The sequence below is a fragment of the Periophthalmus magnuspinnatus genome, chromosome 10, assembly GCF_009829125.3.
Source record: "Periophthalmus magnuspinnatus isolate fPerMag1 chromosome 10, fPerMag1.2.pri, whole genome shotgun sequence".
Taxonomy (NCBI): Eukaryota; Metazoa; Chordata; class Actinopteri; order Gobiiformes; family Gobiidae; genus Periophthalmus; species Periophthalmus magnuspinnatus.
In genome coordinates, this window is record NC_047135.1 from 16,310,655 (window position 1) to 16,599,012 (window position 288,358).

At 42.2% G+C, this 288,358-nt stretch overlaps 12 protein-coding genes and 1 pseudogene across 21 annotated transcripts in view; 6 read left to right on the forward strand and 7 right to left on the reverse strand.

The window, feature by feature from the left end:
• Positions 1-8,328, forward strand: part of st3gal8 (ST3 beta-galactoside alpha-2,3-sialyltransferase 8) — an 11,161-nt gene extending 2,833 nt beyond the window's left edge. The window contains exons 2-9 of one of the 2 annotated variants that reach the window (XR_008648847.1): positions 109-361; positions 1,230-1,329; positions 1,424-1,556; positions 2,696-2,889; positions 4,564-4,743; positions 5,177-5,342; positions 6,202-7,057; positions 7,089-8,328. Coding sequence is in view for 1 of the 2 variants with exons in the window: in XM_033974102.2 (XP_033829993.1) it covers positions 214-361; positions 1,230-1,329; positions 1,424-1,556; positions 2,696-2,889; positions 4,564-4,743; positions 5,177-5,342; positions 6,202-6,369 (1,089 nt within the window). In the remaining variant the exon portion in view is untranslated. Of the gene's footprint in view, positions 1-108; positions 362-1,229; positions 1,330-1,423; positions 1,557-2,695; positions 2,890-4,563; positions 4,744-5,176; positions 5,343-6,201 lie in introns of both variants that reach the window. The other variant, XM_033974102.2, reaches the window with a different exon arrangement.
• Positions 8,329-12,435: 4,107 nt separating this feature from the next.
• LOC117377304 (arf-GAP with SH3 domain, ANK repeat and PH domain-containing protein 1) lies at positions 12,436-50,527 on the reverse strand. The gene is made up of 28 exons (XM_055224676.1): positions 50,405-50,527; positions 50,174-50,246; positions 49,312-49,457; positions 49,155-49,229; positions 48,989-49,038; positions 44,466-44,595; positions 43,948-44,033; positions 43,591-43,666; positions 42,838-42,912; positions 42,000-42,097; positions 41,683-41,752; positions 41,447-41,534; positions 40,701-40,749; positions 40,372-40,550; positions 38,305-38,438; positions 37,921-38,012; positions 37,650-37,830; positions 37,410-37,495; positions 19,372-19,487; positions 18,976-19,043; positions 17,541-17,630; positions 17,276-17,441; positions 17,067-17,204; positions 15,802-15,853; positions 15,693-15,727; positions 13,545-13,684; positions 13,236-13,436; positions 12,436-12,770 (listed from the first exon to the last, which is right to left on the reverse strand). The coding sequence occupies exons 1-28, from the start codon at positions 50,525-50,527 to the stop codon at positions 12,699-12,701; spliced, it is 2,889 nt and encodes a 962-aa protein (XP_055080651.1). The 3' UTR covers positions 12,436-12,698.
• Positions 50,528-52,110: 1,583 nt separating this feature from the next.
• On the forward strand, positions 52,111-55,760 carry LOC117377305 (uncharacterized; annotated as a pseudogene).
• Positions 55,453-70,310, forward strand: nfs1 (NFS1 cysteine desulfurase). Its single transcript, XM_033974096.2, has 13 exons — positions 55,453-55,889; positions 56,744-56,820; positions 56,986-57,102; positions 59,004-59,087; positions 60,455-60,607; positions 62,273-62,366; positions 62,547-62,681; positions 63,343-63,500; positions 64,565-64,670; positions 67,016-67,097; positions 67,329-67,412; positions 67,573-67,662; positions 69,744-70,310. Exons 1-13 carry the CDS (start codon positions 55,787-55,789, stop codon positions 69,805-69,807), a joined length of 1,347 nt encoding a protein of 448 aa, XP_033829987.1. The 5' UTR covers positions 55,453-55,786; the 3' UTR covers positions 69,808-70,310.
• An 893-nt stretch (positions 70,311-71,203) lies between these two features.
• LOC117377628 (copine-1) lies at positions 71,204-95,447 on the forward strand. 3 transcript variants are annotated; one of them, XM_033974089.2, is made up of 15 exons: positions 71,204-71,295; positions 83,887-84,012; positions 84,107-84,286; positions 84,582-84,656; positions 86,480-86,551; positions 86,627-86,710; positions 90,650-90,739; positions 90,870-91,040; positions 91,727-91,786; positions 91,983-92,116; positions 92,464-92,518; positions 92,587-92,641; positions 92,842-92,975; positions 93,227-93,463; positions 93,808-95,439. In XM_033974089.2, the coding sequence occupies exons 2-15, from the start codon at positions 83,887-83,889 to the stop codon at positions 93,916-93,918; spliced, it is 1,584 nt and encodes a 527-aa protein (XP_033829980.1). In that variant the 5' UTR covers positions 71,204-71,295; the 3' UTR covers positions 93,919-95,439. The 3 variants fall into 3 exon arrangements, with proteins under 3 accessions (XP_033829980.1, XP_055080680.1, XP_055080679.1); XM_055224705.1 differs by lacking the exon at positions 71,204-71,295 and adding an exon at positions 78,090-80,532 and having other exon boundaries at positions 83,886-84,012; positions 93,808-95,447; XM_055224704.1 differs by lacking the exon at positions 71,204-71,295 and adding an exon at positions 83,142-83,197.
• Positions 95,448-98,839: 3,392 nt separating this feature from the next.
• On the reverse strand, positions 98,840-117,946 carry LOC117377629 (RNA-binding protein 39-like). Of its 3 annotated transcripts, none has more exons than XM_055224707.1 (15): positions 117,943-117,946; positions 108,320-108,383; positions 107,969-108,012; positions 106,198-106,338; positions 105,679-105,732; positions 105,447-105,564; positions 105,084-105,236; positions 103,982-104,125; positions 103,804-103,869; positions 103,419-103,623; positions 103,224-103,301; positions 102,580-102,754; positions 100,019-100,124; positions 99,396-99,474; positions 98,840-99,125 (listed from the first exon to the last, which is right to left on the reverse strand). In XM_055224707.1, exons 2-15 carry the CDS (start codon positions 108,374-108,376, stop codon positions 99,022-99,024), a joined length of 1,524 nt encoding a protein of 507 aa, XP_055080682.1. In that variant the 5' UTR covers positions 108,377-108,383; positions 117,943-117,946; the 3' UTR covers positions 98,840-99,021. The 3 variants fall into 3 exon arrangements, with proteins under 3 accessions (XP_055080682.1, XP_055080681.1, XP_033829981.1); XM_055224706.1 differs by lacking the exon at positions 117,943-117,946 and adding an exon at positions 109,288-109,455 and having other exon boundaries at positions 108,320-108,384; XM_033974090.2 differs by lacking the exon at positions 117,943-117,946 and adding an exon at positions 109,248-109,455 and having other exon boundaries at positions 108,320-108,384.
• On the reverse strand, positions 117,943-126,407 carry tsen2 (TSEN2 tRNA splicing endonuclease subunit). Its single transcript, XM_033973689.2, has 13 exons — positions 126,263-126,407; positions 122,961-123,486; positions 122,722-122,788; positions 122,545-122,584; positions 122,324-122,458; positions 120,642-120,756; positions 119,953-120,018; positions 119,626-119,676; positions 119,287-119,431; positions 119,045-119,081; positions 118,825-118,972; positions 118,361-118,450; positions 117,943-118,106 (listed from the first exon to the last, which is right to left on the reverse strand). The coding sequence occupies exons 2-13, from the start codon at positions 123,132-123,134 to the stop codon at positions 118,047-118,049; spliced, it is 1,128 nt and encodes a 375-aa protein (XP_033829580.1). The 5' UTR covers positions 123,135-123,486; positions 126,263-126,407; the 3' UTR covers positions 117,943-118,046.
• Positions 126,408-127,139: 732 nt separating this feature from the next.
• Positions 127,140-131,959, reverse strand: LOC117377640 (MKRN2 opposite strand protein-like). The gene is made up of 5 exons (XM_033974106.2): positions 131,655-131,959; positions 131,212-131,439; positions 130,252-130,301; positions 129,891-130,059; positions 127,140-128,088 (listed from the first exon to the last, which is right to left on the reverse strand). Exons 2-5 carry the CDS (start codon positions 131,412-131,414, stop codon positions 127,869-127,871), a joined length of 642 nt encoding a protein of 213 aa, XP_033829997.1. The 5' UTR covers positions 131,415-131,439; positions 131,655-131,959; the 3' UTR covers positions 127,140-127,868.
• Positions 131,960-133,340: 1,381 nt separating this feature from the next.
• polr2j (RNA polymerase II subunit J) lies at positions 133,341-137,167 on the forward strand. Its single transcript, XM_033974108.2, has 3 exons — positions 133,341-133,518; positions 134,504-134,612; positions 137,039-137,167. The coding sequence occupies exons 1-3, from the start codon at positions 133,376-133,378 to the stop codon at positions 137,138-137,140; spliced, it is 354 nt and encodes a 117-aa protein (XP_033829999.1). The 5' UTR covers positions 133,341-133,375; the 3' UTR covers positions 137,141-137,167.
• Positions 137,168-138,840: 1,673 nt separating this feature from the next.
• Positions 138,841-146,919, reverse strand: LOC117377307 (E3 ubiquitin-protein ligase RNF182-like). The gene is made up of 7 exons (XM_055224713.1): positions 146,869-146,919; positions 142,635-142,703; positions 142,069-142,213; positions 141,560-141,624; positions 141,196-141,400; positions 140,357-140,529; positions 138,841-139,487 (listed from the first exon to the last, which is right to left on the reverse strand). The coding sequence occupies exons 2-7, from the start codon at positions 142,662-142,664 to the stop codon at positions 139,290-139,292; spliced, it is 816 nt and encodes a 271-aa protein (XP_055080688.1). The 5' UTR covers positions 142,665-142,703; positions 146,869-146,919; the 3' UTR covers positions 138,841-139,289.
• Positions 146,920-149,074: 2,155 nt separating this feature from the next.
• Positions 149,075-168,752, reverse strand: khk (ketohexokinase). Of its 4 annotated transcripts, XM_033974097.2 has the most exons (9): positions 168,369-168,707; positions 164,768-164,884; positions 163,730-163,864; positions 156,915-157,043; positions 156,462-156,534; positions 155,599-155,745; positions 154,958-155,046; positions 154,007-154,161; positions 149,076-149,614 (listed from the first exon to the last, which is right to left on the reverse strand). In XM_033974097.2, exons 1-9 carry the CDS (start codon positions 168,572-168,574, stop codon positions 149,499-149,501), a joined length of 1,167 nt encoding a protein of 388 aa, XP_033829988.1. In that variant the 5' UTR covers positions 168,575-168,707; the 3' UTR covers positions 149,076-149,498. The 4 variants fall into 4 exon arrangements, with proteins under 4 accessions (XP_033829989.1, XP_033829988.1, XP_033829991.1 ...); XM_033974098.2 differs by lacking the exon at positions 156,915-157,043 and having other exon boundaries at positions 149,075-149,614; positions 168,369-168,752; XM_033974100.2 differs by lacking the exon at positions 163,730-163,864 and having other exon boundaries at positions 149,101-149,614.
• Positions 168,753-168,990: 238 nt separating this feature from the next.
• Positions 168,991-185,227, forward strand: vipas39 (VPS33B interacting protein, apical-basolateral polarity regulator, spe-39 homolog). Of its 2 annotated transcripts, none has more exons than XM_033974092.2 (19): positions 168,991-169,060; positions 169,453-169,545; positions 169,643-169,739; positions 170,141-170,266; positions 170,693-170,731; positions 171,311-171,375; positions 171,460-171,516; positions 171,769-171,861; positions 172,350-172,383; positions 173,466-173,568; positions 173,676-173,703; positions 173,822-173,895; positions 174,101-174,176; positions 179,320-179,454; positions 181,121-181,162; positions 181,735-181,911; positions 182,848-182,937; positions 183,548-183,652; positions 183,733-185,227. In XM_033974092.2, the coding sequence occupies exons 2-19, from the start codon at positions 169,453-169,455 to the stop codon at positions 183,751-183,753; spliced, it is 1,455 nt and encodes a 484-aa protein (XP_033829983.1). In that variant the 5' UTR covers positions 168,991-169,060; the 3' UTR covers positions 183,754-185,227. The 2 variants fall into 2 exon arrangements, with proteins under 2 accessions (XP_033829983.1, XP_055080683.1); XM_055224708.1 differs by having other exon boundaries at positions 168,994-169,060; positions 183,736-185,227.
• A 23,129-nt stretch (positions 185,228-208,356) lies between these two features.
• Positions 208,357-256,357, reverse strand: lman2 (lectin, mannose-binding 2). Its single transcript, XM_033974104.2, has 8 exons — positions 256,147-256,357; positions 245,189-245,295; positions 229,414-229,531; positions 227,170-227,252; positions 214,620-214,781; positions 213,505-213,619; positions 211,377-211,496; positions 208,357-210,826 (listed from the first exon to the last, which is right to left on the reverse strand). The coding sequence occupies exons 1-8, from the start codon at positions 256,280-256,282 to the stop codon at positions 210,666-210,668; spliced, it is 1,002 nt and encodes a 333-aa protein (XP_033829995.1). The 5' UTR covers positions 256,283-256,357; the 3' UTR covers positions 208,357-210,665.
• Positions 256,358-288,358: the final 32,001 nt, after the last annotated feature.

Genomic DNA, 288,358 nt, shown 5'->3' on the forward strand with positions numbered 1-288,358 from the left:
CAGGACTGAACTAGGACTGAACCAGAACTGAACCAGGTCCAAACCAGATCATACATATTTAATTACAGTGGCTTGATCCAAAAGGACTTATCAGTGTCTGTCCCACAGGAAGTGTCCTTTTATGGAGGTCACCTGATGCTGATGATGCATGGCCACACCCCTGTTCACTGCAGATGACATCACAGGGTTAGCCCTCCCCCCACCCCTGTTGTCATGGCGATGAGGAGGTGGCTGTGTGCGCTAATGCTAGCCACCGCTGTGCTCTTCCTCATGCTTGCCACACACAGCCACTTCCTGTCTCTAGCCCCACCCCCTCACAGCCCCAGCGCATCCCAGGCTCCACCCACACACCTGCACAGAGGTGAGTCTCTTGTTCTCATGCTGGCAGAGTGGTTAGCCTTCCGAGCTCACAGCGAGAGGGTCCTGGGAAAGTGCAAAGTGTGATTGGACTTTAAACTGTTACTCTGTGATTGTGTCTGAATGTCTCCCCTAGCCCCTCACTCTCCATAGCCCTGTGCTATAGTGCCTCATTCACAAAGTGCTTCGGACACCCAGCTCACTACACTCGGGTCATGTGACTGGTGTCTGGGTAGAAAAAAGTCTAAAGACTAAACTCAGAGGCTAAAATCTTATTTTCTGTCATAAATAATGATGGACTAAAAATAACTATACACATTTTTGTCAAGCTGAAGCTCACATAAATGGACTGGATTATTCAGCTTTTTGTCTGAGATGTGGAAATGATCACTCTTTAAAATTCGAGGTAAGGTAAGCTGCTAACGTTAGTAGCTTTATACAGCAACTGTTTAAGTGTTTTATCCATAATCAGTGATCAACAGTGTGATAACCCAGAGCTTCTATGTGCTTTCCTTCAGTCATGTTATGTCCAGTTCAAGACCTGCCGTTGGCCGCTTTTGTCCAATTCTCACAATGCATTGTGGTCTATATTGACCAGTCTAAAGACCACTACCACTACATTTTAAGATGTATTGTGGGAAATTTTGAGTGCACTAGCTTTTCACTCACTGGAAATTTGGAAACCACAAAAAATTTCGTGACCCTTAAATAGTCCTGTAAGTAGGGAGAAGTATGGACATTCAGACACAATCTGTATGTTTATTCTTTTTCGTTTGGATGACAACTCTATATTAAAACAACAGCTTAAGTGTGTGCGTGATGCACAATGTGGACTCAAAAACTTCTTTCCCATCATGTATCTGTCTCCTCAGGTGTGCAGGGGGTGGAGCCTGTGACTTCAGACCCCAGGTCACACCTCTTGCCTGATGACACCGCCTCCTCTTTGAAACAGAACCAGGAAGTGGAGAAACGGTGGGTCAGATGTCATGTGTTCATGAATATGTGAGTAATTGTGACTTATTTATTAATATTTTAATGTTTTATATTTCTTTTGATTGTGTTTCAGGTCATGTGGCTGTGACTCCTGTGTCTTTGATGCGGTGAGCTCTGATTGGTTCAAACAAAGATTCGACCCCCAGAAGCAGCCAATCCTGATGCAAAACCAAAGCATCGACCCCCAGGCCCTCAGCTGGTGGATGGTGAGACCTGGTATAGTTCTGGTTTAGTCCTAGTTTAGTCCTGGTTTAAAACAGGTTTAGACAAGGCAAGGAAAGTTTATTTATATAGCACAATATAATACAATTATAATACAATATATACACAATATAAATAGCACAATTCGTACACAAAGTAATTCAAAATGCTTTACAGAATAAGAAAGACATTAAAATCACAATACAACAAACCAAAACATAAACAATCATTAATTATCATAAAATTAACATTAAAAGAGAAGAGTGAGAAGAATTTTAGTCATATGCACAGCTAATCAGAACCATTTTGAGTCTGATTTGAAGGTTTTAGAGAGAGAGACTGGAGATGACTGCTGACGTTTTCTCTATATTTTTGTGGATCAAAGACTATGACTTCAGTCTTGTCTGAGTTTAGCTGGAGAAAGTTGTTTTCCCTCCACACACTGATCTGTTGGATGCAGTGGCAGAGTGAATCCACTGGTCCATATTCACCTGCTGTCAGTGAGACATAGATCTTAGTGTCATCTGCATAGTTGTGGTAGGACACATTATTGCTGCATATTAACTGGCACAATGGCAGCATGTAGAGATTGAACAACAGAGGTCCCAGGATTGACCCCTGGGGCATCCCACAGATCAGTTGCATTTTATCTGAGACACATTTTCCAATTTCACGAAGCACTCCCTGTCTTCTAGATAGGATTTGGACCAGTTTAGTGCCATACCAGAGATGCCCACCCAGTTCCCTAGTCTCTGTAAGAGGATCCCATGATCGACAGCGTCAAAGGCAGCACTCAGATCTAACAGGATCAAGACTGAGACTTTGCCTGCCTCAGTGTTCAGGTGGATGTCATTTGTCATCTTGATAAGAGCAGTCTCAGTACTGTGGTGGGGTCTAAAACCTGACTGGAAAACATCCACAAAGTTGTTCATTTGGAGAAAGTTAATAAGCTGTTGGTAAACAACTTCCACTCTGGTTTAGTAATGGTTTAGACCTAGGTTAGTCCTGGTTTAGACCTGGTTCAGCCCAGGCTTAATCCTGGTTCAGTCCTGATTTAGTCCTGGTTTAGACCTGGTTCAGCCCAGGTTTAATCCTGGTTCAGTCCTGATTTAGTCCTGGTTTAATGCTGGTTTTCTGTATTCAGTCTCTCCAACGTTCGAAAAACAGCCGCCCTCTACAGGAAGTAATGTCGGAGCTGTTTACGGTAATAGCCCCACCCGTGGAGCAGCCGAAGCCCCACCCGTCATTGTGCCGAACCTGTGCTGTGGTGGGAAACTCTGGGAACCTCCAGAAGTCTGGTTATGGTCCGCTCATAGACTCGCACCAGTTTGTGTTCAGGTGAGGGGCAGGGGCCATATTACGCTATGTTTTGATCGCTAGTAAAATCCAAAGTTAAATCTGTCAACTGGACAAAAAGTTGTAGGAGTGAAAACATTTCGCTGCTCATCCAAGCCGGTTCTTCAGTTCTGGTCAGATTGCTGGTGAACACCACCCTTCTATCTGAAGGGAGGAGCTAACTACACTGAAACTATAAACAGCTATTGTTTACAGTTTCTGTTCGTAGGCTAGGTCTATTGAGCCACACACCTAAGACCTACTTAACATAATCATTCAGCCTAAACTGGTTTAGCCAGGCGGCTCATTTAGGCTCAGTGTAGTAGGCAATGGGCAATCTCTACTGAACTAAGGGTAAAAGGTAGCTGTTAACATTAAAACTACCACTACATGACATCACAAGGTGGAACAGAGCATTTTTAGCTTTGAAGATGTAGAAAAACTAATAATAAAGGATTATTATATTTTATTTTGTTTCATGTGTGAATAAAATAAAGGTATACTTTTGAGCATGTAACAACATTATAAAGCTCACAAGAGTCAATTTTGTGTAATACAGGACCTTTTAATGTTTTAAATCCTCAAAGCACCAAGAAGTTGGTTTCGCAAGATTTAGTCTAGCTCTCCACTCTTGCTGCATGACTCTGATTGGAACTGGTCATGCAGTCACGTTACGTGGTGGGCAGAGCTCATGAGTAAGTAAATTGCTCACGAGCCAGTTCAAACAGCAGTTGCTTCTTAGGGATGAAGAAGATCAACCAACAGGAAGTTAGAAAATCAAACTATGACAGTGGTCAACAGACAGATTAATCTACATTCACAGGAAACAAGCAAATGGAGAACAGAGCCCCTGAACCGAGTTGGATGATCAGTCTTCTGTCTCATTCGAACTCTACTCCATCATTATTACAGCCATTCTTTGGGGGTCTGAGTAGTCCAGAAGGGGCATTTTCATTCATTCTGACAATACTAGAACAGTCAACATCGTCTACAAGAGAACGTCTCATTCTCCAGCAATCTCACAGTTCCTGCAACTGTCTTTGCTTCTCTAACAAATTTGCCGTTCGAGCTGTTCTAATTCCAGGTCTCTGAAACCTGATTGCCATCTCTCTCCCACCCACCTTTGGGGGTCCTGAATCTGCTGGGCTAACTGCTTGAGACAGAGCCCCCATCCTAAGTCTCTATCCAGCCACCACATCTATTCATATCATCAATAAATATTTTTATTGTGTGCCATTGTTGTGATGTGGTCCTTGGTAGAGAAATTAACATTAATAACCAGGAGACACCTGATTTGTCTGTTATTAATGTTCCCGAGATCGCGCCCGCTAGCATTAGCAACAGGTTTAATTGATAGTGTTGCTAAATGTCCGCTCAGGAGGGATGGGTTCTTTGGTTGCTATGATACTCACGGTCGAAATATTCATCTCTAAAACGGCTAGGCTCGACAAGCTTCATTTGACTGAAGCCGAACGCTATGGGTCACACTTCCTTAGTCCACTTCTTTATGTAGTCTATGGTGGCCTTTTCACATGGAACAGAAACTGTCACAAAGCTCAGTTTTCTCTGTCTGTATAAATAAACTAAGGGGACATGAGATTTCACTGTATTTTTAAAAATGAGATGTTCCTCCTCTGTGTATGACTGAACTGTGTTTGTGTCGGCCATCTTGCTTAGAATGAACAAAGCTGTGACAACGGGCTTCGAACAGGATGTGGGAAATCGGAGCACGCATCACTTCCTGTACCCAGAGAGTGCCATGGACCTGCAGCCTGGTGTCCACATGGTCCTTGTGCCCTTCAAGATCCTAGACCTAGAGTGGGTACGAAGCGCGCTATCCACAGGAGACATCACCATGTGAGTGAGACCTCTGAGACTGGGCTAGACCGGGTTAGAGTTGGTTTAGACTGGGGTTAAGCTAGGTTAAGACCTGGTTTAGACTTAGGGCTAGACATGGGTTTAAACTTGGGTTAAACCGAGTTTAGACCAGGGTTAGACCGGGTTTAGACCTGCTTGTTCAGACCTGGTTTAGTCTTGCTGGTTTAGACCTGCTGGTTTAGACCTGTGTTGGACCTGGTTTAGACCTTGTTTATTCCTGGTTTAGGCCAGAGTTGTCTAGCACACATTGTTTTGTAAATATGGCTGTGTGTTTTTAATATCTTTTATTGGCTCTTTTAATCCCTCTCTCCTCTGATTGGCCCATTTAAACCCTCTCTCTTCTGATTGGCTTATTTAAGCCTGCTCTCCTCTGATTGGCCCATTTAAACCTTCTCTCCTCTGATTGGCGCAGGACCTACATGCGGGTGAAGGACCGGGTCTCAGCAGATCCAGACCGGGTCTTGGTCTTGAGTCCGGACTTCTTCAGATATGTGCATGAGCACTGGACCCAGAGCCATGGGCGCTACCCGTCCACTGGATTCACCGCGGTCATCTATGCCCTGCACACCTGCGACCAGGTATGGACCAGGACTAGACCAGGTGGACTGAAACCAGGACTAGACCAGGAGAGACTAGGGATGGGACGATATACGATAATATCATTAGTCTCAATAAAAAAGGTCAGCAGTTAATCGTTCATTGCATTTTTTAATAATCATGATCATCGCAGACAATTTTAATCGCCGTTATGGCATCAGACTGCCTCATGTTTCCGGTTTCAACATTCAAGATGTTAGGTTTGGTGTTTGTCCACAAGGGGGCCCTCTATCATAGCAATGAAACCTGTTAGCTTTTGTGCTTGTTCTGAATTGGGGATGGTTCTTCACGACCGTCAGTCATCGTCATGACTAATAGTGGGCAGGCCATGGATCTGGATCCCAATGACAGTGCACATTTATATTTTCCACTCAAGAAAGTGAAGTCAAGTGTGTGGAATTATTATGAATTTGAAAAACAAGACCAACAAGATGAGCCAACAATCTGCAGAGCTTGCCGAAAAAGATACAGCTCAGAGGACAAACACAAGCAACTTACATGCACATATACGAGACAACCATCCTGCTTTCTTTGACAAACTTGAGCCGAAAATATCCATCGTAAGTAACCATGTGAAATAAACTATTGAATGTAGTTTGTGTTAGTTTGGATTTGTATGAATCCATGTTTGTGTGGACTTTGCTATCGCTATGTTAGCACTAGCTAAACAGCATTTTACATAGCTGATTGCACAGTTTGCTAGCAATGGCGCATGGTTTTACAATAATCATGAATCTGAATACCTAAGACCTGGCATCCACAAATGTGGACAACACATTTTCACAACAGCATTTTCTCTGATTGGCTGGTTCATGCCTCTCTCCTCTCTGATTGGCCCAGGTATCACTGTTCGGCTTTGGCGCAGACTCAGATGGAAACTGGCACCATTACTGGGAGCAGAACCACTTCGCTGGAGCGTTCAGGAAAACCGGAGTCCACAACGCGGACTACGAGACCGGAATCCTGCAGAGACTGCACCAGGAGGGCAAAGTTCATCTGTACCTGTGAACTGGGACTACTCTGGGTCTAAAACAGGTCTAAATCAAGACTGCATCATGATTAAACCAGGACTGCACCAGGAGGACAAAGTACGTCTGTACCTGTTAACCTGTTAACATCAGCCTGTCCAGGGACTACAGGTGGAAATTAGTATTTATGCTATAACCTGGCACCATACATCTTTCCGGTTTTTAAGGTCAATGTAATGTCGTGCACTGTCCCTGTTTCAAATAAAAGCATACCATACCATACCATACCAACCAGGACTAACCCAGGAGAGAAAAGGCCACCTTTACTTGTGAACTGGGACTAAACCAGCACTAAACCAGGAGAGTAAAGTCCACCTTTACCTGTGAACTGGAACTAACCCAGGAGAGAAAAGGCCACCTTTACTTGTGAACTGGGACTAAACCAGCACTAAACCAGGAGAGTAAAGTCCACCTTTACCTGTGAACTGGAACTAAACCAGGAGGGCAAAGTTCACCTTTATCTGTGAACCGGGACTAGACCAGGACCAAACCAGGTCTAAACAAGGGTTGAAGTAGGACTAAACTAGGGTTGAACCAGGACTAAATGAGGACTATACCAGGACTATCATAGTTCAGACCTGTTTTCGTGCTGAACCTAATCGTAGCCAGTGCCCCTTTTTACTGTTTTATTGGTGATTTATTTTGTAAACTTCCTGTGGACTCTGTGGGTGGGACCCTATAGTGGGCGGGACCCTGTAGTGGGTGGGACTCTGCAGTGGGCGGGACTCAGCGATGAGCAAGACTCTGCAGTGGGTGGGACTTGGATGTGTTGGGACTTTGACAATTTTAGACACAAAAGGGCAGCCACGTCACAACTCGATGTCGCCGCACTTGAACCATTGAGTGTATAAAGAAGTGGAGTGAGGGAGTGTGATATCACCCACAGCGTTCAGCTCCAAATGAAGCTCATCAAGGCTAGCAGTTATAGCAGCTAATCTGGAGCCTAGTTCTATATTTGGAATTCCGACTGCAAGTATCATAGGAACCAAAGAGCCAATAGGAGCGAGGCAGTAGAAAGTAATGTCCCTTCCCACCCACAAAGCTGGTTTAGCAGAGTGGGATCTTAGCAACGCTGTCAAACAAACCTAATTGCTAAGGCTAGCTTGAGCAACCTCGGGGAAAGAAGGCATCTGATTGGTCTGTTATTAATGTTCATATGTTGATATTAGGGACTAAATAGTGAAACAAAAACTCCAGGATCATGTAGAGAGGGCAAAAACCAACAATTTAAGGTCAAAGTGAGAAGCCTGACAGCAGCAGTTACATAGGATCCTGTTTGGAATGTGGTGGCTAGCAGGTTAGCTATGTCTATTTATATACAGAATATGGCTTGGACAGAGACTTAAACTGTGGAGGATCTGAGCCTGGATGCTCTGTGACTGTGGATTGAGACATTGGAGTATTTTTGTGTAAATTCAACTGATGAAAAGTGTTGCTCATGAAATTAATATTGAAAACTATATTTATTTGTTTTAATAAGGTGTTTTTGTAAAGTATTCTGTTACATGGTCCAATCAGAGTACTGTATTTTTAATGCTCTGAATGCTTTTTACGTTATAATGTAAATGCAACTCCATGTCATTAAAAACAGCTATATATTTGTTTCACAGTTTGTTATGCATTTCCATCACTAATTAAAGAAGGAAAAATCACACATGCACAAGAGCAGAGTTTTCTATTTTTCTCACTTATTCAGTGCAATCTGAAGCCTAAATTTTGCAAGCAATTACCGCCTTTCATTTCTTGATTGATTTTAGGAAAAGTAACTCTATTCTGAATATCACCAAATGAAAGAGTAACTACTAGTATACAGTTACTCAAAATTAGTATTCTGAATATGTATTTTTGGTACATGTATTCATATTTTCCTTCCCAACACTTTTAAGGGGACAGTATGGAGTTAAAGAGGGACTCGTGTGACAATAAAATGTGAATGTGCTGGGGTTTTTTGTTGTTGTTTTTTTTACTTGTCTAAACTGAGCATGTTACTCACCTGCAGAAGCAGTTTCACCTGTTTATGCCTGTGACTATCAGACACAATCATCGTCTGTAGCTGCCAAGTTTAATAGCTTGTTTGGACTTTGACTGTGGGTGGAGTTTAGGTGTTGAATCTCATTCTCGTTTGTGAAAAGAACTGGCACGGCATAGAAGAGAAACAATGTTATTACTGTTATTAAAGTGGTGTATCCACTGGCCAAAATACCGAATCGTTAAACTGCAATATCCCACTTTATGTACAACTAATCAGTGTTCTCTGGTTTATAGACTATGAATGTCAAAACTATATTGTTACCTCTGTCTCTGTTATTACGTTTTCACAAGGTATATTTTGTTAAAGTTATGAAGTAGCTACAATTGAGAAAAAAAATCACCTTGAAACTTATATTTGCCTATTGATATTCAATCTAAACAGAAAGAAATGGCTGCGATAACGACATTTTGACTTTTTTTCTATTAAATAATAAATAATATTATTTAAGCTGTCTTTGAGCGTACGATACGTACATTACGTACGTTATTTTTAATGATTTATTTTTTAATTGAAGAAAAGTCAAGATGTCGTCGTCACAGCCGTTTCTTTCTGTTTAGATTGAATATCAATTGGCAATTATAACGTTTGAGGTGATTTTTTTACTCAATTGTAGCTAGTTCATAACTTAAACAAAACCTTGTGAAAACGTAATAACAGAGACAGAGGTAACAATATAATTTTTACATTCATAGTCTATAAACCAGAGAACACTGATTAGTTGTACATATAGTGGGATATTGCAGTTTAATGGTTCGGTATTTTGGCCAGTGGCTACACCACTTTAATAACAGTAGAGGGAACTGTTTTCCTTCTGTGCCGTGCCAGTTCTTTTCATCTGATTATTATAAGGTATTTTCTAGCAGTGCAGCGCTACATCAAGCTAGTGTCTTGATTTACTAACACGAAAGTAAATGACACGTGCCCACGAGGGGCGCAGACCTATGGAATGTACGGAACTCATGAAGATTTTGTGCACGTCTCAGGACTCTCTTCTATCCTTTCCTCAGAGTCCGTTGCTTCATTGTTCACATTACCTGTGTGGATCATTAAACCCTTCTGACTTTATGTTTCTCTTGGTCTTTGACGCTTACAATAGAAACGAACATTCTTACATTATTCTTATTGCAGTAATATTTTCTAATGATAATAATGTCTTCTTAATGTCTAGCAATATCTCCACATTCCTTTATTCCATATAACTCCCCTCCTTTTTAATCATCAAACACACGGCCTATACAGATCTTTATTCAGATTTAACAGTTTCATGTCACACTGTTGTAGATTAGGTAAACCAGTACGAACATTTGAACGTGTATTGCGCAGTGGACTCCATTTTCTTCTCTTTTTTGCGCAGCCGCGGTGCATGATGGGATATAGAAGTGCGTGAAGTGTGCAAGGATGCACGCTTCGGTTACGTCCGATCTCCATGGAAACGGTGCAAAGAGAAGGGCAGGTATTAGGCCGCATTCAGTAGGGTGGGTTGAAATGGGACAGCCCTTGTCGCACCGGAAATTACGTAACTGCCCTTCGACCCGCCCTTCCAATGGTGATTCTAAGGCCAGGTGGGCGAATTGGGACACGGCCATTAGCTTGATGTAGTGCTGCACTGCTAGAAAATACTCTACAGCTGTGTCCCAATTCGCCCACCTGGCCTTAGAATCACCATTGGAAGGGCGGTTCGAAGGGCAGTGACGTAATTTCCGGCGCGACAAGGGCTGTCCCATTTCAACCCACCCTACTGAATGCGGCCGACAAACCTGCCCTTCCCTTTGCACCGTTTCCATGGAGATCGGACGTATCCGAAGCCTGCATCCGTGCACACTTCACGCACTTCTATATCCCGTCATGCACCGCGCCTACGCAAAAAAGAGAAGAAAATGGAGTCCGTTGCGCAATATACGTTCAAATGTTCGTACTGGTTTACCTCATCTACAACAGAGCAACATGAAACTGTTAAATCTGAATAAAGATCTGTACAGTGTGTTTGATGATTAAAAAGGAGTTACATGGAATAAAGGAATGTGCAGTTATTGCTAGACAATAAGAAGACATTATTATCATTAAAAATTATTACTGCAATAAGAATAATGTAAGAATGTTCGTTTCTACTGTAAGCGTCAAAGACCAAGAGACTGAAACATAAAGTCAGAAGAGTTTAATGAGTTCCACACAGGTAATGTGAACAACAACGGACTCTGAGGAAAGGACAGAACAGAGTCCTGAGACGTGCACAAAATCTTCGTGAGTTCCGGTACATTCCATAGGTCTGCACTCCCTCGTGGGCACGTGTCATTTACTTTCGTGTTAGTAAATCAAGACACTAGTTTGATGTAGCGCTGCACTGCTAGAAAATACCTTATAATAATCAGATGAAAAGAACTGGCACGGCATAGAAGGGAAACAGTGCCCTCTACTGTTATTAAAGTGGTGTAGCCACTGGCCAAAATACCGAACCATTAAACTGCAATATCCCACTATATGTACACCTAATCAGTGTTCTCTGGTTTATAGACTATGAATGTAGAAATGATATTGTTACCTCTGTCTCTGTTATTACGTTTTCACAAGGTATATTTTGTTTAAGTTATGAAGTAGCTACAATTGAGTAAAAAAAAAACACCTCGAACGTTATATTTGCCTATTGATATTCAATCTAAAAAAACACATCGACATCTTGACTTTTCTTCTATTAAATAATAAATCATTAAAAACAACGTATGTAATGTACGTATCGTACGCTCAAAGACAGCGGTGGAAGTGCGGTCCGTGGTGTGGGCCTGTCCCACTTCAGCAAGATGGCGCCTACACTGAGGAGGGCAGACTCTCGACCGGAACCTTGAAACTACACTTTTGAAGAGTACTTCGTAAGGACCCTTGAAGGGTGCATTTGGCGAATTGAGACACAGCCTACAATAATAAGATGAAAAGAACTGGCACAGCATAGAAGGGAAACAGTGCCCTCTACTGTTAATAAAGTGGTGTAGCCACTGGCCAAAATACTGAATCATTAAACTGCAATATCCCACTTTATGTACAACTAGTACATAAGACTGAACTGGTTTATAGACTGAATGTCAAAATTATATTGTTACCTCTGTCTCTGTTATTACGTTTTCACAAGATATATATTGCTAAAGTTATGAAGTAGCTACAATTGAGAAAAAAATCACCTTGAAACTTATATTTGCCTATTGATATTCAATCTAAACAGAAAGAAATGGCTGCAACGACGACATCTTGACTTTTCTTCTATTAAATAATGCCCCACTTCAGCAAGATGACTACACTGAGGAGGGCACATTCTCGTCTGGAACCTTCAAACTACACTTTGAGGGGTACTTCGAAGGGCACCTTCAAAAGGTGCATTTGGCGAATTGGGACACGGCCTCACTCTGCACGCACACCCTCTACACTGACACTCCACATTCAACCTCCACGCTCGTAATCCACACATACCCTTTTCTCTCCACACTCACCCTGCACACTCCACACTCATCCTCCACCCTTTACACTTACTCTCCACTCTCACCGTGCACCTTAACCCTCCATCCTCCCTCTAAACCCTCACACTCCACACTCTCTCCACATGCACCGTCTATACTCACCCAGATCAGGTGCCTACATGCTCCACTCTCGCACACAACTCTCTCTTTTCTCTCTCCATTTTTTATGTATTTACTTTTGTGTTAAATGCTCTTTCAAGGTCCCTGATTTTATCATTTTTTATCCTATTTTATTTCACTTATTGCTATTCATAATTTAGCTACTGCATCTCACATCAGAACTATCCCATATCCCACATCAATGATCTGTTCATGTCATCTGTCCATTTTGCATGTGATGTTTGTTCATGTCCAAGTAGTTTTTATCGTTGGGTGTTTCTCTACAATGTTGCTTGTCTTTGTAAATTTGTTTAATGAAAAGCTCAGCTCTGGGGCCTCTGGTCTGAGATACTGACAAGAGAAAGAAGAGGAGAGAAGTTTATTTACTGTAAACACACACAATAGACAATCGGGTAAACCAAAAACAAACAAACAGAGGAATAATTACATGAATGAATGAATGAATAAATAAATAAATAAATAAATAAATAAAGCAAAATTTTGGTCCAAACTGCACAGATAAGACCACATGTTCTGCAGCGTAGAATCTGATTGGTCCAAATGCGGCATTCCCTCCAAAGTCCATCAGACCCTGCTCTGTGATCAGTGATCTTAGTCTAGGTTGGTCTTGATCCCGGTATCCCTGGTCACTGGTCCCTGGTCTCTGGTCTGGTCTCAGTTGAGTTCTTGGACAAATGAAGAAGGGAACAGACCTCTCTGCTCTGGACCGTCCTCCACATGTCCCACCTGGAACAGAAAAAGTAGTAGTGACCTAGAGTAGAAGCAGTAGCAGTAGTTAAGGCACACTTTATTGTCCTTGTAGGGAAATTTGTCCTCTGCCTTTGACCATCCTTCAGTGCCACTGGGGCATTTCCTTAGGAGCAGTGGAACCATCTCCAGATCTTGAGCTAGTCTTGGTCAGGACTTCCTTAGCTAGACGATTTGACCTTTTACCTGTGCAAGGTTTAGGTTGATGTGGGAAAGTGGAGTGCCCGGAGGAAACCCACACAGACATAGGGAGAACATGCAAACTCCACATAGACACAGGGAGAACATGCAAACACCACAAAGACACAGGGAGAACATGCAAACTCCACACAGACACACTCAGAACCTTCTTGCTGTGAAGCGTGAATGGTAGCCACGGTAGCTGAGCTGAGTAGTAGTAGTAGTAGTAACATTAGTAGCAGTAGTAGTAGACTGAGTACTCACCCACCAGTCTGGGTCCGGTCTCTCGTGCACCACTAGGACTTGTCCCTCTCTGAAGCTCAGCTCATCTTCATGATCAGCATCACAGTCATACATCGCCACAACACGCTCCGTCCCCGCGGCAACGAGAGGAGGGGTCACCACAGCAGTGCTGCCTCCAGCCCCACCATCTTTTGCTCTGACCCCACCTCTCCCTCCTCCCACCTGAAGACCAACAAACAGATGAAAGCCTAAACCAGAACTAAACCAGGACTAAACCAGGATTAAACAAGGACTAAACAAGGACTACAATAGGACTACACCAGGACTGACCAATGATGTACGGGGCCTGGGCTGGGGGACAGGCCCTCGGCTGTCACTCTCAAGACTCTGAGACCTCTGATTGGTTGGAATTCTGTCAGAGTTAATCTGATTGGATGCATGAGAAACATCACTATCAGCGCGTCGGACTCCTGTGGAGACAAGACCAAAGACTTAAAGCAGGACTAAACTAGGACTAAACCAGGTCTAACTCAGGACTAAACCAGGTCCAATCCAGGAATAAAACAGGTCTAAACCAGGATTTAACCAGGATTTAACCAGGATTAAACCAGGTCTGAACCAGGTCTAAAACAGGACTAACCCAGCACTAAAATAAGACTTAAACCTGGAATAAAAAAAAATTAAAACTGGACTAAACCTAGACTTCAACCAGAACTAAATAGGATTAAAACAGGTCTAGACCAGGACTGAACTAGGACTAAACCAGGACTAATACAGGACTAAAACAGGACTAAACCAGGCCTATGTAGTTATACTACTTGAACTTGTCCCAAAAACTATGATTTCTCATGTCACTATTAAGTAATTTCACTGGTGAGACAACATCCTGCCCCACTAACTGAGCCAGAGTTTTGAAGATTTTCAACACAGGGAAAACTTTCCTGAGTTTACAACTCATACAAAAGGGTTAGAATAAACAGGACCTTTTGCTCCCATCTTTGTGACCCTTAAAGCAGAGTTATCTCTAAGAACCAAGCTGAAGTAACACAGATTAAGTTTTGTAAAATCATCATCCCTCATGGCAGGACCCTAAGCCACAGGGATCACCTGGGTCTTCTACCTTGTGAAACAAAGAAACGGAGGACAGAACTGATTTCATTTATAAAGATGCTTTTTTTTTTTTTTTACATAACGTCTGGTTTCATGCATCATATGTACATTTTGAAACTGCATTGTTTTACTCATTATGGAAACATTGATTAATGTCATATTAGATCAAGTGATATGATTACAGTTGTTATATTTGCTGAATTCAGTTACCAAAGTGATATCACAGTGATACTACCCAAACTTGTCTCAAAAACTATGATTTCTCATATCACTAATAATTAATTTTGCTGATGAGGTGATGCCCTGCCCTGCTAACAAGCGGGACGCCTGGAGATCATCAACACAGGAAAACCATGTTCCCATGTTTCGAACCCCTACAAATGGATTAGAATAAACAAGACCTTTTGCTCCTATCTTTATGACCCTCAAAACTGAGTTATCCCCAAGGACCAAGCTTATGACACTGATTAACTTTTCTAAAATCATCAACTCTCAGAGCAGGACCCCAGCTTCAAAGGACCCTGAGCCACAAGAATCGGGGGTCATCTGGGTCTTCTGCCTTGAGAAGGAAGAGAGGACAGAACATTGATTTCATTCACAAAGATGCTAGTTTCATGTATCATATGTAAATCTGTGATTTAAATGTGATGATCATTTACAGCCATTCACATTGTGAACCTGCATTATGCAAATCTCATATTATGTTGTACTGATGTAAATGTCTCATATATGTCTCTTATTATGTTTTACTGATGATGGAAACATTGATTCATGTCATATTATATCATTGTAATATGATTAAAACCAGAATTCAATGTAAAGTTAGGCTACTCTATGTAAGACACACCTACAAAATCTTCAAAGGGAACAACTTCCAAGACCACTGAGATAAAAAGTTAGTGACATACTAACTCACTGACTGGCTGGCTTTCATCAAAATTCTCACAGATTGCCTGGGTGCTCTGTCAAGATGCACAACTCCCACTGGTCCAGTCTTCACCTCTGACTCCCTAACAGACTGAGCAAACGGAGACCAGCTAAAGACTGCACCTGCTGCAATAATGCTCAACAGTGCTACAACCCTGCACTGCGGTCAGAGGAGCCGCCAGGAGACTCTCTTGAACAGAGAGCTGCTAGATTTTTGACCATTAAACCGCACAGAAGAATCCCGGTCTTGATTTTTTTCCCTGTATCGAGAATTCCACCTTCAGAGAGATGAGAGAGATAGTAGGTATTTTGTTGAACTTAAGAAATTCTGGTGACACACTTATTCAAATCAAAATCAAAACATTAGATACTACACTTATCTCATAAATTATCCTCAAGAGGATTAAATCAGGACTAAACCAGAACTAGACCAGGACTTGCCTCTGTTGTGGCGGTCGGCGTTGGCAGAAGTCAGTCTGAAAACAGAAGCAGGTCATAATAAACAGAAAATGAATTGTTGTAAAATAATACAAATAAAACACTGACTCACTGCAAGTGTGAAGAAGAGGGACCGCATGGGGTACGGGGCTGGACTCTGGAATCTGGACACAGACCAAAACCAGGTTTAGTCTTATGAGTGTGTCAACAGTTATGTATAATAGTACGGGGACTAAACTTTGCATCATAGGGACCAGCCTCTTATGGGACAAACATCGGGTCCATGACGTAAATCCTTTATTATTAGGTCAACAACACGGTTGAAAGTTCAGATTGGTTCAGGGTTTAAGTTATGGTCAGAGTTTAGGCTAAGGTTAGGGTTTGATTAAGGGCAGGGTTAAGGTTAAATTAAGGTTAAGGGTTTAGGTTAAAGTTAGGGTTTAGGTTAAGGGTTTGTTAAGGTTAGGGTTTAAATTAAGGTTAGGATTTAGTATAAGGTTAAGCTTTAAGCTTTAGGTTAAGGTTAGTGCCGCTAGAGGTGAAATTCTTGGACCGGCGCAAGACGGACGAAAGCGAAAGCATTTGCCAAGAATGTTTTCATTAATCAAGAACGAAAGTCTGAGGTTCGAAGACGATCAGATACCATCGTAGTTCCGACCATAAACGATGCCAACTAGCGATCCGGCGTTAGGCCTTAGGTCTGAGCAGTGCAGTGTAGTAATGTAACGTCCATGATGAGTCGGCTCTTTTGAACGATTTTGAATGCATATGGATTATGAATTTTTACGTTGAAGAACGCTGAACCACAGAAGCTGAGCAAATGACACAAGTGAGAGCTTTGTGCACAAAACTCACATTCGGCATCAGTGTTTTGCATTGTAGTGTAATGTTTTATTAGAGTATGCATTGCTCTAAGAATAAACACAGTTCCACTTTCAGTTTGACTAATTTGAAAGAACTCTAAGCCTTGACCATTTCTCTCTGATTAGTTTGTTATTAAAATGTCTCTTTGACACAGACCACTCCAAAAAATTTGAATTCGATAAACGATCTGAAAGGCCCATCACTAGTGTAGTGACACATTTGTGCAGCAGAGGGGAATGACAGCTCAGGACCAAACAGCAGGAAACAGAACAATATCTGACTGTTTTTCTCATAATTTTATGATGTTATACTTGTTCTGACACATCTTAAAATCATACAAAAGCTATTCAGGAAATTAATTCCTGTCCTGTAGATGGGACTTTTTTTTAATATTGATACCTACTCAAAAGGATATCTAGTTTTAATATTAGTTTCACTATCGATTAGTATCTGATTTTTCATACTTTTGACAACCCTAACAGTGATACGTTTTGGCAGTGATGTGGTTCTTACCATGTTTGTTGGACTCGGAGCAGGTCCTTTTGCGTCTCACGGCCACAGGGGGTGGAGTCAGAGAGCACTTCCTGTTTCCTGTCTGCATGAGGAAGCTTTCTGTCTCCTCTTCCTCGTCTCTACCCCCAGCGGGAGGGGCTGCACACACTCACACATGATTGGACGAAGGAGGAGAACATTTATATAAAAAACTGAAACATGTTACTGACCTTTGACCCGGGGTGGCAAGGGTGGGGCTGGGGAGGTGGCACCTGCAGGCATTGCCAGTCTTCGGCCAATCGCCAGAGAGGAGGGTGGGGCAAAGAGCGAAGCAGACGAGGTAATTGGACGAGAGGAGAAAGAGAACAAGGAACGCTCGTTTTTCACTGGAAAACTCTGAAATAAAGAAAGCAAAAAACAGTATTAGTAGCAGTAGAAGCAGCAGTAGTAGCTGTAATAACAGCAGTAGTAGTAGTAGTAGTACTTGTGCAGTACCTCTGGCTCTTCATCACTGTCATACAGGTCGGTGTTCAGTCTCCACTCATACTCCACGTGACGCAGACGCTCCCCGTGAACCTCACTGAGCTGCAGAGACACATGAGACCAAGACCTGAGCCTGGTACTGTCATGAGGCATGTATCTCTGCTCCTGTTCTGCCTCCCTATGTGCTCTCCCCCCTCCCTCACCTGCCTGAACCTGGAGCTGGGCGGAACTCTCGGCTCCTCCCGCGCGCACCTGTGTCCCATCAGGGTAATCATCACCACCTGCCGTGGATAAGAGGAGCAGGGAGAAGACACTCAGTGCCAGATCGTCCGTGTGTCAACGTGATGCTCCAGCTTAGTTTTTGCAATTTTGTTACCTGTCTGCCTGTTACTCATTGGATTTTTGCCACCTTCCAGATTCCTACTCTCGCTTGTTCCTGCATCTGCGCTCCAGCTCCGGTACAGTCCACACCTCTGCCTTGCCTCCTGTCCCGTCTTGGTCTCCGGCTTGCTTCCCATCTCCTGCCCTGTCTCCCGCTCTCTGGATTACTCCTGCTGGGTCTTCCCTGGCCCCGTTCCTGGTTCCGTCGTGCTCCGGCCCTGGCTGTCTCCGTGCCCGCTGTGGACATCCCTGCTTGGCTTGCCCTGGTCTCGTCCTGATCCCGTCCTCGTTCTGGTCCTGGTTTCCCGTCCCTGCTCTTCACTACTCCTGCCTGGTCTGCCTCCCGCTCCCTGGTCCCCGTGTGTGTTAAATGAACTATTAAAGACTGAATTTCACCATTTTGTAAATAAACACTGTAAATCTGCCCTGAGTCTGCACGTCTTTGATCCTCCCAACCCCACCCGTTATGACAGGTACTGGTCAGGAGTACCTCTCTCATGCCCGAACCTTAGACTATACATATATCTATCCTGGAAACTGCCATGTTCCAAACATGAAGTGAACATGGGCACGATTCAGTTCTATCGGCTTTGGCTCCATGTCACTTTTTAATGAATTACCATGGCCCCTCTCTCTATAACTGCTGCTGTCAGGCTCATCATACTGTCCTTAAAGTATTGGCTTTAATCCACTCTACATCATCCTGTTTTTTATTTAACTATTTATCCCCTAAATCATGATATGAACATTAATATCAGACCAATCAGCGTTAGTGACAGGTTTGATTGACAGCACTGCTAAGCCCCTCCCTGTTGGTTTGGCAGGGGGCAGGCGCTTGACTTCAGCAGCCTCACTCCTCTGATTAGCTCTTTGGTTGCTATGATACTATATGGAGCTGGGCTCCAGATTAGCCACTATAACTGCTCGCCTTAAAGAGCTTCATTTAAAGCCAAATGCTGTGGGTCACATCACACTCCTTCAGTCCACTGACATATACCTGCTGTGGTCTTGCTCCAGACCCTGTCATGGCCCTGGTCTGGAGTACCTGTATCTGAGCAGGACTCACCAGCGCTTCACAGTGGCTGTACTTCAGTCTGCGGCACACGTCGAGAGGTGTCTCTCCGAAGTCGTTCTCTAACAATAAAGAAGACTCTTTTAGTTTCCTCCTGCCTCTGTGTGTCTATGTAGTATCAGCTCTGGCCCAGAGCAGGTTCAGTATTAGTCATATTTGCAGTAGTAGTAGTAGTAGTAGTAGTAGTAGTAGTAGTAGTATTCACTAATAATACCATTATCTTAGGCACAGCAGTAGTATTAATATTATTCACAGTAGTGGTATTTGTAGTACTCACTGATGTTACCATTAGCAAGTATTTGCAGTAATAGTAGTAGAAGCAGCAGTAGTAGTAGCAGTAGTAGTACTAGTAATAGGAGTATTAGTAGCAGCAGTATTTGCAGTACTAACTCATGTTAGCGTTAGCTCGAGCTCGTAGCAGCAGTTTGACACAGTCACTCTTGTCGTGTAAACAGCTGTAGTGAAGAGCTGTGTTCCCGCACGACGTCTGTGCATCCACATTAGAACTAGAACATACAAAATATAATGTGTTATCATACACACACACATATGTACTGTATAAGCAGGTCCACACTGGAACTATAACACACCAAATATAATAACTCTTATTATACGCACATATTATATTCATATTAGACATATAATTTTGAATACAGTCATCCAAATGGCATGAGATTTGTTAAGGTGGAGGCTTTCCGTATATTGTTATATGTTATATGTTTAAACTTTCTACTTCTGTATGTCAGTAAAATGATCAAGTTTGTACCTTTAAGCGCATAAAATATGCACAGCATTTGGACATCCAGGAAAATGTTTGTTCGCTACTCACCTCATTCTTTTCAAACCCTTCTGCTCCAGCTTTTGGTATAAAATATTTTCAGAATTTGATTTCAACAATTTAAAGGCAATTTCTTACCATAAAAAGACAAAATGTTATGTTGACAAAAACACAATTTTTTTCCAATATGATAAATGCAAAGCAGATCATTCTGTGCTGTTAAAATTACAACCTGGGACAGGTCAATCATTGGCACTGAAGGGGATGTCAAGTAACAAAGCTTTTTAGATGCATTATATAATTCATATATCATATCAAAACATAATAATTAATATATCCTTTGAATATTGTCATGTAACCACCATTTTTATACTGAATGCATATATTCTTTGAATGTTGTATCCTTTTGAAGGTTGTTTAACAAGCACTATTTTATACTAAAGTTTGAGCATGGGTTTGATATACTAACACTGAAACTATTCATTAAAATTGTATCCTTTTGAGGTATGCCTAACAAGCACTATATTCTAACACTGAAACTATTTACTCATTATAACAGTCCTACTTTAAAGGCAACATTGTGAGATGTGAATTGTGGGAGACAGTGGGTGCTTTCCACAGACTCCCTGACCGAGATAAGGCTGCCGGAGTAGATACAAGGCCGGAAAAACAGACCGTTGCGGCTCGGAGAGGTGAATGAGGCCGGAAGGAGGGATTCAAGGCGTCTACCTTCTCAACAATATTTGCATATTCATGTTGCATGTTACATTTTTGTCTTTGGGGCCAGGGAAAGGCAGACAGACCGCCTGCTGCACATACGAGGGATAGATCATTTGACCCCTGGTACTGTATTAGATTGTAACTGTCAGGGGAATAAACTTTTGAGATTTGAATTGACCGAATCCACTCGTCATTTTGATAGAACACGCCTAACAGATTGGTGACCCCGACGTGATCAAATTAACGCCGTAACCAGGGAGGCAACTGCGCGAGGGGAGTAGGACTCCGCGTGCCTCCACTTGGACAGGACTTCTCTCCAAGAGCGGCCGCCAACTCTGAAAGGTGAGAAGAAGGCCTGGTGTGAGAATGAACCGAATATCTGCTATTGGACATGTCACGGTTCCTGCTCTGCTCTCCCCGTGTCCTCGTCTTCCCCCCTCCCTCACCTGTCTGTCTCCGGAGCTGGGCGGAATCCGGACTCCTCCCACGCGCACCTGCTCCCCATCAGCGCAATCAACGCCACCTGCCGTGGATAAGAGGGGTTCGGACGAGTCACTCGGCGCCGGAACGTCCGCGTGTTTCACGTGATTATACTTTTGGCTTTGTACTTTTGATTTATGCTCGTCCTCTGTGTCTCACTGGAATCCCTTTGTCCTGCTCCAGATCTCCGTCCCAGAACCTGCTCCGGACTACCCCAGCACCCGCACCTCCGCCCTGGTACGTCTTGTATCCTCACTGCCGCGCACCGTGTCCCTCTACGCTCACGGACCTGCACCCACGCTCCCCAGCTACGTTGGACCTGTGAACTCTGATCTATCTGAACACTTCTATGAACTTTGTTTTTTGATGGACATTTATTGTAGCTCCATTTGATCCATGAACTCTGATCTCTATGAACTTTGATTTCTATGAACATTTATTGTAGCCACGTTGGCTCTACGAACATTTATTGAGATTAAAGACATTATAAAACTTTGTGAGTTTCGCTACTCTGGTCCTTACGCCCCGCTGATTACGACAGAACGTTCCGGCCAGAAATGGACCAGGCGGACTCAAGACCAGAGACCACGCTCAGAACCAGTCCCTGGCGCAGCAGGTGTCCCAAATCAGCAATCAGGTCACCACGCTGCTCACGCACCTCTCCCCCGCTACTGCCGCCGCGGGACCCGCTGCTCCGCTCTACTCTCCGGAATCCAGGAGCACCGATCCGGAGCCGTTTGCGGGGCAGCCAGACCTCTGTCGGGGGTTTCTTTTCCAATGCCGCTCCGTGTTCCAGCAGCGCCCGGCCCGTTTTCCCACCGATGCATCCAAGACGCGTTACGTATGTGGGCTGCTCCGGGGCAGGGCGCTCCAGTGGGCGGAGGCTAGGTTCTCTAACTCCGCGTTGGATACCACGGACTTCGAGGCTTTTATTAATGAGTTCAAGCTCGTTTTTAGTCACCCCCACTATCGTGCGGACGCCGCCTCCCGCTTACTCGCCATCACTCAGGGCTCCAGGACGGTGCCGGATTACACCGTGGAGTTTTGGACACTCGCCGCGGAGGTGGACTGGTCCGACAGCGCGCTTAAAGCGGTTTTTGCCAAGGGGCTCCGTGACACACTTAAGGACGAGTTGGCCTCACGGGACGAGCCCTCGGACCTCAAGGCGTTGGTCACGCTAGCCAACCGCATCGACAACCGTCTGCGGGAGCGTCGGCGGCAGGCTCGACACTCTCCCGTGCGGTCCACGGTCCGCTCCCCGTCGCCGACTGCGGAGGAGCCCATGCAGATCGGGAGGGCGCGTCTCACGGCCGAGGAGCGCATACGACGCCGTGCGGCGGGGGAGTGCTTCTACTGTGGGCAGAAAGGACATTTCGTCGCCTCCTGTCCAGCCCGGCCAAAAGAGAGAGCCCACCAGTAGCCCTGGGAGTACTGGTGGGTCAGTCACAGATCCCAGCGAACTGTAATAGACTGCAGCTCCCGGCCACCCTCTGTCTCCGTTCTAGGACTCTGCCTGTCCAGGCCTTGGTGGACTCCGGGGCCGAGGAGGATTTTATCGACCGCCACTTGGCGGAGCAGTGGGGCATCAGCCTGGAGCCTCTGAATCACCCCCTCACTGCTCGCGCCCTCAATGGTTCGCTGTTAGCACGAGTAACTCACGTCACGGAACCTGTTACTCTGCTGTTATCCGGGAACCACCACGAGTCCCGCAGATTCTATGTCATCGCCACCCCTTCCTCGCCGGTGGTGCTGGGCTACCCCTGGCTTCGGGCCCACAACCCGGTCGTCGACTGGGTCCGGGGCAAGATCGCGGGGTGGAGTTCCGACTGCCATGCTGGGTGTCTGCGGTCCGCCCGGTCTCCGGCGGAGGGGGCCTCCCCACTGAGCGGTCCCGTTCCCAAGGCCCCGGACCTGTCAGTGGTCCCGGAGGAATACCATGACCTGCAGGAGGTCTTCAACAAGGACCGGGCCCTCTCCCTGCCTCCGCACCGCCCCTACGATTGCGCTATTGACCTGTTGCCTGGGGCCCCCTTACCTGCGAGCCGCCTCTACAATCTGTCCCAGCCCGAGAGAGAGACTATGGAACGGTATATCCGGGACTCCGTGGCCGCAGGTATTATCCGCCCGTCCTCCTCTCCCATGGGGGCGGGGTTCTTTTTTGTGGCCAAGAAGGACAAGACTCTTCGCCCTTGTATAGACTATAGAGGTCTTAATGAGATAACTATTAAGAATAAATACCCTCTGCCCCTCATTGACTCGGCGTTTACCCCTCTCCACGGTGCCACTATATTTTCTAAGTTGGACTTATGTAATGCTTATCATTTGGTGCGGGTGAGGGAGGGGGATGAATGGAAAACGGCCTTTAAGACTCCTATTGGACATTTTGAATACTTAGTTATGCCCTTTGGACTCACTAATGCCCCAGCTGTGTTTCAGGCCCTTATTAACGATGTTCTCCGTGATTTTCTGAACCAATTTGTGTTTGTTTATTTGGATGACATTCTGATTTTTTCCAGGTCCCTGCAGGAGCACAGACAACATGTCCGCCAAGTGCTCCAGCGCCTGTTAGAGAATAGACTTTTTGTTAAAGCGGAAAAGTGCGAGTTTCATGCCGATCAGGTTAGCTTTCTGGGGTTCATTATAGGGCGGGGCCAGGTGAAGGCGGATCCGGAGAAGGTCAAGGCCGTTAGGGACTGGCCAGTCCCTACTAATCGGAAGCAGCTCCAGAGGTTTATTGGGTTCGCCAACTTTTACAGGAGGTTTATTAGAGATTTTAGCAGAGTTATTGCCCCTCTCACGAGACTCACATCCCCTGCTCAGACGTTCACCTGGTCTCGGGAGGCCCAGGTCGCCTTTGATAGACTTAAGACTATGTTCACTTCTGCTCCCATTTTGCATCAACCTGACCCCTCTCGACAATTTATAGTGGAGGTGGATGCCTCCGACACAGGTGTCGGGGCGGTCCTCTCCCAGAGGTTCGACCCCCACGACCGACTGTTCCCCTGCGCCTTCTTCTCCCGGCGGCTGTCCCCAGCGGAGGTGAACTACGATGTGGGGGATCGCGAGCTGCTCGCCGTCAAGCTGGCTCTGGAGGAGTGGCGGCACTGGCTGGAGGGGGCAGAACTACCATTTCTGGTATGGACAGACCACAAGAACCTCTCATATATTCAGTCTGCCAAACGCCTTAACTCTCGCCAGGCTCGCTGGTCCTTGTTTTTTAGCCGCTTTAACTTTGTTCTTACTTACCGGCCGGGGACTCGTAATGTGAAGCCGGATGCCCTCTCCCGCCAGTTCGCTCAGGAGGAGACCAGTGCTGCTCCGGAGACCATCCTCCCCTCGTCCCGTGTGGTTGCCGCTCTCCGCTGGGAGATTGAGGACTTGGTACGGGAGGCCCAGCGTGATGACCCAGCTCCAGGTAACGCGCCCCCCGGCACACTATTTGTCCCTGACTCTGTTCGCTCTCAGGTATTGCAGTGGACTCACGGATCCCGATTTGCTTGCCACCCCGGAGCCTCCCGCACCCTGTCGTTACTCAAACGACACTTCTGGTGGCCCACCATGGACAAAGACACTAGGGCCTATGTCTCTGCGTGCGAAGTGTGTGCCCGGGGGAAGTCGTCTCACTCCCCGCCGTCGGGATTGCTGCACCCACTCCCGGTTCCGAGGCGACCATGGTCCCATGTAGCCGTGGATTTCGTGACGGGCTTACCTCCGTCCCAGGGTAACACAGTCATTTTAACCATTGTTGACCGCTTTTCCAAGGCAGCCCACTTCGTCGCCCTGTCCAAGCTTCCTACTGCTAAGGAGACGGCTGATCAGCTCACTAATCATGTGTTCCGCCTGCACGGCATCCCTACTGACATTGTTTCCGACCGGGGACCCCAGTTTACCTCCCAGGTCTGGCGCGCCTTCTGCGAGGGGTTGGGGGCCTCGGTGAGCCTCACCTCGGGATTCCATCCGGAGTCAAACGGACAGACCGAACGCACCAACCAGGACCTGGAGAGGGCTCTTAGATGCGTGGTCTCCGCCAATCCGGCCGCTTGGAGCACCTATCTCCCGTGGATAGAGTACTCCCACAACTCCCTGGTGAGCTCAGCAACTGGAGTCTCCCCATTCCAGGCCTCGTTGGGGTACCAACCTCCACTCTTCCCTTCCGAGGAGAGGGATCTGGCGGTGCCTTCCGTCCACCACCACCTGCAGCGCTGTCGTCGGGCCTGGCGGAGGACTCGGGCGGCGCTCCTCAAGGCGGGGGCCCGCACTAAGATGATGGCTGACCGCCGGCGCATTCCAGCTCCCAACTATGCACCCGGGCAGTCGGTTTGGTTGTCCTCAAGGAATATTCCGCTCAAGACGGACTCACGCAAGCTTTCCCCCCGATTCTTTGGTCCGTTCAAGATTGACAGGGTCATCAATGACTCTGCGGTACGACTACAACTTCCCCCCTCGCTCCGCATTCATCCCACGTTCCATGTCTCACAGATCAAGCCGGTCCGCACCAGCGACCTTTGCCCTCCTTCCGGCCCCCCTCCTCCCGCCCTACTTGTCGATGGTCACCCAGCCTTCTCCGTCCGGCGGCTCATCGATGTCCGCCGGAGGGGTAGAGGGCTCCAGTACCTAGTCGACTGGGAGGGCTACGGACCTGAGGAGCGTTCATGGGTGCCCAGGGCCCGCATCTTGGACCCGAATCTGGTGAGGGACTTCCACCGCGCCCACCCGGATAAACCTGGGGGTCCACCGGGAGGTGTCCCTTAGGGGGGGGGTACTGTCACGGTTCCTGCTCTGCTCTCCCCGTGTCCTCGTCTTCCCCCCTCCCTCACCTGTCTGTCTCCGGAGCTGGGCGGAATCCGGACTCCTCCCACGCGCACCTGCTCCCCATCAGCGCAATCAACGCCACCTGCCGTGGATAAGAGGGGTTCGGACGAGTCACTCGGCGCCGGAACGTCCGCGTGTTTCACGTGATTATACTTTTGGCTTTGTACTTTTGATTTATGCTCGTCCTCTGTGTCTCACTCGAATCCCTTTGTCCTGCTCCAGATCTCCGTCCCAGAACCTGCTCCGGACTACCCCAGCACCCGCACCTCCGCCCTGGTACGTCTTGTATCCTCACTGCCGCGCACCGTGTCCCTCTACGCTCACGGACCTGCACCCACGCTCCCCAGCTACGTTGGACCTGTGAACTCTGATCTATCTGAACACTTCTATGAACTTTGTTTTTTGATGAACATTTATTGTAGCTCCATTTGATCCATGAACTCTGATCTCTATGAACTTTGATTTCTATGAACATTTATTGTAGCCACGTTGGCTCTACGAACATTTATTGAGATTAAAGACATTATAAAACTTTGTGAGTTTCGCTACTCTGGTCCTTACGCCCCGCTGATTACGACAGGACATATCAAAATTGAGGAGAGAAGTACTGCCCAGTGGAGTTGCACATGTATTAAAGGTGCTAATATCTTAACAAGAGAGGTCCAGTCAAGGTGAGCATATTTTTAAAGGCACTAATATCATAATAAGAGCAGACCCGGGGTCATATGATGTGGTGAACTTTGGTGGTGTTGTGATGTAGGTTTTGATTTGACAAGAGGATGTGTTAGATCTTATGAGTTGTTCAAATTGGTGAACTTGGTGTGTTTTAGATTGTTATGCAATGGAGAGTTTTGCCCTGCCTGGTGTAATCTTTGAGACTTAGGTATTTCTAGGTAGCAACCTGAAAGTGTTTATGTGCTTATGTGCTAATATTGTAGGTGTTTAAATTAGACCCAGAGAGTTGAATATTTTAGGTAGGCGGCCCGGTGTGGTACGCTGAATATTTAAGGTAGGCCACCCGGCGTGGTGAGCTGAATATTTAAGGTAGGCCACCCGGCGTGGTGAGCTGAATATTTTAGGTAGGCGGCCCGGCGTGGTACGCTGAAAATTTAAGGTAGGCCACCCGGCATGGTGAGCTGAATATTTAAGGTAGGCCACCCGGCGTGGTGAGCTGAATATTTTAGGTAGACTACCCGGCGTGGTGAGCTGAATATTTAAGGTAGGCCACCCGGCGTGGTGAGCTGAATATTTAAGGTAGGCCATCCGGCGTGGTGAGCTGAATATTTTAGGTAGGCGGCCCGGCGTGGTACACTGAAAGTGTGTATGTGTTTATGTGTTAATAAGAAGTTATACCCGGCGAGGTGTAAACTTTAAGGTAGGTGGCCCGGCGTGGTACGCTGAAATTGTTTATGAGTTAGAGTCCCTAGTCAAAAGGTCAATGGCCGTATAGCAGGTTAAAGTCCTGATAGTGAAGCAGGTTAGAGTTCTGCTGACGGGGTTAGAGTCCCTAGTCAAAAGGTCAATGGCCGTATATCAGGTTAAAGTCCTGATAGTGAAGCAGGTTAGAGTCCTGCTGACGGGGTTAGAGTCCCTAGTCAAAAGGTCAATGGCCGTATTCAGGTTAAAGTCCTGATAGTGAAGCAGGTTAGAGTCCTGCTGACGGGGTTAGAGTCCCTAGTCAAAAGGTCAACGGCCTATATCAGGTTAAAGTCCTGATAGTGAAGCAGGTTAGAGTCCTGCTGATGGGGATAGAGTCCCTGGTCAAAAGGTTAACGGCTGCGTTCAGGTTAGAGTCCTGTGACCAAGCGTCGACTGCCCGGCGTGGTGAGCTGAAAGTGTTTGAGTCAATGTGATAAGAGAAATTATGCCTGGAGACATATAGTCTTTTGAGAACCCAGTAAATTGTGCCACTCCCCGACAAGGTGAGCTGATTGCGTTTAAGATTTTTTGTGTTGTTAAGTGATTTATACCAGGCAGGTGCAACAGTCTGAGATAGAGTTTTTGTGTAATTGTGTAGGTCTTGTGTCACCGAGTTGAAATATAACAATACACCATAGACGGAGAGTGTGCACTCTGACTAGACATTTGGACCATGGGGGCTTGGAGCCCTGGCCCTGGGACCCACTCAGCTGAGCAATATTTGGATAAACTGGCAGGGACAGAACTTCTTCTTTTGGGGTCACTGTGGGTGGCTTGGGTCTCTGACTTCTCATTTTTAGCCTTTACCACATGGAGTATTGGCTGGAGCAGAGACTGCATAGGCTGCATTTGGGGGTGGAGAAAATAAAGGTGAAAGCCTGGGGTCTAGGAGTGTCGGGTCTTTAAAACTGAAATCACACATATCCCGCCAGAACCCCCACCCCGCACAGACGTCTTAGCCTCTGTGTTGGGTGGACAAGGTCAGATCTGGTGGGACCTCTGTGTGGTGAAAGGTTTGGATCCATACATTACGTTTATACTAACATTTTCATTCCCAATAGTCCAAATTACAGGTGTGTAAATCAGACTTAGAGATGGACAGAATTGCAGTGCTGGGGCAAAACAGACAATGTAAAAACATAATTTTGCTGCTACTATGTCAAAAGAAACATGGACTGATGAACTTTTATTAGACATACTAAATTGACAGGAAAGTATTTCAGAAGTGACAGGAAAGTTTTGTAAAGTAATGGGAAAGTTCTTAAACTGAGCAAGACAGTGGTTAAAGAGTGGGATAGAGAGAGTTTTTTAAAGGGTGCAAACGAGTGGGTGAGAGAGTTGCAGATTGGAGGCTGGTTAGGACAAGATATTATTATACTAAAATATTGTTGTACTATTAGATTATATCATAATATAATTCAGTCTAAAATATGAGAGATTTGTGTAATAACTATCAGTGCTGCTTGTGACTCCATTAAAGCTGCAGTTCAGCAAATTTGTAACTATCTCTATCGAGCTACAGAACGAAATGTGGACACATAACACACAAACACGCATAGTTATAAAATACAATCTAAACCCATATTCAAAAATGTCAAACAAAATTGTACCGATGATAAATGATGAATAAATACACTTTATCCCATATTGGTGCCTCTGTGAGCGGTTTAAAATGAAAGCAATTTACCAAATAATGATCCCAGCAATATAATTAAACTTGAGTTTAACCACACCTACATGATACAAGACCAATGGTTAAAGTGCCACAGTTGATGATGTTTTGTACAATGCAAAGAAAGAGCAGTATGTTTTAAACTCATCTGACAGTAAAGATTTATTTTAGCATTCAAATAAACATTAGAAGATTTTTGTTTAATTAGATCATGCTAAAATTTAAGTGAACAATTCAAACCATGTCTTTATAATTATTGAAAATTCCTCACTTTAACTTTAGGATATTGTAATATAGATACAGATTTCTTATGCAAACTGTTTACACATTTTTTGAGGTGAAAATGAACAACTTGTCCATGCAAGTTGGAATAGACTTTGAATAGATTTTAGTTTTGACTGAAGTGGATTTGGGATGGGTCTTTGGCCTGTTGTGTCTGGGTGGGCGTGGTCTGAGTGCAGTGACTCTCTGGGTGCATCGCTCCAGCTCTGAACTGAAAGGTCACATGACCTGGACTGGCTCTGCTCTGCTGTTGTCTAAAGACTGTCTAAACATGGCTGCTGCGTCACTGAGAAACATGAACTGAACTAAAACCAAAGAAAGTCCTGCTGGCTCTGAAACTCATCTGTGGACTGGGCTCCTCCACTACTGGTCACATGACAAATGAATGAACTGAATCAAAAGCTTCAAGTGCTCTGCTGCTCTTCTAAAGGCCCCATAAAACTGTCTCTGCTGCTGCGTTTGGGCTGTGTTTGTCTGGGCACTCCTGACTGGAGCCTGTTCTTGGATCCACACAGTCAAAGATTTTGTTTTTAACCTAATTTCAAAATTTAGCAGTGTATTCATTTATTTTAAACATTTTTGCTCCATTCCTGAAAACAACCATTTACCAATATAACATTACTTAAGCTGTTTCTTTTCATTGTACATCAGTGCTGTTGCACTGGGGCTTCTACATAATGCATATGCAACTCATTTGAAATTACATTTAGAATGGCCACAGTTAACAAAATTAGAAACCAAAGTTTTTAAACAGTATAATTTCCAATGTGAAAAAATATGTAGCTTTATTATGTATGAAATCTGAGACTGCTGGGGTCTGAAAGGCTTTAAATTGTTTGGTGTAAATGTTTAGTTCATATACTATGATACTTTATATTAGATAAAAATGTTAATGCTACTGAATGTGTTTGAAATTTGAATTTTAAACTGAATTATATTATCAGAACATAAAACAGTGGCTTTTTAAGGCTTGTAAAACAATTCTTGAGCTAATAACAACAACTAAATAGGGTAGTCACAATAAAGCCATTTCAATACATCTGACGAAAAAAAAAACAAACAGTTCAGCAGTATGAATGCAATAAGATAAGAATAAGATAATTAAACACTAGAAAAATTTGGAGGAAAAAAAAGAGAAGGAAGTCCCGCTTCAAATCCTAATCAAAACCCGGTATTAAATAATGTTTAATATTCACAAATAGAATAAATTATTGCTATGAATGGTTTGAATTATATGAATGTTGCTCAGATAAAATAAAGTTGTTAAAAGGGGGGAGGTTGCAGCTCATATAACATAGGGCTAAACTGGACAAGGAGGTTGCAGTTAGTATAATATAGAGCTAAACTGGACAACATAACAAAGGACAATTATGGTTTAGGCAGTAATTATGGCATCTAATACACACTGATGCCTCTCAAGAGATATTGAAGGGATTTATCACCAGCACTGCACACACACAAAAAAAAAAAACACCAAAAAAAACAAAAACTAAACATTCAGTAGAGCTGATAGACACTGGCAGGTTATTGACTGTGTACGAGCTCAATATCTGGACAGGCACAGATATGACAAATATGTACCAAATATGTAACCAACAGGACAAATAAGTGTCACAATAGACCACCTGACAACTGGCAGACTGTTACATATGACTATATTTTATAGAGGGGGGCCTCATCACTTGAGCAAATGGGGAAACAAAACATGAACTTTACCAGAATGACATGGCTGGATGCTTTGCCATTAGCGCTGATGGCAATGTGATCCACAGCCAGCATTCTTGATTTCTCTTTACATGAGATCTTAATTAGGAAAAGGATGGACACTCCTCTTCAACCTGAAACAAGTGTCCTTAAAAATCTTCAAATTCATAAGATCTTGATTACAAAGCACTGACTAACTTAACTCTATAGTTCTCTCCCAACAGGTCCAGCAACCTGAAACAAGTGTCCTTAAAAATCTTCAAATTCATAAGATCCTGGTTACAAAGCACTGACTAACTTAACTCTCCAGAGTCTCTGAGAACCCCCTGGTGACTGGTAATGGTAAACTAACCTAAACTGAATAAAAAACAGCTTAGAATGTATCTGGCCTGAAGCCTATCCTGTGAACCGCGAGGATGCTCTTCTGTGATCAAGGTCATGATTAATCATTATATTCCTACTCATGGCTTTCCAGCTCTGATTAGGTCTGATAATGGTACACATTTCCACAACCATGCTCTTCAAAAGGTTGAAAAAATGCTAGGTCTGTGTCATAAATTTGGTTCTGTGTATCATCCTCAAAGTCAAGGACGGGCTGAACGCATGAACTGAACTCTAAAAGACAAATTGGCTAAGATCTGTTTCGCTTTAGGGCTTAATTGGCTCCAGGCCCTACCCCTGGCCCTTCGGGCAGTGAGATAGACTATTAACAAAGTTACTGGTTTCTCTCCTTATGACTTGCTCACTGGACGTTTGATGCCAGGGGCTACATTGGTATCACAGGAAGAGGTGCCCCTTTCAAATCTCCAGCACAAGCCATACTGGAATCAATTGCGGCATCTGTTATCTAGTTTTTCTTCCCAGGTGTCGGAACGGCTGGAGGTGTCCACCAAGGAGGCTGCTCTGCCTCCACCCTCTGAGGTCTATCTGAAAGTTCTGTCTCGTAAGTGGTCTGAACCATTCTGGACTGGCCCATACAGAGTAAATGCTCGCACCGACAGGGCGGTTCAGTTGCACGGCAAAGGACATAAGTGGTTTCATCTAACACAGACCAGATCTGTGGATTCTTGAACTTTTGGTGTTTGTTTGTTTGCTTTCTTTTTACATATTTCCATAGGTGTATTTTGTTTGCTCCGGTGACGTTCGACGGTTTTAAACTCCATGTGTGGCGTTAGGCTTTGGTCTTTCCTCCCTGTACATGGTTTGGTAATACGTCCTGGCAGAAGGTTAAGCACACACACACACACACACACACACTCACCCCCCCCCCCCCTTCCCCCCAAAAAGGGGGAAATGGGGAATTGTAGTGATATTGATTGTGGGTGTGCTGGTCGCCTTCGCCATCCTTCTCTGGGAAGCAGTCCAGAAACATGTACAAACCAATCTGGAAAAGATTCTCCTAAAACGTGACCCACGGTCAATCTCAGAATGTGATAAGTATGTCAAAATGACCATACAGGACACCAAGGGGTCATCCAGTACATTCCAATTTGATTTATGTTCCATTTATTGCAAGATTCCAAATGCCCTGTAAAAAATGGGTTGTCCCCCCAGTGTTAACTATACAAAGTGACCAACTTTACAGATTGTATTGTGCACTCATCGGCCAGACCGACTCTGAAGACCCACCCTGCGCCAATTCACCTAGACGATCGTCATGGGTATGATTGTATATTGAACCTATTTGACAGTAATAACACTAAATGAAATATGAAATATGTATTGACTTGTCCAAATTATACCCTCTCCAGAAAAAGCCTGTGCAGCCCCCGATGTTCATTCCAGTATGAGCTAATCATATCTGTTTCAATTCTACTAAAGGCGATCATGAATCTTTGCAGTGGGGAGAGCTTCCAGAAGACTGGTGTGGACACGTGGTGCAGCTGCCAAATCCAGTGCCCTACACCAGGATACGGGGAGATCTTTATTGGCTGTATGGTGCGGCTAATTATGCCCATCACCGTCTGGGGACACCTTAACAAGACTCTACCCCACCCCCGGAGGGCTAAACGTTCAGTAATGTCAAAACTCCTGAACCACAACAACTCCACTTATATTGACACTATTGGTATTCCTAGAGCGGTCCCGGATGAATATAAATTAGCGGACCAAATAGCGGCCGGGTTTGAAAATATACCTCTAATTGCTGCAATTTTCCCAATCACACCAAATAAAAATGTGGACCGCATCAATTATATTTACTATAATTTGCTTAGGCTTAGTAACCTCACTAGGGACGCAGTAGAAGGTTTGGCCGATCAGCTTCACCCTACATCCTTGGTAGCCTTTCAAAACAGAATGGCCCTAGACATGCTCCTCGCAGAGAAAGGTGGGGTATGTCACATTTTTCATGATCAGTGTTGTACCTTTATTCCTAATAACACAGCTCCGGATGGGTCAGTGACCAAGGCTCTAGAAGGCCTGCGCATGTTGTCTAGAGAGATGCACGATGCAGCTGGAGTGGACAACCTGGTGAATACGTGGCTAAATAATGTATTGGGTAAATGGAAAGGTCTGGTTGTCTCATTGGTTACTTCATTGGTCGCCGTACTTGATACATTTGCACTGGTGGGATGTTGTTGTGTGCCTTGCATTTGTGCCCTGTGTCTCAAGGTCATTAGCACTGCAGTTCGTCCGGACCAGAGGGGACAGTATCCTTTGTTGAGTATGGAGGATGACGGAGGGGACCAGGTGCCACATGACTTGCTCTGGGATGTGACCTCTTAGAAGAGGTCAAAAGGGGGAAATGAAGGGGATGTCAAGTAATAAAGCTTTTTAGATGCATTATATAATTCATATATCATATCAAAACATAATAATTAATATATCCTTTGAATATTGTCATGTAACCACCATTTTTATACTGAATGCATATATCCTTTGAATGTTGTATCCTTTTGAAGGTTGTTTAACAAGCACTATTTTATACTAAAGTTTGAGCATGGGTTTGATATACTAACACTGAAACTATTCATTAAAGTTGTATCCTTTTGAGGTATGCCTAATAAGCACTATATTCTAACACTGAAACTATTCACTCATTATAACAGTCCTACTTTAAAGGCAACATTGTGATATGTGAATTGTGGGAGACAGTGGGTGCTTTCCACAGACTCCCTGACAGAGATAAGGCTGCCGGAGTAGACTCAAGGCCGGAAAAACAGACCGGTGCGGCTCAGAGAGGTGAATGAGGCCGGAAGGAGGGATTCAAGGTGTCTACCTTCTCAACAATATTTGCATATTCATGTTGCATGTTACATTTTTGTCTTTGGGGCCAGGGAAAGGCAGACAGACCGCCTGCTGCACATTCGAGGGATAGATCATTTGACCCCGGGTACTGTATTAGATTGTAACTGTCAGGGGAATAAACTTTTGAGATTTGAATTGACCGAATCCAGTCGTCATTTTGATAGAACACGCCTAACAGCACTGACATTAGTTTTTGTGCATTGGTATATTTTGTGTAATGTGAAATCATGTTTGTATCGTTAAGCTCATAACGTGCACAGTATTTAGACATCCATACATTTTTTGTTCATTATTATATTCTACTTTCATTCTTTTCAGCTACATCAGCTCTAAATATTGATATATAATATTAGTGTAATTTTTAAGATACATTTTGTTTTTGCAACCCTGATTTTAGTTGAAAATGATGATTTCTTCCCAGAATGTGAAATGCAAGGCAAGATTATTTTGAGCTCTTTTATTGCAGCGTGGGGTGGGCCAATAATCAGCAGCAGTAATAGTTTTGTTCCACTGTTAATTTTTGTGTAGCATCAAATACTCACGTTTGTATCAATGAGTACACAAAATGCACCAGCTTCTGTCTCAAAAGTGATCATAATTACTGCCCTTCACCAGATGACACATTTTTAAATGTGTTCAGGCTTTGGCAAAGAAACCAGATTCTTCCCAGTAAGAATGCATTATGATAAAAAAAAATTTTTTTGGGTGTTTTCCTGCACAAAATGATTCTTCATCATGGGCATCTATCAATGAAGATGATTTTGTGTTTTTTTGTACAGTTTTTCCCTCTTTGACAGCCACAGTGTCCACGTTTAGTGTACCATAGACACACTCCTAAAACATCACACAGAGGCTAAACATGTACCGACAGTGAAAATCACTCTGCATGTTAGTTAGTGCATATGTAGATGTGAACACATGCATGTTCATGTCTGTGCACATGTGCTGCAGTCGTGGTGTTTACTGGTCACAAACCAAGTACAGTGCAGGTCCATCCCAGACACAGCCAAGAGAAGAAGTCTAGAGTGTGTGATGCACCTCCAACAAACAGGTTTACATGACTCACAGTATATACTCTCCATCGGGTTCTCGAGGGCTCATGGGAGTTTGCCCAACCAGTCCACATGTGTTTTGTGGATCTGGACAAGGCATTCGACCATGTCCCTCGTGGTGTCCTTTGGGGGGGGCTTCGGGAGTATGGGGTCCAGGGCCCTTTGCTAAGGGCTGTCCGGTTCCTGTATGACCCGACCAGGAGCTGTGTTTGCATTGTCGGCAGTAAGTCAGACCTGTTCCCGATGCATGTCAGACTCCGGCAGGGTTGCCCTTTGTCACCGGTTCTGTTCATTATAATTATGGACAGAATTTCTAGGCGCAGCCAGTGGCCGGAGGGGATATGGTTTGGGAACCACAGGATCTCATCTCTGCTGTTTGCAGATGATGTTGTCCTGATGGCTGCATCGAGCCAGGACCTGTCGCAAGCACTGGGGGGGTTTGCAGCCGAGTGTGAAGAAGCTGGGATGAGAATCAGCTCCTCCAAATCCAAGGCCATGGTTCTTGGATGGAGAGTCTCTCCCTCAAGTGGAGGAGTTCAAGTGTCTCAGGGTCTTGTTCACGAGTGAGGGAAGGGTGGAGCGTGAGATTGACAGTGTCTGCAGTGCTGCTGTCGCTGCATCGGTCTGTTGTGGTAAAGAAGGGGCTGAGTCGAAAGGCAAAGCTCTCGATTTACCGCTCAATCTACGTTCCTACCCTCACCTATGGTCATGAGCTCTGGGTACTGACCGAAAGACGAGATTGCGGATACAAGCGGCCGAAATGAGTTTCCTGCACAGGGTGGCTAGGCACTCCCTTAGAGATAGGGTGAGGAGCTCGGTCACACTGGAGAAGCTCGGAGTAGAGCCGCTACTCCTGCACATCGAGAGGAGCCAGCTGAAGTGGCTTGGGCATCTGCTCAGGAAGCCCCCTGGACACCTCCCTAGGTTCTGGGCATGTCCCACTGGGAGGAGGCCCCGGGGAAGACCCAGGACACGCTAGAGGGATTATGTCTCTCGGCTGGTCTGGGAATGCCTAGGGGTCCCACCGGAGAAGCTGGAGGACATGTCTGGGGTGCGGGAAGTCTGGGAGTCCCTGCTTAGACGGGTCTGGCCCCAGATAAGCAGAAGAAAATGGATGGATGGATGGATGGGACAGCACATATTAATGAACATTTATAAAATGTATTATCGCCAACATGGCTAATTTCCATCTTCAGTAGTTGATGTTAAAAGAGTTTACAGGACAGGGAACAAAACAGCAACAAAAACACAAAAGCAAATGTAACACACCAGCACACTATGCACATAACACACTCACTATGCACACACCACACAGTACAGACATTTACAGAACAGTTCATTTGAAGTTAGTTAAAAGTTAAATCAACAACCCCTCAATATAAAAATGTAATTTTGTCACACATGGTGACATATTTGACCCTCAAACAACCTATTTTAAAGCTTTTGAGAATGTTGCCAGTGTTGAGAGCTCTCATATATGAGCAGGCAGTGTGTTCCACGTCTGACCTGCTCGATAAGCAAAGGAGAGTTGTCCAAAAGCACTTTTCCTAAACGGCACAGAACTGTCACCTCTAGAACCTGATCTTGTTGTCCAGGTTGAATTTCTTTTCACAAACTCCTTTAGAGGAGGTGTACCCAGATTATGATTTTATGATTATAATACATTCCAATGAAGAAAATCTGGTTAGTTTGTCATAACCTAGACATGTTCAAAATGTGTCATCTTGTGAAGAGCAGTTAACATGATTAATTTTAAGTCAGAAGCTCTCAAATGTTCATATATAAAAATGCATGTATTATGTTTCCATGGGAGACAATTCAAAAAGTGCAGTTTGAATGGGTTTCAACGGTGTATTTTATGCACTCATTGATACAAATGTGAGTATTTGATGATATAGAAAAATAACAATGTACCAAAACTACTATTGTTGCAAATTACTGACCCACCCAAGGTTGCAATAAAACAGCAGAAAACGATATGCTTTGCATTTATCATATTGGAAAAGTATCAAAATTTGTGAATTTTGTGTTTTATGATAAGGAATTTAAAGGATTAAAAATCATAAAAGAAAGAAAAGAATGAGCAAAGTAAGTTAAAATAAATTAACAAAAATATGTCCAAATACTGTGCACATTTTAATGGTACAAACGTGTTTTTTTTGCGATGACAGAATGTTAAATGCTTGTGTGTTTACATGTTTATGTCTTTACATGTTTGTGTTTTCATGTTTGATCCTAAACTGTGGTGTTTTTGTCTCACCAGTTTTGGGCGAGAAAGTCGAGGATGTGCAGAGACGTTCTGTCGGCCAAAAGCACAGCCAAGTGAAGCGCGCTCTCTCCCCTCTCCTGAAATATAAGAAATAAGAGAATAAACCAGGTCTAAACCAGGTCTAAACCAGGACTAAACCAAGTCTAAACCAGAACTAAACCAGATCTAAGCCATGACTAAAGCAGGTCTAAACCAGGACTAAACCAGGTCTAAATCAGAACCGTCTCAGACCTGTATGTGTGTGGCGAGTGGCTGGCTTAGGTCCGCCCCCTCGGCGTACAGGTGCAGGAGGCCGTAGACGTCGGCAGTCCTCGTGGCGTCCTGCAATCTCTGTGTGGGGTCAGAGGTCAAACCACGCCGAACCCACTGGAGGCTCTGGTACTTGGACAGGATGAAGTCCCGCCTCCTCGACCTGCCCCAACCAATCAGAGTAGAGAGAGAGGGGGGTGGAACCAATCAGTGGGATAGATATGTACAGAATATGATCCTCGTCTGGACTCACATAGGACTCTGTGGACCTGGTTTCAGACTGGGACTCAGAAGACTGGCCTCCAGAACTTCGTTAAGTCCTGAATTTCCCACGTTTCGCGCCAACTGTGAAAAAGCACATGCTATTAGCGTGGCAGTAATAAGGAGCAGAAACAGTATTCATTTGTTGTATCAGTAATATTAGTAGGCTGGAGGGGCTGAGGCTGAGTATTATTAGTGATATTATTATTTGCAGTATTTATACTAGTATTTGTAGTTGGGGCTGGGTAGTATTAGCAATAGTAGTATTTGTAGTAGTAGTGTTTGCAGTCCCAGCAGATCAGAGGCTGAGTAGTATTAGTGATAGTAATATTTGTAATATTTATAGTAGTAGTAGCAGTACTAGTATCAGCAGTACCAGCAGGTCGGTGGGGCTGAGGCTATCCAGGCTCAGGCTCCTCACTCTGGACATCTGGACGCCCATCTCCCGGTGAACACCTGAACACTCAATACAGGTGAGCACGCCCAGGTGAGTGCAGAGCCAGCTCGGGTCTTTCGAGAGGAGAGGAATAATAGTATTAGTAATAGTAGTAACACAAATGAGTACACCCAGGTGAGTGCAGAACCACAACTAGTCTGCGGACAGGAGAAGAGTAGTAGTACTAGTAATAGTAGTGATAACAGAAGGCCAAGAGTACGACTCAAAATGTTGATGTCTGGCAAAGAAAAAGGGGGCTCAGATTGCCTAACTTGAAATTGTATTACTGCGAAACCCAAATAAAAGCAATAGTGGCCTGTATTATTCATGACCCAGAAATGCAATGGATGTTTTTTTTAAATCAATTTCAAGCATATATATATTTCAAGCACAGGTACACCTAAAGCTATATATATATATATATATATATATATATATATATATATATATATATATATATATATATATATATATATATATATATATATATATATATATATATATGTGTGTGTGTGTGTGTGTATTTTATATATATATATAATACATACATATATATTAATACATAAACACATATATATATTAATACATATATATATATACACACACACACACACACACACATACATGCATATATATATGTACACATTCAATCTCATTCAGACCAGACCATGTCTTTATATAAAAAATTACATTTATGAATACTTTGGCACTACTTTTGTTTTAAATCCAGAGCATTCCACAGTTTCACTCCACATACAGTCACACAAAAACCTTTGCGAGTGTTTCGCACATTAGGTAGAATAAAATTTTCGTAGCCTCTCAAATTGTAAGACCTCTCTTTAAGAGCACTTTAAGAGTGCATGTTACAGGTTTATTGAGCCACACTAAGTGTGTGGATATCCTTGCTTGTGGATATTCAAAATAGGCCTTCAACAGATCTAAGTCAGCTAAAAAAACAGGACAACAGGGAATCTGAACCTATAAGGAAAGGTGTAACTAATGCTTACACAGGGTCTGAGGATGGAGCTATAGATGGGGATAGATGATGTCTAAGGCCCCAATGCCTGTTCAAGGAAGGATTGTCTTTCCTAACAAAAATTGTTTCTTTAACTCCCCTCTCAAACCATTTCATCTCTCTGGCTAAGATCTGTACCTCACTATCTTCAAAGGAGTGCTTAGTGGCTTTGAGATGGAGATGTACGGCAGACTGGGGTTCAGAGGAGGTACATTCCCTTATGGAGTGGCGGTTCAGTTTCTCCAAAGTAACGCTCACTGCATTCTTCACTACACAGAAAGGAGTAGACTACGGTACATTACTTTGTTTATATCTCAGGGTTTTTGTTCTGTGTGAACTAGTTTCTGTGTTAAAGTGTTTGTAGGTTTGAAATAGACCGGAATTTCATACTGTCTGAAAATTCTCTGAAGCTTTCCAGACACTGTGTACAGCTGTGTACAGCCACTCCATAAGAAAATGTACCAGAATGTACCTCTGGACCCCAGTCATGTTGGCTCTGTGGAGAGGTGGAGTAGTATTAGTAATAGTAGTAATACAGGTGAGCACGCCCAGGTGAGTGCAGAGCCAGGACGGGTCTCCGGAGAGGAGGATTAGTATAATAGTAATAGTAGGATACAGGTGAGCAGGCCCAAGTGCGTGCAAAGCCGCAACGGAGAGGAGGAGTAGTAGTAGTAGTACTGATACAGGCGAGCAAGCCCAGATTTGTGCAAAGCCACAATCTGTGGAGAGAGGAATCACACCCACAACCTCAGACAGAGCAGGAGTCTAACCCACAACCTCCTTACTGAGAGGAGGAGAAAGGATAACCACTCTGCCACAGTAACACAGGGAGGACATGCACACTTGCCACATGACAATTTTGCAGCAGTAGTAGCAGCAGCAGTAGTAGTAGTAGTAGTAGTAGTAGTAGTAGTAGTAGTAGTAGTAGTAGTAGTAGTAGTAATAATAGTAGTAGTAGTCTTGCAATAATAGCAGTCCTAATATTGCAGTACCGGGAGCAGTACAGTCGCAGCAGCGGTCATTGCCTCTCATGCGTCGGATTTCTTGGGTGACAGCTCTGGTCAGGTCCTTGCTGGCCCCGCCCCTGTCACTAAGGCCGTTACCGCGGCGACTGTCGTCCAGGGCCGCATCTAGAGCTTCCTGTTTACTATTTACCAACACTGACACCCAGCTGTAAACAACAAACAAATAGATAAATAAACAGACAAGCAGGATAATCAAAGTGGCTTAGAGTTAGAGTTTAATCATTATAACATAATCTCCAAACAGACACCGCCCTCAGACTGACTCCACCCTCTCACATCAGACAGGAAGTACTCACGCCACACACTCCACCTCATCCTCCGTGAGAAAGTGGTATGTGCGGTTATCTGCAAAGTGCACACAAGTATGAGTACACACAAGTATGAGTATACAAGGACGTTCGTTCAGTGAATATTTGGGGATTGTGTACTGTGAATTAACCTTCAGTCATGTGATGAGACAAAGAATATTTAGTACTCACTGACTAGGCACTGTAGTATTGACAATATCAGAGGTAGTATGTATAATATGCCAGCCTATAAGCAAACTAAGCAACTGCTTAGGGACCCAAGGCCACCAGAGGGTCCCCAAGAGCCCATACATTTGTATTGAAAATAATATAATATGTAAAGTTATACTAGAAACAGTGCTCAGGTGTTTACAGCCGCCTAAATATCACTCTATAAAGATTACATTTGTTTTTTATATACAGTAGCAAAATATCTGCTGCCTACATTTGTTTTATCTACGTGTTTATACCCCCAAGGAGCGCTGAGGCCGCTGAGGTACTTTTGAATGGCTGTTTTACAAGTTAGATTAAAACATTTCAGTCTTTTGGTCATATAAATAGAAACTAAATTGGATAAGGTGATGAGAGCATGGTCATAATGTTGTCAAAGTCAAGTCACCAACAAGTGAGCCCAAGTACATCCACTTCCTAGGGGCCCAGAGACATATCCTGCTTAGGGCTCCCTGAAGTTTAGTATGTGTAGTATTTGTAGTATATGTAGTATTTGCAGTATCTGTAGTATTTGCTGTATTTACTGGAGATGAGGTGGAAGCATTTCTTGTCTTCGTCGCTTGGTCGGACATGACATGTGAGAAGATTCAGACGAGTCGGAGGTTTGTTTGTCTGAAAACAGAAAGGGAGAGCATCTGACACAATCTGACATACAGGGAGGGCATCTGAGGCAATGTGACACTCAGGGAGGGCATCTGACACTCTGGGAGGGCATCTGGCACACAGGGAGAGCATCTGACACACAGGGAGAGCATCTCACCGTGGCATGGGCGATGGTGAGGTAACAGTCATGGACACAGCACTTCCTCTTCTGCCACATTTTTCTCAAACTGAAATAAAGAACAAAACATGATGCAAAGGAATAACAGAGGAGCAAATGAGGAGAAGATAGGGTCAGAGGAGCAGAGGAGAAGGTCAGGGGAGCACAGGAGAGGATCAGAGGAGCAGAGAAGCAGAGAAGTAGAGGAGAGGGTAAGGGGATTCAAGGAGCAGGGGAGAAGGTCAGAGGAGCCGAGGAGAGGTGCAGAGGAGAAGGTCAGAGGAGCATAGGAGGAGTAAACGGTGCAGAAGATGTACCCGTCGCTCTTCTTGTACAGGAAGCCACTCTTTTCGGTCCCAAACTGTTTATCTCCAACAAACTGCTGCAAACTGTAGACCACTTTAGGGGCAGAGTCCTGGATAGAGACCTGGTTTAGATCTGGTTTAGTCCTGATTTAGTCCTGGCCAGCCAGAAACACATGCTTGGACAAAACTGTACAAAATTTTGGAGACAGGATACGGCTAACTCCTAGCCATATCCTGTCTCCCCAATTTCAGATGGCATGACTGACAGGCAAATTAACCAATCAGAGAGACGCATGGTCTGTTGGTAAAACATGGCTGCTTACACGTAACACTAAGAAACGAGAAACAGCACAGACTTTTGCAGAATTAATAATCAAAGCACCATACACTTATTTATCTCAAGTAAAATAAGTCATATATTGTTCTGAATGTTACGAGAGGAGATGTCTTCTACATTTGAGAAACACATGCGACTGTGGCTGGACTGTCTCCACAGTATTTTCGCCCTTTATTGTCCGGTTCAAGACCCTTCTGGATTCGACCAGAGTGTGGATGGCTGGTCAGGCAAGTTTAGTACTGGGTTTGACCTGATTTAATCCAGGTTTAGTCCTGGTTTAGTCCTAGTTCAGTCCTGGTTTAGTTCTGATTCAGTACCTGGTCCGAGTCTGGTCTCAGTCCTAATTTAGTCCTGGTTTAGTCCTGGTTTAATCCTGATTTAGTCCTGGCTTAGTCCTGGCTTAGTCCTTGGTCAGTACCTGGTCTGGTCTCAGTCCTGGTTTAGTCCTGGTTTAGTCCTGGTTTAATCCTGATTTAGTCCTGGCTCAGTCTTGGCTTAGTCCTGGTTCAGTACCTGGTCTGGGTCAGGTCTCAGCAGGTCTCTCAGGGATATTAACTGTTTCTTCTGATCCTCTTGACGCTGCTTCACCTGAAAATGAAAAAAAAAAAAAAGACCATAAGCAGTATGACATAAGGGGGTAGGATATAAGGTAGTAGGATGTAGGGGTTAGGAGGTAGAATTATAGATAGACGATGTATAGGGCTGATATATGCATTTTTCAAAAATCACCAGCGGCCATAAAAAACAACAACAAAAAAAACTCGTATTTGCCAGTCTCTAGGGCATAAGGATGTAGGAGAAAGGACTGTATGTATGTATGTATGTATATGTATACATTACACTAGAGATTTGGCCTGTAACATGTAGCAAAGCATGAATATGCAAGGCTCATTGTACAAATTGTTTTCCAAATGCATTAATTAAATTAATAATTACTCTATTAAATTTCAGTTAAATAAACACAACAGAAAAACTTTGAACAAGGTTTACCCTTACCTATTTTAATATAATTTCACATCCGCTGGGCCATATTAATACGTCCAAAGGGCCGTGTGTGGCCCCTGGACCGTAGTTTGCCTATGTCTGGGTTAGGAGGTGGGAGTTAGGATATAGGACATAAGGAGGTAAGGAGTTATGATATAAGGAGGTAGTGTAGGAGACAGTAGCATGGAGGGTAGGATATAGGGCATAAGAAGCTAGGATATAAGGAGGTAGGGGTTAGAATGTAGCCCATAAGGATGTAGAACACAAGGAGTTAGGAGGTACCGTGGAGAGAACAGAGTTGAGCTGCTCCATGTACTGCTTCAGTCTGGTGGAGGTCGAGACACACTCTTGAAGGAAACTGAGACAGGGAGTGAGAAGGGTGGGGGTGGGAAGGAGAGACGGAGGGAAAAAGAGTTTGAACGGAGAGAGAAAGGAATCAGAGAGAGAGGGCAGGGGGTGATGTAAGTACCTGGTGTGTTTGTGTGTGTGTGTGCGTGTGCGCATGTGTGTAAGGGACCCTGTTGCTGTGAGGAGTACCTCACACACCGCAGGAGTATGTACATGTTGTGGGGGAGTACCTGGTTGGGTGGGTACCGGGTGTGTGTGTTTTTGCGTGAAGGACGCTATTGATGTACCTACATGTTGTGGCTATGGTAGTGCTTAGTGAGGTTCTGCAGAAGGTCGACTCCACGCTTGGTCTTGATCTCGTTCACTTTAATCAGATACTGAAAAACACAGAAAACAGTAACACAGATGCCCTCCCACACAAGTGCAGATGCTCTCCCACATGTGTGTAGATGCCCTCCCACAGTGCAGTAGTCAGCTCCCTCAGGTCACAAGTAGAACTACTTTTATCTCACACATGCTGAGTTGTACAGTAGCAGAAGTATTTGTAGTAGTATTTGTAGCATTTGCAGTATAAGTAGTAATTGTAGTAGTATTTGTTGTAGTATTTGTATCAGTGTTTGTAGTAGTATTAGTAATATTTGTAGTATTTGCAGTAGTATTAGTAGTTTTGCAGTAGTATTTGTAGTAGTAGTATTAGTAGTACTTGTACCTTACACATGCTGAGTTGGACAGTAGCAGTAGTATTTGAAGTATTTGTAGCACTTGTACCTCACAAATGCTGGGTTGGACAGAAGTAGTAGTGCTTGTACCTCACACATGCTGAGTTGGAAGCTCCGCCTCTCATAGTGCAGCTCTTCAGCGAGTTCTGACCCAGAGACTTCGGTACGAACCATCCCATACTGCCGTGCCAAGTCTCTCTTCTCCTTCTCCACCTGTTTACTGCAAAAGGACTAATGTAAGTACTACAGAAAGTACAAAAAATACTGCATAATGCACTGACCAGGTCCCTCTTTTCCTTGTACACCTGTTTACTGCAAAAGGACTGCTATACACCACGTTCCAAATTATTATGCAAATTGTGCAAAATTTTTGTTTTCCAACAAACAAAAAACCGAACCGCCACCTTAACGTGGTGGAGGGGTTTGAGCACCCGAATGATCCTGGGAGCTATGTTGTCGGGGGCTTCATGCCCCTGGTAGGGTCACCCATGGCAAACAGGTCCTCGGAGACGGGTCTGACTAAGAGCGATTCAGAAGCCCCCATGAATAGAGAAACAACGAGGCCAGTTACGTCGCCCGGACTGGCGTTACCGGGGCCCCACCCTGGAGCCAGGCCTGGGGTGGGTGCTCGGCAGCGAGCGCCTGGTGGCCGGGCCTTTCCCCACGGGGCCCGGTCGGGCCCAGCCCGAAGGAACGACGTGGGGCCGTCCTCCCGTGGACCCACCACCTGCGGGAGGAGCCATGAGGGGCGGGTGCGGAGAGATCCGGGCGGCAGTCGAAGGCGGGGACCTCGACGACCGGATCTCCGGACATGGAGACTAGCTCTGGGGACGTGGAATGTCACCTCGCTGGGGGGGAAGGAGCCTGAGCTTGTGCGGGAGGTTGAGCGTTACTGGCTAGATATAGTCGGCCTCACCTCCACGCACAGCTTGGGCTCTGGAACCCAACTTCTTGAGAGGGGTTGGACTCTCCATTTCTCTGGCGTTGCCCGCGGGGAGCGGTGGCGAGCTGGTGTGGGCTTGCTCATTGCCCCACAGCTCAGCCGCTGTGTGTTGGGGTTCACTCCGGTGAACGAGAGGGTCGTGTCCCTGCGCCTTCGGGTCGGGGAAAGGTCTCTCACTGTTGTGTTGGCCTACGGGCCAAACAGCAGTGCAGAGTACTAGACAGTGCACCAACCGGGGACTCCGTTGTTCTCCTGGGGGACTTCAACGCCCATGTGGGTAACGACAGTGACACTTGGAGGGGCGTGATTGGGAGGAACGGCCTCCCCGATCTGAACCCGAGCGGTGTTTTGTTATTGGACTTCTGTGCTAGTCACAGTTTGTCCATAACAAACACCATGTTCGAGCACAAGGGTGTCCATCGGTGCACGTGGCACCAGGACACTCTAGGTCGGAGGTCGATGATCGACTTTGTTGTCGTGTCATCTGACCTCCGACCGCGTGTCTTGGACACTCGGGTGAAGAGAGGGGCTGAGCTGTCAACTGATCACCACCTGGTGGTGAGTTGGATCCGCTGGCGGAGGAGGAAGCCGGACAGACCTGGCAGGCCCAAGCGCATTGTGAGGGTCTGCTGGGAACGTCTGGCGGAGCCCTCTGTCAGGGGGGTCTTCAACTCCCACCTCCGGGAGAGCTTCTCCCTGATCCCGGGGGAGGTCGGAGACATGGACTCCGAGTGGGCCATGTTCTCCACCTCTATTGTCGATGCGGCTGCTCGTAGCTGTGGTCGTAAGGTCTGTGGTGCTTGTCGCGGCGGCAATCCCCGAACCCGGTGGTGGACACCGGAAGTAAGGGATGCCGTCAAGCTGAAGAAGGAGTCCTATCGAGCCTTGTTGGCTCGTGGGACTCCTGAGGCAGCTGATGAGTACCGGCGGGCCAAGCGTGCCGCGGCTCGGGCAGTCACAGAGGCAAAAACTCGGGGTTGGGAGGAGTTCAGGGAGGCCATGGAGGAGGACTATCGGACGGCCTCAAAGAGATTCTGGCAAACCGTCCGACGCCTCAGGAGGGGGAAGCAGTGCTTCACCAACACTGTTTACAGTGCGGGTGGAGAGCTGCTGACTTCGACTGGGGATGTTGTCGGGCGGTGGAAGGAATACTTTGAGGATCTCCTCAATCCCACTGTCACGTCTTCCGAGGAGGAAGCAGAAACTGGGGACCCAGAGGCGGACTCGTCCATCACCCTGGCTGAAGTCACTGAGGTGGATGGCAAGCTCCTCGGTGGCAAGGCTCCGGGGGTGGACGAGATCCGTCCTGAGTACCTCAAGTCTCTGGATATTGTGGGGCTGTCTTGGCTGACACGTCTCTGCAACATCGCGTGGCGGTCGGGGACAGTACCTGTGGAATGGCAGACCGGGGTGGTGGTCCCTCTGTATAAGAAGGGGGACCGAAGGGTGTGTTCCAATTACAGGGGAATCACACTCCTCAGCCTTCCCGGTAAGGTCTATTCCAGGGTACTGGAGAGGAGAATCCGACCGATAGTCGAACCTCGGATTCAGGAGGAGCAGTGTGGTTTTCGCCCTGGTCGTGGAACACTGGACCAGCTCTATACTCTCCATCGGGTCCTCGAGGGCTCATGGGAGTATGCCCAACCAGTCCACATGTGTTTTGTGGATCTGGAGAAGGCATTCGACCGTGTCCCTCGTGGTGTCCTTTGGGGGGTGCTCTGGGAGTATGGGGTCCGGGGCTCTTTGCTAAGGGCTGTCCGGTCCCTGTATGACCGGAGCAGGAGCTGTGTTCGCATTGCCGGCAGTAAGTCAGACCTGTTCCCGGTGCATGTTGGACTCCGCCAGGGCTGCCCTTTGTCACCGGTTCTGTTCATTATATTTATGGACAGAATTTCTAGGCGCAGCCAGGGGCCGGAGGGGGCCTGGTTTGGGAACCACAGGATTTCATCTCTGCTGTTTGCAGATGATGTTGTCCTGATGGCTTCTTCGAGCCAGGACCTGCAGCAGGTACTGGGGCGGTTTGCAGTCGAGTGTGAAGCGGCTGGGATGAGAATCAGCTCCTCCAAATCCGAGGCCATGGTTCTTGACCGGAAAAAGGTGGTTTGCTCTCTCCGGGTGGGTGGTGAGTCTCTGCCCCAAGTGGAGGAGTTCAAGTATCTCGGGGTCTTGTTCACGAGAGAGGGAAGGATGGAGCGGGAAATTGACAGGCGGATCGGTGCAGCGTCTGCAGTGATGCAGTCGCTGTATCGGTCCGTTGTGGTAAAGAAGGAGCTGAGCCGGAAGGCGAAGCTCTCGATTTACCGGTCAATCTACGTTCCTACCCTCACCTATGGTCATGAGCTCTGGGTAATGACCGAAAGGACAAGATCGCGGATACAAGCAGCTGAAATGGGCTTCCTCCGCAGAGTGGCTGGGCGCACCCTTAGGGATAGGATGAGGAGCTCGGTCACACGGGAGGAGCTCGGAGTAGAGCCGCTGCTCCTACAAGTTGAGAGGAACCAGCTGAGGTGGCTCGGGCATCTGCTCAGGATGCCTCCTGGACGCCTCCCTAGGGAGGTGTTCTGGGCATGTCCCACCGGGAGGAGGCCCCGGGGAAGACCCAGGACACGCTGGAGGGACTATGTCTCTCGGCTGGCCTGGGAACGCCTTGGGGTCCCACCGGAGGAGCTGGAGGACGTGTCCGGGGTGAGGGAAGCCTGGGAGTCCCTGCTTAGACTGCTGCCCCCGCGACCCGGCCCCGGATAAGCGGAAGAAAATGGATGGATGGATTTTTGTTTTCCAGTGAAACTCATGGATGGTATTGTGTCTCAGTGCTCTTTGGGTCAGTGAAATCAATCTCAGACACCTGTGCCAATTAGTTTGCCAGGTAAGTTCAATTAAAGGAAAAACTACTTAAGAAGGACATTCCACATTATTAAGCAGACCACCATTTTCAAGCAATATGAGAAAGAAAAAGGATCTCTCTAGTGCTGAAAAGCATGAAATAGTTGAATACCTTGTACAAGGTATGAAAACCTTAGATATTTCACGAAAACCTAAGCGTGATTATCATACTATTAAGAGATTTGTAGCTGATTCAGAGTACACACAGATTTGTGCAGATGAAGACACAATGAGGAAGGTTTCTGCCAGACAAATACATCGGATTAAGAGAGCAGCTGCTAAAATGCCATCACAAAGCAGCAAACAGGTATTTGAAGCTGCTGGTGCCTCTGGAGTTCCGTGAACATCAAGGCATAGCATGCCCCAGAGGCTTGCAGTTATGCATAAATCTTCTATTTAGCCACCCTTAACCAATGCTCACAAGCAGAAATGGCTCCAGTGGGCCCAGAAAAACATGAAGACTGATTTTCATTGGTTCATTGGCTGCTATAGGCATAAAAGAAGAGAAACTCATGGTGTGGCCCCCATTCTCCCCATTCTGTGCATAATAATTTGGAACAGTGCATTTTAAGTTTTCATTTTTGAAAAAACAGTGTTATCATTGGGAGGTTTGTTCAATAACTAATTATGATGACTGTCATTTATGTTGACAATTTGGCAAAATCAGAGAACAAGATCATTTGCATAATAATTTGGAATGGAGTGCTGTAAGTACTGTAAAAGTGCTACGATGAGTGCTGCATAAATACTTATTCTGGGTGGTTTTAAACAGTAGAACAGGACTCACAATCTGTTCTCGTAGTCTCTCCAGGCACGCTCCACTGGCTTCTTCAGCTCCTGAACAGACATGTTTACATGACATATACACATATGCACACACACACGCACATGCACGCACACACATGTTCGTGCATGTGCATACGCACGCACACACACATGTTTAAAGTTCTGACCCCTCTGACATCCCTCAGGTCGCCCTTCACCAGAGACTCCAGGAAGAAGTTCACGTTATGAAGAAGACTCTTAAGCTGTAACAGAGAAGCGAGGTCAGAACTCTGGAGTATATGGTATTAGTAGTATTTGTAGTAGTTGTAGTGGTATTGAAAGTACCAGATTCTTGGTGGGACTGAGCAGCTCTCTAGAGAAGTCGGCAAGTTTGCAGAAAGCCCCTCCCACTTCACTCTCTCCGTTTGAGTGACAGGCAACGGACAGCTTCTGCATGGCCCCGATGTACTGCTCCATGTGACAGACGTGTTCTACAGCACATGTAAGTACAAATACTTCACAATATACTCCCATGTACTCCTCCATGCAACATATATGTTCTGTGTACAAATATATGAATAAATATTTCATACTGTATGCCCCCATGTACAGCTCTGTGTATTTGTTCTAAGGAAAATATACAGGGTAATTATTATGTAGGTCTATGGTGAAATGTTTAGCAGTTACCATGGTAACAAAATAGCAAAAGCTGAAGACACATATGTGGTAACATAATGTACATATTAGCAAACAGCCCCATACATTTTTAGATATACTGAAAGCTCAAGAAAAAAATATTGACAATATTGATTTCATCAGCGCATTTTCAGGAGCCTATGATCAATATGAGCATTCATGGCCCTGTTTAGGTATTTGATTTTCAACAAAAAGTCAAGAGTAGGTAACTGAAAAACTGTTGGCTAATGCTAGCTAGCTTGTGACTGTAATGTTATTTGAGAGGGACTTATTTAACAGCACAAACCAGCTCACCTGTTGTAGTTCAGCTAAGTCAGTTCTTTTATGGTCAGATTGTGCTCAAACAAAGGTGAGATTAAAGTCTAACTTGAGTAACAGCGCTTCAGACAGAGAAGTGCCTAGACACCCACAAGGAATGTTCGTGACATCAACTGCAATAATAATAATAATCAATAAAGACAGACAGGTGGGGGGTGAGGGGGCAGGTGACCGAGAGAGCAGCAGGTAGTACCTTGTCCTGAGTTGAATTTGGCTTTCGCTGCTTTCTTCATTTTCTGCAACAAAACCAGGTCACAGTCCAGAGCCTGAGATAAGAGACATGAAGAGTACAAGTATGTGGCAGCAATTGCAGTAATAGTAATAGTAGTAGTATTAGTAGTATTGGTAGCATTAGTACTATTAGTAGCATTAGTAGTAGTAGTAGCAGTAATGGTAGTAGTAGTAGTAGTAGTATTAGTAGTACCTCCTCGATGCTCTGCATTGTGTTCCTGCACAGAGGCATCTTGTCACAGAATGAAGATGTGGTGGGAGACTTCCAGTCCTCCTGAACCTCCCTGAGAAAGTCCTCCACCGAGACACAGTCCATCCTGAACAGGACTAAACCAGGACTAAACCAGGACTGAATGAGGACTAAACCTGGAATGAACCAGGACTAAACCTGGACTGAATCAGAACTGAACCAGCTCTAAACCAGGACTGAACCAGGAACGAACCAGGGCTTAACCGGGTCTGAACCAGGGCTAAAACTAAAACAGAACTAAACCAGGACCGTACCAAGTCTGGATGGGTGTGAACCACAACTAAATCAGAACTTAACTTAATCAGGTCTAAGTCTACTTCAGAGCTCTGTGGGATGACGTCATCCTTTCGCTGGTCTCGAGAGTCCAGTCTAACACCAGGTCCACGTGGGCCCCAAACACCGGGTCCAAGTCCCACAGTTTGGACCGAACCCAGAACCGAGCCAGGACCGAGTCGGAACCGAGCCCGTATTTTATAAAACACAAGAAAACCACCAGCGCCTGAGGACAAAGAGCGGCTCCTGAGGACAAAGAGCGGCTCTTCAGGCTGACCGTGTCCGCTCTGAAGTGTACCTGCAGCGTGTAATCCCCGGTCTCCCCGGTGGTGGACCTTGGAGGTCTCTGACAAAGACAGGGGCTTTGTGTTGCTCGTATTCGTGTTTGGTTGCAGTTGGGGCGGGCTACTCCACTCTGTCTGCGGACTGAAAACAGGTGCTCCGCGCAAACACCGACTCCTCGCTCCGTCGGATACTGGTTTGGAGGCAGATGTGGCGGACAGAACCTCTTTGTCTTCCCGGTGTAAAACTCTCCGAGCTGTGGTTACACCTGGCAGAACGGCACCTCTTAGCTGTACCCGGGATGGGATGGTGCTGGGGCGGAGACAGTTGTTTCCCGCTGACAGTCCTGTACCTCCGTGAGAAAGAGCGGCTCCTCTCGCAGCTCGTAACCGGGCGCTGATGCAGGTGTTGTAGGTCGGTTCTATTCAAGTTCCCGGTCCTGTCCCGGTTCTGTGATGGAGGTGTGGTTTTTCTTTCTCTCTTTTCAGATCCCCATGCACGGGCGCGTTCACGAGGCCATCTCTCCTGCGGCTACGCGCACAGCTGTGAGCGCGCAGCTGTAGTGATGTTGAGGGCAGGACCTACAGTTAGTACTACTACTACTACTACTACTACTACTACTGCTATTACTACTGCTACTGCTGCTGCTACTTAATACTACTACTGCTACTACTGCTCTACTACTACTACTACTACCAGGATCAAACCTGGACGACTAAGGGATTAGACATCGTCAAACTGGTAAGAGCTGGAAAATATTACCAAGAAATTAGCAGAGAATAAGAATCACTTACGGTTTAACCTTAGATGTTGACAGAATCAGATAATAACCAAGGTATTACAGAGGAAGGCACCTGAACCAGGGCACAGGGCAGCCAGTTAACTCAGCGTTACCTTAAGAAAATGCTCGGCCTTAGAATGAGCCGTCTGAATTTTCTTATTATAACTTGAAGTTTAAATTAGAAAGCTTAGGAAGCATACTATAGATAGCTACTTTAGTCCCAGAAGAAATAGCTCAGAGGATTAACAATTTCATAACCATAGGGCAGTTGAAACGAAACAAAGAAACCAAAGAACAGCACATAAGGAAGTTTATGCAACTCCAAAAACAACCTAAGCACAGGGATCAGAGAGACAGCAGGAAAGGGGATGAACTCAGCCATCCGGTGAACAGGGAATGCTGGGTGAAAAACCTGTCCTACTGTGAGCTCACCCAGACAGAGAAAGAGATATTTTCCAAAGAACTGGACTTCTCTGTAACATCTAACCAGATCCCACAGTGAACTACTTTACAGCAGCAGAAACTGCCATTGGAAACAATAGGTTTACAGAGATGGAAGCTGGAGACCTTAGTGCAGCTGCACTGAGCTGCTCCAAACCTCCTCTCTCCAGCATAACATCAGAGGAAAGGAAGGCTCTCACTGCTGTAGAAAAGGACCACAGCATCAACATTTTGCCAGCTGACAAAGGGAGATGCACCATGATCCTAAACTCAGCTGATTACGAGGCTAAGCTGAATGGCCTCCTCAGTGATATTGCCACCTACGAATTAATGAAACAAGACCGACCCTACTAGTGGGTACAAAAAGAAAATCATACTGCTTATAGAAGCTGGAGAAGGAAGAAGTCATTGATAGACAGCTGTATTACAGACTCTATCCTGGTGACTCCATTCCTTGCATCTATGGCCTGGCCTCCCAAAAATCCACAAAGAAGGAGTACCCCTCAGACCCACTGTATGTAGCACAGACTCCATCACATACAATGTAACTAAACATCTGACATCTTGGCTTCTCTGGTGGGCAACACAGAGCACCATATTGAGAACACAGCAGAATTTGTGAGCAAAGCCAAGCATCTGCAGTTTGATTCAGATGAGACCATTGTTTCATTTGATGTGATCTCTTTTTTCACTTGTATCCCCACATCAGTAGTGGTGGAGGTAGCAAAGAGGAGGCTACTGCGGGATACTAAGCTAAAAGAGAGAACTAAACTGTCACTAGACCAAATCAGCAAAGCTTGAAATTTGTTTAAATACTGCATATTTCCAGTTTAGAGGTCTCTCCTATTATGGCTAACTTATACATGGAACAAGTTGAACAGGCAAGGCAAGGCAAGTTTATTTGTATAGCGCAATTAGTACACAAGGCAATTCAAAGTGCTTTACAGAAAAAAAAATACATTAAAATAACAATGCAACAAATCAAAACATAAGTAATCACACATAATCATCATAAAATTAACATTAAAAGAGAAGAGTGCAGAATAAAAACCTTTCAGTCATCTGCACAGAACTGTTTTGAGCCTGGATTTAGTAGTAGTAGAGGCCTGTCTCACATCATCAGGAAGATTGTTCCAGGTTTTAGCTGCATAAAACTGAAATGCTGATTCCCCATGTTTAGTCCTGAGTCTGGGCAGCAGCAGAAGGCCAGTCCCTGAAGTCCTCAGAGTGCGATATGCCACTAACATGTCAGATATGTACTTTGGTGCAAGGCCATGGAGAGACTTGTACACAAACAGGATGCATTGGCCTGATTTCCAGGCATTCCACCCAAGCACTGGTATCAATACTTGAACGACAAGTGGACCAAAATTCAAGATTTGGAACTCTTACTGCACATATCAATGCTGTGGATCCAAACATCAAGTTCACACAGAAAGAGGCCAAGGAGAAGAAACTGGCCATGTACCAAGACTGTCGAGAGAGCTCCTCTGGACCATAGTCCACCATACATCTCCACCTCAAAGCCACTAACCACTCCTTTGAAGATAGTGAGGTATAGATCTTAGCCAGAAAAAATAAATGATTTGAGAGGGGAGTTAAAGAAGATTTTTTTTTTTTAGGAAAGCCAATCCTACCTTGAACAGGAATGGACATAGACATCATTTATCCCCCAAGCTCCATCCTCAGACCCAAAGCAAACAAATGAAACAAAGAATAACAATAGAACTAGTCAGGATGCCAATAGGTGTGAAAGCACCCATTGAGAGTTGTACAAATATTCTAAGTATGTTTCAAGCTCAGTGCACACTTAGTGTAACTCAATAGACCAAGCCTATATACAGAAGCCGTAAACAATAACTGTTTCCAGTTTCAGTGTCGTTAGCTCCTCCCTTCAGATAGATATAAGGCAGTGGCCACCAGCAATCTAACCAGAACTGAAGAAGCGGCTTGGATGAGCAGCGAAATGTCTTCACTCAGACACCTTTTTGTCCAGTTAACTTTGGCTTTTATAATTTATCAGACCTGGACGACTTAGTGAATTCACACTCTGCCACTGCTACTACTCATATCCAATTTATAAGCGCTTTTCATACAGAAATGTAACACTAAGTGCTTTACAGTCATAAAAAAAAAACAACAACACAATCTTTCATGTCCTTCCTTTCACCCATCCACCCAAGCTCCACAACCGTCCGAATCCACACAGTCCCTGATGGCCATATAGTAGAGCATTATTTCTTCAAGTTCAGCAAGGAAATTGAAAGGGGAATAAATGAATGCTTAAACCTGTTTTGTCTGCTTTTTGGGACCCTGTGCCTTCTTCCTGAGGGCATTAACTCAAACTGGTTGTGGAGGATGTGAGTCGGGTCATTACATATTTTATTCCCCAGTTTCACAAGTGTCTCTTAAAGATCTCCTGAAGAGGACAGGGGGCCATCCCAATTATTTTACCCGCCCTTTTAGTCAAGCTTAAAATTTGAGCTTTCAATTTGACAGATAGGTTGCCAAACCAGGTAGACATCCCATTACGAATAATAGCCTCAATACATCCTCGATAAAAAAAAAAAGAAAACATTTTTGTCCACTCCATAAACCCTCAATCTTCTTAAAAAGTACAGGCGCTGACTGATTTGTGAGCAAACAAATTCTACGTGCTTGCTCCAGTTAAGTTGAGAGTCAAAATAAATCCCCAAATACTTGTACTAAACTATTACTAAACATATAAAGTTTGCCCCGCGCATTTGTTTACGCGTTTGTCCTTCCACGATGTTCCACTTGTGCAACAACATACAGCGTGCTGACGTTAGCGTGCGTCAAACGGAAAGCGCACAGCTCGCTCCTTCAGAATAAAAACCCAAAGACAGCGCCTTCTCCGTCAGGAGTCGGGCTTGTGCGGTTTGTACAGTTTCGGACATACAGACCAGTATTTGTATAAATATTAAACGTATGATTGTTGTTGAACATTGTATACCTTACTCGTCATAAAATAAGGTCCGATAATATGCCTTATTATTTCATTACTTTAAATATAACACACACACACACACACACACACACACACACACACACACACACATATTTATATATATATATATATATATATATATATATATATATATATATATATATATATATATATATATATATATATATATATATATATATATATATATATATATGCTCTTATTATGAAGTTATATTATGGGTCTTTGTTGTCTTCCGGTCTTCCGCCTGTGAGCTCCAGACTCGGGACTCTGCTCCAGACCAAACCTGAGACCGGACTTTAGACCAGACCCTCAGACCCGCAGCCCGGAGTTTCTCCCGGGACCTGCGGTGTTTCTGCCGGACTCAGTGCACGGCCCCGGTCTCTCTCTCGGACCCTTAGACCTTCCAGACTTTCAGAGCCTCAGCCCGGACCCAGACAGGGCGCACGCCTCTAATCTCTCGCTTGGAGCCTCAGAGCCTCAGCCCAGACCCAGCGCGCGGCTCCGGTCTCGGATTTACTGGGACCCGCTGTGACTCACGTGCACCGGATCCTCACCTGTATGACGTCAGGGATGCTGTCCTCACGCCTATTAAAGCCCGTCTCTTGGCTCCCCACGAGCCTGACCCGGGTGCGCGCTGCCAGCACCGAGATCAGACCCAAAGGTACTCGACTCAGAGCGCTCCTCCGCCGGCCACCGACTGCAGCTCACACCGGACTGTAGGGACAGGACTGGGGACCAGGACCAAAACAGGACCTGTAGACCATGACCAAGACCTCTTTTGGCTCCGTTCATTACAAAGAGCAGCTCAAAATAACGAGTCTTTTACTACTGACTTTTATGACAGAAGCCAATGTGAAAACGCATTTTATCTTTGAACTAATCGCAGGGAGAAAGTTCAGATATGTTTAAAATAGTTCAAACTGAGAGAAGGAGTGTGTTTATCCATTGCTACTACTACTACTAATACTACTACTAACAATAAATTGTTGTTATGATGTCAGATATGTTCTTTGTGCACAAAGCTCTCACTCATGTCGCTTCCTCTGCTTCTGTGCTGATTCATGTGGTGGTTCAATGTTAATCAGGATAATAATGCATAAAATAAGAAAGAACAATATTTGGTTCTTTAAAAAAAAAAGACTGTTCATGTTAAGGAACCATTCAAAAGAGTCATCATGGGCATCATATCACCGACCAGGACCAAACCAAAACTAATAAATGATTAACTAAAGATGAGCTCTAGGTCCAGTGCCTGGTCCAGCACCAGGTCCAGCACTAGGTCCAGTACTAGGACTAAACCAAGTCTCCACTCACATGAGCTTTTGTTTGGATTCCTGTAAGGGGAAACTGAGTCAAATCAAAACTGAAAGCAGAACCAAGACTGAACCAATGTGAACACTCCATAACTCAGATGTACTTGCCGTGGATCTGTGGATAGTCACAGACTTACATATTTTCCATGTATCTATCTAATAATTTTTATTTTATGTGATACTTTGTTTTTTAAACTTCCAGAGCAGATACAGAAGCAGGAGCTAGGGAGAGATGAACCACGCCCGCTCTACATGGACTTCCAGGCCACTACACCCATGGTATTCACAAGATACTACTAAAATACCCCCCAGACAGGCCCACTGCTCTGGCCTTACTGTTTTAGAAATGTATTAAAACAGCATCACATAACCATTTTGAAACAAATAAACAATAAATGCTGGTCAGTAATTTGTTAACAGTGTACAAACTGTTTTGTTTCCTAGGACCCTCGGGTGCTGGATGCCATGTTGCCGTATCAGGTCAACTTCTACGGAAATCCTCATTCCAGAACACATGCGTACGGCTGGGAGAGTGAGAGCGCCATGGAGAAGGCGCGCAAGGTACTGCACAGTGCCACATGAGACAGGCTATTCACTTGAGAGAGCGCCACTGGCAGGGTATCCTGGATGCCGCACACAACAGAGTATTTTTAAAACCACATAGGGTTAAAATGCTGTAACATTGGTGGACATACAGTAGTGCAGGGGTCGGCAACCTGCGGCTCCACATGGCTTGGGAAAGTATTTAATTGAAGTGTGTTTTATTTCTGTTAGTTCTTTTTTAAATTGTAGTTTAAATTGAAAGATTGTTGTGATCTTGAAATATTCTAATTAAATTATATTGTCACTCAAAATAAGCATCACACTTGCAGAACTATGTTAAAATCAAGCTCCTCACTCCTCACAGATGACAGCTTACAGTCCTGCGTAAAGATACAACCCTGATTTGCAGACGCTGTGCACAGAGGTTCAGGAGCAGACATCTCTGTAGCACTCCAAGGATTTCATAAACAACACATTATAGTTGTTTATATAAAGCGTAAAGGTAAAAAAAAACCCTCAATATACCGTATTTTTGCACTAGCGAAAAAATGCATAATAATGAAGAAAAAACATGTATATGTCACACTGGACTATAAGTCATTGGACATTTTTTGGGGAAACTTATTTTACAAAATCCAAGACCAAGAACAGACATATTATCTTTACAGGCAAGTTATAATATACATAACAATAATACAGAGAACAACAGGCTGAATAGCAGTACAGTACACCAACGTAACACATAGACAACGAACTGAATACGTGTCTTGATATGTTTACGTAATATATTAACAGTTAATCAGGTAACTACGCAAATGTAAAATATGTTGGCTTGTCCACAAACATGAGAGGCACCAGAGTTCTTTTCACTGATGTTTACTGTGGTCTTATTTCCTCATCACAATTCACACCGTAGAACTAGCAAACACATAAAACATAACATAAGCTGTGGCTCATATTACATATACACACAAAGTTGCATATGAACGCATGGAAAATATACATATCACTTTGGCCTAGTAAACAAATCGGTGAACCGAAAACTTTATATTTTACTTTTCAATTGTTTCTTAAATGGTGCTCTGTCAGGTAAGACTTTGCATTAGTGTAAAAAAGAGGATAACTGGAAAACAGGAAGTAGTTTTCACGACCTTAAACTAGACTTATGATAAACTAATTATCTACAGTATTGTTCCAAATGAAAAATTATCACCTTTATCGTCTTATAAATGAAGGGGTAATAAATAAGGGAAAATTAAATATGAAATGTATAAAAGAAAATGAGTCAAGTAAAGTTTCTTACAGGTATTACAAACATACCAGCACCATCTATTGGTCAAACAAGTGAACTGTAACATGTATAATCAACCATTACATAACACATTTATTTATTCAGCTACATGAAGCATAGACAGCAAACTGAATACGTGTCTGGTATGTTAATGGAAGATATTAACAGTTAATCAGATAATAAATTATCAGTAAAACAGATAATACTAAAGCATATAACACATCTCACTCCAAATCACTAAATCCATTGAATTCTTTGTCCTCACTGTCGCTTCTGAACAACTCTGCCTGCTCCGGAAGTAGATGAAGCGCCGCTGCCATACTACACAAGCCTACAGTGCCCTCGCGCAGTTGTCAGTGTAACAATAAGGAAGATGTGAAATTCTATATTTTAATAATTTCGCATATAAGTCGCAACCCCGGACAAACTATGAAAAAAGTGCGATTTACAGTCCGTAAAATACAATATACTGTCTTATCTTCATTTTAGATGTCAAAAAGTGTTTGCGGCTCCTAGTGGCTTTGGGTTTTAAAGGTTGCCGACCCCTGCATTAGTGAAATCCTTGACACCTTGGGTTCTGTTTATCACATACGTTTGAACCCCTTTGTGTGCTCACTCCTCTGAGCAGCAGGTAGCAGACCTGATCGGGGCTGACCCTCGAGAGATTGTCTTCACGTCTGGCGCCACAGAGTCCAACAACATGGCCGTCAAGGTGAAACTTTACATCAGTTTGAAAATATGAAGAAATAATGAAACTGAAGAGGTGTAACTTTACATTGGTTAATCAGGTTGTAGAAACATGAATCATCGCATTACATCACATCTGAAAGTCCCGAATGGAATGCCACAGCAGCAGAGATGTCGCTGATTTTAATATTTACTACTTTGTGGATTTCGCCTATTGCTGACCAGTTGTTAAGGTCAGCTGTTGCCTAACCCTGAGGAGGTAGCTCGCCGAGCATGTGCGCCACCCGTCCCTTCAGAGCAACCCTCTGACCTGGTCAGGAGCGGGTCTGCTCTCTGCTGGGGGGTATATTTCAGTCTGGCTTGAGGCCTTCCCCATCTATTTAACTTGGTCAAATTATTATTTTGTTGTTTAAATTTGTTAAATAAATGAGGGATGCAGCTGTCCAAAAGGGAAAAAAGTGATTCTATGGGTTGTCTCCAAAATTGCCAAACATGTGGACCAAGTGTGGCAAAGATACCAGTCTGTTGTCTTGAATATATGTTGTTTGTGTGTGATCTCTTTCTCTTCCCATGAGCGGAAGTATATGGATTTTTTGACTTGTAGGACGTCTGTATTGTTCCAGATAGGTATGAAGTCGGATGGTGCTATGGTTGAGTTAGTAATTTTATGAAATTTCCACCAGGCTGTCAGAGCTGCAGATATTGTTAAAAATTTAAAGCATGGGTGATGCTTGATTGTTTGGCCTTGGAATGGGAGGTCAGATATCGGGATGTTAGTGCAAATTGCCTGTTCAATATTGGACCAGATGTTGTCTGCTGACAACATAAGTTTTATACGTAGATGAAGCTAGTGTTACAATGCACTTTATGGAGAAAAATTATTTTACCTTTTGATAGAAAAAGTTGGGGACCTCAGCTTTAACTGTTCCTCAGTATTAGCAGTACTTTCTGTCAGTATTTGCAGTACTTGTCTCTCAGTATTTGAAGTAATTTCTGTCAGTATTTGCAGTGTTGGTTGCACTGTGCTCCCTCCTCTCCATTAGGCAGCCCTGAATGCAATGCATGTCGTATGTGTCCTCTGATCTGATTGGATCATAGTAAAGGAGTAAGGGGTTAGACTTTTACATAAAGTCAGGTGAGGAAACGTCACTGTGAGAAATGACAATAACAGGCGTGCTGCTGTGGTCGATAAAAATATCAGTATCAAATATTGATATTGATATAAATATTGATGAACCTGTATCAATATTGGCTGATACCAGTACTGGAATGGATATATTTACCATCCCTAGTAGTTCAAGGTGTGGCACAGTGATATTCTCCTTTTCAGTATTTTTTGTCAGTATTTGAAGTATACTCTTGTATATTTTCAGTATTTGTGTTTTTTTTCAGGGTGTGGTGCGGTTCTATGGGCAGAAGAAACGTCATGTCATCACAACTCAGACGGAGCATAAGTGTGTGCTGGACTCCTGCAGGGTCCTAGAGTCTGAGGGGTTTAGTGTCACGTACCTCCCAGTGCAGAGCAACGGCCTCATTGACCTGGAGGTACTAACAAATACTACTACTACTGCTACTACTACTGTTACTACTTTCTGCTACTGGTTCTGCTACTGGTGCTACGGCTGCAATTAGTGCTACTGCTGCTGCTAATACTGCTACTATCACTGCTAGTTCTACTAGTACTACTACCACTACTACTATTACTACTGTCGCGTACCTCTCAGTCTAGAGCACATGTGTCAAACTCAAGGCCCGGTGTCCAAATGTGGCCCTCCACATCATTTTATGTGGCCCTCGACATGGTGAATTAAAACGTATGATAGTCTTAACATGTCATTTTATCAAGAGCTATGTCGTTACACAGCCATATTTTTACATCTATGCAAATTAATATGCAATATTTGAAACTTAAATAAGTAATAAATACAGAAACAGTTAATTAACAATTTAAAAAGTAGTTACATCTATTTTACATCTGGCCCTTTGAGAACAGCCATTTTGCTGATGTGGCCCTCGGTGAAAATGTGTTGACACCCCTGGTCTAAATCAAATCAAATCAAATCAAACTTTATTTATAGAGCACTTTTCATACAAAAAAAAAGTAACACAAAGTGCTTTACAAAGCATTAAAATCAGTCCCACCCACCAAACCCACCCAACCACCCGACAGCCAAACAACCCAATCCCAACACATCAATAAACATAACCAAACAACCCCCCACCCCAACGCACACTCCCACCCCCCACCTCAACACATGTTAAAATACCTTGGTTTCATTTAAAATATGTTTAAGTGGAACAGGCTGGATAAAGATGAACCAGATGAGAGAGTGCCACCAGAGGAACCATCTGCCCCAGGAGCAGGGTCACCCGCAGCCACAGGACACCAGCCCAGGGCCCAGAGAAGAGATGAGGTCAAGACCAAACCTCCAGGGCCCACGAGCCAGGGCCCAGGAGCCACAGCCAACCACAGCTCCCGGTGCAGAGGGCTCCTCAGAGGAAACACTGGCAAATCTAAAATGATTAAAAATAATAAAATAAGTCAAAACTAATAAATAAGTCAATAAATAATAAAATAAATAAATAATAAAATAATCAATAAATAATAAAATAAGTCAAAACTAAACAAGTAAATAAAACATAAGTAAAACATAAACACACTAGCCAGCCTAAATAAGACTAAATAAATAGAGAAGTAAACTAAAATGATAAATACTAATCAAAGCAATGGCCTGGTCGACATGGAGGTAAGTACCATGAATACTACAAATACAAGTATACTACAAATACTGGTTGGACTCCTGGGCCTTTCTGTGTGGACTTTGCATGTTCTCCCTGTGTCTGTGTTTAGTTTGCATGTGCTTCCTGTCTCTGGGTGAGTTTTCTCTGGGCACTCCAGTTTCCCCCACCAACCCAAAACATGCACAATAGGTCAAATCTTCCAGCTGAGGTATTCCTGACCAAGACTACCTCAAGATTTGGAGATGAGTTCCACTGCTCCTGACGTGTGTATCCCAGAGACACCGAAGGATGGGTCAACTGCAGATTTAACACAGAGACAATGAAGGAATCTTTGGTCTCTCTCCCTCTCTAATGTTTCTTTCTCTTTCTTCCCTCTCCCTCTCTCTGGTCTCTCTTTCTTTCTTTCTTTCTTTCTTCCCTCTCCCTCTCTCTGATCTTTCTCTCTTTCTTCTCTCTTTGTTTCCATAGCTCTTGGACAAATCGATTCGCCCAGACACTTCTCTCGTCTCCATCATGACAATCAACAACGAGATCGGAGTCAAACAGCCAATCAGAGACATTGGTAAGTTAAACTGTCCCATCAGAGACATCGGAGAGTTCAGCTATCCAATCGGAGACATTGGGGCATCTCTGTTGTATTAAACTCTCCTGTGTTCCGTAGGTCTTCTTTACCTCCGTGTGTGTTGTCGTGCTGGCGTGTGTTGGCGTGTGTGTTGTATTAACTTACGTCTGTGTTCCGTAGGTCATCTGTGTCGATCTCGGGGCGTGTTTTTTCACACAGACGGAGCTCAGGCCGTTGGAAAAATCCCTCTGAATGTCACCGAACTCAACATCGATCTTATGTCCATCAGTGCCCACAAGATCTACGGCCCCAAGGGTTAGACCAGGACTGAACCTTGGACTGAACCTTGGACTGAACCTTGGACTGAACCTTGGACTGAACCTTGGACTGAACCTTGGACTGAACCTTGGACTGAACCTTGGACTGAACCTTGGACTGAACCAGGGTCTGAACCAGGGTCTGAACAGGTTTATAGGAGGATCTGACCCCGATGATCTTCATTTGATGTGCCACAAACATGTGCCACTTGTTTTTAGCTTGCTGCTAAAGAGTCGGCTGCAGAGGTACAACCTGTTTATGTACAGGATTGTACATTATGATTAAGGTGAGGAACAGAGTTGGAAAGGTGGCTTGCTCCCTCTGGGCCCAACTCATTTTAAATTACACTACACTGTGTGTACAGTTATAACGCTGTAATATGACATTAAACTTCTAAATATAAAACATACTTACGTTATGAAGTGTCAGATATTGAATACATTCAGATAAATTCAGGTATATCTTTTTGATAAGATACTTTTTTAGGCAGAGCAATCGATTTGATGTTCTGGCATCATCTCGACAGAACACTAGTCTGTAGAAGAATCTGACCTGGCCTCTGTGGTCTGATCCGATCTGTGTGGTATGACCCCCGGTCTCTGTGTGGTATGACCCCCGGTCTCTGTGTGGTCTGACCCGGTCTGTGTGGTCTCTTCAGGTGTGGGAGCTCTCTTTGTGCGGAGGCGTCCTCGTGTGCGTTTGGAGCCACTGCAGAGTGGAGGAGGACAGGAGAGGGGACTCAGGTCTGGGACTGTCCCCACTCCTTTGGCTGTGGGGTTGGGAGCAGCCTGCAGCATCGCCCAGGCAGAGATGGTGGTGAGGACCAAGACTTAGACCAGAACTAGACCAGGACTGGACCAGCACTGAACCAGGACTGAAATACGACTGAAATACGACTGAAATACGACTGAAATACGACTGAAATACGACTGAAACAGGACAAAACCAGGACCGGGACCAGGATTGAAACAGTACCATCAGGAGCAGCGCCAGACATTTTTGGTGGGAAGGCCTAAGGGGTGCTTAACATGTCATTTTGAAGCCTTTAACAGGAGAGCACCCCACCCACACGCTGTTTGAAATAAGTGCAAATACAGTGCTCCCTATAGTGAGTTATAAGCAGTGGGGCTGGGACGAGACACAATTTCCACAAGACAAGATTTAGATTTTTTAAAATATTTATATTAAATCAATATTCCAGCTAAGTTAATAATTTTGCCCTCACAATTTTTTATTCCCTTTATTTAATATTTTTGTCTGTCATTGTAGCACTGCTTTTTGGAAGCAGATGTAACTCACCAAAACTTAACACCTTATTATCCAAGCTCATGATCAGGTAATTTTGTCTCACGAGATCTTGTTCCATCCCTATTAAACACTCGTGTGGAAGTACTTGTTTTATTGTAATCACATTTTGAACACTGAGATTGGATATGAAAAAGGGATAAAAGTCTATGAGGGGGTTTATAGGGGGGCACTGTAGAGGGGAGGGTCTGGTATTGCCCCCAAGCCACCTGACTCCAGGAGACTAGGACTGAGAGAGGGACTAAACCAGGTCTAAACTGGCTCTGTACAGCTCAGACCCTGTGTCACTGTGACTTTGCGTTTTCTTTGTCACATTTTTCTGGAGAATAAACAAAATATTTCTGCGGAGGGATGTGACCTCCATCTGAACCCAGAGAGACTGCGAACTAAACCGGGACTAAACCGGGTCTAAAGCGGGACTAAACCGGGTCTAAAGCGGGACTAAAGCGGGACTAAAGCGGGACTAAAGCGGGACTAAAGCGGGACTAAAGCGGGACTAAAGCGGGACTAAAGCGGGACTAAAGCGGTTCTACATCTGGACTGCTCTTTTAGTTAAATTGTCTTGTCATTCCCAGTACGACCATCAGAGGGTGTCGGCTCTTGCCCAGAGGCTGATGCACAAAATCACATCTCAAATCCCTGACGTAATTTTGAACGGCGACCCAGATCAGAGATACCCAGGTACTAAAAAAACTTAGCCCTGATACTAAAGTACAACGGAGTATAAGGGTCACTTAAATAAATAAAAAAATTATGCCGGTGCTACGAGAATGAAGTCGTAGCATTTCGACATTAAAGTCGTAATTTTACGAGAATAAAGTCAAAGCCAGAAAAAGTCGTAATATTACGGTAATAAAGTCGTATTTTTATGAGAATATAGGCTGCTGTGCGTGAGTGAGTGACCAATGCGTTATGGAGAATTTGGAGCATTTTGTTCAGATAAACTTTCAACTGGGGTTTGCACACGATGAAATACCATCACCATACTATCATCAGTATAAGTACTTTGAAGGGACACTGCAAGCATTTGAGCTTGTTTAGTCGGACGAACCATACAGATTTGGAAGAAATTGCTCTATCTGAACAAAATGCTCCAAATTCTTCATAACGCACTGGTCACTCACGCACAGCAGCCTATACTCTCATAAAATTACAACTTTTTTCTGGTAATATTATGACTTTTTTCTGGTAATATTACGACTTTTTTCTGGCAATATTACAACTTTTTTCTTGTAGCGCCCACATAATTTTTTAAATTTAAGTGATCCATATACTCCGTCATACTAAAGAGATCCTCAGGTACTAAAAACAAAAAATCAAGATATACACAGGTACTACAAATAAGAGAGACTAACCTACCTAACCCAGGTACTGCTAAACAAACATTAAAGAGATAAGAAACAAGACAAGGCACTTCAAAACAATTACATATCAACCAGTATGTTTTTTTTTCCATAGCTGATACCAATTGTTTAAAAGATTGCAGATTGGCCAAAACTAAGTATTGCTAAGTAGTGCTGGAGATTTAAGGCCGATAGCTGTTGCAGAGAAAAAAAAAGAAAGTATATTGCCTGACAGATATACATATATACAGTTGGAACCAGAAGTTTACATACACTATATAAAGACACCTAGGCTTTTTTTCACTGGATTACCAAAATTATTTCAATTTGCTTAAAGCCAGAATAATTAGAGAAGGATTTTTTAAGATATTTTTCATTACTGTCTTCAAAGTCAGAAGTTTACATACAGTAAGATTATTATGCCTTTAAACAATTTGGGATGTCATATCCTGTGGTCCTGACAAAACTAAAGTTGAACTGTTTGGCCATAATGAGCAGTTATGTTTAGAGGAAAAAGGGGGAAGCTTGCAAGCCTGAAAACACCATCCCAAATATAGGGGTGGCACCATCAAGTTATGGGGTTGTTTTGCTGCAGGAGGGACTGGTGCACTTCACAAAATAGATGGAAAGAAGCTCATAAGGAAAAAACAGTATGTGGAAATACTGAAGCAACATCTCAAGACACTAGTCCGGAAGTTAAAGCTTGGGCGCAAATGGGTCTTCCAAATAGACAATGTCCTGAAGCATACTGTCAAACTGGTTACAAATTGGCTTAAGAATAACAAAATCAATGTTTTGGAGTGGCCATCACAAAGCCCTGATCTCAATTCTATTGAAAATTTATGGGCAGACCTGAAAAGGCATGTCCGAGTAAGGTGGCATACAAACTTGGCTCAGTTACATCAGTTCTGTCAGGAGGAGTAGGCCTCAATTCCTGCCAACTATTGTGAGAAGTTTGTAGAAGGATATCCAAAATTTGAAGACGTTTAAAGACAATGGTACCAGTGAAATATATGTAAACTTCTGACTTTGAAGAAAGTAATAAAAAATAGTCTAAAAGAATCCTTCTCTCATTATTCTGGCATTTAGCAAATAGAAATAATTTAGGCAATTCTAACTGACCTAAAACAGGAAGTCTAGTCTGATTTCATGTCAGACAATGAGCAAGAAAAGCGTATATGTCTTTTTATATAGTGTATGTAAACTTCTGGTTTCAACTGTATATACAGATCACATCTCAGCATTATATTGGCCAATATTAACTAATACAGATGAGGCAGCTGAAATTAATATTGTTAAAATGCAAAATTATGTTGTACAGTAAGTTCTTGGGTTTAGTCAATAATTGAAAATAACAGGTTCAACATTTGTGCATTTGCCTTTTCGATATTTCATTGCAAAGTACAATAGCATCAATAGGAGAAAGTGGCTCTTGTCCCCCATGTGGGAGCATGACATCATCAGATTCGAGAAACTGAAAACTACCAATAAAAAGATTGAGAATATCCAGGTACTAAAAAATTAAATAAATAAAAGAGATAGTTACCCAGGTACTGCTTTAGCCCAGCTCCTATATAAATGTAAATAATTCATTTTCAGATTTCTTGTCCATTCCAGGCTTGAGTGTATTGTGTATTTGTGTATTTTATATTTATGTATTATGATGTCTTCTGTGTATTCCAGGCTGTGTGAACCTGTCGTTTGCGTATGTGGAGGGAGAGTCTCTGCTTATGGCTCTCAAAGATGTGGCTCTGTCCTCAGGAAGGTACTGAGACCAGAGACCACTGTATAGACTTGAGTCTGAGTCATCAGAAAATGCAAAGTGCTGAAATAAAATTTAGATATTGCACAAAAGCAGGACTAAAGCAGGACTAAAGCAGGACTAAAGCAGGACTAAAGCAGGACTAAAGCAGGACTAAAGCAGGACTAAAGCAGGACTAAAGCAGGACTAAAGCAGGACTAAAGCAGGACTAAAGCAGGACTGTTTCTGTTTCAGTGCTTGTACCTCTGCGTCTCTTGAGCCTTCCTACGTCCTCAGAGCCATTGGAGCAGACGAAGACCTGGCCCACTCCTCCATCAGGTACTTCTACTACTACTGCGACTACTAGTCATGTATATGTGTATATATATATATATATATATATATATATATATATATATATATATATATATATATTTGAAGCTCATACTACTACTATTACTACTTTCCCTACATCACTATAAGAGTGCTTCTGTGTCAGGTTTGGTATCGGTCGGTTCACCACTGAGGAGGAGGTGGACTTTACGGCTCAGAAGTGTGTGCAGCAGGTGCAGAGGCTACGAGAGATGAGGTATGAAACTGTTTAGGTTGTACTTCTGAAGATGGGGTATGTTGCACCCCTGAAAATATGAAGAATGTTGTTGTTTCTCTCATGCAGGGATTTAATGCAATCAATGAACAGTATTTTACATTGGCACATTAGCTTGTGTGGCCACAAGATGGCGGAGCGCCAGTTCGCAACACAAAAAAACACATTTTGAAAAACTTCCAAAAAAGATAAAAACATTTCCCTAACCACAGTTGAACATGCTAGGACAGCAACAAAATCTCTCAACATTACACAGATAACAAGCACACAACATTTGGTAACATTACCTGAAATTCTGAAGAATAAATCACGAGATTTGTAGTTATTTCTCTCTTGCAGGGATTTAATGCAACAGTGCGAAATCCCCCACCTGAGGGGTGAAGGCATTACCAATCACTAAAAAACAGATCCCAGGTTTAGTAGTCGATTACTGATGATATGATTACCTTTCCTTGAATGAGATGACAAGAATATTATTTAGAAATGAAATATAATACACATTTTAACTAACTTTTAACTGTATTTATATTGTTTTTAAGGCTTATTACTACTTATTACTATTTATTGCAAACCTTTTACTGTTTTTAACTATTTTCTCTCTTAGCATGAAATCACATTATGATTTTTACATAACTGTATATAAGAATAGAGCATTGTATTAGGGGCATATAGTACCATTCTAACCTATCACACCTAACACCAGGTGCCCTTCCACACACACACTGGTGCCTGTAGGGGGCGTGCTGCGTGCTTTTAACCATGTTATAATTGGTTCCCGCTTCTTGACCCTCTGAAGTTGTATTTAGAGTGATTCAGGCATGTTTGAGTAAACTTTATTCTCCTGTATTCAAGACGTCATTGCTCCAATCTACCAGTTTTCACCTCCACCAGTACACAGCGATTGTGATGTACGCACTTCCTTCTTCAGTTTTATTTTCTTAATCTGTGATACATGTAGCATTCAGCAGCGCTGCGTAGTCATTTTGGTACAAATGAAAACAAAGCTAATGTGATGTGCAACCATCCATAGGAGGCGCTGTCAGCATGTGGCGCTTTCTGGTGATAATGTTTCTGGTGATGTACAATATCCACAGTGTTTTAGATCGCGCACTTCCTTTTTTTTTGTTTTCGTCATGTTTAAAATGCAAAACAACGGATGCAAGGATTTCTGCATCCACTCGGCTTCGGCCGTGTCCCAATTCGCCAAAGTGCCCTTAAATGCACCGTTCAAAGTGTTCGTCGATGGATACTTGCATCACTTCTGGTGTGACAAGGGCTGTCCCATTTTGACAAGATGGCGGCTACACTGAGGAGTACACATTTTTGTCCGGGTACTTTGAACGGTACTTCGAATGATGCATTTGACAAAATGTGACGCGGCCTTTGTTTAGGTACTTGTCAAGCTACGGCCGTGTCCCAATTCACCAAAATACCCTTAGATGCACCATTCGAAGTGTGCGGCGAAGGGCAGTCATGTAACTTCTGGCGGGACAAGGGCTGTTCTATTTCTATTAGTACTGCTGCTTGGGTCCTGACTAGAACCAGGAAGTACGAGCACGTAAGTCCTGTACTCAGGTCTCTGCACTGGCTTCCTGTGGGTCAGAGAATAGACTTCAAAGCAGGTCTGATTGTGCACAAATCTCTCCATGGCCTACCAACAAAGTATATCTCTGACATGTTAGTGCCATATTAATCATCCCACACTCTGAAGACTTCAGAGCCCCCTGCTGGTGTCCAGAGTCAGGACTAAACATGGGGAATTAGCGCTTCTGTTTTATGCAGCTTAAACCTGGAACAGTGTTCCTGAAGATGTGAGACAGACCTCTACTTTGACAATGTTTAAATCCAAGCTCAAAACGGTTCTTAGCTGTGCATATGACTGAAAGGTTTTTATTCTGCACTCTTCTCTTTTAATGTTTTTTATGATGATTATAAACTTGCCTTGCCTTACAGTAGTAGTATTATATCTCTCCCTCTGTCCTTTCTTAAATGTGTTATTGTATATTATTAGCTTAGTAAATACAGTGGATGTATTATTAACTCTCCCTTTGTTCTGTGCTCAGTCCTCTGTGGGAGATGGTGCAGGAGGGAATCGACATAAAGAGCATCAAGTGGACCCAGCACTAGAGCTCTGCATCCATCAGGAGCCTCCTCTGCTCAAACCCCGCCCCCTCACATATGAAACCCACCCTTTTACCTCCAGACTCCTCCCCCTTTAGCTGCCGACACTTCTCTCTGATGTGAATAGACCTGGACACAGGCCAGAACCACAACTTTGATATTAAAAAAACATTTAAATTTATTGTGTCCTTACTACACCATTGTCGAGTGAAAAGAGAGTGAAGCAATCTAAAACAGTGGCTGTGTCCTGCTCTGCCTCCGCTCAAACGCGCACAAACCTGAGAGCAATTATAACCTGTATCCTCAATAGAGATGGAGATTTTTGAATATTTTCATGTTAAGACCTGAGCTTTATGTGAAGAGTTACACAGTTACACTATACATTTAACTATACAGTTATTCTGAGCCTTTAAAGGTGGTTGTGTTTTAGCCTTCAAAAGTTATTGTGTTGTGGATAGTTTTGGTTTTGATCTATTTCTGTCTCAATAAAAATGTATGCTCAAAATGGCCTTTAATTTTGTTTTGTTTGGTCCTGGATTAGTCCTGGTTGAGGCTCAGTTTTGTCCTAGTTTAGACTGGATTTAGCCCTGGTTTAGGCCTGGTTGTAGCAGCCAGAGTTTAAAGGTGTTAGAACGTGTGGATAAAGAGCCCAATATTCATGTGTTTAGTGAACAATCCTTTTATTGATGTTTTCTACACTAGCACAACCACGGTCAAAAACTGTATGGCTCTACTTTGCAGTACTTGGACATCCGGAAATTTAGGAAATACAGTGGTTGGTGGTGAAGACACCTAAAAAGGCCTCAAAATGGCTCTTAAACTGGTTCAGTCCTAGTTTAGAGCTGGTTTAGACCTCATTCAGTCCTGGTTCAGTCCTGGCTTTGTCCTGGTTTAGACCTGGTTTAGTTTTAAAATAAACGTGATTTTAATTGCCAGTCCTGCTCCACTCATTTCTCAATTTAAAATGGTCTCACAGGAGCCATATTTACTCTCTCATCTTCTATTGGCATACCACTGGCATACCATTGTCTAAATGTAGCATAATGCTGTCTAACTGGAGCCTACTACTTTGTCATAGAGGTTATGAAGCATAGTCATGGAGATTTGAACACTCAAAGATACTATGCTGACTTTTCAAGTCCCCACCGGGGATAGAAATAAACTAGTAAATAAACTTTAGAAACTTACATCCAGTTGACCTCCAGCCTTTTACTTTCACCCATTTGTGGACACCTGTGCCATGATTTAAATAGTAAACATGTTAAGTAAAGTTAAGTATTTTTTTATTGCCGGTAGATGTTTATTATCTCTCCACTTTAAACTCAGAATAAATAGTCCATAAGGTTTAGGTGTAATTTGTGGGTTTTTTTTCAGTATTTATAAAACGTGCTCTGTGCGTGGTGACGTAATGTTCGTGACCGACATTTCGTGCCTCTTACGCTACGCACCGCCGACACCCAGGGCAGCTAAAGTCGGACTTTGTGACTTTTCTCGGTAAGGTTATACTCTAATGCCCAGTATTGACCCGATGTAGCTACAGGAGCCGCGGGTCGGGGTCTGAACACTTTTATTCACGAACTTACTCACAGAAAAGACGAGGAAAAGGCCGAAGAGCACCGGGTTGCTAGTGTGGCTAAACTAATGGGCTAAGCTAACAAACAAAGCAGCGATTTGTGGCACATTGAGGGAAAAGTGGATTCAGCGCAAACTTTACGACTTAAACTGGACAAATGTAGTGAACTATAAAGTTTTATAACATTAGAGTGTAAGGTTGTTGTTTTATAAAGACATTGTGTTTATTTTACAGTTTTAAAAAGACTAAAGGCCCAAAGCCGTAGAGCAGGGCGTCATTGCGGAGACTGCTCCAAACTCACTGAGCCAGAATCGGGATCAGACCTGTTCAGTATCATGTATTTAATCAGAACCTGATACAGTTATACGAAGGCACACAGCTCGCGCTCAAGGAAACCTACACTCAGAATGCATTTAGTCTCAGGTGTGTACAGGGATGGTAGAGAGGAGAGGGAGTAAGGGTCGATGTGGTCTTCAGCTGAAGCAGTGAAGGTGTGGAGGTCCTGGTGGAACTCAAAGTGGAGCTGAGGCTGTCTGTGTACGTGGATTCTCTTTGAGTCAAGACACAGCTCTGATGAAGTTGTGCCTTCAATAGCAGAACCTGTTTAATAGAGACTGGTTTTGACATCTTGGTGAAGCTTGATGCTTCAGGCTTTTGCTCATTTCAGTGTTGATATTTCCCATGTTTGAGTTAATATTTTCTGTTTATTTAAAAAAGATATATGTTCAACTGTCTGTTTTTATTAGGGAAAAGCATAGTAGGCTCTTATCTACTGTAACATTGGAACAGTATTCTTGTGTGTGTGACCTGCTAATTATATTAGTTTAATAATGGGGACTATCGAGATAATGTAAATTCTTAACTTATCAGAAATGGTAAATTATGATTTTGTACATTTTAGTGGAGGGACTATTCTTAAAAATAAGGTGGTGTTTTTGATCAGTGATTGAACAAATTTGGTTTGTTCAAGTAAAGATTTAACTGTGTGCTTACCTGTCTTGTGCTCTGTCTCCAGGTGTCTCCTCTTCCAGTCTGACCTGACATGTGTAGTTCTGTGGTTTGATTGGTTCTTCTCTTATTACATTATGCAGGATACAGTCTTTACTTGTTTAGTTCCATTTGGCTTGTTTTTGGCAAAGGAGAAGTTGCTTAGAATAGCCTGATTTTAAAAATCTGGTTAAAAGTAGCTGGTTAAGTGTTGATTGCTGCCCCGGGGTAAACTCACTGAAAAAATGTCAGTGGGTCAATGGAGAATTCTGCTGTGGTATGTCTGGTTTGTGCTTGCTTTCGGTTTATCCTGGTTTGGTTTTAGTTGTGTTCATTTCCACATTATATTGTGTGGTCTTGGTCTTTCTGTTGGTCAGCCTTACATCGGTGAAATGGTCTAACATAATTTGAAACACTGCGGTTTGTGGTTGCTGTTGTGATTTGCAGAAATTGATGTATTTGTGGGTCTGGGAAGGAATCTGGTGTAAAGACGGAGGTGCTTCCCTTTTGCAGGTACTCGTCAGATTTGTTCCTGCTGCAATGCTTGGAGCTTTGTCTCCGTTGGTTCTCATTGATGCTTGTACTTGGAACTGTGCACTGTATTGTCTGTAACATGTGGGCTTTGGCTAATGCTAGTGAACTGACTTGTTGTGAGGCTGATCCAATGTGATGGTTTGGTCCAATGAGTGATTTAACATGTACTATAGGCTATACACAAGGGTGGGTCAAAATAATATTTTGCTTTGAGCAATTTCCATTTGGTGTCTTTTTAATTAATCTTTTTCGTCTGAAAGTTTACTTCACTGTGGTCGGTTAAACCCACCTGTTACTCAGAGCATGACAGAGGCTGATCAATAGGAGGAGGGGGGCGTGTCTGTGTTTGTTGTTAGAGTTAGGATAGATTATTATTGATTATTCTTATTAGTGTTGTCAGGATACGAACATTTCAAACTCAATTTGATTACAAGTAGATTCAATATCATTTCTGATACCACAGTGATAATAAAAATACTTTCGTTAGACAATAGAACATTAAATGGTAGTAATTTCTCTTATATTACTATATTACCATGTGACCTTATTTCTGTATAATCTCAGACATCCAGGTATGTTCAATAGTGGGCCATGGGTGTATGTATATGGGCTGATACTTGTTCTGATGCAGCTCAAGATAGAAAGATTCATTTCTGTCCTGTGAATGGGACTTTTTTTTAGTTTTGATACCTGCTCAAATAAGTATCTGGTTTCTATACTAATTTTGGTATCAATTTGTGTCTGATTTTCCATACTTTTAACAGTCCTATCCCAAACCCTGTAGATTCTGTATTATTATATAAAGGTATAATCTCTCTCTGGTTTAGTTTGGTCTAGTCTTAGTATAATTTATTTAGGCTGGAGGCTCATTCTGGATGCTGATTGGCCAGACACTCACTGTGGATGCTGATTGGCTGGACTCTTGCTCTGGATGCTCGCTCTGGATGCTAAATGGCTGGGCTCTCGCTCTGGATGCTGATTGGCCGGACTCTCGCTCTGGACACTGGCTTACAGTTGGTTTTGGTGCATTTGTTTTGGTGAATATCTTCAGAGCTGGAGAGTAAATGTGGATGTATTGCAGTGATGTGGACTGGTCTTGGTTTTACACATTTCATTGGACAGTTTTGAACATAATATTATAAAACAGTTATATTATAGTTTGAATAGTTTTCTTTGTTGTGGTCACTTGTGTGCTTGACAGTAGTTATAGTTCTGTGTAGTTTGGTGATATTGTGTCCTTTGCTTGCTGTTAAAATTGTTGTAAACTGCTGGCCGTATGACAGTGAATTGGACAATGCCTGCAGTGGTGTTAGTAAATGCCTGTCTGAAATGGCTCTTATTTGGCATACATGAGGTATAATTCTTTTTAGGTTTGGTCCAGTCTATTGTTTAAATATTGTTTTAGTTCTGACTACTGATTTAGCTTGATGCTGGCTCTGGATGCTGATTGGTTGGACACTTACTCACAGTTGGCTCTGGTACATTTGTTTTGGTGATTAGCTTTGTTTAGCTATATATTGCAGTGATCTGGGCAGCTCTTGTCCTTTATATTTCATCAGTCAGTTTCTAGGGGTGTGCAAAAACATTGATATATCGTGATACTTAATTTGATGATACAGTCGTTATTGTGAGCTGTTGTATCAATATTTCCATGAGCAATTAAAACATATTTTCTAACAGCGCTACAATTGTGCATATTGCAATATCGTATTGTGAGCCTTGTGTTACGTATGAAGTCGTCATTTGGCTTGTGTTTGGTGGTAGCTATAGTAGTTCTACATGGTGTTCTTTTTTACAGCTAAAGTGATCATAAACTGTTTGTTGATTCTTTTTCTGGGTGAGTTTTGGTGAGTCGTGTGTCTGTAGAGTTGTTGGTTAGGTGTTTTGGTGAGATGGTGTCCTTTGCTTTAAAGACCATTGCCTTTGCAGTGGTGTCTAGCTCTGAGGCTTATTATGGTTAAATCCTGATTCAGTAAAGGTTATGTCTGATATTAATGAATCTGTGAAGGTCAAAGTGGGACTGTTGGTCGGATCTTTGGCCCAGTGTCCAGCTCCAGATACAGCTCAGTTTAGATCCTCACATGGTCTCCAAGTCATTGTCTACTCCTGATGCTGTGGTGTTCAGATTAGCTCCTCGTGCTGCTGTGTTCTGCCTAAGCTAATTTGATTGTGCTATAGATGGACATGTGCTGTGTTTCAGATGCTGCTGCTGCTGCTTTGCTCTCTCTCTGGCTAAGCTAATGTTTGCGAATGTGTTTGAGCTAAAGCCATGGTGTCTCTTTACAATTGCTCAGTGTGGCCAGGACTTTTTAACCTTGTTGGGGCCAGCTCCCTTGTCTCTCTCTATGCTTTGGTCCCCATATACTCATGTGGTGGCCAGCCTCAATTTTGTATGGTCTGATCAGTTTGTAGTGATGAAGGTAGGCCGTGGCTGGGGTTTAGGTTTGATCATTTCCATAAAAAGTGGCATCTGACACACAGGAAGTGCATCTAACACTCGGGGACATTTCAGAACATGTTTGCTGAGGACGGAACTACAGGATTAGCAGCTTTTACACAGAATAAGACCCCATGGAGACTCAGGGAGAGCATCTGACACACAAAGATTTTGACAAAGGTTTTACAGAATATTTAGTTGTTCAGAAAAAAAGGGTGTAACTGTTGCAGTGAATGCGATTTGCTCACTGTTCAGATTTGGATTCAGTTGTGAGTCTTGGAACTTCAGTTGGGTTTGAGTGAGCATAACTGTTTTGTTAGACGGGGTCAGTTGTGTCCTGCAGGTTTAGGTCATTAAACTGTTGCTCTGCTGCTGGAGGAGTGGTACTTTATCACTTAAGATGCCTCCATTTTGAAATGACCTGATCTAATTGGTTGAACTGTGTAGATGGCTCATGTGATAGGTTGGTTGTGCAGGTTTTTGGCTTGTTCTCAAATTCTACAACACGAGATGCACCGCTGCAGACATACTCCTCGCAGAACTGCCCACTGTTTGGTCAGAGCAGGAATAGAACATTAGCATATTTAAACAGTCTGTGCATGCTGTTGTGTCTGTGTGCATGGCGTAGACTTAGAACATCTCAGAGACTCCAGACCTCAGCAGCTTCTTCAGAGGGAAGGCCCTCCCCTCAAAAATGGGAAGACCCTCCCCTCAAAAAGGGGAAGAAACCCATGACCTAATGGTTCAGAACATCTCTGAGCTCTACAGGAGGAGCTGAGGGTCTGGACTGTCTGAGGTCACATGACAAACCTGTGCTTTTGTATAGCAAAAGAAAATTAAATTCTGTCACTGGACAAAATTTTAGAAAGAAGATTTTTTTTGGTCACTCATCCAAGAGGCTTCTTCAGATCTGCTCAAGGTTCTTCAGTTATGGTCAGGTTTCTGGTGTGACACTGCCTTATATCTGTCTGAAAGGAGGATCTAACTATACTGACACACACACACTATGATCATTCTAGGCAATGTGGGTGAAGTGCCTTGCCTAAGAACACAGTAACAGTTTTTGCCACTGGCACCCCACTGTGGCACCTGATATTCTCAGAGGTCTGACATCCTAGTATTAACCAGGCCTGGGCTTGCTTAGCTTCTGAGCTCTGATGAGATCAGGCTTTGACAAGCTGGTATGGCAATGAGGTGATCTCACACTGAGGAGGAAAAACAATCCATCTTTAATCAGAAATGGGGGACTTGGACACCATCTCCTATCTATCTCCTATTTTATAACTCCATCCCTGAAACAAAGAAACAATAGGGATAACCAGTATGCTTATAGGTTTGAGATTACACATTAGGGACCTGAACGAATATGCAAAATATAACTCCAGCACAGGTGTGTTAGGTCATTTTTACACTGCCTTGAGTTGGGTTCACACCGGCCCAAGAGCTAATGCTCTTTTTCGTCAACCTAACAGTTGCATTCTGGGCAGCAGTAAATGACCGGTCCGAGAACACTTGTGGCTGACCTTGGGCCAACCTACACAGTCTGATATGACAGTAAAAGTGCTTGGAGTTGGGCAAAACACACTTGGATCTTCTATCTTCTATTTCTATGAATGGGCACTGCAGAGCTGTTGTTTGATAAGTTGGTCCAAATTGCCTCGTGAGACGAACATGCCAGTCTCCAAAAGGAGACTAGTCTTCTGTCTATGCAGGTGATTCCGAAGGTTTTTCTCCTCTGCCACCACACCTCCTCCGCAAGCACTCGTTATGGTGTATTTAGCCACAGGTGAAAGAAATAGGTATAGGACAGTGGTCGGCAACCTGTGGCTCTTTCATCCTTCTACTGTGGGTGCGCGTGGCTTGGTAAAATATAAGTATTTAACTGAAGTGTATTTTATTTGTGTTAGTTCTTTTTTAAATTGCAGTTTAATTTTGAAGATTATTTTTATCTTGAAATATTAAAATAAAGTTATGTTTTATTATTTTTTGCCGCTCAAAATAAGCGTCACATTCACAGAAGCCGGTATACCCGCCAAAACAAAACAAACACGGCTCACGCCTCACAGCCAACAGCTTACAGTTCTGCATAAAGATGAAAGTGACTTCGCACAGGCCCGCTGTGCACAGAGGTTCAAGAGCAGAAGTCTCTGTAGCATTTCATGGATTTCATAAGCAACACACTATAGTTGTTTATACAAAGTTTAAAGGTAAAAAAAAAATATATATATATATACATGTTATCTCCATTTTAGATGTCTTAAGTATTTGCAGCTCCCAGTATTTTTTTTGTCTATGGAAACCGGTTCAAAATGGCTCTTGGGGTGTTAAAGGTTGCCAAAAAGTTGTGAAAACAACCTTAGTTTCAGTGTAGTTGGCTCCCCCCTTCAGACAAGTAAAGGTAGTTGGCTACTCCCCTCATGCAGATGAGTGGCCAAGCGACTTCACTTTAAAACTTCTGTCGCTTGACAGAATTATTTTTTTTGCTATAGATACTACCTGAACGACTGAGGGATTACACAGACATCTGTATTTTTGTGTTTAATAAATACTTTAAAATGTGCCTAGTCTGCTTGGCTCAGCCGTTTAACCCTCTCTATGCATTTTTTTTGGAGCTGTGTTCTGATAACTCATAACTGTTGTTTTAAATTGGTCCTGATGTTTAGAACATGTTAGTCGTGTTGACATGTTGATGGCGTGTTTTTAGCGTTTAGCTGCTGTGGCTCTAACCCTGACCTCTCTCCTCAGGTGTAGCCCTGACCTCTGACCCCGCAGTCATGGCTGTGGTCATCCGTCTGCAGGGACTGCCCATCGTGGCCGGGACCATGGACATCCGACACTTCTTCTCAGGACTGACTATCCCAGATGGTGGCGTGCATATTGTGGGCGGGGAACATGGGGAGGCGTTCATCGTGTTCGCCACAGACGAGGACGCACGTCTCGGGATGATGCGTACGGGTGGTGCCATCAAAGGCTCTAAAGTGTCTCTGTTACTGAGCAGCAAAACGGAGATGCAGAACACCATTGAGCTGAGCCGCCGCCGTTTTGAGCCCGCCCCTGCTGAGGCCCCACCCACCGGGACACGCCCCTCTGTCACGGCCCCGCCCTCGGCCACTCCCTCCGCCCCCCAGCGCCCAACCCAGTTCGCCGCTCCCGCTCCTGCACAAGAATCCAAAGCCCCTCCCAACATGGCTGCCACCTTCCCCCCCAGCTTCAGCTCTGCCCCGAGCTTCAGCTCCGCCCCTAGTTACAGCTCCGCCCCCACACTCACCACAGCACTGGCGTCTTTGAACCCACCTCTCACTGCACTGCCCAACATGGCCCTGCCCCCCATGCCTTCCCTCCCTCCCCCCTCCGTGCCCCCTGTCCCGCCCATGTCCCACCTCACCCACATGTCCCCCCTCCCCCCTTTTAACCCTTCCCTCCCCCCTCCTCTGGGCGCACCCAACCCTCTGCTCTTTAACCCTATGACCCCGCTGACCTCACCCCTCTCCTCCCCCCTCACCCCTCTGGGGCTGCACATGAAGACCGTGTCTAACCCTCCCCCTCTCTCCACCCCACTGACTCCAGACGATCTTGTGCTATCAGTGCAGAACTTGCCGTACTCGTGTTCGGAGGCGGAGCTTAGAGACTTCTTTAGGGGCGGGGCCGTGGAAGGTGTGCGTTTTATGCGTGATGCTCAGGGCCGGTCTACGGGGCGGGCTCTCGTCAGGTTCTTCTCTGCTCAGGACAGTTACGAGGCACTGAAGCGAGGGGGCGGGCCTCTGGGCCAGCGCTACATAGAGGTTAGCCCTGCCTCTGAGCGCCAGTGGAACAGCGTGAGTGAGAAAGAGATGGAGCCTCAGGAGCGTGGGCGTCTGGCTCAGGGCGGAGCTCCCAGAGAGCAGAGGGGGCGCTCTCGCTCTCCGCACAGACAGGACCTATGTGTGTACCTCAAAGGTCTGCCCTATGAGGTGGACAAGAACCAAGTGAAGGAGTTCTTCAAGAACCTGTCCGTGGTAGAGGACAGCATGTACATTGCCTATGGCCCCAATGGGAAGGCCACGGGCGAAGGCTTCGTGGAGTTCTGCTCGGAGCAGGACTATAAGAGCGCTCTGGGCGCACACATGCAGTACATGGGCGCACGCTTCATTCAGGTGCACCCTATCACACGCAAAGGCATGATGGACAAGATCGAACAGATCCGCAAACGCGACAGTGAATCCAAGAGCTCTGACTCCACACGGGCACCAAAGACCTGTTTGCACATCACCAACATCCCCTATAACGTGTCCCGCAAGGATGTGCGTGGCTTCCTGGAGGGACTTGGTCTGTATGAGGACTCTCTTAAGGTTCTGACCGATGCCCATGGCAATGGGTTGGGCCAAGCCGTGGTCCAGTTGCGCTTGGAGGAGGATGCCAGAAAGGCAGAGCGATTACACCGGCAGAAACTGAACGGACGCGATGCCTTCGTGCACCTTGTCACCTATGAGCACATGAAGGAGGTGGAACGAAATCCACCACCACAGAACAAACGGGGACAAAGGCCTGCCCTCGGTCAGGCCCCACCCCCCTCACACATGACCCCACCTCCGACCCACTTGGGCCCACCCCCTGGACACGCCTTTGGGGCACTCGGCGATGACTTCGGCTTCATTCGGAACCCCACCCCCTTCGCCCCTCCCTTTTCCGCCCCTGGTAATGGCCTGGCCCCACCTCCCGTCCCGCCCCTGGGTCCAGGCCTTGGCTTGGGCCCGGACCTGGGTGTCCCGCCCCCTCTGGTGCCTGGGCTGCCTGCGCCTTCCCTGGACCCGCCAGGCTTCAGGGCGGCCGCTCCATTTGGTCAGGACCTGAGAGGTGCGGTCCCATTCGACGGACGGAAAACGCCAAATCGCAACAATGGGAATGCCCCCCCTCGGCCTGGAGCTCCTCCCCCCGCCTTTCCCCCTGACCCTGCCCTCCGCGGAGCTCCGCCTCCCACAGCTAATGCTAATAGCGGGCCAGCAGTGGTGAAGCTGCAGAACATGCCCTTCACCGTGACACCCGACGAGATCATGGACTTCTTCTACGGGTACCAGGTGGTGCCAGGGTCTGTGTGTTTGCAGTTCAACGACAAAGGTCTGCCCACCGGAGAGGCTATGGTCGCCTTCCACAGCGCCAATGAGGCCGCGGCGGCCGTGTCCGACCTCAACGACAGGCCCATTGGGGCGCGCAAGGTCAAGATCAGTCTAGGCTAGAGCCTCAAATACTACAGATGCCCTCCCAGACTCCCCCGGTGTGTCATATGCCCTTCCATCCTCCCGTATCCGTGTGTCAGATACCCTTTCATCCTCCTGTATATGTTGTGTTTATTTTTCTGCAGCTCTTGTAAATAGTGACTTCTTTCTGTTTTTAGAGATTTGAATTTGAAAAAATATCAATTGTATTTTTTTTTCTTGTTTTTTTTATGAGAAAAGTGAAATTGTTTAAATGCTCCTTTTTTAAGCTTTGAATCTGCTGTTTTTCATAGTTTCCCTTCTTAAATTCAGATGATGTGAGCCTACAGCAGCCTGCTCTGGTGACCTACTGTCCAATCAAGTGTCTCTGCCAAATTTTCCAGTGTGCTTTTTATGGTTACTATGGTTTCTCTGGTTCTTATAATGACATGTCTCATGCTTGTGCTGAATATTTACGTCTGAACCATGTCACGTGTATCTACTCTGGAGCTGCTGTGTCAAATGTCAAATGCATCTTCATTATGTTTTGCTCAGATTTCTTTCTTAGTGAACGGTGACTTTCAAACGGTTTGTCTTAATTTTTAAAGCAGTGCTGATGAAGTGAAATGTTTCTGTCTTTCTCTCAGTAAATCATGACCTTTGAAACAAAATGGCCACCTGCGTGACACTCTTTTCAATGTGCTGTTCACTGTTTTTATGAGACGATGAACTGTTTCCTCCAGAATGATGAACTAAAGGTCTCTGCTGATTTTGCTCTGCTCAAAGTTCCAAACTTGTTTGTTTCTTAAGAACTATGGTTGTGTATAAAAATATAAAGTCTTTATAGCGGAACTAGTTCTTTTTAAACAGTTTGCAGCAATCCAAAGTTATTTCTCATTTACCTTATGCATTCTGATCATTTTAATATTCACCGTGATGAGTTTATAAGCACTTAACAACTCTGAGACTCAGAGTGGAATTTTGGCTTGATGGTAAAGGTAACCACCACCAGCTACAAACACAAAATAAGTCAAACGGTGAATTTAGCCATAGTCATCTTCAGTTTGCAGTTTGAGAAGTACCCATTTCGTTTGACATTTTTTATATGTATGCTCATTCCATGAATGTCGGGGGAGTGAAGACGAAATCTCCAGAGTTTTGTGACCCGCCTGTAAGAAGAGACAAGCGGACCAGCTACAGGATCCGTGAGAATTTGGGTTTAGTCCAGGTTTGGATATAAACAATTAAAGCTCTGCCGTTAATCCAATTTTTCAGATCTTCTTTCTACTGGTTGGTGATCAGCATGTCTGATTTTAATGGAGACATGGGAAGCCAAATAAGAGACTTACATGAGGCACATTTTGCTTTCAGACTGGATAATCTTGAGCCCAAATTCCAAATTATAAGATAAATGGGACACGTCCAGTGTTTTTGTAATGAATAATTATAATGCTGATTTATCAGTAAAAGCTATATTTGATTTGAACATGTTCACCTCGAAGGAGTTAAAGAGGGGGTATTGTGATTATTTATATATATAATATATATGGGCATTCTCCCATGCCATGACATTGTTTCCTCATCAAAAACATACCTGAAGAGGTTTTAGATGTATGCATGCAAAAGTATTTTGGTGATCTCTCCCGGGGCCGATTCGAACCCTCCTTACTATTAGCTGTACAAGGCTCTGCCCACAAGCCTACGTCACCTGTCCCCACATGACAATTCATAAATGTACAAAAACATGATACAAAACTGTACACAGCAACTTGACTGCACATAATGTGCAGTAGTTTCATTAGCAAGATGCCGTTGATTTTGTGATGTCACTCTGAAGAGGAAGTGACTTAGTGCAGAGAGCAAAGGGAGGGGGAACTCAAAAAAGTGAAACTTTAGTAGTTGTTTTTGGACGAACATAGCAAAACAAGAAATGGTAACAGTGCTCTGTTATGTTATGCTACCATGTTATGTGTTATACCCCATAAATCACCTTTTAATGTTGAAAGACAAACTAAAACTGATGATAAATTTGAGGTAAATCCATATCATGTGGGGAAAAAAAAAATTATATTGTTTTTTTTTGTTGTTGTTTTTTTTGCCTTCCGTTCTGCAGCGGTGGTCCATGGTTTGGTCCATGGGCTCTGTTCTCTTGTGTCATGTCGTTTTTGGTGTCTCTGGTAAATATTGATTAGATTTTGGATTGGACTCACATTAAACCTAAATGTTCCTCAGTTTTATGTTTTCCTTACGTGCGCTGTTTGTCTCATAGAACACGAATGAATAAAGAAAAATCTGTGAATCGAATGAGGAACTACATGTTAGTGCAGTGTGTGCAGAGGATGTGGCCTGGGGACAGAAGGAAGTATAGTATTGTACACAGTCCATGTTCTGGTGCATTTGTGGTTTCTTTCTGGTTCAATATTTACCGGATGTGGTGAGAATGAGCTTGTGTGTTTTTTATGACGTCACGCACTTCCGAGAGTGATGCACGCCAGGGAGGTGGGTCTCTGTTATGAAAAATAAACAGATGTGTCTGACAGGTCAGAGTTTTGCGGAAGAGCCGCAGCCGCCAATCACAGCCCAAGTCTCTGTGACCGCGGTCCAATCAGAGCCGCGCTCTGCGGAGACTTCCGGGTCTTTGCACGAGCAGCTCCAAAACCAGACAAAAGCAGGACTAAAACAGGAGCGCCAAAGGTAACAGTCGCGCTTTGCCTCACTCTTTCTCCGCTTTTCTCTTTGGGGTTTGTGGATTTTAAAAGCGTAGATTTTGCACATCGTCAAACACAGGAGCTGTGTATTGTTGTCGGCCTAAAATAAATACTCTAAAACGGATCGTGGGGAGCTGATTTATTAATTATTATTTGTTATCTTTGCCTTTTAACTATAATAAATCGAATTATAGTGAAGGCATTCGTGGCGTGTTTTTGTGCGTGTGTGTTTTTTTTAAATCTCATTTAGATTTCAAGTCACATCTGAAGTGACATCCGCATACCCGCAATAATAAACAAGACGTGTAGTGAACGTGTGGTGCAGAGGACAGTGAATATAATCAGGTACAGGAGGTACCGCCTCAGGGCTGGGCGTTTAATTGAACGATGGAGGGGTGGTGATTCAGTCAGGTGCCCTCCCTCCTGTCGAATGGTCAGAGCCAAACCTCTGTCAGGAAAATAAAAACATGTGATTTGGAGCAGAAACGGACTGAACTAGGACGAAACCAGGACTGGACTACATTTTTGGCCTAGCTCTAGATGAAGGTGACTCATGTTTATGTCGCCGACTCGCTGTACCACAGAGCTGATTCATTTTCAATGACACATTTGTGATTATTATTAAATGATGACATTCTCATATGTGGGACTGTGTGTCTGTTCTTGCATCTTCAGATGTCGGACTGCGTGTCTCTTGTGGAGCTCTCCATCTCTTGCTCAAACCTTCTGGATAAAGATGTGGGCTCCAAGTCTGACCCTCTGTGTGTCCTCCTCCAGAAGAACCAGGAGACCTGGACTGAGGTAAGCCAGATGCCCTTCCCTGTCTGTATGCCTGTGTGTCACATGCCCTCCCCATGGGTCAGATTTTCTCAGATACCCTCCCTCATGTCTCTAGGTGGGTCGTACGGAAAAGTTGATGAACTCGTCCTCTCCAAGCTTCAGTACCAGACTCAGGGTCCAGTTTCACTTTGAGTCGGTCCAAAACCTCAAGTTCTGCATCTATGACATCGACAACAAAACCAGCGACCTGAAAGACGATGACTTCCTCGGTGGGGCTGAGCTCACACTGGGGCAGGTGAGGTGTGGGGCCAGGGGTGGTTGAGGGCCGTGGTCAGGAGCAAGTGAGAGGCGGGGTCAGGGGGCATGGCTGAGGTCACGGTGAGGCAAGTGAGGGGTGGGGTCAGGGGCAGAGTGCAGACTGAATGATTAATGCACTGTAAAGCACCTTGGGTATCTTGAAAGGTGTTATATAAATCCAATGGTTAGTTTAAAAAAAGGGAGGGGAGGCTCAGGAGTGGGACTAAGGTGGGTACAGATGAGGGGAAGAGCTTAGGTGTGCCAGAGGGCAGGGCTAACTCTCTCTTTTCCAGATTGTGTCCAGTAAAAGTGTGACTCGTCCTCTCCAGCTGAAGAAAGACAAACCTGCAGGAAAAGGCTCCATCACCGTGAGTACTAATACTGCAGCGCTACTAATACTGCAACTGCTACCACTACCGTACAACTACTGCAATACTGTAGTACTAATACAGTTGTTCCTCACTATAGCACGGTTCACCTTTCGCAGCCTCTCTGTTTCGTGGATTTTTTTAGTGCAATTTTGCATGCTTTTTTTTTTAACAGTGGATGAATGCGCCTTGTGTTCTACGTCCTGATTGGCTAAGGGACTGTAGACCATTGTCAATCAATCTTCTCCATGCCGTGTTTCCTGTACAGTACAGAATCAGCTTTCCAAATTTACATAAATGTTCGATCGCTAGCAGTATGACTCTGAAGTACTATATGTTTGCAAGTTTTCTCCCCGACAACCCACAATGTCAATGAAACATTCTGCACCAACAAAGGCACCTGTTTTTAAAAATCTACAGAGGTTTGAACTTTGAGAGTGTTTAAGCAAGAGAGAAATTAGAGAAAATGTTAATGTCTGTCTGAGAAAAGTGTATAAAGTGTGTGGTTAGTGTTTTTACAGCCTTAAAACATATGTAATAATTGTAAAAAATAAAACTTGATTTCGCCTATTGCAGGTTATTTTTAGAACGTTACCCCCGCGATAAATGAAGGACCACTGTACTACAGTACAACAGCCTTAACCTTTATTAAACCTCTTTATTTGAAAGGACAATGTATAGAGACAGTAGACTCATAAAAAAACAAATATCCTGATTAGAGCTAAAGAATTTCTGCAGTCTCTGATGAGATGAGAGTAAACCTGTTAGCTCGTTTTTATGCTTTAGTTATCTGATTAACTGTTAATATTTTACGTTAACATACGAGACACGTATTCAGTTCAGTTTGTTTTGCCTCATGTAGGTGTTTACATATGTGTTAGGTAAAGGTTGATTATACATGTTACAGTTCACTTGTTTGAACACTAGATGGTACTGTTGTGTTTGTAATACTTGTAAGAAAATTTACTAGACTTGTTTTCTTTTATCCATTTCATATTTACTCTCCCCTTATTTATTTCCCCTTCATTTATAAGACCTTAAAGGTGATAATGTTTCACTTGGAACAATATTGTAAATATTTTGTTTATCATAAGTCTAGTTAAAGGTCATGAAAAGTACTTCCTTTTACTGAATGTGAAGTCTTACCCGACAGAGCACTATTTTAGAAAAAATTGAAAAGTAAAATATAAGGTTTTCTGTTAACGGGCTTGTTTACTAATTGGCCAAAGTGGTATGTATATTTTCCATGCGTTCATTTGCAATTTTGTGTGTATATGTAATATGAGCCAGAGCTTATGTTATATTTTATGTGTTAGCTAGTTCTACAATGTGAACTGTGTTGAAGAAGTAAGACCACAGTAAACATCAGTGAAAAGATCTCTCTTGTCTCTCGTGTTTGTGGACAAGCCGGCATATGTTATGTTAGCGTAGCGTATCTGTTTAACTGTTAATATCTTATGTAAATCTACCAGTCAGTTTGTTGTCTATGTGTTATGTTAGAACAACAGGCTGAATAGCAGCACAGCACACTATTTTATTGCCTCTAAAGATAAAATGTCTGTTCTTGGTGTCAGATTTTGTAAAATTTTCCCAAAAATACTTATAGTCCAGTGCGACTTATGTATGTTTTTTTCTTCATTATTACAATATTTTTATATATATATACTTATAGTCCAGAAAATATGGTAAGTATTTACAATATCTTGAGTTAGCTTTTCTACTACAATACTAATACTACAAGAACTACAACTGCAGTACTCTGTGTGCGTAAAATGGAGCTAACTGCGTGTGTTCTATGTGTCCTGTGGGGGCGCTGTTCTTAGGTCACTGCAGAGGAGGTCAAAGACAACAGAGCCCTTCAACTGGAGCTCGAGGCCAAGAACCTGGACAAGAAGGTCTGAGATGGGACTGAAGCAGAACTGAAGCAGGGCTGAACTCTGGTCTTGATCTGATTTCTTTCTGTTCCTCAGGACACTTTTGGAAAGTCTGACCCATTTCTAGAGATCTTTAAACAGGGAGACGATGGCAAGTGGGTCCTAGTCCATCGCACAGAGGTAAGACCTAGACTAGATCTGGTTTAGATCTGGTTTAAACCAGGGCCCGATTGTTTACACATAAGTGAAAAGGCTGCTGTTGAACAGAAAGTGATGTAATAAACCCTATTGATTGTATCTGTGAAAAGTTTAAACATGAACCACCAACAATACAACAATAAGATATAACCCCAATGCACAGAACATTTTATATATATATATATATATATATATATATATATATATATATATATATTCCACCAAATCCTGTCCATTATTCCATATGTAGTGGAGCATCCAATGGTGAACAGGGCTTAATCAGCAGAGTTTATGGAAATTAACCTTGCGGCTTGAAGTTTTTCAATAAACAAACAATGTCCATGTCATTATGTAGTCTTCAAATAAAGTGTGTGAAGCTGTGATGTCCCTAAAGCTTTCATTTTCTTTTTTGTATAAAGTTTTATACAAGCTAATATATATATCTTGTATAAAACTATAAAGAAGCAGTTGAAACCATACACAAAAAAGACACATGCTTTATTTCTCACTGTCTGGCATGATATCAGACTAATCGTTTTTCAGAATCAGAAGACTTTTATTGCCATAGTCTGTGAACACAGTTCACAGACTAGGAACTTGATACGGTGAAAAAGTGCAACATAAACACACTGAATAAATACAAATACAAATAAGGGCATGCACAAAGTTAAAAAGATATGCTTAAAAAATCAAATGAAATACTTAAAGGGAGAAAATATGTACAATAGCAGCATCAGAACAACAGTGCAAAGTGGCTTATTAAAGTGACCGGTGTTATAAAGTGTCCAGTATAGTGCAGATATTATAAAGTGTTCATGAGACAAACAGCAGAGGGGAAGAAACTGTTCTTATGGCGAGAGGTTCTGGTCTTGATGGACCGTAGCCTCCTGCCAGAGGGAAGTGGCTCAAATAGTCCATGTCCAGGGTGAGAGGTGTCAGCTGCTATACGGCCTGCTCGCCCCCGAGTCCTGGAGACGTACAGGTCCTGTATAGATGGAAGGCTGCAGCCAATCACCTTCTCAGCAGAGCGCACAATGCGCTGCAGTCTCTGTCTGTCCCTGGCAGTGGCCCCAGCGAACCACACAGTGATGGAGGAGGTGAGGATGGACTCAATGATGGAAGTGTAAAACTGCACCATCATCTGGACTGGCAGCTTGCGTTTCCTCAGCTGCCGCAGGTGGAACATCCTCTGCTGGGCTTTCTTGATGAGGGAGCTGATGGTCGGCTCCCACTTGAGATCCTGGGTGATGCAGGTGCCCAGGAAGCGGAAAGAGTCCACAGTGGTGATGGGGGAGTCCGTCAGGGTGAGGGGAGGCAGGGGGGCTGTGACTTTCCTGAAGTCCACGATCATCTCCACTGTCTTCTGGGCGTTGAGCTCCAGGTTGTTGCTGCTGCACCAGGACACCAGCCGGTCCACCTCCCTCCTGTAGGCAGACTCATCGCTGTCCGAGATGAGTCCGATGAGGGTGGTGTCATCCGCAAACTTAACCAGTTTGACGGAGTCGTGGCTGGAGGTGCAGCAGTTGGTGTACAGGGAGAAGAGCAGGGGAGAAAGTACACAGCCCTGTGGAGATCCTGTGCTGATAGTCCGAGTGTCCGAGACATTCTTCCCCAGCCGCACGCGCTGTCTCCTGTCTGTCAGGAAGTCAGTGATCCACCTGCAGGTGGAGTCAGGCACGTTGAGCTGAGCGAGCTTGTCCTGGAGCAGAGCAGGGAGGATGGTGTTGAATGCAGAGCTGAAGTCCACAAACAGGATCCTGGTGTAGGCTCCCGGGGAGTCCAGATGCTGGAGGATGAAGTGAAGGGCCAGGTTAATGGCGTCGTCCACAGACCGATTGGCTCTGTAGGCAAACTGCAGAGGGTCCAGGAGGGGGGAGGTGAAGGACTTGAGGTGGTGCAGGACCAGGCGCTCAAATGACTTCATGACTACAGACGTCAGCGCCACAGGTCTGTAGTCATTAAGTCCAGTGATCCTGGGCTTCTTGGGGACGGGGACAATGGTGGACAGCTTGAAGCAGGCTGGGACATGACATGACTCCAGGGAGGTGTTAAAAATGTCCGTGAAGACAGGAGCCAGTTCCTCAGCACAGTGTCTAAGGGTGGAAGGAGAGACACCGTCTGGGCCCGCGGCCTTACGGGGATTCTGCTTCCTGAAAAGCTTAGTCACGTCCTGCTCCACAACTGTGAGGGCAGTGGGGGAGGAGGGGGGGTCCGAGGTGGGTTTGGAGGTAATGTCCATGATGGTGGGGGAGGAGGGAGAGGGGTGTGAAACTTCAAACCTCGCATAGAAGCCGTTTAACTTTTCTGCTAGTTGTTTGTTGTCCACGGCGGGAGGGGCTTTGGGCCTGTAGTTGGTGATTTGCCTAAGCCCTCTCCAGACAGAAGCAGTCGTTGGTGGAGAATTGCTGCTCCAGACGTGTATTGTATTTCGCTTTAGCCTTTTCCACCTCTTTGCTAAACGCATACTTGCAACGCCTGTAGCCTTCACGATCTCCTGCCCTGAAAGCAATCTCCTTTTCCCTCCTCAAATGTCTAAGTCTGGGTGTGAACCAGGGTTTGTCGTTGTTAAAAGTCACCCTGGTGCATCATGGAATGATGCTGTCCTCACAGAACTGAATGTATGACGTCACAGTGTCTGTGTACTCATCCAAACTGTCTGTGGCAGCCTTGAACACATCCCAGTCTGTAGTGTCCAAACACGTGCGAAGCTCCTCCACAGCCTCACTGGTCCACTTCTTAGAAGTCCTCACAGCAGGTTTGGAGAGTTTCAGCCGTTGTTTGTAAGCAGGGATGAAGTGAACCATGATGTGATCAGAGAATCCTAGAGAAGCGCGGGGCACGGCTCCACTGACCGTTGTGTAACAGTGATCCAGCGTCTTCTGCTCTCTCGTCGGGCAATTAATAAACTGTTTATATTTGGGCAGTTCCTGGCTCAGATTTCCTTTATTAAAATCCCCCAGGATGATCAGTAAAGAGTCCGGGAAGGTTCGCTCCACATCCAGAATCTGCTCCGCGAGCACGCGCTGGGCCTCGTGCGTGTCCGCGCACGGAGGGATGTAAACAGCGGCCAGAATGAATGAAGTGAACTCACGTGGAGAATAGAAAGGCCTACAGTTAATGAAAAGATATTCCACGGCGGGAGAGCAGTGTTGGGAGATCACAGTCACATCCGTACACCAGGCGTTGTTGATGAAGAAACAGACACCTCCACCTTTAGTCTTTCCCCCGGAGAGTCCCCGTTGTCTGTCCGCGCGGAGGAGTTGGAATCCCTCCAGTTGAAGCGCACAGTCCGGGATACGCTCGTTGAGCCATGTCTCCGTAAAGCACAAGACGCAAGAGGAAGAGAAGTCTTTGTTTCTCCTCATCAGCAGCGCCAGTTCGTCCGTCTTGTTGCTGAGTGAGCGAACGTTAGACAGGAAAATTCCAGGTAGGGGCGTGCGAGCGCCGCGTCTCCGGAGGCGCACCAAGGCCCCTGCCCGCTTTCCTCGTCTTCGGCGTCTCACTCTTTTGGCCTGACTCTTTTAGATCCATTAGGATTACCAAAATTAGTTTTATTTGCTAAATGCAAATAGAAATAATGAGAGAAGGATTTTTTTAAAGACAATTTTCCCATGACTTTCTTCAAAGTCAGAAGTTTGCATACATTTTGTTAGTATTTGGTACAATTGTCTTTAAACTGTATGACAAACATTTTGGATATATTATTCACATTTAAATAATTGTCATGATGTTGCATTTTCTGATCGCTTTCAGCAAGAGCCATCCCAGACTGATAATGTCTAGAACTCAATTCAGAATGACACACATCAATCTGGTGTGAGCCAAATTATGTATAATGTCCGTGTCTGCGTATAATGTGCATAATCTGTCTGTCTGTCGGTCGTGCATCTTTAAGCATGTAATATGTCTGTATGTCTTCAGGTGGTGAAGAACAATCTGAACCCAGTGTGGAAGAAGTTCTGTGTTCCTCTTCAGACACTCTGCTCCGGAGACCTGGACCGACCTCTCAGGGTGTGACCCCTATGACCCCTCTGACCCACCTCTCTTTTCCAGCCCCCTTTCTCTCTTCTCTGATTGACTCTTTTAAAACTCTCTCTCCTTTGCTTGGCCTGTCTAACCCTTCTCCTCTGTGATTGGTCAGGTGGACTGCTCGGACCATGATTCAGACGGTTCTCACGATCTGATTGGCTCATTCTCTTGCTCTGTGGCGGCACTGCAGAAGATGGCGAGCTTCGACTGCATTCACCCTGAGAAACAGAAGAAGAAGAAGAGCTACAAGAACTCAGGGAGCGTGCACGTTAAGAATGCCAAAGTGAGTGCATGTGAGGGTGCATGGATGAGAGTGTGCGCTAAAGTACTAGAAAGATACCTGGCACCTAATACACAGTCTTTAACCAGGTCCTATATTACACAAATTGACTATTGTGAGCTTTGTTATAATGATGTTATCTCCTCAAAAACGTACCTGGAGTTGTGTTTTGTGTCATTTACACATATTTGAGTAACCTCATCAAGGTGGACCAGTGTTTTCAGTTTCAGAGAAGACCTCAGCCTAAATATGCATAGTTTGTGTGTTAAATGTGTGAATGAAACAAAATACAACTCCAGGTATGTTTGTGATGAGGATACAACATTAGAACATAAATCAGAAAACGGTGTAATATGAGACCTTTAACCAGGTCTGAACCAGGATTAAGGTTGGCAAAAGTATTGAAAATCAGATACTTATTGATACTTAAACTAGTATTGAAAGTAGATACTCATTTGAGCAGGTATCAACACTAAAAAAGTCCTATTAACAAGACTGAAATGAATCTTTTGTGAATAGCTTTAGACTGATCTTGAGCTGCATCAAAACAAGCGTAAGACCATAAAGACTAGTATACTGTATGCCCGTGGACCACTATGGAACCTACCTCGACGATATGGTAGTACCTCTAAAGAAAGACGGGGGCCACACGGGGACCACATGGGGACTAAACCTGTTCTCTTCTTCAGATCCTAACCCAGTACACCTTCCTGGACTATGTGATGGGGGGCTGTCAGATAAATTTTACTGTAAGTACTACTAAATCTCATTTATTCTGGATTGCAAAATAAAAAATACAAAAAATCAGGCTATCGCATGACTGACCCAGATCCAGTAATGACTCAAATGAATCTAACCTCTACTCCTTTGACTTCTGCCCCTTTGTCCCTGTGACCTCTGCACTACTCTTTTGACCCACTGAGCCTCTGATCTCTGTCCCTGCAGGTGGGCATAGACTTCACAGGGTCAAACGGAGACCCTCGCTCTCCTCAGTCTCTGCACTACATGAGCCCTGACGGACTCAACCAGTATCTGACCGCTCTGTGGTCAGTGGGACAGGTCATCCAACACTATGACAGGTACTGGACCAGGACTGAACCAGGACTACGGCAAGTACTGAATCAGGCATAAACCAGGCATAAACCAGGACTAAAGCAGGACTAAAGCAGGTCTCAACCAGCACTACGACAGGTAGTAGGACTAAACCAGGACTAAACCAGGTTTAGTCCTGAATGTGAATTGCTCTGTGAATGAGTGCACAATAGAGTCTAATAAACAGGGAGTTGCTATGGAGGGAGGGATTAGGGGCTAAGGGTGACATTCATACAGCGCCTTTAGGTTTAAACTTTTGTAACACTCGTGTAACACCAGTTACACGCTCAGTGGTTAGAACTGTGTGCCACTCTAATGTTTCGTCTTTTTTCAGTGACAAACTGTTTCCAGCTTTTGGATTTGGAGCCAAACTTCCTCCAGACTATCAGGTCAAATCAGGACTGAACTGGGACTGAACTAGGATTGAACCAGATCTAACTCTGGTCTCTTTTCTCAGGTGGCTCATCATGACTTTGCTCTAAACTTTAACCCGTCAAGCCCGTACTGCCAAGGTACATAAACCTCCAGAGGTCACGGGGGAAAGGCAGTGGCCACTGTTTGATATTTTTGCGATAGTCCACAGAGTACTTCACAGTTACAGTGTATTGTGTATGTTACTGCAAGTACTACTGCAGTACACACAGTAGTAGTAATAGTACCAGTAGTATTTACAGTACTCTGTGTATTGCAGTAACAGTACTGTGTATTGTAGGTATAGAGGGCGTGGTGGAGGCTTACCGCAGAGTGCTGCCTCAGCTCAGACTCTCAGGACCCACAAACTTCAGTCCCATCATCAACCACGTGTCATCCATTGCCACCGGAGCTGCCACCAACAATACTGCATCTGTGAGTACTACTGCAAACACTACTACTACTACGACTGCACTTACTGCTACTACTACTACTGCTGCATTTGTGACTATTACTGCAAATACTATTACTACTGCAAATACTACTACTGCTACTTCTTCAAACACTACTACTATATCTGTGAGTACTACTGCAAATACTACTAGTACTACTGCAAATATTACTACTACTACATCTGTGAATACAAATACTACTACTGTTTGCTAATCCCCCCCTCCCCTCTGCAGCAGTACTTCGTCCTCCTCATCCTCACTGATGGAGAGATAACAGACTTGGACCAGACGAGCGACGCCATCGTACGAAGCTCCGCTCTCCCGCTGTCAATCATTATTGTGGGGGTGGGGCCAGCTGACTTCAGCGCCATGAAGCTCTTGGATGGAGACGACGGCATCCTAAAGTCCACCAGTGGAGAGAAGGTGCACCGGGACATCGTCCAGTTTGTACCCTTTAGGGACTTTAAAGAGGTGAGTATGAGGGAAGGGAAAGGGAGGAGAGGGTAGGGAGGAGAGAGAGAGAGAGAGAAGAGAGGGAGACTTTAAAGAGGTGAGAAGGACGGGAGAGAGGAGAGAAGGTGCACCAGGATATCATCCAGTTTGTGCCCTTCAGGGACTTCAAAGAGGTGAAGAGATGGTGGCTCTGCAGTACAGTTACTCTGCAGTGCTTTTACTTTCCTCTGTAGTATATTTATCCTCTGTTTTTCAGGCTCCGATGTCAGCTCTTTCGTGCTTTTACTTTGTAGTGTATTTACTTAGTAGTACACGTACTCTTTATTACTTATACTCTATAGTACATTTTCTGTGTTTTTCAGGCCCCAATGGCGGCTCTGGCTCAGTCAGTTCTGGCTGAAGTTCCATCTCAAGTGGTGTCTTACTTCAAGATGAGAGGCTTGGAGCCACTCAAGCCTCAAGAGAAGAAGTAGAACTACAAAAACTACAACTCCCACAACCCCTCTAGAGCCACAGGGACCAGCAAAAGAACTGCTCAGACGAAATTCAACTCCCACACAGCCACAGGGACCAGCAACCAACATCCATTCAGAAAATAACTACAAAAGAGCTGGTGGGGAAAAACCAACTCCCACTTGCCCCAAAAGACCCAGGACCAGAAATATGTTCTGAACATAGACTGTATATATAAATGGACATAGCTAACTTGCTAGCCGCCACGTTCCAAATGGGAAGTGATCATGGCCGTGCTTCCGGCTCCATTCACTTTCTATTGAAAAACTATTGCCCCTCTATCCGTAACTGCTGCTGTCAGGCTTGTAAATTTTGTGTTAAAATGTTAATATTAACATGCTCTACAAGATCCTGGGGTTTTTAGTTTGCTTTTGTGTCCGTTAATCAAGATGTGAACATTAATAACGGGCAAATCAAGAGCCTTCTTTACGTAAGGTTGCTTTTGGTAGCGTTAGCAACAGGTTTGATTGACAGCTTTGCTAAATGCCCACCCCTTGTCAAACCAGCGGGAAGGGCAGGAAGGGGGGTAACAGCCTCACTCCGGATTGGCTTTTTGGCTGCTATACTTGCGGTCGGAATTCCAAATGGAACTTTACTCCAAATTCGGTCTTGTAACCCTAACCTCAATGAGCCTCATTTGACTGGAGCTGAGTGCTAAGGGTGACATCACTTTCCCTTAGTCCATTTCTTTATACAGTCTATGATTGAAACACTACTCTGATGACGTGGATCTGTCCGAAGCATGTCAGAAGTCACACTCCCTTAATCCACTTCTTTATATGGTCCAGGAAATGGACTACAAAACAAAACCTGCCAAAAACTACAATTCCTACCATAGGCTAGACACCACTTCAGCGATTTCCAAAGGAATTCTGAACATTATTCCAATGCGTTTTCCAAATATACATAATTCCTTTGACTCCACTTTAAAAAGGGACTCAAATGTGCAGATTTTTGACCAATTACACATAGCCTTTAGCACTCGCTTCTATTAACTGCACTTTTATGGATGAATGCATTCACGAATGCAATCACTATCTAATGGAGCTTTAACCTCTATGCAATTAAACCAGATGTTTATTTAATGAAATATAAAGACGTAAAAAAAAATAAAAATCACTGCTGCCTTTAACATAATCAAGCACTTAGCACAGTTAGCACTAGCTTTAGCCACCATGCAGTGTTTACAAAGGAATTGTGATACCAATTCAAAGTCTAGACCTGGTTCAGATGATATTCAATTTGTGCCTAAAATGAAATGCTGTATTGTACGTCTCAGTTCAGTCATGTTTTCATTTGAAATGGTGGCTAGGCTTTGTACTTTTTTGCTGCGTCAAACCTTTCTGCCAAAGACTAAAACCTCACCAGATGTCAGGTGAAGGTGAACACCTTCAATCCCTGGTTGCCAGTATGGTGTGAATTTTGGTCCAAAATATTACAGCCAACCTTTTTTTTAATGAATAAAGTCAATAATGAAAAGTTTGTGTCTTAAATGTCTTTGTTTTGAAGGGTATGCTAAGTAATAAAGCCTCTTAGTTGCATCACATACACATATATCAAAATACTGAAGGCATATTAGTTCAAATAAAGCTTTTTAGGTGCATTTTATATACATATATATATATATATATATCAAAACACTGAATCCATATATCCTTTGAATGTTGACTAATAAGTACCATCTTTTATACTGAATTCATATATCCTTAGAATGTTGTATCCTTTTGAAGATTGTCTAACAAGCACCATACTCTTACACTGAAACTATTCATTATAATAGTCCTTCTTTAAAGGCAACATTGTTCTGAATTATGGGAAGCAGTTGAGTTCTTTGCAGAAAACTCTACAGAGATAAGACAGCCTCAAGGCCAGTGCAGTTGGGGATGTCCGAGAGGTGAACGAGGCCGGAAGGAGGAGCCGGGGCGTCGACCTGCTCAACATAATATTTGCATATTCATGTTGTATTTTATCCCCTGGGTCAAGGGAAAGACAGTCAGACTGCCTGGCTGTAAGTCCTACATACGTTGGCAGCGAGGGATAGCTCTTTTGACCCAGGGCTCTGTATTAGATTGTAACTGTCAGGGGAATAAACTTTTGAGATTTGAACTGATCGAATCCAGTCATCATTTTTGATAGAACACGCCTAACAGTTTCTAAAATCTAAGTTCATTTATTTCATTATGTTACAGTATCCACCTATTTTCTTCCGCTTATCCGGGGCAACAGTCTAAGCAGGGACTCCCAGACTTCCCTCACCCCGGACACGTCCTCCAGCTCCTCTGGTGGGACCCCAAGGCGTTCCCAAGCCAGCCAAGAGACATCGTCCCTCCAGCATGTCCTGGGTCTTCCCCAGGGCCTCCTCATGCATGAGGATGAACACCTCCCTAGGGAGGCATCCAGGAGGCATCCTGAACAGATGCCCGAGCCACCTCAACTGGTTCCTCTCAACGTGTAGGAGCAGCGGCTCTACTCAGAGCTCCTCACCCTATCCCTAAGGGTGCACCCAGCCACCCTATAGAGGAAACCCATTTCAGCCACTTGTATCTGCGATCTTGTCCTTTCGATCATTACTCAGAGCTCATGACCATAGAGGAGGGTAGGAACATAGATTAACCAGTAAATCTCAGCTCAGCTCCTTCTTTAACACAACGGATCGATACTGCAAATGCTGCACTGATCCACCTGTCAATCTCACGCTCCATCCTTCCCTCACTCGTGAACAAGACTCCGAGATACTTGAACTCCTCCACTTGAGGCAGAGACTCACCACCCGCCCGGAGAGGGCAAGCCATCTTTTTCCGGTCAAGAACCATAGCCTCGGATTTGGAGGAGCTGATTCTCATCCCAGCCGATTGACACGTGGCTGCAAACCGCCCCAGTGCCTGCTGCAGGTCCTGGCTCGATGAAGCCATCAGGACAACATCATCTGCAAACAGCAGAGATGAGATCCTGTGGTTCCCAAACCGAACCACCTCCGGCCCCTGGCTGTGCCTAGAAATTCTGTCCATAAATATAATGAACAGAACCAGTGACAAAGGGCAGCCCTGGCAGAGTCCAACATGCACCAGGAACAGGTCTGACTTACTGCCAGCAATGCGAACACAGCTCCTGCTCCAGTCATACAGTGACCGGACAGCCCTTGGCAAAGAGCCCCGGACGCCATACTCCCAGAGCACCCTCCCAAAGGACACCATGGACACGGTCGAATCCCTTCTCCTGATCCACAAAACACATGTGGACTGGTTGGGCAAACTCCCATGAACCCTCAAGGACCCGATGGAGAGTATAGAGCTGGTCCAGTGTTCTGCGACTGGGACGAAAACCACACTGCTCCTCCTGAATCCGAGATTCGACTATCGGTCGATTTCTCCTTTCCAGTACCCTGGAATAGATCTTACCAGGAAGGCTGAGGAGTGTGATTCCCCTGTAGTTGGAACACACCCTCCGGTCCCCCTTCTTATACAGAGGGACCACCACCCCGGTCTGCCAGTCCAGTGGCACCATCCCTGACCGCCACGCTATGTTGCAGAGACATGTCAGCCAAGACATTCCCACAACATCCAGAGACTTGAGGTACTCTGGACGGATCTTGTCCACCCCTGGAGCCTTGACACCAAGGAGCTTGCCAACCACCTCGGTGACTTCAGCCAGGGTGATGGACGTGTCCACCTCCGGGTCCCCAGTCTCTGCTTCTTCCTCGGAAGACGTGACGGTGGGATTGAGAAGATCCTCAAAGTATTCCTTCCATCGCTCGACAACATCCCCAACTGAGGTCAGCAGCTCGCCACCCACACAGTCAACGGTGTTGAAGCGCTGCTTCCCCCTCCTGAGACGTCGGACTGTTTACCAGAATCTCTTTGAGGGCGTCCAACAGTCCTCCTCCATGGCCTCCCCGAACTCCTCCCAACCCCGAGTTTTTGCCTCGGCAACATCACGAGCCGCGGCACGCTTGGCCCGCCGGTACTCATCAGCTGCCTCAGGAGTCTCACAAGCCAACAGGGCTTGATAGGACTCCTTCTTAAGCCTGAAGGCACCCCTTACTTCTGGTGTCCAACAACGGGTTTGGGGGTGGACGCGACAAGCACCACAGACCTTATGACCACAGCTATGAGCAGCCACATGAACAATGGAGGTGGAGAACATGGCCCACTCGGAGTCCATGTCCCTAGCCTCCCCCCTGATCAGAGAGAAGCTCTCCCGGAGGTGTGAGTTGAAGACCCCCTGACAGAGGGCTCTGCCAGACGTTCCCGGCAGACCCTCACGATATGCTTGGGCCTGTCGGGTCTGTCCAGCTTTCTCTGCCAGCGGATCCAACTCACGACCAGGTGGTGATCGGCTGACAGCTCAGCCCCTCTTCACCAGTGTCCAAGACATGCAATCGGAGATCAGATGACACGACAACAAAGTCGATCATTGACCTCCGACCTAGGGTGTCCTGGTGCCACGTGCACTGATGGACACCCTTGTGCTCGAACATGGTGTTCATTATGGAGAAACTGTGACTAGCACAGAAGTCCAATAACAAAACACCCCTCGGGTTGAGATCAGGGAAGCCGTTCTTCCCAATCACGCCCTTTCAGGTGGCACTGTCATTACCCATATGTGCATTGAAGTCCCCCAGGAAAACAATGAAATCCCTGGTTGGTGCACTGCCCCTCCCAGGGACTCCAAGAAGGCCTCTTGCACTGCTGTTTGGCCCGCACACCGGCACAACAGTGAGAGACCTGTCCCCGACCCTGGCCCTGTGGGGAAAGGCTCGGCCACCAGGCGCCTGGCCTGGTCGACTGGCTCCAGGGTGGAGCCAGGTGACATAACTGGCCTTGTATGTTACAGTATATGAATTATATATATATATATATATATATAAGACACTGGACGAGGTTTGAAAATAAAATTTAATTGAAACTTGTACAAAATGAAGAGATTAGAAAAAACAGCTCATGGAGCTCAACCATTGGACCATCAACTTAAACCAACCAATCAGAGCACACTAACGTCTAAATTGTCCAATCAGAGCCAAGTACAGAGTCTATTGTCCAATCAGAGCGCAGCACGTGCCCGGGTCAGCGGCGGATGGGTGGGGGCAGCAGCGTGGAGGCAGAGACTGAGTCTGGAAACAGGTTGTGATAGGTTGACAGGGGAACAAATGCCGCACTGATCATTTTACCTGGAATGCACAAAAGCATGTTAGACCTGAGTCAGTCCTGGTTAAGTCTTGGTCTAGACCCAGATTTACACCCAAGCCTTGTCCATCAAGTCAACCTGGTTTGTCCGTCCTTCCGTCGAGCAAGCCTGGTCTGTCTGTCTGTCTCTGCTTAGCTTGGTCTGTCTGTCGGTCAGTCTGTCGAGCGAACCGTGTCTGTCCGTCTGTCTGTTGTACGAGCCTGGTCTGTCTGTCTGTTGATTGAGCCTGGTCGGGCTGTAGACCTCATCTCACCTGCAAAGTATCGTCCATGCAGAGCGGCGACTGTTGCCATGGCGGCTGGGATCGAAGGACACTTTACATACACATTTCCCTGAAAAATAAACATCTGTGTCACCTCCAGGTACAACAGCCTAAAACCTACAGCCTAGTGATACTTTGCAGCTGGAGGTGTGATGCCAACTGTAGGCACTGGTCTGTCTAAAGTTCTGTTACTCAAGTTAGATTTAGTTAAAAACTCAGGTTAAAGTCTGACTATAAAGAACTGACTTAGTTGGAACTAGAACAAGTGAGCTGATTTGTGTTGTTAAACAAGTCCTTCTCAAATAACATTACAGTCACCAGCTAGCTAGTACTAGCCCACTAATTTTTAGTTAGTTACTCTCACCCTTTTGTTGAAAATCAAAGACCTAAACAGGACCTGTAAATGTGCTGTTTAAACCTGCTTGTGTTTTTTTTCATTGCATTTTCATACTATCTAGAAACTGATCAGGCTGTGTTTGCAAATATGTGCATTGTATCTCCATGGTAACTGCTGAAATTTCCGGTATAGACATAGAGAACACCCCCAGCGTGATATCACTGCAAAGTATCAACAGTACCACACCCATCAGCCTCCCTGTTAGCCCCTCCCTCACCTCTGCAGAGTTGCGGTCCACATAGATGTGCACTACTCCTCCGTGTTTGTTGCACTCTTCAATGACATCAGCCTGAATCTCCAATTCCCAGCCCGGGGTCTCCTCACTGTCAAATACACTTATTAGGCCCGAGTGTCATGTGTACATGTGTGTATATACTACATATCTATCTCACACACTCTCACTCACACACACACAGAGAATGGTCCCTTGCTATATTGGGGTTCACCTTTCGCAGTCTCGTGGGTTTTTCCAGTGCAATTCTACATGCTTTATTTTAACAGTGTGTGAACATGCATTGTGCTCTGCATCCCGACGGCCAAGGGACTGCAGACCACCGTCAGTCAATTGATCTCTGTGCCGCGTCTCCCACACAGCACAGAAGGATCAGGCCGCCAAATTTACATAAACGTTCGATCAACACTACAGCAGTGGCGCCTGGATGAAGAGGCACGGTCAGAGGAACTGAAATATGGGTGAGTCACTATCAATTAAACAAGAGACAAATGTGAGAAAATGTTAATGCCTGTCTGAGAAAAGTATGTGTGTGGTGAGGGGTTTTACAGCCTTAAAACATATATAATAATTGTAAAAAATAAAGCTGACTATGCGGATTTTGCAAATGTAATGTAAAATAAGTGCAACTACTTTTTAATCTTGTTAATTAACTGTTTTTATATTTCAAGTTACAAATATTGCATATGGATTTGCATAGATATTAAAAATGGTTGTCTAACTGTATCTCCTGATAAAATGATATTATAAGACAGTCATACCTTTTAATTTACTTTGTCGCGGACCACATTAAATGACTAGGCAGGCCTCATTTGGCCCACGGGCCTTGAGTTTGACACATGTGATATACATGTATGTACATACAAACAAAATTGTTCGTACCCATCGGTTAATGAAAGAAAAACTCAACGGTCACAGCAATAACTTGAATCTGACAAAAGTATTCATAAAAATTCTATGAAATTTAATTAAATGAAAGTCAGACATTGCTTTTCAACCATGCTTCAACAGAATTATTTTAAACAATTAACTCATGAAACAGGCCTGGACAAAAATGATGGTACTCTTAACTTAATATTTTGTTGCACAACCTTTTGAGGCAATCACTGCAATCAAACGATTTCTGTAACTGTCAATGATACTTCTGCACCTCCCAGCAGGTATTTCGGCCCACTCCTCATCAACAAACTACTCCAGTAGTACTCCACTTACGGCATGTTTCAGCTCCTTCCAAAGATGCTCAATAGGATTTAGGTCAGTGGTCATAGAAGGCCATTTTAGAATAGTTTTAGAATAGAATAGTTTTCCTCTTAGCCATTCTTGGGCGTTTTTAGCTGTGTGTTTTGGGTCATTGTCCTGTTGCAAGACCCATGACCTGCGACTGAGACCAAACTTTCTGACACTGGCCAGCACATTTCTCTCTAGAATCCCATGATAGTCTTGAGATTTCATTGTACCCTGCACAGCTTCAAGACACCCTGTGCCAGATGCAGCCCCAGAACGTAACAGACCCTTGGCAAAAAGTTCCATTTTTGTCTCATCTGTCCATAGGACATTCTCCCAGAAGCTTTGTGGCTTGTCAACATGTAGTTTGGCAAATTCCAATCTGGCTTTTTTATGATTTGTTTTCATCAACGGTGTCCTTCTTGGTCATCTCCCATTAAGTCCACTTTGTCAGATCGCACCATCCGTTGTTTGAGCCATTGATATTCACCTTTAATCTCTTTAGATGTTTTTCTGGGCTCTTTTGTTACCATTCGTATTATCCATCTTTCTGATTTGTCATCAATTTTCCTCCTGCGGCCACATCCACGGAGGTCAGCTACAGTCCCGTGGATCTTAAATTTCTGAATACGTGCAACTGTAGTCACAAGAACATCAAGCTGCTTGGAGATGGTCTTATAGCCTTTACCTTTAACGTGCTTGTCTATAATTTTCTTTCTAATCTTCTGGGACAACTCTTTCCTTTGCTTCCACTGGTCCATGTTGAGTGTGGTATACACGATGTCACCAAAGGGCACAGTGATGACCTATATATATACGTCCACTAACTGATTACAAGATTCTAGACACCTGTGATGCTAATTAGTGGACACACCTTGGATTAACATGTCCCTTTGGTCACATTATTTTCAGTCTTTTCTAGGGGTACCATCATTTTTGTCCAGGCCTGTTTCATGAGTTTATTTTTTTGTAATTCTGTTGAAGCATGGTTGAAAAGCAATGTCTGACTTTCATAATTTTCATAGATTATTTTTTGTATCATATATCTATATCTCTATATCTCTATATCTCTATATCTCTATATATCTATATCTCTCTCTCTCTCTCATATATATATATATATATATATATATATATATATATATATATATATATATATATATATATATATATATATATATATATATATATATATATATATATATATATATATATATATATATATATATATATATATATATATATATATATATATATATACACACAGACAGACATATAATAGTGACAAATGACTCAAATTGGGGAATGACAGGTGGTGTTACCTCTTTGGGTTGAACATGTTGGAGAGCTGGAAACAATTTGTGGCAACGGGCGGTGCAGCCAGAGGCAGGCCAGGGGTCAGACCTGGGGTCAGGCTAGTGGTCAGACCTGGGGTGAGGGCAGGGGTCAAACTTGCAAGTCCAGGGGTCAGTCCAGGGGTCAGTCCTGGAGGGAGCCCTAGAAACAAGAGAAGGGTTCAGTGACCAATGAGTAGAGCAGACAGGAACCGGGCATGCACCAATCTGATACAGGTATCAGACATCGGTGCTGATACAAAAAAAATTGCTGGATTGGATATCGGCAAATATTGGTTTAGATGAAATCCTGGTTGGGCATTTAAAATCAATGTAATTAGACCATTTACTGGTCATAATCAATCCAGAAATGTTTGAACTTTTATTTACACAAAGCTGGTCTAGTTATATGAGGGATACAAAACAGCTCCCTAAACACATTTGGATCAGTTTAGTTTTAATTTAAAAAAGGTAATACAATTTTCAGTCTCTGCACTGGTATCTGTTGATATTGTGTACTGGCAGATACTTGAAGCTATAGTATCAAAATTAGTATCAGAACTGAAAAACCTGGATTGGTGCAACTCTAGTGATGACCAACAAGGAGACAGAGACATGCGAGTGTGCCATACCTGCCATGGCTCCCACACTGATGGCACCGCTCATCTGCAGTGCTTGTTTAGCTGCAGGTGGAATCTGGAGCCCTGTGCCTGAAAACAACATACAAAGAATGACCTCTTACGCCTCTCCCTCTGCCCTTTGGCCCCTCTTACCCTGTGTGAGGTGTGCCCTGTGCCCTGTGCCCTTTGTGACCCCTGATCTCTTACCTTCTGCGAGGCGTGCCATCAATTGCAGGCGGCCCGTTGCTCCCAGGTCAATGCCAGTTCTCTCCAGTTCGTCGTTGTCGAGGAATGATGATGCGAGCATGGGGTCCGTCCTCTCGGTCACATGACCCACCTTCATCGGGCGCCCTGCCAGCTCAAAGCCGTTCAGCTGCTCCATTGCCTTCTTCGCACACTCACTGTCAGAAAACTGAGGGACACACACAGACAAGCAAACATTACACAACTAAGAAACACACAAGAATACAGAGATTCACTGTCTGAAGAGAACAAACACATAGTATGTCAAATATAGAAACGCAGAACTACACACTTGCTATCGGAACTGAGGAACACACATCACATGCATAATAAACATGCAGAGTCTGACCGTGATGAAGCCGTATCCTCTGGAGCGTCCTGTCTCATTGTCCATCATCAGCTGAATGCTCTCGATCTGAAACACACACAACATACATATGAGACACACTAGTCAAGCAGCAGTAGTAATAGTAGCAGTATAGCAGTAGTTGTACTAGTAATACAGTAGTATCAGCAGCAGTACAGACCCGTCCAAAAGGTTCAAATATCCCTCGGAGCATGTCCTCAGTGATGTTGAAGTGCAATGATCCCACATACAGCCTCATGGGCCCCACAGAGCCTCTGTGCAGAGAGCAGGCTGCAGCTGCTGCTGCCGCACGGTTCTTCTCTGCCTGAAATATACACATATACATATGCCTGATATAAGGAACAGAACCTACACAACCCACTGTCCTACTACCTCTAAACCCCCTCTATGCAGAGAGCAGGCTGCAGCCATGGCTACTGCACGGTTCTTTTTTTGCGTGAAATATACCATAAATTTCAGACTATAAGCCGCTACTTTTTTCCCAGGCTTTGAACCCTGCAGCCTATACAACGGTGCGGCTAATTTATAGACTTTTACTAGCTAACTGCCACCGGGGAGCACTCTCTAGCAGTAAACGCAAAAGTGAGACAGACATGGGGAAAGATTATGCCCTGAAGAATACACTAGTTTTGATTTTGAACTGTCATTTTGCAATAATGCACACACCCTCATGGAAAACACATGAAGAAATGCATATGATGCAGTTTTTAAGTTAAATCCAATCAATCTGACCACCAAAGAAGGAAATAGAGCCACTGTACCAACGTATTGTCTCTGTCCACTCTCTACGAGTCGTCTCTGGTCTTCTGGTCCTAGCCCTACGATGTGGTCATAGTGCTACTACTACTAATTGGGTCTATAGCCAATATGCCTGTTACATAAGCCTGGCATCAATTAATTGAGATGCGACGTTGGAGGCGGCAGCAAGAAGAACTTAGTCAATCTTAAAAGATGACAAAAGCTTTCAGCCTACATGACCTACTCTCCTAATCCTCCTCCTGCACACTATTTGTATTGTAGCAGCAGTGTTTGTTTTAGTAGTTTTAGTAGTAGTAGCAGCAGCAGTATTTGTTTTTGGTAATAGTATCTGTGAGACATGCACAATGACTGCAATGCAGTAGGATGTGTAGTAGTGGTAGTATTTGTAGTATTGCAGCAGCAGCATTTGTAGTAGCACTAGTAGTATTGCCAGTAGTACCTGTATGGCATGCACAATGACAGTACTGTAGTAGTTTTAGTAGTAGTAGTGCTGGTTGTAGTACCTGTGAGGCTTGCACAATGATGGGGACTCCCAGCAGCCTCTGGCCGGTCAGACCGATGGCCAAGGGGACAGAGCTGGTCTCCACAAACTCGATGTATGCAATTCCTTTGGAGCGACGAGAGTTTCTGTCTGAGATGATCCTCACGTCACGGACCTAAAAGAAAAAATATATACAGGAGCAGAGCCAGAGGGGCAGAGCCAGAGGGGCAGAGCCAGAGGGGCAGAGCCAGAGGGGCAGAGCCAGAGGGGCAGGGCCAGGGGGGCAGGGCCAGGGGGGCAGGGCCAGGGGGGCAGGGCCAGGGGGGCAGGGGCAGGGCCAGGGGGGCAGGGGCAGGGCCAGGGGGGCAGAGACAGCGGAGCGAACCTTGCCCACAGCGGAGAAGAAGTCCTCTAGATCTCGTGGTCTGATGCGTGCTGCCAGCTGCATACAGAAGACTGTGCGCGCGTCTCTCTCCTCAGGGCTCAGGTTATCGATGGGCGCTCTGAAACACACAGACTAATGAGGGAGAACATCTGACACATGGGGGAGGGCTTCTGACACAGGGGAGGGTGAGGGTGCATCTGATACAGAAGGGGAGGATGCTAGGGTATCTGACCTGACTGGGCTTTTCTCCTTCCTCAGAGGGCTCTTGCTGCGTGACCTCCGACGACTGAAACAAACATTTAAGTTTTCAGACCAAAGTCACAGTTAGAGAGTAATCACGTACTAGAGTAATCAGATTACTCAAATACTGCTCATGTGATTGCCTGGCATGTGTCAATGAGAAGGAAACAACTACAACATGGTTAAAACCTTGGATTTTGCACACAAAAAAAAGTATAAAGAAATTAAAGATGCTTATTTTCAAACTTTTCTAGTGGAAGTTCCAACATCTGCTCTTCTCCATGGAGATGTTATTGCTTTGCCTGGAATGTTCCACAGTACGACATTTAAGGGTCCATGTTGTGTCATTTTCTGATCTATTGTTCGTTTCCTCATCGGGAATGGAGTTGCTTCGTTTGTTTCGTTCGCATGTGCTTTGACATATATAGGCCTTTTCGTTTGAGTTTAGGCCAGAGAATGATCATGATTATTTTTTAGTCTTTAGCACTCTGTGCTCTCACACTGTACTCACACATGGTGCTCTCTGTAGCGTCCCCTGTCTCTCTCTTTGCTGCGGTGTCTCTCTCGGCTGCGGCTCTTTCGTTTGCGGCTCCGGCTCCTCTTCCTCTCACGGCTCCTCTTCCTCTCTCTACTACGGCTGCGCTTTTTACTGCTAGAGAATAGACACATGAATAGAATTCATGTGTGGATATCAGCGTTTAGCATAATTTTATACAAAGACTAAACAGAGCTATTCATATTTGAAAATGTTACTTAATACAATAATTTGGTGTATAGATGTCACTTATTGCCTCTACAAACAAAAAAGCACCAATTACAGAGTTTACCAGTTTTTTTTCCAGAATTTTATTCACACACCCGCACCTGTTTTTAATGTTTTATATGGACTTATATACTTGGTTGGTTTTTGGATTGAATTGTATTTTGAACAGGGCATCCATGAAAAAGAGAGTCTAAATGCTCTCATTGAGTTCCCCAGTATAATTAAAAGATACATGAAAAAAAGCTAGTTTTTAGACTATAGAGGTGTAAATAAGACTATGGCGGGACAATAGTCCCCACTATTAAGGGGAAACACTGAATCAAAATGGAAATAGTGCTATATAGCTGTACGTCACGCAAACATCTAACAAATAATTTTGTATCCCAGAAAAATACATTTTTATGAAAGTAAAAAGTTCATTTTTGATCTTTACTATAGCTTATGATAAAAGCTAAGTATTGGTATCGGCCACAGCAGAAGGCCAAATATCGGATATGGGTAAAAAATAAATAAATAAAAAATCCATATCTATCCATCCCTACTTCACACGTCTACTGAAAAATACAAATGAATATAATGATAATGCATCAAGGCTGGCTTATAGGCCTGCATCAGGCCCCTCTCAACTCAGAGCTGAACCAGATGAGGTTCTGTTGAGCTCATCAGGGCTCAGGTGAATTGTGGGAATCCAAACTATTTAATCTGCATTGATTTATTTACTGTGACCAAATTATATTAAATAAGTAAGGGTAAACCTTGTTTAATTTTCCTTTTCAACAAGTTGTTGATCTTTTGGTACTTGATAAAACTGAATGTGAGTTTTTCTGCTGTGCTTATTTAACTGAAATGTAATAAATTATTAATGTAATTAATGTATTTGGAAAACAATTTGTACAATGAGCCTTGCATATTCATGCTTTGCTACATGCTACAGGCCAAATCTCTAATGCAATATATGCATATATATATTTCCTGGCCCGGCCCCTCTGTCAAATTTTAGAACCCATTGTGGCCTGTGTCAAAAAGTTTGCCCACCCCTGCAATAAACCATCACTCTAGGCTCATGTGCAACATGTCTATGCCAAACTGTCTGTTTCATATAGTATTTGTGGATCATCCAATCACAGCTCTTGCTCTCAGTGCAAATTGAACACATTTTAGCCGAGGTTCACATACACGGCAGAGCAAACACTGCAAGCTTTCTGATTTGCTGTCGGATGTGTGACAGAGCTTTCTAATACACGGTTGGGTGTGGGACACAAACCAGCCTTTAGTCTTACATTGCATTTTTCATGACCCTCGTTTAACATTTTACAGCATTTTTCATTCACACCGCACTCTGAGGTGAGATACTACTGTAGCCACAGCTGTCCTGTCTGACAGATCCCTGTCCAGACCCTGCTTTAGTCCCCGGTCTAGTCCCCGATTTGGTCCCCGATTTAGCCCCCCGTTCTGGTCCCCGATTTAGCCCCCCGGTCTGGTCCCCGATTTAGCCCCCCGGTCTGGTCCCCGATCTCACCTCTTGTTGCGGTGGTCCCTCTCAATGCTCTCACTGCCTTCATCCTGTCGACACAAACAGCATCAGAAACACAAGTTTGTTAAAACCAGAAAATCTAAAATGTGTAAAACACGACCTTGTTCTGAACAAGGCTCTTCCAGCGCTCTAAGAGAAACAACACACACATATATATATATATATATATATATATAACATTCTAATATGTAACACACTATTCAATGTTCTGAGCAAGACACATTACAAGGGCCACAGAGTCAGAGAAGGGGGGTGGGGGAGAATGGGGGTAAGGCAGAAAGGAGAGGGTAAAGAAAAGAGAAAAAAGGAGGAGAGGGTGAGGAGGAGGAGCAGTACCTTCCTGTTCCTGTATGGTGCCTCCAGCATCGCCTCGATGTCGAAGTCATCCGCCATCTTTAAATCTGAAACAAACAAGACTTGTTAGATCAAGTCAGAGCCTGCTCCTGGTCAGGACTTAACCAGAGCCTTCTCCAGGTCTAAACCAGGATCCTGGGCAGAACTAAACCAGGGACTTCTCCAGGATCCTGGTCAGGACTAAACCAGAGCCTTCTCCAGGATTCTGGCCAGGACTAAACCAGAGTCTTCTCTGGGATTCTGGTCAGGACTAACCCGGGGGCCTTCTCCAGGTCTGATCCAGGATCCTGATTAGGGCTTGGCCCATGTTTGCCCTGTGGGACTGGAAGGTCCATGTTAAACTGGACTATTCCTACTCCAGACAGTCATCAAAACGCCCCTAAGCCCGGGACAGACCACAATACGTATACCAATAATAAGAAAACTCGTCTTCTACTACTAATAAGAACACTACTTCAGCAGTATCAACACTAATACGCTATTTTGCGTCAGTTGCGTCGCAGATTCACTCCTCACACACCACATACACTATACCCACACTGGACCAGGAGGGTGAGGTGTCTTGCCTAAGGATACAACGGCAGGACTTCACCTTCGGGAGCGGGGGGGTGAGGCCAAAGTTCACTGAGTCGAGAACGTCCCAGAGCCGTTGGCATCGGAGCTAACCACAACAGCCGGTCATTCAGGCCGACAGCGCGGTTTAAAAGCGCTATTTACTGGTTTAAACACACATGAACACACACACTTAGACCTAGCGCGGGTTTATAGTCTGAAAAACAGGTTTACAACGTGTAAATACTAAATAAATCCAACTAAACCCCCACAGGAGCGGAGTAGCTGCGTTTTAGCTGTTAGCTTAGCCCTTTAGCACAGGCCTCCCGCCGCTTCCTCCGCTCCTTGCGGATCTCACCCCTTTTTTTGGTGTGAAAAACTTCGGGGCGTGTCAGTACCAGGGTGCAGAGATAGGTGTCTCGGGGCAGGAGCGGGTTCAGTCCAAGTTTAATCCGGTTTTAGTCCTGGTTTTGGACGCGCGCAGTCGTAACGCGGTGCTGCAGCGCGCTCCCGGATCAGTGACGCGAACAGGACACGCAGATACCGCGTTACCAGCCCAAGCTCTCACGAGACCAGGGAAAGACGTCAGAGAAAAAGAAAAAGTAATAAATAAATAAATAAAAATGAAAATAATACAATAACTTCAAAAGTCACATAACGGGCCAATTATGAACTTAAAATTTTTCGTAGAAAAATATAAAATCATGACAACTGGGTTTTATTATCTTTATCATTATTTTATTATTTATGATTATGTCTATTTGATTCTGATGATTGATCTGATGATTCTTTGATCTGACACAGATCTTTTGCTTCTTTAAGCATTTCGAATTTTATAACAGATTCTTTGCTGTTTGTGATTTATTCTACTGCAATGTGTGATCTGCTGTTTCATTTCTCTTTTGGACCAACAAAGTTAAGTTTAAGTTAGAGAGGGAGAGAGAGACAGAGACACAGATAGAGAGAGAGAGACAGGGACAGAGAAAGAGACAGAGGCAAAAAGAGGGACAAAGACTGACAAAGAGACAGAGATAGGGACAGAGGGAGACAGACAGAGATAGGGAGATAGGGGAGACAGAGGGGAGCAGGAGGAGTCAGTTTCAGAGTGCATTTGTGAAACTTTATTAACATGTAAATACAGAAACACCAGAGTGACATGAGCCACTCAGATGTGAGTATTACTTTTATCACAAACTTTCTTTAGATAGAAACAATCCAATCATTTACACAAAGAACAGGTTCAATTTGTACACCAGGTTTAAAATGTTGTGCATAAATTTTAGTTTTTGCATGATCTTCTGTGCAGGTGTAGTCTTGTGAATGCAGTTTGTGTCAGATACATAGAGATATGTCATCATTTTGAGAGCTTTTGCCACAATACCTTTTTAGTCATCTAATCGACCTTATGATTAGATGACTAAAAACGACTGTGATGCTTAGACCTTGTAAAAGCATCACAACGATACACAACTCTTTTATGACTAAACCCTCCACAAACCAAACCCAGGTCAACGACATTTACATATACAGTTGAAACCAGAAGTTTATCTACACTATGTAAAAAGACACATGCACTTTTTTCCCTCAATGTCTGGAATGAAATCAGACAAAATTTTTCTGGTTTTAGGTCATTAAAACCAGAAAAGGATTACCAAAATTATTTCTATTTACTAAATGCCAGAATAATGTGAGAAGGATTATTTATTTATTATTTTTCATTACATTCTTTAAAGTCAGAAGTTTGCATACACTAAGATTTGATGCATTTGTTTGTGGAAACAAAAATGATGATGTCATGTCTTTGGAAGCTTCTGATTTATTGACAACATTTGAGTTAATTAGAGACACACCTGTGAATGTACACACCTGAAACAAACTGCTTCTTTGTGTAACATCACAGGAAAATCAAAAGAAATTTGCCAAGAAGAGAATAAAAAAATAAATAAATAAATATGGGGGTGGCAGCATCATGTTGTGGGGTTGTTTTGTTGTAGGAGGGATTGGTGCATTTCACAAAATGGATGGCATCATGAGGAAAGAACATTATGTGGAAATACTGAAGCAACATCTCAAGACATTAGGCAGGAAGTTAAAGCTTGGACGCAAATGGGTCTTCCAAATGGTCAATGACCTGAAGCATACTGCCAAACCGGTTTTACAAAGTGGCTTAAGGATAACAAAATCAATGTTTTGGAGTGGCCATCACAAAACCCTAATCTCAATTCTACTGAACATGGATGAGCAGACCCGAAAAGGCATGTGCGAATAAGGCAGCTTAAAAACGTTTTTCAGTTACACGAGTTCTGTCAGGAAGAATGCGGCAAAATTCCTGCCACCTATCGTAAGAAGCTTGTGGAAGAAAGTTTGACATAAGTCATACAATTTAAAGGCAAAGGTACCAAATATTAATGAAATGTATGTAAACATCTGACTTTGTATAAAGTCATTATTCTAGGTATTTAACATATAGAAATAATTTTGGTAATCCTAATTGACCTAAAACAGGAAAAATGTAGTCTGATTTCATGCCAGACAGTGGGAAAAAAAAGAATAGGTGTCTTTTTATATAGTAGCAGCAACAGCAGTATTTGTGAAGTGTCTTGCCCGAGACACAACAACAGTTTGTGCATCATCAAATCTGAACCGGTTTCCCTTCAGGTGCAGGGCAATGGCTCGACCCACTGCACCACACGGCCACAAAACACCAGTCCTGACTCTGGTCCATGGTCCGGTCTTTGATCTGGTTTCTGGTCTGGTCTCTGGTCCAGTCCTAATCCAGCCACGGGTGCACTGAATCTGGATCCAGGTTCAGGTCTACGCTGAGGCCCCAGGCCATCTGCAGGTCCGGACCGGGGTCTGGATCAGGGTCTAAGTCGGGGTCTAGACCAGGGTTAAGATCTGAGTCCTGGTCCAGGTCTTGTTCCTGTTCCAGATCACAGTTCTGGAGGAGAGCTGGGTCCAGGTCCAGTTCTGCATCCCAGTTCTTGGTTCCTGTCCTGGTCCGGTTATTGGTCCCAATCCAGGTTCGATTCTGGGTTTCGGGGGATCCTCAACTCCAAATGTCTGATGAGAAAAATGTGAAAGTTTTAATATTATTTGAATATGTTCACAACTATAGTTGAATAAACTAAACTAAAGTCTGTAAGATGTGACATGTTTTAGTGGAGTATTTGCTGTTTGTGTTCATGAGTCTACTGAGTACTTAATTGTGGAGAAAACTGTGAATAAATGCACACTTCTTTATGTATCAGGAGTCTGTGATGTGCAGAGAGGTCAGAGTGAGCGCAATCATTGTCCACTTTCAAACTGTGCCTTAAACTGTGAATGAGGGAAAACCAAGTCTGTGAACACTTTTATTCTGACCTTTTACCATTTTGTGTTACTGCTCTTTTGTAATTGTTTTGTATTTTTTGTGATTGTTTTCTCTGTCACCTGCATAGGGACAACAAACTGAAATGACACTCACTCATCACAATAATCTTCAGCTGGGAAAAGCTCTAACAAGTTGATCCCAGACACAAGTTGGGTTCATGTTTGTCAATTTTTTAAATAAAACTTTAACAAAGAAAAGCAAGGAGAACACGGGGGTCAGTCCTAAGTGGTCGAGGTGCCTTTGAGCAAACACCGGAGGCTGAAGTCCAACCCGTTTCCTGTTCCAACTCCCCTACTTTCCTGTGGACAAGAACTGGACTAAAGCAGGAATAAAGCTGGGCTAAACCAGGACTAAACCAGGACTAAACCAGAACTAAACCAGAACTAAACCAGGACTCAAGCCGATCTAAAGCTGGACTGACCCACGACTAACTCAGGTCTAAAAAAAAAAAAAAATTCATGGCCAACAGTCTGTGGATACAGACTGTTGGCCAGTCTGGATGTTCTGGCCCATATGGACCTGTACCTTCTCCCTGAGGGCAGCAGGTGAAAAAGATGGTACGCAGGGTGATGTTGGTCCCGCAGGATGTTGTGCACTCTTCTCAGACAGCGAGTGGAGTAGATGGTGCTGATTTCCGGCAGAGTCATTCCAATGATTCTACCGGCTGCTTTCACCACCTGCTGGACTGCCTGCTGGTCAGCCTTAGTGCAGCTGAAGAACCACACTAGAAGTCCATACTTCAGAACGCTGCTGATGGCACAGTTGTGGGCACTCCTCAATTTCCTCAGGTAGTAAAGGCGCTGTTGGGCCTTCCGTACGGCTGAGGTAATATGATTGCCCCAGGACAGGTCCTCAGTCATGGTTACCCCCAGGAATTTAAAACTGCTCACCCTCTCCACCGCCTCGGTGCCAATGAGGAGAGGTAGGTGGTCCATTGTGACCTTTTCTGCAGAAATCCACAACAATCTCCTTGGTCTTTTTAGTATTTAAAACCAAGTTATTGTGGTGCCACCATGACTCTAGGTGTTGCACCTCCTTCCTGTAGTTAACCTCATCGTTGTTGGATATGAGGCCGAGCACTGTGGTGTCATCAGCAAACTTAACGATGAGGTTGGACGTGGAGGAGGAAAGACAGTCATGGGTGAAAAGAGTGTATAGCAGAGGGCTCAGAACACACCCTTGAGGGGTCCCAGTCTTGACAACAAGGGTGGGGGAGGTGTTCTTGCCCACAGAAGGGGCATCTAGGGTCCCACCATCTGAAACAGTTGCACTCCCCAGAGGGGAGTGTGACAGGGAAGTCCATGTGATTAGCAATGAACAAACTCCAGGTGAACTGAATAGTGAATGTTGTTAATGTTGTTGTTGGAAAGTAGGAAAAAACAGCTGCTCCTAAGGCAGCTTAACTAAAACCGCAGGTTTTATTTCTGCTCCTAAGTTGCCCAGCCATAAGATCATACAAAGAGGAATGTTTTAAGCCTGGTCTTAAATGTAGAGACTCTTTAGTAGTCCAGGATTTTGACGCGGAGTGCTCTATTTGGATGATATGGCACTATAGCATCTTGCAGATACGATGAGGCATGCACTTTATGGCTTTATATGTCAGGAGAACAACTTTAAATTGAATTCTAAACTCAACAGGAAGCCAATGAAGGTGCTCTCTTCTCTTAGTTCCTTTTAAGAGCCTGGTTGCTGCATTTTGAACTAGTTGAAAGCTCTGAGTTTTTAGGCCTTGATGTAACAAATGCATGGACAGGTTTTCAGCATCACTTTTTGATGAGATTTTTCTTACTTCAGCGATATTACACAGGTGGAAAAAGTCTCCTTTTCAGGCTTGGTTTGTATGTGCTGTTTTTGCACTCTTCAAAATGATGACAGAGATCGGATCCTTTTTAACCATTTATTGGGGTGCAATGAAGATATGATAAAATGAAGAGCCCTGGTGAAATCAATAATACAAAAAAAACATTGTAGTTATTTTTGGATTCAAGTTCATGGAGTATAAAACAATTTTGTCAACACTTAACAGCATAACCGCATAACGGTGATAACCGTCCCAACAGCAGCACAGACGTGACTGGTGGCTACATCTCCACAATGGTACTGTTATTAACTAGGCATGTTTAAGTAGGCTTTAAGTTTGCCGTGCTCTAGCTTGGGACTGGGGTCTCGTGCCTGCAGGCAACCAAACAAATAAAATAAAAAAGTGAACAATTAATGCTAGTTAGTAAAAGTGCAAGTGCTATACAATAAAATACAGTGTTAAAATAACGTGCTGGCAACACTGTGAATGAGAGCTCTTGGTCTAATAAGACTCCAAGGTTCCTTACAGTTATACTGGAGGCTACACTGACACTGTCCAGTGTGATTATCTGGTCAGATAGAGAGTCTAGTCTTGTAGGCCTTTGGGCCTAGAACAATGACATCTGTTTTCACAGAGCTAAGAAGCAGATAGTTAAGTGTCATCCAGGTTTTTATGTCCTTCACACAGGCACTAAGTCTGTCTACTCAATCATTCTGATCTGGTCTCATTGATAAGTACAGGTGTCTGTCATCAGCAAAGCAGTAGAAGTTAATGCCATGTTTTCTGATGATATTACCTAACAACATATAAAGTTTGGACAGATTTGGACCAAGTACAGAACCATGTGGTACACTGTAAGCTACCTTAGAACATTGTAAAGAGCTCTGATTTACATTAACAAACTGGTAACTATCAGGTAAGTAGCATTTAAACCAGCTGAGGGCTACCCCTCTGACATCTATGTCACATTCTAACCTCTGAAGCAGAATATTGTGATCACTGTGTCAAACTGACACCCATTTGCACTGTACCAGAACTGAGACCAGTCTATTGTCAGCAGCTAATAACAAGTCACTTGAAGTAGTAGACTGTAGCAGTGTATGTGCTGTGGTGAGCTCTGAATCCTGTTTGAAATACATCAAATGCATTATTAGCCTGTAGGTGGCTAACGCCAACTTTTACAAGGACTTTTGAGACAAAGGGAAGGTTAGAAATGGGTCTATAGTTGGCTAAAAGATGAGGTTCAAGATTAGTGTTTTTCAGAAGCAGTTTGATCACTGCATGTTTGAAGGACTGAGGACATAGCCATTTTAAAATGAGGTATTTATGATTCTGTCTGTTTGTCTGTTCATGGACAGAATTTCTAGGCACAGCCAGGGGCTAGAGGGGGTCTGGTTTGGGAACCACAGGATGTCATCTCTGCTGTTTGCAGATGATGTTGTCCTGATGGCTTCATCGAGCCAGGACCTGCAACAGGCACTGGGGCGGTTTGCAGCCGAGTGTGAAGTGGCTGGGATGAGAATCAGCTACTCCAAATCCGAGGCCATGGTTCATGACCGGAAAAAGGTGGCTTGCCCTCGCCGGGTGGGTGGGGAGTCTCTGCCTCAAGTGGAGGAGTTCAAGTATCTCGGGGTCTTGTTCACGAGTGAGGGAAGGATAGAGCGTGAGACTGACAAGCAGAACGGTGCAGCGTCTGCAGTGATGTGGTCGCTGTATCGGTCCATTGTGGTAAAGAAGGAGATAAGTCGGAAGGCAAAGCTTTTGATTTACCGGTCACTCTACATTCCTACCCTCACCTATGATGCACCCGGGTGCACCCTTAGGGATAGGGCGAGGAGTTCGGTCACACAGGAGGAGCTTGGAGTAAAGCCGCTGCTCCTACAAGTTGAGAGGAACCAGTTGAGGTAGCTTTGGCATCTGCTCAGGATGCCTCCTGGACGCCTCCCTAGGGAGGTGTTCCGGGCATGTTACACTGGGAGGAGGCCCCAGGGAAGACCCAGGACACGCTGGAGGGACTATGTCTCTCGGCTAGCCTGCGAACGCCTTGGGGTTCCACCGGAGGAGCTGGAGGATGTGTCCGGGGTGAGGGAAATCTGGGAGTCCCTACTTAGACTGCTGCTTAGACCCAGCCCTGGATAAGCAGAAGAAAATGGATGGATGGATGGTATTTATGATATTAAGAATAAGATCTTTAATTAGAGGAATAATATCTTTGAGGAGTCTGGTTGGAATAAGGTTTAACATACTGATGTTTCTGAGGACATAAAGGCTGAAGTTGTCGCTGCTTGGTCAACAGCAGTAAACCTGGGACACTAGTTTTAAAGCCTGGGCTTGCTCAGCACTAACTGTGGGAGTCATTTTATTTAATTTCTTTAATGGTTGCAATTTTATTTAAAAAAAAAACTTGAGAAAGTCAATGCAGCTAAGAGTAACAGAGATTGCTTCAACCATGCTGTGGCAGTTTGTCAGCCTGGCTACAGTGCTGAACAGAACCCTCCTGTTGTTTTTGTTTACTTCTATTAAATTTGAATAATATCTGGTTTGGGCCTTCCACAGAGCCTTCTTATAAGTAAATAGGCAGATTTTCCATGCTTTTAGGGATTGTTCAGTAGAGGAGTTGTGCCATGGCCTCTCTAATTTTCTGACCTTTTGTTTGAGTGAGTGCAGATCTTCATTGCACCATGAGGCTGGAGATCATGAGACTAACAGCCTTCTGTTTTAAGAGAGCTACAATATCAAGAGCAGTTTTCAGGGAGTGAATAGATCTGTGAGCAAACTGATCACTTCATGCTTCAAGCTGTTTTCAGCAGGGTCACATGACATGTCTCTAAATATCATCTCTATTATTTATTGTTATTATTATTATTATTTGCATTGTAAGGTGTGTGTGTGTGTGTGTGTGTGTGTGTGGGGTGGGGGTGCCAAAAGATTAACAACTTGTTGAAAACGTAAATTGAACAAGGTTTATCCTTACCTATTTTGATATAATTTGGTCACATTCAGCGGGCCGGATTAATAAGCCCAAAGGGTCCCCAGGCTGTAGTTTGCCCATGTCTGGAATAGACCCAAGAACTCATTGTATTATAACACAATTCTGTGTTTGAACAATATTCATGTTACCTGCTGTATTAAATATGATTAGCCTTTAAATGTTGTGATGTCACATGAAACATGTGACATCATGAATAATGATAGAACAAATACACCCGATATGAACAATAAATAAAAGAATGAGGGATTTTTGCAGATAGAACTTAATATTTTATAAAGCAAAATTTTACAGGTTTTCAAAAATATATAAAAGAAATCCAGATTTGTCACAGTTCATTATTCAGTCCAGTTCCAATCTTCTGGACTTGGTTTCAGGGCTGCAAACTAGGGCATATTGAAAAAGGTGACCGGTGGCGTAATCAATCGTCTGCTGTGCTCACAATTCTGTCTATCATTGCAATTGCATGTTATTGTAGTTATATTTCTTGTTAAAAAGTGTGAATATTATTAGAACACCCACTTGAGAATGTGTTTGCAATTTACATTATAGTTGATATTAAGACAAGTGTCAATATGGGACAAAAAGAGGGTCTGTAGTGCAAATATGATTATGTTTTTACTTCCCAGCAAAAAATAAATAAAAATCACATAAGACTGGGATCACCACACTGTTTGGGTGTTAAAGAATGAGCTGGTGTCCCATAGGCATTTTATCATAGCAGGCAGAATATTGTAGTTGTTTACTACTAGTCTACTAGAGCAATAAGATTTCGGTTGAAGCCTAACCCTTTATGGTTTGGTCACTACTTGAATCTCTCCTTTTTACTTTTTGCTTATAAGTTTGATCACATTGCAGTGTGGACAAATGCTCCTGAAAAACGCACAGTCCAAATCTATGGAGATTCGACTGATGAATAACCAATTTTGAGATCAAAATGGCAAAGTTTGCACCCCTGGGTTTAGTCCTGGTTCAGTCCCAGTTTAGTTCCCGTTCAGATCTCGTCCTGGTCAGAGCGTTCCTTAGAGGAGACCCAGCGACTCACCATCACCTCCTGAAACAACAGAGACAGAGTGAACTGAGGCCTGTGAACCTGTCTGCTCCTTTCTCCACTGTCTCTTCTCCACTGTCTCTTCTCCACTGTCTCTTCTCCACTGTCTCTTCTCCACTGTCTCTTCTCCACTGTCTCTTCTCCACTGTCTCTTCTCCACTGTCTCTTCTCCACTGGCGTTTCTGCCCCTGTCTGTTTCTGCCCCTGTCTGTTTCTGCCCCTGTCTGCTCCTGTCTTAAATGTAGATCAGAGAGTACCTGCACAGAGAGGCGCTGCAGACAGCCAGGTGACCCCATCTCAGCCTCTGATTGGTCGATGGGGAAGATTATGTAACAAAGCAGCAGCTCCTTCATGAAAAAAAAATATATAAATATAAAATATTTTTTTTTGGTACTAATAAAGGCATATCTATCTATCTATCTATCTATATAATGTCACAAAATTGTATTAATAACAATAAAACAAGCTGAGTTAACTGCAGCACTTTTAAGATCAAGATTCAAACTTTATTATCCCCAAGAGGAAATTAGCCTTGAGCTCACTGCCGGCAGCTTCAAATACAGTTACACTCATACATCACACTACAGTCGGTCAAAAAATACATTTGAAATTTGGTATCAGCCATTATTAGAGGATTAACAAATGTGCTGCACTTAGCCTCTGTTGGTGCCCTTTAGGTTCTATTTTCTGAGACAAATGGATAGATCGAGTAGAGTTTTACCTTGGAGACGTTGGCAGTGACTCGACTCAGAGCCGAAAGAGAACGCCAAGAAAACAAACGCAGAGGAGGGTCACCCATCCTCTGCTCCTCATCAACTCTCCTCCTTTGCTCCCAGTCAGCTGTCTTCCTCTGCACCACCACAGAGAAACTGAAACACACAGAGGTCTGTGACACAGAGAGAGACAAAATGAGACAAAATGAGAGTGAGGAAGAGCAGTACCTGGCATGGTAGAACGGAGGGCCTTTCCGGTACAACACTAAAACAGAGAACAGAGACTAAATGAGGACTAAATGAGGACTAAATGAGGACTAAATGAGGACTAAATGAGGACTAACTGAGGACTAACTGAGGACTAACTGAGGACTAACTGAGGACTGAGGACAAACTGAGGACTAACTGAGGACTAAATGAGGACTAAATGAGGACTAACTGAGGACTAAACCTGGTCTAGGGGGCCTTACTCATGTCAGTCCCGTACTTGGCCCCAGACCCGGTTTTGGGGACCCATCCTCGGCTTCGGTAAAAGTGGTACGCGGCATAAGAGCTGACAAAGTCTGGAGAGAGAGCACAAAATGTCCGCCACAGCTGCAGCAGGGAGAGAGGAGCCTGTCAATCAGAGGAGAGGGAGGTTTAAATGGGCCAATCAGAAGAGAGAGGGCTTTAAATGGGCCAATCAAAGCAGAGGGTTTTAGATGGGCCAATCAGAGCAGGAGTTTTAAATGGGCCAATGAGAGCAGAGAAAGAAGAGTTAAGGGTGATATCAAGGTAGAGACAAGTGGAGTTGAGGTGTAGAGCTTTACCTGGTTGTGATAAACAGTGAGGACGCCGAGAGCATAGACCAGGAAAAAGGCCTGAAACAGAAACAGGACCAAGACCAGAAACAGGACCAGGACCAAGACTGTTAGAATCTGTCTGTGGAGAGAGAAATAGCCACTCCAAAACCAACATTTTTTCTTCTTAAAAATAGAGAAAAGTATACACAACAAACAATAAATAAATGAGTTACATGTTTAAAGTGGGGGATTTTCAGTCTGAGCTCAGTTCATCTAAGTCCCATGATGTTATTTATATAGTTTCATTTAGAGCATGAGTTGGAGTGTGGATTAAAATGGCCACATCACACAAACCTCTTCATGGCTGAGCTGGAGGAATTCTGTGACGCTTATGGGGACTCGCCGGATCTCTGTGTCGCCCTATCAACAAATATAAAATGTAAAAATAATTTAGATAACCCATAAAAATATAAAGCACAAACATAGACTGTATATATAAATGGCCATAGTTATATCACTAGCCACCTTGCTCAAAGCAGGAAGTGTGCATCGGCGCGATTCAGCTCTATCTACTTTGGCTTCACTTCCCTTTCTATTGAAAAACTGTGACCCATGTCTTTAATAAGTAATTGCTGCTGTCAGGCTCATCCTTCTGACCTTTAAATGTTGCTTTGAACCTGCTCTACATGATCATGGGGTATTTATTTCACTATCTTGTCCCTAAATCAATAAATAAATATGTATATTAATAACAGACCAATCATGTGGCTCCTTTTCCTGAGATTGCTCCTGCTAGCATTTGAACAGTTTGATTGACAACATTGCAAAGCACCCGCTCCCTGCCAAACCAGCGGAGCGAGCGGAAAGGGGTTATCTTCAATGTCCTGATTGGCTCTTTGGAATTGGGCTCTAGATTAGCCGCTGTAACTGCTAGCCTTGATAAACTTCATTTGGAACTAAAGACTGCGAGTGACATCACACTTGTTTAGTCCACCTCTTTATAGAGTCTATGAGCACACAGAGCTTAAGAACCAGCACCTCACCTCAGGGTCAGAGCGCACCAGGACGAAACCACAACCAGGGACTGAGAATCCTGGGTCTGCCCGAGGTCTGGGCTCTGGACCAGGAATTGGTCTGGATTCTGGAGTTTGGTCTTCCCTGAAACAACAGAGACCTGTGAGTCACATGGTCCTCGCAGGCCTGTCACAATAATTACTATATTGACTTATCATTCAGTCTGACACATGGAACAATCATTTTTGGGGTCAATATTTATCGTGGTGCTTTTTTCTTGTATTCCTTGTACTAGTGGGGAAGATTATTTTTCTGTACTACCATAAGATTTGAACTGAAATTATATTTCTCATATACCTCTCACCTGAAGGATTATTAGGAAAACTATACTAATACGGTGTTTGACCCCCTTTCGCCTTCAGAACTGCCTTAATTCTACGTGGCATTGATTCAACAAGGTGCTGAAAGCATTCTTTACAAATGTTAGCCCATATTGATAGGACAGCATCTTGCAGTTGATGGGGATTTGTGGGATGCACATCCAGGGCACGAAGCTCTCATTCCACCACATCCCAAAGATGGGTTGAGATCTGGTGACTGTGGGGGCCATTGTAGTACAGTGAACTCATTATCATGTTCAAGAAACCAATGTGAAATTATTTGAGCTTTATGACATGGTGCATTATCCTGCTGGAAGTAGCCATCAGAGGATGGGTACATGGTGGTCATGAAGGGATGGACATGGTCAGAAACAATATTCAGGTAGCCCGCAGCATTTAAATGATACCCAATTGGCACTAAGGGACCTAAAGTGTGCCAAGAAAACATCCCCCACACCATTACACCACCACCAGCCTGCACAGTGGTAACAAGGCATGATGGATCCATGTTCTCATTCTGTTTATGCCAAATTCTGACTCTACCATTTGAATATCTCAACAGAAATTGAGACTCATCAGACCAGGCATTTTTCAAGTCTTCAACTGTCCAATTTTGGTGAGCTCGTGCAAATTGTAGCCTCTTTTTCCTATTTGTAGTGGAGATGAGTGGTACCCGGTGGGGTCTTCTGCTGTTGTAGCCCATCCGCCTGTGTTGTGGCTTCACAAATGCTTTGCTGCATTCTTCGGTTCTAACTGCATTCTTCAGCTTGAATCACTTGGCCCATTCCCCTCTGACCTCTAGCATCAACAAGGCATTTTCGCCCACAGGACTGCCGCATACTGGATGTTTTTCCCTTTTCACACCATTCTTTGTAAACCCTAGAAATGGTTGTGCATGAAAATCCCAGTAACTGAGCAGATTGTGAAATACTCAGACAGGCCCGTCTGGCACCAACAACCATGCCACGCTCAAAATTGCTTAAATCACCTTTCTTTCCCATTCTGACATTCAGTTTGGACTTCAGGAGATTGTCTTGACCAGGACCAAACCCCTAAATGCATTGAAGCAACTGCCATAATAATAATAATACGATAATTGCATTAAGGAGAAATTGAACAGGTGTTCCTAATAATCCTTTAGGTGAGTGTGTATATGTGTGTAACACATATATATATATATATATATATATATATATATATATATATATATATATATGTATTTTTTAATCTAAATTTTCCTCAGCAATATATTGTTCTTCAAAATATATTATTGTGGCAGGCCTAGGCCCTTGTTGGACTTTTGGGACTAAAGACCTGGACTAGTCTCAGACCTGGACTGGATCTGGACTTGGACCTCCTCCACAGTCACACCTGAGGACACCTGCTGCAGTCTGTGATGGACAGCTGCGTTGTCCAAACCCTGAGCAGAGAGCGTATGTCCAGCCCACTGCAGCATCTCCTCATATCTGAGCACAAACGAGTAAAGAACAACAAAAGCAAGTTAAAAACAGCAACAATAAGATGTTTATCTGAACAACTAAATAAATTTCACCTTGAGGAGAAAACGACGGGCAGCATCAAACCTTCATGATCTGAACCACACAAAAGAGGAGAGGGTCAGAGGGTCAGAGAATAAGATCAGAAGAGCAGAGGGGAGGGTCACAGTAGTAGAGGAGAGGGTCAGAGGAGCAGAGGGGAGGGTCAGAGGAGCAGATAATGTATCACTCACTTTCCCATTGGTCAAAAACACTGTTGGCAGGACCAGACTTGGACAGGATACCTTTACCAAAGAAACCCTAAAATAGAAAGTCCTCGTTTAATCCTGGTTTAGACCCTGTTTAGTCCCGGTTTTGTCCTGGTTTAGTCGTGGTTTAGACCCCGTTTACTCCTGGTTTAGAACTGGTTTAGACTCTGTTTAGTCTTGGTCTAAGTCTAAACTTTAGACCCTGTTTAGTCCTGGTTTAGTACCTGTTTATATATAGTCCTGATGTGGTCCTGGTTCTGCACCAGGACTTGTTGGTTGATGAGGTCCGCTCTGAACTGGTTTTGGTCCTGGTCTTGGTTCTGGTTCAATGGGAACGGAGCCTCGTAGACCTCATAGACTCGGGGCCGTCTCTTTGGGCCTCGGAACTCGGCTTCCATCCTTCGGCCTGGCCTCCCCGGTGCAGCTGGTTTCCCCCGCTTTCTCACCTGGTGCAGGTGTCCCGTTTGTCCTTGGGTCTCCGCTCCAGTCTCCCCAGTGTCGCTGCTCTTTCCCGCTGCCCTCCGCTCCTTCACCGGTGTATATCCCGTTTGTTCCCGATGTCTGTCTCTTGTCCTCTCTTGTTTCGCTGTTCTCGGTGCACGGTTCAGTGATTGGAGCGTAAACTCCGCGGATATTGACCATAAACTCTCACATGTCGGTTTGTTTTGGCAGAAGCATGCTGAAGTGCAACACTCAAATCTTGTCGGGCACAAACAAGTAGGAGGCTGTGGTTCCGCCTGTGCTCCGGGGCTGCAGAGGAACTATCGTTAGACTATATATATATTTAAACACATTAAAGGGGGCTTTTTTTATTTCTATGCGGTATTATCTGCTACCATATAGCATAATTAAAATGATCATGTTACCCTTTATTGTTTTGAAAATGCTATATTCCCCCACAACACCATATTAGCGTTTTATAAGTTTTGTCTTTGTTTTTGACCTGAGTCCACCCACCCTTTGCTCTCTGTGCTAAGTCACTCCAACTTCATAGTGACATCACAGCACAATCAGTGTTCATCCCACTAATGAAACTAATGCACATCACATCTGGTTTGTGAAGATCCTGTGTACAGTCTTGTGTCATGTTTTTGTATAATTATGAAGTACTGTGTGGGAACATGGGTGACGTAGACTTGTGAGTGGAGCCTTGTACAGGCCAGGTCTGTTAAATGATTGTAGCACAGCTTCCAGAGATCTGTCCTCCATTCTCGGCAGCATGGTATAACAGACTATCTTTTCCGGGGGCAGATTGCCTTGCATATGTAATAGCTTTCTTCAATTCAAATATAGTAAAAGGTCTATCCAAGTTATCGTTTGAGGGATTTTTCCAGGTAGTCACTTCTAGGTTTTCTGCAAGGGTTCTGTCTCTGCTCTCTTTTGCCTCATCAGAGAGGTTATTCAAACTGTGTATTTTAAGTAGCGTTCTTGCCAACGTTTCTGCTTTATCTTTGTTATTAACTGCTATGATTGTGTTACTTTGCAAAACCGGCATTAAATAATTTCTCTTTATTCCGTTCATTTTCCTAATGGCTCCCCATATATTTGATAGTTTTGTGTCTCGTCCAATTGTATTACAGTATTTCCTCCAAAAAGTTATTTTTGCGTGTCTGATAGTCCTCCTGACAAGGGCCTGGGTTCTTTTGAACTCAATAAGCAGTTCCATAGAATGATTTTTCTTTAGCTGCTTATATGCCTTATTCCTGTTTTTTATAGCTTCACTACACCCTTCATTCCACCACAGGACACCTTTAGTTCTTCCTCTCCCTCCAGCCTTTGGGATAGTAGCCTCTGCTGCCTGAATAATAACAGAAGTCAGCTGCTCATTATACACTTCAACATCAGCAATATTTCTTTCACATAGTTCTATACATAAGGTTTTCACTATTCCTTGAAACGCATCCCAATCAACCTTATCTAATTTGCACCTCGGAATCTGTATTTCATTTTCTGTTGTGATTTCTCCTCCTATCTTGGTTAAGATGGGAAAGTGATCATTTCCCATTAGTAAATCCCTCATCACCTCCCATGAAGCGCAACTTGCCACTACATCAGACACCAGTGTTAGATATAAAACACTTTCTGTATTGTTCGAGCAGTTATATCTTGTGCGAGTCCCATCATTAAGACACACCAGTGATTTAGTTTCAATAAATTCCTCAATGACCACACCGTTAGCATCCGTGTTACAACTTCCCCATAGTGAATTGTGAGAGTTAAAGTCTAAATCTTTTGTGCACAGCCTGTTACAAGGGTTGTAAAAATTTATCACATTAAATTTACCCTTGCTTGTCCATATCGACACATTATTGATTCATCATCTTGCCCTATTTTCTCTACCTTAAAACTCAAACCATTTTGAACAAATGTTGCAACCCCTCCACCTTGCCTCTGTTGCCTGTCATTCCTTATTGATGTGTAGCCCGGAATAACAAAATCCAATCTAGGTTTGAGCCATGTTTCCTGAATGCAAAGTACATGAGGCTTTTCCTCTAAATTTAAGATATACTTTTTGAATTCCTGCCCATTACTTATCAAGCTCCTTGCATTCCACTGGAATACGATCAACATCCAGAAGTAGATACACCACTCCATTGTTGAGGTTGCTTAGAGGAAGCTTTTTTTTGCTCTCAACATCAGTTCTTCCTGAATCGATTCCCATGTAATATTTGAAATGCCTAAGTACTTCTCCGCTGCCTTTACAATAATGACAATTTTTTCGTTTTTTCCTTTCGCCTGTATGCTACAGTTTATAGCTTCAACCATGAACAATAAGAAGTTCTGTTTTTCCATCATCAATTGTAATCAATTTTACTACAGCTATGACATTTTGGAACTACAGTGGCCATTTTCTTGGGCCCCACAGGCACTTTTTTCGCAGCTTCTGCATACGTCACTCCCGTCGTGAGTTTTAGTTTTTTGCACTTTGCACTTCTCTTTTACTGGCTTCACATCCTCGATATGCCGAGCTATGCTCCCCTCCACAGTTGCAGCACTTTATCTTTGCCCCTTCCTCACAATTGCCGTATTCGTTCTCTCCTGCACATCTTCCACATCTCTGCTTTCCTCTACGTACAGCAGCAACATGTCCAAACTTTTGACATTTGAAACATCGAAGCGGTGGAGGAATATACGGCTGAATATTATAGCACATGAAATCAATAAACACTTTATCTGGAAGGAACTTTTCATCAATTTTAAGCATTACTGAAAAACTATCAATTCTTTCTCCATTTTGCAATGCTTTCAGACGTTTAACTTCGATTATCTTTCAAGCTTGCTTTAACTTCATCCACTGATACATTAGGAGGAATTTCCAAAATAACTCCACGTACAAACATTTTATTTTCCAGTAGCTTTGCACTCACTCTCTCATTCAGGATTGTTTTCAGCTTCAGAGCTTTTTCTTTCTCTTTTTCATTACTGCAAATCACCAGCAAAGAGCCATCTCGTATAGCTTTTGCACATTTAATGGGTCCGATAACTTTGTTGATTTCCTGAGTGAGTTTCACTGGGTTCCACTTACCGAATGTCGCCCCTTCTCTTACCAGCTTCAACAAGACTTTAAACTCTTTGGCTTCTTCCATCTCCTCTCTGGGTTCATCACCAGTTACATCCGAGTAGGTAGATTCATTTTGTAACCTTTTTTTCCTTTTGTATCTGCCTTTTTGCGTTTTCCACAAATCTGCTTCGTCGTCATTTTCAATTTCCAGACATCCACTCGCTTCCTACAACATCACTTCCCTCTGACCAGCTCATCCTTCCTCCTCAAAACTACCTCCCGTCCACATAATCCATCGAGCTTCTAACCTGTATATATTTTCACCAGGAAAAATTTCCCCTCTCTTAGCCAACTGAGGTTTGCTCCTTTTATAGAGCACCTCCCTAATTGGCTGAGCCTACTCTGTATTACAGGTTGGTTTTCCCAAATCCCATTCTCTTGTTAAAAATTTGCTCCAATCAAATAGTGTAATCATTTATTCAATTAAGTTGTTAGTTAAAATAGAGCTCTATGTTTACTTTACTTTACTTTATTTTAACAGTGAACACTACTTAGACACCCAAAAAGCTAAAATATAAGACACCCCTCCTTGTTAGCACCCAGTTGTCTGCCCTGGAACCTTCTTAAGGTGCTTCGGCTCCCCCCGAAACACCTAAGGCAGACAACATGGGTAAGTTAAAATTTGCAACAATTCAACTACAATCAATTAACTGATACAACATTTATCAATAAAACATTTTAAACGTTTGTGTATGTCCTTTCTTTTTGCTAGCCTAAAGATAGGCCCTGTAATGGACTAGCTACGTTACAATCTGGTTCAAAACAATTTAAGAGAAGTAAAAAGTAATTTATAATTCACGTCATTCAGATTATTAAATAAAATAACACACAAAGAGCATCATGTCTGAAGAAGAAAGAAACACTAGTGTTCAAATCACTCACTCACAGTGGGAAGAGGAACCACAGCTAAGAGTACTGTTAGTGCTAAATAACACAAGTACAAGTGAAACTACCCTGAGAAGTAGAGTTACTTATTGCAGTAAAAGTGATTTAAGTCCACATTATTTTACTTGAGTTTAAAGGAGCTGTCAGTATCCTGCTTCTCACAGTTTTAAAGGTTCTACAGTCACATCTGAACCAATGTTGCCAGTGCTTTAACCTGCAGATAGAGGACACAAGTTTTACTCATTCTCAATATATGGATAGGCCATGCTTCATGTGAAAGCTCAGAACCTCCAGAATTCTGAATTCAGAATTTGGAGCTGCAGAGGCTGCAATAGCACTAATTAATGATTGCCATCCTTTTAGAGATTTTTAGGTTTAAACCAACTGCATTTCAGCATTGAAATTGGCAACCTAAATGAGAGACTCATGTGAGGCTCATTCTCTTTCTGGTTGGATAATTGTTTTGAACCAAAACACCAAATTACATACGGTTCCTTCAATTTGAACCACTTCATTTTCCATCAAGTCTACATCTCCAATAAACTTAAGTATTCAGTCCAAGTATACAGACCTACAAGGTATTTGCATAGTTCCGGACAAGTCCTCGCTGTGTCCTGTTTTAGACTTGGTTCAGTCCTGGTCTAGTTGTGGTCTTGTCCTGGCTCAGTTCTAGCTCAGTCCTGGTCTAGTTGTGGTCCTGGTCCTCGGGAGGGTCCACGGCATAGCAGCCCTCTCTCTCCACCCTCCTGTAGATGGCGTTGTACTTCCAGAGCCTCTTCATGCGGGGCAGGATGTAGTTCTGGGTAAAAGTATCTCGGGTCAAAGGACTTTGACCCATGACTTCTAGCACCACGTTCACGAAGTCCAGACAGAAGCTGAAGCAGTTATGGGTCTGCTCGTCAAATCTGCAGCAAACACAACACAAACACACTATAGTCAAAGGTTTGGACACGCTCTTTATATTAGGGCTGTCAAAATGATCAAAAATCTGACACTAATAGATATAACCAAAGTTGAAACTAACTTAGTTTCTAACTAACTAAAACTAGAGTTGAAACTAGATACTAACTTGAAGAGGAACTACAAAAGTTAACAGGACAGGAATGAACATTTCCTGAATAGCTTTAAGACTGACCTTGAGTTTTATCAGAACAACTATATATAAATACCATTACCATCTAATGTTAAATTCACATTCTTACTTTTAAAGAGTGATTTTTATTATCATTGTGGTACCTGAATCGGTACTGAGTATCGAGTTTCTTACTGGGTATCAAAACTGAGTTTGACATTTTAGTATTGTGACAACACTATTTTATATACATACAGAAGACATCAAATATATGATATAAGATATATGGAATTATGTAGTAAAGAATATAAGTTAAATAACTCAACCTTTTTTATAAATAGTTTATACTGTTTCCACCCTTTGCATTATTGACAATGCTGCAAACCCTTGGACTTCTCTCAATGAGCTTCATCCTTAAGTCCCCTGAAATGGTTTTCACTTCACAGCTGTGTTGCACCAAAAACAAAGATAGACGCCGGTTGGTTGATATATCGGGTAAATATTTTTTACTTTTTTGTAACCTCAAATCTCCAACACAGATCAGTATTTAGTTTTGGTCAACCTGCTGCATAAAGAGTAGAGATGCATCAATCCAGCTTTTGCAGTTCTGAAACTGATCCCAAGACTAACTTTAAGGATCTGCTAATACCCGCTATCAACCAATCCCAGTGCAGAGACTGAAAACTGCATAAAGTCCTTTCAACAAAAAATAAGACCAACCTGATTGTTATGGAGCTGTTATTTATGTAACTACAGCTTTGTGTAAATAAAAGAACAACTTTGTGTAAATAAAAGATCAAACAGACTTTCCGGGCCAACTATGACCTGTAAATAGTTTTACATCGATTTATATGTCTAATCAGGATAACCGAGGAACCAGTATTTGGAAGCTGATATCCCATCCGATCCACCAATTTTTCAGTTTCAGCACCGATGTGCAATACCAGTATCGGATCAGTGCTTCACCAATATAAAATACACACAAAACTTATTTGAACAGAGACAGCTGCATAAAACGCGATTGCCTCATGTGCAAAGCAGTGACAAATACACCTTTAAATCAGACATTGTTTAAAAGGGGGAGAGCAGGGGGAAAAGGGAGGAAAGGAGAGAGGGAGGGGGTGGAAAGAGTGAAAAATTAGTGTGTGACATTTTTATATTAATTGTTTCTCTTGACAACTTGACAGTATTTATTACTTTTTCTAGAAATAATCCCATTGCTTTTTAATGAAATCTGAACTGCCCTTCTGAGGACTTGCATTGTATTGGCCTTGGCTGTAAACACTGTGATAGCTGCATCAGATTACTACATGCTAAAAAGGGGGTATTTATTTCTATGGGGTATTAACTACTACATAAACAAACACATAACATTTTTTGATCACCATGTTACCTTTTATTGTTTTGAAAATGCTATATTTGACCAGGACAGCATATTAACATGTTTTATAAATTTCACTTTTGTTTTTGATGCTCTGAGTCCCCCCTCCCTTTGCTCTCCCTTCAGAGTAAAATCACAAGAAGATCTGAGTGAGTCTCGCTAATGAAACTACTGCACATTACTTCAGGTTTGTCAAGTAGTAGTAGTAGCAGTAGCAGTTGCAGTATTAGTTGTAGTATTAACAGTAGTAGTACCTGGTCCAGACTGGGTCCCAGGCTGAACCTTGGGAAAACCGTTCCAGGTACAGGTCCCATCGGTCCAGAAGGTGGAACATGTCGGGTCGGACCAGAGGAACAACCACCACCTCCTCCCACCCCCCAGAGTCTCTGCGCACGCCGCCTGCTGTGTAGTTATACACCACACCTGAGGGACAACGTTAGACTGGGTTAGACCAGGTCTAGTCCTGGTTTAGTCCTGGTTCAGTCCTGGTTTATTCCTGGCTTAGTCCCGGTTTAGTCCAGATCTAGTCCTGGTTTTGTGTTTGTGTAGTCCTGGTTTAGTCCTGTTTTAGTCCTGGTCTAGTTCTCATTTAGTCCTGGTTCAGTCCTGGTTTACCTTGGGTATTGGAGATCCCTGTGTGGAGGTCGGCTGTTCCATCAAACTCTCTGAAACACACAGGAAGGATGGGTCAAATGCAGGTTTAACCAAGAAAGACTGAAAGATGCTTCAGATGCAGAGGACACATTTAATAAAGTGTACCACAAAACTTAACCTTAAGCCACAGTGTGTAACTTCCTGGAGGTGTCACCTGATTCCATGAAACAGAAAGTTAAAGCCATGCTTCAGAAGATTCTTGATGGTGATGGATTTAAATTTTTGTCTATTTTTGGCTAAAATGTAACTGTGACTTTAAGGCCGTTCTGAAGGCGAAAGGGGGTCAAACACCGTATTAGTAAGGTGTTCCTAATAATCCGTCAAGTGAGTGTATATTTTTCATGTTGTGATTATCCCCATTTACATCATCAAAATACACTGGCCAAAATTAAAAAAAAATTGCCACCAAAAAAAAGGTCACACACTAATATTTGGTTGGACTGCTTTTAGCTTTGATTACAGCACACATTTGCTGTGGCATTGTTTCAATAAGCTTCTGCAATGTCACAAGATTTATTTCCATCCGGTGTTGCCTTAATTTTGCATAAATTATGTCTCATGCTCCTGGACCCACTCTTTCACAATTTGAGCCCATGCCATCAGGGAAGAAAAAAATCCACTGATGGAATTACCTCGTCATTCAGTATATTCAAGTAGTCAGCTCACCTCATTCTTTGAGCACAGACTGTTGCTGAGCCTAGACCTGACCAACTGGAGGCTCGCACCTATTTGGTCTACATTTGTTTCTGTGAAGACTGAGATCCAGTCCTGAAGAATTTAAAAATTTCAATAACATCTGCATGTTTTTCAGAAGGGGTGGATTAAATTTGAGTGAGGCGGCAAGTAGCAAATGCTAATGAGTGTCAACAGAAGTGGTCTAAACCAGGTCTAAACCAGGTCTAACCCTGGTTTGTCCCTCACCTGTTGAGGTTGCTCTCGGCAGGTGCAATGACCAGGCTGCACCTACTCTTGTGGGCATGGCTGAGTGGGTGGGGCAGGGTGATAGGTGCGTCTGTAAGCCGTGCCCCCTTCAGCTCCTCTCCGCAGCACGGGCAGATATCTGGGACTGAGAAGCAGAAAATCTGTCTGCGGTAATGCACCAGGCGGATTATGGAACGTTCCATCCAGGGACCGTGTGTAGACCAGAACCTGAGACCAGAGACCAGACCTGAGACCAGAGCAAGAGACCGGAGTCTATTGCCCAATTTGAGTCAGAGCTGAATTTGCATCATAAATGTCCCACAGTGGGTCTTTAACCCTGTTATAATGCAATGAAATGTCCCGCAGTGGGGCTTTACCCTGTTCTAATGTGAGGAAATGTTCCACAGTTATTCACTTACTCAATTAATACAGGACAGACTCACCTGTGTTTATCTGTGTGTGGGGCTTCCTCCTTCACTCAGCTCTGCTCCAGGACACATCCATGTTCCTCAGCTCAATTTTAACAAGGTTAAAATGTCCCCAAAGAGACAAGACTGTTGTCCAGCCTGTCTAAACCAGGTCTAAACCTAGACTAAATCTGGACTAAACTTGAACTAAACTTGGTCTAAACCAAGATTAAATAAGCCTAAACCTGTAATAAACCTGCAGTAAAACTTCGTCAAACCCTAGACTACACCTGGACTAAACCTCATCTAACCCTGGTCTAAACTCTGACTAAACCTGGACTAAACTTGGTCTAAACCTGTTCTAACCCAGGTCTAAACTGGAACTAAAATTGGTGTAAACCTGGACTAAACCTGGTCTGTGGAGAGTCCAGAGGGAGTGAGAAAAACAGCAGAGGCTTGAGTTCTGTTCCTTTGGTTCAAAGTCCTCTCTTGGCCAGTCTGAACGCAGCAGACGGTCAGGTGACTCAGAGGTGTAGGATTCAAGTCACGTGACTCTCTTAGCTGTTTATGCGGTTACCATGGAGATGGGCTCACCTGCACATACCTGAGCTCATGTTCTTCTGATTAAAAAAAGAGAGGGTCAGAGGAGCAGAGGAGAGGGTTTTTTTTATTACATATATGTATGTATAAAAAAAAAAATTATATATATATATATATGATACACACACACACATATATTACTTCAGAGTTCGTCTCTGTGTCTCTGTGCCGTCTCTCTGGCACAGGGCGATTGTGGCATCTCTCTGTGGTGTCTCTGTCTCTGTGTCTCTATGGCGTCTCTCTGTCCTAGCAGGGCAGTAGCATCTCTGTGCCAGAGAAGGACAAACCAGGTCTGAATGTTCCAGCCGTGGATCAATTTTTCCGTCTTCCCTTTCGCCTCAGGGTTATGTGACTTTGTTCTGGTGTCATGTGACCTGTGATGTAACAAACAAACAACACCTTCAGGGTCACAGGAGGAGGCTGCAGAGGGGTACTCCTGACCAGGATCCTAACCGGATCTGCTTCTATTGACTGATGTTTGAACCTTTTTGAAATGCTTTTGTGACTCTTTATGGCTTGGTCAGCATTTTTGTCAACTGTTGATGTTTTTAAATGTGCTGTTTGTCTCATGAACACTTAATAATATCTGCACAAAACTGGGCACTTTATAATACCAGTCACTTTAATAAGTCATGTTTGCACTGTTGTTCTGATGCTGCTGTTGTATATATTTTCTACCTCTGAGTACTTTATTTTATTTTTAAGCATATCTTTTTTAACTTTGTGCATGCCCTTATTTGTATTTGTATTTATGCAGTGCTTTATCACCGCAGTAAGTTCCTAGTTTGTGAACTGTGTTCACAGACGATGGCTATAAAAGTCTTCTAATTCTGATTCTGATTCTATCAAAATAAAGTTTGACTGGACTTGAGATCTGGAGAAGTGTCCAGGGAGCATTTAACAGAGCCATATTACCGCCACCACACCTTTAAGGTTCGGAAGTTTTATTTTAGGTCTGTGCCACAACACAGTGTGATGTTATTGATGTTATAGTGGTAGAATTACTTACATTTGTATACATTAGCTGTAAGTTACAACCATTGGGGTTGTAACTTACTCCGGAGCGTCTCTGCTGTCTCCAGAGGGGGGCGCCACTGAGCCCCGCCCTCTTCATCTGCACCGGAAACAGCGGCCCGTCTTTTCCTGTCTGGTCCAAGATGAACGCGCCTCCAGCTTTTGAGTCGTTCCTTTTGTTCGAAGGAGAAAAGAAAATCAGCATCAGCAAAGACACCAAAGTCCCCAACGCTTGTCTCTTCACACTCAACAAGGAGGACCACACGCTGGGCAACATCATCCGAGCGTGAGTGCCTCCAACCGGGGATAGACACACGGGGAGAGGGGAGTAAACACCGGAGAGCCTAGTGTTAGTGAGAGTCCAACATCATCCGAGCGTGAGTGCCTCTAACCGGGGACAGAGGGGACAGGACCGGGAACAGATTCAATTCACTTTTATAAAGCCCAAAATCACAAAAGCAGTTACCTCTTTGGACTGAACATGAGAAGTGGTACTCTCCCCTCTGTTCCCTGACAGAGGTAGCAGAGGGGAGAGTACCAGGGACAGAGGAACGACCACCCGCTGGCCAACATCAGAACGTGAGCGCCTCCCCCGCGGCAGGTGTGTGCTGGTCGTAAGAGCGTGAGAAACTTGAAACTCGTGAGATTAGGTCATTATCAGTGAATCTAACGCCCAAAAGAACAGTAAGTGTTTAATCTCTTTGTCCCTGGCTCTGGTCAGGTGCATTTTATCTTTAACCTCTGTTTTGTTTATTTTTTAATTAAGGAATTGAACATTTTACAAAAACTAAGATTCAACAGTTAACACGTAGGCTAGCGATGTATAACATTTAAATGGGGCAGAGAATAGGAAAAGAATAAATAAAATCAAAGTAGAATAACATGCATACAGTACAGATGTTTGAGCACTTAATCAAATCTGTTCAGTAAAGTGATATCTTCTGAGAGTTTTGTGGTAGAGTTTGATTTAACCACTTTGATCGTGTTATAGATCTGTTTTAGTTCATTTTTAGTCCAAAGAAGGAGGGGCAAGATTTCATCCATTTGCATTTGTGTATGAAGAATTTTCCAGTCAGAATTGTGAAGTGAATCATATCACGTGAGAGTCCACACATAATGTCCTGTAAGTGTTAGATTTTCAGTTCGAGCCTCTCCATCACATCACACCGCAGCATATTTGTACATATGGAGGACAAAAATATGCCTGGCTGTCTCATTTATCCCTCACTATGGTCTCAGATGTCTCTTTATCCCTGGTTTTTATCTCACAGGCAACTGCTGAAGGACCCCCAGGTGCTGTTTGCTGGGTATAAAGTCCCTCATCCTCTGGAGCACAAAATCGTGATCCGAGTCCAGACCACCCCGGACTACAGCCCCCAGGTACGGGACTAGACTGGGAGCTAAAGGCCAGAACTAGACTGAGGACCAAACCATAGTGCTGCACAGTATATTGCAAAACTATTGATATCGCAATAAATTAAATGCATCTCAACACAAAGTTCTCCAGTTCAGATGTGTGTTGTGTTTGAAAGTAAAATGGACAAAAGACAGATCACAAGTTTTCTTATGGGTTTAGTCAGTTTTCAGTTTTCATTTTGACCCAGTTTGACTTGTAAACAATGTTCCCTCTAATTTTTCACGAGTCTGAGCAGACACACAAACTCCCTGAGGGGTCCCATGGACCACTGTGAGCAACATCAGACATGCGCACTGTGGTCATGTTGCATCGCTCCAATATTAGGATTAAAGTGTCATTGCATTCTGCTGAAGAAAATGTGGTCTACAGTCATCTTATATCTTGTATTTAAAACTGTTGTTTTCAAAAATAAAAAAAATAATTAGGCTATATAACTCACTTCTTTTTAAATGTTATTAGTATATAACTTTCAGAAGATGGAATGTCAAGCAAAGTTCCCTCTCATTTTTCACGAGTCTGAGCAGACACACAAACTCCCTAAGCGGTCCCATGGACCACTGTGAGCAACATCAAAGGTGCGCACTGTGGTCATGTTGCATCGCATCCATCCAAGTTAAATGGTTTATTAAAAGAATCAAATTACCGCATTTACATTTCTGTTATAAGACTTTTAATTAAGTGCTTTAGCCACTTATACAATGAAAATGACAAAAATCTTGCTCATGAACTGTGTAGTATGTTAATGCTATTGGAAGTATAAATATTTAATTTTAACTATGGAAAAACATGAGCTTCCAACCAAACCAAGCCAACTGTAAACTCCAATGTTGAAAACACACTTAACATTTTTATCATAAAGCTCTGACTTGTATTATGAGTATAAGCCATTGTGTGAAGCTTTTGCTGTGCACTGAGTAAGATTGTCCTACTGTGCTCTGGGAGACAGTCCAGTAACTCTTGATCAGTATATGATATGATCATTTGATTTTTACAACTCATAAACTAGTGACTGTATTCAATGACCAATACACACTGAGAGGAATCTCTATCTGCACACCCAGCTGCTCTATTACTGTACATTTACATATCATATCAAAACACAATATATAATGTGTATAATGTGTATTTGTATATAAAATATATTCAAAACAAGTGGTATGGGTCAAAATAAATATATATTTACAAACCACACAATGCAAACAGTGAACAAACACACACTTCAAAATGTAAACAAACACACACTGCAAACTAAAAATACACTGTACATGTGACAGTCATTCTGTGACAGAGGTTGAAGGATCTAGTCCCGCTCGGACCAACTTCTGTCATTGTGTCCTTAGGCAAGACACTTCATCCAAGTGGTGTGTGTGTGTGATGATTGGTGGTTGGAGATTGGCATTAGCTAAATGCTAATAATTACACATAATACACATTTGACCCACAATTAAGTCAATAGCAGAATAAACCACACTTGCCGATCAGGAACAGCATCCAGTCCATCAGATCATAAGGTCCTCTGCTCCTGACTCCACCATGAGATCTTCACTCGGTTCCACGAACCGCTCCGGGTCCGAGATGCCTCCAGTTTAACTTGTACAAACATCCTTTGTACTTCCTTTGTTTTCTCCGATTCGTTATGTTTAAAACGCAAAACTGCTGCAAAATAGTGCGTAACAGTGTGCCCGAGGGCGGGCCGTCGGAACGTTAAGGGGTTAAACACTTAGCATCATTAGCGAGTCTTCACTCCACATCGGCCACATCGGCTAAAACACTGGTAGCGGCCCATGAGGACGCCTGACGTTGATAAGCTGTTCAAATACGTATGTGAATCACATAATTGTCTGGAGCAGCTCGTCCCCGGTCACACTCACTGACTCACATTGAAAAATAGCGCAGAATGAATTGTTTATTTTATTTTCAATTCCGGTTCGATTTTCTGTGCGCGGAGACCGTGTCAGCAGTGCGCAATTGCGCACGCGCGCAGCTTAGAGGGAACAGTGCTTGTAAATAATGTATATTTTTATTAAACTGAACTTTTTGTGCCAAAAAGTATGTTAAATCAGCACCTCAGTTTTCTAATCCTCAAATTTGTGGACTTGTTTCTTTCAACTGTATTGTAAGTTGTTTCAGATCAATTTTCTGATTTAAAATGTCCAAATTATAACATGATGATCCACGGGTGTCATAGATTATAACTACCGGTATATAGCAGACACAAACACAATATGTGTGCTTTAACATATCGCAACAATATTGTTATCACAAAAAAAACATTACCGAATATCATATCTTTCTCATATTGTGCAGCCCTGTTGGGCCTGGAAACTGGACCCGGGAACTGTGTGTTTGTGTTTTGTTGTTTATTCATTATTTGTTGTTTGACCTACAGGAGGCCTTCACAAACGCCATCACGGATCTGATCTCTGAACTGTCACTTCTCGAGGAGCGATTCCGAGTCGCCATCAAAGACAAGCAGGAGGGCATTGAATGACGTCACTTTCTGTTTGTCGTTTATGTATTAGTTTTGTAAATAAACCTGATGTGAAATATTGATTGATGGGTGTGTTATTGACCGTGAGTCAGATATTCTCTTTATTCACATTTGAAAATGATGAGGAAAAATAAGACAGTTGCCATAGCGATTAACCATTTAAAACAAAATTTATCTTTTTAAAGTCCTCAAATGTTGCTTATAACAGGAAGACTTGATACCACAATAAGAAAAACACTTCAGACAAAAGAAATTAACATGAAATGACCATATTTTCTTCAATATCATTAGGTTTTTATTCCCCTGCACCGATCAGAAAACTCGGCTTGATCAAACCTGTTTTACTCCTGTATTGATAGAGCTCGGGATTGTGACATTGCACCTTATGAAATATGTTCGGTGAGCCTGATGTTAAAGCAATGACAATTCTAGGCTGCTAAATACTGAGTGTTCATTCAAAAGTTTTCTTACTCTAGAGTGATAGATGTATTTACCAGGAGTGACAAAGCAGTTTATCAGGTTGTTCCACTGCAGTTTTGTTTACTTTGTAATATTATTTTAGGTCATATATCCCAATGATAGTTTTGCACTACTGCCACAAACATGGTGGATTTCCATGGTAACAAATTTTTTGACATTCCATCCTGAGCTCTACACCAGAATAAAAATTATTATATCGTTTTACACCAACCAAGAAGTTGAAAATTATATTGAAAATGACAGGAAGTAGAGTTCTAACACACACTGATTACAGCACACTGGGAGAAGTCCGTTCAAAAATTCAGCACAATTTATACAAGAAACACATTTTTCTCATACTTTATACATGATTTCAACAAAATAAAGGTGTTTTTAAAATAAATATTTTTATATGTCAAATAATAATCTCTGTCTACATTAGAGGTGTTTTGGCCCATTGTAAAAAAAAAAAAAATGGTTGCGAGGTAACTGTTATGGAATTCCTTATTGTGATGTCATGATTTTCAACCAGAAAGTAAAATTATAAACCAAAAAAAAAAAAAAAAAAAAAAAAAAGCCAAATAGGGGATTGTTTAATATAATGATGTGTGTTTTAGTAAAATGAGTAGTCCAACCTATATGCTCTAAACATAGGATGCAGTACTTTTAGTCCTGTAATGAGACTTCTCAGAGTAGTTTTATCAGCCTGTACTTTTACATTTTCTCTTCCCACTGACAGAACTTTGTGTTGGCAAAATGAAACATTTCTGAAATATTTCTTGTTTAAAGTATCTGATTCTTTAGAGAAATGACCAGACAGGTGCACCAGGTGAAACGCAGGAACCATAGTCACCCCTCCACAACTGCCCCAGGCCAATAGGTTGGATGTCACCAATGTCCAGTGGCACATTACCTCACAGCAGGCAGCCCTGATTGGCTCAGACACACAGGGCGGCTCTCTGATTGGTTCAAACACACAGGGCTGCTCTCTGATTGGCTCAAACACACAGGTCTGCTCTCTGATTGGCTCAGACACACAGGGCTGATCTCTGATTGGCTCAAACGCACAGGGCTGTCCTCTGATTGGCTCAGAGACACAGGAAGGCTCTCTGATTGGCTCAAACACACAGGGCAGCTCTTTGATTGGTTCAGACACATGAGACAGCTCTCTGATTGGCTGTGAAAACATTGAGAACACATTCACACTTTGATCATACCTGTCAATTGGCACCACAGTCATTTTGGCTCAGAGGAGGAGGGTGACAATGGTCCCACAGGTGGAAAGCCTCTGACACTGTAACTGGGTACAGCTGGGATCTGACCACAAACCTCCTGGTTACACATTTGCTCAACCTGCTGTGACTTGTCCCTTTAATAAAATCAGTAGGTTTAAAGCAGTTTAAAGGTGAAAAGTGCAGAGTGCTCACAGCTGACCTCAGGGTCAAAGTTTGGTTTCCTCTGTTGTCATGGACACGGCGTGCAACAGCAGCGGCCATGTTGTTGTCATGGAGACGGCGTGAGGTGGCAGCCTTGTTGTTGTCATGGAGACGGCATGCTACGGCCATGTTGTTGTCATGGAGACAGGTCAAACAGGACAGTGCTTCTCTCCTCAGTGTTATGTGTTGCTGATGTTGGTTTTCCTGCCTCTCTGTTGTCATGGAGACTGTATGTTGCAGTGGACATGTTGCTGTCATGGAGACGCCGTGTTTTGGTGGCCAGTTTGGAGTCTGTGCGCGGCATCCACCGCCTCCTGAATCAGACACTGACAGAAGCCGTACACCACCAGAGCAAGAAGAGTCAGAGGAACAAGACTCACCAAGGCCACACCCAACCACAGCCGAGCAGTCATCAGGAGGTATATTCCCAGAGGCAGGGAGGAGAAGTACACCTGAGAGAGGAGGAGAGGAAGAGAGGAAGAGAGGAGGAGAAGAGGAGGAGAGCGGAGAGGGAGGAGAGAGTGAGAGGAGAGAAAGATCATCAGCAGATATATGCCCAATGGGAGGGAGGAGAAATACACCTGAGAGAGGAGCGGAGGGGCGAGACAGAAGGAGAGAGTAAAAAGAGGTCATCAGGAGAGATATATGCCCAATGGGAGGGAGAAGTACTCCTAAGAGAGGAGATGAGGAGAGAGGTCATCAGGAGCTATATGCTCAGAGGCAGGATGGAGAAGTACACTTGAGAGGAGAGAGGAGGAGAGAGTAGAGAGGAGAGCATGAGGAGTAGAAAGAGAGGTCATCTGGAGGTATATGTCGAGAGGGAGGATGGTTTAAATGTGAGAAGTTCAGAGTGCCCACAGCTGTGAGGTCAGAGGAGAGAAGGAAAGAGAGCATCATCGGGAGATATACTGTATATCTGAGAAAGGAGAGGGGGAGAGGAGAGAGAGGAGCAAGAAGAGGAAAGAGGTCATCAGGCGGTACATGCAGAGATGGAGGGAGAAGAAGCTCTGAGAGAGAAGACAGGAGAGGAGAGAGGAGGCTACAGGAGTGGCCTTGTTGTTATAGAGACGGCGCTCACAGGCCAAACGGGACAGTGCTTCTCTCCTCAGTGTTACGCGTTCCTGATGACGTTCTCTGTTGTCATGGAGACATGGACAGGGGGAGAGGAGAGAGAAGAGGAGGTGCAAGAGGGGAAAGAGGTCATCAGAAGGTACATGCTGAGATGGAGGGAGAAGAAATACACCTGAGAGAGAGAGGAGAGGAGGAGAGAGGAGGTGACAGGAGCTCAGACACAAACTCAGAGCCTATTCCAAGTACACACCATGCAGAGAGCCCCCAGCAGGCAACGTGGCACACTGCGACTCGTCCAGGTGTGGCTCTTGGGCAGGTAGGAGTGAGCGGAGCCTGGAGGCCGGTAGATCGCACTGAGCACACTCAGAGATGAGCTAGACTCATCAGGAACTTCCAGGACAGTGATGAGAAGACAGTCCGAGTCTAGACCAGGATCGGGACCAGAGAGACCAAGAGTTAGACTGAGTCTAGACCAGGATCCGAGAGACATGTTTCTAGTGCGTGGAGCACACGGATGCTCAGTAAAAGTTTCAGCCATCACGCAACTCCAAAGTCATGGAAACTCCTTGAACTCGAGTATTTGATCCATATCCTGTACATCTCTGGATATAGCTAACCCACTAGCCCTGGCGATCCAAACAGGAAGTGACTGCTTCAGCTCCATTGATTCTGGCTCCAATTCACTTTCTACCTAAAAAAACTTGGCCCTCCTCTCTGTAACTATTGCTGTAAGGCTTGTCATTCTGACCTTAAAATGTTGGCTCTCCATGATTCTGGGGGTTTTATTTCACTATTTTGTCCCTAATGACAGACCAATCAGACACATTCTTTCACCGAGGTTTCTCCCAATAGTATTAGCAACAGGATTGACTGACCATATTGCAAATCACGATACCTTCAACAACCTCACTCCTGTTTGGCTCTTTGACTGCTATACTTGTGGTCATATTTTCAAATGTGGAACTGGGCTCCAGATTAGCCGCTATAAATATTAGCCTTGACGAGCTTCATTTGGAGCCGAACACTGTGGGTGACGTCACAGTCCCACAGTCTTTATACAGTCTGTGGTTTCATCAGAGGTACATTTACCTGAGAGGGAGGTGGGGCTTAGTAGGACCTCTCCAGACCCACTCTCAGTCCTGGTCTCAGACCCGCTCTCAGTCCTAGTCTCAGACCCACTCTCAGTTTGGGTTGGGATCCTGGCCGAAAGTCGGGTCGGGATCCGGGTCTTCCTCTGAAACTGGTCTCTGATGAGAACTGAGAGGATGTGCGTGTCCTCCTCCATCAACCATAGCTGCAGAGACGCAGAAGTTAGTCCCACTGCGTGGGTTGCTGTACAGTATCTGCTGGAGTACTGCAGTAGCATTACATTAATATTTTAGTAGTAATAATAGAAGTAGTAGTACTGGTACAAGTAATAACAGCAATAATTGTAATAGGGAAGTAAAAGTACCTCGTTGTGTCGGATCTGCGTTTCCTGTCGACAGAATGGACACGTAACCACCAGCAACACATCCCCTAAAAGTACACAGAGTACAAAATTTACACAGAGTACTGTGTTACTACAGTGTTGTCAGATATGTACATATCTAAAATTGAATCATAAGAGCAGGAGTACTAATATTTATAGTAGCAGCAGTTATCAGTAGGAGTACTAGTAACAGCAGTAGCAGTAGCAGTAGCAGTGTTAGTAGTATAGTAGAGTTATGAGTAGTAGCAGGGGTAGTACTGGTAATAGTATCAGTAGTAGTATCAGTAGTAGTAGTAGTAGTAATAGTAGTAGTAGTAGTAGTAGTAGTAGTAGTAGTAGTAGTAGTAGTAGTAGTAGTAGTATAGTAGCAATAGCAGCACTAGTATTAATGGTATCAGTAGTAGTAGTAGTAACAGTAGTAATAGTAGTAGTAGTAGTTGTAGCAACAGTAGTAGCAGTAGTAATAGTAGTAGTAACAGCAGTATTAATACCTGCCTGCAGGAGCAGTCGATGCATACAGGTGGCGCACACACGGTGCTGACACTGCAGTACCTTGGGTCTCCTGCCGGTAGCGTCATAGCGACTGTAGCAGATTTTACAGTCAAGCTCCAGAGGCTCCGCACTTAGCACTGCCACCTGTGAGCACCTGGAGTTAGACATGCTCCTCTGAACAGACACACCCCTCTGAACACCTGGGGTTAGACACGCCCCTCTGAGCCAGACTTTCTGTCCACTTTGTCCCCACTGACCATTTGACCCCTCTGTTCTTTCTGACCTCTCTGTCCCCTCTGACCTCTCTCTCTCTCTCTATATATATATAAGATAAGAAACGTGTGACTACAGCCACAGAAGACGGGATAATGTTTAAAACAGTTACATTAAAAAGGCCCCTGTATCACCTCTCTGTCTCACCGACTCCCATCTCACTTTTCCCCCGTCTCACCTGCTCCCATCTCACCTGTTTCTCATGCTCCTTTCTCTCCTGCCCCCGTCTCACCTGCCCCCATCTCACCTGCCCCCGTCTCACCTGCCCCAGTCTCACCTGCTCCTGTCTCACCTGGCCGTCTGCCTCCTCGGCTTCTCTCATCCTATTGGCTGAGGTCAGGTCACAGTGGGCAGTACTCACCTGAATTTAAATAAATAAATATTAATGTAAAAACAATTTTACAAATGATAATCTAGCATTTTCTGTCTCTCCTCTGTAACTCTGCTCTAATGTAATGAAATATTCTGTTGTGGGGTTTTAACTCTGTTCTAATGTGATGACATGTCCCACAGTGTGGCTTTAACCCTGTTCTAATGTTATAAAATATTCCGCAGTAGGACTGAGACTACATTTGATGATACAGTATCAATATTGTGGGCAGCTGTATTGATATATTGCCAAGAATTTTTTAAAATATATTTACCAAATTATTTTGTGACAGTGCTAGAATTTTGTTGCTTGTTTAGAGGAAAGAAACCTGTTTATGTAATACATTTCATATATTCACATATGACATATAATTTAAACCAGAAGTTTACACACATGAAATCAAACAAAACTTTTTCTGTTTAAAGTCAATTCGGATTACCAAAATGATTTCTATTCACTAAATACCAGAATAATGAGAAAAGGATTTTTAAAAAACTGTTTTTCTTTACTTTCTTCAAAGTCAGAAGTCTACATACATTTCATTATTTCATTATTTTAAATTGTATGACTTGGGTCAGACTTTTTGGATATCCTTCCACAAGCTTCTCAAAATAGTTGGCAGAAATTTTGGCCCATTCCTCCTGACAGAGCTAGTGTAACTGAGCCAAGTTTGTATTATTCATTCATTCACTCATTATTCTGGTATTTAGCCAGGCAAGTAGGTAATCCTAATTGACCTAAAGCGGGAACATTTTAGTATGATTTCATTTCAGACCGTGAGAAAAAAAAACAACAAAAAACACATGTGCCTTTTTATATTGTATGTAAATTGCTGGTTTCAACTGTATGTTCTGATGATTAAAATGGTGTGTTTCATATATAAACTTTGCACAAGTAGGGTGAATTCAGGTAAAGTAGGACACATTTTGGTAATAGCGCCAGGAAACATCAAAAAAATGTGTTCTACTTGGATTTTTGGGTGTTTTCAATTTGTTTTAGGTCTTGATGTCAATTTTTAAAAATATTTTAGAGTTAGAGTTATGGTTAGGGTCACTCAAAACCCCTCTACCCTTGAGGTGATGGTCTGTTCAGGTAAAGTCAGACACTAAGTTAGGTAAAGTGGGACAAATACAAAATAAAGTCCCATTGACTACATGAAATGCATACAATAAGATGCATTTACTCCTGTAAAATACATGTTACTGTAAGTGTTCTGTGTTGCTCTATTCCTCTTTGAGTCTTTCTGACTTTAGATGTACATTCCTGACATTATCTTATCTACATAATATATATTCAGTAGTATTTAGGTGAAACTACATTCAAAAATACCACTTATGAGTGTCCCACATTACCTGAATATTGGTGTGCCACTTTACCTGAATGACCAGAATTTGACAAAAATGTATCTTTGAAATCTGTGTGTAAACTCATTCAGTTAAATCTAAACATGTAAGCCCACAATATGACATGTTATTGTCATTTCATGCACGTGTGTAAACATGGCTTACTTTAACAGTGAGCCACACTAACTGTGGTGCTCACAGGTCGTTTTCACACAGCCACTAGTTAGGTCAACATAAAAGAGCATTCGCTCCGAGAGATGTGCGTTTGGGCCGTTGTAAACACAACATTTAATTCTGGACGGCCAGTCCGATAGAGCTTGAAACAGAAGATCTCGGAGCGGTGTGGATGCGGCCGACCCCAGGCGGACTTACGCAGTCCTCTGTGACAGCAAGACGCCTGGAACTGAGCAAAAAAGCGCTCAGATTTCGTTCAGTGCCCATCTTCAGTGCCCATTTTTTTGAATGAGCACTGAAGAGCTGCTGTTTTACATGTTCGTTTGACGAGGGAATTTGGATCAACTTAATATCATCGACAGTCTGCTCCTGCGTCTGTATGCACAGGTGAGCCCTGGGTCTGTCTATGTGCCTTTTCTCCTCCGCCACCAGGGTGTACAGTCCTCACAGTGCATTTAGATAAAAGAAAAGACCACCGCTGCTAGTGCGCTTGTAAGGGCCTCTGTCCGCTTGATGAGCGTTAAATTCGGTGATCAGTTGATGGGCTGTCGCGTGGCTCACGTCTTTGGGATGAATGATGCGCGCTCTATGTGAACAGAACACTGGGATCGCTCCACATAGCGCACTAACATGTGTGAAAACTACCTAAGAACATAATTGATGGGTGACTCTGTTTAATCGTCCCAGTTTACCTGATGTCCCACTTTACCTGAATTTACCCTTGTGGTTTAACGAAGACTGGTGTATTCACACGAAAAGGGTTCCGAAGTCCGCTTGTTTGATCCGAATCGAATGCGGACTTTTTTCAGTTGGTTCGGATCATTTTCTCACCGCACATTCGGCAAATCAGACGCATTGCAGCCTCCATTAGACAAAGTTCTGACAAATGTCAGTAAAAGCATCCCATTGTTTGTTTTTATTGATCAAACAGACAAACGTCTGGACGCAGTTAATGGCATTCAGTTTGTCAATGCGTGAGCGTTTAAGTATAAGCTACGTCCAAACCGAAGTTCAGACTGAACACATCAGCTTGTGGTAGGTCGGCAAGTTTCTGAGCCACCAGAAAACCACAGACCATGAGCGCACTGGGCGTTACAGACATTTGGCGAGTGTTACGCGCATACGGCTGAATAATCCTTATGAAGTTCTTCAAACTTTTTTCCGGAATAATGGTTCTCATCCTGGACACATGGATTAAAATGGACTAAACAGCGGTCAGCTTCAGGACCAGGAGGCGGTATCAGGAGTTTGGGTTGTGCGTCTGCTCTTGCTCCATATTCATAACGGTATGAAAGAGAGAGTCACGTAATTTTCACCAGTGTGCGCTCACACGTGAAGAGCCCACACGCTTCATGGCTGCTGGTGAGCGGGCCTTTTAACCGTAAGCCCTTCAGAGAGACTCACCCTGTGTTCCGGTGCGTCTCTCCGCCCTGAGATGGCTTATCAAGCCGTAAAAGGCGCATGCTTTCTGTGTTTGCTTCAAAACGAGACCACTTGTATTCAGACCATAACCGCACCAGAGTCTGTTTGGAAGCGGACCAAGACCCACCCTTTCAGGCGGCTCTCGGTCCGTTTGTTTGGTTCGCTTGTCTTTATTCACACCTGAAATACTGCCCGGACCTTCAGGGGACCGTCTTAATCGGACTAAAACCCGTAGGCATGAATACACCCTAAGCAGTTCTGTTGTGAGCCTTTAGAGCAGTTAAACTGCATGTCCTTTTGTATGTTTTAAAGTAAATGTTGAACTCCTATAATCTGGTTGAATAAGCAATGACCAAGGATGCAGTTTGATGTAACCTATTCGTCTAGTTAGTCACATGTTCTAAACAAAATTTAGAAAAAAAAAAAAAAAACACTATTCATTGTGTTCATAAAAAGCTGTTTCAATGGCAGATAAGTGCACCACGTTTAACGCAGTATGTGTTGTACCTGCACAGGTGAGCTGAGGTTCGCTTGGGTCGTGTGTAGTCGCAGGGTCACAGCTTTACTCGGTCAGTGTAAAATCACCCGTGTCAAATCTATAAAGGACAAGAGCCATGAGCTTTGAGCCTCCTGAGCTTTGAATGATTCATTTGGAGCTGATATAAAAATAACCTCCTGCCTCAAAGCAGCGCAGGCAGCCTCACAGACGAAACTATAAAAGAGAAACGTGTATTAACGGATTCTACCAGATCAATCAGGACCAGACCTGGACCTATGCAGGACAAAGGGGGTTAACCGCAGAGCGAACAGGACCAAAGCAGGACTAAAGCAGGACTAAACCAAGACTAAAGCAGGACTAAACCAGGACTAAACCAGGACTAGACTAAACCAAGACTAAAGCAGGACTAAAATAGGACGAAACCAGGATTGAACCAGGATGAAGCCGCAGCTAAACCACAACTAAACTGGACAAAACCAGGACTAAAGCAGGACTAAAATAGGATTAAACCAATACTAAACAAAGACTAAATTAGGACTAAACCAGAATTAAAGCAGGACTAAACCAAGACTAAGGCAGAACTAAACAATGACTAAACCAGGACTAAACCAGGACTAAACCAGGACTAAAGCAGGATTAAAGCAGGGCTAAACCAAGACTAAAACACCAAGACTAAAGCAGGACTAAGCCAGGTCCTGTGTGTGGTTGAGTGACTCACCTGTTCGGAGCTGCAGGTTGTCAATGGCCGCTCGTGTGTTTGCTCGAGCTTAGAGACGGGCTCGGAGCACCTTCCCGGCTCACTGCGGCCCGAGGGTCCGCTGACAGACGCGGAGCTCGGAGGAGACAGCGGAGGAGCAGGGGGAGGACACACGGCTGTAACGGAGGAGACAGCGGAGACACAGGGACACACAGGTCTCACGGTCCCGGAGGACACACAGGAGGAGCGGACAAATACAGACGAGGGGAAGGAGGAGCTGCAGCAGGAGGAACAGAGAGAGGAGAGAGCGGAGGAGGAGAGAGAGGAGCAGCAGACAGCGGAGGAGCAGAAAGAGGAGCAGCAGACGCAGCGACCCCCGGGTCCTCCATCTTGAGTCACCTTCTCCGTCTCTGCGGCGCGCGACCCTCCGCGGCGGGAGCTCTGGTTACCATGGCAACGGCCGCAGCAGCGAGAAACTGCTCCGGGAGAAGACATTCCTCCATTTTAGAAACTATTACAACATAAACCTCTGTCTTATAAACTATTCACACAAACTAACTGGCTGTGCAAAAAAAGGACACTATTGAAAGGTTAACAAAACAATATAAAAAGGCATAAGCGCCTGTATAAAGTGAGAATGACTTTCAGGCTAACTCCACATTCTGCCATTAAACCAGTGAGCTAACAACTTCTGGTGTTGTTTTATTGTTTTAACATGTCCCTTTTAGATGCAAATGCGTTTTTATAAATTACATTTTGGAACAATTGCAAATAAAGCATGGGATATTTCCAAATTAAGATCTATTGGGTCAGGTCAGTGGTAAAATGGTATATGCCATAGGATACACCTGAGTGAGAATTCACACCAAGAGCCAAATTATGTTATTAACATGATCAGTTAGAGGTTTAGACCACTGTTTATAGGCCTATATAAACAACCTATGGTTTAGACCGGCCTTTACATGATACAGGTCCAAGTTTGGACTTTTACTTTATTGAATAATAACAACAGCGTACAGCATTTAAACAACCATTGTAAAATGACTATATTACAACAGATGCACTGTAGAGATTGGATGATAACAGATAACACTGTAGACTCCATGGAAATTGGCAAGTTGGCCTATAATAAGTTCTTATATTATAGATCCCAGGTGGACTCTCATATGCACGTGCGCGCGTATATACACACACACACACACAGTCAATGATGTGACACAGGCATGGAGTCAGTGCTTCCCATTAAAATTGGACACTATGGTGGTCCCTGTAGTCTAACATTATCCCCCATAGCCAAAAAATTACCTCGAGGACTATATTGGCGTAACAAAATTAGACTTTGTTAGACTTTGTTGTTGTGCTATTTGTAGGCTATTGCCATAAAGTTATTTAAGAGGTAAAAATGACTGGCTAAAGATTAAATATAGGTGTTTTTTAGATTCTAGAATGTGTAGAACATCTCAGGCTGGACTATTGTAACTCGCTCTACCATGGCCTGGACCAGACTTCTCTCCGTCGCCTTCAGGGGGTGCAAAAGGCAGCAGCCCACCTCTTAAAGGGGACCAAAAGTGGAAACATATTACCCCAGTGCTGACCACCCCTCCATTCGCTACCTGTCAAATTTTGGACCTAGCCCCACTTTAATTTAGGCAGAGCTCCTACAGGTCCACATGCCCAGTCAAGGTCTGAGGTCTGCGGACCAGCTGCTCCTCTCTGTCCCTGCTCTAGACTGAGCACCAGAGGAGACAGGGCCTTCTCTCTGTCCTTGCTCCAGACTGAGTGCCAGAGGAGACAGGGCCTTCTCTGTGGCACCTCCCAAACTTTGGAACAGCCTTCCTAATTTAATCCTTTAAAAATCTGCTAAAGACAAACCTATTTGCAACATTTACCACCAACTAAGCTGCAGCACCCTTCAATTTCATTATAATCAAATTATTATTTGAAGCAAATTTTTCTTAATCTTGTTTTTTTCTTAATATTGTTTTAATGTTTCTTGTGTAATGTGTATTGGGCTTTACTGTTGTATGTTAAGCACTTTGTTCAGCTGTGGTTGTTTTTAAATGTGCTATACAAATACATTTGACTCGACTAGATTGTGTTCATGTCTTCCACAGACATGTGCCCTCTGTTCTTGTTTTAGCATTTTACCAAGAATACATAAGTATTCACTGCCTTGATCAGGCAAATTTACAACGATTAACTAATGAGCCTCTGAAAATGACACAAACAGATTTGACCCATTTATTTGCAAATCGGTTTAATGAACATTTTAGCAAACAATGATACAGATTATAGAATGATCAATGAAAGAAAGTCTGTTTCAAACTGCTGAGGGTTTATGATTACAATAAGTCATTCCATGAATCAGAACATGTTTAGTAGAGGATAAAGTACAGGTTAGCAGCTTTTACACAGGACTTCAGGGTTTGATCAATTTAAAGTGCAATTCTAAATAAACTTTCACTAATTGGTCTCTGGTCTAGTCCGAGTCTGGTCCAACCCTGGTCTCTGGTCCAACCCTGGTCTCTGGTCCAACCCTGGCCTCTGGTCCAACCCTGGCCTCTGGTCCAACCCCGGTCTCAGGACTAACCCCGGTCTCAGGACTAACCCCGGTCTCAGGACTAACCCCGGTCTCAGGACTAACCCCGGTCTCAGGTCTGATCTGATTTTGGTCCAAACTTTTGCGCAATCTCTTCATATCCTTGGAAACCGCATTTTGCTCCTGCAACACAACAGCCGAACAAGAGCGCCTCTTGCAGCCCACCTCCTATAAAGACACAAGGGGCTTGTAGTATCAAAAGCAGCAGTAGTAAAAATGATGGTGCGGTTTTATCACAGTATTAATCATCCAGCCCATAGCACCAAACAAAAGACAGAACCTCCGGAAAGCAAAATCAGGAAACCTAACTTTCTAAATAACTCCTGCTCCTCCTGCTGCTGCTCCTGCTGTAAAGGACTGATTAGCATCTGGTCTGTAACTCCTCACCCTCTGGTTTCATGTATCATATGTAAATCTGATTTAAATATAACAATCATGCACAGTTATTCACAGTGCTGAACTGCATTGTGGAAATGTCTTACATCTTATGCCTTATTGATGGAAACATTGAATCATGTAATTGATTATTGTCGTTATGTCATTGTATTATGATTACAGTTGTTACTTATGCTAGAATCAAAGTTAGCGAAATAATACTTGATTTAAAACTCTTGTTCAAACTAAAATTAACTTACTCTATCTAAGACACACCTATAAATCTTGTAGGGAACAACCTCCTAAGACCACTGTGATAAAAAGTCAGTGACATCCAAAACTCACTGACTAACCGTTCCATCCCTATCCTCAAAAGATGTCTGGGTGCTCTGAAGATGCCACCCTTCTGGATGGTCCAGTCATCGCCTCTGACCCCAACACAGAGTGAACCAAACGAGACTAGCTACAGACTGCACAAAAAGCCCAGGCAATATCTTCAACTAAGATTCTTCAGCCAATGCGCTTGTGCAGGAAGTTCATCCTTACTGGCTAGATATAATCGGCCTCACCTCCACACACAGCTTGGACTCTGAAACCCAACTCCTCGAGAGGGACTGGACTCTCCATTTCTCTGGCGGTGCCCGTGGGAAGTGGTGGTGATCGGGTGTGGGCTTGCTCAATGCCCCACAGCTCAGCTGCCACATGTTGGAGTTCACCCCGGTGAACTAGTGGGTCGCGTCCCTGCGCCTCCGGGTCAGGTCTCTCACTGTTGTGTCAGCCTCTGGGCCAAATAGCAGTGCAGAGTAGCCGGCCTTCTTGGAGTCCCTGGGAGGGGTACTAGACAGTGCACCAACCGGGGACTCCGTTGTTCTCCTGGGGGACTTCAATGCCCATGTAGGTACCGACAGTGACACCTGGAGGGATGTAATTGGGAAGAACAGCCTCCCTGATCTGAACCCGAGCAGTGTTTTGTTAATGGGCGTCCGTGCTAGTCACAGTTTGTCCATGACGAAAGCCATGTTCAAGCACAAGGGCCTCAATCAGTGTATGTGGCACCAGGACACCCTAGGTTGGAGGTCGATGATCGACTTTGTTGTCATGTCATCTGATCTCCGGCCACGTGCCTTGGGCACTTGGGTGAAGAGTGGGGTAGAGCTGTCAACCAATCATGGTCTGGTCGTGAGTTGGATCCGCTGGCAGAGGAGGAAGCCAGACCTGACAGGCCTGAAGTGTATCGTGAGGGTCTGCTGAGAACGTCTTGCAGAGCCCTCTATCAGAGGGGTCTTCAACACACACCTCCAGGAGAGCTTCTCTCTGATCTCGGAGGAGGCTGGGGACATGGACTCCGAGTGGGCCATGTTCTCCACCTCTATTGTTGATGTGGCTGCTCATAGCTGTGGTCCGTAAGGTGCTTGTCGCGGCAGCAACCCCCGAAATCGGTTGTGGACACTGGAAGTAAGGGATGCCGTCAGGCTGAAGAAGGAGTCCTATTGAGTCTTGTTAGCTTGTGGGACCCCTGAGGCAGCTGATGAGTCCCGCCGGGTCAAGCATGCCGCGGCTCGTGCGGTCTCAGAGGCGAAAACTCAAGGTTGGGAGGAGTTCGGGGAGGCCATGAAGCAGGACTATTGGACGACCTCAAGGAGATTCTGGCAAACCGTCCGACGCCTCAGGAGGAGGAAGCAGTGCTACATCAACAGTGAGCAGCTGTCCACCTCAACTGGGGATGTTGTCGGGCGGTAGAAGGAATACTTTGACGATCTGCGCAATCCCATCGTCACGTCCTCTGAGGAGGAAGCAGAGGCTAGGGACCTAGAGGCGGACTTGTCCATCACCCTGGCTGAAGTCACCGAGGTGCTTGGCAAGCTCCTCGGTGGCAAGCTCCTTGGTGGCAAGGCTCCGGTGGTGGATGAGGTCCGTCCCGAGTACCTCAAGTCTCTGGATGTTGTGGGTCCCTGTATGACTGGAGCAGGAGCTGTGTTTCGCATTTCCGACATGAAGTCAGACCTGTTCCCGGTGCATGTTGGACTCCACCAGGGCTGCCCTTTGTCACCGGTTCTGTGCATTATATTAATGGACAGAATTTTTAGGCGCAGCCAGGGGCCGGAGCGGGTTTGGTTTGGGAACCACAGGATCTCATCTCTGCTGTTTTCAGATGATGTTGTCCTGATGGCTTCATCGAGACAGAACCTGCAGCAGGCACTGGGGTGGTTTGCAGAGTGTGAAGCAGCTTGGATAGGAATTAGCTCCTTCAAATTAGAGACCATGATTCTCGATCAGAAAAAGGTGGCTTGCCCTCTCTGGGTGGGTGGGGAGGTCTCTGCCTCAAGTGGAAGAGTTGAAGTATCTCGGGGTCTTGTTCACGAGTGAGGGAAGGATGGAACGTGAGACTGACAGGCGGATCCATGTAGCACCTGCTGTGATGCGGTTGCTGTATTGGTCCGTTGTGGTAAAGAAGGAGCTGAGCTGGAAGGCAAACCGCTCAATTTACCAGTCAATATACGTTCCTACCCTCACCTATGGTCATGAGCTCTGGGTAATGACCGAAAGGACAAGATTGCGGATACAAGTGGAAATTGGTTTTCTCCGTAGGGTGGCCGGGTGCACCCTTAGGGATAGGGTGAGGAGCTCTGTCACACAGGAGGAGCTCGGAGTAGAGTCGCTGCTCCTACACGTCAAGAGAAACCAGTTGAGGTGGCTCAGAGATCTTTTCAGGATGCCTCTTGGACGTCTCCCTAGGGAGGTGTTGCGGGAATGTCCCACCGGGAGCAGGCCCCAAGGAAGACCCAGGACATGCTGGAGAGACAATGTCTCTCAGCTGGCCTGGGAACGCTTTGGGGTGCCACCAGAGGAGCTGGAGGACGTGTCCGGTGTGAGGGAAGTCTCACAGTCCCTGCTTAGACTGCTGCCTCCGCGACTCAGCCCCGCACATAAGCAGAAGAAGCCACTTAATGACCAATAAACCACACAAAAGAATTCTGGTGTATATATATTTATTAATATTATATACACATATATAAATTATAGATATCTATACCACACACCGATCACTGAATGCCTGGAGCTGTACAACATCAACAGGACTCTAAGAGCATTCATTGCAAACTCGATTAGGTTGTGGAAAACCACCCTTGAGGCCAATGACAAGCCATTTGCACAAGTGACCATCAGATGGGGCATATATCAAGGAGATGCACTGTCCACGCTGCTGTTAGGTCTGAACCCCCTCAGCCAAATCATCAACAACACTGGCTATGGATACCGACTCAGGAATGGGGCCACCATCAGTCACCTCCTCTACAAGGATGACATCAAGCTGTACACCAAGAATGAGTGAGACATTGACTCACTGATCCACACCACCAGGATCTACAGCAGAGTCATTGGTATGTCATTCGGGCTTGAGAAGTGTAGCCGGATGGTGACAAAGAGAGGGAGGGTAGTACACACAGAAGGGGTCTCACTCAGAGCTCTCACAGAGCACCCATCCTGTTTGCACAGGAGCAGGACTTGAGCACTAGAGTGATAGAGGCCCAGATCTACCACACCAGACAAGACCCAAGGTGTAGGCTGCACAAAGAGGAGAGACAATCCAGCACATAACTGCAGGGTGTAAGATGCTGGCAGGGAAAGAATACATGGAGCGGCATAACTAAGTGGCGAGCATAGTGTACAGAAACATCTGTGCAGAGTATGGACTGGAAACCCCAAGGTCAAGGTGGGAAACACCAGCAGAGGTAGTGGAGAAGGATTGAGCCAAGATTCTGTGGGACTTCCAGTTACAGACTGACAGAATGGTGATTGTGAACCAACTGGACATTGTGGTGGTGAATAAACAACAGAGCAAAGCCATTGTGGTGGACATCGCAGTACCAAGTGATGGGAACATCAGGAAAAAGGAACATGAGAAACTAGAGAAATACCAGGGGGCTCAAAGAAGGCCGGATTCTGGAGAAGGCCTGAAAGGTGAAGGCATCAGTGGTGCCCATGGTTATCGAAGCACTTGGGGCAGTAACCCTCAAACTGGAGGAGTGGCTACAGCAGATCCCAGGAAAAACATCAGACATCTCAGTCCAGAAAAGTGCAGAACTTGGAATAGTGTTAGCTCTTGTACCTTTGCCAAGCGTGTGGATGTTAACTTTATAACAGTAATAATATTTGCACTAGTAGTAGTAGTTGTACTTGTACCTGTGCTAAGTGTGTGGATGACCGCAGCATTGAACGTGTCTCCGGCTCCTAATGTGTCAATGAGTTTCTCTGGAGGAAACGCTGGTGAGTGGAACAGGACGCCATCTTTGTTTGCATCAGCACCAAGCTCCGCCCAGGCACAGATGAGGGTGCAGCTACGCAAACCACAAACAAACAAAAAAGTCGTCACTGCAGAAACAGCACAGATCACATGGCCTACATGCTCTGACACATGGCTGACACGAGCAACCTACTGAAACAGACACAGTCACCTGACCAACAAAACCAGTTAGAACCACATGCTTTGACAAAACTTTACAAAGATGAGTGGGTCTGGAGTTGAGTCTCCCTGATTCCAGAGGGCGTGATTGACAGGCGAATTAACCAATCAGAGGGACACATGCTCTGTTTGTGTCAAAACAAACAACCTAGAGGACTATCTGTGTAAACCCTCAGTTGTCCAGTTCTGATTCATAGCGAATGATGAAGTTTAAATCTGTCAACTGGACAAATTGTTGTAGGAGTGAAGACGTTTTGCTGCTCATCCAAGCCGCTTCTTCTGAAGGTCCACACTGAACAGATAGACAATAGCTATTTACAGTTTCAGTGTAGTTAGCCCCTCCCTTCAGATAGATATAAGGCAGTGGCCACCAGCAATCTGACCAGAACTGAAGAATCAGCTTGGATGAGCAGCGAAACAATTTGTCCAGTTGACAGATTTAAACTTCGTCATTTGCAACCTAGAGGACTAAGAAACAGCAGATTTCTGCAGAATCAACAGAAACACAAAACTCTTATTTATCTCAGGTAAAAGAAGTGACATTTTGTTGTGAATGATAAACGACACACAAGACAAATTAGTTGCTGTGGTTAGACAGTCCCAAGTTAGGATGTCCCAAGTTTATCACGGTCTATGGTCTGATTCCAGTCCTGGTCTAGTCCTGGTCATACCCTGGTCTCACTCGGGGATACAGTCCGGTCACTGCAGATCTCGCAGACTCAAACCCCAGACTTTGAGCCACATCTTTACTCACAAACACCTGAAACAGAAACAGTCAATCAGACAGGTAGAGCACAGGTAGAAGCCTGCAGCCAATCAGAGCATAAGCTGGAGTCTGCAGCCAGACTCCAGCTCATGCTCTGATTGGCTGCAGACTCCAGCTCAGAGTCTGCAGGAAATCAACAGGTATGCGCTCAAAGGCCAGTCAGAGTGTGAGACTCAAACATCGATAAATGTGGAAAAATCTGACCCAGAAAAGAGGGGCTGCAGCGGACGAGGAGGTTTGGAGCTCTGTCAAATCCACAATCAGATAAAAAAGGTCAAATCATTTTGAAATTGTGAGAAAAAGCTATGAACGGTGAAAAACGGAACTAGATCATTTTAAACGGTTTGTTATTCACCGCGATGAGTTCATAAGCGCTTTTCACAACTTTCAGAGACTAGAGAGATGGTAAAGCTAACAACAACTAGCATGCTAAAAATATCCTACCCAGATTTTATAATAGATCCGTGCATGCACTACGTCAGCCATATTGTACAGGTACAGTCTATGACAGGGACAAAAAGTGATAAAACTTTAGAGGACACACACCACGTCGGCCATGTTGAAGAGCACGTAAAGCTCCTCTCTGGTTTTCTCGATCTCCACAGAGACGGTGATATGATCCTCCTCAGGCACAGAGGCATTCCACAGCGCCACATGCTGAATCATCCGGGCCTGTTCAGAGGCATTTCTGCCCTGAAACAAATACAAAGACAACTTCCTCATGTCCAGAAATGTTTAAACCACTGGTTTAGTCCTAGTTTAGTCCTGGTCTAATCTTGGGTTAGGCCTAGTTTAGACCTGGTTTAGACCTGGAATAGCCCTGGTTTAGTCCTGTTATAGTCCTTGTCATGTCCTGGTATAGACAGACTTGCTTTTAGACCTGATTTAGTCCTGGATTAGACATGGATTAGTGCTGGTTTAAACCTAATTTAGTCCTGGATTAGACCTGGCTTTGTCCTGGTTTAGTCCTTTTAATGCTGGTTTAGTCCCGGTTTAGACCTGGTTTAGTCCTTGTCTAGGCCTGTTACAATAAAAAATTTTGAAAGCAGGAATATAGTTTAAGTAAATATAGATGATAAACGATAATAGTGAAATTAATTTATGACACAATAATCCAAGAGCAGATTTAAAATATTTAAAAAAATCATGCAACAATAAATAGCAGAATAAATAAGATACTGCATTTAGTTTGCATTAATTCAACCTCTTATGGCTTCAATCTTATTGTATAGCCAAAAAATAGCCAACAATTTCCCAGTAGTGCAAAGGAAAAGTACTCACGATAAATGCTGACCCCAAAAATATATTGTTCAAGCTTTCATATGTTGAATGATAAATTGATATGATCCTGGTTTAGTCCTGTTATAGTTCCAGTTTAGACCCACTTTAGTCCTGGTCTTGGTCTTTACCTCAAAATGAATCCAGTGGAACTGTCGCAGGTCGATTTTGGAGAAATCCTCCAGAGAAACGTCCGGAAGGTTTCTGTGGTCTCATAAAGATGTGCTTAGGATAGTAAGTGTTATTCATCATTAGCGTATGCGCATTAGCTTTGGTGATTGCTCTGATAGTCTGACATTTCTGAAACATGGTTTGACCCAATGACGGCAGTTTTACTGTTTTAATCTGGAAGTTGAACTCCAGAAGATTTTTGGACAAACAGGACAAATTACATCACAGAATTATTAAAAGATGCTGGGTCGTGATTGGACAGTGGATTAAGCCCCGCTCTGATCTCCTTTAATTAAACTGTTAAATTTAGTGAGCTCTGATTGGCACTGGTGACCTTTCTCTACCCTGATTTGGTGGCTAAGGCTGAGAACAGGCCTGAAGGAGGGCTCGGCGACAGAGGTGGCGGAGCTTACGTGTCATGTAGCACCACGGTCCTGGTACCATTCATGGGACACACGACGCAGCAAGCGACCGGAGTCGAACCCTCAACCCAGACTAGCTCAGAGCCCACACAGAGCCGCCGCAGGTCTGCCACGATGAAGCTAGAGGAAGACCACAGGGGTCAACACTGTTACACCTGGTGATGTCATCAAGTGGTGCTCCTCACGGTCCACACACTTCAATGGACTGAAGCTCACAACTAATATTCCAGCCTCATTTACTCTGCCTCTGAAGCTCACAGCTAATGTTCCAGCCTAATTTACATTGAACAAAATGTGAATGTGAGCTGTAAGATCTGAATCTTACAGCTAATATTCACATTTAGGTCAAAGCCTTGTTTAAAGTATTTTGGTTTAGATGATCCCTCCATCTATTTTCTTCTGGGGCCGGGTTGCGGAGGCAGTAGTCTGAGCATGGACTCCCAGACTTCCCTCACCCCAGACCCTGGGGCCTCTTCCCGGTGGGACATGCCTGGAACACCTCCCCAGGGAGGCGTCCAGGAGGCCTCAGCTGGCTCCTCTTGACGTGGAGGAGCAGCGGCTCTACTCCGAGCTCCTCCCGCATGACTCAGCTCCTCACCCTATCTCTAAGGGTGCGCCCAGCCACTCTGCGGAGGAAACCCATTACGGCTGCTTGTATCCACAATCTCGTCCTTTCGGTCATTACCCAAAGCTCATCACTCACTCATTACTACAATGCATCACAGCAGATGCTTCACCAATCCACCTGTCAATCTCACACTCCATCCTTTCCTCACTTGGGAACAAGACCGCAAGATACTTGAATTCCTCACTTGAAGCAGAGACTCCCCACCTAAAGAGGGCAAGCCACCTTTTTCCGGTTGAGAAACATGGCCTCGGATTTGGAGGAGCTGATTCTCATCCCAGCTGCTTTACACTCGTGTGCAAACTACCCCAGCGCCTGCTGCAGGTCCCGGCTTGATGAAGCCATCATCCCTCTCTGGCACCTGACTGCGCCTAGAAATTCTGTCCATAAATACAATTAACAGAACCGGTGACAAAGGGCAGCCCTCGCGGAGTCCAACATGCACTGGGAACAGGTCTGAGTTACTGCAGACAATGCGAACACAGCTCCTGCTCCGGTCATACAGGGACCGGACAGCCCTTAGCAAAGAGGAGTGTGATTCCCCTGTGGTTGGAACAGACCCTCTGGTCCTCCTTCTTATACAGAGAGACCACCACCCCGGTCTGCCAATCCAGCTGTACTGTCCCCGACTACCAGGTGATGATGCAGAGACGTGTCAACCCAGACAGCCCCACAGCATCCAGGATTTAAGGTACTCAGGATGGATCTCATCCACCCTCGGTGGCAAGGCTTGCCATCCACCTCAGTGACCTCAGCCAGAATGATAGACGAGTCCGCCTCTGGGTCCCCAGTCTCTACTTCCTCTTCGGAAGACGTGATGGCGGAATTGAAGAGATCCTCAAAGTATTCCTTCCGCCGTCTGACAACATCCCCAGTCAAGGTCAGCAGCTCGCCACCCGCCACCCCCTGTAAACAGTTTTGGTGATGCACTGCTTCCCCCTCCTGAGACGCTGGATGGTTTGCGAGAATTTCTTTAAGACCGTTCGATAGTCCTCCTCCATGCGACCTTCTTATTCACCGGGGTGAACTCCAACAAGCGATGGGACGATAATATCGTTAATCACGATAAACAAGGTCCGCAATTAATTGTTCATGGCATTTTTTAATAATTGTGATTATCACGCACGATTATAGTCGCCTTTACGGCACCAGACTGCCTCATGTTTGCAGTACAATGTTTGGCTTGGTTAGTTCTGGTGTCTGTCCACAAGGGGCCCTGTGTCTTAGCAATGACACTTGTTAGCTTCTGTGCCTATTCTGAATTGAGCATGGATTTCATCACTGTCAGTCACCTTCATGACTAGTAGTGGAAAGGCAGTGGATCTGGAGCCCGATGACAGCGCACATCTATATCTTCCACTAAAGAAGGTAAAGTCGGACGTGTGGAGTTATTACGGCTTTGAAACAAAAGAGCAACAAGATGAGGCACCCATCTGCAGAGCCTGCCGAAAAAAAGTTGCTGCTCCGAGGGCAAACACGAGCAACTTGCACGCTCATCTGCAAGACGACCATCCTGCTTTGTTTGCCAGACTTGAGCTGAAAATATCCATTGTAAGTAACATACCATCTGAAATAAACTATTGAATGTAATTTGTGTTCGTTTGGATTTGTATGAATAATAGTTTGTGTCGACTTTGTTTTCGCTAGGTTAGCACTAGCTGAACAGCATTTTGCACAGCGAACAGCACAGCTTGCTAGCAGCGGCACATGGTTTTACAACAACCATGACTTAATCTGAATACCTATAACCTCCTGGCGTCCACATATGTGGACAACACATTTTTCTCAAAATGTAAAAACATAATTCTTCGTTTTTACACTCATCAGCCCAAATAACAAAGAAATTAATAAAGCATGTCATGCAAGAGTTCGGGTCCTAGGAGGCTAATTTAATATTAAATTATCCAATTTTAAATGGTCCGCATAGTGGACTAACTTGCTGTGAGCCTAGTTACAACAAGGCATTGTTTTGTGGCTAAATAGAGAATAATAGTCAATTTGATTTACAGTTTCCGAAATATAGGTTGTTGTAATAAATTTGGAAAATAATAACCAGAGCAAAGTATATTACACCTCTTATGATACGATTTTTTTTTTTATTTTTATACGTAGACACTACAAAAACAATAAATGTTGTCAATGTTATTTTAATTTGGGGGTTATAGGAGTGTGTTGTACGCAATCTATTTTAATAAATTTAGTATCCAAAAGTAATCCTTATTATACCAATTTATTATCACATTACCAACCAACTTAATTTATATTGTGCCATAATTATATTAAACTTTTTACTCATTCTTGCCTCTTCTTTTTTCTTCAGGGTAAAGGAGCAAAAGGAGCCCAGCTGCAAACAAGAATAACAGAGACTTTAAATAAAAAGACTTAAAAACTTATCCACCAACCTCAAAAATGGCAATAGAGCTGAATGAAGCACTAGCCTACTTCATAGCCAAGGATATGTTGCCTTTTCAAGCAGTGGAGAAGCCTGGCTTTCTAGAGTTTGTAAAAAAAAAAAGCAGTCCCAAAAAACAAAGTTCCAACCAGACAGTTTTTCTCCAGAACAGAGATCCCTTGAATGTACTCCAATGTAAAGGCTGAAGTATGTGAAAGGTTGGCACAGGCTACCTAGCAGTGGAGGAGGAGGGGAACCATGTTAGTTTCTCCATTCATTTTGTCAATGCTGAGTGAGAACTGCAATCATACTGTTTGGAAACTTTACTTTTCCCTCAAGATCACACTGCAGATCATAATCGGGAAATGATTGAAAATATACTGCAAGAATGGGGGGTTAGCACAGACAAGTTTGTTTGTATAACAACTGATAATGCCTCAAACATGCAAAAGGCATTTGAACATTTTCCTGATGCATGGCTTGGGTGCTTTGGCCATAATTTGAATTTGGCTGTTTCAAAAATTCTGAATCTGAAACATGTTGAATCTGCAGTGCGAGCCTGTCGTCATCTGGTTCAGGGGTTCTCAAGAAGCTGGAAAAGGAGAAGAGAGCTAAAAGTTAAACAAACGGCTCTGCAGATACCAGTCAAGTTGCTCATTCACGATGTGGTTACCCGGTGGGGGTCTACATTTCAGATGCTAGAATGATTCGCAACATTAGCAGGGGAACGAGGAGCGTGGTACCTGATGCCCAAAGAGACTGACATCTCTGTTATGGATCAAGTCTGTGAGCTCCTTGGTCCTCTTAGCCAGTTCACTGATGCACTTTCCACAGAGACCAGGGTAACGCCCTCTACTCTGAAATCTGTTCTGGAGCACATTAAAACAGAGATCTTGATCCAAAGCAATGATGACCCTCCAGTCATAACTCAAATGAAGAAGAAAATGAGAGAGGATCCTGACTCTAGGTATTCAGAAAAAGCACTCAAAATGATGGACGTAGCATGTTTTATTGACCCCCGCTTCAAAGGAAACTTCTCTGAAAATCTTGAAGACACTGTCAGCATCACTGTGCAAGAGGCCCTTAGACTGGTTCCTGTGAATGTGAGACAAGAACCTCCAGCTGAAATGACTAGTAGACCCATTTTCACCTCTACACTTGATAAAGCCAGCACCCATGGACTGACTGGGCTACTGAAGAAGATCACAGCAATAAGGCATCAGAGAACTGAAGAACAGAGCACAATAGAAGATCAGGTTTGTTTTAAAATACACACTGTTAAATATACTAAATGCATATTACTAATTAACACAAAAAATATTGGTTTGTGTCTTTGTTCAGGTGCAGGTGAAGGCAGAAGTAAAGATTTACATGTGTCTTCCTTCTGTTGAGGCTGAAGAGGACGCCCTGCTGTGGTGGGGTGGTCATGTAGGAGAGCTGCCTCATCTTTCAAGAATTGCCAGAAGGTTTCTGTGCATACCTGCAACTAGCGTTCCCTCAGAAAGAATCTTTAGTGCAAGTGGTAGCATCCTCACTCCTCATGGAGCAAGACTTAACCCTGAAAAAGTAAACATGCTGACCTTTTTGCGCTTTAATTTACCATGAAGGACTAAATGAATTGAGGTTAATACAATACACTGAAACTACACTGAAACTGTAAACAGCTATAGAGACACTAGCTATTTACAGTTTCAGTATAGTTAGCACCTCCCTTCAGACAGATATAAGGCAGTGTCCACCGGCAATCTGACCAGAACTGAAGAAGTGGCTTGGATGAGCAACCAAACATCTTCAACCCTACAACGATTTGTCCAGATGACTGATTTAAACTTTGTCTTTTGCAGTTGTATTTATTGTTCATTTAATGTTCATCAGCTTTCTCAAGTTTGTTCATGTTTTATTATAGTTAAGAGTTATATAATTGACACATTTATTTGCAAAACAATGCCTGATATATGTAAATATATTCTCAATTCACTATTGTTTTTTGCTGAAGTGAATTTAACAAAGATGACTGCTAAGACACTTGCAAATTGTATGATTTTTACTGGATAACAGCCACCGGGGGGCACATTCTATCAATAAATGCAAAAGTGAGACAGACGTGGGGAACGATTATACGCTGAAGAATACACTAGTCAACTAGTCAACTGTCATTTTGCGCATCAGGGCCTCTGCATGTAAACTCAGCATCAAAGGAGGAAATGGGGACAATGCAGGTAAGTTTGGCATGAATCGATGGTGCCATGTTGGAGATGGTAGTGGGAAGAACTTAGTCAATATAAAAAGATGACATGCACTCGGCTTTGTTTGCGTACTCGTCAAGCTCCATCTCTTTACGGAAAACCATGGCATGTCATACATCGTGTTCCACTGCTCATTGGCTGTAAGGGGAAAATGTCACTAAATGTGTGTGATGTAATTGGTTGATTCTACAAGGGGAAGAGTGGGGCGTAAACTTTCAGTCACCTGTTGCACTGATTCGCTGTCTGGGGCTCCAGTAACCCACAACCCCCACCTTATTGGCCAACATTGGTGTCATTTAGAAGCTTACACGTGTGTTTAGCACTGAGGAAGAAAGTTGGAGCTGTCAGAAGTTTATTATGACTGAAATCGACAAAAGAAATTTTAAAAAGTAACGGAGCAGATTTCATGTTTGGAATACTTTCCTGTAGCAGATTGGACATGGAGGATTTTATTTTGTGGACATAATTTCTTGACTGGATTAGATTCTCTGAACCTCTACGGAACGAATGAGACCAACTTTGTGTGAATATGTTGATGTCTGACGGAACCAGAGCCCTCAAAGTTAAGTGAAATCCACCTTGAAATTTTGTTTTTTTGTTCTGTAAAAATGTCTTTCCTGTCAGCACCGTGGTGACTGCAGGTGAAAATGGTTTGCATATTCAGAAAGATGAATATCGTAGCTTTTATTTGATGTGTCGATGGTTTGTGTGGGTGACATAGAAGTATATGTACATTGCTGTAGAGTTAGGGAACGTAAAGTAAGGGAACGTTAACAGGTTAATAATTATCGCGATAATATCATTAATCGCGATTATTTTGGTCACAATAATCGTGAGTCTAAATTTTAATATCGTCCCATCCCTGTCTCAAACACGAGGTGGCTGAGCTGTGGGGCAATAAGCAAGCCCACACCAGCTGGCCACCTCTCCACACGAGCAATCCCACAGAAATGGAAAGTCTAGCCCCTCTCAAGGAGTTGGGTTCCAGAGCCCAAGCTCCAGTCTCCATGTCCAGAGATCCAGTTGTCGGGGCCCCCGCCTTCGACTGCCGCCCAGATCTTTTTGCACCAGCCCCTCACAGATCCTCCCACAGGTGGTGAGTCCACAGGAGGATGGCCCCACATCGCTCCTTCGGGCTATGCCCGGACGGGCCCCATGGGGAAAGGCCCAGCCACCAAGCGCCCGCTGCCGAGCATCCACCCCAGACCTGGCTCCAGAGTGGGGCCCCGGTAACACCAATCCAGGCGACGTAACTGGCCTTGTTCTTAAACTCATTTTAAACTTTTAGATCATCTGAGCTAAAAGCTAACACACTCTCAGAGAGATTTCTTAATATGTGTGGTTCTGGTGAACATCTCAAGACATTAAACCTCTGTTTGATTTGACGTAACTCCAGGAGCATTGGTGTTGAGTGTTTGAGCAAGGGGCAGAGAGAGAATCACGTCTATGAAGGTGTATGAGCGCTAACCTTTGGGGGCAGGGCTTACACACTGTCCAATGAGAGCATGTTCAGGTGATCAAGTGATGTGGTTATGTGACACACCTGTTCATGTGCAGGATGGTGCGGGAGCCATTACTCTGGTTGCCAATGACGATGGACGTAGGAACTACACACTGAGCATGCTCCGTGACCAGAGACATGTTGATGTGGAACTTCTTGAAGTCCTCCAAAATAAAACTACATAAACACATAACTTACTTCACAATAAAACTACAAAACATGTCACTTCCTCCAAAAATCAATCTACATAAACAAATCACTTCCTCCAGAATAAAACTACAAAAACACATTACTTCCTGTTCCTTTCAGAGTGAAGCTCCTCCCTAGGATTTAATATCTGTCTACACCTTAGACCTATAATAAGAACTGGATTAGACACTCCCCCTCCATACCCCTGTGAGATTGGACGCTCCATGGGTATTGTAGCTCCTGAGAGCTGCGGCCCAGAAAGAATTCTCCCATTGAGCACAGTGTTTTTTGGGAATTCAAACTGTACGTGGTCGGCTGACAAGGCAGGCACAGCTTTCAAAAAGATCAGGATTTGTAGAGATTCTTCAATATTTTCAAAACATCAACTTTAAAAATAAAAAAAAAATAAAAAATTCTCAAGCGCCTAAAAGTTAACTTTTTGAGGATTAGGCTAACTAAGATTTAGCCTAGCCCCACTGTTAGCTTGCGGTAGCTCCACTCTAGCTGCTATCACTCTAATTGGTTAGAACTGATCACACAGAGCACAATTCTGTCATCACACAGTGAGCGGTGCTATGCTAGTATTCAGGAAATAATGTGGAAGAAAAAATAGTTTCTGGCCTTTTGCGCCAATGAGCACAGGCCACTGAAAACGTGACATCATCTTTGGTTCCTCTTCAGATCTTCTTATACTTCCATGGTCTACACTCACTCAAACAAGAATATCAATGCTTTTATGGTCCTGGTTAAGTCCTGGTTCAGTCCTGGTTTAAGTCTGGTTCAGGCCTGGTTCAGGCCTCGTTTAGTCCTAGTTTGGTCCTGGTCCGGTGCTGGTCCGGTCTTGGTCCGGTCCTGGTCCAGTCCTGTTTCAGTCAAGTGGTTTTGACTCACTCTGAGACTGGTCCTGGACTTATTGACCCCATGAATGAAGTGTTGGTCCCGAGCAGAGACAGGACAGAGCAGGAATTTGAGGCATTTCCTCCACGCTGCCACCGCTGAGACACACACCTGCACACAGTACTTTTACCTTACACTGTATTCATTATTCATTCACTACACACTGGTGGTAGTGGTGGCAAGATACTCCTATACCCACAGCTGACAGAAGTAAAGCTGCCATTCTGCACCATCAGACCCTCCCACCACCACTAATCATTCACGCACACACCACTTTCAGACTCGGCAATGTGGTTGTGTTGCCTAAGGACACAATGACAGAACTTGGTCCGAATGGGAATCGATCCTCTGACCTTCGGGTTGAGGGACCTGTTCTAACCCTGAGCCACTGTTACCCCAAGGACTAAACTGCCAAATGCTGTAGTACAAATGTGGTTTAGTACTCAGATGAGTTCTAGTTCTGTTAGTCCTGCTTTGTGGCCCGGGTGCCAATTGAGGCCTTCAGACTTCCTGACATTCCCGAGAAGTACTTTTTACTGAAGTTTAAAATCCTCAGCCATAAATAACAATATCTACCAATAAAACTGCAAGTAGTGATAAAGGGCCTTCGCACCCCTGGCAACCCTGGAAGGGCACGCTTCAGTGTGTGTGTGTGGGGGGGGGGGGGGGGGGGGGGTGGACTTTTTGCAGGGGGCACTGGAGAATCGTTTTTAAAGATAGAATTTTAATCCACAAATCCAGGTCATCAAAAATACAAATGTTACATTGGGTTCATCTGTATCCGACAGTGTTTGCAAAAGTTACAGGGAACTTCTGCAAAGAGCTCATTATGACCGCACCCTGAGAAGTATGTACTTTTTTTTTTTTTACAACTTTTGACCCCAGATATGTCTAGATGATTTTGCCTCAGTTTGGAGTCTGTCAAATAAAAACCCTAGGACGAGTTTGGTAAAACAAGAGGGCTAGATTTTGGACATATGTGTATATAGATTCCAAATGGCCACCTTCATATCAGCGATATGGTGTGGTCCCCAAAGAGTTTTGTTGCTTAGGGTCACATACCAATTTACAGGGATTTTTATACTTTCAAAATGGCTGCTTCGTTAAGGGCTCGTTATGGCCACACCTTCAAAATGGCCACCTTCACGTGGAAGATATAAACTTTTTTGCTCAGGGTCACATTAACAATGAGTATACCATATTTAATTGGATTATGACAAAAACATTTTTTCACTTCCCATTGACTTTTTTGTCCATGAAAATGTGGATATATAACATATATACATGGCCTGTGTGAGACCATAGTCTGTATAACATAAACAGTTGAAACCAAAAGTTTACATAGACTAAATAAAAAGAGATGAACGTTTTGTTCTCACTGTTGGACATGAAATCAGACTACACTTAACCTGTTTTAGGTCAACTGGGATTACCAAAATTATTTCTATTTCCCAAATGCCAGAATAATGAGAGAATTTTTCATTACTTTCTTTAAAGTCAGAAGTTTAGATACAGTAAGATTACTATGCATTTAAAATATATGGGAAAATCCAGGTGATGATGTCATCTCAACATTTGAGTTAATTATAACACACTGAAACACACTGCTTCTTTGTGTAACATCATGGGAAATTCAAAAGAAATCAGGATAGAAAGAGAATTATGGCCTTGCACAAGTCTGGTTCATCCTTGGGTGCAATTTCCAGATGCCTGAAGGTGCCACATTCATCTGATCAAACTACAAGGGGAATGTGCAGCCATCATACCACTCATGAACACCCAAGAACAAAAGCAAAAGACCCTGTGAAGATGCTGGCTGAAGCTGGTAAGAGTGTCATTATCCACAGTGAAACAAGTACTTTACACCAACATGGGCTAAAAGGCCACTCTCTCAGGAAAAAGTCATAACTCCAAAAAAATATAAAAAGCCAGATTATAGTTTGCAAATACACACGGAGAAAGACCTTAATTTTTGGAGACATGTTCTGTGGCCTGACAAAACTAAAATTGAAATGTTTGGCTATAATGAGCATTGTTACATTTGGAGAAAAAAATGGGGAAGCTTGCAAGCCTGAGAACACCATCCCAAATGTGAAATACAAGTGTGGCAGCATCATGTTGTGGGGTTGTTTTGCTACAGGAGGGAATGGTGCACTTCACAAACTAGATAAAAAGAGGAAAGAATATTATATGGAAATACTGGAGCATCATCTCAAGGCATCAGCCAAGAAGTTAAAGCTTGAGCACAAATGGGTCTTCCAAATAGACAATGAACCGAAGCATACTGCGAAACTGGTTACAAAGTGGTTTAAGGATAACAAAGTCAATGTTTTGAAGTGGCATGTGTGAGCAAGGCGGCCTACAAATTTGTTACATCAGTTACATCAGTTCTGTCGGGAGGAATGGACCAGAATTCCTGTCAACTTTTGTGAGAAGCTTGTGGAAGGATATTCAAAACATTTGACCCGAGTCATACAGTTTAAAAGCAATGGTACCAAATACTAATATATGAAATGTATGTAAACTTCTGATTTTGAAGAAAAAAAATTAAAATATTTTCTCTCATTATTCTGACATTTAGCAAACAGAAATAATTTTGACTGACCTGACCTAAAACAGAAAATGTCACATGCTTATGCGTGTTTTTATATAGTGCATGTACACTTGGCTTCAACTTTATATATACGTAGGCCATGTCCCAATTCGCCAAACTGGCCTTAGAATCACCATTCCAAGTGTGCATCGAAGGGCAGTTACGTAATTTCCGGCGCGACAAGGGCTGTCCCATTTCAATGCACCCTACTGAATGCGCCCGACAAACCTGCCCTGCCCTTTTCACCGTTTCCATGGAGATTGGACGTAACCGAAGCGTGCATCCATGCACACTTCACGCACTGCTATATCCCATCATGCACCGCGACTACACAAAAAAGAGAAGAAAATGCCACTTTATGTACCACTAATCAGTGTTCTCTGTCAAAATTATATTGTTACCTCTGTCTTTGTTATTACGTTTTTACAAGGTATATTTTGTTGAAGTTATGAAGCAGCTACAATTGAGGAAAAAATCACCTCAAACGTTATATTTGCCTATTGATATTCTATCTAAACAGAAAGAAACGGCTGCGACGACATCTAGACTTTTCTTCTATTAAATAATAAATCATTAAAAATAACGTACGTAATGTACGTATCGTACGCTCAAAGAAAGCGGTGGAAGTGCGGTCCATGGTGTAGGCCTGTCCCACTTCAGCAAGATGGCGGCTACATTGAGGAGGGCAGATTCTCGGCCAGAACCTTAAAACTACACTTTGAAGAGTACTTCGAAGGGACCCTTCAAAGGGTGCATTTGGCGAATTGGGACACGGCCACAGGCAGAGTCTGACACTGAAACAGGTTTGGAAGCGCTAACCCCCAGATACATTTTTAGTAATTCACTTTTGGCTACTAGCTTGTGGACTTTGGTCTGGTTTAGAATATCTAGTCGTGGTAAGCCTAACACAGATAGACGTGCTTTTAGACCTGTTTTTTCAGACCCAGTTATCTCCTGGATAAGTCCTACCCCAGTCCTGCCTAAGTCCTGGTCTAAACCCACCTGGTGTCCGAGTCCTCGAGCGGGTACTGGTCCACCACGTTGATGATGTCCAGACACACGAGCCCCACGCACAGGACGCTCCTCCCCGGACTCCTTTGGGTCTCTGCTCCCTGTCCTGCTGCGCTTCTCCCCGCGCCGCTCTGCTCTTGGGCTTCCTGTTCTCCGGCGACCCTCCCCGGGGTTCTCTCCTCTTGGGCCTGCTGCATCTCTGCACCTGTAGTCGGCTAATGTGCCCCTGGTCCTGGTCTCCTCAGAGGACGGACTTTAGACCGTTCTTTGAACTAAACCAGGAATGAACCACGACCAAACCCAGACTGGGTCCTCGTGCACTTTGGACCTGTTTACATCCCACTTCTTCTCATTCTACACAGTCCGGAGTGACGCGAACCATAGCGCCCCCCACAGACTCTAAAATCACCAATAAAACGCCACTAAACAGAGTCAAGGTGTCACCGCCGCAGGTCTACCGTCATCGCGCGGTCATACCTGGATCATACACTCGGTTATTTTAATAGATTCATGGGTCAGACGCACACCCTTTCCGATTTAAGGCGATTATGTGAAGCCAGCGGCAAAAGCAGAATCTAACGCAGGACTACAGCTCCCGTGATACCCCGCGCTGTGAGACCCGGAAGTGTGAGCGCTGCAGTGACAAGAACGGAGGAGAAAGTGAGATAAAACGTTTTTCAAAGGTAAAGAAATGCAAGTACAGCGCTCACAGGGATAAAACAGCGCTTCGGAAGAGGATCTGAAGGGTTAAACCAGAAAAAAGTTTCAGAAAATGACGGACAAATCCGAAAAAACATAAAAAGACAGATTTCACTGCAGAGACGAGGGGCGTGAGGGGCACGATCTGGACTAGGTTTAGTCCTGTTTTAGACCAGGTCTAGTCCTGGTTTAGGTCCTATTTTTTCCCGAATGAAACCCTAGTTTAGTCCAGTTTTAGTCCCAGTTTAGTCCTGTTTGAGTTGAGGTTTAGACCCTGGTTTAGACCCTAGTTTATACCCTGGTTTAAACCCTGATTTAGACCTTGCTTTAAACACTGGTTTAGTCCAATTTTAGTCCTGGTTTTCCTGTCTTTCAGATGCACCGGTCCAAAGGAGAGGAAGAGGATTATTGGAACAGTTCTCAGTTCAAGGCCTTCACCTTTGATGATGATGAAGATGATTTCACCAAGGTCAGTCCAATTCTTGCTTCAGTCCTGCTTCAGTCCTGCTTCAGTCCTGCTTCAGTCCTGCTTCAGTCCTCCTTCAGTCCTCCTTCTCTTCTTTCAGCTCAGAGAGTCTCGTTTGGCTGTGAACAGCATCAAACTCACAGACGACGATGAAGACGACGTGGAGAAAGTCAACTGGAGTGGAGAACCTGTGGGGAGTAAGTACTACAACTTAGAGATGCACTGATCCCACTTTTTCAGTTCTGATACTCTCTCTGCCAATAGAGACTGACAACAGCATTTATTTTCTTAAAACTAAACTAAATTAAGACAAAACTGGTCCAAATGTGTTATGTGGCTGTTATTTATCTCTCAAGTAACCACAGAATAACTCAAACATTCTGAGATTTTCTGGGCTATTACATCAGTTTATAAGTCCAACCAGCATATCGGTTAAACTGATATTTGAAAATTGATTTCCAATACTAGTATCGGATCGGTACATCCCTACTACTACTGCAAATACCACTACCGCTACATCTACCTCTTCTATGTCCAGCCCTCTCTCTCTGATTGTCTTTCTTCCCGCTTCTCCTTTGATTGTCTTTCTCCTCTGCAGGTATCTCCTGGTTGGTCGGGGAGACGTCAGCCTTATCCAATCAGAAGACAGACTTCCCCAAAGTGAGCTCAGAGTCCAGTTTAAACAAGAGTGGGTCTGGACTGTCCCTCAGTGCCCTGTTCAGAGGTACTACTGCTACACAGGGGGTAGACCTGGTTTAGTCTTGGTCTAGTCCAGATATAGGGCTCTGCCGCTTGAGACACTGCGTCACCCAAACGTAACTCATGTTTTTTTAATAATCAAATCTAAATCGTGTCTGAATTATCTTAGTCATGAGGCAGATCTCAGAGATTCACAAAAACACATTTGGTGATTCAGTTTATGGCTAAAGCACAGCAGAAGAGTCAGAAGGTGTGGCAGGAACCAGGGTTAGAACCTCAAATGGGCCGGTCTGGTTCCATGAAAATAGAAGCACTGGTAGCGGCAGCACCAGTAGCGGCAGCACCAGTAGCGGCAGCACCAGTAGCGGCAGCACTAATGGCTATAATAGTAGCAGTAGTAGTAACAGCAGTAAAAACCCACGTTTGCGTTTCTCATGAGTCTGTGTTCTAGGTAAATCCAGCAGGGGGAGCTACCCAAACTTCAGTGACTGTGAGTCTAATTTCCTTATTTTAATAATTATAAAAAATACATTGTTTTAAAAATAATAACGGTCTCTATGCAAAGTGGTACTCTGATATTTCTGTGCACAGCAGGATATTTCCAGTCAGATAGAGAGTCTGTGCGTCGATTTCCACTCTAGAGTAATGTCTATGAGGTTTTTGCCAAGTCACTTGAAAATCACTAAATCCTGACAGATCAGGCAGTGGACAGTGGATCTAGATGTTAATAATTTGTCAAACTTCAGTTCAAATGTTATGCAATAGGCTACACATAGGCTAGGTAGGAATGGTATTTATTGAGCCTGAAAAAGTATTGTTCTTTCTATCATATATTATTATGTTATATTATTATAAGAATAAGTCGATATAGTAATTATATGACACCTAACCCCGTAAAATTGTATGTTTACAAAGAAACCTCAGTTTACATTGCACAGGCTGTCCCTCTGACTGAAACTATCCGAGTACCGCTGTGCACAGAGACAGTTATAATAATAAACCTGATGTCCTGGTCCTATACTAACCCTGTGTGTGTATGCGTTTGTTATATGTATGTGTGTGTTTGCAGCCGTCTCAGAACCCTCATCTCGACTGTTCGCACCGGAGCTCAGGAGGCCGCGTGCCGACTATAAGGTCCTGAAACCTTTATATTCCCACTCTCTGGTCTGGTATAGTCTCTGGTCTCTGGTCTAAGGTCTAAGCTGGTGTGTGTTTCAGGACTTCGTGGGGGACTTGTCTCCAGAGGAAATGGTGCAGAGACTCCAACAGGGAAAGGTGAGTGCAGTCTCACATAAAACCAGTGGGGGGGGGGCCCTGTGCGTACCTTATATTTTCCAAGTGCAGCTCAGAGCCAACCCAGAAACAAATCAGATCCCCAAAACACAGACAGAACCAAACTGCTATTTTGCACTTTAGAATTAAAATCTCATGTGTCTGACGCTGCTTCTTGGTTCAGTCCTGGCTCAGTCATGGTTCAGTCCTGGGTTAGTTCTGTTATATTTCTGGTCCAATTCTGTTTTCTTTCAGAGTGTGGGGATGGAGAGGTTTCGGTCTCTTCAGGACAAAATGCTGCTGTTGGACTTTGCTGTAAATGGGAACGACGGAAACGCCATCACCGCGGTAATGCACAAACATACATAAACATATCACAGCGTTTCAAATGAAATCACCACTTTCTATAGGCCAATCATATGTAATACAGATGGGGGCAGCTAAATGAATATTGTTCAAGTGCAGGTTTGTGCTGTATATTTGTGCCACTATAGACTGTATATATAGACTGCATATATTAATGATCATAGCTAGCCTCAATATTCCAAATGCGAAGTGAGCATGGGTGCGATTTGGCTCCATCGACTTGGTCTAGAATTCACTTTCTTTTGAAAAACTGGGGGTTTCTATTACACTATTTTGTCCCTAAATCATGATTCAAACATTAATAACAGACCAATCAGACACCTTTTTTCCCTGAGTTTGCTCCTGCAACAGGTTTGATTGACAGTGTTGCTAAGTGCCCACTCCTTGCCAAACCAGGGGTTTGCTCTTTGGTTTCTATGATGTGGATGGTCAGATTTCCAAATATTGAACTGGTCCTGATCTGTGTGCAGGTCCTGATCTTCCTAAAGAGGACGCTCTCCAAAGGTCTGTGCCTCTGTTTAACATCTGACTGTCTGACTGTCTGACTGTCTGACACCCCCCCAACACTATCCCTCTAAGACAGTGGTTCTTAACCTTATTGGAGGTACTGAACCCCACCAGTTTCATATGCACATTCACCAAACCCTTGATTATTGAAATATATATATGTGTGTATATATATATATATATATATATATATATATATTAGTTGGTTGTTTTTTTCAAATTCAAGACATATATATGTTTTACTGGTGCACAAAATGAACAGTGCATTAACATCACTGTGTTCAAAGTAAAACCTGTAAAACCAATACAATGCATGAACTCACAACAAATTACATACATACCTTTTCACAAAGACTTGACCTTTTTTAATTCTACCACACTGAAATTATTTTAATTTTTAACCTTATGTATTTCAATAATGAACTTATTGTATTTATGCTATTTATTGATTTTAACATTTTAACACACACCCATCACCTAATTTCCATCAGGCTAGAATAATAATGAATATTTACTGCAAATCAGTGACTTCTGCTGTTGCCTTTGAGAGACCAGTTCAGAAACGCGTGGCTTCACCTTGGCAAGTGCCACTCTCATGTCATTTTCACAGCAAAGTCTGTTCCTTTTCTTTGTTTTTATGTCGTTTTATGTTTTTATGCCGTTTAAACGGCTCATTTAAGTTGGGCAGGTACTTCAATAGACACATCAGAGACATTTGTTGAATTGGGCCAACGTCTGAAGACGCTCGCAGTCCGCTAATCATATGAGTCGGATGTATGTCTTGACCTCCGCCGAACCCCTGAGACTGACTCACCGAACCCCTAGGGTTCGATCGAACCCAGGTTAAGAACTACTGCTCTAAGACTAACCCTCTGACTCCCCTAACACTAACCCTCTGTGACCCCCCCCTCACACTATCCCTCTGACCCCCCAACACTATCCCTCTGATGCCCACAACACTAACCTGCACACCCAGCACAACACTAACCCTTTGACCCTCTAATACTAACCCTAAGCTTCTATGATTGGTCCTTGTCTGATCTTGGTCTGGTTATGATCCTGGTCTGGTCCTGGTGCAGAGGTCTTGTTCCGGGAGCTGGAGTCTAGGCAGACAGCTCTGAGACACTTCATCCACTTCCTCACCGAGACTCACGAACAGAGACTCCTCCTGGACCTGCTCAGGTAGTCCTGGTGTAATTCTGTTTTAGACCCGGTTTAGACCTGATTCAGTTTTGGTTTTGACCTGGTTTTGAGAGCTTGCTCTCTCTCTCTCTTTCTCTTTCTCTCAGAGCTCTGGGTAGAGTGGAGGACGCTGCTGTAAGTATTTTTTCAAATCAACCAATCAGACGGAGCCGTCCCAAAGTTCTGTGATGGAATTGATAGGTGAGAGTCCATTCTGTGGTCCGACTGGCTGATTCAAACTTGTTTCCCACAGTTGCTGCAGTACAAAGAACACCTGGCCATCAGTGATGAGAACAAGAAGCGTGACTTCCTCAAGTCCTGCATCAGGTCAGACTCAAAACCAGTTAGGATCCTTCTCTAGACCTGCTCAGACCCAAAACCAGTTAGGATCCTCCTCTAGACCTTCAGTTCCCCCGCATATCTGTACTTTTACTTTGACAGTGTTGTATCTGTGCTCTTATTTTGATAGTCTCCTGTATATGTGCTTTTATTGTGATAGTCTTGGTGTATATTTGTGCTCTTATTTTGACAGTTTGCCATTTTCTCTGGAGGATGCTGCTCTAGTTCAGGATCACTTCACTCTGTTGGAACGACAGATCATCATCGAGGTCAGGCCCTGAGCCCTCATCTATAAAGCATGCTTATACACTGGACCAGGGGTGTTCATTACGTCGATTGCCATCTACCAGTCGATCGCGAAGGCATTTTGGGTAGATCACGTCCCGTCATCCATCCAGTCACATGACTAATATACAGGACAACCAGTCAGATTACACCTGCCTCTAGGTCACATCATGGGCGCTGCACACGCATAAACAAGCGCGAGTTAGCTTAACCCTATAGCGTTCCTATCGTCGCAGATAGAGCGTGGTTGCGAACTTTCCAGCAGCATAACTCCGCAACTAGTCGTGCTCTCATGTAAATTCAAATGACGTCTCAAAGCGGAGACATCTAAATATTTTACCGTCATTATGGTAATCTGCCTCTGTTGTCCCTCGAAGGTGACGAATGAGAGCGCGGGTGCTGCGGGGAATTTCCCAGTCATTTATTCGATGCGTCAAAAAAAAAATACGGATGGATGTGTAAAATAGAAGTAGTTGTGTGAAAAAATGCAGTAAATTCTGATACTTCGTTTAACATGATTTTTATGGCTATTAAAAAAAAAAAAGACAAAACCGTAATCATTAGCTCTGTTATCGCTTTCAAACGAAAAATGCAATTTTACTCCTGGCTGGCTGTCAGAAGCTACTGCCCGAACTATGCATCCCTCACTGATTCCATTCAGTGCAAGTCATCAGGGCAGTAATCATCATTCAAGTAATATGAACATGTAAGAAGTTCAATTGTGTTGTGCAGTATTATCTCATGACGTTGTGCAAGGTACATCAAAATGCACTGTACAAGTAAGAATTCATAATACATTTACAAATAAATATATGTTTAACATTTTTGTATTAGGTGGTAGATCTTTCAGACATGATCATTTTAAAAGTAGCTCACATACTGAGAAAGTCTGAGCACTCCTGCACTAGACATTGCATAGGTGCCCTCTGTGCCAGGTGCAGGATTTAGAAAACTCCTACTACATGCAGCACTTTGATTATCTCTAGGCTAGGACCCTGGTGCGCGCTCTGCAAAGTCTGGAGACATGGAGAAAGAGAGGAGCAGAAGTGAAATGCGTTTGATTAAATGTTTGATCAGGAAATAATCAGAAAATGAGCTCCATCTAATAAAATAATGACATTCAGATTTCTGCATTTAAGCAGATGGCTGTTGATTCCACATCTCAGCAATATTATGCATTTGAAGCGCGCATGCATTTTCCCGTGCAACGCTGGATCTCCCTCAGTCTGCTCTGTGACCATAGACTTCTATATACAGCCTATCTCTGTGATCCAACACAGAGAGGATGAAATAACAATATGATCTGAGAGAAAACACATCTCTCAAACAGAGCACATGAGCGAGGCTTTAGTTTAATGAGTACAGCATGGAGCATCTCACCCTCCTTGCCTCGGTCAAACCCACTGATTACACTGGGTTACAAAAAAAAAAACATTTTTGAAAGTTGTCTGTGTTTTTTCAACTGAATTAGGACCATTTAGCACCGCTGAATCCAAAAATGATATCCATTTTTCTCAGTCAGGTCAGGTTTTTATGCTAATTTGATTTTGAAAAATCCGATCTTCTGACTAAATTGATTACAATTTTGTGACAATATCAGTTGATTGGCCCTCGCCACTCACAAAGTGATGGCGAGGGGCATTGTTCTTGCTGGGTTTCTTTTTCTTATTATTTTTCCGCCCAAATGATTGCAGTTTTCACCCCCTGAACATCAACGAAAAGTCCCACATATAGGTATAGGATCGACTGGCTGGGCCAAAAATTTCATAAAATTGGCATCGTGACAATGTCCGAAGCACACCGGCTCGACAGCGGCACCTAGAAATTTTGAGATTTTCAATTTAATAGGAAGGTCCTACTCAGATTTTGACGAAATTCGCACCAGTGACAGAGCTCATTGTGAGAAGCCAAAAACATAATTATAGCGCTGCTGTGTGACGGACAGGAAGTCGGCCATATTGGATCAAAAATTCGCCACTTCATTCGCAGCGTGTTTTCAAAACGCTACTAGTCTCAGGTTTTTGGTCCAAATGAGCTCAGATTTCACATTCCACATCCAGACACATAGGTTTTCATAAAATATCCACGTTTTCTCCGAATTCCACAGGGTTCGCCCGTACGCCGCCGCCGAAAAACGCCTTCGTTTCCTGTTTTTTCGATGTCCTCTCACAACCACAGGCATTGCCCTACAGAGCTCACATTCACATCACATATGTGTGATTGGGGCATGAATGGAATGCAATATTAATTTTAATCAAAATGAACACTATAGCGCCCCCTACCATAGGGGTGAAACGAAAACATTATTGGATTCCTACGAAATTCGGGGGAATAAATTGGGGGCATGACGTGGACCAAAAAATAATATTACGGGCATAGGTCATTTTTCACACTTGGCCACCAGGGGCGCAAAGACATGTCAGTCATTTGGGTGAAACGCCAACATTATCAGATTCCTACGAAATTTGGGGAATAAATCGGTGGCATCAGAAGAAACAAAAAATTACATTATGGCCATGAGTCACTTTCCACGGTTGGCCACCAGGGGCGCAAATACTAAAAAAAAATCCATTGAAAAATGTCTGATACGCACATGCATTGGTCTAGACAGCTCAAATTCACATCACACATGTGATATGAGGGCATTAATAGAATGCACTATTAATTCTTATAAATATGAACACTATAGCGCCCCCCTACCATAGAGGTGAAACGCCAACATTATCCAATTCCTATTAAATTTGGGGAATCAATTGGTGGCATGAGAAGAACCAAATAATTACATTATGGCCATGGGTTATTTTCCACGGTTGGCCACCAGGGGCGCAGTGATTTGAAAAGAAATTGGCACTTTGCACTTTTACTTGCATGTTTATGAATCATATCTACTCCTAGGTTTTTCATCCAAATGTGCTCAAACTCCACATGTCACATCTATAGAGGTTGTTCATCAATAATCATCCACTTTTTGGAAATATTCATTATGGTTTTGGTGTAGTTTGCCGTCAAAAAATTACTTCATTATTGGATTGAAATTCACACACCACTTTCAGATACGTGAAACCTATCTAGTCCCAGGTTTTTCATCCAAATGACCTAAAACTCCACATGCAGCATGTACACATGTTGTTTGTCAATAATCATCCACGTTTTGTGGATATTTTTGTACGGTTTACATGTAGCAGGCCTTCAAAGTATGACTTCATCATTGGATTGAAACTTTCACTTAAGTGCAAATGAAACCTATCTAATCCTAGGTTTTTCATCCAAATTACCTCAAACTCCACATACAGCATGTACACATGTTTATTGTCAATAAACATCCACGTTTTGGGGATATTCTTTCTGGTTTATGCACAGCACACTGTCAAAATATGACTGCTTTCCTGCATATTTCATTCGCTCTCACAGACACATGGATCAGCCTAAAAAGCTCAAATTCTAATCATTGATACAGAATAAAACTGTGAAAAGAGAAACATAATGAGCATGTGGCCAGTGACCTCTATAGTGCCCCCTACAGTCCAGGTAATAGACACAACTTTGTCCGATTGGCATGAAACATGGGGAGATAATTGTGGACCTCAAAAGGGGCAAAAAAGTAAATTACACCATACCTGTATTGTACACGAGCGGTGTACTTACCGAGCGGTGGCTTACCCCGGGCGGTTGCGCGGGGGGCGAGGGCCATCATCGCCGCTTGCGACTTTAATTTTCTTTAATATTTCTCATCCAAAAAATGTTTTAGGAGATAAAAAATAGTTTTCTAACAGAATGTATTAATTAAATGTTGTTTTTATGAACCCCTTGAATGCTCAGCAGCAGGGATGTCTCTCTTCAGAGTCCAACAGTAATCAGCCATCATGACTGCGTCCCTGATACCTGGTCTCCATCTCTTTTATGTCCTGATGGAATCTCTCCACCTGCTCATCACTCAGTGATCCCAGATTCTCAGGAAACCTGAACATTTAGCTCCTTTTGGGAAAAAAGATGTGGAGCATCATCATTAAAACCACACTGGAGGAATCTTTGTCACTGATGTCAGGAACTTCTACAAAGACAGGTACTGGAATTTCATGACAGTGAGCTACAGGACGACGTGCTGATTCACGGTCAGGATACTTGAGGCTGCTTCGGTTCTTTCTGTTGATCCCAGTCACATAAATAGCCCAGAAGTAGCTACTGATGTCGGCTCCCTCCAAACCATGGGAATTCCAAACTTCAGACAACTCTTCTTGCCTTTAGTCCACTGGCGCAGATACTCGGTGCATGACTTGCATGCCATGTGTGGCGCCCAAGCTTCATCTTGGTCACCAAGTTTAATATTAAAATAAGCATGGTAAGCACGCTTTATGAAACTTGTGACTTGATTCCTGTTAGGAACATTGGTGTATTCACCGCAGATGTAGCAGAATATCAGGCTTATTTTTGCAAGATTTTCTAGTCGAAGCCATTTCATTCACTTGTAATATAAAAAAAACAATTAGTCATAAGTTGGCACATGCAAAATCTGCAGAATTTGTTTATAGCGAGAAATATAACAGAATTTTGCATCATATGACGTGAAAATACTCATACATAGTATACATACAAAATCATCCAAAAACAAATATGTAGCTTAGTTCAGAACGTTGACCTGATTGAGCAAAACCAATGTGATTTTTGGATTCAGCACATCAAAATTATCCTAAATCAGCTAAAAAATCTTAGACAATAAATTTAGTGTTGACCAGTGTTATCGGCACCTGTTTAAGCAGATCTCATTCATGAGTCAGTTTGTGTGGTCTTTTTATGGTGAATTGGAGGTGTGGAGAGGACAGGATGGGGGTTCACGTGTGCAGATTCCAGCTGCAGATGGGATTTATAAAGCACAGATTACATAGTGGAGTGCGCATGGAAGGTTATACAAATTAGGATTTTGTGTGGCGCAATGCCTCTGATGGCCACTAGGAGTATCCACTTGCTTAGGAAAATGGCAACAAAATCCTTTATAAGTGACGCCCCTGGTCTAATACTGCTTCAGTCCTGTTTAGTCCATCTCTTCCAAGTGGCACAGACAGTCAGTCTGTTGTTGTTTTAGTTGTTGTTGCAGTAGTAATACTGTCTTCTGTCCTTGTGTACTTCCAGGCAGCGGACAGTCAGGCAGAAAAGAGTGGGAAAGTGGAAGTTTTCCAGAACTTTCCAAGAAAAGCTTCAATCCTGAACATGCCCATGATCACCACTCTGTATTACTGCGTGTACTACCACTACTGTGAGCCCGAGGTACTACTGCTACTGCCGCTACTGCAAGCCCGAGGTACTCTAGTGTGTACTACCACTGATTCAAGCCCCAGGAACTACTACGTGTACTACCATTACTGTGAGCCCGAGGTACTACTGCATGTACTATCACTACTGCGTGTACTGCCACTACTGCAAGCCTGAGTTACTACTGCTACTATGTGTACTACTACTACTGCAAGCCCAGGTCCTACTGCTATTGTGTGTACCACCACTACTGCAAGCCCGAGGTACTGTATTACTGCACGTACTACCACAACTGTGAGCGCCAGCTACTACTGTGTGTACTTCCATTACTGTGAGCCCGAGGTACTACTGAGTTTACTACCACTACTTCGAGCCTGAGGTACTACTGCATGTACTACAGTGTGTACTACCAGGTCCTACTCCTACTACTGCTACTACTCTTTGCATTACCACTACTGCAATCCCGTCGTACTAATGTGGATACTACAGCGTGTACTACCGCTACAGTGTGTATGACTGCATGTACTACAGCAGGGGTGTCAAACTCATTTTGGTCTGGGGGCCACATATGACTTAATTTAATCTCAAGGGGGCCAGACCAGAAAACTCACAGCATAAATACTAGCAATAAGTAGAAACATTTGTGCAGAGAAACATGTAAAATATTTTTATTGAAGAGAACTATTCCTTTATAAAATATTAAGAACAGCCTGAAACTGTCTAATTTTTGTGTGCAGTACAACTCAATACAGTAATTTTGAAAAAAAATTTTTAGATTTTATTAGAGCATGTGCAGATTAATACAGAAATGATTTGAACTCAACATTCTGCACATAAAAAAAAAAAAAATAGATCCAGACCTAAAATCATCAGCCTTCTTATTTTACAGGATTTAGTCGTGCTTTGTTTTTGATCCAGAAACTTGGCATCTTTTAGCCTGCACAAGTGCATCAATATCAGGCATCATATCCTGAGTAGCTGCCAATTTCAAAATGTCATTTAAGTGCTTGTGTGTTAGCTTTGAGCGCAGCTTTGTTTTATTAAGGTTCATTATTACGGTTTCGAAGATGATTTTGCTATCAGTCAGAAAAAAAAAAGTTGTAAGAGTGTATTTTTATTACAAATCAGCTGGGGGCTGGATCAAGTCTGTAGGCGGGCCGGATTCGGCACCCGGGCCGCATGATTGACACCCCTGTACTACAGCGTGTACTACAGCGTGTACTACAGCGTGTACCCCTACTGTGTGTTCTAGCACTATTGCTATGACCTGGACTATTCCTTTATGTAGGTGTTGCCCATCATAATCCGTGGACCTGTGTCTGATTTCACACGGCTGTTGATCTCTCAGTAACAAACTCTACACAGAATACTGCCCCAGGGCATGCCCTCCTGTTCTCCCCCGTGTGTCAGATGCCTTATCGCCCTGCCCTGACTGATGCCCCAGGCCCAGGGCATCAGTCTGGCCCAGGGTGATGATGAATATGTGATTACACAGCGAAAAGGGAAGTGTGATTTCTTAGTGCACATGAATACACTAATTAACTTCCTCCTCTGTCCTCCTCTGTCCTCATATCTTCTCTCCTCACTGCTTCTCACCTCTCCTCCTCTTTCTCTCCTCTCTCTCCTCTTTCACCTCTTCTTTCTCTCTTCCTTTCCTCCTCCTCTGTCCTATCCTCTTTAGGGCACGTACAGCAGTCCTTCAAACCTACGACAGACCTTTAAGGTGAGTTCTGTTTCTTATATGAAACTCCACAGTGACTGCCCCTTGTTCTTGAAGGAGTTTTAAATGTGCTTTTTGGACTTAAAATGACCTCGTTATGGATATTGGTTACCACAACAACTGCATTATATATATATTTGTTAGCTTGTAGCTGTTTAGCCTCCAAGATGCCTTTGAACTCTTAATATTTGAATTTTTCCAAAAGTCCATGGGAAATGTGAATGGAACATTTACTTCCTCAACCAGAGCATACTGTGGAGCTCCATTACATTTATGATCTCCAGATGTCAGTCTGGCTCAGAAACTGGACCTCCTCCTCCTCTCCTCCACTCCTCCTTTCTTCCTTTCCTCCTCTTTCCTCCTCTCTCATTCCTCTCTTCCTCTCGCATTTTGTTTCTCTCTTTCAGATCGCAAATAAACAGTTTTTTAGGATAGCTCTCTTGTCTCTCTCAAAGCTTGGCCTTGGACAGACATGGACTTTGTTTCAGTGTCTCTTACTCTTTCCTCCTCCCTTTTTCCATTCTTCTCTCCTCTCTCCTCTCCACCTCTCACATGTTTGTTCTCTTGTGTTTCAGATCTCTGATAAACAGTTCTTCGTCACCTGTCTCTCCGCTCTCTCAAAGCTCCGCTCTTGGACAGATGTAGACTCTCTGTTTCAGTCTCGTTCTTGGCTCGGCTTCAGTCGGAAAAAGTCTCCTCTGAGCTTTAGCCGTGTGGTTGATGTGCTTCACAAGAACTCCGCCCCCACTCACGTAAGCGCCGCCCACACAAACACCCATGCCCAACCCAGACACGCAAGTCCCATTTACAGCTCACTGCAATTTGTGAATTGGTTTACATTAAACATATTGTGCATGTGTCTGTTATATAGTAGTAATCTATGACACTCATGGATCATTGTTATAATTTGGACATTTTGAATCACAATATTGATCTAAAATGACTTAATAAAAAAAACAGCAGTTAGAAAACTGCAGTGCCCAATGGGAGCTGACGTCGACGTAAATGGCATCACAGCAAAGAGCTGCATGCTGTCAGCCCCTCCTATGAATAGCTTCACAGTTCCACTAGTGATGATCAGATTTTTTTTTGTACCAAAATAACTACATAACTCTGCTGAATGATATGTGTATCAACAATTTAAGAAAATTAAACTGGGGAAGAAAGTGTGTACATCATAGTAGGGGTGTGGCGGTGAAAACTGATGTAGATGGGCAAAATGACATCTTGAATGCAGAATAAAGATTACTCAGACATGCATGAATCACTTTAAATACAACTCAATGAGTCAATTAGAAGGAAACAACTATTAACATGGTTAAACATTCTGGAAAGAGTTCTCAATAGTTCTGATTTAATGTTCAGATTTCAGTCTCTCAGACACGATGCTCGTGGACATGTTTTAAATTGTGACCTGTGCCTGAAGCTGGATTTAACCCTCAGGACCTTCACACACAGGGCCATCTGGGCCCTCACACACAGGGCCATCTGGGCCCTCACACACAGGGCCATCTGGGCCCTCACACACAGGGCCATCTGGGCCCTCACACACAGGGCCGTCTGGGCCCTCACACACAGGGCCCTTTGGACCCTCACACAATGGACCCTTACACACCGGACCCTCTGGTTTAGTACTGCTTTAGTCTGGTTCACGTCCTGGTCTCAGCCTGGTCTTTGGTCTGTTCCAGGTCCTGGCTCAGTACGTGGCTCTGGTGGAGGACTCAGAGCTGCGTTTGTCTCTGGCCCAAAAACACAAGTGTCATGACATCGTCATCAACGTGAGTCAGATGCCTTCCCACACTCCCGTATCCCTGTGCCAGATGCCTTCCCACGCTCCCGTAACCCAGTGTGTTGGATGCCCTCCTTCATGTCTCTGATGCCCTACCTTTCTCCCTGTGTGTCAGATGCCCTCCCTGTGTGATAGATGCGTGTACTAGCAACACTGAGTATACTACCCCTACTGTGTGTACTACCCCTACTGCATGTTCTACCACTATTGCTATGATCTGGACTATTCCCATATGCAGGTGTTGCCACGGGAGACGCCATAATTCATGGATCTGTGTCTGATTTCAAACAGAGCCATTGATCTCTCAATAACAAGCTCTACACAGAATACTGCCCCAGGGCATGCCCTCCTGTTCTTCCCTGTGTGTCAGATGCCTTATCGCCCTGCCCTGCCAATCTCCCCATGTGTCAGAAGCCCTCCCTGTGTGTCAGATGCATTTACGCCTTCCCCCATTAGTTAGATGCCATCCCACTGTCCCTGTGTGTCAGATGCCCTCCCCATGTGTGAGATGCATCACATTCCCTCCCCCATGTGTGTTGCCATCCCTAGGTGTCAGATACTCTCTGTGGGTCTCAGTTCTATGCTTTGATTGGCTGCAGACGTTTCGGGACCTGAAGGACCGGCAGATGCTGGTTCAGTACCAGACCAAAGTGGACCCAGGATCAAATGAAGACTGCAAGATCAAAGACCTGCTCAACAACTCTGTAAGACAAGAACTGACTCACGACTGGACCCGGACCTGATCAGGACTCCCTGAGATAATGGTCTTTTTCTTGTTTTTCAGCAGATCCGGTGGAAGAACTGAAGCTTTAAAAGTTTTGTGTCAAATGTGAAATAAAGAAATGGACTGACAAGAGCCCCGCCCGAGTGGGGTGTTATTGACTCTTTCAAATTCTAGAATGTAATGATGACAGATTTCCCTATTGATACTTTGCAGCTGATGTCATCAACATTCCCTGGGGGTGTGATGCTAGCTATAGGCACTGTTCTGTCTGAAGCTCTGTTACTCAAGTTAATTAAGACTTCAATCTGAGCTTTGTTTGAACGCAATCTGACCATAAAGAACTGATTTAGCTGGAACTACAACAGGTGAGCAGATTTGTGCTGTTAAACAAGTCCCTCTTAAATAACATTACAGTCACAAGCTAGTATTAGTTAACAGTTTTTCAGTTAGTCACACTCACCTTTTTGATGAAAATCAGACACCTAAACAGGACCATGGACGCTTGTATTGATCACAGGCTCCTAAAAATGTGTCATTTAAATCCATTTTGTATTCTAGAGTTTTCAGACTTTCATCTAAAAACGTTTTTGAAGTTTTTTCTAACGTATGCATTATGTCACTGTGGTAACTGCAGAACAATCCACATATAAATGTACATGGAGAACACTCCCCACCTGATGTCACTGCAAAGTATCAATTAGTCACATTGTAATTTACCATGAAATGAAATTCCCAAAATCTAAATACATAAATGTTGAACCTGATCATTTCTATTAGTGAATAGATCCAAGAACTCAGTTCACTACAACACAAATGTGCATTTAAGCAATATTCCTTTTAGCGGCCACCATCTGTACTACTAAGTATGATTGGCCTGTGGAATGTTGGGGGTGATGTCTGAAACCCAATGGTTCACCTGAGATTAAAAAATTCAAATAAAAACATTTCCCAGTTTAAAATTCTAAAACACTGATTATGGAACATTGTCAGAAGCCTTGACCAATCAGACATCAGCGTGGGAGAGAAAGGTTCAGAGGTCACGTGGGTTGTCCCTACATCACACAGAGGTCACGTAGAGGTCACACGGGTCAGAGGTGAGAAGACCTTTTGGTGGATGAACCTGGAGAACATGGCGAAGATGGTGGCCTAACCCCTGAGGCTGGTGGAAGTATTAGAATGCAGATTATGTTTTGCCATTACTGACCTTATTATAAATAAGAATATCCTAATAATTGATGGTTCTCTGTCAGACGCAGTTTAATATGTATGTGAAATCTAAACTATGTGGTGGTGTGCTGAGCACAGATTGTGCACTGTACACTTGTTAATACCGTCTATGGTGCTGAGCATTGTCACTACAGCTGCTGCTTCTCCACAAAACTTTGACTTCTACAGTGGAAACCTTTTAGCATCTTCAGTTTTTCAGATAAAATCACCTTTTTGGATGCAAGCGTTTTTGTTCATATTTGATTGATTTTGAACAGTGAATCATTTAAACCTGACTGAGGAGTGTATTCTTCTGTTTTGTTCATAATAAAAACAAGATTTTTATCATAAAACATGACTTGCACTTTATATTGTAGTACTATATGACATGTACCTTGACAGCCATTAAATAATAGTATAGTCAGTGATGGGAAGAATACCTGAATTAAAATGTGTTTTGTAACATTCTGTTACATGGGCCAATTAGTGTATTGTTTCTGAATACTTGACATACTTTTACATTGTCTTTCTTTCTTTTTTTCTTTTTATATTTATTTCATTCATTAAAACAAAACAAGTCAATGCAGCATATCTGCATAGAGTATTTCAGCTTTTGTACAATTATAATAGATGAATGAAAGGGCACAGAAAGAAGCAAAAGCTTATAATATCTGCCCCTACATTGAGATGCATTTCAATTATAGTGTAAAATCCAACATAGGATTACAAGCAGCTTTATGTTTGTTTCATTGTTCTTTATTTATTAATCACAAACTGAAGAACAAATCACACATACCTCACCACAACAGCTGTGTTTTCTATTTTCCTCAACACAGTTTGAAGCTGAAATTGTGTCATCAAATACTGCAATGTATTCCTGTACTGAATACCACCAGCCTTACTTCCGTCAGTCTGCCCCAGGGCAGCTGTAGCTTACCACCTCCGAGTATGAAGTGAATGAATAATGCACCAAAATATAGAGCGAATTAAAGGATCTGAAAAAGCATTATATAAGACTAATGCAGCATTATTATTAAAACCGGAGATGCATCTTCACCTGCATCTGTTTAAAACAACCAAACAGAAATGAGTGTTCCAGCAAATCATGCAGATGTAGTAGTAGTAGTTGTAGTAGTAGTAGTAGTTTGTCCTCTGTTTTGAGCTTCAAGACATTCCAAGTCCTTAAACCGAAGTTTCAAATAAAGTTTGCATTTTTGCAATTTATATGCTTTTTACACTAAATCTGCCTTACCTAGGATGAACCCAACCTCTGTTGTGCCATCATGAGCAGTGACCTTGAGGTATGAGACTGCACATATCGCCTTCATAGATGCGTCTGAAAAGATACAAAGTTCTACACATTTAGACTGAGACAGTGACAGTGCGGTGAACATGGACTTCGCTGAGGCATTGAAGAGACAGTTTCGATTCTATCCACCGGCCTTTCAGGTCCTCTGGAAGAGGTGAGTCCCACTCTGTTGTCTGTAATGATAGTTCTCTGAGGAGCAGTCGTCCTTGAATAACGACTGGGGACAGAAACCCTAGCGGGTCAGACATACTGTTCACAGTTGGAAGGACTCCCCTTCGGGTGTAAGGCTTTTCAGCGTGAGGAATGTAAAAAGTGAAATAGTCCTTCATTATATTCCACTTTACTCTGAGACTGCACTGATCTGGGGGTTGTCTTTGAACAGATCCAGATCCTGGAGGTCTTTGGCTCGGTCCTGAACCCATCACCTCAACCTTGTTTATGCTATTTTGAGGAGGCGGAGGTTTGAGTTTGCCAGCATCTCTTGTGTGCGTTTCAGAAGGTCAATGGCGTCATGCTTAGTAGGGACAGACTTTAAGGCGTCATCCATGTAAAAGTCACGTTCGATGAAGTGGCGCACATCTGTGCCATATTTGGCCTCTCCTTGCCGTGCTGCTCTCCTCAGCCCATATGTGGCTACAGCAGGTGAGGGGCTGTTGCCAAACACGTGTACACACATCCTATAGTCAATAAGCTCTTTCTGTGGGTCGTTGTCCTTCTGCCAGACAAACCTGAGTACATCTCTGCAGTCCTCACGCACCAGAAAGCAATAGAACATCTGTTGGATGTCTGCGGTGACTGTGACTGCATGTTTACTGAACCTGACAAGCACACCTAATAAACTATTGTTTAAATTAGGTCCTGAGAGCAAAGCAGTGTTGAGTGATGTACCTTCGACCTGCGCACTGGAATCAAATACCACTCGTATCTGTGATGGCTTTTGTGGGTGGTATACTCCAAAACAGGGCAAGTACCAGTACTCTTTGCCTTCTTGTACTGGGGGTGCAAGCTCTGCATGCCTATTGTCTAACATTTTCTGCATAAAGTCTATCAGGTGAGCCTTCATTTCAGGGTTTTTGTTTAGAGTTTGTTCAAGTGACTTGAGGCGGCTAATCGCGTACTGGCGATTGTTTGGCAGCAGTGCCCTGCCCTGGCGCAGCTACCCAGCTTTGTGATTCGTCCTGGAAACACTCATTGTCCATCATTTTGAGGAACAGCAGATCTTCCATTGAAGGTGCAAGGTTGTTGTCATCTTTGGTCTGGCCGAACTCATTATTTCCCATGCTATCATTTTGTGTGTTGCCTTTCATGCTTGAGTCACTGAGCCTTATTCGTCTGTTTGAGAGACTGGTGTGTGGCTTGACAGTGAAGTGATTTTCACATGGGGGAAAATGGGCCAAATGGGCAAATGGGCCTCCCATTTGTCAGAATGTGAGTCTTAAAAGTGGTGACATGTGAAGGCTTATGAGTGCTGCCTAAGCATACATCTCCAACTATCACCCAGCCTAAGTCTAGTCTCTGTGCATATGGTGCGTCATGCGGGCCATTGATCTGACTGCTCACTTTATGGACTCTCAGAATGTGACTTCCAAGCAATAGCAAAATGTCAGCTCCATTGTCCAAAGGTGATATTTTGTGTGCTATGCTCTCAAGGTGGCGATGTGCCTGAGCAGCAGATGGAGTAGGAATTTCCTCTCTTTTATTGGGAATCATGTTGCACTCGATCAACATGGGCAGGGGTATAACAAGAGAGCTGTCTATAGCCTCTATCACGTAACCATAGGCTCTTCTACCAGAAGTGAGGCCTATACCACTGCATGTCTGGAGGGTGTATGGAGCTGCATTACCACTGACTTTGAACATATCAAAAAACTCAAAGCATGCTAGCAATACATTACTCTGGTCATCCAGCATGGCGTACATACTCTGGCGCTTGCTGGAGTCATCGGCAGGGTAGACATTAACTAGACATATTTTTGAACATGACTTCCCAGAGAAACCCTCCCCACATACCTCAGTGCAACTTGAAATGACTGCTGCCTCCTGTTCTTCTCGTCTTTCCCCGCTGTGCTTGGCTGGAGGTTTGGGGGGATTTTGAGAAGCGAGGAGCATCTTGATGCATGGCTGTTGGGTGCTTATTACTGTCACATTCCGAACATTAAACGTTTGCTTCACAGTCACGAGCCACATGCTTGTTAGATGCACAGCACTTGAAGCAGATTTTGTGTTACTTTAATATTCTCTTTCGTTCCTGTAATGTTTTTCCTCTGAAGCCTCTGCATTGTTGTAAGGCATGTGGTTTGTTATGCACAGGACAGTGTTTATCTGGTCCTTCAGTGGGTGGTGCTGTGACATTAGTTTTGTGCATTGAAACAGTTCTGCGATTATTGTTGTTGCTCTCTCCATATTTGTCCTTTTTGACTCCCGAGGTGGATGGTGTCAGCAGATTGACGCTCGGGTCATTACGTGCCTTTGCTTGTGTCTGTATGAACTGTAGAAAGAAGGTGAATGGAGGAAAGGTCACATGATATCGCTGCTTGTAGTGGGAGCCTTCCATCATTTACTTGACCTGTAGCCCAAATGGCAGCTTGTCCACAATAGGAGTGATCCCCCTTGCGGTATTGTGATAAGAAAGTTCCTGAAGGTACCCTTCTTGTTTTGCCGAGTCAATCTCCTGTAGTAAATCAATGAGTTCTCTTAACTTTTGATTGTCTCTGGGCCCTATTTTAGGGAATTGATTCAGTTTGGCAAAAAGAGCACCCTCTATGGCTTCTGGTGACCCATATATCTCCTCTAGTCTCTCCCAGATAAGCTCTAATGCTGCACCTGGTTTGTTTATATTTACAGCTTTTATGCGATGTGCATGTTTGGTGGACTGTGGGCTAAGTGATTTTATCAGGTCAATTTCTTCTGCTGGCCTAAGTTCAAGCGTCTCGATAGCACTGATGAAGGATGATTTCCAAGATAGATAGTTTTCAGGCATGTTGTCAAATTTGGTGAGCTCTAACAATTGACTCTTCACTAAATATTTGGCAAGCTCATTAGTGTCACTGGAATGGTTTGGCGTAGGAGAGTAATACCGAAAACACCCAGCAGAGGGAAGCATATACCTAGGAGACTCATGGCCTTTGTATAGCTGATGTTTACAGGGTGTGGCTGTTCTTTCTGCCTTTCAGGTGAACAATGTCTTTGATCTGGGGTCTAGGTGACTGGCAGTCTTTAGCTGTGAGCAGCTCATTTTGTGTTTTTTCAGACTGTATTGCAATCATGCTTTTTTCAATTTTAATGTCCTTCAAATTACCTGAATCACTGTGTGCCTGGTGCCTCTTTACATATTCTGCAGTTCGCTCGAAGGAACTTTCTGCCTGTTGTGGCAACATCAGATGTCCATCACTTGTGTCCAAACCCGCAGTAGTGGACTCCAAAACTGCTGCTTCAGCTGCTGCAGCTTCAGCTTCACTTTCTTTTGCTAAAACATCAAGTTTTGCATCTAATTTGCATCTTTTCCACTTTAATTTCAACTTCTTTCTTAGCATATTCCGCTCTCTTTTGGGCAGCCTGTGCTTTGGCCCGTGCGGCAGCAGCTGCTAAAACAACACTTGCGGCAGAGGAGTGGCTTGATTTCTTTGACACTGAAGATCTGGCTTCATACTGGTCTCTTTCCATCTTTATGCTCATGTGAAGTGCCTTTACGATGCCTTGGTGACACTGCGTCTGTCGTGCTAGCGTGGATGTAGCGTGTAACAGTGCAGCGGGTCAGGAGTTCGTTGTAGGGTGTCCCTTTTCACTGTACTGGCCCATTTCTACTATTCAGGAGTTAAACACCTCCACACAATAAGTCACTGACACCAGGATGGGTTTAGACTGTCTTTATATGGCAGGTGTGAAACTGTAACAACATATACAGCAGGGGTGGCGAAAAAGTTAGGTACAAAGAGCCAAAATTTTCAACCGTAAGAGTCAAAGAGCCACACGACACACTGCTGCCAAGACAGACAGACAGACAGACACCCCCCCCCCCCCACACCCACACCCACACACACACCCCCACACACATTACTTCCCATAAAACACTCCTCTCCTTACAAAACAACAGCAAGCATTGTACTTCTGTTCATTTCAAGCTAAGTGTCCACCCTCAACACAGACATCAAATGCAGTTTAGCCAGAGTTAACACAGCACCTACCCCAGAGGTCAGATACCCCCCCACATACACACATAAACACACACACACAGGCATCTCTTCCTCTCTCTCTTTCTCTCGCTCTATCAAACAAACACACACATTTTCTCTTTCTCTTCATCTCTGTCTCTCTCTGACACACTACTGAACACACTTCAGAAACACATGTAGGGCCTGTATAATATAAACTGATGGAATATTTTTAGTTTATTTTTTAAGTCTATTTTTTTTTATTATTCTAAGCTATTTATCTATTATTTTTGTTTTATTGCATGTACCATTTTCCTTCTGTTCTTTAACTGTGTGGTGCAATACTGGAATTTCCCCACTGTGGGACTAATAAAGGCATATCTTATCTTATCTTATTAAAATATTAACACAAGCATAAATCAGGTGTTATTTCCAAACTACATCACAGATTTTCTTACCTTGTTGGAGTGATGGGATGATAATCTCAGTGGGATTTTTTATTATCTGGAGCCAAGGTTTCAATTACATCCACAAAACACTGTTTTAAAAACTCTCCTTCGTTGTACTTTTTTTTTTTTTAGCATGGGCAATCTTCCACGCCATTTTATGGGATGCAAGTGTCACAGTTTCTCCATGCTTGTTCAATTGCTGAAACATTTTAGACTGTCTTTTTACCTGGCTTTTCAAGGTGCTCAGTTTGTGCTTGCGTAGTTCGGAACCTTTGGGGAATTCCTTGTCCATATGAGCCTGGAGAGTGCTAAAATGATGCTGAAGGTTTGAAGCCTTGAAATGTGATATTGTAGTATTGCAGATTAAACATTTACACACAGTGATTTGCCATTCTGTTCAATAAAAAAGTAAGCATCTTCCCGTTCTTCCAGAAATCCTGTGTTCATCCTCATATTTTCGTTTAGTTTTGCATTTTGCCATTTTGACGACGACGGTAACAGTCTGCACGCGCATGAAATGTTTACTTATTTTCGCGGCATTAGACATAACCCGCGCAGATGAATAGCGGTCACGTGTCAGATGCAGCGTAGAAAAAAGCTGATAAATCAGTTTTTATATATTGTTTATTGTTTGATTTAATAAGCCCTGGTGGATTTGAATGTGTTTTAAGAGAGAAAAAAATAAGTGAAACAAGATGTACGATGATGCACGATGCAAAGAGCCATACTATATCGAAAATATGATGAGAGGCAAATGGATGGATGGATGGAAGAAAATGGATGGATGGACACAGAAAACGGCAAATATCAAATATGCTAATGTACCAAATTCATGCTAGTAACGCAACATAAGTAGCATGTAAATTAGCTTGTAAATAGTTCATTTTTTGTACCTTTTTAACTATTTAAACACATTTTATTTATTAATATCTTTAACTTTTAGACTTGTATACTTACAGGGAATGCCTTCATGAACTACAGTGTGACTAACACATGTCAGCCGAACAAGACCTTTCTGTTACACTGCATGCATTACCGCACGTGACCTGTAGGGACAATGTCCTGATTTTTTATTAAAGGGCCAGCGCACTTGGCCAAACTAACACAGAAAATAGGCAAAATAGACTGATCAGAACACTGACAGTCATGTGATTTATGCTAATCACCACCCCTTCCCATTATCATTATTTATAATTTGTTGTATTAATGTATTTTATTCTATTTTATTCTCCTATTTTACTGTTTTAGTCTGATTTTAACTTGTTTTAATTTGATTTTACTGGAAAGCACTTTGGTCACCTTGAGTGTTGTAAAGTGCTCTATAAATAAATGCTGATTGATTGACTGATTTTCTTTGTGACAGTCATGTGACTCAACTTTAGCCCCACCTCTTTTCTAGTATGATTCACGCTAAGCGCCACCCCTTTTCTCTGTGACAGTCATGTGACTCATTCTAACACTGTTCTCTGATATCATTAACGTTAAGCCCTGCCCTTTTTTCCTCTGTAACAGTTGTGAGATTCACACTAACATCCATCCCTTGCTCTGTGACAGTCATGTGATTTATGCTAATCACCACCCCTTTTCTCTATGACAGTCATGCGAATCAACCTTAGCCCCGCCCCTTTTCTCGTAAGTGCTGCCCCTTTTCTCTGTGACAGTAATGTGACTCATGCTAACACTTTTCTATGATATCACTAACCTTAAGCCCCGCTCTTTTTTCTCCTCTGTGACAGTCGTGGAATTAACATTAAGCTCCGCCCCTTGCTCTGTGAGTCGTGGAATTCACAATGAACTCTGCCCCTTTTCTCTGTGACAGTCATGTGGTTCACGATAAGCCCCTCCCCTTTTCTCTGTGACAGTCCTGTGACTCATGCTAACACTTTTCTGATATCATTAACGTTAAGCCTCGCCCCTTGCTCTGTGACAGTCATGTGATTCATGCTAAGCTCCACCCCTTTTTCCTGTGAGTCATAGGCCGTGTCTCAATTTGCCAAAATGGCCTTAGAATCACCATTGGAAGTGTGCGTCGAAGGGCACTTACGTAATTTCTGGCATGACAAGGGCTGCCCCATTTCAATGCACCTGACGAACGAGCAAGACAAAATGTGCCCTGCTTTTCCAACGTTTCCATGGAGATCGGACATAACCGAAGCGTGCATCCATGCAGACTTCGCGCACTGCTATATCCTATCATGCACCGCGCCTACGCAAAATGATACAAAATGGAGAGCGCGCAGGAGTACACGCTGAAATGTAAGTTCACGTGGATTCAACTGGTTCAACAGTGCGACATGAAACTGTTGTTACATGAAACTGTTAGAATTAAATTCAGATCTGTATAAGGTGACTCAACTTAGTGAAGTCCCGTTAAATTGAGCAAACAAGGCGCAAATTATCGCTTACACATCTATATTTGTTTATTAATCATTATTTTTAATATTGATTTTGATTTAAGAATATTCTTTTGTCTTTAGGGAGCAAGGACCAGACTGCCGAGTTCATCCGTCTGAGGGGGGAGAACACGCACCTGTTTACAGGTGCCAAATTCTCCGCACAGGCGGCTTGGAAGTAAGGGCAAAAACACTGCAATATACTCCCAGATTATATAAGAAGGACCCTAGAAATACATAACAGTTGCCCTTACTGCAAATTTAATACATTTACATTTGTACATATGTGGATAGTAATGAGTTAAGCTGCATTTCCCTATTTAAATTGGCAAAAGAGATTCCGGAATCCAACCAAGAGAATGATATAATCAGTAGAATTGCTAAGCAGGATAAAACAATATTCTTACAAGGAACAGATGAAAGTGAAATATGTACAATTGTCAAACAAAGCAAGAACAAAAAGTCATTAGACTGGAATGGACTGGACATGTGTGTGCTGAAAGAATCTATTGAATATATGGTTAAACCAGTCACCTATATTTTTAATTTATCTTTGCAGTCGGGTGTATTCCCAGAAGGAATGAAAACAGCAAAGGTTATCCCTATTTACAAGTCTGGCGATCAACACGACCTTACAAACTATAGACCTATTTCTCTATTGTCTCATTTTGCAAAAATTCTGGAGAAATTATTCCATAAAAGATTATATAATTACCTCGAAAAACGTAATATACTATGTGAACAACAATATGGCTTCAGACCAAATAGAACCACTACCTTGGCATTAAGTCTAGTCAAAAACATATCAAATTCAATAGATAATAAACAATACGCCATTGGAGTGTTTCTAGATTTAACTAAAGCGTTTGATACAGTCAATCATGATCTACTACTCAGAAACTGTACAGATATGGTATTAGGGGTGTGGCTTTCTCTTGGATCAAAAGTTATATAGAAAACAGATCACAATATGTCCATATAAACGGAGTGGATTCAGAGCTTCAAACTGACCTGTGGGCTCTCCCAGGGGTCAGTGTTGAGCCCCTTGCTCTTTATCCTTTATATTAATGATATATGTTTGGTGTCAAAAGCTTTGCATCTTATATTATTTGCAGACGATACAAATATAATACACTGTGGCAATGATTTAGAAACAGTAATTGAGGAGCTAGAAAAAAACTAAAATTGCTGAAAAGCTGGTTTGACTCAAACAAATTAACTTTAAACCTAAAGAAAACTAAATTCATAGTATTTACAAATCGCCGAATAAATGTGAACAGGAATCTTATTATTCATAATACAGTAAGAGAGCAAATAAATCAACTTAAATTTCTAGGAATAATAATCCAAAATAACCTAAATTGGAAAAGCCACGTACAATTCATAAAGACAAAATTATGCAAATCTTTAGCAATTATATCGAAGGTAAAAGAATGTCTGAACGAAAAAACATTGTTCATTTTGTATATTTCCTTGATATTTCCCTACATGACCTACTGTGTGGAGGTGTGGAGAAATACATATCAAACTAACATCATTCCTATTGCAGTTGTCCAAAAACGAGCAATGCGAATTGTGAACAAAGCCCCCTATAGGGCTCATACAAATGAACTCTTTATCCAAAAAAGCACAATGAAATTCAAGGACCTGGTAGATTATAGAACTGCACAATTTATGTATAAAATTAAGAACAAACAATTACCATTTCATATCCAAGATCTGTTTAAAAATCGAGATTGTGCTTATAATCTTAGAGGACCTGATGTATTTAAAAAAACAAGTGTCAGAACAAATGTGAAACAGCACTGCATTTCAGCTGTTGGAGTAAATGTTTGGAACAGGTTAGATGACAATGTTAAAGACTGCAGAACCTTGAGCCGTTTTAAAAGTTTGTACAAAAAGAAAATCATAAACTCATATGCTGAATGCTAAATTGCTTTGTGAATGTCACTTCAACCAGCAAGCACTGTCAGCATCATATAAGCTGGTGTACCAAATTGCTAAATTGTTTGTTTTAATTTGATATTTATTTAATTTGAATGTATTATTTTGATATTTAATTTTAATGTGTTCATTTGATGTTTATTTAATTTTATTTTTTATTTGATATTTAATTAAATTTCATTACATTTTATTTTATTTTTTCAGTATCAAATGGTTCAATCAGTTGTTCCAACAATATGTATAGTTCAAATAAGGAAAAAATAAAAAATAAAAAAATCAAAATAATGTGATTATTTAATAATAATCGCAAGGGGAGGGGGGGATTTTTTCTTCCTTATAGGGGGGGCATGATAGAAAATAATTGAGAAGCACTGGGTTAGGGCGACGTCAAGATCCTTGATATATTTCTCTTCATAGGGGTATTGTGAACTGCTCTTTGTCTGACCTGTCACCTAGAACCTGTTTGCTATGGGAGACCCTACCAGGGGCATAATGGCACAGGCAACATAGCTCCTAGGATATTTCGAGTACGCAAACTCCCCCACCACGATAAGGTGGCAGTTCAAGCGGGAGACTATGCAAACAGGCTATGTTATCTCATCTGAAATTAGCATTTATAAAAAAAAATAACAAACTTGCATAAATTGTAATAAATATAGCTGCCAACATTAACATTCAACTTAAAACTTACTCATATTGCCACTCAAAAGGCTAGAAATGAGTGGATGGCTTCAGATTGAACAGCACAAAACATCATGGACATTTCATTCTGCAAGCTAGTTGTTTACTTCTGGCCACCTACTGGCTAAATCTAAGACCACACTTGCAACTACCGCCCTCTAGCAGGCTGGATGAACAAAATATAGAACAGTTACAATACACTTCCCGTCTGGCATCCATCCATCCATCCATTCCATCCATCCATTTTCTTCCGCTTATCCGGGGCCGGGTCGCGGGGGCAGCAGTCTAAGCAGGGACTCCCAGACTTCCCTCACCCCGGACACGTCCTCCAGCTCCTCCGGTGGGACCCCAAGGCGTTCCGAGGCCAGCCGAGAGACATAGTCCCTCCAGCGTGTCCTGGGTCTTCCCCGGGGCCTCCTCCCGGTGGGACATGCCCAGAACACCTCCCTAGGGAGGCGTCCAGGAGGCATCCTGAGCAGATGCCCGAGCCACCTCAGCTGGTTCCTCTCAACGTGTAGGAGCAGCGGCTCTACTCCGAGCTCCTCCCGTGTGACCGAGCTCCTCACCCTATCCCTAAGGGTGCGCCCGGCCACTCTGCGGAGGAAGCCCATTTCAGCCGCTTGTATCCGCGATCTTGTCCTTTCGGTCATTACCCAAAGCTCATGACCATAGGTGAGGGTAGGAACGTAGATTGACCGGTAAATCGAGAGCTTCGCCTTCCGGCTCAGCTCCTTCTTTACCACAACGGACCGATACAGCGACCGCATCACTGCAGACGCTGCACCGATCCGCCTGTCAATCTCACGCTCCATCCTTCCCTCACTCGTGAACAAGACCCCGAGATACTTGAACTCCTCCACTTGGGGCAGAGACTCACCACCCACCCGGAGGGAGCAAACCACCTTTTTTCCGGTCGAGAACCATGGCCTCGGATTTGGAGGAGCTGATTCTCATCCCAGCCGCTTCACACTCGGCTGCAAACCGCCCCAGTGCCTGCTGCAGGTCCTGGCTCGAAGAAGCCATCAGGACAACATCATCTGCAAACAGCAGAGATGAAATCCTGTGGTTCCCAAACCAGGCCCCCTCCGGCCCCTGACTGCGCCTAGAAATTCTGTCCATAAATATAATGAACAGAACCGGTGACAAAGGGCAGCCCTGGCGGAGTCCAACATGCACTGGGAACAGGTCTGACTTACTGCCGGCAATGCGAACACAGCTCCTGCTCCGGTCATACAGGGACCGGACAGCCCTTAGCAAAGAGCCCCGGACCCCATACTCCCAGAGCACCCCCCAAAGGACACCACGAGGGACACGGTCGAATGCCTTCTCCAGATCCACAAAACACATGTGGACTGGTTGGGCATACTCCCATGAGCCCTCGAGGACCCGATGGAGAGACGGGACTCTATACTCTCCATCGGGTCCCGTCTGGCATTATTTTAAGAATGCCACTATAAACTAAACAGTGGGAGATAACAATAAAATACAGTTTGAGATAGGTCTGGAGGTCTTCGTAGCATTGTCACATGCCACTTTCACCTCAATCTTCCTCACAACTCCATCCTTGCTTTGAAGAGTCTTCACGATGATTCCCATGGGCCATCCGTTACGCTTTATTTGTTTGTCCTTCAGAAGAATGATGTCCTTTTCTTTCAGGTTCGGTTTGTTTCATTGCCACTTCTGCCGACTTTGGAGCATGCTGAGGTACTCTCTTTGTCACCTGGTCCAGAAGGTGGTCCAGAAGGTGCCAGAAGGCAAGAACTTGTACTCTTTTCCACTGATGTTTGAGCATGTCTGCATTGGTGAAATCTCCAGGTGGAATTGGGATTGCGTTTGTCTTTTGAGTTAGCAACGTCATAGGAGTCAAGATCAAAGGTGCGTCAGGATCTGAAGAGACGGGCACCAAGGGTCTTGCTGTAATAGCTGTGACTTCGGCCAGCAGCGTTGTCAGGACGTCGTGAGTAAGTAACGGATTACCTGCTTGTAAGAGCATAGAGTCAAGGATGCGCCATGCGATTTCTATCATGCGCTCCCATGTGCCTCCCATGCGAGATGAGTGGTAGGTAAAAACCTTTCTAATCTAAAAATAAAATGCTTGCATAATTATGTTGGTAAAATGTTATGTTATGGCCTTAAACATTCTTTTTACTTACTGTATTTAGTACTTTCAGCTCCACATTTTTTACAGGATTGAAATGTACAAAGTACTTTTTTCTTATAGTTGACACCCAGGTTAATTAATTTTTTTGCATTTTGCATTCCTTCCAGTCCTGGCTTTGAGTTAAAAAAAAAAAAAAAAAAAAAAAAAAAAAAAAAAAAAAAAAGTTAAGTTAAAGTTAAAAATAAAAAAATAAAATTTATAGGAAAATTGAGTTTTCAGTTGCTTCTGTTGGACCAGAAATCACTTTAATTTCACTTAACAGTTCCAAATTCCTTTATCTATGTTACACTTTTACTTTAGTAAATTCTTTTGGCCATGAATCAGTACTTTTAACTAACAGATGTAAGTACTTCTTCATCACTGCTTGTCATTTATATGCTACATTAGATGATTCTAACATCTAATATGCTAATATTATTTCTCACCACTGAGACATTTTGTTTGTTTTAGTAATTGTTGCATTGCCTTTCTGAAGTCTTGCAACATCACATGTTGCTGATTTACAGCAGCGCCATCTGCAGTTGCTTTTTCTTTAAAGGTTTAAAGGTGCACTATGTAACCTTTCTAGTGGAGGATCACCTGCTTTAGGACCTTTAGTTCTTTAGTCAATTAACTGGTCAATGGAGTCTTTGTGGGCCAAATTTTGTATCAATAGAGTCATTTTATTTAGATGATAAGAATTTATATGTGACAACAGAAAGGAAACGCACTGGGGCGGTTTGATGAGATGATGAAACAAATTTTAATATTAAACAAAGATAACCCATGTAAACATAAAATGCAGTTTTTCTGTGATGATTTTATTTGTTAAGAGAAAAAATCTTTCCAAACAATCCTGTGTGAAAAAGTAATTGCCCCCTTGTTAAATGATGAGGTAACTGTGTTTAATCATGTTATTGTGGAAAGATGAGTCAAATTTTACAGCCATACCCAGGCCTGATTGCTGCCAGACCTTTCAAATCAAGAGATCACTTTAATAGAACCTGTCTAACAAGGTGAAGTATGACATATTGAACCCAAGATGTCATGCCACGATCCAGAGAAATTCAGGAGCAGATAAGAAAAAAAGTAATTGACATGTCTCAGTCTGGAAAAGGTTACAGAGCCATTTCTAAGTCTTGGGACTCCAGAAAACCATGGTGAGAGCTATTATCCACCAAGGGAGAAAACATGGTACAGTGGTGAACCTTCCCAGGAACGGCTGGTATACAAAACTTACAACGTAAGAACGTAACAACTGATCCAAGTGGTCATAAAGGAACCCAGGAAAACATCTAAACAACTGCAGGCCTCATTTGCCTCAGTAAATGTCAGTGTTCATGACTCAACCATACCAAAGAGACTAGGCAAAAAAGGCATGCATGGCAGAGTTCCAACGTGAAAGCCTCTACTGACAAAAAAATAACATAAAGGCTCGTGTGACTTTTGCCAAAAAAGATCTAGATGACCCCCATTGCTTTTGGTGAAATATTTTGTGGACTGATGAAAGACAAGTTGAACTTTTTGGAAGAAGTTCATCTTGTTACATCTGGCGTAAAACAGAATAGAGCATCTGATAAAAAGAACATCATGCCAACTGTGAAACATGGTGGTGGTAGAGTCATGGTTTGGGGTTGCTTTGCTGCTTCAGGACCTAGACGACTTGCTGTGATTGAAGGGACCATGAATTCTGCTCTCTACCAACAAATCCTGAAGCTGAACGCACTTGGGTTCTGCAGCAGGACAATGAGCCAAAGCACACCAACAAGTCCACTTCTGAATGGCTTAAAAGAAACAAAATCAGGGTTTTGGAGTGGCTTAATCAAAGTCCACACCTGAACCCAATAGAGATGCTGTGGCATGATCTTAAAAACGTGGTTCATGCTCAGAAACCCTACAATGTGCCTGACTTAAAACAATTTTGCAAAGAAGGGCCAAAATTCTTCCATAGTGATATGAAAGACTCATTGCCAGTTATCACAAACGCTTGACTGCAGTTGTTGCTGCTAAGGGTGGTTTCAACCAGTTATTAGGTTTAAGGGGCAATTACTTTTTCACATGGGCCATGTACAGTCCCTGACAAAAGTCTTGTCACTTATCCATTTTGTAGAAACAAAAGCTTATAACCTGACTTTAAATTAATTGATTGGTCTTAGAAATGTCTCATATGAAAGCTAAAAACCCTCCCAAATTATGCTCAATATACTAAAATAAATTTGCTTCACTGAAGAAAGATTGATCATTTAATGAACACAGAAAGGTCAGATTTAGGCAAGACAAAAGTTTTGTCACCTACAGAAAATTGAACAAATAATTTACTTCATATACAAAAATATGTTGCATAACATAGGTGAATTAAGTAGTGGTGCTGTGAGATCCATATTTAATATCTTGTATGACTTCCATGGCCTTGAAGGACTGCATCCATACGGTTCAACAATGATTCATACAATTTGTTGATGAAGTCATCAGGAATAGCAAAGAAAGCAGTCTTACATGCCTCCCAGAGTTCATCAAGATTCTTTGGTTTTGCCTTCCATGCTTCCTCTTTCATTCTACCCCAGACATGCTCAATGATGTTCATGTCTGGTGACTGGGCTGGCCAGCCCTGGAACACCTTGATCTTCTTCGCCTTGAGGAACTTTGATGTAGAGATAGAAGTATGCGATGGAGCACCATCCTGCTGCAAAATTTGACCGCTTTTATGGTTGGGAATGTAAGAGGTAGCTAATACTTCTTGATATTTTAGGCTATTGCTATTGTCTTCCACCCTGCAAATGTCTCGCACACTCCCATACTGGATGTAACCCCAGACCATGATTTTTCTGCCACCAAACTTAACTGTTTTCTGGGTGAATCTTGGATCCATGCGGGCTCCAGTAGGTCTCCTGCAATATTTGCGGCGGCTGTGATGTAATTCAACCAAGGATTCATCTGAGAAATCCAACTTCTGCCACTTTTCCAGTGTCCATCCTTGTAGCAGGCTGTGGGCCTTGGCAAATGCCACACGTTTTTTTTAATTGCCTTTTGTTTAGTGCTGGTTTCTGTGCACTGATTCGACCATGGAGGCCATTTCGAGACAGAATTCTACAAACTGTTCTGGTTGACACAGGGACTTGAGGTGACCAGGCCTGGTGGAGCTCTGCTGCAGTGGAAAAGGGGCTGGCCTTGGATTTTCGAATCAACAAACGGCCCTCCCGAGCAGTTGTCTTGTGGGGTCTGCCGGACCTGGGCTTGTCAAAAACATCTCCAGTCTTTTCAGATCTTATTCTTTGTACTTGACGCTGAAACACATTGAAGGTGTCAGCCACCTCAGCAGTGGATCTGGTCTTCAGCCTCTTGATAATTAACGCTTTGGTCTCAGGGTGGATCTTAGGCATGTTGTCAGAGGTCAAGTTGCAGTTGATGTGAAGGTCTGGTGTGCTGGGGTTCTTTTTATACACACTCACTAATTGATTGATCAGTAACTGATCACAGCTGAGGCTGTAATCGAGGATTGGGTGCATCATATGACAAAGTGACAAGACTTTTGCCTTGCCAAAATCGGACCTTTCTGTGTTCATTAAATGATCAATCTTTCTTCAGTGAAGCAAATTTATTTTAGTATATTGAGCATAATTTGGGAGGGTTTTACCTTTCATATGAGACAATTCTAAGACCAATCAATTAATTTAAAGTCAGGTTATAAGCTTTTGTTTCTACAAAATGGATAAGCGACAAGACTTTTGTCAGGGACTGTAGGTTCAGATGTCATTTTTTTCCTTGATAAATAAACCTGGCACTTAAAACTGCATTTTGTGTTTACTTGTGTGGGGATGTTGGGCTGTTTTATGTTTAGTGTTTTGTGTGGGTTGCGTGTTTTTATTGCATGTTTTTACTGCATGTTGTTTCCCGCATGGTGTGACTTTTAGACTGTTTTATTGAACAGCTCTTGGGGCGTGGCCCCACCCTTTTGGGCCAATCGCGGAGGACGTTGATGCCGGTGCCTTCCTAAATGAACAATAGGTGTGGGCTGTTAGAGGGGGCCGATAAATAGACAGACGCACACGAGGAGGAGGAGACGGACACACGGGAGACGCACACGGGACACGCTGGACTAGGAAATAGGTGCAACAGGGGAAAGGGAAAACGTACGGGGGACAAGACGCAGCGCTGACGCGCAGATGAGGACGGCCTGGACACAGCGCAAGCCGTGGGATTGAAGCCGGGTCCTGTGGAGACGGCATCGGGCGATCCGGAGGAGCCGGAGCGCAGTACTGGAGTGACGCAGTGTGCCGGCCTGGAGGAGGCGGGGGACCGGAGGACGGGGCTGACCTACGGCGAATACTAACACTGGACGGCTCTTAAAAGCCGTCCAGCTCGGTGAATCGGCCGCATGTGGGGTGGGTTGTAGCGGGCCTATTGTACCCCTCACTGGCAGTTGTCCTGTCCCTTCCCCGTAGGAACAACCGACGGTCCCGGCCCGGAGGAGCCCAGAGCGTAACCCAGGGCGACGCAGCGCGGCGGCTGGAGGCGGTGCGGACCCGAATGCGTGGACCCGGAGGCGGATTGATATTACCACGGCGTGCAATCAGCTGATGAACTTGGAATGGATGTTGTGAGAGACGAAGACAAGCTGAAAAAACATAGTCTACTTTATTATATAGTATTTATGATAGTAGTAGATACAGTTTGCTAAACTTTTTAAGTTGTGTTATACTATTATTTCCTTTATGGGGTTATCAAAAACTAATAAGTGTCTTAGACGGCCACAGGGGGCACCTGGGTCGTGAGATAGGTTTTCCCATCTGGAAGGTTCAGGAATATTGAATGGTATAAGTTAGTGCCCTGGTGGGTTTTTTCCTTCTCATACTTATTGTTCTAGCATATAAGCTAAATGATAACCTAAGAAAATAAAATAAAAATGTAAAAGAAGAAAATAAAATAAAAGATTAAAATAAAATAAAGAGAGGATTGAAAGCATGATTTTTACTTTTAAACCTTGAGTTGATTATTTTGTGTCTTAAGCATAAAGGTGAACTTGTTTCTCTGTAAGAATGTGACACAAACTTATTTTAGGATGTCTCCACTAGAACCAGTTGCTTCGGTCACTGGATACTGGTATTCCTCTTTATGTTGACAAGAGGCCTAGCAATACATCTTTTCAGTGACTGCAGGCATCTCTTAGTGACGTATTCTACCTCTCTGTAAACAGCTAACCATACATGTCTTTGTGACCTTGTACGGACAGTATGTAAAATTAGTTAAGTCCTTATAAGACCTGCCTTCTATAGATAGTACCTTGAAAAGGCTTTAAGTACTGGAAAACTCCTCTGAAACGCAACGCATGTGCCTGCTGTCTGTAACTTCGTTCATCTGATCAGATAACCTTCTTTCAACTCTACCTGGTCTGCAATCTCTTCCTTCACGATTTCAATCACTGGTGCACATTGATACAAATTACAAACTAATAAGGTTTGCAAAATACTTTACCTAGAGAAAACTGTGGACATTATACATAGCTTGCACTACTCACTACAAACAGCATAATATATGTGCACCACTTATACAGCAATGATAGAGTACACTGAATACTAATATACTAATCTACTGATCTAATAATCAAACTTTATTTATAAAGCACTTTTCATCCCACCCCCCTACACACAAGCACCTACACACACCCACCTATACAAGCACCAACGCACACCCACCTACACACAAGCAGCTACACACACCCACCTACACACACACCCATCTACACACACACACCTACACACACGCACCTAGACACAAGCACCTACACACACCCATCTACACACAAGCACCTACACACACACACCCCTACACACAAGCAGCTACACACACCTACACAGAAGCAACTACACACACCCCTACACACAAGCAGCTACACACACCCACCTACACACACAATCACCTACACACAAGCACCTAACTTCACTTTATTTAGTGACATAAATTCTGTAAGCTGCAGTTACTACTTTTTTTTTTAATCAGGTATTTTTATATCTGCCTCAGAGCAGCTGTGATTCATAAGTGTGATTTTTAAACCAAAGTCGTGTGTTTTTTAATCTGATATTCTCTACATTTATGCATTTTTTTATTTTATGTATAGTAACATTTATTATGTACTTTTTAGATACAATATTGTGATATTTGTAAATGTGGATGGCTACTCCAGAAAGGTGAATTTGGTGATGAAATCAAACAATTGTGCTTTTTAATGTGTGTAGCTGCATGCAGCAGGTAAAATGTACAAAAGCAATAGGCCGAGACAGTACAATCTGACCTGTGTATAAATCAATATAATTACACTAATGTAATTTAGAAAATAATCATTTAATGGTGTAGTGCACAAATATATACTTTATGATACAAATTCATGGTGTAGAACTTAAAAAAAAAAGAAAAAAAAAGAAAAGTTTTCTTTCAAATGTATGCCAAAAATATGGTTTAATTCTTTATAATGAAGTTTATGTTATGGATTTTACCCTAATCCATGAACTTGGATCTGTGATCGTCTGTTCAAGTCTTGTCCTGATGATGTATTTCTGTTGAAGAAAAAATAACCAAAGCTGGCTCTCCCTGAAGAAAATAAAAACCGTAGCGCGCACAGGTAGAAAGAGAGCGGGCGCTGGAGGGTAAACAGCGCGCGGTCAGACACATGTGCGCTTTGCTTTCACATTTTCACCGCTCACTTTTAGATACTGCGCGCTCCGATTTCTGTATACGCGCTCCAACTTAAAGATAGCCAAATGACGCCATACTAATTCAACAAATGAAAGTGCAATTAAGTTTTTTTTTTTTTTTCATTAGTTTTAAGTAAACTAATGAAAAATGGTATATGTTATGTTGGTGGAAGCGCGTCCTGATAGAGGTCTGTGTGTAAGGTTCTCTGGATGGAGGTCTGCAGCCTGGTTCCTTAAAAATATTTATCTCAATTATCACGCCACATTTTGCAAATAATAACGCAGTTTTGACTTGCCTGCACTTTTTTGTTGTACTTTTAAAAACACTTAGGACTGAAAAATCGTGAAGTGTGTGGCGAGCTTTAATCTGACGTGAAAGAAAAATTTGGTTTTATTTGTAAATCATGGGTGATCAGTGAGCTCCTTCATTTCACGTGTCATGCTTGCCTAGGTCACAACAGAGGGCATGGAGACCAGACTGATATTAATCTGTATTAAAAATACAAAGATGTCATTATGGATTTGCCAGGCAATTATTTCCTAGTACTTATTTTTGCATAAATAGTTCTTTTGCCTGAACTCCTGTGCAGGGGTAGAGTTTGAGTGAGATACATGAGATTTGTAATAATTTAAAGAGCTTTTGCCATGACCCCTTTTCTGTCGACTAGTCGATCGGCGGGACATGTCTTTAGTTGAGCAAGAATTTCAGTGACTAGATTCTTAAATTCAGTGTATTGCAATCAGACACATCCAAAGGCTCCTACATCTCTTTACAACTTCAGGATTTGTTAGGACAACACTTATTATATATCATTATTATATTATATTATCATATTTCCAGTGCATTTGACAGATGAATATATAGTTTTTTTGTAATTATGACTTGGTTTATCATAGTTTTACATCTTTTAAGTGGCAGTTTGTGAAGAAAAGCAGAAAAACAAAAGCTGGAAAATACAGGAAGTAGCACTCAGTGATAAATCGGAATCCCTAATCAACTGTCATCAATTCCATTCAAAATACAGCAACAATTGACATGCAAGGAAGGCATTTTTCTGACAGTTTTAACCTTCATTTAACAAAGGTATAATAAAAGGTGTTGTCATTTTTATTTGTCAAATCATTCTGTAATTTAAACATGCTTGTTAACACTATTTTTAGCACTTATATTAGCATCGTGCTCGCACAAAATTAAAAAACAAAACAAAAAAAAAACAATGGAACATTAAACATTAAATCATAGTACTTTCTTTTATAATACAAAACCGATTTCAGAATACAGAATACAATTATTTGCAAATCCTTTTCAACCTACGTTCAACTGAATAAACTACAAAGACACAATACTTAATGTTCAAACTGATAAACTTTGTGTATATGCAAATATTCACAAATTTTCAATTTGATGCCTGAAACACATTCCAATAAAGCTAGGAAAGGGGCAACAAAAGAATGGGAAAGTTGAGGAATGCTTAAAATACACCTGTTTGGAACATTCCACAGGTGAACAGGTTAAATGGAAACAGCTAAGTGTCATGATTGGGTATAAAAGGAGCATCCCCGAAGGGCTCAGTCATTCACAAGCGAGGTTCACCACTTCACAACTGCGTGAGCAAATAGTCCAACAGTATAAGAACATAGTTTCTCAACATACAATTGCAAGGAATTTAGGGATTTTATAATCTATGGGCCATAATATCATCAAAAGATTCAGAGAATCTGGAGAAATCTCTGCACATAAGTGGCAAGACCGAAAACCAACACTGAATGCCGGTGACCTTCGATACATAAGGCGGTACTGTATTAAAAACAGACATGAATGTGTAAAGGATATTACCGCGTGGGCTCAGGAGAACTTAAGGAAACCATTATCAGTTAACACAGTTTGTCGCTACATCTCCACGTGCAAAGCAAAAGCCATATATCAACCCAGAAACGCCGCCAGCTTTTCTTGGCCCGAGCTCACCTGAGATGGACTGACGCAAAGTGGAAAAGTGTGCTGTGGTCTGACGAGTCCACATTTCAAATTGCTTTTGGAAATCATGGACGTCGAGTCCTGTGGGCCAAAGAGGAAAAGGACCATCTGGATTGTTATCAGTGTGTTATCAGAGTTCAAAAGCCAGCATCTGTGATGGTCTGGGGGTGTATTAGTGCCCATAGCATGGGTAACTTGCACATCTGTGAAGGCTCCATTAATACTGAAAGGAACATACAGGTTTTGGAGCAACATATGCTGCCAACCAAGCAACATCTTTTTCAGGGACGTCCCTGCTTATTTCAGCAAAACAATGGCGAGCTACATTCTGCACGTGTTACAACAGTGTGGCTTTGCAGTAAAAGAGTGCGGGTACTAAACTGGCCTACCTGCAGTCCAAACCTGTCTCCCATTGAAAATGTGCAGTGCATTATGAACCTGGACTGCTGAGCAATTTAAGTTGTACATTCAGCAAGAGTGGGAAAGGATTCCTCCTGCAAAGCTTCAACAATTAGTGTTCTCAGTTCCCAAATGCGTATTGATTGTTTGTTTGTTTATTATTTAATTAAGGGACAATGCATATTAAGAACAGAGGCATGGGGAACGAATCCCACACCTGTAAATATGCAGGATTATAGCCAATGCTAATTTTCATCCTTTGTCCCTGCTAGAAAAAAAACAAAAAAAAACTAACAAAAAAAACAAACAAACCACCCAGCCACACCACAGCTTATAAAAACAATACGTACAAAATACAAACCCTCTTTCATATCTTAAAACTCCATAGACCATCCATAGACCACTGCCCTCAGATCACCAGATCTCTCACAAACTTACAGTACATACATTCACAATACAGTCCACTCATACACCACATCTACCTATAATCACAGCCTACACCCCAATAAGCTAAACATTATACATTCATGAAAAAATACATTTCAATACTATACAACTTACATTACAATTCTATATACAGTACATGTACAACAATGTCTTGTGCAGACAAAAACACAGCACTACCACTAAAATCCATTCAAGTTAGTGATTGTGTGGACAAGTTTGACTGTCTAACAGCCATGACTTGAGTTGTTCTGAAAATGAGCTGAGAGTGGGCAGCTCACGTATTGTCACTGGGATAGTATTCCAAGTTTGTGAAGCTCGAAAAGAGAAAACATTCTGTCCAAAAGTGCTTTTTCTAGATGGAATCATACAGTCACCTCTGGAACCTGCTCTTGTAGATCTAATTTGACGTTTTTTGACAAACTCTTGCAGAACTGTAGGAGCCAACCCGTGCAGAATCTTATACACAAGCGTGCAGTCTGCCAGTTTGATCATATTGTCATAACCTAATATGTTATGTTGTTTTAGAATTAAACAATGATGATATGACTTTGGTTTTTTGTCAAAAATTTTGAGGGCCTGTTTATAAATCGTTTCAACAGGTTTCAGAGTGGTCTTACATGCTGAAGTCCAGCTTGTCATACAGTACATCATTGTTGTTAAAAGGAAAGGTGATGTAACACAGTTCCCTGTCCCAGCTTTATTGGAACGTGTTGCAGACATCAAATTGAAAATGAGTGAATATTTGCATAAAAACAATAAAGTTTATCAGTTTGAACATTAAATATCATGTCTTTGTAGTTTATTATAGTATATTATATCATGTCTTTGTAGAGTTCAATATAGGTAGAGAAGGATTTGCCAATCATTGTATTTTGTATTATTATTATTATTTTTTTTTTTTAAGTTTTACACACCATCCCAACTTAATTGAAATTGGGGTTGTAACATGTGGTCTTGTATCTGGACCACTAGAGATCCTACCTGGGTGACTGTTAGGTAGGTACAGTGGCTTGCAAAAGTATTCATCCGCCTGGAACTTTTTCATTTATTGTCACCTCACAACCACAAATTTAAATACATTTTCTTAGCATTTTATGCGAATGAGCCACACAAAATGACACATAAGTGTGAAGTGGAAGGAAATATTTTAAAAGATTTCCACTTTTTTTTTTATATATATATATATAAAAAAAATTGTGCAGTGTGCAAAAGTATTCAGCCCCCTTTTTCTTGAATGCAACCAATTGCTTTTAGAAGTTGCCTGATGATTTTGGAAGGTTGAACGTTGACTAAAAAGAGTCCACCTGTGTGTAATCGTGTCTCAGTATAAATGCAGCTGTGCTGTGAAGGCCACAGAAGGTTTGTTAAGAGAGTATTGGGGAGCAAACCAAAAAATGAAGTCAAAGGAGCACACCAAATAGGTCAGCAAAAAAGTTGTGGGCGAAGATTAAAGTGGGGCTTGGATCTTAAAAGCGTTGAGCATCTCAAGGAGCACTGTTCAATCCATCACCCAGAAATGGAAAGAGTATGGCACAACTGCAAACCTACTCAGACATGGTCATCCACCAAAACTTACAGAACAAACAAGAAGAGCACTCATCAGAGATGCAGCCAGGAGACCCATGGTGACTCTGGAAGAGCTGCAGAGATCCACAGCTCAGGTTGGGGAATCTGTTCACAGGACAACTATTAGTCATGTGCTACACAAATCTGGTCTTTATGGAAGAGTGGCAAGAAGAAAACCATTGTTGAAAACCATAAGAAGTCTTGTTTGCTGTGTCCTCCAAATGACCTGTAGCGAACTGTAAACATGTGGCAGAAGGTGCTCTGGTCTGATGAGACCAAAATTGAACTTTTTGGCCTGAAAGTAAAACACTATGTGTGGAGGAAAACTAACCCTGCACATCACTCTGAACACACCATCCCCACAGTCAAACACGGTGGTGGTAGTATCATGCTCTGGGGGTGTTTTTTTTTCAGCTGGAAGAGGGAAGCTGGTCAGAGTTGATGGGAAGATGGATGGGGCTATATATAGGGCAATCTTGGAAGAAAACCTGTTTGAGTCTGCAAAAGACTTGAGACAGGAGCAGAGGTTAACCTTCCAGCAGGACAACGATCCTAAACATAGCGCCAAAGCGACAATGGAATTGTTTAAAGCAAAACATATTCATGAGAATGGCCCAGTCAAAGTCTGGACCTAACTCCAATTGAGAATCTGTGGCAAGATCTGAAAACTGTAGTTCACAAACGGTCTCCATCAAATCTGACACAGCTTGAACTGTTTTGCCAGGAAGAATGGGTAAATTTCAAAAATCTAAAATTCTGTAGGTATGCAAAGCTGGTGGAGACATATTGACTTTGAGGGGCTGAATACTTTTGCACGTTCAGTTTTGTATTTTTATTTTTATTTTTTAAATCTGGATGTATAAATATATATATCTGGATGATGTATAATTTTCTTTCTACTTCACACTTGTGTACCATTTTGTGTTACTTATTCACATAAAATGCAAATAAGAAAATATTTAAATTTGTGGTTGTGACTTGACAAAATTTTAAAAAGTTCCAGGGGAATGAATACTTTTGCAAGCCACTGTAGTCTATGTGGTCTTATACTTATTCTGATACAGCTTGAGATCATTCCAAAGTTATTCAGGAAAGATGAATTACAATACATACAGGACATTTATTTTACACATTTCAAGTTCCCTGTTGTAACAATCTTTCAAGTAAATTGTACATTCATATAACACAGAACTGTTCTTAAATCGCACAAAAATCAGAAGGTACCCAAAAATTGTATTTAGTTGTGTTTAGTTTATTAAATCATAACTCAATGAAAATAATATATCATTATCTAGGTCCAGTTAATTCTTTACATTAGTGATTGAACTTAATATGTTGGTCTATTTATAAATGATAAATAAATGTAAAGTCCGCAGAGGCAATGTCTGGTGAATTTTAAGGGAGGCATTTTACAGAGGTGGAAACACTGTTATTAATGTAATTTAAAATTGATTTTTGAGAATTTGGAATTAATCCAGAACTGTTAAGATGATCACAATCCTTTTTTTTCCTACACCCCTACTGACAACCCTATCAGCTCTTAACTCTTTTTTTGGCCAAGTGAAATGCATATTCGTGTTTGTACAGTCTTTAGAAAATTTCACATTAAAAGTCCCTTCTGGAGTTTTTTCCTTTGGTTTATTCTCAGTAAAATCTTTTATTTCGCTCCTGCCTCTTTTGGAAGACCACAGCTCCCACCACAGCACAGACCACGATGCCCAGCAGAGCGCACAGTAAGAGCAGAAACACCTTCCACCCAGTCAGTGGTGTACCACGGAAGTTACCCGTTGGATCGTCAATGTTGTCTAGAAAAGAGGAGTAGAAACGGAGTAAGAAAGGGTAGAGATAAGTGCTGAACTATTTTGGGAAAAATAACCAATTGCGATTTTTCAGACAAGCATTGCAATCGTTACTAGATTTGCAAAGCATTCTTTAATAATAGGCTTCTGTTCAAAGTTCACATTTTAAACACATCCAGAGAGTCTGAAATATGAACTGAAAAACTAATCCAAAAAATCATATTTCAGTGCATGTTTGTACAAATCTAAACTACAGGGTTAGCACTTTTCATGCAGAGTGAGATATTTTCTTGTTTGTGGATGAATGGTTCTTTAAAAATGGCAAAATCTGCATTTTCTAATAGGGTTCTGGGGTAAGTCACTGCCTTATAACCAGTCCAGGTAACAGATTTTCTTTTGTAATGGAACCTACCAGGATGACTGAGGGATTACATAGACAACCCATGTAGTAGTAATACACTGATTACATCGACTGCTTAGAATAATATGTATTGTAGTAGTAATAGACTGTATGTAGCTGCAGGTTGTTGCTCTGTGGCACCCTCTTGTGGCTCACCTTTGGGGGACTTGAGCAGACTGACGCTGGGCTCAATTTTTGTCCAGTCCAGGTTCTCTTCCTCTGGGCTGTGCTCCACCATCAGCTGGTACAGCTTCATTGAGATGATGTCGTGGTTATCTGAAAAACAAGTAATTGTAGTATAATACTACTATTGTGATTAGGGGAGTTAATGGTCTCTCCAGGTTTAGGACATGCTTAAATGTTTAGTCCTAGATAGCCTTGATTAACTCCTTAAATTAAGTTTGTACATGCCATGTTATTTATTTAAGAAAATAAGTACCATATATTAATAATATATATTATTACCATATTAATGAACATTTAGACAGATGTAAATCTGCCAGATTATAGTCTTAGGCCAGTGGTTCTTAACCTGGGTTCGATTGAACCCTAGGGGTTTGGTGAGTCAGTCTCAGGGGTTCGGTGCAGGTCAAGACAAGACAAAATAAGCGTCACACTCGCGGAACAATGTTAAAAACAAACACCGCTCACGCCTCACAGACACAGACACAGCTCACAGTCCTGCATAAAGACACAGCCCTGATTTTTAGACGCTGTGTGCACAGGGGTCAGGAGCAGGAGGATGTAACTGTTGCCCGTCCCTCCTGACGCGCAAATAAGCTTGTCCGTAGATGTATAATGAAAATCCTGAGAGGAAATGGCCACAGAAATCTATTTGATGTAGTGACAAGTATTATATCTGTGATAGATCTGCTCTTGTCTCCGCGATGACGTATCACGTATAACACATCAGACACGTCGCTCAAAAGTAGAGCCACAAGCAAGTGAAAAGTCTTTGGAGCGCTTTTTAACAAAGGAGAAAAGGCTAACTGAGGAGCCAGAAGAGGAGCCTACGACCTCCAAGAAAAAGGAAGTTAAATTTAACAGACAACACCAGGAGTCCTACGTAAAATATGGGTTTGTCACTACAGGTGACTCTCACGCGCAGAGTCCGCTCTGCGTAACATGCAGGAAAAGCAAATGAGGCAATGAAACCTTCAAAACTGCTTTGGCACATGGAGACTAAGCACCTGGGATTAAAAGATAAGCCTTTAGAGTTTTTTTTAGAAAGAAACTGCGGAGCAGACTAGACATAATCACACTGTGGGTGTCATTGTCTCTCATCACTGCTCGATGGGACCACCTCATCGCAAAGACACAAGTGCAGTGTTCCCACTAATGCAGCGGTTTGGTGAGTTGTATTTTTTTGCACTTAACTTATTTTTGCCATATTTATCTGCCACGTGTCGAAGGCTTGTACGTGAAAATAAAACTACATTATTCCGTTACATTATTATTATAATTATATACAATGCTATCGTCATTTTAGATGTCAAAAAATATTTGTGGCTCCCAGTGTTTTATTTTCCATGGAAAGTGGGTCCAAATTGTTCTTTGTGTGTTAAAGGTTGCCAACCCTGTAGGGTGATGGAAATTAGGTGAAGGGTACTGTTAAAATGTTAAAAATAATAAATAGCACAAATACAATAAGTTTATTATTGAAATACATAAGGTTAAAAAAATTTATAATTTCAGTGTTCAGTAAAAAGGTCATGTCTTTGTAAAAAGGTATATATGTAATTTGTTGTGAGTTCATGCATTGTATTGGTTTTATTCTTTGAACACAGTGATGTTAATGCATAATTCATTTTGTGCACCAGTAAAACATACATGTCTTGAATTTGAAAAAAACTACAAAAAAACAACATATATATATATTAGTAGTAAAATATATATATATATTAGTAGTAAAATATATATATATATATTAGTAGTAAAATATATATATATATATTAGTAGTAATATATATATATATATTAGTAGTAATATATATATATATATATATATATATATAATAATTATATATATATATATATATTATATATATATAATATAATATTATATATATATATTAGTAGTAAAATATATATATATTTTTTTTTTATTTATTTATTTATTTCAATAATCAAGGGTTCGGTGAATGTGCATATGAAACTGGTGGGGTTCAGTACCTCCAACAAGGTTAAGAACCACTGTCTTAGGCCAATTTCCCTCTGCAGACTCTCTCTGAATAATAGCTTTACATTGATTTTGTACCATTTGTGGTTTAGGTGTAATACCAACCAGACAAATCTCCAGTTGCAGCTGATGCTCCAAAGTAGTATCCTGTGGGCAGTCTGACCCCTCCAATGTCAATGCACTCTTTCCATTCATTTTTGTCATCGACATCAACCATTATCTGAAACATACACAAATGTAATCTGTAATTGCGACTGTGGAAAGGCACGCCACAGTGGGAGAGAGCTCTATATCAACCTTAGTTTGACATGTGATTCAATATCTCCTGTGTCATGTTGAGATAAATTTACAGCCCATTTTAACTTTGCATGGGGAGCTGGAGAGCCATTTTTAAAGACAGAATTTTACTCCACACATCATTTTGTACAGCTCATCAAAATACAACATTGGGTTTGGCTGAATCCAAGTTAGAGCTCACTGAACTCTATTTTTCGATACCACTTACTTGTCTATACACTATTGTTTACTCCTTGATTTTTGTTATTATTAGAATAGGACTCTCACAGTAGTGCGAAGCAGATGAGTCACTGACTTGCCCTCCTCGAAAATTCATGCTCGGGCCCTAATAATGTTGAACATTTGTAACTTCAAATATTTTTTCTAATCTCCAATAGTTATATAGGTCACTGCTGTTCAACTGAAGTCAGAATATCATCAAATACTAGAATGTGAACCAACTTCTGCTATCGATAGTTTGCAGTGACATTACTCTGGTGTACTACATTTATGTCTATGGTGAAATGTTCACCAGTGTCCATAGTGACACAATAAATGCATTAGAAAACATGGTCAAAGAAATTTAGGATAGTCTGAAAAAAACAGGAAAAAATGTATTTAAACACATTTTCAGGAGCCTGAGATCAGCACGAGCATTCACGGTCCTGTTTAGGTGTTTGATGCTCAAAAAAAAAGTGAGTGACTAACTGAAGAACTATTAGCTAATACTTGCTAGTTTGTGTGTTATGTTACTTGAGAGACTTGTTTAGATCATCTGTTGTAGTTCCAGCTAAGACAGGTATTTATGTTCAGATTTTGCTAAAACAAAGCTCAGATTAAAGTCCAACTTGAGTAATAGAGCTTCAAACAGTGCAGTACCTCAGTTAGGTTCACACACCTAGGGAATGTTGATGAATGCAGTACAGTACAGTTGTATCTCATACCGTGAGTCTTCCTTTAGAGTATCTGACGGCAAGGTAAGTGTCATATTCTCTGTTCCTGATTTCAGCTGAACATCCTCCGAGCTCCGAGGAACGCCCGTCTTTACCGTGATCATAACTCACAGAGCCGTTGTTCACCATAGCTGAGATGTAAGGGAACGAACGCTTAAAAGAGGAGAGAAATGTGAAGGTTACATATATTGCCGTGTGTAAAGAGCTCCTGAAAATGAATGAAAGAATAATGAACAAGTTAGACTGTGTTCACAATTCAACACACAGTACATCACACTAGGACTTAAAGTGCATATGGCAGTAGGCCTGTCACAACTTTTATTTTTAAAATTGTATTTATTTAAAACAAAGACAGTGCACAGAAAACGTGAATTTCAAGAAAAGGGGAATGTCTTCTTATTTTTCTGTTATGTGATTAGATTTGATCCGTCAAGGGCACAAATTAATAGTGTTAGTTTGTGTTTGTGTTTCATTCTGCTATTTCTTCATTGCAATTTGTGTTTTTTTTTTTTTTTTTTTTACCTTATTATACATTCAGAATAGTTTTTTGGGGACAATTCTACTTCAGGTATTTGTGTCATTGGCATACATTTATTTCAATACTATCATTTATTGTCTATATTTTCTTCAGCAATACAGTGCAAAAGTATTCATCCTTCTGGAACTTATGCCTGAAACACCTCCCTAGGGAGGCATCCTGACCAGATACCCGAGCCACCTCAGCTGGCTCCTCTTGGCATGTAGGAGCAGCGTCTCTATTCCGAGCTCCTCCGAGATTTGTGTAGAGCACAACTAATAGTTGTCCTGTGAACAGATTTCCCCACCTGAGCTGTGGATCTCTGAAGTTCTTTCAGAGTCACCATGGGCCTCCTGGCTGCATCTCTGATGAGTGCTCTTCTTGCTCGTTCTGTACATTTTGGTGGACGGCCATGTCTGGATAGGTCTGCAGTTGTGCCTTAGTTGTGTCTTTCCATTTCCAGATGAACCGACTGAACAGTGCTCCTTGAGATGTTCAATGCTTGGGAAATCTTTTTAGATCCAAGCCCCACTTTAAACTTTGCCACAACTTTTTCTCTGACCTGTTTGGTGTGGTCCTTTGACTTCATTTTGTGGTTTGCTCCCCAACACTATCTTTTTTAATCAAGATATGTTTATTATTTTCAAGTTATCAAATACAGTCAAAAACTAACAGAACAAGAACTAACAATACAAAAACAATACAAACATAAAAAGAACAAAATATAAAACAAAACCCACAAAAAATAAAACCCACCAAACCCGTCACAACACAAGTAAAATATTTATACCAGGTGATGTATTTATTCACATACAACTACGCTGCAGCCTTTTCTTTTTAAAGTGCTGGGTACAACTATAGGAAACAGCCCCATGTCTTCTCAAATACATTCATATTTTGACTGGATGAAAATCTATTTTTTTCTAGCTTTTGACAGGACGTGGCCTCCCGTAACCACTGTCAATGTGAAGGAGGGTTAGCATCCTTCCATGTGAATAAAATAGCTTGGCGTTCCATAAGTAATGCAAAAGCCAAAGAGTATTTTTTGTGGCACTAAAATGTACATGATCCTCCAAAACACCAAAAAGGGCCAATACAGGGTTTGGTTCCACCCTAATATTGAATATTTGTTACGGCTCCTAGCCTCTAGCTCCTCCTACTGTGTGCCTCTCCTCTTTTTTTCTCTCTCCCTCTCTCTCTCTTTCTTCCTCTCCCTTGGCTCCTCCAGTGTGCCCACAGCTGGTGTTGATTGACAGCCCTGGTCTACATGCAATTGGAGGGACAATCAAGGCTTGGCCAATCATCGCCTTACACCTGTGGCTGCTCCAGTTTAAAGGGACCCGCCTCCTGCTACTCCTGGCTGTCGTTTCTGTCTGTGAATCGGCATGCCATTTGATTGACATTGTATTTTACTCTTTGAGCCTCCTTTTGTTGACTTTGTGTTTTTGTTTTGTAATTCTAAGTTGTTAAATGCCCTTCAGTTATCTACATAAAAGCTACTTATTTTATTATACTATCTTGTGTTGCCTTCCTTTCTTCCCTAGGAAACGGTTTGTAACAAGAGTGTTAAAAATGTTCCTCCAGCAAGTTTGCAGGTGTGAGCATGACCAAAACATATGGCCAAGAGAGGCCTCAGTCAGGCCACATCGAATGCACAATGGGCTAACTTCAGGGTATATGGAAGACAGGCTGGCCCTGGAAATATGCGCTCTATGTACGACTTTGAATTGAATTAACTGATGGCGAGCACAGAAGGAAGATGAACAAACAAATTGGAGGGCAGAGGACCAGATATCATCAGATATAACAAGACCCAAGTCCTCCTCCCAAGCGTTTTTGAATGTGTCCACAGGTGGGCTTTTAAGGTCTAGCATTGTACAAATTAGGCCTTTGGACGGCTTAAAGGATGATATTTCATCCACGGTACCTGCTTGTGTAACAGGTTTTATATTGGATAGTTGTACAAAAACCTGCATCCATTATTGATGGGTTAAAGAAATGATTCTTAAGAATAGGGCTCTAGAGTGAGGAATTGGACAGGCCAAACTACTTCCTAAATTGCCCCCAAACCTTTAAAGAATGTTTGTCAATTGGATTATCAAATAATGTAATGGAGGGTAAAGGTAGGACAGAGCCCACTGAGGCCAAGGGGACAATTTCTGTGCAAAGAGTTCCAAGTCAGGACACTCGGGCTGATCATAATAGTAGAACCAATGCACCAAACATCTTAGGTGGGCCACCCAGTAAGAAAAACGAAAATTAGGCAAAGCAAGGCCACCCTGGAGTTTAGATTTTGGGAGATGGATCTTGCTTAGCCGTGGACATTTGCCCTGCCAAATATAGAAAATTATGAGTGAGTCCAACTGTTGGAAGAAAGCATGAGGAATAACAATGGGCAATGTTTGGAAAAGATATAAGAATTTTGGTAAGATTACCATTTTAACAGAGTTTACACGGCCCACTAGGGATATTGACAAGGGTGACCATTGAGACACCAGCTGCCTGGCCTGATTCAGTAGAACAGCAACATTTTCTTTAAACAGGTCCCTGGTGGTTTTTGGTGAGAATAACCCCAAGATACAAAAACTTGTCATGTTCAACCTAAAGGTTTATATTGGAAAGATCCAAAGTCCATGCCATGTTATTGATTGGAAATAGCTCACTCTTGATATATAATTTGTAATCTGAAAGAGTTCCAAAATGATTGAGCAGCGCTAGAGCAGTAGGAATAGATTCACTTGGATTTGACACATATAGCAGATCGCCGGCGTAGAGAGAAACCCTATGCTCCACACCTCCCCTCCAAATTCCAGATAAGCCATTGCAGGTACGAAGTGCGATAGCAAGTGGTTCTATGGCCAAGTCAAAGGGGCTTAAAGGACACCATTGACGGGTGGCACGGTACAGTCTGAATGGCCTGGACAAGTAGTACGAATCATGGCAGTGGGGTGGGAATAGAGCATTCGGATCCATGAGGTAAAGGTGGAACCAAATCTGAATCTGTCCAGCACAGCAAAAAGGTACGGCCACTCGATGCGGCCTAAGGCCTATTCCGCATCTATAGAAATTAGGCCGGTCTTCCTGGGCAGAGTCCAAGATATTAAAAAGACGTCTAATGTTAAAGTAGAACTGCCTGTTTTTAATAAAGCCAGTTTGGTCTTTGGTTATAATGGTCAGGAGGATATTTTCCCGAATGAGAGTTAACACTTTAGCCAGGACCTTGGCAAGATTTGGGTCTGTATGAAGAACAGTTTGTCACGTCTTTTCCTTTCTTAGCTATGAATGTAATACATGACTCTGAGAAGGACTGGGGTAGGTGACCCAATTTACAGGATTTTTCAGAAAACAGCACAATAAAGGTGAAAGCAGTTTTGAAAAGTTTTTCAAAAATTCTGACGCAAACCCATCTGGGCCAGGGCATTCGTTTGACTGCATTGTACTTATGACTTTGACTATTTCTAATTCAGAAATTGGCTCTTCCAGTCTTCTTGTAAAGTCTGTTGGGAGTATGGGAACGTCGAGCCCGTCAAGAAAAGTATGAATAGTATTTGAATCCGAACTGAATTCCGAAAACTCTGAAAACTCTTCGAAGACCGTATTGATTTCTGTGGGATCTGTGGTGACCTGATCAGTGCCCATTTGGATTTTTAAAATGGCCTGTTTGGATCTGAAACCCCTCAGCTGATAAGCTAGCAATTTGTCTGACTTATCTCCGTACGTATAAAAACCTGGTTATATTTTCAGGAGCAATTGTTCAACCTGGTAAGTAGTGAGCAGGTCGAATCTAGCTTTTGATTCAGCTCGTTGCTTATATAGGTCAGGACTTTTATTTAGAGAATATTGTTTGTCTATTTCACCTATTTGGCACAAAATGTCACTTTGTTCCCAATTTGAATTGCGTTTCATCATGTCTGTGTAAGCTTCTGACCGCAAAGGTAAGCTTTCAAAGTATCTCATAGAGTGAGATAACAAATATCTGGATTAATATTGGTGTCCTTCTCAATAGTCTCTACAAACTTGGCATCTGACAGTAAGGTTGAATTAAAGCACCATTGCCTGCATGTAGGAAGACGGCCAGGTAGCAGTACCGAAAGCGTAATGGTGCGTTCACACCGGGGGTCAAGGACACGCTGGACACCTCTATTTGGACACCTGTACATTTGAGGGCAGACACCTCCGATGCGCGCTCTGGACGTGTGTCCAAAAGTTCAAAATTTCGAATTTTTTGGCGTTCGACGCACAGCGTCAACCAATGAGAGACCACGCAGAGACCAGTGACGTCGAGAGGTCACTATTTGGAAGACTGGGAGCAACAAACACGGAGAATGTAGGACAGACTTGTTGCCGTTTGCCAGCGCCCACTACTTTATAATGTGACGTTGGCAGATTATAAAGACCGGGACATAAAGGACCTTATCTGGAGGATGATCTGTGAGGAGCTCGATGTGTCTGGTAAGTTATCATAACTTTAGAGCGGTAAAATATTTGCCCGCCTTTAGGCTAGCCTGTGCTAGCATCATTAAGTTGCTGTTGTTGCTTATTTGTAGCTTATGAGTTTATGTATTTATCTAGTGGCGTTGAGTACAGTCAAAGACATTATAAAATGATATACGTACAAACTGTCTGTTTCGTTTACTATGCTATGTTGTAATAATAAGAGTAGGAATTGAGTAATGATAATTCAGTGTACAATAAAATATACAAAGCAAAAAATAGAACTGCTGTGTAATATTTCTTTATTATCATGACAGAACCAGTTGAGAATCACCTGTCAGATCTGCCTGCTGCTGCTTCTTCAGGGCAGGCTGGCCCTTCTGCTGCACCCACAGGTGTGTACAGGCATTAAGTTGTCAGGCTTCATAACACTGTATGAGGTTGTTGTGAATTTCAATGTGCAACTTCAGTCTTCAATTTTCCATTAAATGTACATATGTACTGGTTGTTTTTAACTTATGTTTAAATGTCATTCTCATAACACTTTCTGTTTTGCAGGCCTCCGACCACGGAGGAGAGTGAAGAAGAGGTCCCTGGAGGGACCAACCTCCTCCTCCTCCTCCTGCTCAGTCCAAGGATGAGCACTTTCTGTTGTCTCTGCTTCCTCCCCTGCAGAAAGTTCCACCTCATTGTAAGGATTTTGTAAAATTTTGTATTCACAGATTATTATATGAAAACGCTACAGTTTCTTTAAATTTGGAACCTTTGGAGCCTACTGTGTAGATTGAGGTGGCATCTTCTACAAGGAAGGAAATAGACCCTCCTTTCCCCTCTCCTTCATTTGTTCCATCACTTCCCCCACCTCTCCTCCAGACAAGGTCCTTTTATAATAAATAAATATGCAAATAGTTAAATTATCCTTTTTTTGTTAATATTTGTTATAAATTTAGATTTTGTAATTTTGTAAATTTTGTAAAATAAAATCTATAAATTTGATTATAAAACGTTTGTTTTATACATCATGCAGCATTTGTCTACTACTGTGTAGTTTGTAAGGGGTAATGTCAGTAATTGTTAACAAAATGTATACCATATTTATATATCTAAAAGCTTACCTCATTTACCAATTGAAGACCATAAATAAAACATCAAAAAATCATAGACAAGAGTTAAGTAAATCTGTATGTTTTATTAATTTCTCTGTGTAACCTGGTAATTAGGGTCAGTCTTGAATGGACATATTGTGATGAACCTGAAGCCACAGTCAGCAGCATAATCCCAGCAGCTCGTACTTGCAAACAAGAAACAGCACAAGAATAAACAATCTTAAAATATTGGTAGTATAATATTTGCTAAGTAAATAAATATAATGAATCATAACCATAGACAATGTTAAGCTCTTTATAGTTAAGTGGGTGGCTATTATTATTATTTATTTGTATATTGTATAATGCTGGTTTCACACAAATACGACAGTAGACTTATTTGCAGTAGCAAGAATAGTTAACTCAAAATGATGAACACACTTCTAAGCTACTTTTATATTAGAAATAAGAAATATTGCTAATACCTGAATACAAAATAAGTTATTATTATTGCATTCAGAATTATTAATATTTAGATCTGCCAACCGAAGACAGACAGATAGATGCTCCGCAGCTGGAATCGAGCGCCTGTAGTTGGTGTCCTGGGACGTTATTCGCACACCAATACAGGGCAGCAGGTCATCGAACTGGGCCTGGGACAGACGAAAGTACTGCTGGAAGTGGTGGTCATCCAGACGGAGCTCCTGGAGCAAGTGATGGAATAAATACTTAACTCATCAGCTACAAACAAGCGACAACAGCAACTTAATGATGCTAGCGCGGGCTAGCCTAAAGGCGGGCATATATTTTGCCGCTCTAAAGTTGTGATAACTTTACCAGACACACCAAGCTCCTCACTTATCGTCCTCCAGGCGATGTCCTTTGTGTCCCGGTCTCTATAATCCAACGTCACATTATAAAGTAGTGGGCGCTGGCAAACTGCAACAACAAGTCTGTCCTCCATTCTCCATGTTTGTGGCTCCTGGTCTTCCAAATAGTGACCTTTCAACGTCACTGGAGTGTGGTCTCTGATTGGTTGATGCTGCGCGTAGAATGCCAAAAAGTTCAAATTTTTGAACTCTTGGATGCGCGTCCAGAGCGTCTGACGGCTGGACGTTCAGGCCGCACAAACGCCAGATTCGCGCCGCTCTGGACGCTCAAGACGTGCCGCAAAAACACAGGACGCCCGAGATGCACGTCCACCATAGAGTTTGAATGTATACTGGATGGCCCCGACACCCCGGTGTGAATGCAGCATCACAGGTGCGTGATCAGATATAAGAATTGGTTGGTACTCACAGGAATTAACAAAGGGTATAAATTGATAATCTCAAAGGAAATAGTCAATCCTAGAGTATGAATGGTGCACTTGAGAGAAAAAAGAATTTTTTTTTGTCATTTGGGTGTAAAAATCGCCAAACATCACAAACACCAAAATCCATAAGAAAATCATTAATAGGACAAGTTGACTTATTCACTGCACCAGGATTGCCTGAGGATCTGTCCAGAACCGGGTCCAACCAACAGTTAAGGTTGCCACCAAGGATGAGATGGTAAGTATTCAAATCTGGCAGTGACAAACGTTTCAAAAACTCGGCGTCATCCACATTAGGGGCACACATATTAACTAAGACAACCAATATATTATATAATTTGCCTGCAAGAATTATATATCGACCATTATTGTCTGATAATACATTATGTGGTTCAAAAGGAATATCCTGAGAAATGAGAATTGAAACACCTCAAGTCTTGGCCTGAAACGTAGAATGGAAGGATTGCCCAGACCAGCGCAGCAAATGACTCAGGTCTGAGGTGTGCACATGGGTTTCTTGTATTTTGGACCTGAGATGTTTCACATGAGAGAAGACCTTCTTCCGCTTCACAGAGTGATTTAAACCCTTAACGTTCCAGCTCACTATGTTAAGAGCATTTACCAAAGAGCATATTTAGAGGGGTATAAAATAGTTCACAACAACCTGGTGACCAGCAGTAGGCAAAGTGACTAGCACATCCCCCAAAAGAGTTTAAGATAGCAGCATTGTTTGCGGTGACAGGTACCCACCCCCCTACCCCTACCAAAAAAGACAGCTGCTATTAAAAAAAGCAGCAAGCTCCATAAATTAAAAAACTTCAGACAGCCCGTCCTCCGGATGATGCTTAACAATCGAACTACAAAAGCTCCAGCATAGGAAATCGAATTAAAATAGCAGCCCCTTTAATAGGATAAATGTACCATAAAAAAATTAAATCCAATAGTAAATACACAAAATATATTTTGACAGTACCTCCACAGAAGACCAACGTACTATTTACAATGGTTACCACTTTGTAATATAGAATACATGTACAAATAGTAGTATAGTTATCAAAATAAAATGGTAAGCAGTGTAGCCTAGACAGTCACTAAATGCAAAATGGAAACAAATGACAGCTATTGGCATTGCCTATTGATTAATAAGAACACTGGCCAGTAAACATAACGCAAAAGGTATAAATAAATCGCCATTGACAGCGTTTACCGTGATTCCCCCAGTCCCATGACACACAAGTCCAGGGAAAGTCCAGTTTTTCCATGTATATAGGACCGAGCTGTGGGGAGGTATGATCATCGATGTATTTTTGTGCCTCCACAACACTGCCGATCCACTTCTTGACACCGCTGGATAGCGTCAGGTGATGAGCTGAGTAGAGCAGAGCAGACTTTCGACCCCGTTTGTAGAGTTCCGCCATCACATCTCTGTACTGTACTCTTTGGGACATGACTTCAGCACTGCAATCTTACACGATGCGAATCTGTTGGCCATGGTAGTCAAACATCCCTTTGCGTCGTGCTTCTCTGATGAGGAGGTCCTTTGTTTGGAACCGGTGCAGGCGGAGAATGACCAGCTGCGGCCATGTACCTGGTCCCAGCCTCACTGCCCCTTCACGATGAGCCCTGTCGATCTCTGGCGGGGATGGCAATGTGTCCTGTCCAAATGCATCCTGAAGTAGCCATGAAAAAAAGTGAGTAGGGCGACCCTCAGTAGACTCCACCAAGCCAATGATACATATATTTTGGTATCTGCTACGGTCCTCTATGTAAATAACTTTAGTCTTAAGTTTTGTGTTATCAACCCGGAGAGAGGAGATGGCGTTTTCAAGCTCGCTAACATGTTGGCTAATGTCGTCAGACGAGAGCTCCAGAGAGGATATGCGCTGATCGTAGTCATCCACCAAAAGTTTGTACTGGTCTAGTTTAGTTTCTAGTCCAGTCAGCGAAGCCTTGAACTCAGCAGAGAGAGTTTCACGGTGCTTTTCTAATAGAGCTGAAATTACTTCTATGGACGAGCTAGTGCTAGCACTCGCCTCCTCCTTCTCAGCAGTTTTTTGGCTCTTAGGTGGCATTGTGAGAGAGATTATAGGCGGCTAAATGAAAAAAGTTTAGAATTCTGCCAGAGCACACTCGCACTACGTCTACTCCATCGAAGTTACCAAGTCTCTCCCCAACACTATCTTAACAAACTTCTGAGGCCTTCACAGCACAGCTGCATTTATACTGAGACAAGATTATACTGCACTTTTAAGTTTTTTATTTTTTTTTTATTTGGAAATCTTGTAAAATATTTCCTTCCACTTCACACTTGTGTGCCATTTTGTGTTGCTCATTCACATAAAATGCCAAGAAAATGTATTTAAATTTGTGGTTGTGACGTGACAATATATGAAAAAGTTCCAAGGGGATGAATACTTTTGCAAGCCACTGTATATCCCTTTGTTGTTTTTTTTGTTTTTTTTTTAAACCCCTTAGCATTCCGGGTCATTTTGGTGAAATTGCCTTTGTTCTGACCTCTCCAAAAGAAAATGATTATTGAACCCTCAGTAGTAAATACACAAGTTTGGGGTCTTTGTAAAGGTAACACCCTATAGTTTTACCCACAGGTATCAGAATCACTGTAAGTATGTTTGATGAGCATTTATATACTTTGGAACACACATAAAAAATTATTTTTCTCATCCTTGCTTAAATTTTTTTGTTAAAATGAAGGTGTAGAAAGCTGCAGTAGGTAGCTGGGGACAAAAATACACTATCTCAAATGAAAATCTTGTTGACCACATACATTTCTAATTTGAGGTCAATACCTATAAAAATGTTTTACACTCATTTTATCATCAGTAAGTCCAGGCCTCTCCAAATCTATCCAAATGGAGACATTTGGAGAACGTTTGGAAGAAATGCAATAACTTTTGAATGTTTCAACCCGCAGGCAATCAATGAGGGCTCTAATGAAAACTCTGAGAGGAATCTGTATCTGCACACCCAGCTGATCTATTACTGTACATTTATATATATCATATCAAAACACATTATAAAGTGTATATTTGTATATAAAATATAATCAAAACAAGTGGTATGGGTCAAAATAAATATATATTAACCACACACTTCAAAATGTAAACAAACACATACTGGAATCTGAAAACACACTGTACAATCATGTACAGTGTGTTTTCAGATTCAGTCATTATGTCATCGGTCGCATACTTCCTTTGTTTTGTCTGTTTAGTCATGTTTAAAACGCAAAACTGCTGCAAAACAGTGCATAAAATTATGCAATTACGCGCAGATCTTTACATCCAGTCTCCTCCTTTTACGCGCACAACAAACTGTCTGTTTACGGGAAACCATTATATGTCATGCATCGTCGTGTTTAGCTGCTCATTGGCTGAAAGAGGAAAACATCACTAAACGTGTGTAATGTAACTGCCTGATTCTACAAGGGGGAGAGTGGGGCGTACTCTTTCAGTCATCTGTAGCTCTCATTCACTGTCCGCGGCTCCAGTAACCCACAACCCCCACCTTATTGGCCAACTTTGGTGTCAATCACAAGCTAACAAGTTTGTTTTGCACTGAGGAATAAAGTTGGTGCTGTCAGAAGTTTATTATGCTTGAAATCGACAAAAGAAATGCAAAAAAGTGACAGAGCAGATTTCACTTTCTTGCAGCAGATTGGACATGGAGGATCTAACTTCTTTTGTGGACATAATTTCTTGACTGGATTATATTCTCTGGACCTTTACGGAACGAATGAGACCAACTTTGTGTGAACATTTTGATGTTTGACAGAACCAGAGTGCTCAATGGTAAGTGAAGTCCAGCACTGTGGTGATTACAGGTGTAAATCGTTTACATATTCATAAAGATAAATGCTGTAGCTTTCTTTTGATGTGTAGATTGTGTGGGTGACGCAGAAATATAAGTACATTGCTGTAAAGTTGTAACGTAAAGGCGACGGGCCATCGGAACGTTTAGGGGTTAATTACTTAAAATTCTGTTATTGTGATGGGTTTTATCTTTTTCCAATTATTACTTGGTTTTGTGGAATAGTACTTGTGGTAAATATTTATCATAGTTTTTCATCACTTAAAGGTACTCTTGGTAAGTTTATTCGATTTTTTTCAACCAGTAAATGGCAGATGTGAAACCTGTTCCCCCCCGTGCTCTCACCTGGCCCGTCCCCATCCCGTCAGTGGGACTAAACACGAAACCAAACTAGGACCAGACAAGGACTAAACCAGGAATAGAACAGGACTAAATCTAGTCTACATTAGAATTAAACTGGGCTCAACTAAGACCAAACTATTGCAAGTGTGAACCTACCCTAAAATGAAACCAAATTAGAACTAAACCAGGACTAGTGTGAACACAGCCTAAATAAACATGTCAATCATAAATCAGCAAACACAGACATACATATAACAAAGTATGCAAAAACAAAAAGGGAATAGCTTATAAACTAGCATGACATCTCTCGGTTAAGGTTCAAGTTTGGCACAAAATGTTATTTAGCCATGAAATTAACCACAAGGGGCATATAAATATTCACTTATTTTTTCATATATAACACAAAACCGAACTCCAGGAATGTTTTTCATGAGATCTTTAAAGAGAGGGTATAACACTTCTATGGGGTATCAATTGCCAACACAACACATTTAGATCACCATGTTACCGTTTATTCTTTTGAAAATGCTATATTCACGGAAAACAATGTATTAACGCAATATTTATTTATTATTTATTTATTTTGATTTATACAGGGAGGCCCAATGAGACCACTTAGACTCACTTTTTCATGGATGCCCTGTTCAAAATGCAGAAAAAATACAAACAAAAAACAAAGATATCAAAACACAATCAACCTTGGAGAATTGGCGCAGGCTTGTGGGACAAGCCTGGACAAGCTTGTATAATATGGTGGAAAGTTCCAAAAATTTGATTTTGCAAAATACCCTCTCTTTAAACCAATCTTTTTTTTTTTCTTTTCAAACACAAAAAATGAAAAATAAAAATCTGTTGACTTAAGAGGTATGTAGGGATGAAACATGCCTTGGGTAAAACTTAAAACTCACGTCAAAGGTCTCATCGTTAGAGTAAGTGTCTATAAACACGGCCAGTCCATGAAACTGGGCTTTGTTGGAGAAGACGGGTCCTGCAGAGACAGAATCACACACACACACTTACATCCATGCCATGGAGGTCGTTACGAAACGTGTCCACAAATAAAGCCAGTCCATGGAACTTATCCTGGTTCCCAAAGACAGGGCCTGAGGGTGGAGATGAGCACACATGAGCCACAGACAGCAGGGAGCGGCATGGCACAAGTACGGCTGGGAAATGATTTATTGTTTCACTATTCAGTCAATATTTTATCATCATTTTATTTAAAAAAAATAACGTATTTTGTGCTACAAACCATTTTGTCTGCCTTGGATATAACTACTACACAAGCTAATATTGGAAATTTTAGGGAAAATTGGAAAAAATAAATAAATTTGTAACAATATCAAATTTTTTATTATAGAAAAGCCCCATGTTGAAGTTATATGATCATGATGAAAGCTTGTTCAAACTGCTTTTTCCTCAAATTAATTTGAGAACAACCCTATTAATAAACATGTAACTTAACAAAAGACAATAGACAATTAGACAACTTCAATGGTGTCAGCTAAAAACATACACAATTGGGACTGTATCATCATACATCATGAGCCCCATTTCCACTGGCATGGTTCACTTGGGGTTGCCTTGGCCTTGAATGGTTGGAGAGGGGACACCCCCAGCCGGGTAGCGTTTCAATTACAAAAGGACCAGGCCACTTTTGGGCGTGACACAGGTCTAGCAAGACACACCCAAAGGCGGCACAGCACAGCTATAATAACACCGCGGCTACAGGAGCATTAACACAGATCAACGGCGGCAATATAAGCTCACAGGGGTAGGGACTGGATCCATGCAGTCATTGGAAGGACCAGCAGTACACCAGTAGCGGGGAGCGTGACATTTGTCACATAAACACAGACCCCTTTGGAAGGTAGAACCTCTAGCAGTCAGCTTTGGACCTCTAAAGGGGGGTGGCCCAATACTGGCCCTATGGCTATAGAGTTTTCAATTATAAGTAATTCTGCCGTGGAGCAGAAGGGCAAAAGCTCGCTCGATCTTGAGTTTCAGTATTAAAATTTGATTTTCAATTACTTTTAATTACCCTATGCTAAATACTAAAATCAGTGTTCAAAGTTTTCTGACCATGTGGAATGATATACAATGGGGTAAAAAAGTATTTGGACCAATTGTGCAAGTTCTCCCACTTAAAAAGATGAGAGAGGCCTGTAATTTTCAACTATGAGAGGAACAAATCCAAGAAATCACATTGTAGGATTTTTTATGAACTAATTCATAAATTCTTCGGTAAAATAAGTATTTGGTCACCTACAAACAAGCAAGTTTTCTGGCTCTCACAGATCTGTAACTTCTTCTTTAAGAGGCTCCTCTGTCCTCCACTCTTTACCTGTATTAATGGCACCTGTTTGAACTCGTTATCACTATAAAAGACATCTGTCCACAACCTCAAACAGTTAGACTCCAAACTCCACTATGGCCAAGACCAAAGAGCTGCCAAAGGACACCAGAAACAAAATTGTAGACCTGAACCATGCTGGGAAGACTGAACAGGTAAGCAGCTTGGTGTGTAAAATCAACTGTGGGAGCAATTATTAGAAAATGGAAGACATACAAGACCACTGATAATCTCTCTCAATCTGGGGCTGCACGCAAGATCTCACCCCGTGGGGTTAAAATGATCACAAGAATGGTGAGCAAAAATCCCAGAATCCCACAGGGTAAGTAACAAAGGTACCATCAGGGGCCAAACTATCAGCAACAGTGTGTGAAAACCTTGTGGAGGCTCACAGAAAATGTTTGACCTCTGTCATTGCCAACAAAGGGATGATCTTTTGTTATTGACGAAATACTTATTTTCCATCATAATCATTTGTGATTTTTGGATTTTTTTTGTTTTTCTCATTTTGTCTCTCATAGCTGAAGTGTAACCTATGATAAAAATTGCAGGCCTCTCATCTTTTTATGTGCGAGACCTTTGAACTGACAATACTTTTTTGCCCCACTGTAAATGCGTTTACCAGTTGTGACTCAGGAGTTTATTGGGTTGTTCTACAACTCTTTTATTTACTTTTACTTTTCATCAACATTTTCAATACTTTTACATTTTTTCAATTTATTCACAAGTTCTATACATAATGTTATATTTACAGAATAAAATTGAAAGCTTGCATACTGCCCAGCTCTGGAGAACGTCAACAAATCAACACTGACAAAATGAAATGTATAGTGCAAAATAAGGCAATAACTAACACTTTAAAGGGGTGAATAAGCAGGATGTATGGCACAAGCACCACAACACACACAGACCTGGGTGCAGCCGGTCTCTCGTGTACCAGATAGCGATGCCGTCTCCATGAAGATTCTTCTTCCCTGAACCGTGAACTTTGAACTGGACGTGCATCTCCCAGTCCTTCAGATAACACGGCTGTATCCAAAAAGAGAGAAAAAGACTAATGAATATGTAATACTGATAAATGTTTCAATGATTTCAAAGTCTATACTATGTTATGTGAATTAGATAAGGTGCAATTAAAAAGGACCAGATATAATTGTCAGAATCGTGGTATGTCAACAATTGGTAGGCAAAACTCACTAAAAATAATGGGAGTCGTACATGGTCACTCCTAATTAAAAACTTTACATTGCCTCCACTGTTCCCTCTAAGCTGCGCGCGTGCGCAATTGTGCACTGCTGACATGGTCTCCGCACACAGAAAATCTGTGCTGCGCACAAAAAAATCGAACTGGAGTTGAAAATAAAATAAATACACAACAATTCATTCAGACCAGCTGCTCCAGCCAATTATGTGATTCACATACGTATTTGCGCATCTCATCAACGTCATTGACAGACGTCCTCATGTGCTGCTACCAGTGTTTTAGCCGACGTGGCCGACGTGGAGTGAAGACTCGCTAATGATTCTAAGTGCTGTTTAGCCCCTTAATGTTCCGACGGCCCGCCCTCGGGCAAAGATCTGTGCGTAATTGCGTAATTTTATGCACTGCTTTAGAGCAGTTTTGCATTTTAAACATGACGAAACTGACAACACAAAGGAAGTACGTGACCGAGGACACTGTGGATGTTTGTACAAGTTAAACTTGAGGCATCCCGGAGCGGTTCGTGGAACCGAATGAAGATCTCATGGTGGAGTTAGGAGTAGAGGACCTTATGTTTTGATGGACTGGATGCTGTTCCTGGTCGGTAAGCGTGGTTTATTCTGCTATTGACTTAATTGTGGGTCAAATGTGTATTATGTGTAATTATTAGCATTAGCTAATGCCAATCTGCGCCCCCCCGACCACCACCAATCATGCAATCACGCTCAGGCCACTTGGGTGAATTGTCTTGCCTAAGGACACAATGACAGACCTAAGGACACGATGACAGAACTAAGGACACAATGACAGGAGTTGGTCCGAGCGGGACTCGATCCACCAACCTCTGTCACAGAATGACTGTCACACTGTCACATGTACAGTGTATTTTTAGTTTCCAGTGTGTGTTTGTTTACATTTTGAAGTGTGTGTGTGTTTGTTCACTGTTTGCAGTGTGTGGTTTGTAAATATATATTTATTTTGACCCATACCACTTGTTTTGAATATATTTTATATACAAATATACATTTTATATTGGTTTTGATATGATATATAAATGTACAGTAATAGAGCAGCTGGGTGTGCAGATACAGATTCCTCTCAGTGTGTATTGGTCATTGAATACTGTCACTAGTTTATGAGTTGTAAAAATCAAGCAAAAGCTTCACACAATGGCTTATACTCATAATACAAGTCAGAGCTTTATCATAAAAATGTTAAGTGTGTTTTCAACATTGGAGTTTACAGTTGGCTTGGTTTGGTTGGAAGCTCATGTTTTGCCATAGTTAAAATTAAATATTTATACTTCCGATAGCATTAACATACTACACAGGTCATGAGCAAGATTTTTGTTATTTTCATTGTATAAGTGGGCTAAAGCACTTAATTAAAAGTCTTATAACAGAAATGTAAATGCGGTAATTTGATTATTTTAATAAACCATTTAACTTGGATGGATGCGATGCCAGCATGACCACAGTGCACAGGTCTGATGCTCAGGGAGTTTGTGTGTTTGCTCAGACTCGTGAAAAATTAGAGGGAACATTGACTGCCTCCATATAAGCAGAGCCGGATCTTCCTATATGCAGACTATACAAGTTGCATAGGGTCCCGCAGCTGACAAGCTGGAGGCCTGGGGCCGTAACAGGCCCCTTCTTTCGAAACCTGATAGTTTTATAATTCATGTCTGTCAATCTGCATGTAGTTACAACAAGCAGAGGCCCTGGTTTGCTAGTCAGTGTAAACATAACTTTCTGATTGGTTAAATGGGTTGTATAATATAGCACACTGCTGGGCCTCGACTCTTTCCCACCTCCTCCTTTTCTCATACATACATCTCAGCGACATCACGAAGACAGCATATTGTAAGTTTACATATGTCTATTGTCTTTGCCTTAAGCCAAAAATTCAGAAACTTTGGTCTGCAGATGGTTACTGTTGATAAAAATAAAAAAAAAATTTCTTTATTTTTTGTTTATTTTTAAGTATATTTTTTAAATTATTTTAAACTATTTATCTATCATCTTGTTTTACTGCAATGTACCATTTTCCTTCTGTTCTTTAACTGTGCGGTGCAATACTGGAATTTCCCCACTGTGGGACTAATAAAGGCATATCTTATTTGCGCACATATTATACACATATTAATATGTTTAATTGGCCATTAATTACTCCACATTTATTTGAAGTTTTTCAGCATTTCTTTATCAGAAATAATGTGATCATGAAGTGAAGTTAAAGTGAAGGTTTTCATGGCAGCTTATAGGGTAATCGCATTATGATATGATATGAATCTAACCTTAGTCTCACGGAAACTTACCAAATCTCGTTATAGAAACCAAAATAGAGAGAAGACGTATATTTCATTTATTCCAAAGCATGACCTGGAGCTATTAGATACTGAAATAAAAAACACTGTCCAAATTGATTTAGTCATTGGTCAGGATACTGAGCAAGCATGCAATACTTAAAAACTCAATTGTCCAAATTATTTCTAAATTTACAAAAACGCAACCACGAAAATTTTAAAGTAAAAAATCTCTCCCACGGCTTAGGGAAGGAATATGGCTTTTAATGAAAGAAAGAGACACCGCCTTAAAAAAGTATCTCAAGACAAGACTCAGTACAGATCAATGGACTTTTAAAATCCTTAGAAACAAGGTCACAGGTCAGTTAAGAAAGGCAAAAGCGGATTTTTTTCTTAGACATCATTAAACAGGCTAAAGGTAACAGTAAAATGATATGGAAGTTTATTGATAAATTATCAGGGAAAGAGCGGGCGGGAAATGGCCCTATCGAACTTAACATAAACCCTTGCACTGACAGAGCACTTTCATCTGGAGCACAAGCCACTGTAAAGGACAGCCTAACTGTAGCCACCATGTTCAACAATTATTTTGTTTCCTCCATCTCAGAACTGTGCAATGTATCAAACCCAGAGCTGCCTGCTACATCATTTGCAGCTTCTGTTGGGACCGTGGATTGTGGCAACACAGGAGGCACTGGACCTTCATAGTGTGAATGAAGACAAAGTCAGCAAAATGATTTCATCACTCTCCAACTCAAGAGCAAAGGACTTGATTCACTCTTTTTAAAGAAATATAGGGATGTTGTAGCAGCACTAATTACTTACATAATCAATCACTCATTACAAGAATGTATATGTCCCTCCTCTTTTAAAACTGCTCTGGTGACGCCTATTTTTAAAGCAAGAAATTGTAAAGATACTAAGAACTACAGACTGGTTAGCATCTTCCCAGTTGCCTCTAAAGTTATTGAAAAAATTGTTGCTGAACAGCTGATTGATCACCTCGACAATGGAAATATGTTGCATCCTATGCAATTTGGTTTCCAATCAAAACATTCCACGGACATAGCATGCTGCTATTTTCTCGAGATCAAATCCAGGTTGGGGCTGTTTTCCTGGATCTTCGTAAGGCATTTGAAACTGTAAACCACTCTGTGCTTTTGACCAAAATGCAAAACTTTCATTTATCTGCAAATACTATGAATTGGTTTCAATCATACCTAGTGGACCCTTACCAGTGCGTAAAAATAAAAGATAAAACCTCACCGTACCTCGCCTGTACCACAGGCGTGCCCCAAGGGTCCATTCTGGGGCCATTGCTCTTCAGTCTATACATTAATGTCCTGCCCTCCATCTGCAGTGATATAGAAGTCTTAATGTATGCTGATGATAGGGTCTTTTTTGTGCATGCTTCTGACGCTAATTCTGTTGCCACTAAGCTATCCACCACAATGGCAAAAGCACTAGAGTGGCTTAACAATTCCTGCCTTGCGTTGAACACTGAGAAAACGGTCACTATGTATTTCTCGAACAAAAAAACTCAAAATGTCTTCTCAAATATTTATGTGGATAATCGCATGATCAATAACATTGAAGAGGTTAAATGTCTAGGTGTCATACCCTTCATTTAACTTTAAAAATCACATTAAAAAGACCTGTAATGTCTTGAAGTTTAACATTGCGAACTTTCGACATGGAATGCCTTATCACTAGAAACTGCAAAGTCTTACTTTGATGCCATGATCATATCTCATATTTTGTATTGCATATCATCATGGTCTCAGGCTAACCTAACAGCTCTAAAATCTCTTAGATCCTTACATAATCAGGCCCTGAACATTCTCGATAAAAAGCCAAGGCGTTACCATCATTGGCATGTTTTTGAAAAATATAAAATACTAAGTTTCGACAACTTGATCAGGTATTCTGATATCCGTCTCGTCCATAAAGTTTTACATGACACTGCCCCACCTCCTCTTAAGACCTACATCCGGCCTCGCTCTCAGCTTAGAAGTAGAGTGTTAAGGTCTGTGTCTAGAGGCAACTGCAATGTTCCTAAAAAAAAATCTGCCCTCTCTCGATCAGCCTTTTCCTATAAAGCCATCAAGGAATGGAATGGGCTTCCAGACAATCTAAAGAACATGACTGATTTTTACAGCTTTTCACGGGCTGTCAAAAATTGTTTTCTGGAGCACCAAACATGCTCACACTAACAATACCAGACAGGTATTTTGCCATCAGGTATTACCCTTGTGGGTATCACCTGATGGCCCCCAGATTACCAAACCTATAGTGTTACAACATTACATTACATTACATTACACTACACTATATTACATATTACATTACACTACATTATATTACATTACACTACATTACACATTGCACTTTTAAATTTGACGGGTATTTTGCCATCAGATGTTACCCTTGTGGGTACCACCTGATGGCCCCCAGATTACCAAACCTATAGTGTTACAACATTACATTACATTACACTACATTATATTACATTACACTACATTACATTACACATTGCACTCTTAACTTATAATATTTATTTTATTGTATATTTGTATATTGTTCCTCCAAGGCTTATTTTGTAGTGTGGAGTGTGATTATATTGCTTACATTTTAATATTGTATTGCATTATATTGCTTACATTTTATGTAATTATTATTATTATTATTGTATTGTATTTCTCACCTGCTCAGGGACTACAGATGGAAACTAGCTTTGGCTATAATCTGGTGCAAAGCATCTTTAATGTTTTCGCACATTGTCTCTATCAAATAAACTAATAAACTAACTAACTAATATAGATGGTGAGCCTATAATATTAAGGCTATAATGAATAAATCAGCGTTATGCTTAAAGTATTAATTTGTAGATCACACTAGAGAATGTTTAGGGGCCTCATGTGGCACTACGACATACTTTATCATTTAGAATCCATAAATGTAATTACAATTTAGTCAATTGTAATTGTTACAAAAATATCATTAATTATGATAAAAAAGGTCCACAATTAATCGTTTGTGGCATTTTTTTAATAATCATGATCACCGCACAAGATTATAATTGCTTTTACGGCAGACTGCCTCATGTTTCCAGTTTCAATACAATGTTTAGATATTATTTGTGGTGTTTGTCCACAAGAGGGCCCTCAGATACAGCAATGAAACTTGTTAGCTTTTGTGCCGATTCTGAATTGGGAATGGTGCTTCATCACTGTCAGTCACCGTCATGGCCAGTGGGCAGGCAGTGGATCGGGATCCCAGTGATGGAGTACATTTACATCCTCCATATTCCATGCGTGGAATTATTATGGCTTTGACAAAACAAGACCAAGAAGATGAGCCATCTATCTGCAGAGCCTGCGGAAAAAATATTACGGCTCCGAGGGCAAACATCAGCAACTTGCATGCACATTTGTGAAACAACCATCCTGCATTGTTTGACAACTTTAGCTGAAAATATACATCATAAGTAATATGCCATGTGAAATAATCTACTGAATGTAGTTTTATGTCAGTTTGGATTTGTATGAATCCGTGTTTGTGTCGACTTTGCTAACTTAATGTAGGCTAGGTTAGTGCTAGCTGAGCAGCATTTTGCACAGCTAATTGCACAGCTTGCTAGCAGTGGCGCATGGTTTTACATCAATCATGAATTTATCTGAATACCTATAACCACCAACAACCTGGCGTCCACACATGTGGACAACACATTTTGGATTGCCTAAGCCACAAACTCATTTTTTTTCTACAATGTCCTGGTGTCCACATAGAGGACATTATACTTCCTTGGTGTATTGTCATACACAGAGAAGTATAATTATCATAATAATATCATCGCGATTATTTGTCACAATAATCTAATTTTAATATCGTCCCCTCCCTATGTGGCATTGTTATTTTGTGTGAAGGTGGGAGTTTGGTTGATACACCTGGCTCATCCGCTCCCAGCTGGTCACCTGTGCACCTTGCACTTTTCCTTCAATTACTTTCATTCATAAACATACAACACTGCACATAACACTTCTCAAGTGATACATTCACACTAACACCCCCGACATTTAAACATCCATGCCTCATAAAAAACTTGCTTTAAGTTAATTAATGTTAAACAAACAGTTTATTTAATTGTATATGTTATGTGTTATATGTTATTTTGTTTTATGTCGTTTGGCGCATTTTCTGTCATGGCCTGGAGCTGGGTTATGACATAATACATTAAAATGCATCAGAAACTAGGAAAAATTCCTAATATTTTAAGTAATTCAGAAAGTCCCTCTCTTGGTAATTATTATTAGTGTTCTTAAGTTTTATAAAAGCCTTTGTCTGTCTGTCTGACATGGGTATTACAGATATTCTACATTTAGTGCAGATGATGGCAGTTGTGTGCATCATGTTGTGGAATTTTAACAATGGATAGCCTGATTGGCAACTGAAATAGCAAAGGCCTCCAAGCCAAATTTAGCTTAGGGCCCCCTGAAGGTTAGATCCAGCTCTGCACATCAGAAATAAATGAATTAGCAATGTTGTAGCCAAATCTTGCATACATGTAGCTCAAAAAGTACATAAAAACCTGTGTTAATAGGGCTGCAAGATAGTTTTATAAAGTTCTATATAGACACCAGGGATTACTTTGTCCCCTCTGCAGACACAAGGCGACTCATAGATGCTTGTGGAGTATTGCAGGTCCCACAGTATTTAATAGTGACACTACAAGCAGCTCTATAGTATGTCACAGAGTCATTCCCTAGTGACTTCCCCTAGTGACTCCAGCATACAGTCTGAAGATTCTCAAGTCTGACTTCAAAGATGATAAAGAAACAAAAAGGTCAGTGTCACAGGATGACATTATCTTTCTAAACACATTCAAGGAAGGAATCTACCAAAACAAAGATGGACATTATGAATTGCTGCTCCTGTTTAAAGAGAGACCACAGTTACCTGACAACAAACACATGTTCACTGTCTGACTTGAAAATCTGAAAAGTAACAGTCAAAACACCCATAAAACATACAAAGAATATATAAAGTTCATGAGTGAGGTCATAACCTGCCTCAATAACCAGCCCACCACAAGTCGTAGCATCCTGTCCACGGTTGATTCTCTTTACAAGCCACTGGGATTTGTCTCCCATTTCTGCCCATAGATAAAAGAGACATGTGCAACAAGGCACAGAACTAAGCCCAGTGTGGGACAGCTGGGAAAGTGACTTGATAAATTTAAAGAAAATTATAAACCCACAATGGTATGTTCCCAAAGACTTTGGACACATAGAAAAATGAGGCAGCTCTGTTTTCACTGACACAAGCTCCTATGGTTATGGTCAGTGCTCCTATTTCAGACATGTAAAAAAGACTGATGTACATTGTGCTTTAGTTACAGCAAAGACCAGAGTTACTCCCATTAGAGTCTATCTAAAAATACTTAAAGTAGTGTTAGGCTACATCAATAATGAACCATGCCATTTTCACACATCTTTTTCCATGTGCAAATCTTCTTAAATCTACTAGTATTTGCTTGTTTAGTGTATATTAATCCATGGGTTTTAGACTGATGACAATCTAGGACTGTAGAGGCCAAGTGACCCTGTGCAACACAGCCACTAGGTTGCAAATATTTTTGGTGGTCTTTCAGACGCATTTCCAAAAAAGTGAGCTCAGTACTCAAAAAGGTGCACTTCAAATGCCCTTTATTTCCATGCATTTCCATAACATGGTCAAAAGACTGTTCTTCCTCACATATGGAACACCTGCTGCACTAACTACCTTCCATTTAATAAGCACAGGTGAGGCCCAGGAGTGTCAGAACATGCAATCAGTGACACCTAGACGCTGGAGGTACATTTTGGCTGCTACACACCGGCCCCTTAATTGTCTCTGCACGAACCAGAACGATTACAAAATATTTACATAAGGTCAAACGAATAAAGAACTTTTTAGTTACTTTTTGAGGTCATGACATAACTACCAATAGATCTTAGACATATATCAATAGATACATCTGAACGCATTGATATGCAAATCAAGACACTCTCTCACAAAATGGCTCTCTAGCGCCCTCTTCAAATTTCATTTTCAAAAATTCATAGAAGACAATCGATTTGTCGTGGACGTGTGAAAAAATTCACAGGGCCCTTATTTGTGACGGGGCACAATGTGAGAAAGTCACATGACTGTAGCTGTTATGGTTTAGGAGAAAAATAATGGGGGGAAAATGCATTTCCATTATTAGGCCCGAGCCTGGGACTCCGTCCCGGCGAGGGACTCATTAAAACCGCGTCCGAAACCCGGAAAATGGCAAAAATCAAGTAGTAAACACGCCCCGACATGGCAGTGAGTGGTGTCAAAAATTAGAACTCGAGGAGCTCTAATTGTCACAAAAGACCCCGAGAAAAAATAACGAAAGATGACTCGGTAGCGCCACCTCAAACTTTGATTTTCATGGGGCCAATGGGAGCCCGCCTCGGAAAAAAGTCGACGTAAAAATCCGAAACTCACATCAAAAAATAGTACATGTCGGGACATGACAAAAATGATATTATGGCCCCGCCCTAAAATGTACAGGAAGTCGGCCATATTGGATCAAACCCGGGAACGACAAAAGTGCACACCCTCGCATTCAGGACATTTTCTCACCCAGTTTTCATCACAAACACTTCAAATTTGGCCAAATTCCTCTAAACCCATGTGTGATTAAAGATTATCAATTACATTTTGATTATGACTTTGGGTGTGGTCAGGGTGAATTTTCAACAAAATCGCAATTTTTGCAATATTTCAATAAAATATTTATCTTTCACACATTTTTTGTTGGGAAAATGCTAATACAGTGTTTATGCACATTTGTGAGCTGAACGCAATGGTATGCAAATCAAGGCACTCTCTCACAAAATGTCTCTCTAGCGCCCTCTTCAAATTTCAATTTCAAAAATTCATAGAAGACAAGCGATTTGTCGTGGACGTGTGAAAAAATTCACAGGGGCCTTATTTGTGATGGGGCACAATGTGAGAAAGTCACATGACTGTAGCTGTTATGGTTTAGGAGAAAAATAATGGGTGGAAAATGCGTTTCCATTCTTCTTCTTCTTATTATAATTATTTTGGTCGCGACTTTGAATCCACTTTTGACCCCCTGAACGTTAACGAAAAGTCAATTTTATTGGACCCAAAATTCAAGATTGGTGAAAAAAAATTTATTTTAATGTTCAAAAAAATTTACGTATGAAAATGACTCAATAGCGCCACCTCAAAATTTGAAATACATTGCGGCAATGAGAGACCTTTTTCATCGTAGACAAATGAAATTTGGTACAAACATAGAACATGTCAAGACAAGTAAAAAATTATATTATGACCCCACCCTAAACCCTACAGGAAGTCGGCCATTGTGGGCGGAACCCCATTTTTTCAAAATTTTACCTCTCACATTTGGATTTTTTGCACCACAGATTTTCATTCAAAAAATTTGCAAATTGGTCAAAATGAACTAGACCCATGTGGGATTATAAGCAACTCTTTTGGAATTTTCTAAGTAATAAAATGTAGGTGTGGCCAGCCTGCAATGAAAAAAGCCATTTTTTTAAGTTTTTAATTGCATGTAACTCACACAGTTAGTGTCCTATGTCCCGGCATGAATATACTTTTTTATTCAAACTCTTGATCTGAACACATAGATATACAATTTACACAGGTCAGACAATAAATTGCTCTACAGCGCCCCCTTGAACTTTTGAATTGGACCAAAAAAATTACTTTGACATAAACATTTGAAATTTGGCATGGACATTCCTATTGCTATACTGAACAAAAAAGTCAAAGACACCATACCTCTATTTTTAAATGTGATGCCATGGCAACGTCTGACATTTCTCATTGAAATACATGGGTTTTGGATAACTGGGATGAAAAACTATTACTTTGTCATAGACCATTGAAATTTGGTACACATATTCCTCTCAACATACTGAACAAAAAAGCCAATAAGAACATACCTCTATTTTCAACTATGTTACCGTGGTAGCGCCACCTCAAAAATCAAAATACATTACGGCAATGAGAGACCTTTTTCATCGTAGACAAATGTAATTTGGGACAAACATAGAACATGTCAAGACAAGTAAAAAATTATATTGTGACCCCACCCTAAACCCTACAGGAAGTCGGCCATTGTGGGCGGAACCCCATTGTTTCAAAATTTTACCTCTCACATTTGGATTTTTTATGCCGTGGATTTTCATTCAAGAAACTTGCAAATTGGTCACAATTTACTATACCCAAGTGGGATTATAGGGAACTCTTTTGGAATTTTCTAATTTATAAAATGTGGGTGTGGCCAGCCTGCAAAGAAAAAAGAAGTTTTTTGGAATATTAAATGGCCCGTAACTAAAACATGCAGTGTCCTAATTCCCGGCATTAATATACGTTTTGTTCAAAATCTTAATCTGAGTGCATAGATATGCAATTCACATATGTCAAATATTACAGTGCTCCACAGCGCCCCCTTGAAATTTTAAATGGTACGTAAAAAATTTTTACTTTGTCACAAACATTTGAATTTTGGCATGGACATCCCCATTCCAATACTGAACAAAAAAGTCAATGACACCATACCTCTATTTTTAAAGGTGTTGCCATGGCAACGTCTGACATTTCTCATTGAAATACATGGGTTTTGGTTAAATAGGATGAAAAATATTTACTCTGTCAGAGACCATTGAAATTTGGTACACATATTCCACTCATCATACTGAACAAAAAAAGCCAATGAAGACAAACTTCTATTTCCAACCGTTCAGGCGTGACAATGTGATAAATGGTCCCATTCGAATGAATGGAGTAGTATTACTCAGTCGCTGATTTTGGGGGTAGGGGCGATGTAATGGGGAACGAAAGGCAGGATCTCCGCGGTGGCATGTACCCCGCGGTCGCAAGGGGTGGCGAGGGCCTTTATCACTGCTTGCAGTTTTAATTAGGCCCGAGCCTGGGACTCCGTCCCGGCGAGGGACTCATTAAAACCGCGTCCGAAACCCGGAAAATGGCAAAAATCAAGTAGTAAACACGCCCCGACATTGCAGTGAGTGGTGTCAAAAATTAGAACTCGACGAGCTCTAATTGTCACAAAAGACCCCGAGAAAAAATATCGAAAGACGACTCGGTAGCGCCACCTCAAACTTTGATTTTCATGGGGCCAATGGGAGCCCGACTCGGAAAAAAAACAAAGTAAAAATCTGAAACTCAAATCAAAAATTAGTACATGTCGGGACATGACAAAAATGATATTATGGCCCCGCCCTAAAATGTACAGGAAGTCGGCCATATTGGATCAAACCCAGGAACGACAAAAGTGCACACCCTCGCATTCAGGACATTTTCTCGCGCAGTTTTCATCAGAAACACTTCAAATTTGGCCAAATCCCACTAAACCCATGTGTGATTAAAGATTATCAATTACATTTTGATTATGACTTTGGGTGTGGTCAGGGTGAATTTTCAACAAAATCGCAAATTTTGGAATATTTCAAAAAAATATTTCTCTTTCACACATTTTTTATAGGGAAAATGCTAATACAGCGTTTATGCACATTTATGAGCTGAACGCAATGATATGCAAATCAAGGCACTCTCTCACAAAATGGCTCTCTAGCGCCCTGTTCAAATTTCATTTTCAAAAATTCATAGAAGACAATCGATTTGTCGTGGACATGTGAAAAAATTCACAGGGCCCTTATTTGTGACGGGGCACAATGTGAGAAAGTTACATGACTGTAGCTGTTAAGGTTTAGGAGAAAAATAATGGGAGGAAAATGCGTTTCCATTATTATTCTTATTTTGGTCGCGACTTTGAATCCACTTTTGACCCCCTAAACGTTAACGAAAAGTCAATTTTATTGGACCCAAAATTCAAGATTGGTGAAAAATTAATTATTTTGATGTTCAAAAAAATTAATGTATCAAAATGACTCAATAGCGCCACCTCAAAATTTGAAATACATTGCGGCAATGAGAGACCTTTTTCATCGTAGACAAATGAAATTTGGTACAAACATAGAACATGTCAAGACAAGTAAAAAATTATATTATGACCCCACCCTAAACCCTACAGGAAGTCGGCCATTGTGGGCGGAACCTCATTTTTTCAAAATTTTACCTCTCACATTTGGATGTTTTGCGCCTTGGATTTTCATTAAACAAACTTGCAAATTGGTCAAAATGAACTAGACCCATGTGGGATTATAAGCAACTCTTTTGGAATTTTCTAAGTAATAAAATGTGGGTGTGGCCAGCCTGCAAAGAAAAAAGCCATTTTTTAAAGTTTTTAATTGCATGTAACTCACACAGTTAGTGTCCTACGTCCCGGCATGAATATACTTTTTTTATTCAAAATGTTGATCCGAACGCATAGATATACAATTTACACAGGTCAGACTTTATATTGCTCCACAGCGCCCCCTTGAACTTTTGAATTGAACCAAAAAAATTACTTTGACATAAACATTTGAAATTTGGCATGGACATCCCTATTGCTATACTGAACAAAAAAGTCAATGACACCATACCTCTATTTTCAAAGGTGTTGCCATGGCAACGTCTGACATTTCTCATTGAAATACATGGGTTTTGGATAACTGGGATGAAAAATTATTACTTTGTCATAGACCATTGAAATTTCGTACACATATTCCTCTCATCATACGGAACAAAAAAGCCAATGAGAACATACCTCTATTTTCAACTATGTTACCGTGGTAACATAATAAATGTGTCATTGAAATGAATGGGGTTCAGAGTACTGCACTTTGTTGTAGACTAAATAGATGCTCTACACTAATCAATATATAGCCTAAAATTCAAGATTGGCAAGAAATGTTGTATTTTGATGTTCAAAAAAATTTACATATCAAAATGACTCAATAGCGCCACCTCAAAATTTGAAATACATTGTGGCAATGAGAGACCTTTTTCATCGTAGAAAAATGAAATTTGGTACAAACATAGAACATGTCAAGACAAGTAAAAAATTATATTATGACCCCACTCTAAACCCTACAGGAAGTCAGCCATTGTGGGCGGAACCCCATTTTTTCAAAATTTTACCTCACACATTTGAATTTTTTGCGCTGTGGATTTTCATTCAAGAAACTTGCAAATTGGTTAAAATAAATTAGACTCATGTGGGATTATAGGTTACTCTCCTAAATTTTTTTAAGTTATAAAATGTGGGTGTGGCCATTCTTCAAAGAAAAAAGATGTTTTTTGAAGTATTAAATGGCCCGTAACTAAAATATGCAGTGTCCTATTTCCCAGCATTAATATACGTTTTGTTTAAAATCTTATTTTGAGTGCATAGATATGCAATTTGCATTTGTCAAATATTACATTGCTCCACAGCGCCCCCTTGACATTTTAAATGGTACACAAAAAAATTACTTTGTCACAAACATTTGAAATTTGGCATGGACATCCCTATTGCTATACTGAACAAAAAAGTAAAATACACTATAACTCTATTTTCAAAGGTGTTGCCATGGCAACGTCTGACATTTCTCATTGAAATACATAGGTTTTGGTCAAATAGGGTAAAAAATAATTACTGTGTCATAGACCATTGAAATTTGGTACACATATTCCTCTCATAATACTGAACAAAAAAGCCAATGAAGACATACCTTTATTTTAAACTGTGCAGGTGTGACAATGTCATAAATGGTCTCATTGGAATGAACGGAGCAGTATTACTCAGTCGCTGATTTTGGGGGGAGGGGCGATGTAAGCGGGAACAAAAGGCAGGATCTTCACTGTGGCATGTACCCCGCGGTCGCAAGGGGTGGCGAGGGCCTTTATCACTGCTTGCAGTTTTAATTATTATTATTATATTGGCTTCAAAAACTAGTTTGAGTGAGAGGTCTGTGCATTTAAGATCTTTACAGGTCACTATAGTAAGTGCAGAGTGAGATCTCTTGCTTTTAATTTCAATTGTTGATCTTTGACTTCTTTTGCCTTCTAGATTTATTTTCTTTTTCACCTCGTGCAAAGGCAGCCTCATTTATGTAACTAAACAGTGTGGAGGATCTGCAGGTTTGATGTAGCTCTGTAAAGGCAATCACTGTGTCTCACTCACAAATAGATGAAAATCAAAATCATGAGTTCTGTGGTGCAGGCAACTCTGCGCACCAGACAGTGACCTGCATGCATAGGCCTCAGCATGTAGGGCTGGTTTAGCGGTCTAGTCAGAGGTGAGGGGAGAGCGAGTGAGTTCACGCTTTTTTTCTTATAGTGTTCAGTTAAAGCAATCATTTAAGTGTGTTCTATATTATTTAATACGTGTTTATAAGGAGTAGAGGGCACAGGAGAAGGGTCACACTCTGAAGCCCTGAACTGGAAGCGAAACCATGAATATAAATATCTGGTGAGTAACATGAATAGACTGTTTGCTACTGAATTGATTTAAAAAGGCCCTGTCCCTGATTTTTTTTCCAAATATATTTGAGCAAAACATATCTTGCTCCAGTACAGATATATTGTATAAGCTCTTGAGGTCAAAATAAGTCTGCTGTGTTCTTTCTGCATCTAATCATAAAGCATTTTATTGTTTGATAATCAGGAAGTGTTAGCATTAGCGCTATTACATTTATTATTGTTATGGTAACCATAATATTGCAATACATGATGATCAATCACACCACACAAGGCTTCAAGTGACCATGGCAACCGCATTTTGCATTTTAATGAGACTCCATGCACATGCCCTAAGAACCAATTGATGTTTACGCAGCTTTAGTCCAGAACAGAAGAGGGTTTACTGTTGGTATACGGTATTTACGTGTTACTTACTGGAGAAGCAGCAGACTTGAATGCAAATACACTCAATGCAGTGCTAAAACCACCACAAGTTTAATTGAGTTCTCGTTAACCATCGCTCCTTCCACAGAGCCAACAATCGTCCACATGCACTCTGTCCCACATGTGTTAAGTGCATGTCACAATTATGAGCACTTACAAATATCATTGTGGTGAATAATTAGGAAACTGACATAGGACCACTGCAAACCATTTAAAAGTTCTGTTTTTCAAATTTTTAAAAAATCTGGTACAGTGCCTTTATGTGTGATTTCAAATGTATCTGAGTATAGTAGTATTAAGCATATAGTAGAGAGTATACGCTCACCACAGTGTTCCAGATGGAGCCCTGTTTGCTACGCTCGTCTGGAGTGAGCCGGACGTAAGAGCTGGTGACCAGAGTGCTGCCCCAGAAGTCCCACTGACTGCCCACACCTGTCAGAAACACATAGGGGTAAGAGACAGAAGGAGGCAGGTTAATGTAATATCACATAGGGTTGTCAGATGTATCGAAAATCAGATACGAATTCATACTAAAACTAGTATTGAAACTAGATAATCATTTGAGCGGGTATCGGCACAGAAATTAACCTTTTCTGAATAGCTTTAGAACGATCTTGATATAAGGCCACAGGGCAATATAAAAGAAAGTACGATGATTTAATAGACAAGATATTGTCTTATTGGTATCTAGTCCATCCCTTGGTATCAAAATAGTTGTAGTTTTTTAGTATGATGACACCCATTGGGCTGCAAGTTGAATCACAATCAAAATGAAATTACAATGTGAATAATCGCGATTACCAATTCGCAAAGACTGCAATTATCTCAGTAACAAAATTATCCTCTTTTGTTATATAAAAGAACTGCTAACCTTGTAGTTTAGACATCTGAAAAACTGCATGGGTTTATTGTATAAGTTTTTCAGTTCAGATTTCAGACTTGCTTTCAAATATTAAATTCTCCTGGAAATCTTTAAAATGAGAACTTTGAACAGAGAAGTATTAAATCACATATTGAAACGTAATCGCAACATGATTTTTTTTTTTTCTAAATCGTGCACTTTTCTGGGCTTTGGAAACTGCTTGTCTTGATGATGTTATTGCTTTGCCTGAAATATTCCACAGTATGACGTTAAACTAACAAGCACAAGTGGCTTCACCAGTAACAGGTCAGACCTATGAGAATCACAGTAGGACTGCATGCTTTTCAAGGTATTGTTGAGTAATAAAAACTCCTGTAATTGAATAAATGCTATATAGATAGTCATATTGTAAAACATTCCAAACAAAGCAATATCTCCATGAAAACAAGCAGGAAACTAGTAACACTAGGAAAGTCAGTCCCTTACAGAAGGGCTTCAAAAATCAATTAATAATAATAATAATAATAAAAACCAACTAATATATGCAAATTTGTGTTTGTAGCAAACAACTGGTTGTATCACAACCATTAACATTTTACAGAGACAGAGGGTTCTCAAGTGAGGAACCTGTCAAACCAAGATGAAATGGAGCTATAAGCATTGTGGACTAAGGATGGGACAATATTAAAATTTAGACTCACGATTATTGTGACCAAAATAATCACGATTAAAGTTATTATCATGATAACTATTAACCTGTTAACGTTCCCCTACTTAACAACTCTACAACAAGGTACATACACACGTGGACAAAATTGTTGGTACCCTTAAGTTAATGAAAGAAAAACTAACAATGGTCACAGAAATAACTTAAATCTGACAAAAGTAATAATAAATAAAAGATTATATGAAATTTAGCCAATGAAAATCAAACATTGCTTTTGAACAATGCTTCAACAGAATTATTTAAAAAAAATAACAACTCATGAAACAGGTCTGGACAAAAATGATGGTATTCCTAGAAAAGACTGAAAATAATGTCACCAAAGGGACATGTTAATCCATGGTGTGTTCACTAATTAGCATCACAGGCGTCTACAATCTTGTAATCAGTCACTGGGCCTATATATCTCCATCTCCATCTATCCATCCATCCATATATATATATATATATATATATATATGGGCTAGAGGTAGTCACTGTGCTGTTTGGTGACGCCGTGTGTACCACAGTTAACATGGACCAAAGGAAGCAAAGGAAAGAGTTGTCTCAGGAGATTAGAAAGAAAATTATAAACAAACATGTTAAAGGTAAAGGCTAAAAGACCATCTCCAAGCAGCTTGATGTTCCTGTGACTACAGTTGCACATAATATTCAGAAATTTAAGATCCATTGGACTGTAGTCAACCATCCTCGACGTGGTCGCAGGAGGAAAATTGATGATCAATCAAAGAGATGGATAATACAAATGGTAACAAAAGAGTCCAGAAAAACTTCTAAAGAGATTAAAGGTGAACTTCAAGCTCAAGGAACATCCATGTCAGATCGCACCATCCGTCATTGTTTGAGCCAAAGTGGACATAACCCTATAGCGTCGGATGCTATCGTTGCCGATAGAGCGTGGTTGCGGACCTTCCAGTAGCATAACTCCGCAACCAGTCGTGCTCTCATGTAAATTCAAATGACGACTCAAAGCGGAGGCTATTTAAATATTTTTATCATCATCATTACGGTAATCTGCCTCCGTTGTCCCGCAAAGGTGACGAATGAGAGCGCGGGTACTGCAGGGATTTTCCCAGGCATTTATTCAATGCGTAAAAGAAAAAATATGGATGGATATGTAAAATAGAGGTAGTTGTGTGAAAAAAAGCAGTAAATTCTGATACTTCCTTTAACATGATTTTTATGGCTAAAACAAGAATAAAAGTCTAGGTGAGCTATACTAGTCCATAGTGTGTCCGTAAAGGGTTATTGGGAGACGACTGAGGAGGACACCATTGTCCTCTTCAAATGATGAAACAAATGATAAAAAAGCCAGATTGGAATTTGCCAAACCACAAAGCTTCTGGGAGAATGTCCTATGGACAGATGAGACAAAAATGGAACTTTTTGCCAAGGCACATCAGCTCTATGTTCACAGATGGAAAAATCAAGCACATCAAGAAAAGAACATTGTCCCTACTGTGAAACATGGAGGAGGCTCTGTTATGTTCTGAGGCTGCTTTCCTGCATGTGGCACAGGGTGTCTTGAATCTGTGCAGGGTACAATGAAATTTATCTATCTAAGACTATCAAGGGATTCTAGAGAGAAATGTGCTGGCCAATGTCACAAAGCTTGGTCTCAGCCGCAGGTCATGGGTCTTGCAACAGGGCAATGACCCAAAACACACAACTAAAAACACCCAAGAATGGCTAAGAGGAAAACATTGGACTATTCTAAAGTGGCCTTCTATGAGCCCTGACCTAAATCCTATTGAGCATCTTTGGAAGGAGCTGAAACATGCCGTAAGTGGAGTACTACTGGAGTAGTTTTTTGATGAGGAGTGGGCCGAAATACCTGCTGGGAGGTGCAGGAGTATCATTGACAGTTACAGGAATCGTTTGATTGCAGTGATTGCCTCAAAAGGTTGTGAAACAAAATATTAAGTTAAGGGTACCATCATTTTTGTCCAGGCCTGTTACATGGCTTTATTTTTTTTAATAATTCTGTTGAAGCATGGTTGAAAAGCAATGTCTGCCTTTCACTGGTTAAATTTCATAGGATTTTTATTAATTATTACTTTTGTCAGATTCAAGTTATTTCTGTGACCATTGTGAGTTTTTCTTTCATTAACTGAAGGGTACCAACAATTTTGTCCACGTGTGTACACTTCTGCATCACTCACACAAACAATCTACACATCAAATGAAAGCTACAGTACTCATCTGTCTGAATATCCAAACCATTTTCACCTGCAATCACCACAGTGCTGACAGGAAAGCCATTTTTACAGAAAAGCCAAAAAATTGGATTTGGACTTTACTTTCCTTTGAGGGCTCTGGTTCTGTCAAACATCAACATATTCCCAGAAAGTTGGTCTCATTCGTTCCGTACAGGTCCAGAATATAATCCAGTGAAATTATGTCCACAAAATAAATTATGGTGCGTTCACACTGGAGCATCGACAACAGGTTGGACGCCTCTAGTTGGACGCCTTTGCACTTGAGGGCAGACGCCTCCGACGCGTCAACGGCAACTTCATTACGCTAGCACTGGCTAGCCTAAAGGTGGGCAAATATTTTACCGCTCCAAAATTGTGATAATTTACCAAACACATCGAGCTCCTCACTGATCATCCTCCAGGCAAGGTCTTTTTGTCCCGGTCTCTATAATCTGCCAACGTCACATTAAAAAGTAGTGGCCGCTGGCAAACGGCCACAACAGGGCTGTCCTCCATTCTCCATGTTTGTGGCCGCGTCAACACCAGATTTGCGCCGCTCTGACACTTGAAGACGCGGCGCAAAAACGCAGGACGCCCAAGACACGCATCCACTATATACTTTGAATGTAAACTGGATACCCCTAACATTCCGGTGTGAACGCATCATTAGATTCATGTCCAATCCGCTGCAGGAAAGTATACCAAATGTGAAACCTGTGCCGTCACTTTTTCACATTTCTTTTGTCAATTTCAGGCATAATAAATTTCTGACAGCACCAACTTTCTTCCTCAGTGCTAAACACACTGTGGATGTTTGTACAATGTTTGTCCGAGGCATCTCGGACCCGGAGCGGTTCATGGCAAATAGTGAAGATTCCACTGTGGAGTCAGGAGTAGAGGACCTTATTTTTTGATGGATTGGATGCTGTTCTCGATCAGTAAGCATGGTTTATTCTGCTATTGACATAATTGTAGTTAAAATATATTGTGTGTAATCATTAGTATTGCTTCTGTGCAGATAGTGCACATTCAAACCATTTGCTCTGGCACATTTGTGTTTAGCTGTATGAATTAAACTTCATTTGTCTGTCGTTTGAAAGGTGTCGTTTTATTCTGCAGTTTGCATTATTGTAGGTAAAAATATAAGATGTGCACACATTAGAATCTCATCTGTGCTCATGGGTGAGGTGCACTCTGGCACGTTCCTGCGGAGAGTTATGGATCAGACTTTGTTTATTGTTGATATCTGGCAGAATATAGTTCAGACAGCGATAACTGTGCTGCCCAATAAGCACAGAAGCTAACAAGTATCATAGCTATGACAGAGGCCCCCCTTGTGGGAAAACACCAGAACTAGCATCTAAACATCAGAATCAGAATCAGAAGACTTTTATTGCCATCGTTTGTGAACACAATTCACAAACTAGGAATTTACTTTGGTGATAAAGTGCAACATAAAACACACTGAATAAATACAAATACAAATAAGGGCATGCACAAAGTTAAAAAAGATATGCTTAAAAAATAAAATAAAATACTTATAGGTACAAAATATATACAACATTGTGTTGAAACTGCAAACATGAAGCAGTCTGGTGCTGTAAAGGTGATTGTAATCGTGTACGATGATCACAATTACTAAAAAATGCCACGAACAATTAATTACTGACCTTTTTTATCGCAATTAGCAATATTATCATATATCATCCCATCCTTTTTGTGGACCTGTTCAGCTACAAATGGACACGCCTCAAAAACAAACAGACCTCACTGTTGTGATAAACTATGTTAGCATAGTCGATAAGTAGGATAAGCTAAATGTCCAAAAACCCATCTCTCATTATTCTGGCAAATTTTCATTACTTTCTTCAAAGTCAGAAATTTACATACAGTAAGACTGCTATGCATTTAATCTCAGATGATATGTATTTGGAAGCTTCTGGTTTATTGACAACATTTGAGTTAATTAGAGACACAACTGTGTATGTATTTCAAGGCACACCTGAAACACACTGCTTCTATGTGTAGCATTATGGGAAAGGTAAAAGAAATCATACATACACACTGCTACAGCCTGAAAGGCAGCCATTTGCAGAATGGCAAACTAAACCTGGAGATCCAACAGCTATTGCTGTATTTTTAACCCAAAGGAGGAGAAGAGATTGATCAGGTTGCAGATATACTTTTCACGCCATTTTCAAGACAGGCCTTTCATGAAAAGTTGGATATTATGAGAAGAGGTCGGCCCTGCGCTAGCTAACCTGTAGTCACCAGTATGGCAGCCACGCGGATGCAGCGCCTCATCTACTTCCAGAGCGGAGCTTCATTTACTTCTGGAGCAGGCGGAGTTGTTCAGAAGCGATACCGAGGATAAAGAATTCAATGGATTTTGTTATTTGGAGTGAGATTAAGAGTAAACTTGTTAGCTTGTTTTTTATGCTTTAGTTATTTGATTAACTGTTAATATCTGTTAATATCTAATATCCAAAGGTCCCCAAAATTGGGGACCTTCGGTAGTAACAGGTTAAGTGCTTTGCCCATACGCTCAACTTGTCATCACAGCGTGCTTTGAAACTGCCTGTAGTCGTGCGTCTTTTAGGTCGTGTGAGACGCATTTCAAACTTTTTCCAGCTAGCCATGTACTCCGCCAGAAGCAAAAGCTGCTGCAGTTGCCAGAGCACAAACTGATCGTTGACATTGTGACCAGGTGGAACAGTGCGACATGCTCCAATGATTTCTTGAGCAGCAACCAGCCATATCTGCTGCTCTTTTGTCAAGTGAGGTGAGAAAGACAGAGAAACAAGTATGCACCCTAAGTGAGTCAGACATAACGGCTGCAGAGGATATTGTGGATGCCATGAAGCCCATGAAGGTAGCAACACTAGTGATGTCCAAGGAAAGTACACCAACACTATCAGTTGTTGCACCACTTCATGCTCAGCTCATCCATGATTTACAAGAGAGTCCATCTGATTCCACCTTGGTGAAAGAAATCAAAGCAGCCATTTGTGAGGATCTGAGCAAGAGGTACAAGGATGAACATAAAGAGACTATGTATTTATGCTCGGCACTGGATCCACGATTCAAAGCTTTGCCCTTCCTTCCTGACCATCAACAAGATGAAATCTACATGAGAGTCTTTGCAGAGGCTGGAAGAATTCATGACTCATTTCAGGTATGTTAATTTGTTGTTTCACAAATAAATAAATAAAATATTCATCACATATCACATTGTAAAGTACAAAGTTAAATATTAAATAGTGTACATTAAATTCATAGCTGATTTTAAATTCAAACTAGAATGTGTTTTGACAAAAATTAGCTATAAAAAGCTATACCCACAAGTGGGTATAGCTTTCAGTCAGATGACTACAGATGTTTTAACTTATTTGTCTTTAAAGTTTATGAACACAAACTTAACACAAACATGTCATTTGCTTTTTAATATAGAAAGAGGTTGATCTGGAGAATGTGACTGAGGTGATGCCTGTGGAGCAAGACGATTCTGAAGAGGTTAAGAAAGAAAACTGTGCTGCTGGCCCACCACCCAAGCAAACAAAGGGCATGTACAGTTTGGCTGATTTACTTGGTCCAACCTACTGTGCAGGTACTGCTGCGAGACAAAGACCCACACAGGACCATGCAGAAGAAGAGGTGACAAGGTACAAGGAGGCACCAGCCTTGTCCCTTTCAGAGGGAAATCCACTTAGTTGGTGGAAAGAGCATCAGAATGAATATCCACTCATGTCACAGCTTGCAAAAATGTACCTGTGCATCCCAGGGACCAGTGTCACCTCTGAGCGCATATTCTCGACAGCAGGAGACATTGTCACTGCTCAGAGAAGTGCACTCAGCTCAGATCATGTTGACCAAATACTGTTTCTAAACAAAAATCTTTAAGAAATTGCTTTCTATTGTTGTGGTTGTTTGGTTAAGTTTGCTGATAAGCAATGTTCTCAGGGCTACTAATGTTACTTGTCAAGTTAACTAAATCAGCATTATTCTAGGTTTAATGAATGTTCTACGTGTGACTATAAATGCAGCATTTGGTTTTAGAATCACAGCTGTGATTTAATAGGTACATTTTAGTTCAGTCAAACTGCATGTGCCTTTGTTTAATTGTTGACCTCACATAAGCTATGGATGATGCAGCTGAGCACTTTTTTGAGGCTGTATGTATTGTTCTACTTAGAAACATGCATTCATCAAAAAGCACTTTATTGTGTTTACTCTTCAATAAATGGAAGATAAATGCACCATTTAATGTTTTTTTGGGGGAAAATGGGGTTGGTCATTAAAGTAAGAGGCTGAAGGCCTTTATTTTTTTCTGAATCGTATTGTATCGATTTGAAACGTATCGTATCGAAAATGCACTGTTTCGAGATACGTATCGTATTGCGGCCTGTGTATCGAGGTACGTATCGTATCGGCAACTTCTTGGTGATACCCAGCCCTACATGTTATAGTTCAGTTTGTAATGCCTGTAAGAAAATTGACTTGACTCGTTTCCTTTTATGCATTTCATATTTAATCCCCTCTTATTTATTTCCCTTTCATTTATAAAACAATAAAAGGTGATGACATTTACAACATTGTTCCAAATGAAAAATTTTGTTTATCATAAATCTAGTTTAAGGTCACAAAAACTACTTCCTGTTTTCCGGTTCAGACTTTTTTTTATGCTAATACAAAGTCTTACCCAACAGAGCACTATTTAAGAAACACTTGAAAAGTAAAATATAAAGTTTTCAGTTCATTGGTTTGTTTACTAGCAGGCCAAAGTGCTAGTAAAAAGTATATTTTCCATGTGTTCATATACAGTCTTGTGTGTATATGGAATATGAGCCAGAGCTTATGTTTCGGTGATAGAAATAGCTTTATTTGCAGTTAAAAGTACTGCTTATGATCAATTGGGCTGGTTCAGCAGGAGGCCTGAGAGCCAATAAAAACTGGTCTGAGGGCTGCATTTGGCCCCTGGACCATAGTTTGGCCACCCCTGGTCTAGATGTTTCCAAAACTGTCTGGGACTTCCCAGTTGAAATGTTCATCAACAATTAAGAGAAACCAGTAAAATTAACTATTAAAGAATTAATCACAATCAGCAGATTTTATATAAAATGAGAAAGGGTATCTCATCTGCACAAACAGTGTGCTAATCATTAGGCTAAAATTTTTAACATTTGGAGCGTTCCATTTGTACCAAATTAAATTTTTCTCAAAGACTTTCCAAAAAAAAAAAAGTATATTTGAAAAGTCTGAAAGCTTGCTAGGGGATTATCAGCTACGTGGTAACTAATGCCCACAAGACCTACAAATGTATTTAAAATCTGTTTTCTGAAACTTTATAAACCGCAAAGTTATCAAAACATTTGAAAGAATCTAACATTTTCTTTTTGAAACTGCGTTACGGATATTAGTTACCATGTAGCTGGTTAGCCTCCCCAATGTATTTGAACTCTTAATATTGGAATTTTTCTTAAAGTCTATTGGGGAAAAATATGGAAAATCTGTTGAGCTCCTTGTAGCCCTAATACAAATTAAATGTAGATAGATACTATACGGCAGTGGTCCCCAACCACCGGGCCGTGGACCGGTACCGGTCCGTGGATCAATTGGTACCGGGCCACCGGCCGTCCAAGAAATAATTAATTATTTCCGTTGTATTTATTATCTGAGTCTGAAATATCCTTTATTTTGAAAAATCTTTTATTTTGAAAAATGACCGGTTACATTTCCGTCACTTGAGCGCCGACAACTTAACCACTTAGCGTTCCGACGGCCTGCCCGCGGGACTGGATATAAAGATCCGCGCTTAAAATTACGCACGCGTATTGCGTAATTTTACGCAGCAGTTTTGCGTTTTAAACATGACAAAACGGACAAAATAAAGGAAGTACGCGACCGAGGACACTGTGGATGTTTGTACAAGTTAAACTAGAGGCATCTCGGACCCGGAGCGGTTCGTGAAGATCTCATGGTGGACTCAGGAGCAGAGGGACCTTATGATTTGATGGACTGATCGGTAAGCGTGTTTTATTCTGCTATTAACTTAATTGTGGGTCAAATGTGCATCATGTGTAATCATTAGCATTAGCTAATGCCAATCTGCGCCCCCCGACCACCACCAATCATCACACACACACCACTTGGGTGAAGTGTCTTGCCTAAGGACACAATGACAGAAACTGGTCCGAGTGGGATTCGAAAGCTCTAACCACTGAGCCACTGTTGCAGAATGATTGTCTCACTGTACAATCATGTACAGTGTGTTCTTAGTTTCCAGTGTGTGTTTGTTTACATTTTGAAGTGTGTGTGTTTGTTGATTGTTTGCAGTGTGTGGTTTGTAAATATATATTTATTTTGACCCATACCATTTGTTTTCACTGTATTTTATATACAAATATACATTTTATATTGTTTTTTGATATGATATATAAATGTACAGTAAAAGAGCAGCTGGGTGTGCAGATTCCTCTAAGAGTAAGCTCTCAATAAAGTCCTCACTGATGTCTGTGGGTTGAAACATTCAAAAGTTATTGCACTTTTTCCAAACGTTCTCCAAATGTCTTCATTCGGATAGGTTTGGAGAGGTCTGGACTTACTCATGATAAAATGATTGTAAAACTCTCATTTTTATAGGTATTGACCTCAAATTTGAAGTGTAAGTGGTCAACAATCTTGTCAGTTGAGATATAGTGTATTTTTGGCCCCAGCTCCCTACTGCAGCTGTCTACACCTTCATTTTCACAAATTTCTTTTGGTGGGGACGAGAAAAAATGTTTTTAATGTGTGTTCCAAAGTGTATAAATACTCAGCTGACAAACTTACAGTGATTCTGACACCTGTGGGTAAAATTATAGGGTGTTACCTTTACAAAGACCCAAACTAGTGCAGTTACTTCTGAGGGTTCAATAATGGTGATTATTTTAATTTGGAGAGGTCAGAACAAAGGCAATTTCACCAAAATGACCCGGAATACGAAGAGGTTTTTTAACCCACAAATTAGCAAAATGAGTAAAAAAAAACAAAAAACAAAACCCCGGTCCACGGTAAAATTTTCAAGCGTTGGCCGGTCCGCGGTGATAAAAAAGGTTGGGGACCACTGCTGTACGGTACCAAATGTAGATAGATACTGTACGGTTCCAAATGTAGATAGATACTGTACGGTACCTAAAACGACCTATATCCCCTGGCTTAAAACAAAGTCTTTTCATTACCCTTTACTGCTTAGCAAAAGAGAATCCAAATCATGGCGCACTGTTGGTGGCTTGTTTGACGTGGATGGAAATGGTTTGTATCGTTGTCTGAACACTTAATTTGTACCGCTTGATAGAGACACGTTTATTATAATTACAGGTACATGTTAATAGTCCATGTAATGTTAAAACTATTAAAACGTACAACTATTAAACATGTACATTTGTTTTGAAAGACAATACAGCCTGAGGTGAAGTATGTTTTCCGCAGGTGAGCCAAAGCAGTCAAACCTGCGCTCTTACCCTGATAAGGTTTCATCAGAGAGTGCTCCCGCTTCAGGTGCTCCGCGTTCCCGTCCGTGATGTCTGCGATCACCGGCCCAAACACGACCACCAGGAGAACCAGCGCAGTGCAGAAACAAGCCGTAAATATCCGCATTTTGGGATATATTATAGGGAATACTCTCAAAACATGTCAGCTTCTTACAACTCTGGTAAAGACGGTGTGTTCACTGTAATTCTCCGGGTGGATAGCAACAACAATCTTTTTCAGTTTGTGACTAAACTGGTTTGTAATTGTAATATCAATGTACTTTATACATATTATAAAATATCTCAACTAAATATTTTACTACTAATATAGATAAATTGTTGTCTCAAATTAATATTTGATAAGTGACAAAATAGAGATGTAGTATGTGTTCCATCCGGAGGAATTTTGCAAGCGGACAGAGTCACAATAGCCAATCAGATAAAAGCACATCGCAATTTCAGCCAATCAGAACGCATTGTTACAGAAGACCAGACGATGGCGACATAAATTCATAAATACTTTAAAAATGAACGACCCAGCAAAGACGGTAGAAATTCAGAGTTTAAATCCCTCCAATATTAGGATTAAAGTGTCATTGCATTCTGCTGAAGAAAATGTGGTCTACAGTCATCTTATATCTTGTATTTAAAACTGTTGTTTTCAAAAATAAAAAAAAATAATTTGGCTATATAACTCACTTCTTTTTAAATGTTATTAGTATATAACTTTCAGAAGATGGAATGTCAAGCAAAGTTCCCTCTCATTTTTCACGAGTCTGAGCAGACACACAAACTCCCTAAGCGGTCCCATGGACCACTGTGAGCAACGTCAAAGGTGCGCACTGTGGTCATGTTGCATCGCATCCATCCAAGTTAAATGGTTTATTAAAAGAATCAAACTACCGCATTTACATTTCTGTTATAAGACTTTTAATTAAGTGCTTTAGCCACTTATACAATGAAAATGACAAAAAATTTGCTCATGACCTGTGTAGTATGTTAATGCTATTGGAAATATAAATATTTAATTGTAACTATGGCAAAACATGAGCTTCCAACCAAACCAAGCCAACTGTAAACTCCAATGTTGAAAACACGCATAACATTTTTATTATAAAGCTCTGACTTGTATTATGAGTATAAGCCATTGTGTGAAGCTTTTGCTGTGCACTGAGTGAGACTGTCCTACTGTGGTCTGGGAGACAGTCCGTTAACTCTTTTTCAGTATATGACACGATCATTTGACTTTTACAACTCATAAACTAGTGACAGTATTCAATGACCAATACACACTGAGAGGAATCTCTATCTGCACACCAAGCTGCTCTATTACTGTACATTTTTATATCATATCAGAACACAATATAAAATGTATATTTGTACATAAAATATAGTCAAAACAAGTGGTATGGGTCAAAACAAATATATATTTACAAACCACACACTGCAAACAGTAAAAAAAAAACAAAAACACACACTTCAAAATGTAAACAAACACACACTGGAAACTAAGAACACACTGTACATCATTGTACAGTGTGACAGTAATTCTGCAACAGTGGCTCAGTGGTTAGAGGTTGGAGTATCGAGTCCCTCTCGGACCAACTTCTGTCATTGTGTCCTTAGGCAAGATACTTCACCCAAATGGTGTGTGCGTGAATGATTGGTGGTGGTTGGAGGGGCGCAGATTGGCATTAGCTAATGCTAATGGTTACACATGATATATTTGACCCACAATTAAATCAATAGCAGAATAAACCACGCTTACCGATCAGGAACAGCATCCAGTCCATCAAATCATAAGGTCCTCTGCTCCTGTGTCCACCATGAGATCTTCACTCGGTTCCACGAACCGCTCTGGGTCCGAGATGCCGCTAGTTTAACTTGTACAAACCTTTGTTTTGTCTGTTTCGTCATGTTTAAAATGCAAAACTGCTGCAAAACAGTGCGTAACAGTGCGCCCGAGGGCGGGCCGTCGGAACATTAAGGGGTTAAACAGCACTTAGCATCATTAGCGAGTCTTCACTCCACATCCGCCACATCGACTAAGGCAGTGTCCCAATTCACCAAACTGGCCTTAGAATCACCATTCAAAGTGTGCATCGAAGGGCAGTTACGAAATTTCCGGCGCGACAAGGGCTGTCCCATTTAAACGCACCCTACTGAATGCGCCCGACAAACCTGCCCTGCCCTTTTCACCGCTTCCATGGAGATCGGACGTAACCAAAGCATGCATCCATGCACACTTCACGCACTGCTATATCCCATCATGTACCGTGAATACGCAAAAAAGGGAAGAAAATGGAATCCACTGCGCACTACACGTTCAAATGTTCGTACTGGTTTACCTCATCTACAACAGTGCGACATGAAACTGTTAAATCTGAATAAAGATCTGTACAGGCCGTGTGTTTGATGATTAAAAAGTGGGAGGGGAGTTACATGGAATAAAGGAATGTGCAGTTATTGCTAGATTGCTAGATTGCTAGAAGACATTATTATCATAAGAAATTATTATTGCAATAAGAATAATGTAAGAATGTTCGTTTCTACTGTAAGCATCAAAGACCAAGAGACTGAAACGTAAAGTCAGAAGGGTTTAATGAGTTCCACACAGGTAATGTGAACAATGAAGCAACAGACTCTCAAGAAAGGACAGAATAGAGTGACTGTGATCTCCCAACACTGCTCTCCCGCCATGGAATATCTGTTTTCATTAACTGTAGCCCTTTCTATTCTCCACGTGAATTCGCTTCATTCGTTCTGGCCGCTCTTTACATCCCTCCGTGCGTGGACACGCACGAGGCCCAGCACGTGCTCATGGAGCAGATTCTGAATGTGGAGCGAACCTTCCCAGACTCTTTACCAATCATCATTGGGGTATTTCAATAAGGGAAATCTGAGCCATGGAACTGCCCAAATACAAAGGTTTATTAAATGCCCAACGAGAGAGCAGAAGACGCTGCCGATGAGTCTGCCTACAGGAGGGAGGTGGACCGGCTGGTGTCCTGGTGCAGCAGCAACAACCTGGAGCTTAACGCCCAGAAGACAGTGGAGATGATCGTGGACAGGAAAGTCACAGCCCCCCTGCCTCCCTTCACCCTGACAGACTCCCCCATCACCACTGTGGACTCTTTCCGCTTCCTGGGCACCTGCATCACCCAGGATCTCAAGTGGGAGCTGACCATCAGCTCCCTCATCAAGAAAGCCCAGCACAGCACCTGCGGCAGCTGAGGAAACGCAAGCTGCCAGTCCAGATGATGGTGCAGTTTTACACGGCAATCATTGAGTCCATCCTCACCTCCTCCATCACTGTGTGGTTCGCTGGGGCCACTGCCAGGGACAGACAGAGACTGCAGCGCATTGTGCGCTCTGCTGAGAAGGTGATTGGCTGCAGCCTTCCATCGCTACAGGACCTGTACATCTCCAGGACTCGGGGGCGAGCAGGCCGTATAGCAGCTGACACCTCTCACCCTGGACATGGGCTATTTGAGCCACTTCCCTCTGGCAGGAGGCTACCATTGGGACCAGAACCTCTCGTCATAAGAACAGTTTCTTCCCCTCTGCCGTTTGTCTTTATAATATTTGCACAAAACTGGACACTTTATAACACCGGTCACTTTAATAAGTCATGTTTGCACTGTTGTTCTGATGCTGCTGTTGTATATATTACACTGGGTTACAAAAAAAAAAAAACATTTTTGAAAGTTGTGTGTTTTTTCAACTGAATTAGGACCATTTTGCACTGCTGAATCCAAAAATGATATCCATTTTTCTCAGTCAGGTCAGGTTTTTATGCTAATTTGATTTTGAAAAATCCAATCTTCTGACTAAATTGATTAAAATTTTGTGACATTATCAGTTGATTTTTTTTTAAATATTTCTCACCCAAAAAATGTTTTAGGAGATAAAAAATGGTTTTCTAACAAAATGTATTAATTAAATGTTACGTTATGTTAATTGATAAAGGTAAGTACATGTAAATTGGAACGTTACGTTATCATTGTGCAAAATTCAGGACATGAACTTCTGTTTCTATGAACCCTTGAATGCTCAGCAGCAGGGATGTCTCTCTTCAGAGTCCAACAGTAATCAGCCATCATGACTGCGTCCCTGATACCTGGTCTCCATCTCTTTTATGTCCTGATGGAATCTCTCCACCTGCTCATCACTCAGTGATCCCAGATTCTCAGGAAACCTGAACATTTAGCTCCTTTTGGGAAAAATGATGTGGAGCATCATCATTAAAACCACACTGGAGGAATCTTTGTCATTGATGTCAGGAACTTCTACAATGACAGGTACTGGAATTTCATCACAGTGAGCTACAGGACGACGTGCTGATTCACGGTCAGGATACTTGAGGCTGCTTCGGTTCTTTCTGTTGATCCCAGTCACATCAATAGCCCAGAAGTAGCTATTGATGTCGGGTCCCTCCAAACCATGGGAATTCCAAACTTCAGACAACTCTTCTTGCCTTTAGTCCACTGACGCAGATACTCGGTGCATGACTTGCATGCCATGTGTGGTGCCCAAGCTTTATCTTGGTCACCAAGTTTAATACCAAAATAAGCATGGTAAGCACGCTTTATGAAACTTGTGACTTGATTCCTGTTAGGAACATTGGTGTTCACCGCAGATGTAGCAGAATATGTCAGGCTTATTTTTGCAAGATCTTCTAGTCATTCACTTGTAATATAAAAAAACAAAACAATTAGTCATAAGTTGGCACATGCAAAATCTTCAGAATTTGTTTATAGCGAGAAATATAACAGAATTTTGCATCATATGACGTGAAAATACTCATACATGTAAACAAAATCGTCCAAAAACAAATATGTAGCTTAGTTCAGAACGTTGACCTGATTGAGCAAAATCAATGTGATTTTGGATTCAGCACATCAAAATGATCCTAAATCAGCAAAAAAATCTTAGACAATAAATTTAGTGTTGACCAGTGTTTTCTACCTTTAAGTATTTTATTTGATTTTTCAAGCATATCTTTGTAACTTTGTGCATGCCCTTATTTGTATTTGTATTTATTCAGTGTGTTTTATGTTGCACTTTTTCACCGAAGTAAGTTCCTAGTTTGTGAACTGTGTTCTCAAACGATGGCAATAAAAGGATTCTGATTCTGATAACTACACTGGTTGCTTAATGTGAACGTGACACGTCAAACAATTATTTATTGGCCTGAGCCAGTCATGAAATAAAGGGCAAAGGGCATTTGTTGTTGATTTCTTTTCTCTCTTTCTTTCTTTTTTTTTTTTTTTTTCTGGTAGGAGACCTAACGAAATGTTGATAAGTCCCTAAACTGGGTATGGCATTGACCAGTGAAAAATTTTATAACATGCCAATGGTGAGATTGCCCAACCTAGGGATATTTTGGTGTATTCAGAACAAAGATAGAGAACAATAACACAAGCAAAAAATTGAATTGACACATCGCCCTATGGTGAACAGGAAATCGGCCATATTGGCTTGAAATTCCAATGCCACATTGATTGTGACATTGACATTTTTGTAATATCTGTTTTTTAGGGCCCGAGCCTGAAGACCCTTGGAAAGACCCTTGGAAAAATATTGATTGACAGTAGTACCACCTCAAAAATCAATTTACATTGCGCCAACAGGAGCCCGGCACATGTGAAAAATTAAATTATGGCCCCGCCCTAAACCCTACAGGATGTCAGCCATATTGGATCAAACCTGGGATCAACAAAATCACCCATTGTAATCTTTTGACCTCCCCTCCAACAGTTTTCATCAAAAACACTTCAAACATAGCCAAAAGACACAAAACCTATGTGCCATAAAAGGATATTGTTAGGTGTGTTCTATCAAAATTTACGACTGGATTCGATCAGTTCAAATCACAAAAATTTATTCCCCTGACAAATACAATGTTAATCCAGAGCTCTGGGGTCAGACCGTGTCCCTAACAGCCTACGTACGCAAGACTCAAAGGTGAAATACAACATGAATATGCAAATATTATGTTGACCAGGCTGACACCTTGGTTCCTCCTTCTGGCTTCGGTCACCTCTCTCGGGTATCCCTGACTGCACCGGACATTTTTTGGGCTTGAGTGTCCTCCGGCTGCCTTATCTCTCCAAAGGACTTTCTGCAAAGCACCCAACTGTCTCCCATTATTCAGAACACAGAATGCTGCCTTTAAAGGGAACTATTATAATGAATTAATTATTTCAGTGTTAAAGCATTAAAACAGTGTTCAGGCCAATATGTAACTTCATGAAACAGTATTCAAACAAATATATGAATTCAGTGTTTTGATATGTGTGTGTGTGTGGGGTGTGTGGGGGTGTGTGTGGGTGTGTGTGCATGCGTGCGTGTGTGTGAGAGAGAAAGAGAGAGAGATGCAGGAGAAGCTTTATTACTTGATATATCCTTCAATATCAATTACATTTTAAATAAAATGTTGGGTGTGGTCATGTTTTTTCAACAGAATGTCAATTTTGGGAAAAAAAATAAAAAAATCTATTTTTCAAAAACATTGACGGATTTGACATTTCTGAACTACACGAAATGACAAGCAGTTTATGGCTATGTCTTTTAAGATGGCTTTGTAGTGCCCCCTTCAAATTTCATTTCAACAAATGAAAGAATTTATAGAGAAGCTCTTCATAATGGGGAACAGTGCGACAAAGTTCCACCATTTCAACGTTGATCATTTAAGGGTGAAAAATGAGATATTATAAAAATATACATTATTATTATTATTATTATTATTATTATTATTATTATTATTAGGCCCGAGCCTGGGACAACGTCGTCCCGGCGAGGGACTCATTAAAACCGCTTCTGGAGCATGGAAAATGGCTAAAATCAAGTAGTAAACATGCCCCGACATGGCAGTGAGTGGTGTCAAAAATTAGAACTCGACGACCTCTAATTGTCACAAAAGACCCCGAGAAAAAATAACAAAAGATGACTCAGTAGCGCCACCTCAAACTTTGATTTTCATGGGGCCAATGGGAGCTCGACTTGGAAAAAAGTCAACATAAAACTCTGAAACTCACATCAAAAAATAGAACATGTCAGGACATGACAAAAATGATATTATGGCCCCACCCTAAAATGTACAGGAAGTCGGCCATATTGGGTCAAACCCGGGAATGACAAAAGTGCACACCCTCGCATTTAGAACATCTCCTCACACAGTTTTCATCACAAACACTTCAAATTTGGCCAAATCCCACTAAACCCATGTGTGATTAAACATTATCAATTATATTTTGAATATGACTTTGGGCGTGGTCAGGGTGAATTTTCAACAAAATTGCAATTTCTGGAAAATTTCAATAAAATATTTCTTTCACACATTTTTTGTTGGGAAAACGCTAATACAGTGTTTATGCACATTTGTGAGCTGAACACAATGATATGTAAATCAAGGCACTCTCTCACAAAATGGCTCTTCTACTTGGCACAGCAGTCGTTGCTTGACTCATCTATATTGAAATAACACATTTATGTTTTAGATTCTCACAAGAAAAATATATTTAAACAACACATTTATGTTTTACATTCACAAATGTAAACTATCAATACATTTGACCGTTTGTTTTACCTTCTTCGTTGCGAGGGTAGGTGGGTTCTTGTAGGTCCCACAAGGCTTCTCTGGTGCAGACAAAACAGCGAAGCACACGGGAATAGCACACAGACTGGTGACCTGAAAAATATGGTTTCAGTGAGGATTTTTATACCTAACATTGATAGATGAATTGATAAATAATGTTAACATTTTACTAACCTGTCGCCTGGGAACATTTCTTGTGCTGGTGACAGTTGACTGTAGACCCTTCTGAAAATACAAAGTCAATTAGCATCTTCATATAAGGAACTTGGCCATAACATATATAATGCATCATATATTGTATATTTTACACTTTTTCTACCTTTCCAACTCCTTCCCAGCCCTCGGAGTCCGTCTCTGGAGTAGTAGATGGGACATGGACTGCTCTGGATGTGGGAAAGCTCACAACCACATCTGGGGACTTCGGCAAAGGCTTCACACACGGGGCGGCGGGTGTCTTCGGGCTTGGGTGGGCAGAATCCACGGTGCTCTCAGACAGATCCCTGATGGCCTTACAGATCAAGTCAGACAAGACTTGCATGCCTTCAGGTACACTGAGGTGGATCTGCATAGAGAAAATAACATGAATTATTACACTGCTATGTCACACATACATATGTCAACACATCAACAGTATTTGTATTACTTACACCATCCTTAGCCCAGAGACGCAGGTTCTTCATAGGGAAGTGGTCCACACAGGAGACATACTGCAGCCCTACAAAAAGACATAATACAATTTAAAATATACTCTTCCATATTTGACTTTCACTAAAGCACATGTACTTTGTCTTACCTTCTGCCTCTGCTGCCGCCTTGTACGCTTCACGAAACTGGTTCTGCTTGGCCACACTGACCACGTGACGAGCAGGGAAGTCCACCACACATGTCTAAAAAAAATACAAAAGTTTACCTCACAAACTATTTGAGGTGACAGTGTGTTTTGGTGATAACAAATATGACACTGTTGGGAGTGCATAACTTTGGGCAAAGACGTTCTACAGTTGACAAAAGATTCTGTAAGTTCTTCTGTGCCCGCTCCACTGTCTGGCCCCTGGTGGAAGAGTCGTTGCCTGTAGCCAACACCACACATTTTGACATGCGTTGGTCGACAGTGGAATGCTGGATGTCACAGTGGATCGTTTCGGCGGTGCCTCCGGGTGAACAGATGTAGCCAAAGTAGTAGGAACCGTCTGCTCTGATGTTCACATCTCTCTCCACGAAGGATCTGAGATGTGAATCCCCGATAACCAAGACCAATTGGAAAACAAAAACAGCATTTATTAAACATTGAAGTGTGTAATATTAACCCTATTTCTTTTTCTTCTTAGTTAACAATTTACTAATAATCTATATTCATCATCTATTTTACAACAATAAATGTACAGTGTGTTCAGCATCTGCTGATAAAATGTGAAATAAACCCATGTTTCTTTCTAAACAACTTCCAAAACAACATTATTCTGCTCAGCTGATGTAAGTTCATATGTTAATGGAGATGATGGTGGCTGCTGAGCCATGGTTAATGTGCACAATTAATATGAATAGGCTGCCAGCACTGCATTTACACACCTGGCTGACAGACTAAAATAACCTCTTAAAAATGTCACATCACTGTGTCTACACACTATAAACTTTTAAAATAAATTGGACATACCTCCTTGTTGGGGGATTCAGGTGGGATGCAGACTCTCAGCTGTTTCCCGGTGAAAGAGCGGTGCGCAGCAGGACGCCAACCAGTCCCAATCGACACTATAAAGATACAAAAACATTGTATTCTTAATTTCATCTCTACAACTTGTAATTAAACTGCTCACATACACAACCAGTAATAATATAATACAAAATAAAGCCATACCAAACATAGGAGACATCACAAAACTCTGGCAGTGCTTAGAACAGAACACCTGAAGAGCACCTGTTCAAAACACCTGAAACAAAAAACAAAAATAAAACATTTTAAATTGTTGAAAATACAAAATTTGTACGTAATCAACATTATAAGGTCAAGACAAACTCTAAACACCTAGGAGGTTAGTAATTTTTCCAAGAAACAGAGCCAAATAAACAACATTTTATTTGGCTCTGATCAGATCAGATGCACTTTCCCAAAAACATAACTATGGTTCATTTTCAAGTATTAAAGTAGACTGACAGTAATAATAATAATGGACTTTGCATTTGTGGTCTACGTGTGGACAATTTAATCCATCTAACCATCGCACTACCTGATCGACGGTCAATAGTGTTGCTGTGTGTTAGCCGTTTAGCTCACCTGCTGCTACCTGCTGCTTCCCTCCACATTTAAAGTCCAACCCGGCGATTTCAATATCCACATGGACAATTACAACAACCCACTCACCAAAGAATTCACCTCTTGTCTGGACAGTTCTGGTTTTAAACAATACGTCAATTTTCCCACACATAACAAAAAACACTCCCTGGACTTAATATGCTGCACTGGAATAACCCCATTGGACCTTCAAACCCACTACATCCCCTTCTCTGACCACCTGCTAATTTCATTCAATATCAACCTGTGTTTCAAAAAATCCAACCCACCTCGCACTATACAGTTCCGTAATATCAAGGACATTAACCCGGACCATTTCTCATCACTCATCAATGACCTCCCCAGTGCTGAAGGCCTTTCTACAACAGATGAGTTTCTTACACACTACAACACACACCTCCACCACATACTCAACACCATAGCCCCACTCAAAACTCGGTCCGTTTCATTCACTCACTCTGCACCCTGGTACACCCCCGCCCTCAGACACCTCAAAACACAAGGCCGCAGACTGGAGAGACTCTACAGGAAAACTGGACTCACCATACACAAAGACATGTTCATCTCACACATCCTCCATTACAAACAATCCATATCCACAGCAAGATCCACATACTACTCAAATTTAATCAGTTCACATGAAGGAAACTCAAAAACACTATTCTCACTCCTCTCACAGATCACAAAACCCCCGGACTCACTTCCACCTCACCTCTATTCCTCAGAATTTTGCAATAACCTGGCTGCTTTCTTCACCACCAAAATTCAACTGATTCATTAGCAACTCAACCCCTCTGTTTCAAACCCACCTGTTTCATCTTCCGCTTCCCCAATGCACCTGCTTTCTTCTTTCACCCTGCCCTCTGTCACCCAAATCTCTACTTTCATTCGGAACTCCAAATCCTCCACCTGTCAACTAGACCCTCTCCCTACTGTCCTCATCAAAACCTCCATCCCTGCACTGTCCCCCCTCATAACTGAAATCATTCACTCCTCTCTCACCTCCGGTACTGTTCCCTCCACCCTCAAAACTGCTGCAGTCACTCCGATACTCAAAAAACCCGGTTCTGATCCCTCTGACCTCAATAACTTTCGTCCCATTTCAAACCTACCCTTCATTTCCAAACTCCTTGAGAAAACAGTTGCTGCCCACCTCCACACTCGTCTTTCCTCCAATAACATCTACGAACAATTTCAATCTGGCTTCCGTCTCCTCCATAGCACTGAAACTGCCCTTTTGAAAATCACAAACGACCTCCTCCTCTCTGCTGACTCTGGTTCACTCTCCATCCTCCTCCTGCTAGATCTCAGTGCAGCATTTGACACCATTTCACACTCCATCCTCCTTGACAGACTTTCCTCCATTGGTGTCTCTGGTACTCCCCTCTCCTGGTTCCACTCCTACCTCTCAGATCGCTCTCAGTTTATTCAGCTCAAGTCATTCACCTCACACCCCTTCCCTGTCACATCAGGTGTTCCTCAGGGTTCTGTCCTCGGTCCTCTGCTCTTTCTAATCTATCTTCTCCCCCTTGGTTCCATCTTTAGAAAACACCACATTCACTTTCACTGTTACGCGGATGACACCCAGCTCTACATTTCCAGTAAACCCAACTCTACACTTCCACCCTCTTCCCTGACAGACTGCCTCACAGAAATACAAACCTGGTTCACCTCAAACTTCCTCAAACTTAACGGCAATAAAACAGAACTCTTACTCGTCGGCACCAAATCCACCCTAAGCAAAATAAATCCTTTTTCCATATCTATTGATGGCTCCTCTATCTCCCCCTCCCCTCAGGTAAAGAGTCTGGGTGTCATCCTCGACAGCACACTTTCCTTCACCTCCCATATCAACAACATCACCCGGTCTGCCTATTTCCACATCAGAAACATCCACCGCCTCCGTCCCTCACTCACCCCACACACCACCGCCATCCTCATCCATAGCCTGGTCACTTCCCGTATTGACTATTGCAATTCTCTTCTGTTCGGACTCCCACAGAAATCACTCCATAAACTCCAACTGGTCCAAAACTCAGCTGCCCGCATTATCACACACACACCCTCCCATCACCACATCACACCTGTCCTGCAACAGCTCCACTGGCTCCCCATCACGCACCGCATACACTACAAAATCATACTCCTCACATACAAAGCTCTCCACAACCTGGCCCCTCCATACCTATCTGACCTCATTCACATCTCCACACCCGCCCGCTCCCTCCGCTCCTCCTCTTCCCTGCACCTCACTGTCCCTCCTGCCCGTCTTGTCACTATGGGGAGCAGAGCCTTCAGCTGCTCTGCTCCCCAGCTCTGGAACTCCCTCCCCCATGACCTCCGCAACACACACTCACTTCCACACTTCAAATCTAAACTCAAAACTCATCTGTTTAGAAAGGCCTTCTCATCCTGACCACTCTGACCATAACTGCTCTGTCTTTTAATCTATATTTGTTTTTAAATGTATTTTTAATCATTTTACATTGTTCTATTTGTATTGTGTATGTGTGTATATGTGTACGGCGACCTTGAGAGCCTTGAAAGGCGCCTAACAAATAAAATGTATTATTATTATTATTATTAATAATAATACACCATTAAAAAAGTACCACAGTTTAGACATACAAAAGACATTGTAACTGTATATAATCCAAAATACTTCACATACCTTGATGCAGCCAAAAGGATCTGTGACTTGATAGTAGTTGTCACAAAATTTTTTAAAAAAAAGTAAAAAATCAAAGTGAATGGTCCAAAACGAGACAGTAATCCTCCTCGTAGAGTGGGAAAGTAAAAAGTTAAAGTGAATTAACCAAACTAAGAGAAAGTAATCTTCCTCGCAGAATGGGAGTCTTGTGAATAGAAAACCAAACCAAGACAAATTCTCTTTCGGACCTCTGTCTTTTAAACTCTCCTTCCCAGGTACCCACCCCCCTGGAACATAACTCAACCCACTTCCCCTAACGCATAACCCTGCCCCATTTTTTTGGGGTGTGCCTTAGCATTTTAGCTGCAAGTTCCCACCTTTGTCTTATTATTATTATTATTATTATTATTATTATTATTATTATTATTATTATTATTATTATTATTATTATTTTCTTTTTTTTTTGTAATCTGACAAACTACAACTACTTTTTGGCCAAATGTGTTATACATGTTGACAGTTATATTTTACAAATTGAACTGAACCCTAAATAACATGCCAACATTCATAATATGATCATTAAAAACATTTGTGTTACAGCTGCCTTTTTTTTTAAGAACAAATGCTTGCTTCATAAGTATAAATAACAACACAAATACAAACTTACAATGACTAATATTAAGATAAACACCATGACAACACCAACATACTTAAGAAAGACAAACGTGTTTGCCCTTCATTTCTGAACTTCTCCTGCTACAAACACGGTTTTTATCTCCGTTCAAACACTACTGCTCTCGCCATTTCCATGTTCACAAAGAACTATTACATAAAAATGGACATGTGTTAGGATAAACATGAAATAAGGTACACAGATTTACATGGACATCATTGTAATTAAAATGATTACATTAATTGAACACTATGTCATTTTACCTTTAATAAACTGATTACATTAAATACTAAACACAAACTTACAGTACATTACAAACCTGTAATTAGGAATACACTCTAATATAACTACTGAAATCAAATCCACTTTCAGCCTCTTTGGAGATGAGCTTGCTAGATACTTCTTGAGCTGCATTCACATGGAAACAAGGCTAATGTGTTATTGTGTTCTCTGCTGAAGGCTGTGACTCTGATTACATACGAATAGCACAAGTCAAATAGCCCAGTCACAACTCTACCCCCCGACCCCAAGTCATTCTCATTGACCAGACATTTTAATGTCAACACTTCTGTTTTTCACTGTACAGACATCATCATAAATGTATCAAATGCAACTATAAAAAAAAAACCAACAAAAAAACAAACTCAGACTGCCATAGAATAAAATACAAAAGTAGCTTGTTCTTATGACTAATGTTATACTGTATTCTTGTCATAACGGGTGAGTGTAGCGGACCAAAGGATGCAGACTCGGGGAATATTTACAGGATTTATTGTAAGGATAGGACAAGTACAAACAGCGGGTGATCCGGAGGTGAGCAGGTGAGCAGGTGAGCAGGTGAGCAGGAACACAGGAAACACAGGGACCGGGGAACTGAAGGGACCACAGGACGACAGGCAGACCAGACGGGCGTAGGGCAGAGCAGGCAGGAGACATCCAGGACTGGAGCACGACAAAAAAACAGGGACGACAGGAACGCAGGCAGGAAAGAAGTGACACGACAATGATCCCGCACCGAGTCTCTTCTCCCAGCTCCTTTTATGCACAGCAGGTGTGTTGATTGCATTGATGGGCTGCAGGTGCGCGCAGGAGGAGCCAGGAGCCCAGCCCAGATCTGGCAGGTGAGGGAGGGAAAGAGCAGGACAGGAGTAAAACCAGGAGCGGACAGTGCGGATCATGACAATTCTGCATGAATACACAGATATCTTCTCATCCTAATACCTTGGTCCTTTGCATCAAATGTAATTCCTCTGACAAATGTACTTTTCTTTAATGCTGCAGTACATCACTTTTCAGCCACAAAACAAAATTCAATACATGCACGTTTTAATTTTGGTTGAGTTTATAGCACAGATAATTTCACCACACTTGCTCCCTCTGCTTGCTTTCATAGAAATGTTTTTTTTTAATGACCACTCCTTATAAATATCTGCCAATGACAGAAGAGAAACCATAACACTCTTCACTGACACTGAAGAATATTTATCATTTGGAATGATTACAGGTAAGTCACAATGATGGAAAGGTACTACAGAATTGTACTCCTGAAAAAATTACATGGCTAAAACTTACTGAAGTATAAGTACTACTGCCAAATATATATGCTACATTTGTTTACTAACATTTTACATAAATCTTTTGTGCTATACTTAATTTATTAAACCCGTATTCAGATGTTCAAATATATATCTACATATTCTCTAAGCTCTGATCAATGCAGCAGTGCAGTGTCCACAGAGGTGGGACACACATGGACAGAGACAACCAGGACTGTAAGACAACTCTGTAACAACCCCCGTGATTTTAAATGTAACAAATTACTTTTAATTTAGAAATTATACTGAATTACAAGTACATCTTTAATACTCTTAAAAAGGACATTACCAAAAACATCTACTAAATTACACATATATATGTGTCATAACTTACTTTCCACACTAAGGACACTCCCACAAATGTAAATATAATTGTTTCTTGAAGTGAACACATGACTAGGAGCAGTGCTTAGTATTAACAACATTAACTGTGAATGTTGCTAATCTAACTTTTTCTTGGTTCAATCAATGAAACTGTTGTTGCGATTTCACAAAAATACAGTCAATTGAATTAAACACCACAAAATGTTGAGTTAAACTCTAACTCTGAACTGTCTCAATCAGCTTCTACTTGAATTAAAAACACATCTTTGAGAACAAGCTCACCTTCCAGTTCTTTAGTCATATAATAATCATTTATATTTTAAATATATACCTTTATACATCTGCTCACCTTGTTGTGCCATAATGAATGCACTAATTATTAAATCTGTATCCAAACTGCTGTCTCTGATCATTATAAGGCCAATACAAACATTAAAAATATATGTTCTAACACAGCCTCAGAGCAGTTACTGACTCATCATGTTTGCCTATAGACTGTACCTACAGCTCTATGTTACCATTTACACTTAAATATAGTTGCAGACTATAAGCTACTGACCAACCAATAATACATAGTTAAACAAACATACTCCAAATACATATAAATTAGTAGTTTATAATGTTCTCAGGGTGAGCTTCAGCTGCATACATATGTAAAACACTGCTGATGTGTTGTTGTGCTCACTGCTGATGACTGTGGACTGTGCAGAAGACCAAACTCAAAGCTGTGAATGGCTCCAGCATTTTTCATATGACAGGCCCAACTCTGAGTCCTACCCCAATAATACTCAAAGCCTCATCTCTGTCAGTACTGCTACAGACAATACAAATGTAGTTTCAATTTAAACTAATTTAAGTGTCTCCTTTTTTACACATCTAAACACAGTCACATTAAGTGAAGTCTTCACTGAGCTTCACTAATGCACAGGGCCTGATGTTGTTGCCACCCTGGGGCAGACTGACAGAAGTGAGGCTGCCAATCTGCACCATCAGCCCCTCCATCCACCACCTATCATTCACACACACCACTTTCATAGGGTGTGGGTGAAGGATTAAGGACACAACAACAGAACTTGGTCCGAGCGGTACTCAATCCTCCAACCTTCAGGTTGGGGGACCAACACTCTAAGCACTGAGCCACTACCGCCCACACAAACACTTCCAACTCTGTTCCTAGTAGGCACAATTGAAGTGAACAACACTGTTATGATAGAATGTGGAACAATTTCATTACGGATTTAGAACAATGATTTTACATTTTATTAACCAAGCGCTATATTGTTTGCTTGCCTTAACTGCATGAAGAATACAGAAAAAGGCATGTTCTTACTGTACTATAGTGTAACTACATCAATATAGTTAAAATAACTGCAGACGAACTTGTAAGATAATAATAACTATCAATTAATAATTACCTTGATACAAAACCATAAGCAAAAGTACACCCCACATCTACTTCCCAATTATCCTACAATTACAATGCGTGTGACATATACAATGATACTGGAAGTAATGTATGTAGGATGGAAAAGTCAAAGGATGAAAGAGGAGGTATTTCTGGTGTCATAAACCCCGTGGTCGCAAGGGGTGGCGAGGGCCTTTATCACTGCTTGCAGTTTTAATTAGGCCCGGGCCTGGGACAATGTCCCGGTGAGGGACTCATTAAAACCGCGTCCGGAGCGTGGAAAATGGCAAAAATCAAGTAGTAAACATGCCCCGACATGGCTGTGAGTGGTGTCAAAAATTAGAACTCGACGAGCTCTAATTGTCACAAAAGACCCCGAGAAAAAATAACGAAAGATGACTCGGTAGCGCCCCCTCAAACTTTGATTTTCATGGGGCCAATGGGAGCCCGACTCGGAAAAAAGTCAACGTAAAAATCTGAAACTCACATCAAAAAATAGAACATGTCAGGACATGACAAAAATGATATTGTGGCCCCGCCCTAAAATGTACAGGAATTCGGCCATATTGGATCAAACCCGGCAATGACAAAAGTGCACACCCTCACATTCAGGACATTTTCTCGCACAGACTTCAAATTTGGTCAAATCCCACTAAACCCATGTGTTATTAAAGATTATCAATTACATTTAGATTATGATTTTGGGTGTGGTCAGGGTGAATTTTCAACAAAATCGCAATTTTTGGAAAATTTCAATAAAGTATTTCTCTTTCACAAATTTTTTGTTGGGAAAACGCTAATACAGCGTTTATGCACATTTGTGAGCTGAATGCAATGATATGCAAATCAAGGCACTCTCTCACAAAATGGCTCTCTAGCGCCCTCTTCAAATTTCATTTTCAAAAATTCGTAGAACACAATCGAATTGTCGTGGACCTGTGAAAAAATTCACAGCGGCCTTATTTGTGACGGGGCAAAATGTGAGAAAGTCACATGACTGTAGCTGTTATGGTTTAGGAGAAAAGTAATGGGTGGAAAATGCATTTCCATCATTATTATTAGGCCCGAGCCTGGGACTACGTCCCAGCGAGGGACTCATTAAAACTGCGTCCGGAGCATGGAAAATGGCAAAAATCAAGTAGTAAACACGCCCCGACATGGCAGTGAGTGGTGTCAAAAATTAGAACTCGATGACCTCTAATTGTCACAAAAGACCCTGAGAAAAAATAACGAAAGACGACTCGGTAGCGCCACCTCAAACTTTGATTTTCATGGGGCCAATGGGAGCCCGACTCGGAAAAAAGTCAACATAAAAATCTGAAACTCACATCAAAAAATAGAACATGTCAGGACATGACAAAAATGATATTATGGCCCCACCCTAAAATGTACAGGAAATCGACCATATTAGATCAAACCCGGTCACATGACTGTAGCTGTTATGGTTTAGGAGAAAAATAATGGGTGGAAAATGCGTTTCCATTATTATTATTATTTAGGTGGCTGGATTGAAGCCACTTTTGACCCCCTGAACGTTAACGAAAAGTAAATTTTATTGCACCCAAAATTCAAGGTTGGTGAAAAATTTATTATTTTGATGTTCAAAAAAATTTATGTTTCCAAATGACTCAATAGCGCCACCTCAAAATTTGAAATACATTACGGCAATGAGAGACCTTTTTCATCGTAGACAAATGAAATTTGGTACAAACATAGAACATGTCAAGACAAGTAAAAAATTATATTATGACCCCACCCTAAACCCTACAGGAAGTCGGCCATTGTGGGCGGAACCCCAATTTTCCAAAATTTTACCTCTCACATTTGGATTTTTTGCGCCTTGGATTTTTATTGGCTTCCCTGTCCCCGACCTGCACTCCGCCCGCCTGGTCTGCCTCCCGCTCCCTGATTCCTCGTGTGTGTGTTTGAATGAACTGATAAAGACTATTATTCACCATTTGTACAATAAACACTGTAAACTTGCCCTGAGTCTGCATCCCTTGGTCCTACCCACACCGTTACGACAAGACTTTTCCCAAAGGACCTGAGGACCCTTTCTCTATCACATGGAACAAGTATAGCTTCATATTTTTCGGTGCATGACCATTTAGTATCTCTCCTATGGCTACATGGAAGCCAGTGTAGAGATTGCAAAAATTATGTAATGTGATCCATGTTCCTGATATATGCAATAAATCTTGCTGTTGCATTTTGGTTCAGCTGCCTTCTTAGGGATTTTTTGCACAGATCATTAAAAATGCCATTACAGTAATCCAATTTGCTAAAACTTAAAGCATGTACAAGTTTTTCCATTGTTTATCAACACTTAGTGGCACAGTTTAGTGTTGTCACAATACTAAAATTTCAAACTCTATTTGGATACTGAGGAATACTCGATCAATACCAATTCTGATCCTGATGATAATTAAAAACAGTCTTTATTTAGACAATAAAATGTGATTTTCAGCATTAAATCATAGTACTTTTATACTATCAAGTGGTCTTATATCTGTGTAATCCCTCAGTCTTAGGTACCACTATGCAACCAGGTAGGTTGCATAATGGTCCATTGCCATGAATGTGGTGTTATAATCATTCTAAAACTATTCGGGAAAGGTTCCTTTCTGGCCTCTGAAGGTGACTTTTTAGAATCAATACCTGCTCTAACAAGTACTGTATTTTACGGACTATAAGCGACTTATACTCAGATGCGACTTATATGTGAAATTATTAAAGTACAGAATTTCATATCTTCGTTATTGTCAAACTAACAACTGCGTGAGGGCTTGTGTACCAGTATGACAGTCACGTAGAAGCCGCGATTCATCTATTTCCGGAGCGGCGCTGCATCTTCTGAAGAAGGCAGAGTTGACACCGACGATGAAGAATTCAATGGATTTAGTGATTTGGACTGAGATCAAGAGTAAACTCATTAGCTTGTTTTTTATGCTTTAGTTATCTGATTAACTGTTAATATGTTATGTTAACATACCAGACACTTATTCAGTTCTCTGTCTATATTTCTTTTATACATTACATATTTAATTTCCCCTTATTTTATTTCCCCTTCATGTATAAGACCATAAAGGTGAAAGGTGTTTTTTTCATTTGGAACAATATTGGTTTAGTTCATTTACAGTAGTTCATCATACGTCTACTTTAAGTTTGCAAAAAACTACTTCCTATCTTCTGGTTTTACGCTAATGCAAAGTCTTACCTGGCAGCACTATTTAAGAAACAACTGAACAGTAAAATATAAAGTTTTCAGTTCACCGGTTTGTTTACTAGCAGGCCAAAGTGGTGTGTATATTTTCCATGTGTTCAAATGAAATTTTGTGTGTATATGTAATATGAACCCTTATGTTATATTTTATGTGTTGGCTAGTTCTATGGTGTGAACTGTGATGAAGAAGTAAGACTACAGTAAACATCAGTGAAAAGAACTTGTGTCGCTTGTATTTGTGGACAAGCCGGCATATGTTAATATCTTACGTATTCAGTTTGTTGTCTATGTCTTCATAACATTACTGCTATTCTACTTGTTGTTCTGTATTTTATTGTTATTATTATAACTTATGTTTAAAGATAAATGTCTGTTCTTAGTCTTGGATTTTGTAAAATTAATTTCCCCCCAAAAATGCGACTTGTAGATTTTTCCCCTCATTACGCATTTTTTTTGCTGGTGTGACTTATATTCCGGAGCAACGTATAGTCCAGAAAATATGATATCTTTTTGATAGTTTTGATACTATTATTGATATCTGATTTTTGTACTTTTGACAGGATGGATGTGTAAATCTGATGTGTGAGTTATGTGAATTGTCCTCCCTCCAGCCAGAGCCCAAACTTCAACATTATGAATGAAACCTGCACGATCTGTTTAAGGTCTAAGAGACAGATGAGTGTGGGTCAGGGTCTACTCTAGACCTCATCTGTCCAAATAACTCACTCGGGAATTTAAGCACCAACCTCTCAACTCTACTCAACCGTATGCAGCTCTGTCAGTGTAAAGGGGGTCATGAGTTCTGCATTGATAGGCACTGTACTGGATATTTATTGTCTTAAAAAGCAGATCTAGTACAATCTAAACAGTTTGCATCAGTCCAAAGTTATTCCTCACTTGCCATATGCAATCTGAGCATCCTAAGATTAAGTGGAATTGTTCAGATCTTCTTGCCTTGTGATTGGCTACTTTCTGACTGTTGACTTGGCTGCAGTCCACTGCTCCTTTGAGGGTGGATGTTCTATGTCCTTACAGCCACCCGCACTCCCACTCAAAGAAACAAAAACACCACATAAGTTTGCAAAAACATGAATGAATGAATCCTTTGTCAATGAAGGAAAGATAGCATCTGGCTGTGTTTCATTATCATGGCGCCTGATATCGTGGTTGATTTATCAAGTACAAAGTGAAGAAGTTGTCTTCAAAGTTGAGGGTAAGAATTTGAGTGAATTGGACAAAGTATGGTTTCTATGCAGATCTTGTGTGACGTTCCTCATCTGCAGTGGCAAGTTCAGTTTCTATCAAAAGTGGTTTTACCCAGATTTAGATCTGGTTCAGACCTGGGCATCTGAAAGGAGAATGTCCCTGGAGAGAGACATTAGCTGGCTGTGATTGTTCTGTCTTGGTTTTATTTTACTCCTTATGTGGGACTATATATATATATATATATATATATATATATATATATATATATATATATATATATATATATATATATATATATATATATATATATATATATATAGTTGTTGTTTTTTTATGGGGGGGAGAATCATATTTTATTCTTAATCATATTTATGTCTCCTCCTTCCTCTTTCTCTCTCCCCCCTCCCTCTCCTTACCTCTACCCCCCCATTCTGTCCTTTCCACCCCCTCTCTCTCTTTCTTTCTTTTTTCCTCTTCACTTCTTCTATCCCTTCTCTCTCCCTTTCCTCTCTCATCCTCTCCCTACATTCCCATTCCCCAGTCTCTCTCCTCTCTCACTCCCCCCCCCTCCCCTCTTCTCCCTTTCTTCCTCCTCTCTCCATCCCTATAAATCCCTGGCTGCACATTGCCACTCTCCCTGTGTGATGTTGGTAGGGATTCTCCTGTATCTCATCCCCCCTGCCTCTCCTCCATCTGCTGCTCTGATGTATGGCCAGCTTCACCCAAATTGCTATTCTCCAATTCACCATTAGCAAACCCTCAGCGCTACATTTAACAGCTTTGAGTCATTAATCACACCTAGACAGAATTTTTGAACAATAACACTGAATAAATGACATATTTTAGTGGACAGATCAGGTCTATAGAAATCACAGGAAAGCATGTAGGACACCAGTATGCAGCCTGTTTATAAAGACAAATCTCTAACATCTATATAGTTAGGGCCCAAGCATGAAAATGTGAGGAGGGCGAGTCAGCGACTCGTCCGCCTATTACAATTGTACAATTTTGAGGAAAATCACAAAAATCAAGCACTAAACAATAATGTATAGACAAGTAAGTGGTAAAAATAGAGTTCAGTGAGCTCTAATTTTGACTGAAGACCCCGAGAGACAATATTGAAAGACAGTTCAGTAGTGCCACCTCAAAAGTCAATTTACATTGCACTAATTACAATTGGTCACATCAGGACATATAAAAAATTATATTATGGCCCTGCCCTAAACCCTACAGGAAGTCGGCCATTTATTTTATTTTTTTAGTTTATTAGTTTATTTGAAGGGACAGTGTGCAAAAAAAACATTAATAGATGCTTTGCACCAGATTATAGCCGAAGCTAATTTCCATCTGTAGTCCCTGAACAGGTGAAAAATACAATGCAATATAAAATATAAGCAATATAATACAATACAGGAACTAAAGTGCAGAACATAAACAATACAATATAAAATATATGCAATATAATGCAGGACATAAACAACAAATAACAGAATAAATACAGTGTAGTCGCTATCACATGATACCCACGAGGGTAGTATCTGATAGCGCTGTACCTTATTGGTATTGTGAATGTAAACAAGACAGTAATATGACACTCAAACAGTACAATAACACTCACGATCTGGTAATCTAGTGGCCATCAGATGGTACCCACAAGGGTAACATCTGATGGCCGAATACCCGTCTGGTATTGTTAGTGTGAGCAGGACTGATGGTCAAGAAGCCAGTTTTTAACAGCCCCTGAAAAACTGTGATAATCTGCTATGTTCTTAAGATTTTCTGGAAGCCCGTTCCATTCCTTGATGGCTTTAAAAGAGAAGGCAGATTGAGAAAAAGCGGACTTTCTTATAGGAACATTGCAGTCACCCCTAGACATGGACCTTAACACTCTACTTGTTAGTTGAGAGCGAGGCTGTACATATTTCTTTAGTGGGGGTGGGGCTGCGTCATGCAAGATTTTATGTACCAGGCGAATATCAGAGTACCTGATCAAGTTGTCAAAGCTTAATATTTTAAATTTGTCCAATATGTAGCAATGATGATAACATCTGGGCTTTTTATCGAGAATTTTCAATGCCTGATTATGCAATGATCTGAGAGGATTTAGTACTGTTATTTTGGCTTGAGACCATGAGGAAATACAATACAAAATGTGAGATATAATCATTGCGTTGAGATAGGATTTTGCTGCTTCTAATGATAATGAGCTTCTAATATGTTGGAAGTTAGCGATGTTGAATTTCAAGACATTACAGACCTTTTTAATATGTTTTTTAAAATTAAGGGTAGGGTCTAATATGATTCCCAGGTACTTAACTTCCTCGACATTTTTAATCATGCAACTATTGACATAAATGTTTGGACATACACTTTGACTTTGTTTGTTTGAGAAGTACATTGTAACAGTTTTGTCCGTATTCAGCGTAAGGAAAGATTTGTTAAACCATTCTATTGCTTTTACCATTGCCACCGATAACTTAGCTGCGGCAGAATTTGCGTCAGGACCGTGTGTAAGGAATACTGTGTCGTCAGCGTACATCACAATTTCTACATCGTCACAAATAGAAGGTAGTTCGTTGATGTACAAGCTGAAGAGCAACGGCCCCAGAATGGACCCTTGGGGCACACCTGCTAAGCAAGTAGTAAATGGAGATGTTTTGTCATTTATCCTTACACACTGGTGATGATCTGCCAAGTACGACTGAAACCAGCTGACAGTGTTTCTTGAGAGTTTGAAATTTTGCATTTTTGTCAACAGCACTGAATGGTTAACAGTGTCAAATGCCTTACGGAGATCCAAAAAAATAGCCCCAACCACCCCTCCCTTGTCCAGACTAGACTTGATCACCTCAAGCAAATAGCAACATGCTGTATCCGTGGAGTGTTTTGACCGGAAACCAAATTGCACTGGATGCAACATATTTCCGTAGTCGAGGTGGTCAATAAGTTGTTCCGCAACAATTTTTTCTATGACCTTGGAGACCACAGGAAGCACACTAATAGGTCTATAGTTCTTGATATCCATATGATTTCCTGATTTAAAAATAGGTGTCACAATAGCTGTTTTAAAGGAGTCTGGAAACACACATTCACGTAACGACTGATTAATTATGTGCATAATTGGTGCTGCCAAAATAGTCTTATGCGTCTTTAAGAAAAGCGTGTCAAGTCCCCAAGAGTCTTTTGCTCTGGAGTTTGAAAGTGATGAAATTATGTTAATGACTTTGTTTTCACTCACACCACATAAATCCATAACGTCCACCTGAGTGGAAAGTGGTCCTCCTCTGTGGCCACATGCCACAATTTCGACAGAGCCAGCAAGTGACGTCGTAGGTTGCTCTGTGTTCGATGGATTACACAGTTCTGAGATGGAAGTGATAAAATAGTCATTAAACATGTTTGCTACAGTGAGATTGTCCTTTATAGTTTCTTGTCCTTATTATTGTCCCTAATATATAGTTTATATTAAGTTCAATAGCGGCATTTCCAGTCCGCTCTTTCCCAGAAAGTTTATCGATACATTTCCAAAGCATTTTGCTGTTGCCTTTAGCCTGTTTTATTATGTCTAAGAAAAAGTCAGCTTTTGCCCTTCTCAGCTGCCCTATAACTTTGTTTCTAAGACTTTTAAAAATCAGCTGGTCCGTGGTCAACCTTGACTTGAGATACTTTTTTAAGGCAGCATCTCGTTCCTTCATTAAAAGCCACACCCGCTCACTGAGCCAAGGTAAAGTTTTTTTACTTTAAAATTTTCGTGGTAGTGTTTTTGTAAATTTAGAAAGAATTTGAACAATAGCATTTTTAAGAGTACTGCAAGCCTGCTCAGTGTCCTGACCATACACTAAATCAATTTGGACGGTGTTTTTTATTTCATTGTCCAAGAGCTCCATGTCACACTTTGGGATAATAGATATATATGATTTTTCACTATTTTGATTTTTATAACGAGATTTATTAAGCTTCCTTGAAGCCAGGGTTAAGTTATGATCTGACAAACCAGTAATTAAATTATAAGTTTTATTTATACGATTTAATTTGTTAGTAAATATCAGATCTAGCAATGTTTTTGTGGAGCTGGTTATTCTAGTTGGATTCTTCATCATTTGAGTTAGATTAAATTGTTTGGGTAAGTCTCTTAACTTGTTGGAGCGCGCCTTATTGAACCAGTTCAAATTAAAATCACCCATTAAAATGGTCTCCTTATTGTTACAGATTTTAAGTACCTCTTTCAACTTAGCAAAAAATACCTCCTTCTCATTTGGTGGTCTGTATAGCACAACAATATTAAATGACATTTCAGGTGATAAACACATTGTAACTCCCACACATTCCAATTCGTTATGGGGAAATTCAATCTGCTTACATTGGATATTGCTTTTAACATATAATAATACGCCTCCACCTCTTTTATGTGGTCTGTCTCTTCTAAATATATTGTAGTTTGGGATAGTGTAGGCACCAGCTGGAGTATTTTTACTCAACCATGTTTCTGAAAGGCCTATATAGTCAAGATCTGAGTCATGCAATAGTTTTTCCACTTGTTCTATTTTGGAAGGTAAGCTTCTGATATTAATGTGGCCACCAAAAATCCCCTTTGGTTTAACTTCAGGATCCCAGAGGATTTTTGCATGATTAACAGTTTGTAGTAGTTTAGTTTGCTGTTGTTTATTTATTACCTTATTTGTTGCATGTTTCCATTGTGCACGTTTGAGTTTTAGCCCACAATCAGCCGCTGGTTGTTGTGTTAGCTGCAGCGCTAACTTGAGGGGTACCTCCGCTGGTGGTAGTAGCTCCGGGGTTAGCCCGCTGCCCTCCGCTGGTGGTAGTAGCTCCGGGGTTAGCCCGCTGCCCTCCGCTGGTGGTAGTAGCTCCGGGGTTAGCCCACGGCCCTCCGCTGGTGGTAGTAGCTCCGGGGTTAGCCCGCTGCACGCCGCTGATGGTAGTAGCTCCGGGGTTAGCCCGCGGCCCTCCGCTGGTGGTAGTAGCTCCGGGGTTAGCCCGCTGCACGCCGCTGATGGTAGTAGCTCCGGGGTTAGCCCGCTGCACGCCGCTGGTGGTAATAGTTCTGGGTCTAGCTCGAAGAGCCCCACTGTTAGAGGTGGTAGCTCTAATGCTAGCCCGCGGCTTGCCGATGATAGTAGCTCTGGGGCTATTTGCGTCAAAGCTAAAGCTAGCCCGTCTGGCCCGGCCGCTAGTCCTTGTGGTCTGGGATTCAATTCAACATCACCTGCCAGTAGAATTATCACTACATAGTACATAAGTGTAGCCCGAACATTCCATGACCCGTTTTCCGTCGGACGTCTTTCTTGTACTCGTGGATGCCCCTTGTCCAAAAAGTTTGAGTACAGAAGGAGTTGACTGCGAGCTGCTGGGAGGTAGGCTTGTTCATTATCCGTGGGTAGCAACAGGTAGCGATACAGGCAGGTGAGGGCGCACACTGTTAGTAGCACAGAAAATGTCGCATCTCTTTGTTGATTAAAAACAGATCGCCCATAAAAACATTGGCTTGTCTTTAAACGAGCTATGGGTTTAGAAGTCTTTAGTTTAAAATGACAATAATCCGAGTACGACAACTGCGACTTTGCTGCGGCGGCCATCTTGGCCAACCTGTGTGTGGCCATATTGGATCAAACCCGTGGTTGACAAAATCACTCGTCATAATCTTCTCCCACAGTTTTCATCAAAAACACTTCAAACTTCGCTGAAAGACACAAAACCCACATGCAGTAAAAGGCTATTAATTACATTTTAGATAAAATATTGGGCGTTTTCATGGTGATTTTTCAACAAAATTTTTGGAAATTAAAATAAATATATATCTTTCATAAACGGTGTCCAATTTGAATTGACCCAATGAAGCGTGTGTGCACATTTCTGAGCTGGACATAATGACGGTACATTCATTCTTTATGTGACCCTGAGCAAATAAAATCTATGGCCGGCCATTTTGAATCAAAATATGCAGATGGCCGAAATCCAGATATCTAGAGTTTAATGCTTGAAACTTTGCAAACATTTTCAGATTCAAACTGCCCAATATGGTGTTTGTGTATTTCAATGACTTGGACATAATGATGGTCATCGACTAATGAAATTTGGTATGCAGACCCTTCATGTGACCCTGAGCAAAAAAGTTTATGTTGACCACACCCTAACACTGATGTGAAGGCCATTTTGAATCTAATCATACAGATGTACAAACTCTAGCACTCATACATTAACAAACTTGTCCTAGGGTTTTTATCCAACGGACTCCAAACTGAGGTATCATCATCGAGACATATCTGGGGTCAAAAGTTGTTTAAGACTTTACATGTTTTAGGGTGTTGTCATGATGAGCTCTTAACGAAGCAGCCATTTTGAAAGCAAAAAAAATCCTGTAACTTTTACAAACGTCATCTGATTCAGACAAACCCAATTTAGCGTCTGTGTATTTTGATGGACAAAATGATGTGTGAATTAAAATTCTATTTTTAAAAATGGCTCTTTAGCATCCCCTGCAAAGTTACAATGGGCCGTAAACATTTATCTCCAACATGACACTGGAAATATTGAAGCGCATGTCAAGCTAAGGTTGACATGCAGCTTTTCCACTGTGGCATGCAGATGCATCTGCCTTGCACTAGTGCGAGAGCCCTGATTTTTCAACAAAATGTCAATATTTTTAAAGAATAAAAAAAAATCAATTTGAATGGACTCAATAAAGCACATGTGCACATCTCTGAGCTAGATGTAATGACATGCAAATTAGGGCTCTATAGGGCCCCCTTCAAATTTAATAAAAAAAAAAAATAAAATAATGAAAGCCAATCTATTTGCTGTGGACTTGTGAGAGAATTTACAAAGAGGCTCTTTATAATGGGGAACAATGTAACAAAGTCCCATTAAGTTTTATTGTTTAGGTGTAAAAAATGAAAAAAAAAAAAAAAAAAGATTATTATTGGGGCCTGAGCACGAATATGCAAGTAGGGCGAGTCAGCGACTTGTCTGCCTCTCACTCGTGCAAGATCACTTTTTTAACTGTACAATTTTCAGAAAAAAAGGCAAAAATCAAGCAGTAAACAATAATATATAGACAAGTAAATGTTATCGTAAAATAGAGTTCACTGAGCTCTCAGATTGAGTGAAGACCCCTAAAAAAATAATGCTAAGTTTAATTTGTCTTCGATGACATTTCTCCGAGCCGGGCTCCCATTAGAGCAATGTAAATTGTTTTCTTGCAATATTTATGCTCGGGGTCTTTACTCAAAATGAGAGTTCACTGAACTTGAATTTTTAAATACCATTTACTTGTCTATACATTATTGTTTACTGCTTGATAGTTTTTGATTGTAAACATCAGGATTCTGTCTATACTGCAAATCTATTTTCTGGGTGTTACCATGGAGAAGAGCGGTTGTTTTTATTATTCCAAGCCAGTGACCAGTGTCTCCACTGTGGCACAACTCTTTTGTTTGTGTCTAAGTACAGAAGTTGGGATTACCATCTCTCACCATGTTCCTTCTCATCCTAGTACAGTCTCTTTATTCACATGCAATTGCTGTTTTCTTAGCAACCTGTACCTCACAACATACTTATACCTTTATAATTATTAGCAGCCTCCAGTTTGAGAATCACTGACCTAAGAAGTCACTTTGCTTTTGGTCTTAATTAGAATCAGAGTGGAACAATTTGGGAAGAAGATCTAATTGCAAACAAGCATTTTGATTGAGAGACTTGTGATTTATGTTTTAATAATAGGATTTTGTTTAAACCTTTAACCTGTGGACCAGTTCACAAACTCATAGGGCCCAGCTGCCCTGGGCCAGAGACTGGACCAATCACAGAGCACCATTGTGGTTTGGTTGACAGCCCCCAGGACAGGCCCTGTCCTGTCGGTATCTGCTGTAACTTTTTTCTGTATTTCAAAACTCACCAAGCTTCGCAAATGGATTACTTTTCATCTAGAATTGTAATTTTTTCCACAACAATTAGTTAGCGCCTTATGCTAGCGTACTTTTCCCTGGCTTTTTCCTGCTAATAAGGCTAGTGTGACATTACGACATCACAAACATTGGCTCCTAAATTATTAGCAACAACGCCACTACAGTTAACCTGGAGAAAGGATTCGTAAAGGTGCTTATTACAGAACAGGGCAGGCTACACATCTGGACATACAAAAATACACTCGTTCTCAGTTGTTGTGACTTCTTTCAGTGCTTCTGCCAGGCTGTGAGCCCCACACCTGGCCCTTTAACTTAACTGCACCAAGCTGAACCAGGACTCTCTTGCTTACACTGCTGGTGGAGTGATGAGGTTTCTCTTCATGGTTTACTGGTTCACATGATACAGAGTACATCGTCGCGTCAGGCACCAACTCACTGGCCTAAGAAGGCCTATGACCGTGCGCTGTAAGCGCGTAAATTGGGACGCACGTCTTGGGTGCTGCACTCCCAATTTTCACTTTAGGCTTGTGTGTTGCAGGTGATTTGTGGTTGCTCTGCCTGCAACAGTGGAGCTGTAGCACTGATGTGGGCGCAACAGTTGTTTTGTCTTTTGACTTTTGTTTTATGAACTATTTCCAAAGACGCAGTATCAGGGACCAGATATAAGTTGTGAATTATAGACTGCCTGGGCAAGGGGGTGGGTCCACCTTTTCTTTATGAATGGAAAGAAGGAATTGATTAATGTACTGGTTTAATGTATTGCATTCTGCCCAGACACTATGAAGCTAACTTAAGCTAACTTAAATGTATGTTATGTCTTCATATTTTGAATTAAACTCAATGCTATATTATGTGAAGCCTGCCCTGTTCTGTAATAAGCGGGTGACAGTAGCTCTGTGGTTAGAGTGTTGGTCCCCCAACCCGAAGGTCGGAGGATCGAGTTCTGTCGTTGTGTCCTTAGGCAAGACACTTAACCCACATTGCCTAGTATGAAAGTGGTGTGTGTGTGTGTGTGTGTGAATGATAGGTAGTGGTTGGAGGGGCTGATGGTGCAGATTGGCAACCTTGCTTCTGTCAGTCTGCCCCAGGGCAGCTGTGGCTACAATAGTAGCTTACCATCACCAAGTGTGGAAATGAATGAATAATGACTATAGTGTAGTGCTTTGACAAGCCTGTAAAGCGCATTACAAGTGTAAGCCATTATTATTATTAAGCGCCTTTAGGAATCCTTTCTCCAGGTTAACTGGAGTAGTGTTGTTGCTAAAAAGTAACATCTAACGTTTGTAACCACTCATAATGCACTAGCCTTTTTAGCAGGAAATGGTTGGATAACACCGTTTTCTGAAAAGCTTTGTAGCCACACTGGCTTTATCTACGCAATTTACCTTGGTATAAAACTTAATAATCAAGTAATCTTTTTTTTTTTTTTTTTTGATGAACAAGAATAGATATATGTATTTTGGTGATCCCATTCCCAAATTGGAAAATACTAGTTTACTGTACAATTTTCTTGTACGATTCATGCTAAGCCCCGGCGTTTTTCTCTGTGACAGTCGTGATTTACGCTAAGCCTTGTCTGACAACATTCACACATCCCATTCATCCCACCCCTCATATGGCAGTTGTGTGATTCATGCTAAGCCCCTCCTCTTGTTCAATATTTAATATAGTGCAATATTTTTTATTGAGTGCAATATTCAATATTTAATATAGTGCAATATGTTTGATTGAGTGCAATATTTAATACAGTGCAATATTTAATGCAGTGCATATTTAACACAGTGCAATATTTATCACAGTGCAATAGCTAATACAGTTCAGTACTTGATCAAGTGCAGTATGTGACTCTGCAGTATGTGACTCTGCAGTATTTACTACCAGGTAATTGTAAATTTTGTTTGACTGAGAGTGGTTGTCTGGGGTGTTTTAATGTTTTAATGTCTGGCACTAGCACTTACTCATTTATTTTAGTTATACTGTGTTGTAAGTGTCCTATGTCTGTATTTGAGGGTTGTTTTTAATCTCGATGTGCATGTGTATGGTGTTGTACATGTGTATAGTGACAATAAATGCATTCTATTCTATTCTTTTCTTGTATGAATCACGCTAAGACCCTTTTTCTCTACAATAGTCGTATGATTCATACTAAGCCCCGCCCCTTTTGTTTGGGACAGTCATGTGACTCATGCCAACCCTTTTCTCTGACTTCATTCACACTAAGCCTCGGCCTTTTTCTCTGTGACAGTTACATGATTCATGCTAAGCCCAGCCCCTTTTCTTGTATAATTCAAACTAAGCCCTGCCCCTTTCCTCGTATGATTCATGCCAAACCTCGACCTATTCCCTTTAAAACAGTTGTGTGATTCATGCTAATTAATTAATTGCATTCCAAGTAATGTTCCATAATAAATCATTTTGTTTTTGAAAAATGAAACAACAAACAGATGGTATTCAGATGTTGTACAGATGTTTGATGTTTTTTTTCAGTAAACACAAATGTTTTAAACTCATTTCAATACTTAGCAAAAGACGAAGTTCAAATCTGTCAACCGTTGTTGTAGGAGTGAAGACGTTTCACTGCTCATCCAAGCCGCTTCTTCAGTTCTGGTCAGATTGCTGGTGGCCACTGCCTTATATCTATCTGAGGGGAGGGGCTAACTACACTGAAACTGTAAACAGCTATTGTTTCCAGTTTCAGCTGAGACTACCCTATTCAGCCCTTAATGACCCTGCTATTGTTCTCATTGTTCTGGGTCTGAGGATGGAGTTATAGATGGGGGAAGGGATTGTGTCTCAGTCCCCATTCCTGTTTAAGGAAGGATTCTCTTTCCTGACAAAAATAGCTTTTTAAACTCCCCTCTCAGACCATTTCTTTTCTCTGGCTAAAATCTGAACTTCACTGTCTTCAAAGGAGTGGTTAGTGGCTTTGAGATGGAGATGTACGGCAGACTGGGGTCCAGAGGAACTCTTACGCCGGTGTTGGTACATCTGCTTATGGAGTAGCTGTTTAGTTTCTCCAATGTAACCCTCACTGCACTCTTGACTACGCTGAAGTAGTCCTTCACTTGATGCTCCCCTCTGTATTCTGTCCCAGGCTGGAGCTGCAGAGGCTCTGGTGTTGACAGAAGCACAGATTTGTCCAGCCCTCCTCCTGTTCGGGACATCCCACCATCCATCACCTCTTCCTGAACACCCAACATGTCCCAGCAGTTTCCCTTTCCCCACATAAACACTGGCAGTCAGAGTGCAGAAACAGGGCTGAATGAATGAGTTCTGACCTCTGACCCCTGACCCCTCCCACATTCCCACATAAGG

What these genes read in the sequence shown, in the direction of transcription:
- nfs1 (XM_033974096.2), top strand. Translation starts at nt 55,787, where the DNA reads ATGACGTCAGGGATGCTGTCCTCACGCCTATTAAAGCCCGTCTCTTGG. An exon ending in CTGGCCCACTCCTCCATCAG is followed by an intron (nt 67,413 to 67,572) that starts GTACTTCTACTA and finishes CTTCTGTGTCAG; the next exon opens with GTTTGGTATCGGTCGGTTCA. An exon ending in CAGAGGCTACGAGAGATGAG is followed by an intron (nt 67,663 to 69,743) that starts GTATGAAACTGT and finishes TTCTGTGCTCAG; the next exon opens with TCCTCTGTGGGAGATGGTGC.
- tsen2 (XM_033973689.2), bottom strand. Translation starts at nt 123,134, where the DNA reads ATGGAAGCCGAGTTCCGAGGCCCAAAGAGACGGCCCCGAGTCTATGAG. An exon ending in TCACTGCCAACGTCTCCAAG is followed by an intron (nt 118,451 to 118,824) that starts GTAAAACTCTAC and finishes TTTTTCATGAAG; the next exon opens with GAGCTGCTGCTTTGTTACAT. An exon ending in TGCAGCGCCTCTCTGTGCAG is followed by an intron (nt 118,107 to 118,360) that starts GTACTCTCTGAT and finishes CTGTTGTTTCAG; the next exon opens with GAGGTGATGGTGAGTCGCTG.
- khk (XM_033974097.2), bottom strand. Translation starts at nt 168,574, where the DNA reads ATGCAGCAGGCCCAAGAGGAGAGAACCCCGGGGAGGGTCGCCGGAGAA. An exon ending in CTCGAGGACTCGGACACCAG is followed by an intron (nt 164,885 to 168,368) that starts GTGGGTTTAGAC and finishes TACTGTGTGCAG; the next exon opens with GTGTGTGTCTCAGCGGTGGC. An exon ending in ACCATCCTGCACATGAACAG is followed by an intron (nt 157,044 to 163,729) that starts GTGTGTCACATA and finishes GTCTTCCTCTAG; the next exon opens with CTTCATCGTGGCAGACCTGC.
- polr2j (XM_033974108.2), top strand. Translation starts at nt 133,376, where the DNA reads ATGAACGCGCCTCCAGCTTTTGAGTCGTTCCTTTTGTTCGAAGGAGAA. An exon ending in CTGGGCAACATCATCCGAGC is followed by an intron (nt 133,519 to 134,503) that starts GTGAGTGCCTCC and finishes TTTATCTCACAG; the next exon opens with GCAACTGCTGAAGGACCCCC. An exon ending in CCCCGGACTACAGCCCCCAG is followed by an intron (nt 134,613 to 137,038) that starts GTACGGGACTAG and finishes TTTGACCTACAG; the next exon opens with GAGGCCTTCACAAACGCCAT.
- LOC117377628 (XM_055224705.1), top strand. Translation starts at nt 78,107, where the DNA reads ATGGCTGTGGTCATCCGTCTGCAGGGACTGCCCATCGTGGCCGGGACC. An exon ending in ACCAGGAGACCTGGACTGAG is followed by an intron (nt 84,013 to 84,106) that starts GTAAGCCAGATG and finishes TCATGTCTCTAG; the next exon opens with GTGGGTCGTACGGAAAAGTT. An exon ending in GTCAAGCCCGTACTGCCAAG is followed by an intron (nt 92,642 to 92,841) that starts GTACATAAACCT and finishes TGTGTATTGTAG; the next exon opens with GTATAGAGGGCGTGGTGGAG.
- lman2 (XM_033974104.2), bottom strand. Translation starts at nt 256,282, where the DNA reads ATGCGGATATTTACGGCTTGTTTCTGCACTGCGCTGGTTCTCCTGGTG. An exon ending in TCTGATGAAACCTTATCAGG is followed by an intron (nt 245,296 to 256,146) that starts GTAAGAGCGCAG and finishes TGTTTCTGACAG; the next exon opens with GTGTGGGCAGTCAGTGGGAC. An exon ending in TCTGCTCAAGTCCCCCAAAG is followed by an intron (nt 210,827 to 211,376) that starts GTGAGCCACAAG and finishes CCTCTTTTCTAG; the next exon opens with ACAACATTGACGATCCAACG.
- LOC117377629 (XM_055224707.1), bottom strand. Translation starts at nt 108,376, where the DNA reads ATGGCGGATGACTTCGACATCGAGGCGATGCTGGAGGCACCATACAGG. An exon ending in AACATGTTCAACCCAAAGAG is followed by an intron (nt 100,125 to 102,579) that starts GTAACACCACCT and finishes TGTATTTGACAG; the next exon opens with TGAGGAGACCCCGGGCTGGG. An exon ending in GCATGGACGATACTTTGCAG is followed by an intron (nt 99,126 to 99,395) that starts GTGAGATGAGGT and finishes TGTGCATTCCAG; the next exon opens with GTAAAATGATCAGTGCGGCA.
- LOC117377640 (XM_033974106.2), bottom strand. Translation starts at nt 131,414, where the DNA reads ATGGAACGTTCCATAATCCGCCTGGTGCATTACCGCAGACAGATTTTC. An exon ending in AGGGATCTCCAATACCCAAG is followed by an intron (nt 130,060 to 130,251) that starts GTAAACCAGGAC and finishes GTTGTCCCTCAG; the next exon opens with GTGTGGTGTATAACTACACA. An exon ending in TGGGACCCAGTCTGGACCAG is followed by an intron (nt 128,089 to 129,890) that starts GTACTACTACTG and finishes TGTTTGCTGCAG; the next exon opens with ATTTGACGAGCAGACCCATA.
- LOC117377304 (XM_055224676.1), bottom strand. Translation starts at nt 50,527, where the DNA reads ATGGACTGTGTCTCGGTGGAGGACTTTCTCAGGGAGGTTCAGGAGGAC. An exon ending in CTGCGACTGTACTGCTCCCG is followed by an intron (nt 38,439 to 40,371) that starts GTACTGCAATAT and finishes TCCTCTCGAAAG; the next exon opens with ACCCGAGCTGGCTCTGCACT. An exon ending in CCAGGTCCACAGAGTCCTAT is followed by an intron (nt 37,831 to 37,920) that starts GTGAGTCCAGAC and finishes TGGTTGGGGCAG; the next exon opens with GTCGAGGAGGCGGGACTTCA.
- vipas39 (XM_033974092.2), top strand. Translation starts at nt 169,453, where the DNA reads ATGCACCGGTCCAAAGGAGAGGAAGAGGATTATTGGAACAGTTCTCAG. An exon ending in CCTCAGTGCCCTGTTCAGAG is followed by an intron (nt 170,267 to 170,692) that starts GTACTACTGCTA and finishes TCTGTGTTCTAG; the next exon opens with GTAAATCCAGCAGGGGGAGC. An exon ending in AACGACAGATCATCATCGAG is followed by an intron (nt 174,177 to 179,319) that starts GTCAGGCCCTGA and finishes GTGTACTTCCAG; the next exon opens with GCAGCGGACAGTCAGGCAGA.
- LOC117377307 (XM_055224713.1), bottom strand. Translation starts at nt 142,664, where the DNA reads ATGAGAGAAGCCGAGGAGGCAGACGGCCAG. An exon ending in CCGAGGAGGCAGACGGCCAG is followed by an intron (nt 142,214 to 142,634) that starts GTGAGACAGGAG and finishes AGGTGCTCACAG; the next exon opens with GTGGCAGTGCTAAGTGCGGA. An exon ending in AAGCCCCACCTCCCTCTCAG is followed by an intron (nt 140,530 to 141,195) that starts GTAAATGTACCT and finishes ATCCTGGTCTAG; the next exon opens with ACTCGGACTGTCTTCTCATC.